Source organism: Strigops habroptila, chromosome Z, assembly GCF_004027225.2.
Source record: "Strigops habroptila isolate Jane chromosome Z, bStrHab1.2.pri, whole genome shotgun sequence".
In the NCBI taxonomy this organism is placed as follows: domain Eukaryota; kingdom Metazoa; phylum Chordata; class Aves; order Psittaciformes; family Psittacidae; genus Strigops; species Strigops habroptila.
Genome location: NC_044302.2, coordinates 92596824 through 92885181, shown reverse-complemented (window position 1 = coordinate 92885181; position 288358 = coordinate 92596824). Strand labels below are relative to the sequence as shown.

General features: G+C 46.1%; 8 protein-coding genes, 3 long non-coding RNA genes and 1 other non-coding gene across 18 annotated transcripts; 7 read left to right on the top strand and 5 right to left on the bottom strand.

Annotated features, from left to right (window-relative positions):
• Positions 1–11504: 11504 nt before the first annotated feature.
• Positions 11505–25173, bottom strand: AQP3 (aquaporin 3 (Gill blood group)). Its single transcript, XM_030469817.1, has 6 exons — positions 24937–25173; positions 16120–16246; positions 15813–15950; positions 14532–14650; positions 13681–13898; positions 11505–12983 (listed from the first exon to the last, which is right to left on the bottom strand). The coding sequence occupies exons 1-6, from the start codon at positions 25042–25044 to the stop codon at positions 12815–12817; spliced, it is 879 nt and encodes a 292-aa protein (XP_030325677.1). The 5' UTR covers positions 25045–25173; the 3' UTR covers positions 11505–12814.
• Positions 25174–26882: 1709 nt separating this feature from the next.
• On the top strand, positions 26883–38938 carry LOC115600631. Its single transcript, XR_003989089.1, has 3 exons — positions 26883–26893; positions 30369–30380; positions 38686–38938. It is a non-coding gene; the product is annotated as an uncharacterized LOC115600631 (long non-coding RNA).
• A 31248-nt stretch (positions 38939–70186) lies between these two features.
• NOL6 (nucleolar protein 6) lies at positions 70187–99088 on the bottom strand. The gene is made up of 26 exons (XM_030470076.1): positions 99061–99088; positions 98739–98954; positions 97694–97810; positions 97252–97431; positions 96502–96670; positions 95638–95772; positions 95328–95491; positions 94738–94858; positions 94356–94414; positions 94102–94203; positions 93461–93576; positions 92878–93055; positions 92354–92476; positions 92067–92215; positions 91257–91332; positions 88079–88219; positions 87666–87783; positions 87293–87447; positions 86905–87068; positions 86327–86479; positions 85087–85184; positions 83706–83830; positions 83456–83545; positions 81261–81458; positions 72832–72933; positions 70187–71656 (listed from the first exon to the last, which is right to left on the bottom strand). The coding sequence occupies exons 1-26, from the start codon at positions 99064–99066 to the stop codon at positions 71507–71509; spliced, it is 3405 nt and encodes a 1134-aa protein (XP_030325936.1). The 5' UTR covers positions 99067–99088; the 3' UTR covers positions 70187–71506.
• A 21869-nt stretch (positions 99089–120957) lies between these two features.
• On the top strand, positions 120958–170832 carry UBE2R2 (ubiquitin conjugating enzyme E2 R2). Its single transcript, XM_030512327.2, has 5 exons — positions 120958–121307; positions 160920–161006; positions 164138–164235; positions 168239–168373; positions 169717–170832. Exons 1-5 carry the CDS (start codon positions 121131–121133, stop codon positions 169934–169936), a joined length of 717 nt encoding a protein of 238 aa, XP_030368187.1. The 5' UTR covers positions 120958–121130; the 3' UTR covers positions 169937–170832.
• Positions 127083–146005, top strand: LOC115619666. The gene is made up of 3 exons (XR_003995081.1): positions 127083–130561; positions 144136–144138; positions 145995–146005. It is a non-coding gene; the product is annotated as an uncharacterized LOC115619666 (long non-coding RNA).
• On the bottom strand, positions 135955–136211 carry LOC115619667. Its single transcript, XR_003995082.1, has 2 exons — positions 136112–136211; positions 135955–135990 (listed from the first exon to the last, which is right to left on the bottom strand). It is a non-coding gene; the product is annotated as an uncharacterized LOC115619667 (long non-coding RNA).
• A 4065-nt stretch (positions 170833–174897) lies between the features above and the next one.
• UBAP2 (ubiquitin associated protein 2) lies at positions 174898–284852 on the bottom strand. 7 transcript variants are annotated; one of them, XM_030511756.1, is made up of 28 exons: positions 284759–284852; positions 261120–261259; positions 257483–257560; positions 255753–255863; positions 249377–249530; positions 247600–247677; positions 240076–240130; positions 238773–238876; positions 232408–232460; positions 226146–226213; positions 224237–224429; positions 223426–223639; positions 221684–221961; positions 220384–220562; positions 219108–219315; positions 217769–217808; positions 215285–215468; positions 213033–213099; positions 211525–211720; positions 210159–210250; positions 209231–209281; positions 183387–183465; positions 181710–181924; positions 180202–180301; positions 180011–180118; positions 178483–178550; positions 177392–177583; positions 174898–176128 (listed from the first exon to the last, which is right to left on the bottom strand). In XM_030511756.1, exons 2-28 carry the CDS (start codon positions 261216–261218, stop codon positions 176033–176035), a joined length of 3360 nt encoding a protein of 1119 aa, XP_030367616.1. In that variant the 5' UTR covers positions 261219–261259; positions 284759–284852; the 3' UTR covers positions 174898–176032. The 7 variants fall into 7 exon arrangements, with proteins under 7 accessions (XP_030367616.1, XP_030367617.1, XP_030367612.1 ...); XM_030511757.1 differs by having other exon boundaries at positions 209231–209278; positions 220390–220562; positions 284759–284811; XM_030511752.1 differs by lacking the exon at positions 284759–284852 and adding an exon at positions 233645–233704.
• On the top strand, positions 190674–191699 carry LOC115619469 (interferon-like). Its single transcript, XM_030511761.1, has one exon. It carries the CDS (start codon positions 191107–191109, stop codon positions 191680–191682), a length of 576 nt encoding a protein of 191 aa, XP_030367621.1. The 5' UTR covers positions 190674–191106; the 3' UTR covers positions 191683–191699.
• LOC115619468 (interferon-like) lies at positions 195785–197670 on the top strand. Its single transcript, XM_030511760.2, has one exon. It carries the CDS (start codon positions 197078–197080, stop codon positions 197651–197653), a length of 576 nt encoding a protein of 191 aa, XP_030367620.1. The 5' UTR covers positions 195785–197077; the 3' UTR covers positions 197654–197670.
• LOC115619470 (interferon-like) lies at positions 202971–203623 on the top strand. The gene has a single exon (XM_030511762.1). The coding sequence runs from the start codon at positions 203048–203050 to the stop codon at positions 203621–203623; it is 576 nt and encodes a 191-aa protein (XP_030367622.1). The 5' UTR covers positions 202971–203047.
• LOC115619471 (interferon-like) lies at positions 206306–206958 on the top strand. Its single transcript, XM_030511763.1, has one exon. The coding sequence runs from the start codon at positions 206383–206385 to the stop codon at positions 206956–206958; it is 576 nt and encodes a 191-aa protein (XP_030367623.1). The 5' UTR covers positions 206306–206382.
• Positions 220870–220952, bottom strand: LOC115601438. Its single transcript, XR_003989356.1, has one exon. It is a non-coding gene; the product is annotated as a small nucleolar RNA SNORD121A (small nucleolar RNA).
• Positions 284853–288358: the final 3506 nt, after the last annotated feature.

Sequence of the window (288358 nt, the reverse complement as noted above, 5' to 3'; positions counted from 1 at the left end):
TGCTTCCCGATATCATCCTAGGAGACTTACACAAGTGTGATATGATTACCTGGTCTTGCCAGTTCTCCATTACATTGGGAGATCCAATGTCCCTGATGATTGAAAATGAGCTTTCCTGTGCATGGCAGTTACCTGTTTTCTCATGGCTTGCATGCATGTGGAGTCTTTGTCATCCAATAAATGTAATGCTTATTAATATCCCCCTCGGTGGAGTCAGTAACACCATCTCAGTACTCTATTCAGGACTTCTTCACTCCTGCATCTGCCACTGCTTCATGTTTGCCTGCAATGGATTGAGTGGTTCAGAGGTGGCAGGGGAGCCGAGAAATGCACACACTCATCCCCTCGCACACCCAGACTGCATGATCACATAGGCCTGGTCTCCAGGGGAAGCCAGACAGAGGCGGATAATCATCTCCTCATTGTATGTCTCCAAGAGCAAATTATCCCCTGCAGAAGAGATCCCTGCTTGTGTGGGTAGGTTTCCCTGCCTGCAGAGAACTCATATGCTAAAAGCATGAGATGCAGAGCACCGTGTGAGCTCCGGACCCAAGGCAGACATGAAGCTTGTTTTGAAGCCACTAGCTTGTTTGCACACAGATCACACTAGAAGATTTTCCTGGGTTTCCTTTGAAGAAGCTGCATAAAACCTCATAGGAAGAACTACTGAGAACTGTCTGCCTATCTACCTGGTCTACAGCTGATACTGCAAGGTATAGCCAAGAACTCATTTGCAACCCAAATACCTTCCCTCAGAGACACCTCTCTGCTCCCTTTGACATGGGGCGTCTGTGGTGCCAGGAAGGAAGAAAATAGGAGAACAAAGCTACTAGCAAGGGCATACATCATGGAGAAAGTTCCTCTCTGGCCCCTCTTCTCATTCATTTGTTTGTTCAGGCTTTCTCCGGTTTTTGAAGTGGAGTTTCTCGGTGTCATGTTTCATGAAGTTCCCAAATGTGTACAAAGGAAAGAGAGTAAGGAAAGAAAAAGAGGTGACACAGGAGAAAATAATAGAGGCTGTCTAACCTGCAAGTCCTCTCGTAGGACCCTGAGAGCCTCCTGATGCTGTGCTTATACATATTTAATACTTGCCGACATGGTGATGGGGAGGCAGATCTTCAGCAGGAAAAACTGAGATAGATAGAAAACGGCCTGGAGGCTGAGGGAATGTGGGAAACATGTTAGGAAGTGAAGATAATAGCACAAGTGTAGCAGCTACTTCGAAAACACTGGGAGGGTGCAAAGTGACAGCACTGCACACCAAGGGTGGAGAAAAAACAGCCTGAAGGCGTGGGGTGAGGGAGCCCTGATCTCAGGCTCACACGATGCCGCAGGCAACGCCGTGGCATCATGCATGGGACAAAGGCAGGGACAGGCAGGAACTCACCTGCCTCCACCCCTTCATCTGCCTCCACCATGGAGAAGTTCCTCACGCACCTTGCCTGGTGAAATCCCCACTGACCCAGGCTTCAATAGGAGAGGAAGGGGAAGGATTTAAACAGATTTGCTCAAAGCTCAGCTGAACCAGCTGAGTGGTGCACCGGCTGGGAGGTAAGCAGACAGAGAGGACCCCTGCAGGGAGTGAGGTTTGGGCATGGTAGGAGGAGAAGCTTGGTCAAGGCCAGAGACCTTGGAGGACAAGGAACATGTGGAGGAAGAGAGCCCAGAGGGGCAGCACACAGCCTTTGTCCCTGATCTGCTGTCATTGCTCTTTCCTCCAGTGACCAGCTCCCAGTTCAGTGTCCTTGAGGGCTGAGCTCGGTTCCCACATGTTTAGGGCATAGGTGACCATAAAGCTGCGCTACCTCTGCTCAGGAGAGGTCTCTCATTACCCCTTCTCCCTGTAGCTTACTTTCCTCCCAGGGACTGACTGAACTGCAAGCATTTCCTCCTCAAAAATGAAAGGAAGAAGCCGTGAAGAGACCAAGCCCTGAAGGGAAATAATAAACAAACCCATGACAAGACTCTTTGATAAAATGCTGGGAATATTTTATGAGAGCTCGTCAGAGAAACGTGTCTGGACACTAGCCAGGAGCAAGAGTTCCCACATCCCCTGTACCCCCAGATTCCCAGCCTGTTTTAAAGGGGCTGGTCCTCCCCTCCCACCTCCATGACCCACAAGTACAAATGAAGCTCATGGGGTCTCCTAGGATGAGGGGGGAGGAGATTAGAGGGAAAAACACTGAGGAGGAGGAAGAGGAAGAGTGCCTTAATGAAAGAGAAGAACAGGACAAAACCTGGAAGACAAATTAATCTCAGAGACGCCGAAACGCGGAAGAGGTGCATAAAGGGGCTGAGTGGAGAAGAGGTCATGGGAAGGGAAAATACTGAGCCACTTAACCAAGATGATTGAAGAGCAAATGCTGTGTACAGGCCGTCTCCATCAGTGCACAACACTGTCTTCAGTGTACACCTTCTCCCTGCCAGCCCAGGGGCAGGGTGTTGCTGCTCCCTTGACTTTAAAGGCACAAAAAGGCTCGTGTCCAGACCACCAAAGGGTCTCAGGCGTGGGAAAGCTCTGTGTCGCCACTCCTCACTTCCAGGCACCTGGCATGCACACCGCAGGAGAGACACTAGTGCCTGTGGCACTAGCAGGGAGATCCACCCCTCCCGAAACCAGCTCCCATCTCCTGAGACCAAGGGCGGTCCCAGAGGCTTTCCATCCTGTGCTATCCTTCCCTTGGTTATAGACACTAAACAGCTTTTTCCCCTAGTTCTGCAGTTCAGGAGAGCCCCGAGAGCCCAGTTTTTTATCTGTTTTATTTGTGGAACTCAAGGCTTTAAAGTCACTGAACTAAAATCAAGCAGAATGATTGCTGCCCTCACACTTTCAGGGCCAGGGTCTTCCTTGCTTTTCTGCTTTCTGTCCTCCCAGTAAGCCCAGCCTCAAAATGAGGGAAGGTGGGAGACCACATCACCCAGACAAGAGTCCTGCACATGAAGCAAGTAGGAAGTGCACAGCCATTCGTAAGACCACTTAGCTTATGAGTATCAGCAAGACTGGTAGGAGAGCCCAGTTGCTTCCAGCCAGACATACTCCCGATGTGCTGGAGCAGCATCCCTGATCCCAGAAGTTGAGTAGCAAGGATTTATTGCACTGTGGCTGTCCTATGGATGTGGTGCCAGTACTTCTGTTGCACTGGCTCAGGGGAGTTTTATCAGCATGGCTTCTCCTCTATGATCAGCTTTTTCCCTCCTGAAGGGCCAATACAGCTGTAAACATTTCCTGAGTGCGCACAAGGTAAATGAGAGGAAAGGACTCAGACACGCAACAATTTGGCTGGAGATTGGCTAGAGCAATGCAGCAAGAAAGGGAAAGCAAAGTTAAAGGGCAACAGCAGCTTTGCTGTTCTGTGCTGGGTGGAGTTCAGAGGCTGCGAGCGAGCCCAGGAGGTTTAAGTGAAAATGTAATTGTTTCGGGGACTTGAGCTGATGCCAGCCATGGCACAAAATTCAGCTATTACAAGCTGTCTCGGTGACTCATACCTGAGAGGTGAATGTTGCCTAGATATTAGCCATTTGAGTTACTTTTGAGTTTGAGGCTCCTGGCCAGGGACAGGGCACAATCATAATAAAAGCCTGATATGTGAAATGACATGTTTGCGAGACCAACACTTGAGTGTGCTCGGTTCAGGCAGGACAGGGAAACCAGCCTACTTGACTCAAACTACATGTCTTTTGACTCTGATAGCCCAGGCTGAGCCTTAGCTGCTGCCTCTGGCAGGGAATGTCCAGCTGGGGCCATTTCCCAGAGATGGGAGGCAGAAACTCCGGCATCTGGGGTGTTCTATGATTCTATGTTCCTTTGCAAGGTTGTCCAGAAAGGTGTAGCTATACGCTCAAGCACAACTTAGAACAGTTGAAGATCTCCTTGGACAAGCCAAGCCTGCCTGGCAGGGAAGTTGTCTCCCTGTGAGAAAATTAAAGAAATAGAAATGTTAATTATGAGACAACATCAGTATTCCTCCCTGGGACAGTGAATGTGGTTGCCCCTCCCAGTATAAACCAATGAATTCCTTTCAGTTGGCATGTAAATGCAGTGTTACTCCAGCTCCTCAAGAGAGCTGGTTTCAACCAACTCCGTCACAACTCAAGCCAAACCAAGAAAAGCATCTGGGAGCTCAAAAGCCACCTCATCCATGTGTTTTTCTATTGCCCTCTGTTGCAGCATTCCTAAAGAGGGTAGGGAGGTGTAAGCAGCTGTTGTTGGAGGCAGGGCACAGGGGCAGGCAGACAATTCATCTGTTCCCTGTGCCATTCTTAAGCCTTTGTGGAAATGGGCATCCTACCACAAAGGAAGTAGAAATGTGGAGGTTTGTTGAGTTTTTGCCTCTGCTCAGGCCATAGTTTCTTGGGGAGGAATTCAGCTCCAGTTCAGTGATCTTCAGGGCATGACCCAGTTGCACACACACGGGACAGTCGGAGGTATCTACATGGGGTTTGAAGCTATCGCCTGCAGGAGACCTCAGCCATTCTGGAGTAGCAGCTAGAGCCAGGCAGGGTTCCACAGGGCATCTCACATGACTCCGGACCCCACTTAGGCGTCTGAATTGAGCCCATAGTCAGCACAGTGAATGAAGCAATTTAGTTCTCCTTTAAAGATGGACTCAGTGAAAGCTCATGCTATCACTTCCTAGTCTGAGCAGAACCATGGGCTCCCAGACTTTCCTCAGCTGCTATTTGTCCCTTTTGCATTACACTTGTCTCAAGGGCTGCTGGGCTCAGATATGACCAGCTTCTACCCCTTTGCTGGGTCTTCACTCTTGCACATTCATCCCTCCACCCTCTAGTCCCTGAAGCCAGAGGTCTTTTCGGTATTTTGGCTTTTGAGTCTGGAGGCTTAAGACACCATTGTCTTCATCTTGTGGAACTCAAGGAGAGACAAACATCATCCCCGTATCAGGAGCATACATCACTCTGGTGTGTTTTTGAAGCTCAGCTGTCCATCTGGGTCAGCACAGGGCTGGGCTGCGCTGCCTGACGTCTGCTCAGCACTGGAAGACACAGTGAGAGGTTTGGCAACACGTCACTTTGGGTCCCTGTTACTCAGAGATAGAGGAGACTCTGTTATTTTGCTCCACTCGGAGCAAAGGGACAGAGTGATGAGTTTAAACAGTTAGTGGTGTTCCAGGCACTGAGAAGCAGGTGAATGCTGAATGTCCCATATTAGAAGAGGGTAAATCCTATCCACGAATATATACCTACTCTACATTCAGTACTTTTCCTGGAGCAAAAGTGATTTTAGGATTACAAGACCTCACCAGTCCCCCAGCTGCCTCTTTACCCCATCCCATTCATCTTCATTACAACCACACTATATATGGTGAGGATCACAGGACTCAGAGACACATTTTCCTTCCTAGTGGTGGTTAGGTGGGAGCACACTGGCAGCTCTTATAACTCATGACTTGTACTTGGGTCTCACATATTCTGGATTCCAGCTTTTCAACTGCCACCGGAGTAACAAAAGAGGGGCACCAAATCACCCCACAATACCCAAGTAACTGCTTGTGGGCACCCATGGGCAAGCAGGGGCAACAGGTAAGGAGTCCTTATCTGTTCTGGAGACAGGAGGAAGTTCCCATCCCAGAATCCAGGCAAGAACTGCCATCCTCTACCCTTGGGTCATGATGGTTGGCTGCATTCAAAGGGTGCCTGTTCCCCCTCTGCCACCACCTACGAAGCCTGGCATCATTTAGCCACACAGGACTTGAGGTAGACTCATGGACAAGTACAGATAAATTGTGTCTTGGTGCTTTAATTAAAAGATTTTATGCAAGCAAGCGAAAGAAGTTAAAGACACTTTCATTTGAGACAATCAAAGTGCAGGGGAGGGAGGGATGTTTTATAGAACACCTCTCCAGATCCCAAGGGAGATGTTTCAGCCAGTTCCAGGCCAGCAGCAGAAATTAGTAGAAAGCAAGTGGATGACCTTGTGAGGCAGGGGGGAGTAGAAGACAGGGTAGATGGAAACTGTGCTAATTTCCTGCAGGGAGCTAAGGTAATTTGTGATCCTGCAATCAATAAAACCACCATGTCAGGCAGCACATTTCTTGTTATATTTTCAGAGGTGTGTTCTAGTTGGCAATCTTTAGCCTGAGAACTTGTTCTCCTTGTTATCCTCCTCCCAGGGCATTAAGCAATGTCCCAGCTTGAGAAGGGACTGGGTCCCCAGGGGGAGCATGGAGGAGAACACTGGTAGGGCAGAATGAGGGCTGGACCTTCTCACCAAAGTGAGCAATTCAGGTAGTGGACCCCAATAAAATGCTAATGTTTATTGTCACAAGGTGTGCCCAGGGCAAAAAGTAAGAATGGATCAAAAAAGGACCCCAGGGCAAAGGTATTCAAGGGTGGTCACTAATTTCCATGTTCTTGACGCAACCTCCAGCTAAGAAAGCCCCTGTCATGCAGTCACCAGTCATGGAAGAAAAGTACAGCTAAAGGAGAGATCACACCACGTTAGTCCTGCCTCCTAGGCTTTTCCACCTCAGCACCAGGACCTGGGAGTGGTGGCCCACTGCGACTGCACCAGGCTGCAGGAGCTGGGGATCCAACTTTATGTCCTGGCCACATCCTCCAAACCCACAGACAGTGATGGGTTAGCAAGATGAAGCTGCAGCTAGCAAGTGCAGGCAGCTCAGACACCAAGGGGGAAAGTTGTCCATGAGACGGCAGAAACTCAGCAGATGGAGGGCAACTATTTCCTCCCGTGTAAGAATGGGAATGAGGAGGTGGTGGTCTCCAAGACAGGACTGCAAGAAGGACTGTTTCAAGAAGACACCTGAAATTCCCAGTGTGACCAATGAATGATGGGGGCGGCTAGAGGAAACCCCACAACAATTCAGACTTCCACATTGCTTGCATCCAGGTTTACCTGGTTATTTTGTGTGATCGCAGACACCCACCCTGTGGGATTTGCAAGCACATCTAAATGGATACAGCCACACTCCCGTGGGGAGTGGGGCTCCACAGGTGCAGAAATCTGGTGATGTTCTCCACTTCCCCACAGGTATTGCCAACATACCACTGGGCACCTTTCCTGGCAAGGGAAATGATCCAAAATTGACTCTGTCTTCCCATTTATGTTGATGGAACACTTTTTAGTAAGTACTGTTTATGTTGGATTTCATAACTTGCATAATTCCACATCATAAATTTCCTCGGGTATCTGTATATCTCGTTCAATGCCTGCTCTATGCAGCTGGTTTTACTTACAAAATTCCAGACACCTCTGTACACCTACCATTTGTAAAAATAACCCAAACAAACAAACAAACAAATCCCCAGACTCAAGGGATACAGGTACTGCAGGGCTGCCTGAAGCTATGGTAAATAGGTGATCAACGGTTTCATTCAGCAGAACAGCAGCTCTTGCCTCACATGTCTTTCAGCAGCATAGCTGCACAGACCTATCCAAATGTGAACACAGACTTGAGCTATCCATGCTGTTTCACCTGAACTGGGAGGGCTTTGTTGCTAGCGGAGATGTGCTGCTTTCAGCAACCAAGACAATTTGATGATAAGATGGGTTAATAGAGATTGGGCTCTGGATCTTTTTAATTCTTTAGACACTTTAGGAGCAACAGATCAAAACGAACCTTTTGGCCCTAAGCTGGTCACACAGTTTAACAAAGAAACTCTAATATGCACTCTTTCTTCAGACTGCCATTAGAAGGTCAAGGGGAAACCTTAAATAGTCAACCCAGTTTTGCAAATAAAAGAATATCTTGAAATCTTTAATGACTGAAGTTTCAACCCACCTTTACACCTATAATGCTAAATACAAGCCACAACACAATACTTCGATGGCAGAATATTTCAAGCTGCTTCACGAAAAAAAATGTTGCCCCTTAAATTGACTGAGTCTTCCTCTCTGTGGCTTTCACATCTTTACAGTATTGAACTTCCCTTTTCCAGTGTGGCTTTTTTGTTACTATTATATGGTTAGATATGAAAATACTTTCAATCTGATAAGCTCATTTGGCTGTATAATCATTTCCAGCCTCCTGGAGCAGTTGGTTGTGCTCAGTTCTCCAGCCAAATCAATCTTTTGCAGCAGTGACAAGCCCCATGACAGCAGCTGGGTTGCAGCCACATTTGCCTGGAGTTCCTCATGTGCACCCTCTGCACCAAAGAAATCTCGTGAGGGACGTTGTTCTCTTGAATGGGGAACAGTGAAGAGGAACCTCCTGCTTAACAAGGAGCTTGTGGTGCCAGGATGGCTTTTTGTTTCTTTACACAGTAAATAACAACCAAGGTGGTTTAATAAGACGTGTCCAAGGCTCTTACAAGGCTGTAGAGGCTCCTCAAAAGTCAAATGCCCACAAACTCAGAGGTCCTGGGCACACCAGGACTGCAGGCATGCTGGAATTGGGTGGTGGGTTAGGACTTCTTTCTGCCTTGACATACTAGATAAGGACAAAATCCTTGCCTGCACGGGAAAGCTGGGATTACAGCATAACCTGAGCATGCAGAACTACCAAAGACTTACAGGAGGCAGCAAGGAATGCAACAGACTTCACTGCCCAGTCTTTGCCAGGTTTGCTCCTCTATAGATCACATCTCTCACCTTCTTTTTAGGAAGGCAGGCAAAGACCTGTCCTTCTCTTCTTTGGCCTGTTCTGGGATAAATCTCTTGCAACACCTTCAGAGTTTCTCATAATGACCTTGGCCATGTTCTGTTCTCCCAGAGAGCTGCCTGGTGGCTCTTTTTGGTGGAAAAGTATGTAATGAACCAAGGTGAAAGTGACAGGGAGAACAGAAGAGAGCAAGCAGCTGATGGGTCAGTGCTGATCTCCTTTGGACACACGTGGAAACTAGCTCTGGTGCAACCAAGCATGTGTGAAGGTTGTCAGCCATGTGCCAACTATTTCCTGCATCCCCAGCGCTGTCAGATGGAAAGCTGAAACTCCCTTTGAGATAGAAATGCTGCGCAGAGGGAGGCTGTGTTATCCTCCCATCCATGCCTCAGTGCCCATCACCATTGGCCATTTGTTTCATAATGCCACCTCGCTCCCACAAGGTGAAAAAGAGCAGGGTCTGGAAGAGATGGGACTATTGCTGCCATGTCATGGATGGGCAAAGGAAACAGACCTGGAAGACCCTCCTGAGGCATGTGTCTCAGCAGGAGAATGGGGAACCAAAAGTAGGTTTCCCCAGGGCATAGCTGATATGCCACTGCATTAGAGCACCTGCAGCAAAGAGCTTAGGCCAGCTGGGAACCAAGAGGATCTGAATACTTGGCCACTTGGCCTTGTAAATATCATAGGTTTTAAAGTCAGAAAGGACAATCCCTGTCAGCTTGACCTTCTGTAATACAGAGGTCTGAGAATTTCCTCCAGTGGGACTTGCTCTGAAGAGTAGGCTTTGCAGTTTAACTGAAAGACCTTGTTGCAAGACAGCCAGACTTAATCTGAAAACCTCACACAACAGAGAATCCACAACAACTTTCAGCATTTTGTTCCAGTCATAAATTACTCTCCTTGCCAAGCATGAATAGTTTAAATTGTGGACTTATTTCTTCCTACAAAGTAAGAATATTTCAATAGCTTGACAGCCAGAGTTAATCTGACCTAACACTCAGATGATTATATTTGGCCAGATGAGTCTTACCTTTCCAGTGACTTAAAAGCAAGGCATTAACTACAAGATGATTCATTGCCTTTGAAATTCATGTATGATGGAAAAATAGCTTCAAGTTTGCATGGGCCTGCCAGGTGAATAACACCCAGAAGCTCTCTCAAGGCAGCTAAATTGAAAACAAACAGAACCCTGACTTGCAGCAATTTAAGGGTGCCTGCTGCCAGGGAAAATACCATCTGCAGTGAACTCCATCTTTCCCTCCCCCCACTTTAATAACACTTCTAGGTCTCTTGAAACGTGGCATATTAAACTATTCTCTGCATTGCCTTCCTTACAGGGTTAGCAAAGTGCTGTCCGTCTCATGCCCCATATGGGACGGACCCTTCTGGAACGTGAGGCTAACTTCTCCAGTTGTCTATCTGCTGATGGCAGGCTGTGCCTGCCCTTTTCTAAATGGTAATGGATTTATTCAGCAGTGCTTGACACTTCTCCAGAAAAGCCAAAGCTTTACACAGTGGGGATATGATTAGGACAAAAAAAAATTAAGCTGAACTGGGTATGGTATTTCATTGCAGTTTTAGTAAGGGTAATAGCATACACCATTGAGGCACAAGTAAGGCAAACGTATAGAGAAAGGCAATTATCTACATGCCAGGTAGAAACAGAAGGAATGTGGTAGGTAATGTGCCAAAGTTAAAAAAAAAAAAACAAAAAAAAAAAACACAAACCAAAACCCAAAAAACAACCCACACACCAAGATAAAAAAACAAACAAACAAACAAACAAATCACCTTGAATAAAAAGTCTTAAGATCTGTAGTAAAAATCTCAATCAAGTCAGTTGAAGATACAACGTGGTAGAAGACTAGAAAAAAAATGGACTAACAGTCCTGAAGGGAAATGGGAATTTTTAGTTGATCTGCAGCTATGTTAGTTGATCACAGTAATATACAATACTTATATACACAGATATTGAGGGATAAACTTTCAAGATAGTAATGTAATAAAGCAGCATGCTGACTGCAGGTAGAGTGTATCAAACTTCGCAACTTTCGTGTGAAAAGCCCTTTGACTTCTAGTTGGTGAATTGCAGGAAGCCACATTCATCCACACATCACCAAGTTGTTCAGTATGGCACCATATAGGAAGTTATGAGTTATTTTAAGGCAGTACAATTAATACAGGAAAAACACAGCAATACACACATCAGCCAAAGAGCAACAATAACTATTTACAGAGGACACAGGCTAGAAGAAAGCTGTTTGTGTAACTCTGTGAGCACTGGTTCATGCCTGTAATACCTTTCCTTGCACGGCACAGCTAACAAAAGTGACAAATGAAATATGCTGGGTGATGCTGGACAGTATGCTGAATGTGGAGTAAGATTGCATACTCAGAACCGTGTTAAGTGAGAGGATAGTAAGAGAATTAAACAGCACAAAGGGCAAGAGACAACTGCTGATCTCTTGGTTCTTCTGTCCTCAGAATAAGATGCCTGGCAGCAGGACACCTTCATACTGAGAACAGCAACTACATCTCCTCCCACCTGCCTCTAAAGCCAAGCCCAAAAGGGAAAGGAATAAAACGCAAATGGAACATAGAATCACAGATTGATTTGGATCGGAAGGGAGCTTAAAGATCATTCAGTTCAAACCCCCTTCTACTAGTCCAGGTTGCTCCAAGCCTCCCCCAACCTGGCCTTGGACACTGCCAGGGATGGGGCAGCCACATGCATATGTATTGCCTGAAAGGGTTAATTCCCTTTTGCTCCTATGGGCTGAAGAGGAAAGGGTGAAGTTTATTGGCAGCTGCTTAGTAATACAACCAACACTAAAGTTTTGCAGTGAGTATTGATATTTTATTTTTTAAAAAGAAAAAAAAAAGAATACATCATTTTAGCATCTGGAAATGTGCACAAAGTTACATATTTCAAGGAATTCACACATTAAAGAAACAGGCTTTGAAAGAGTTTCTTTAGTGCATGGGACTTATCAATTCTTTCACAACAGATACTGCTTGTTTCAAATACTCTATAGTAAAATGGTATTGGGAGAGCCAGAAATCCCCTAAGATGCCAGCACTGCTAGTACAGGAGGTGCCTGACCTCAGTCTCTCAGTCATGAGCACCAGGGATACCCCAGTAACTCCAATAGGTAAAAAAAGAGACACTCCAGCAACATAATGCCACAACCTAAGGCCACCCCGGGAAAATCAACAGTATCTCAAATCTGTCAGAGACTAGGCAGTTCCCATGCATCTTTAAATGAACTCGTCCCAACCCTGGTATTTAGTAACAGCTTTAAGGAGTATATTTATATAAAATCTATTTAAAAAAATCAAAACACTATTGTAAAATTCACATGAACACACACAACTGTAGCAACACCATGTTTCCAGTGGAACTTGGTTATTAGCTGCTTGCAGTTTATATACAAAGCTGATTAATTAGAAAGGCTGCTACAGGGAGCCAAGCTTTCTTTACAGGTTAGCCCCTGGCTAGAACAATGATTTCCAATGTTCAATGTTATCTTCTAGGAGTTGGCAATGTTAACAATTCTGATTAGAACACCAGGGTGCAGTGGTTTGTAAACACTTTATCTTAATATTAAATTAAGATCCAGAGCATTCTAACTCTCTGCTCTGACACTATAGATCAGCTGATTGATATGATGCTCTAGGAATTAATGGGAGATATAGACAGTTTGGCCAACAGAAATCCTTTAGACCAGTTCATTCCTGGTGCCAAGTTATTGACTTTAGAGCAAAAGCATGAGTTTGACCCACAGTAGAGTCACAGGCAAATTTTTCAGAGGATGTAGGAGTTTCCGTTCGATGCTAGCAAAACAATTTAAGTTTTCCACGATCCCCACTCTACAGAGGGAAGCAGTTTGCCAAGTTCACAGGCAAGACCAGCAACACAGTCCAAAAGAACTCCAGATTCCTAAGTACCTGGCCCATGTTGCAGGTGCTGGACAGTAATGCCCACTTCTCTTCTGACTCCTACAGTCCTCCACCCCCTTCTAATAAGTAAAGATTACATGATACTGCATTTGGGGAAACACAGGAAAATGCCTAAAGAAAATGCATTAGGGATATACATTAAAAAGGCTAAAATATCTCAAGACAGGAAAAAAATATCTTCCTGTTGTTCTTGAAGCTCTTCTTAACTCCTTCCTCTTTGCCACCTGCAGTCCTGAGTAACGAATGTCTGCCAGACCTGGCTGGCAGCTTCCTCAGACCCTTTCCTTGTGCTTTATATTAGCCAGCTTGACTGTTTCCTGCTCAGAGGCAGGTGGAGAAGGCTCATCGTGACATCCAATCATCAGCTGGTAGACAATCACTCCTGCAATAGCCCCAAGGAAAGGAGCCACGATTGGAACCCACCACCAATGTTCACAAGCCCTGGAAAACAAAAAGAAAGGGCACAAGGTAAGAGCCTAAGCCTTAGGATATTCGTGTTTGAGTCTGGAACAATGCAAGAGCTGATAATCTCCAAACATCACCATTGACTTGCAAAAGACAATACTAGCCACATGTCCATGGCAACTTCCAAGGCAGATATTGCCTTTCTCTGCATTTCCAGGTGACAGGCTATTCAGAACAGCTGCTTCCAGGACTTCCAATACTGCCTCTCCACCAAGAAAGAAGAGAAGCACTTGCGGTGCCTGCACTAGGCACCTTCACTTCCCTTCCACTGCTTGCAGGAAAGTAGCCCTCAGTAGCACGTACCCTGTTTTGCTCTCAACTGTCTCCAGCAGCAACAAAATCCAAGCATAAGCACCCTCCATTTTCTACCACCAGAAGAATGATGATAGGCTTATGTTCCAGGTGCACCTGAACTTCTCATGGATGCTCCTAGATTTCCACCTTGATAGCAAAGTTGGGTCATTACTCCCACCACTGGAAACTGCCCAGTTTCTGCAATTTCTTAAGCAGTTGGAGTTTGGTTTGGTTTTTTGGGGTTTTTTTTTTTCTTTTTTCCCCCAGAAGATTTATACAAACCAAAGATACCTCGTGAGTGCTGAGACCCTTTATGGTGTCAGAGCTACCACATATTTGGACCCCTTGCTGCACAAGGTTTTTATTGACAAGCACTTACCAAAACACTTCAGAGCCCCAGCCAGCAATGGCTGTGAAGAGACGAGGCCCGAAGTCCCTGGCAGGGTTGACAGCGTAGCCAGAGTTGAAGCCCATGGAGGTTCCAATAACGAGGACAACAAAGCCAACTGTGAAAGCCTCCAGCCCAGTGGGGACAGGGTTGTTGTAGGGATCGACAATAGCCAAGACACAAACAATCAGGGCAGCAGTGCCAATGAACTGAGGAGGTCAGGGAAGAAAAAAAGGAGGATTTAATCACATTAATCTTTTAACCAAGTTATTTAACTCCTCTGAAGTCCCATGCAGTCAGGACTTCTAAACTGGAGTATCTTCACAAAGTCATCCCATGGCATCATCAGACCATGGTAGACTGAGCACGTGTGGGAATGGGAGAGTGAAACATGCTCCTTGCAGCTCAATCAGCCCACAGACTCAATCAAGCCCACACCTTTTTTCCTACCCATGGAACAGCTATGAATAACTGTTTGAGCAGCCTCTTCCTGAACCTGCTTCCAACCTGCCATGGCTGGGAGGCTGCTGTCCCTTTGTGGTGGATAGCAATTTTAAGGAGGAGACAGTCACCTCCAACACCAACCACCACCCCACACTCAGTTGACCTCTCAGTTGTGCAACATCCACAGTAGTACAGCAGGAGAAAAAAGAACCATTTTTTCCTCATACTAGGGTTCTTCAGAGGCTGGGAGCAAGTGAAATCCTCTTCCCTGGTATCCTGGGCAGTGTAATACCACTAGTTAATGTCCTTAACACAATCCATTCTCTAACTGAGAGGCCCATAGCCAACCCAAAAGATTTCTCTTCCAAGGTACCTGCATCCTCCCAGGACCTTCTTACCTGGTCAAAGAATCCATTCACAAGGTTCAGATGCCTAGATGGGTAGGTAGCAAAGATTCCAGCAGTGCCATTTAGTCCTACCACGCTCAGCTTACTATTGCTGAAATCCCAGATGGCATCTGGAAGGGATGGGAAGACAGACAGGTCAGTCATTTTCCAACACACATCACCCTGCTTGGAAGATTACTACAGTGTAGGCTCCACAGAGCCATGAATATTGAGATAGAATTTCCAGAGTGTTTTGTGTTGTGAAACCATTTTCTGTAGAGCAAACACTCATTTGGAAAATTTAGAGTGTGATCCACCACAGCATTTTACCAGTCAGGCTCAGGTACAGAAGGCCTGAGTCCCTGATCTTCATATTTCTTGTTTGTCACACACACAGAAAGAGTTAAAGCCAAAAAGTAAAACTAAAGTGATTCCAAATCTCTCCCACAGGTCACCCAAATGCCTGTGGTATCAGTCTCGGTATCTTGACATGAGGTATTGCTACAAATATGATCTGCAGCAAATAGGATTTGGGCTGATCGTGCACTTTCTTTTAAGCCAATACACAATTAGTTTCACCTTTTGAAGTCATCTTGTAGAGCAGTCAGCCCTTTTCCTACCACTACGTGAGAGATGGATAACCAACCTAGGTGGGCTGTCTAGTTTCCCTCCATGGTTAGTGGAGAGAAAAAGAGACACTTCTGAAGGTAGGTCTTCTATGGATTAGAAAGGAAATGGGATGAAGTCTCTTCTTCAGAAGAGACCATCAAGTAGGAAGGTAACCAATATTGGAGTCCTGACATTTACAGAGACAAAGGTATGTCCCCCTGCTTCTTTCTAAGGTGATAATGCTGGGGTGGCAGTTTTTCCAGGAACATCAGTCAGGAGGAACAGACGCATGATGAACTGGATTTCTACTATGCTTTCCAAGGTGCACAGATATAAAATTTTCATCACTACTAATGTTTCATTGGCTTTTCCGCCAATCCAAAACAGATCTGGTTTAGACCATACACTAGATACAAAAGGGGCCATCCAAAGGCCCAGTGATCATTACTCAAGGACAAAGAGTTCACATTGACAGTGCTTTTTGGCCTTCAGATTGATTGAAGGATGCTTGAAACCAGCATCATGAGAATAGGAAACCCCCCTCCAGAAACACGGTAAGGGGGTTTGTCAAATCTCTGCTCTGCAAGAAAATGGTTCTCTCTATTCTGGAAACAAGCCTCCCTGCAGTGTGCCACAAAGAGCAGTACTCTCACCCCAATAAACACACAAGGCTTCTTCACTTACCATGGTAGAGTCCAAAGACTATGCCAGCCCCAAGGAAAGCCCCCAAGGTTTGAGCTAGGGCATAAACTGGTAGCTTGATCCAGGGCTCCCGGGCCAAGAAGCACATGGCAAAGGTGACAGCTGGGTTCAGGTGTCCACCTGCAGAGAGGCTGGCGATTAGTGTACTTTTACAGGCAGAATTTAGGTCCCAGAGATGAGCCAGGGGACACTGGTTTCCGTACCAGTGCCAAATAGGAAAGGTACAGCTATCCAGGTCTACACAACAATCATCACAAGTTAAATCCGGCCCACACGGAACACAACGTACCTGATACCTGTCCTGCGATCAGAATGCCGAGCGTTACAGCAAAGCCAAAGGCCAGGTTGACGGTCAGGAAACCTCCATGAGACCCTTTGCTGAGCACAATCTGTGCCACAGAGCCACAGCCAAACAGCTAGGAGAGAAAAAGGGATTAAAATTACCCTCTCCGTTTCACATCAGGACAAGTTGCTGACCGATGCCTGCAACAGCTCCACTTAGAGCTACAAGCACCATAACAGCCCATCCATGACTCAAAGCCTTCAAAGCTTCAACCTTTCATCAGATTATCTAGGAGTTATCTCTAGGGACAGCAGGGAAGGAGAAATGACACAGGACAAGCCTACCTCTTGTCAGGGGGAACCAAAACCAGGGCCAAAACCAAAAGCAAGATTGGACAACAGGAGGCTGGAGGTCTTTGTCCAGCCATCTAATTTTGAGATGGTAGGTGAGAAGAAGGAGCCAGATAGCATCCTGGACCGAGGTACTTACAGTGCAACTGCTCAGGTGAGGGATCTGGGTACCTTATTGTTAAAAAAGGCTAACGATTTTTTGACACATAGGTTGGCAGGGGATAGTTTTGCTATTGCCTGGAAATACTGACATGATGGAAGGCCATATTCAGCCTGATATTCATGGAGTCTTCTTTCAGGTGGCACTGGCTGACAGTGAGGGGCTGGGGCACCTAGAGCTGAGGTGCCCACATTTGTCCAAGCCCCACTCTGCTGTGGCCACTCTGAGCACAGCCCACACCATTCCTCCGAGCACATTCCACACCACCCATATTCTTCCTACGGCAAAACCATGTCACAGAGGATTAGGGCAACACAGCTGGCCTGTCTCAGCAGCACCAAAACGGCACAGACACCATCAAGAAAAGTCCATTTTCCAGAGAGACCACCACCAGCACAATCAGAGATTTGGCCTTCTGTCCAAGATCAGGTGTGTGCCAAGCACTCGGGGGAACAAAAGCTGTTTCTGTTGGGTATAAAGGGTGTTGTAGTAGCTAATGGAGACACATGCTCTTGGCTGAAAGACATTTGCTCCAAACAGATGAGCCTTCTCTTCCCAACCACATCCAAACACCATCTTACTATGCTTCCATCCAAAGCAGAATCTTAAGAATCCAAACCAGTTTTCTGTGGCAGCTCAGTTCACCACTCATCCAGCTGGAGGCTTTCTGCCTTGCCAAATCTTACCACCACTCATCTTGTAATTTAAGGAGCACTAATCCTAAAAATCTATATGCTTGTGTCTTCCAGTGGCTCCACCTGAACTGATTCTTGGTGTTCATTAGGGATTACCATATAAGCAGGTACTGAGAGAATCCTTGAACTGGAACAGGGATTCCAGCTTTTTCCAGAGATCCTCAAATCTAGGGGTCAAGGCTTAACTTAAATCTTCCAACCACATAAATATATCTATACATCCTCAAGACTTTCTGCTTATGTGAACTCCATCATCCCAGAATTACTCAGTTGCCACAGAGGCATTATCTGCTCCTAGGGGATAAGCCACCAAATAAGCCCCAAGGCAGCAGGAGTAGCTGTCTTCACCCCTCCTGCCAATACTGAACATGACCATTGAGCAACACACAATGCAGATCAGGGGCAAAGCCAAAAAACACCTAACTATTCCCCTCCCACCCCCTTGACAACAGATGAATTACTAACAAAGCAAACACTTCACACAGCCTACAGGGAAAGGAGCAACCAGGTAGGCTGCAGTCTGACTCACAAGGTGGACACTGTACACAGGTGCTTCTTGACAAGAGGTCAGATCCTCAACACAGGACCTTATGTGGAAAGGGCAAAGGAACCTGTAGAACTCGTTAGTTAACAAGAAGAATGGCCAGCACTGCTCTATACAGGGTGCAGTCAAAACAGGCCCTTCAGTGTCCTAACACTGAGCTGCCCAGCTGGGAAACCATGGCAGAGAAGATGGCCCAAAGGCAGAAAAGATGAGTTCTTGTGCAGCAAACAGAGCCATCATTCCCAGCTATTCCCAAACCACCAAAAGAAGCATAATAGCTCCAGCTGAGAAAACAAATACTGGCCAACAACCAGGGTGACATCCATTCCTTCCCTTATCCCAGATGAGCCCCAGCATGCTTTATTCAGAAGTTTGAAGAGAGTACTTGGCCATGGTGTTTGCCTCTCTAAGGCCACACAGCACACCAGCCTAACCACGGAGGGGTGTGGACCCACAAAAAGCTGCAGTGGACATCCGAGTTCAGCAGGGTTGACCCCAGGTTCTTCCTAGTGATGAAAGCATTTCTGTTATTCACTCTGAAAGAACTGGCAGTTCTGCAAGTGGATGGTGGTTGGCTCATTAGCCACATACCTTTTGGTTGCAGAAACCACAGAGTAAAGCTTTTCCCCCCCGCTCCACTTCCCTGTTCAGCCACAAAGGTCTTCCCTTAACCTGGAGGAATGCCAGCTCTGCCATTTCTCAAGAAGTTATTCCCCATCCTCCTCTCCCCCATCCTGGCAATAGCTCTCCAGCTTTTCCGCAGAAGAGAGTCTATGGGCCGTGCAAAAACACCCTGGAGCCACTCCACAGGAGCATTACAATTATTTATCAGATGAGCCCTGAGCACTATTTGGCTTAATTCAGTGTAACAGTAGAAAACTTGACCCTCAGCAGATTAAAAAGTGTAAGGTGATATTTAGGGACAGGTTTGAACCTTGGCATGCAAGTCTGCAATTCCATCCTGCAACGGTGGCATCCACTCAGCATGAACATATATTCTTATACATGACATCCATCCATCGCATTTGACTTTTAGGAACCAGTTCAAAAATGGTCACCCCTGCTTTTGTGGCAAGTGGCTTGACGTTACAGTAGTTATTACAATAACTACTCTGGTAGTGGTTATTCCAATTTTTAACCACACTATTTTCACTTCTGCTATTTGCTAGTTTTCTTTCTGGTTCCTTTTCCCTCAGCAGGGAGGGACAGGAGACCCTCAGCATCCATTTCTTCCTTTACCAGTACTTGCAGAGAAGTGTTTAGGAGCTGCTTGAGTGTAAAAGCAACAAGGTCGTATAAAAGCACTTCAGTGTCCATACCAGTGGCTTTTAAGTGCATGCAATGGTTGTAAAAGTCATACACAATATTATACCACTATGGTCACGGACAGTGATGCACACCCAAGGGAAGATGACTCATTCTCTCATTCTCTTGATCTTAATAGTCTGCCTCCAACACTGCTACAAAGAAAATGAAATAAAAGACCCAACACATTACAGAAGAACATCACCGCCAACAGAAACCCAGGTTAGCACCTCACATGGCAGCCACCTGTTATACCCCTGTGATACACTAGCCAAGTTCAAAAGCACTTTTAAAGTGCTAATAAAATGATTGCAACAAAACATCACTCTGATGTATTAAAGCTACTCTCCTAGGAATTGAGGTCAATGCATCCATTTACCAGGTTAATGGAAGCCTGCTCCCTAATTTCATCTTACTGGCTCTAGCACATCTAATGCCTTCTGGGTCAACAGGGAAGCTTCTCACTCCTCATGAGCTGATCCAACTCCTTACACTGAGAAAAACAACAAAATCCGTATTCTGCAGGATCCATGAGCTGAACTGGTTCAAAGGTGAAGGGGCTGACAAACACCAGAGGGGAGCAGTACCCCTGGTACAAGGGAGGGGACAGCCAGAAGCAGCAAAACCAGGAAGAGGTAGCAGGTCGCTAGGTGAAACTTCTTACTCTGGGAACCTTTAAACTCCCTTTGTGCAGGGCATGTTTGGAGAATGGCCATTTGGTGTTGTCATCCAAGGTGAAAACATCCTGAATCAAAGACTGGACATGAGAAAGACACAGAGCCAGTCAGGACTGGTAGGAAAAGACCTTGGAAGGAAAAGAAATAGAAAAGCAGGAAGGCCATCTGAGTTTATAGGCAGACCTTGCAGAAAGCAGCTCAAGAGGAATGTAGTGCTCAGCCAGGTTTCTTCCCTTTCTTTCATTCTCCTTTCTTTGCCAGTGTTTTTTCACACCTTCAGGTGCAACACAAAAGGCCTGGGTACATTTGCTCCTGGACTTCAGACAAACTGATCTCTGAATCAAGATGGGAAAGTTCTGTTGGCATAGCCCAGAAGGAGTGTTATTACCTGAATTACAACTTTCCTCTTCAGCCAGCAAATAAAGCAGAGATTAGGCAAGAAGCCTGCTGTAAATCTACCCTAATCACCTTGGTGGATGGGAAAGGCACTTGTTGCCCTCTAGTTGGTGGGGAAGATGCTAGAAGGTGCCCTGGGTCTGCTGTGAAGGGAGAGACCCTGAGATATTGATGGAAGACTTCAAGCATTAGACACACAAGGGAAGACCTCTCTCCATATCAGAGTGAAACTTACAACTATCCTACACCCCTTCAAGGGGAAGGCTGGGAGGGAGGGAGGGAACAGTGAGCTATCACTTCATAACCAGTTCAAAACAACCTGCAAACTCCTTGTCTGCAGCCCAAAGCAAGGGGGAGTTAAAGGCACAGTAAGTCTTCCCCACAGCCTCTTGCTGCTCTGCCCAAGGAGCAGGACCCAAATGTGGGTAGATCTGAAGACACATCCATTGCCATTACTGTTTCTGCTCGAGCAGCATGCAGAGATCTTTCTCAGCTCTATGGCCCATGTGGCCAGGACAACCTCCATCATCCACAAAGACAGTGCAAGTAACACCACCATTTCTGCCTTTCCTCAAAGGGTCTCTCAACCGACCAGAGTGGTCATCATTTACAATTTGCAAAGCAAGGAAAAACATTAGACCTCACAGTCCATGTTTCTGCCCAGCATGCATGGAGCCTGCTTGGACAGAAGCAGTCTTATGGGGAAGGGCAGCAGCAGATGGTCTGTCACATTATGGCTTTTTCTGCACCACATGCTGTCCCAGAGCCAGGCAGGGCTGCAGGACTCGAGATAAGAACGTCTAAGGAAAAGTTGTACCACACATAGTATCACACACTACAACAACTCTGCACCACAGATCCTTTGCAGGGAAGAATCATCAACACTCAACACACTGACAGCAAAGATTTCCAGCCCTTTTTAAAGCCTCGTAAAGCATTAACAGAGAAAATAGATTTTAAAAATTGAAAATACAATAAAGATCACATTCTCCAAATGCCACAAGCAGGAAAATCAGCACAAACTGAACAGCGACTGTGGGAACTGCTGTGCCGCCCTGGATGGCTGCGGGATGAGCGGCGACGTCAAGCTCTGCATTGCCAACAGTTAAATGAGGCTCCCTTCGCCTTGATCATCCCAACCACTTTGCTATTCTGGTTTCTGTGGTCTGCAGCACACTCATACCCCAAACAGCTACCACCTGGCTACAAAGTCAAGGCAGCCCTGATTGAAAAGCAATTAGGAATTGTTTTGTTCTTTCTTTGTGCCTCAACAGCGGTGAATCACAGTTAGCCCAACTTGGAAATCAATTACAAACAGCAGACGTAAAAAACCTTGTCCTGCAGATGTAAAAAACAAACAGAATGCTTTGGTATTTATAGCCAGCAGAGCAAGGCTAGGAGATCGAGCCTTTAAGGGAGTCACAGAGTCCTGCCACTGGAAATCTGGCTTTAGTGAGTTGCTACAGTAAGAACACAAACAGCAAGAGACTTGGAAAATGCCTTCAGCATTTACGCTGCTTAACTACAGCCAGCAAGTGGTGCTTCCAGCCACTTGGGAAGTGAACTCTGAAGGGTGAAAATAGTCACCCTAATTATCAAAGGAAAGGTAGAATCAGCATTACTATTTTAGTAACAGTAAGGACGCTGCCCATAGACCAAAACCACATTGTGCAAGGCGTAGTACAGAGCCAAAGCAACTTGCAAGTAGAGAGCACCTCGCCTTCGTGCTACTCAGGGCTTGGCTGCCTCAGTTGGATTATTTTTCTTATCTTATCTCAGAAAAAGAGGCACTGTTCTGTGTTCATGGTCTCTAGATTTACAACCTCCTTAGAAAATAAAATAGAGTACTAGGTTAATTCTTGCTGGGAAAGAGACTTTGCAGGGGTCTGAAATAGCTTTGCTGTAGAAAGGTTTGAGTGCTGCAGTCATTACGCAAGTGAGAGGAAAGAGGGAAGAAGCTGAAGCCGTGCCAATATCCACGGTGGGACAAGTTTTACATTACATAGTGAAATTTAAAGTAAGCTGCAAACTTTCAACAGCTTCCCTCCCTCAGGGCTCAGGAAGTTGATTTCAGTGTGAACGATATTGAACATTAAATCCATTCCTAATACCGTTCTAGATGTATTTTTGATCTGTTAACTCCATCTCCCATGAAGACAACTTCATGGATCCCAAGTTTTTCCTCTGGTATTTTATTGCTGAAGCCCATACCGGGTATTTATAGGGCTCAAAAGCAGCTAAATGTGTGCACACCCAGCTCAGTCTGCTGGCAGGGTGGGCAGCAGGGACTTATGCAAGGTACAACAATCTCTCTCCTGGAACTATGCAATTCAAACTGCTACCCAGACAAGCCATTTGAAAGGAGAAGAAAGTTGCCTTCTGTTTCAGGCAACGGATACAGTAAAAAGATGCAAAGGATACAGGTAGTAGGGAACAAAAAAGGAAAAAAAAAAAAGTAAAATAAGTAAAAACTGTGAATGTCACTTCATTAAGACAACTACACTGGGACAGCTCCAAGATAGAAAGGGATTAACTCCCAGCAGACTGATATTGCAGGCTTCCTGCCCTGGAACCCACTTCCCTCTCCGAGTACTCTGTTCTTGACTGACAACCCAGGAGCATTCACCATGTTTGGGACTTTCCTATTCCTCCCACCAGCCCACCCCATCTTGTCCCAGAGGGACAGAGTGCCCACAGCCCTCCATCCACTGCATCACAGCTGTAGGAGGTCCTAGGTGACTTCTACAAGACCGATGAGATGGAGTTCAGTGGGTCACTAAACTCAACACACATATCCCTTGCCCCCTGACACCAGCTCAGAAATTCCTGAACAAGGGCTCTGCTTGTACACACGCAAACTTTAAAACACATCACGTGTGTTGCTTCTGAGGACAAGGCATGTGCTGCTCACTTCTGTCAGTGCGGCATCCAGCCTCCTTCATGGGTGCCCATTACCACCCCCATTTTGGAGTCTCCTTACGATTTTGGACCAAACTCTTCCTCAGGTTCAGAGCACATTCCAGCTCCTCTCTGCCTTGGAGTGGCAAGGCTGTAGAGAAAAGTAGTCTCTGTTGTGCCAATTAATACTGTCAGAAGAAGAATTTTTGGATCATGAGCCTTCCAAAAGCTCAGATACACACGGTTAAAGACTTGCCTTGTTTCTCAGCAGTATTAACTTGGCTAGCAGGAGACATAATTTCACCTTACAAGTCCTACCCTGCTTCAATCCTGAGACGAACTGCAGCAACATCAATGATTCACAGATAGCAACTTTCTACCTCTTAACCACTTTCCTATCATCTTCTATCCACCTTAATTTCAAATAACCCTTCTCTGAAAAATCAACAGGACTTGTTTGCATATCACCAAAGCTGGGTCACTCTGACAGTAAAGCCATTGCACGATGTGAAGCAGCTTTCTTTTAAGAAAGGTGACATTTTACAGGGTCTTCACAGAGTCCCATGTCCTCCCCCCAACAAGACTCAGTAGCCCACTTCCTCACCAAAAAAATAATCTTATTTATGAAAGCATATAGTTGTCTGTCAGTCTTTTCCTGGTTTTCCCCAAGCGCACATGTGGCTTCATCAAGCCTTCCTCTGCTTTCAACTGCTCCAAACATTAGATTTCTCCCCAAACAGTCTTGCCATCTATTACAAAGTGGTGTAAACCCACACTCACTTCACTGAAACCTGTAGGATTGGTCTAGATTTACACCACTTCAGAGGAGCTTTTGCCTGCAGATATTCACTGTGCTTACACCAGCTCATTTCTGCTGCAACACCAGTGCATAAAACCTGTGGCCCATTGGGCAGTCCTGCCTTTTTGGATGCAAATGCCCAAAGCCATATATCCCTGTCCCAGTTTTGTTACACTGGTATTCCGCCGCCACTCCTCACGCACAAGTGTCCTAGCTGTTCACATCTGCTTTTGACTTCAAAGCAAGCCAGGGCCACTCAAAACATCTACAGGCTAAAGTACTCATACATTTATCTGTCCTGCTTTATCCCTTGTATCCCACTGCTTTGGAAACTGAGCACTAAAACAAGCAGGAAAGTTTTGTTGCCATTCACCACTTAAAAAACACATCGACTGGCAGCTTTGGCACTGTCACATACGTGGTGAGCACAAGGTCCCCATCAGCTACCAGCACAGGCTGCGGTGGTGTCGTGCAGCCCTGCTGATAAGACTCTGAGGAACTCACAGCAAAAAAACCACTGCAGCAGTTTAAATTCTGGCTACTTCTTCTCCATAGGATGCACGAGGAAAACAAAACAAGGTGAGGACAAAGCTTTCACTTCCCCGGGTGATAACTCTTTCAGTATTTCATTGCCAAGAAGCTATTCCAGGGCAGACAGAAAGGAAGTTTTGCATACTCTCTCGCAAACCACTTGCTCCTTACACAGAGGCTTTTTGCTCCCTCTTTTGCAGACGCACAAAAGCCCCCGAACACCCAAGAATCTCTGCAGAGCCCATCCTTTGTCAGCAAGTTCAACCTAAAGCCCCCGAAGTTCACCTAAAGCAACTTGCATGGATATCTTTCCTGCAGGAAGCAGGAAAGTAGCTGTGTCACAACAGGTCACACTGGAGCTGGGCTCATCCCCAGTGCAAACTCTGGAAGCAGCATAACCCTTTATCGGGACCATTTCCCCCCACACCCAGGGTCAGAGAGCATCCCCAGCGCAGAGCACAGACTCACCACCAGGATCAGTGTCCCCAGACACTCAGCCAGAGCTTGCCGCACTAGCTTGTTTCTGATCCTCAGGCGCTCCTCAATAATAGAAAGGATGTCCTTTTGCCTCCCCATCGCAGCAGAGGTGATGGTCAAGCAGTGTCAGAGAAGAAGCAGTAGCCGATGAAGTCTCAGCAAGATTTCTTGCCTAGTGCAGCTGCCTTTGCTTATAAGTAAGTTGAGTGGTGCCTGACACACCTCCTGGGTAACCACACCCCCTCCACCCTTTCTTCAAACCCAACTTTGTTTTTTCCCCCCCCTCCTTTTAAGCATGAGGCAGAGCGGGTGGTTTTCTGCTTTATTGCTTGCATAGATGAGCAAAAGGTTCAGGAGTTTCAAAGGAAGGACAAATTAAATGTGGCAGACATGTCCTGCTCAAACCCCTGTTGTTTTCACCACTGAGCACCTAACACATGGGGCCACATCTGTCCCTCTCCAGCTTCAGCTGGAGACATAAAAGATAAATGCATAGACTGAGCAGTGCCTTAGCCCACCTGCGTGAGCATGGTGCCCTGCTTTCAGCGTGCCTTCCCTCCCAAGCTCCTGCAGGATGTCAAAGTGATGAGTGCTCTAGCACTGGTTCAGAGACTGCAGGGGCTTTTGCAGCAAAATTGTGGGGCAGGAGGGTTTGATCCCCCATACCTGTACTGCTGGCTGGCACCAAGGCACCTCATGACCCCAGCAATTACCCATTTGAAGCTGGTATCAAGAAGTAAGACCAGACCTTCCTCCATGAAAATCTGCATCTGGATTCAAACTCTTGTGTATTGAGAGATTGTCTCCCTCTCGCAGGGCTTTGGGAGAGCATTTGCAGCACAGTCCCTATGAAAGCTGTGAAGAAAAGCCAGGAGAGATCCCCAGTGCAGAGCCAGTCCCCTTCACAGGACCTTGACAAGGAGCCTACAGGCTCACTGAGCCTTACAGCAACCAACCCTTGCTGCCTTTTCCTCCTCAGTAACGTCCTGTGTCACCCTGCGACAGTTCTATGGGAGGGCCTGAATGAAAGCTGTCCCAGTTCATACCATCTGGGGTAAGAGTTGTTAGCAGGATGCGTGCCACTGGTGGCATCTGGTTTCTGTTAAGTGAGCAGTAAAAATTCCCTGGGCTCCCTGACTCACCAGGGCTTAACACAGAGCAGCAGGGCAGAATTTGGAGCACTGAAGGAGACCCCTTTCCTGGATTTGTTCCCCCACCTCTTCTACAAAGCCACAGATGCCCGGCTCCTCCTCTTCACTTTATTTAACCATCAACTTTCCTGTTGAAAAGGCAGGGATTTTTAGTGCAGCAGTGAATGGACCTTTATTTCGTGCAGAAACTGCAGCCAGCCCAAGAAGCAGAGACAGGAATGTGGTTAAGAAAGCAATAATGTGTGAGGAATCAAATGTAGGGAAACACTCGGGTCCAAACATAATTACAGGGACAGGAAACTTTCCTCATCTCTTTATGCTCAAGCCCAGATTGCTATAGCCAGCATCAGGGGGGTCTTCTGAACTACAGCAAGCACTCCATCAGCCCCATGTGTGCTTGCTGCAGCTGTCATTTGCAAACCAGCACTCAGGACACTCATCTTTAACCTTCTTTCTATACCTCTCCCCTCAACCTCTTGCTGTGCATCACTCGAACTGTGGAGGATCCACAGCCTCCTCCTCCTCCTGCACTCAACTCTTCTTTATAGTCCGCTCTGTCCTTTTCATCCCACAGATAGAAAGGAAGCTGTGTGCTGGTTTTATCCCGTATGGCAGTTCCTAAGCTAAGGTCTGTGGACTGTTTTGCCACCTGCTGAACCACCAGTGTGCAGACTCTGTGTTATGTGGTGTAGCTTTATTCAGATCTATCTAGACTGGGTTGCTGGATCCCGTTCTTTCCCTTGTGGTGAGGAAATGGCCATGAGACCAGAGAGAGAGAGGTGAGGAGCAAGAGGCAGGTCTGATGTTCTCCATGTAGGTATATTTTTCGTGTCTGCAGCAGCCCCTCTGGCTACGAGTTGAGGATACAGACACTTCCTCTCAACTGGTGAAGGGAGGGGAGATGTCTAGGCTCCCAGGTTGATGGTAGAAGATGGTGGTAACACCAGCATCAAAGCTGGTGCTTGGAGAAGTCTAGACAGACACAAGCCCAAGGAGCCAGGGTGGGGTGGGTGCTCCAATACAGGCTTTGCAACTGACTCACTGCCTGACCCTGAGCAAATCCTTCACCTTTCCACACCTCAGCTTCTCCATCAGTAAATTGGAGAGAGTGACACCGGATTCCCCTCTTGGGGCGTTGTGAAGGTGAATCACTGCAGCCCAAGATCCAATGACTTAAAATGAGCAATAGAGACTTATGCAATTGCTTTCCCAACAGACAGCCGTATTATTATCTAGGAAAAAGCTTGGGGAAGGGACAGTGATGCAACACTAGAAGAAGCGGAAGATTTTCGGAAGCAATAAATAATCAAAGTGTGGGTAAAGGCTGAAAGTCCCCAGTGCTGGAGCTTCTCTGTGCCAAGGCAGGAGTTGCCCTGTCACACCATTCATCTGGTCTCCAGGGATACACAATCTAAGCATAAAACAATTAAAGATGTGTCAGCAGCAGTAGGTATCCAAACACGCCCATGTCCCGCAGTAACTGGTGCACAGGGTACTGGTACCCATCCTGGTGGTTAGAAGTCCATGGGTCAGTAGAAGCAAACAAGGAAGAATGTAGCAGTAAAATTAACAAGGTGAGCCCTTAGAGCTTCTGGGTTCTCCTAGTACTGTGCGGACATAGAGAGATATCCATGCCCTTTGCATTGCCTTGCATGGGCATTCAAAGATGCTCTTTCACAGCACAAAAGCTCAAAGAAAGGACATCGCAAAAACTCATGCTTGACCTCTTAGTGGCAGTGCCAAAGCTATTGAAGCTCAAGCAAGGGACTTCTGCTGTCAACCATGGCATGATTCAGACATGAGGTTTCAAGAGTGCCTATGGTGAACTACAGTTCTCAATCCATACAGTGCCAAAAAACCAAGGCATTGAGGGGGGCAATGTAACACTTTAATTTACGGAAACTCCTGATTGCACAGAGCAAACTCAAAGAGGAAAGAAAGGTCAGCTCAGCAGGCAAGTCAGAGACATCGGTCTGTTGTGCATCTTCCATAGATCTCTATCTTTTCTTCCAATATCTTCTGGGACCAACAAATATGTCAGTATCTAGAATAAACCAAGATTTGAACCCATACCCTCTGACCCTGATCCAACAGAGCACTTGTCTGTAATGTTTTTCACTTTCTTATTCCTTTCCTTTCTCTCCTGCAGAACCATGCAACTCTCCACAAAAACCTCACTGTGCTCAGGCTGTTATTTCTAGACAAGATCCAAAACTAACAAACACCCAGGTTCCAAGTTTGCTGTTTGCGTTTCAGCCTTGCCGCTTGGCTCCCTCCCTCATCACTCCGCTCCAGCAGAAAGACACAGGTGAAACCTTAAAGGAAGAACTGATCCTTGGCTGCTCCCCTTCAGCTGTTTTCCTACCAACTCTTGTGAAACAAAATAAACTCAGGCTCATAAACTCCTTGGCTTCTGCAGGAGCCTACGAGCCTCCAGCAATGTAACTTTCCGATTAAAAACCAAGTTTAACAAAGCAATCAGACTTCTTCTCGAGCAGCCGAATGGATAAACCTGGACAAATGGGTTCCATATCTTGTCCAAGATGAATTGATTCACCCATCCCAAGATGGATGGTGCAATCCAATAAGGAGAAAAGTGTGAATCACACCAGTCTGTAATGAGTCATTCATTGCACTTGGTGGCTGGGTCACCTGGTGCAAGAGCCGTTATGCCAAGAGAGGTCACTGGGTCAAAGCATGATGGGATTCATCCTTGAGCAATATCCCTTTGGAAGATACCTCTGACCATCTCCTTCCCATGATCTACTCAATAGAGCAATACAGTGACATGTTCAGGGGATTTAATTAAATATAAAAATTATAGCTTGCCTGTCAAGGCAGGGTAGGAAGTGAGTGGGTAGGAAGTTTAGACGCTTTCTAAACCATTCTAGCTGGAGGGTTGAGTAGAGTGATTTCAACATCCTGCCTTCACTCTCCAGATTTACATAACCAGATGTCGTTTCATGTCTGGGTCTGCTTAGCCCTGCACCTTGAGTTAGAGAAATGGAGAAATTCTTCCAGGGAACCATGGTAGTCTACACAGCAAAGGGCTGTTGATGGCATCTGTGTTTGGAGAAATTTAAGGTGAAACTGCAATCCTAATTTAGGTTCCTCAGACATCTAAGAGAGGTCTGGAAGTTGGCAAACTGGGTTTGGACTTGAATTACAATACACTAATGGGAATAATATGTAAAATCCCTGAAAGCAGCTCTTCATGAAGTCCACTGCTTAGGACCAAATGCAGCAAAGGGTGACCCTGAGCTGAGTCTATACCTCATACCATTCAGAAGTATCTCATAGAGACACATCCCAATGTTACACTGGAACATGGGCTCACAGCCCGTTCCCGCTGGCAGTTCCTTGTCATGTCTGATTTCCTCCTCATCCCAAAGCTGCTCCCAGTTTACAGGAATAAACATTGTTCATCTGTAGAGAAGCCATTTTCCAGTTTAAGCAGTTGCATACCAGAATAACTACTGTACACTGGAAAAGCACCAATTGCTCCAGAAGAAAGCTTTTTAATAACACATCTGAAAGGAAAGCTATTATAAACAGCTCTCCTGAAATAGATTTTGGGCAGGAGCTTGTCCCATAAACTGCTCTGTGTAGACAGTCGTTCCCCTGAGAGCTGCAGAGCCAGTCCTGACTTGGAGACTCTGCTGCTGCTGCGCACCACAGCAGAGAGTTCAAAGACCCTGAAGGCAAAAGACACAGAAATTGGGCGAAACTCCATCAGCCCAAAGTGTGAGTCAGGAGCAATGACAAGAACTTTCCCTACCAGGTGAGGATGTGTCAAGAAATGGAAAGTGCCCCTGTTCTCCACCTAAATGCAGGTAGTCTCAGCACAGAGGTCCCTGCACAGAGAAATGATCACTTTAAGAGCAAAAAACACCTAGATGTCATGTTAGATGTTTACTCCATGTGATGACTTTAGCAGTATCTCTTTGTTGGCTATAAACGAAGCCTAAAACAACTAGCCCGTGTGGAAACAGATACACATAGTCAGTGTAACCCACCCCCAGTCACAAAGGAGGTGCAGACTTGCAAAATGCAAAGGTGTTTGTTCCATAGATGGGGTAAGATATTTGCAATAGGAGTAGGGAAGTCTTAATACTGTTCTGCAATTCACGACAGGGGCTCTCACTGCAATACCACATGAATTTCAGATCACCCATGCTCAAGAAAGACAAACTAAAAGAGGAAGAGGTGCAAAGAAATATCAGAAGGACAAGCAGGTGAATGGAGTCCCTTCATTCCAGTATGGGCCAAAAGTGCTCAAATGAGGTAATACATCGAACGCAAGGCCTATTTTGGATATACCGCTGTCAATAAGTACATCAGGAAGCAGAAGAACTGCTTGTGTTGGCACGAGTGCAACTAGGGATAAACCAACCATGGATAAGTTTAGAATGGAGAGTAGAAACCATAACATAGATGTTTTGTAGATATTTTCCAGTTCCAGGAAGATGTTTTCCTTTCCCAGGAGGGGCAAAGTATAGGAGGTTAAATCTGAAAGGAGGCATGGCGTTCACTGAAGCATTTAACTCTTCTCCCCCAATTTCTGTATCCTGACTCAATTCTGTACCCCCAAGTCTTGCATTCCCTCATATACTCTCCGCAAGGGAATTCCTACTAACCTGCACCCTCAGAGAAGAGAATCAGGCTCCTGAAGTGTAAAAGCATCTTGGATCCAAGCTAGACTCTTTGCCTCTTATGGCTTCAGGGCTGCCAAAGGACTTTAACTACCAGTTCATCTGGACGCTCCCTAGATCCACCTCTGCAAATGCAAAATGAGCTTGCCTATACTTGCCGTAAGTGACAACAGAGTCTGCTGTCCTCTTTGGGACATTCATTCCTTCAGTCGATTTTAAACCATCCTGAATCCTGAGGGAATTTCCTTGCTGGCCTATTTTTTTCTCCTGGGTAGTGTAAGTATTAAACATCATCCCTAAGCAAATAGGCATTAAGGAACTGCATTGTAATGGGCATTTCTGAGATTCCATAATGCGACAGGGATTTGGCATGGACAAGCCACCTGAGACAAGTGCCCGCGGCTGTGGAGATAACAGAGCTGTAAACAGGAGGGCTGGGCTGTGCAGTGGATGCAACACCCAACACCTAAAGAGGCACAAGCACCCACCTCCCAGTTCTCCATGAGTGTCCCTCTCCCAGAGAAAAGGACAGTGTGTGACAGCTCCTGCACAGACAGACATTAGCAAGCATGGGACATGAACTGGTTTGAGGCAATAGCCTTTAAACTGCTCTGGAGGCTTCAATGAAGGCTTGATATCATTGGGGAAAAGCAAAGAACTCAAATGCTGTTGTGATGAGAGCCACTGTCTTCTCCGCCCTCCTCTTCAATAGAGCTATATTGGTTGACTGACCCTGTAGCTGACCTGGAATATTCCATGGATAAAAAGCCAACATTCCTTTTGAAAAATGTCCTGGCCTCTTTTCCTTGGCCTGCCCAGAAGGAACAAAAGAAGGGATTTACACACTGGAAGCACTAAGAAGAGTCATCAAACGTAAATGTCAGATAGGATGTAGGAGATACTCAGAATTTCAGTCCTAAACTAGGACCACTGAAATGGGGCTAATTCTGTGCCCAGCAATATATCTATTAGTTCCCATGCGTGGACACAGGAAATCCAAGCCTTAATTTGCTTCATGACCCAAGGCATGAATGGGTTTTATCTTGAGAAACCCACTGTCTAATCAAAGTGTTTTGTGGAAGGAGAGGGGAGGGCATGGCAGGGACAATGCCTCCCCAGACAGGCAGCCCAACTCAGACCTCTCTAGTCATCCTGTACCCTTTACATCTGAAGGCAGGGATGGATCCTGAAAACAGCCAGGCCAGAAGCCACAGGAGCTGCCTTCCCTGGCACAGAATGGGGTCGGGGAACCAGGCAGACAGGAACAGATGCTTTCCCATGAGTCACCAGTGCACTTGTAAATAGCACTGGCAGCAGCTCCCAGTTCCAATCGCCTCCTCCTGGGGTCAGACACCCCTTTTCCCTTAGGCAAGGAAACCCCCAGCCCTGCCAGTGAGGGTAGGATGGGACCTCAAGAGCAGCACAGGGTGGAGGGAAGAATCGAGTGTACTGAAGGGACGAACAAGGGGTCCTCTCCCCTCCCCTATGGAGAGCCCTTGCATCCCTCTCCTTCTGGGATGCAGAGGTAATGGATCCCATGTTTCTTGCAGCCCCACATCTGCCAGATCCAGCCCTCACAGCAAATCCCAGTAGAGGAGTTCCACCCCCACCACAGCTCCTGTTCACTTCCAGCCTGGAGAAGAAGGAGCAACAGGAAGGTGACAAGAGCAGCAGTAGTAGTCAAATATACACAGAACGGAGAGGTTACCCCTCACAAGTCTGGCAGAAGCCTTGAGTCTCCCCATCGCAGGCACTTTGCTGCACCATTTGTTCCGTGGGGTGGTAAGGGAAGGACAATGCTGCCAAGGTGCCAAAATGCCCACCCTGTAGCAAGGTATCTTGCCACACACCCTGCTTGGGAAACCATTTCCCAGCAAAATCTGTCAATGGAAGTCTGCTGTGTGTGGTTGGGTCTTCACAGGTGGGTGCTCTGGATCCTCTGGGAACAGGGAGCATTTCATAGAATCATAGAATATAGAATGGTTTGGATTGGAAAGGACCTTAGGATTACCTAGTTCCAACACCCTGCCATGGGCAGGGACACATCACCCTAGACCATGTCACCCAAAGCTCTGTCCAACCTGGCCTTGAACACTGCCAGGGATGGGGCATTTGCCACTTCTCTGGGCAACCTGTTCCAGTGCCTCACAGTAAAGAACTTTTTTTTCACTTCTCCTGCTCTGCCTGTTAACCCAGACACTGGTGTACTCGTTTTTCAGCTCCAGGCTTGGGTTGTGAAACCCCCCCAGCCCCTACTGGGAGGTGCAGGTGATGGGTCTTTGATGTCTACCCCTGCTTCCCAAGCCCGCCGCTCAGACGTTGCACCCACCCCTCCTGCCACCACATCCTGCAGGAAGCCCACAGAGACCTGAATCAGACTTGGGCTGGGCAACTGGAGTCAGCAAATTGGATACCTATTACTGAAAGGCGAGATAAGATCACTTACACTCATGCTGTTTGTGGCTTGGGGAGTATCTATTGCAGGCACCCATCTGGGGCATCCACTTAGCCTTACAAACCCTTGCAAAGAGGCACCAACCTTGGCTCCACACATGTTCTCCCCTCCCTCCCACAACAAATACACTTAGCTGGCAGAAATGACGGTGAGTGGATGGAGGGAGTGGGGCTTGGCATGGCCATTGTGCCATTCATTCATCCCTCCACCTGGCACGTTGGCAATGACAAGGGAAGAGTGCAGGGGCAGAGAAAACCTGGTGGGATAGATACACCAGTGCAGACCACTGGGGAGGAATAAGACATGCCAGACATTTGTGGGAGGTTTCTACAAGGAATGTGCCAGGAAGACTTGGCCCAAAGACAAAGGGAAGACTTTGGCTGCTGCCAAAGACATCACGGGAAATCACAACTCAAGCTTATTATTAACCTCTACAGCAAACTTCCTGCCTTGCTTCTCCAAATGTGTGTGAGGAGGAGGAGAAGCAGCAGGCTTCCTCAGGTGGGGTCTGCTAATCCAGCAATTTGAGACCCCCAAGAGGCAGAGCTATGTCATTCACATGTCCACTGCTGGAACAGGTGGCTTTGCAGCATAAAGCAGAGCACCCTGCGGCTCTACCAGTGGGCATCCCTAATGCCAAGTGGACAGGCACCAAGGTGTAAGGGTGGTGGCTGAGCTCAGCAGGCCTCCAGGCACTGGCTGTCTGGAGCCAGCTCATGTGGAAAGCCAGGAAACTGCTGGGGTTTCAGCCAAGGGCCATGGGCTCTGAGCAGCCCACAGGGATCCAGACACAGGAGGTGTGAGAGGGCAAAGCTGTAACAGAGGGAATCACCTTGGTGGTGGTGGGACCTGCTTCTGGGACTACAGCCCCTTGCTTGTGTGTCTTACATTGTTCCCAGGAGTGGCCGCAGCAGCCCATCTTGACTCCTTCAGAAATGGGCCAAGACTCTTTGTTCAGACTCTGAACTCTGTGTTCAGCCAAGAGACAAGAGGTCTGCAGTAGTGTGTACCCATGGATTGTAAGCCATGATAACCAGACTGGAGACACGAGTACCCCTCATATGGGACATATCTTCCACAAAGGCCCATGTTGCAGAGGTGGCATCAGGACTGCACACCAGCAGTGCCTCAGGAAGCTAAACTCAGGCTAAACAGCTTGATGGGTTACTTCAAGTTGGACGACAGAAAAGCCCTGTTGACAGCAGCCCAGGAATCAGGACAAATTGCTAGTAACTCTTCCAGAGGCCCCATATCTAGAAAGGAATTAATCTTTGCTTGCTGAAATGGAGTTTCGTCAGAGGCCAGGGAGGAATGCTGCACCCTTGACACCAGCCCTGATCGCTTTCTGCACATTACCATTTACCATACGGTGCTTCAGAGATGTTTCTGGAATGTGCAGTGCCCTGAGGATGACTCTGGGCTGTGAAATTCTAAACCAGCTCATGGACCTCCATGGTAAATGATCACATCTGTCATTATAACCTCCAGCTGCTGGAGCTGTTCAACTCAGGTCGCTGTTTTCTCTTTCCTCGCTATTGTTTTTGCTGCTTCGTAAAGAGGCAACTTTCCATCCTTGTGCCTGGGACAATGCATCACTCAACGGATGTGCTCCCAACCAACACCTTAAGGTTGTTGTTAACTTACATAACAAGGAATGCTGGGCTAAATCGTTTGTGTGTGTAAATTGGTGTGTCTTCAGCTTTCAGCAGTAGCGAACTGGGCTCCTAGAACTTGGTTGCCCTGGGTCCCAGGATGCTCCCCAGCTTGCGTTCTGCATCACGGGCTGTGAGCAACACTACAAGTGGTTTAAGACATGTCTGGGCTCCGCTCTAGCATGTCTAAGAGCTCTGGTCACTGCCTGGGATTATACTTCAGGTATTGCCTCCTTTCATGGGAAAGAAGGTGGAGAAAAGCAGACTTTTGTTGTACCAAAGCTGACTTTTGCTGGCTACAAATTTTAGCTGCAATAATGTTCAAAGATCCCTGCTCAGGACTCTGCATGGACATAAAACGCACTTCTTAGTGCTGAGATTTCCAACAATAATGATGTTCTGGTTCTGTGTCCCCGTATACCACCAGAACTGTGAATGCATGTAATTGCAAGAGCTAGACAGCCAGCACAGACCCCTGCTGTCCTGAGGCTTCTCCGGCCACCCGGACCAGCTTTTGAAAGGCTATAGCAGTGAAAAGGTTGTCACTGTAATGTCTAACCTCTCACTGAAATGTACTATCTGACATAGTAGATATCCATTAGTTGGAGGTTTGCTGGAGAGCGTGGAGAAGAGGGAAAGGGGACCTCGCATGATGGCAGGTGAACAAGACAGGAGTATCTGCAACTAGCCCTGATGAGTGCAGGGCTCTGGGCTTTCAGGTTTTTTGCTTTTTTTGAAGCATGTTAAAAAGTTAGACAGTGAAGACAGCACCAGGAACCTCACCTGAGGGCTAAAGCAAATAGCCTTTGCAGGGAGAAACTGAGAGTTCAGCATGTTCAGCCTTTCAGAGAGAAGATGGAAAGGCAATGTGATTACAGGGTATGAATACCACTGTGGGGAGAAAAATACAAGGTCTTTAATTTCCAGCAGAAAGGCATGTCAGGCCAAATGGCTTTTAGCCTTCAGCCGGGCAAATACAAATGAGAAGCCCAGGCTCAGGGATTCGCGCTTCCCCACTGCAGTGCTGGCTATCCTGGGGCAAGCAGGCTGGGGGGCTCAGGAGGGGGGTGTCTATTGGGATAAACAGAAGACACCAGTGCAAAGAGCTGGAAGATCCTTCTAGCTGCCCATTGACTGTGGGTGCTGCTGCTCCAGAGCATGCTCTGTCACGTCGCCCTTCAAAAAGAGCATACACAACAGTGGAAAGAGAGAGACGCGATCAGAAGTGATTTGCTAGCCTGAGGCTTAGCCAGGCTGAAGCTGTGCTGCACTACTCATGTTGTGTGGCATCCTTGAGCTCCAGGGATACAGAGCCAAGCCAGAATAATTAATTGTGCAACACCTTTATGACTGGGAAACCTGCCTCCCCTCCCTTATATAATGGCAGTGCCCGGGGGAGAGTCATCTCTTGCTGACTGCAGAGCTGCATGGCACCGAGCCACCCCCCGAGACAGGGGACACTCACTGCCCCAGCACAGGGCATGGGCACCCCAGGTCCCCTTGTGTGAATGACAGGATGCCTTTTTAGGGTCATGCACTGGGATGAGAGACACTTCTCTGATCCCACAAGGAGATGAGAAATATGCTTAAACACCCTGTCAAGCCCAAAACAAGAATTTCAACCAACCCAGCAGGTCTGGCTGATTTTTCTCCTTACCCCCTACACTGCAGGCTCCTACAGTCATCTCCCACTCACCCTCCCTTCGCGCCAGTCATTTTCCCTGGGACACGGCAAGGCTGCCCACATTAGGAGGCTGCAGCCACACAAACACACCCCATGCTCTCCCCGTGGCACAGCCGGTGCCCAGCGCCACACGCACGCACCAGCACACAAGTCGCACCAGAGCTGCCCTCCTCCTCCATGCCTGGGCACACACATGGCAGGGATACTGGTCCCCCTGCCTGCTTAGAGCAGGGGTAAAACAGGAGAAATACCCTGGACAAGGCAGGGAGAGGTGGGTCCCAAGCAATGCCAGCACTGCAAGGATGTGATTGGGATGTGCTAGGTGCTCAAATGCCCACTTGGCATGGGCAGCAGAGGGACCTGTCACAGAGCAAGCACTTTTGGGCAAAGGGTCTGGGGTTGTTTTTGCCTGTGTGGCCCAAACATCTGCCTGCACAAGTGATTCTGCAGTGCCTTATCAGCACAGCTGCCAGTACAGCCTGTTGCTCTGCTCCCAAGCTTGCCCATAGAATTGCCAAACAGCCACTGCTGGGGGTTGGACGTTTTCTGCCTTGTTTGTTCACCTCAAGCATATATATGCTCTCTCTGTTAATTTCCAGCTCACCCAGAAGTAGGCTAGTAACAAATCTATGCTTTTGCCCATCTTAAAACTATAATTGGAAAAATTCTGGTGTACCTGCCTTGAGTCTGGGACTTGAGATATGGTCGGGAGGCAAAGATGTATGTAAGTGCTTTTGCCCACTGGTGAAAATCCACTCCAGTGTGGTCAGGTGCTGCTCAGGTGACCTCAGCAGAGACTTGGCAGATTTTTGCTCAGGAGACTCCCTTGAAATCATGAAATTCATCCACCTCTTTACTGAAAATTCCTACAGCTGCTATAGAAGGCAAGAACACTCACCCCACCATTTGCACAGAGGCAATGGGTCTGTTCGCTCGGGCTCCTGATGGCCTCACGGCAGGAGGCGGGCTTCAGCAATGAAAACCAGGGACTGACAACCTTCGTGGCCATGCTCTTCTCCATGAGATGGTGTCTAGGAGGAAAGAGGATTATCTGAGAGGCAGCAAACCCAGATTGGGGTTGAGGAGCAAGTACACCACGAAATGAACACTAGTGACAACAGGACTGGGGAGGTCGAGGGCAGCTCTGGTATTTAGAGACGGATGCAAGGCAAGGAGATAGAAAGGAAAGGGATGGGGACTAGGATGGGATTTGGAGTGTAATGCCAGGGAAAGCCTTTCTTGGAGAGACAAACTCATGGTTCCCCAAAGAGAAACCAAGACACACAAGAAGGTGGAAGGACCCAGTGGTGGCTGGACCGTTGACAGGGGCTGCCAGCCTGTGGAGGACATGGGAAGGGACCCGAGGCAGATGGGAGGGCTGCAGAGAGACCTGGCTTTGGTGACACAGCATGTGCAAAAGGGGCCAGGGAGGAGGCGTGTGTGCAGCTGATAGGGGACTCAGCAGCAGAGGGTCTGGGACCAGCAAGTTGTGCACAGAGGTGTTTTAAACTGAGACCTTAAACTGGGAGGTGAGACACAGCAGATAAAGGGTCTGCCGTTAAGAAAGGGAGGTGGGGGGTGTCCCCGCAGAAAGGAAAGAGTCAGGGAACAGGCACTAATTTATAGCTTAATGGGCTGGGAGACTTGAACTGGACAGGGGCATGTGGAGGAGGGCAAAACGACTGGGGTGGGAAGGAGGAGATGCTCCAAAAAGGAATGAATTGAGCAAAATGAGCATGTATCAACCGCAAAGGCTCTGGTGCTGAGTCCCAAGAGAGCCATGAGCCTCATCCTGTTCTCTGCTGTCAGCAAATACTCATTAAGACCTTCAGGCAAAGCGTGTTTCAACCCCACACACCTTGAAAGATCAGGACCTTCTTCTGATCAGTTATCCTGGGCTGCTTCTGCTCCGGTAGAAGGGGAGAGGGTGTAATGAATCATAAGGACTGAGAAAGACCTGGGTTTTTAACCATAGAGCACTACTCCAGATGCATGAATTAAAAGAAGTTTGTCAAAGCTTTCAAGTCCAGCCCTCCATCAGAAAGAGCCAGCCTGAAATTCACCCATACGGCCTTGGTTTAAAAAACCCCTCTGAGTTTACACATGAAGATACACTCCACACTATATTTCCCTCCTTTGGGGTGAGCATTCTCTTGCATCTTCTGTTTTCCTCTTGTCGTTCCTCACTTGCCTTCAAACAGTCCAACTCCACTCTAAAGGACTATTATGATCTTGGCTTTCCCAGGTCAGTCACTACCCTCCAGTTGAAGCAGTTCATCCAGGTCCCTTCACTCCTTGGGATGGGAGCATGGGAAGGAGGCATTACCCCTTCTTCAGCTCAGACAGAATAAAATAGGTCCCCCATTTCATGCTCCCCAGGTCCGTTGTATCAGAGGACTCAGTACTGTACATTTGAGCCCAGCTGGCATTAATAACCAGCATTGTACACTGACAGTAAGACTATTAACATAAATTGCTGTCAGTTGAACCCTCTTGGAAGAGGTCAGTCGCATAAGTCATTAGTGAGCAAGGTTAATTCTTGGGGAAGATGACAGAGCCTGCCCACAGCATGCAGGTTCCCTGGCATATGCCTCTCTCTGGCTGAGATTGCCAAGATGCCCAGGAGTTAATGGAGGAGAAAGCAGATCTACTCAGTTATTGTGTGCACTCAGCTACGAAATATGGGGAAATTCAGCTGTCCTTGATCTTCTCACATCATTGTTATGCGGACCTTCTCTAACAGGGCAAGACACACACACAAGCAACTAATGAAGTCCAATCAGTTGGCGTTGAACAAAACCAGGACCACAACTGACAACCTTGGGGGACCAGTGTCTGATTTGCTGGTTTTAAATCCTTCCGGTTTCAACAGAGCCAACACCAGTGTGAGAAGGATTCTGGAGGGGACACCCAGTATGCAATGGGCCCTAGGGATGATAATAGGGGGACTAAGAGCTTGGGGGTGGAACAGTGGGTCCTGCAGTGACCTTGTTCCTAGTGCACAGTTGTAGCGTCAGCAGGCAGAGATCTTTTCCAAAGCTCCTAAGTGACTCTGGTCCAGAAGCAGGAGGTAAGTACAGGAAATGGGCCCAACAAAGTGTTTAGACTTCTCACCCAGAGAACTTCAAAGACTTTCCAGAGGGTGCTCACATCACCTTATTCAGTGTTTGAGATAGGGCTATGTCTGTACAAACAGACTTGAATGTTGTGAAACACACGCTGGACATGCACTGTCAACATGGACCATTATGGTGAACATCGTAGACAAAATGTAGTTATACAAAACCAGGCGTCTCTGAGGTGATCTGAGGTACCTAAACCAACTGGCATATCTGACATGGGGCCTTCAGAAGAGCCTTATACTTCCAAAGAGCAGCCAGAGGTCAGGAAGGACATCCAGGTCATCTCAAAGAACGCTGAACATCTACTTTTAGGCAACAGAATCAAGTCCTAGATGTCAGACATTGGTGTGAGTTTGTAAATCCCACACAATGTCTAGACACATCTTCCTTTACCCAAACACTTTGATCTATATCAGGCTGTTCAGCTAGCCATTACACACTTTTGCAAGGACTTTGATTCCTAAGTCATTTGGATGGTTTGGCAAATGTTGTATCTATATAAAAAGAACATCTCCAAGATATCAGACCAGATCCAGCCAAGGTCTAGAACCACCCCACCGTTTTGGATCTGTTAGATGCCCATCTCACCTGTTGCACTAGAGTCTTAGTGATTTGCAAAGTATGAAACATCATCAAAAGTAGGAAGAACCATGGCAGTGGAGAGAAAAACCTGGCAGAAAGTGAGGTCGCAGTTAACCCTGTGGGGGTCTGTCCTGAACACTGGGGAGGCAGGATTTTGCCCTCTGGATTTTAGCCCCCATTTTGTTGTTGATGTCTTCAAAATAGGGCTGCAGCAAGCTTTGAGAAGTACCAAGGCACTGGAAACCCTTCCAACAAAAGTTCAACCTGCCCAATCCTGGTATTCCTTTCTGCCTCGGTTTCCCCTTCTGCACAATGGAACCTTATCTACCTCATGTGGGCTAAGCAATGATGACTAATTAATGTTAATTAAGTACTTTCAGATCATCCAATTCTAGGAGCTATATGATTGCAAAATATTAATTACTGTTTACTTATTATCACAAAGCCAATAGCACAACCAGCTGCTTATCTTCCTCAGCCATGACTCAGAAGAAGGATGATGGCTGATAAAGATAGAGGTGTAGAGTCCAGTTAATCCTGTACAGTCATACACGTGTATGTGTATGTGTGTGTATGTGCATGTGCAAAGGCATGTGACACAGCAGGGCCAATGCCAAATTAGGCCATACTCATGTCAAAGCCATTGCAAACAGAAGTCCATGGAGATGAGCAAAAACTCATCTTGCCAAAGATCCAGTGGGGAAAATAGATGTTTAGTAATGCTTCCCATGTTGGAAAATCCCGTAGTGAGAGAGACCATGCGCCACAGAGAATCAGAATAGTCAAAAAGTCCTCACAGTGTGTGTGAAAACCTCATCATCAAAGATAACAAACCACACATGAAGGGCAGGAGAAAAAGAGGCAGGGAGAACATCCAGGATTGGAGAACTTGGCAGACAGATTGAAAGGAAACTGAGCTTAGTATGTTGTCCTATTCTGTCAAATTCTTGCGAGATGATAGGAATGAGTTTTAGGTTGGACTTTGAACCAGCTGGTGATCAGAGGACTGGAGAAGGGTGGGTATTCCAGAAACAAGGACCACTTAGGTGATATCATCTGATTAATAGGTGTTTAGGGCTGACCATGCTGATGAAGCAAAACAGATTGACTCTAGTGGAAAAGAGACAATTTCAGGCAAACTGTAGTGGACATATTTAGGAGGCACCATGAAGAGAGATGAGGGGCACTGAGGGGCACTGAACACCCCTCTCAGAGGAGGGGTGAAGGGCTCACACTGGTGGATCAAGAGGAGTTGTGCTTTGCAAAGAGTACTGGCAAAGGGAGGAGGAGAAAATATGGAGGAACATAGTTTTGGGAAAAAGATAGGCTGGGTCCTAGAGATTCATGGAGGAAAGAAGAGTCTGGCTTTGGGAAATGCATGCCGTGGATGATGAAGAGCTTTACATTACAAAGGTTTTCAGGCATTTACAGGTGTCTCCAAATTACCATTTGACCTTAGAGGACCTACCAAATCCCTTAGGCATTCTAGCGTCCTTAAACACCTCAAACTGCAGCCTAACATTTATACTGACATGGAAAATTACCTTCCCTATGAGGGCTTGAAAGAGCAACCTGGAAGCCTGTGGTTGTGGGTCCTGCTTGGCCACTTGCAGAGCGTCAGGGGCCTCTGAACCATGGTGACTTTCTCTGCAGGTCAGTTCAGAATCACGAGCAGATACCGTCGGCAGCCTGAGCAGCTCTCCTACTCACACCCCCAGGGAAGCTGGATAAACTTCCCTAAATATGTCTTCAGGAGAACAAGAATGGTTCTGACCTATGAAAGCAGGATCCACAAATCCAAACCCATTTGCTTTCAGGGGTCTTTAGTCAATGTGACTAGAACATAATAGTCCAGGGAGTTGTACAAGTTGATGATACTCAGTAAAGCGAAAGATGGGGCAGCTGATATGCCATGAAACCAGATGCGGAGCAGGAATGTGCACAAGTCAATGGCAACAGCCAACAGATTGCAGGAGCTAAGTTGGCTTATGGCATGGGGCTCATGGGGCCCTCAATCTGTTTCTTCTCTTCCATCCAGAGCCCAAACCCAATCAGGCCTAATCTAAACAGTGCAGTGACACAATATCCTCCACAAACCACAGAACAAAGCCAGAGGACTCCCTAGAGCCCACGTGCTGCTGCGCGGAAATGGTGATGCAGCTCTCAGTGCAGCACTCTTTCTGAGCAGTCCTGCAATTCATCCACCATTCACCATGATAGAGAATCAATGTCAAAGCAACCATCGAACACTTTGTTCTTTTCTATCTCCTTTTTTATCTCCTGCTTTGTGACTTCTGCCTAACTCCCCAGGAGAGATGCACAGCAAACAAGCCACTTCCATCAGATAATCACTGCTCTGCTCTGAGACACAGTGACATAATGATGTCTCTTCTCCAATCCTGGTGTCAGGATCTAGTCCCTGATTCTATCCCCACCTCAGACAAAGAGGTCTAGCCTAAGGAAATACTCTGAAGCTGCAGGGTGTCTCTGCGATATGATCAGTCTGGAAGGCCCCAGTCTGATGGGGAAGTCTCCTTCTTATACCGCAGATGAAAGTTCAGAGGAGTTTGAGTATTTGCTCCAAGCTCTTCAGTCAGGCACTCAAATGCCTTTTATCCGACACCTGAGCCACCACACTGATACCTTTTCAACCTATTGTGCTCATTCTCCTCTTCATAAATTGCTTCCCAGTGACTCTGGGCAGTAGTGGTGTCAGTTTGTGCAGCCTGAACACCACAGAAGCTCAGCAACATGTTCTTCTGGTGGCTGTGGTGCTTTCAGGAACATTGTTTGCCCTTGGTTGCAACATTGCTTTTAGGAATAATACTCTTCCTTATTACTTTCCGACATCGCCTTGGGATTCTCCTGAGTCTCTCATACTGTCAAGATCTCATTGTTCATTTGGGATGAGTTCAACCATTCATAAAGAACAAACAGTTTAAATATGGACTGATTTTTCAGAGGTATTATTTTACTCAGCTACCACCCTTTTTGTTCCCATTCCTCAAGCATCCAAAACATCTCATACAACCAACTTTCAAAGCGTTGCCAACTGTGTCTGGGCCCTGTTTTCCAAAAGTGACCCATATTTATTGCATTGCCTTCTTACAAAAAACAGCTGCTTACCTTCATGTATAGTGCTTTTACTAGCTTTGACTGAAAATCTCAGACTTAACAAGCAGAATTTATTCTTACAGCCTCTTACCAGACCTGTTTTGTAGCTATGAATAAATTTGGGTCATGTCCATAATAGAACACTACCTCAGTCATAAAACCCAAACCAACATATTTAATGGCTTCAGTATAAATAGGACTAAACTGTGATAAACAGAAATAAATGGATTAAAAGTTAGGTGTTGTGCCCCACTCTAGGCCTGGAGTCTGACTCTCTTCTGTCTCTTCTGCCTGGAGGTCCTGAGAGGAGACATACCAGTGGCCATAGACACAACTAACTCATGGGTGTGGAACTTGAGATTATAGCAGGGATCATGAAAGAGAGAATTTGCCTGGCCCCCAATGAATGTAGAGTCAAAAAGCAAATTGCAGACATCCAATCTGTCTCTTATTGTCCAACAAGAAGCAAACATAAGTAAATAATGAGTTAAGGCATCTTCCTGTTTATGCTTTTTTAGCTAAGAGGAGGTAGATTTCCATCTGAGCAACTCCACCCCATCTGCATCTATTGTCTATTTGTCCTGGCTCCCACACTCGCTACTTTTACACCCTCTCACACCCCTGCAGCATCCTATCTCCTTCCCTGTCTCTGTGTTTGCTGAATGGCTGACCTCTCTTCATTGCAGAGAAGCTAAGTCCCCTAACTGCCCGTGCAAGGTGACCCCACCAGAAACAAGGTCTCACCAGTGCTATAGGTTCAGTCCAATAGTGGACCTACTTTTAGTGTTTCCGTGTTCCTCAACACAGATCTGCCTATGAGGGTAGACCAGACGTAGCCACATTTTTCAAATGGCATCTGCAAATTGTCCTAGACCCTTGGGTAGGTTGAGATCATGCAAATATCTGAATTGCTCATGACACGGATCTCTGTTCTAGCTGGGTTTTCTGCCACAGTGAAAGTTGTAAGGTAAAGGCACACCAAGATCAGGAAAGGAGAAGAAAGGGTATACAACTGTCCTTGTGAAGGTGAGGCCTTTTGAGGTGAATCTTCATCTTCCACCATTTATCAGATCCCACAACTTCCTCCTCCATGAGATTCCTACTGCCTTTGACTTCACACTGGAAGATGCCCTTATGCCAAAGGGACAGGACTGACAGCTGTCCTCAGGGTGTCAGGTAGAAACTGTCCCCTGTGTTCTGCAGGTTGGAGGAGGCCACAACAGAAAAGACACGGTGGACTTTGTTTTTCTCCATACATACCTCAGCTCAAACTGAACTGTCTTCCACCAGCCTTCCCGTGGCACTTGAATTATTGGATCTTGTGTGGTTGTAGTGGAATAAGGACTATGGCCTCCAAAAAGGGGATTCCAAACATGTATAATGGGTTTCAAAAAAGGAGTACTCAGCAAACTTGAGGGAAAAAGCATCTAAATCAATAACACAAGTGCAAGAGAGCCCGTGTGCTACTAAAAGACATTATGGATGTGTTTACTCATCACGAGAGGTAAAGTAATACATCGGAAGGCATTACTGCCAATAAACTAATGTGATAATTGTCTATGTGATAATTGTCTATTTGCTAATGACTAGCCATTGCAAATGCGATAAAAAGGGTTTGCTTAATCCAGCCATGATGGTGTTTAAACTAATTTAAACCCATTTAATTTCATAATGAGGACAGGCTCAAACAGAAGGAGAGAGTCAGTTAGTATGTTTCATCTGACAGGTAATAATTTCTTATTATGTGTTGACTTAATTCTCTTGCAACCACATGAACATGACCTTAATTAAACACACAAAGGAAACCTGTTCTGATGAGCAGGGGAGAGAGGAGTACAGTAAGAGATGACAGTGACGACATCAGACGCTGGTTGGTGGCCTGGCAATCAGAAAGGAATTGTACAACAGTGGAAGTGCTGTCATGTGAGTAACGATGAGCACGATGGAAAGGCAGGCAAGGATAAACTCAGCCAGGCTAAAGAACATGCAAGGGTTAGACGCTAGTGAGATACACAAGGGGCTCTACAGAAGAGGCTCTTGAATTATATTGGAAGTAAGTGGAAGATGGAGAAATGCAGACCTGTTTTTAACAGGAAAAGAGAACACATAGCAGGTGACTGAGTGAAAACTGGTACATCCCATGCTTCAGATGCAGGAAAAAGTTAACTGAGACAAGCTAACAAAACCAGAAAGTGCTAATAAGGGATTCGAGAAGAGTCCAGAATAGGAAGAACACAGGTTGAAGCCCAGTGGGCAGAGTTTAATAAACCAGGGGTACTTAAGGAAGCAGCTGGAGACACTTCAGACCCATTAGTAATTATCTGTGAGATCCCTTGGGAATCCCATAGAACTGGTGCAGCATAAACACAATAACTATATTAAAAAAGCAGGCCCAGAAAGACACCGGGAATCCCAGCTTGGTCAAGCCACCTTCTGTACCCGGAAAGATCCCCTCTGCCCTGTTAACTTATCCATTTGTAAATGCTGGTACCGTAATGAGGTGATAAGGGCAGCCGAGATGGGTTTGTTGAGAAGCCACATCAAGCCTGTTTCCTGGCAGACTACCTCATGGTCTGGGAGGAATCAGGAGATGAGATACTGTTCATGAGCTCCTCATATAAAATCAAGAGAGTGAGGCTGCAGTTCTGGTTAAAGAAACCCAAACTGCTCTTGGAAACTTTGTTGTGCAAAGCATGCTCTCAAATACGGGAACATCTCAGAAGGATGCTCAGAGGGGCCGGCCTTGGGCATCCTTTTGGTCTGTACTTTTACTGATTCCCAGGCTGAAAAAGAGGAGGCTTACAAGTGAGTCTGGGAGAGCTTTGTATAACAGGCTCAGGTAGAATATAAATGACTTTAATAAACCCAACTTAAAGGCTGTAGTGCCCAGGGGAAAAATAAAAAAGGTGGCTATTGCATGAGTGGTAAGAATAGGAGAGCCAGAACTGGGGCATGGGAAGTAACTATTTTGCTTTTTCCAGTGGTGATGGAGCTGGAGTCCAGCGTCCGATTGCTAGCACTGCACCTCTGAAACAGCACAGACAAGCCAAAGGGAGTTAGGACAGATCAGCACTGGAGGTTTCAAATGTAGAGGTTTGGTGTGGGTTGCAGCCTGCCTGGAGCCCAGCATGAAGACCACAAGGACTGCAGGTGGCATGGACGTGCAGACAGGTAGAATGAGGGTCCTGCAGACATCACTAGCATGCTGGTGGCAGTATTTGTGGTCTCCGAGCTCCAGCATGTGCTGGTATCACTGACCCCCCTCCACAAGCCCTCCCCAGGGTTTCATGCCAGAGTCACTGTGTTCACCAGGAGCTGCCAAGTTTTGGGGAAAACAGCACTGTGTGAGCAAGGGCTTTGCATGGGAGAGACATCACCTCTGCCCACACGGGTCTGGACTTGATGGTTTCCACCAGTCAGTACCCATTTATAGCACAGACCTTTCTCCCAGTCCTTGGCCAAAATAAACCCAAGGGTGCGAGGCCCTGGCTGGGAACCAGTGATGCACACATTCAGCAGCAGGCACCTAGTGGGGGCTGAGGGAAAGCCCACTAGAGCAAGGCAAGCAGAGTAAACGGAAGCAGCAAGGAGTTGCTGTCACCCTGTCAATCCAGTTCCATGACTAATGCCCTGAGGCGACATGACGCAGGTGATTCAGTGAAGAGGGATGGAAGCAGTATCGCTCTGCTCAAGCTCCCCACAGGATCCCTATTCCACCTGCTACCCCCAGTTCTTCTGCCAGACCCAGCTGGGCTGAGACATCAGGCACTAGGGCCATCCCCCACCAACACAGCATTGCCTCAACTTGTCCTCAGTCATTCCATGCCTAAGGGACCCCATCAACTTATGACACAAAAGCATTATTCATCAGCAGATGGGAGAAAGGGAAGTGAGGTTTTACTTTCGCAGTGGTATTTTATGCTGTTCCCTCCCCCAGGTGATTCTTCCACAGTTGGCTTTGAGTAGGATAAGCCAGAACCATCAAGCAAGATTCACATCTTCATGGGGCTGAGGGACATTTTCCCAGGCCAGGGATGTTCACTGGTCACATCAGGCTGCTGCTGCAATAGCCTGAAGGAGCTCAGCAAGGAGACCTACCCAAAACGTAGACAGGCACCCAAGGAATAGGCTCATACTGACATATATGGCAAAGCTTAGCGTAATTTGTCTCCATCTTGAGCCACCCCACCTTCTCCATTTGTATCACATAGCCTGCATACAAGCTGCTCCCCAGTGCCCCTCACTGCTGGAGTAGGGTCCTTTGGGGATGGGTCCATCTTTCAGAAAAGCCCTCTCAGCCACAACAGGCCATTCAACTCAGAGCTACATGCTTAACGTATGCTATCTCGTTAATCTCAGTTACTTTACAGTCTTCTCCCAGTTGGCAGAGAGAGCATGTGGAACATGTTTCACCATCAGCTCCACAGGTCCCTGCTCCTGAGTTTGAACCCTTCTTCCTCATATTGTCTAAAAGAGGAGAGGTTTGGTCATAACCTGGACGAGAAACTTCAACCCTACCCACCCAGCTAGCATGGCTGCTGGAATTTCTCTCAAATAATGAGCTAAACAGGCCCACCTTCAACTTGTTTCCTGTTCTCATGTTCAGTCCAACATCTCTCTCCCCATCCTGCACAGGGGCAGGACTTAGTGCTGCCAACCCAATATCCCTAGCAAACCGCTTAATAAAAAGCGCCCCCCCCCCCCCCCCCCCCCCCCCCCCCCCCCCCCCCCCCCCCCCCCCCCCCCCCCCCAAGTTTAATTCCTCCTTCTCGACTAATACTTCCCAGGGCAGCCACAGCACCTTGTCTCCAGCTCAGTCCAACAATAAGTAGCTCAGTGATGCTCCCTGAGACTTCAGCGCTGAGTCCACTGGGACCTGGTACTCCCTGTGTCTCTAAGACCTCTCCTGCTAAGCCTCAAGACCCATCTTTACCCAGCTCAGAGGTGTGTGCAAACTGGGGCACTGCTGGGAGAGGGTTAAAAACCTAGTCCTGGCATACTGGTGCGGTATTTTGGAAACCATGAGAAATGCAAGCTGCTTTGTACCAGGGTGGACAAGGAAACCCAGACAACCACAGGCGGCTTGCTATGTGGTTTAGGAAGCTCTCAGTTAACTGCCACCTCCCAGCTGAGTCCAGTAGTGCTGGACTGTGTAGTAATTTAAATGCAAAACAGCAGATCTAGACATTCACCTGAACTTGATCACAACCCAGAAAAGAACTTTTACATGCAACTTATAAACCTGCTTTACATAGCAGTTCATAAAACCAGGGACCCTTTGGTCCAAAAGGCAAAGAAACAATTAATGTCTTCTTATGGGAAAGCAACTCCTACACATACAAGACATCAGATTTAGTGTAGACATGACATCTACATGAGGAAAGCACGCTTTATAAGAAATTTATTTTTTCAATAAGATATTATTGTGCAAGAAACATTACACAGTTTGTTGGCTGGGAGCAAAGATGTAGGAGGGTGTTATTAGAGCCATTAGAGCCATTAACTATGTCAGAAAAACATAAGCCTACGTTCTGCTTGAGAAAGATGGTAGTTTGAGAAAGATGCTCATTTGAGAAAGGCACTAGTTTCAGTATGACCAAAAGGCACTGCAGATTTTGTATGAAAAGTATGTTCTTCTAGAGGAGCTTTCTATCTCCCAAGTATCTCAAGCCAATAGATGGCTAGAAAAGTTCCTACAGATGCTGGTTATCTTTCTGATTGAAGACTCTAACTAGCCTTGGTTATTCATTAACTAATTGTGATACAAAATTGTTTGACAAAGTTTAGTGTGGATTTCTTTCACCTTATACAAACCTGTGTGTAATTACTTCTTTGTTGTTTTTTTATATAATTCTGTGAGGGTTTATGTTGCATATGGCAAAGTCCCTAAAAAAAAAACAGTTGTTAGCATGATCACCACCAGAAAAACGACTATTTATAAAGGTCAGGAAATGTTTGTCTGGCAACTTCCTTACAAAATTCAGAAAGATCTGAAGAATGTTAGGAAGAAAAGATGGTGGGTTTTTTAAAAAGAAATTAAGTGTCAAGACTTTCTTCAAGGACTACTATAATTAAAAAGACAACTTGCTGGAGGACTTTTATACAAATAGTGAAGTTTGACCAGTTTATCTGGAACAAAGTCTCCACTCGGGTAAGACCCTGAAAAATCTAGAATGGTATCTTACCAAATTGAAACCTATTCAGATAATTCCTCTACTCAAGAAAGAGAAGAAAAAAATATTTCTCTAAGAGCACAAGAGTCCACAAAGCCATGAACTGAAAATCTCAGCAAGTTAACTGCAAAAGGAGCTGAGTCATTGCAGGGACATGAAGGCAACACAACAGTTTAATTCAAATCCAGACAAGTATAAAAGAATTACATGTTCTTTCTTCTTTGGGTCTTTGGAAAGAAGCTATCATAAAAAAACCCTCCAAACTGAACATGTAAATGGTCCTCTATCCTCATCCCTCAGCACTCATCACACCCTCTCTGCAAACAACCTTGGCAAGAACAGAAATAAAAGAGTTTATCACATGCACAACTGTCAGGCTCAGCAAAATAACATATCAGAGACTTCTGCACTCTGGGTGGGGCGAAGCATTTAAACCACTGCCCACGAATCAGACTGACACCTTTACAGATGTTAATGGGGTTTTAAAACATTCTGGTTAATACATTATATCCCTGTTAATCTTGTGGTTGGGACATTTTCCTGGAGGTGAAACACAAATGAAATTTCAATAGGAAAGAAAACCAGTAGGATTTGATTGTGCATTGGCTAGTTACTGAGATTTGCTATCTGAAGACAAGTCTTTAGATGACTTTTTCTGAATAACAGGCTTAGAGGATTTCTTTGATTTCATAGGACTTATTAATAGTACCTGTGTTTGTCCATTCAACCTAAGACTTTATTCTTGACGTGCCCATAAGGATTCTCCAACAAGAAGGTGGTACTGCTGACTGTGCTGCCTGTGAAGCCTCTAAGCTACTGACGATAAATGCAGTAGCTCTTCTAATAATCTGGACAAAAGGCTGAGCCCACTTAGAGCTGTAATAATCCATGTAATGCCTTCCTGCAAAGGGGTCGCAGATAGCATGAAACTCTGTTCACTTTCTGCTCACTGTAACACACTACAGAATAACTTTGTCTTTGCTTACGTTGCCTTTAAGTCCTTTAATATCTCCACAAACCCTATGGAGTGGAAACCCCCTGGAGTGGAAACCTCCATCTGTGCACCAGGATTAAAAAAGAGTCTGTTTAGAAAACTCAGGCAGCACATGCAAGTGCCCCAAGTGGTGTCCACATTGGAGTGAGATGCGTTTTCATCAGTGCTGTGAAGCTAATGTGGGGCAATGAGTTATTTCATGACAGAGAGAATGACTGCCCCACTTCTAAACTGTGCCTTGACTTACCAACGCCTTTTAAACACATCAGTGAAGGATTTGAGGGAAGAGAAGCTTTTAAAACTGCAAAGGCACTGCAGTGAATGTAACTGAAATAGGACCAGAATAGCAAAAAAATAAAAAATATAAAAAAAGAAAGCGTCTGCCCTTGCACTGCAATTACAGAGATCCTGAATCTGCCGTGTGAAGTGCAAGTGCCTCACCTCACCTGGCTCATCCCCATTAAATACCCCATCCTCAAACCACATTCCAAGTCCATCAGCTCTTCCACTCTTTCTCCTACCTCTTAGGGAGGCCCTCTGCAAGAAGTGCTGCCTCTTTTTAAAAGCTACATATACAAAAAGGCTTTGACCTGCTTTCAAACATGTTTTCTCACAGCAAATAGAAGTGATGCAGTGAAGAAATGCAGCTTTTGCTTTCTTCAAGCTACAGCAAGCATTTTAGAGCAATCGGATCCTTATCAAACAATAGCAGTAGCATCACAGCCCAGGTTTCTGCCTGCTCTTCCTGAAATTACCTTTTGTCTCTACTTCCAGGTAAAATGGGGGACAGTGATGATTAGGGGAGAGGTGGATGACGTTCAGGAAGGATTGTTTGTCAGCACTGTGCAATGTTAGGATCAAATCAGATGCTGTGTAAAAAGACTATCTGAGGCACTGTATTTACACTCCCAGAATCAACATACCAGCCTTGTGATGCAGAATCATAGAAAAATAGACTTGGGGAGGTCTGCCTAGCAATTTGTCAATACCTGGGACTGGATTAGTGGATTAGTATTGCTCAATATACTTCTACTAATCCAGAAAAGGAAGTGAGCAGTTAGATGACAACTGGTTCATTGCTCAGTGCCTTGTCAACCATGTTTATGAATATATTAAATAACAATAAATTAGCACTAGTTAGTTACACAATTGTAGAGAATTGGGATGCAAAGTTACCTTGAGGGAGCCAAAAAGGGGTCAGCCCTATTCTTGTGATTACAGATAGATGTTTATCTAGCCTGTTCTTTGAGATTCCCATGCTGGGAATTTCAAGCCTGCACAGATGACACATTCCAGCACCTAGTAATCCTACTGTTTGTAAGATTTCACCCCCTCTATCTCCATTGCTTCAATGCACTCTCCTAACTTTCTACCACTCCAAATGAGACAACAGCTTCTTCCTTGTATTTTATGGATTTAAAAATTGGCACTGGGCCCCTTTCAGTCTTCTCTATGCAACAGCAGTGCTTCACTGTCTCTCACTTCACTGTGGGACCCTAAATAAGTTCTCCTGCAAGTACAGATCTTTTTAGAGATATTTTATCTGTAGACAGCTCTAAAGCACATAGAAACTTGCTTTTGTTAGTCACCTCTTCCAGACCCTTTTCAAATAGACCAGAAGATAGACCACAGTCCAAGAAATCACTGTTCTAGACAAAACAACCCTAGTCTCGTCAGTCCTTCTCCATGCGTCACGTTTCCTCACCCTCCAATCACTGCTGTTGCATTCTTCTCGATTCTCTCCCACTAGTACATACCTTTCCTGAGGGCTAGTGCCCAGAGCTGGTCATATTACCAGCATGTAGGCATGGTCTACACTAACGCATTGTTGGAAATACTTCATGTGTCCTACAAACAATGATGCTGTTTACACATCCCAGGGATATTTAACTTTTCCTTTCTTTTTTGCAACACCATGACGCTGTTGACTTACAGTCAGGTGATAATTACTGCAGCCACCTCCAACGCCTTTTCTATACAGCTGCAGTCTATCTATCTGACTGTTTGTCCACCTCTCGCCTATTTGTACAGAGAACTACTCCTGCATCCATACCAAAACCTGCTCCAAATTGCATTCCTTCTCTCCAGTCAGAGCTAACAAACACAGTGAGAAAAGACATGATGGGGCTGGTCATGGTGATGGTACAGTGGTCTATGACACTGGTAAATGGAAATCCATAATGCCAACTGCAAGGAGAAAAACATTTTAATTATTCATAACATTGCTTAGTTCACCCTCTCTGCAGAGATCTGACCACCACAGTGCACAACTGACTGTCCATATGCAATGAGTCACATTGTTTATTTTTTAGTTAAATCTCTGCTTCTGAGTGGAAAATTCTCCCATCACATCCTGATTGCTTGCTGACCATCTGCAAGAGCCCAAAGAGCGCATGTCTCGTAACAACCTCTTGTTGTCTCATAACAGCTCCAGTTATCCACGGGGAACAAGGAAGTTCGGGCACAGATTCCCAAAAGCAAAAGTGAAAAGTGCAGCTTTCCTGGTGCCCGAGCCATTATCCAGAACAACCTGCCTCACTGCAAAGATCTCATCTTGATGCAACACCCATTTTCACTTCACATTTCACCTGTGAGGGTAGTGACCCTGAGAGATTCCAGCAAGGTGGAGCTTCAGCGTCTACCTGGGGCTCTACACCTTGGATACTTGGCAGGTGAGGCAGATAAAACAAGTGATGGCATCTCTTGAGAACAGTCACCATGAAAACCATCAGAGTCATCCTGGCCTTTCGTACATGCTTCCATGAAAGCTGAAATTCAATGCAAAATAGCAGCAAGAAGCAAGTCCTGGGCTCAGCTGTGCTTAAACCATGACAAAACAGGAGGCTGGATGAAGGGGAAGTATCAGGAATTCTTCTACCTTTATCAAAAGAATTAAGTCTGGAGGCTTTTGACTGAATACCTTTACTGTGAAATGCCCCATGGACCAGAGTTGTGGGGGATGCCTCATGTAGGGTGACCTGTACAGACCACAGTCCCCAGCGAGACCAGAACAGTCCACACCCTGCAGCGGTGCTGAGGACAAGCCAAGCAGATCCATGAAGGATCTGGTAATGCCCATCACATGAAATGTCCCTTTTCTATTTCTCTTCATGAAGAATATTTTAACTGGCATGAAGCTTCTCAGCTAGTTCAGGTCACAGACTAAGACAGAGCAAATGCCCATCAAATTGTCTGTATATCTTCTTTGCTTTGTATTAACATACCCTCATCACTAGAATCTTCCTTACTAATTAGACCTCCACTGACTGAGGAGTAACTATTTTTGTGAGGCACCAAAAAGCACTACGGCCTTCCCACAGCAGCTTTTCATGCTGGACATTGTTCACACGCCTGACAGTCCCGTCAGGCTCCCAACTCACACACAGCCAGATACCAAGTTCTGCTGCTATTGTGAAATACTCTTAATTTAAGGGAATACAAAGGAATATAAAATCCCAAGTTATTGCACACTCACAGCTGCTGCAGCATGAAATTGCATTGCAAGGGACCTGGTGCTCAGTGAGATGGGCAGGTAGTCCCACCTCACCAGGGTAGGCAAGCCATGGCACGCCACAGCCACGCTTGCAGCACATCCCTGGAAATCTCAGCAAGAAGGACCTGACTTCTCCGTTAACAGGAGGGCAGGAAGGCTGGAGAGGACTCATGGGAATACAGGGAGACTCTGGGGTGCTGAAGAACCCCATTTGACCACCCCTTGGGACAACTCATGAGCTGGCCACAGTGAGCCAGCAGTGCTGCTGAGCCAGAGCCTGTTTCATAGAGCCCCATAGCTACTTTTCTTCCATTTGGCATCATAGTTGCCTGTTTCCAGCCCATTAGCTGTTCTATCATAGCTTGGGTGTGGATGCTTCCACTCCCGGTGCATGGATGAGGCCCCTTTGATGGATTAACCACCTCAGTGGGCAGCATGAATGGCAGGCATGATTTATATGCTCAGGATGCAGCTGCCAGGAGGAACTGGGTTTTAGTTTCATGCTGCAGGGGTCATATCCTCAGCTCACAGCCTGAATAACATCCTCACCTCACATTCCTGACCCACCTTCTAGCACGTTCCAGGCCCCTTGGCAAGGAAATGGTGAGGACTAACTCCAAGCACATCACTAAGGCATCAAAGGGGAAAGCCGTGACTGAGACTCTCACTATACCCAGTGGAAAGTGGGGGGCAACTGAACCCACTTTATACCTGGACCTCGGGCGCACAAACCCAAGCCCTGCCTTCTTTTTTTTTAAGGGGAGTAGTAAGACATTTTTGGAGATAGGCATGGATCAAGAGCCATCAAACCCACAGCTGCATGAATTTGCTTTCCTGGCCTTCCAGGAAGCAATCCTTCCAAGAAGCAATCAGTCCAGAAACAGCAAACCCGTATGTGCCCCTCCACTTAGCCTTCTCCCATGTAATCAGGTCTGGTCCTTGATTCGGCGAGTGCCCTGCAAATAAATTACACAAGAAACCTCTGATTACATAAAGTGCATTGCACAACACATTATATAAAACTCAGGTCATGGCCCAATCAGCCAGCACTCAGCTTTCTTACATCAGGAAAAAAATTAATCTGAGGAGTAGCAAGGAAAGGAAAGAAAGAGGAGGATGCTCTCCTTCTCTTAAGGAGACGTGTGGCACGCACATGGCAAAGCTGCCCACTAAGTGCACCTCCATCCCTGAGATGACCTGAGAGGTGCAGATCCCAGCCAAACCCTTCCTTTCGGCTCCAAGCCCACCTGCAGGGTATCCAAACTGGAGGGAGGGTTATGCATCCTGCAGGAAACAGACCTGTAATCACTACCACCTAACATCAACCTAGTCTGGCTCTAATCAGCTGCCCAGAGGCAGGGGGTGTCCATCCACCACTGCAATACACCTTGGAGGGAAGAAATGGGAAACTTCTCTTGAATGTCATGTTCAAAAAGCCCTGGTTTTCTTTTCTGACACTTTCTGATTTCAAATCAGCAGGAAACAGCAATGGGTAATGTTTGAATGCTGACAGTAACAGAATAAGTTTCACACCACAAGGTAGAAACCAGAACAAATGGGGAATGCTGTGCCTAGTCTGGTGCCAGAGATGCTCCCAAGTCATACAACAGAAGCCAAAGCTCCCATTTTTGTGCCCCAATATTCAGATTTTTTCAGGAAAAGGATTTGGGATTCATAGATTTTAACACCCAAGAATCCCATTAAATTAGACCCAGCATTTCCAATCAATTCACCATAGGGACGGCAGGTGGGACCTGCTCCTTCTCTTGGAAAACCTTACTCTTGGAAATCCCTGAAGCTACCTGTGGTTTTTTACAACTCTTTCAATCAGTCTCAACAGGTCTTGGGGAGGATTTTTGGCTTGCAAGCACTTCAGGACAGGAAATGTCTGTAAAACTTTCCACCGTGCCCAGCAGGATCAGATCAAGTCGGCAGGGATTGCAATGAAATTAATTTGTTATTGCTGCAGGTTTTAGTGATAATAACTTACATTACAAAGGAAAAACACTAAGTCTATAGGGAACATACACAGAAAATAAACAGTGAGGTTTCAGCTGTGCTTTGAAGTGCCATGGAAAGGCTCAGAGGCAAAGAAAGTTTGAGAACTCCTTGGTCCACTGTGCCAGATCTGCAGAGGAGAAGTTCCTTGTACCAGTGGGGAGACTGAAAGGTGTAAGGAGTGGAAATGCCTCTCTGAGGGTTGGTTTTGCTGCTGGGCTGGGCTGGAAGGTGATATACTGAAATGAGTGAGATGGGGAAGAGGGAAAAAGCAAGGGCAGTGTTGAGAAATCCTCTTGGGATATTTCTGAGCCTTGGAGGGAGATTGTTTCTAACAGCTCTTCCCAGGAGAATGACCATAAGAGAATCCACAGGGAGCTGGGATTTTGTGCACTGGCACATTTCCCTTGGGTCACAGAAGCACCAGCTGCACTGATTCAGAACCACAACATAGGAACAGAAAGGTGGACTAATGACACCCAGATAGCGGGGGATTATACCTCTCTGGCACATCCTAACACAGCTGGCAGCAGATTTAGGGTAAAATAAAAACCAGGAACCTTGCCATGAGTAATAAAATCAAAAGGGAAACTGTAAGAGGTGGAAAGAGAGCCAGAGCACCATTCCCTGCAACCGGCCCTGCCCAGGGAAGGAGTTCCCACCGTGTCTCCCACAGAAATGAGTGAGTCAAAGAGAAGTTACCACAGGCACGACGGGGCATGCGGCTGTGCACAGGCAAGGCAGGGAGGCAGTTTTCCTCCCCGGGTGATGGGAATGGGGAGGATAACTCAGGAGACCTTTTCCAAAGCCAAGGTCTCCATCGGCTGGGTCAAAGAGGTGCTCAGGAGTGGAGGTACCACAGACAGACAGACATGCCAAAGCCTCCTGTGGCACCAGGAGAAATTCATACACTTGAGCTCAGTGGCTGCTGTGATTGCAATGGGTTTGGTTTTGGGGGCAGAGGCGAGGGGGCTGCTCCTAGCTATTCCTTCCACCCATCCTCCTTTTTTCCCCCAAATCATGTTATCTAGGGGTTATTGAGTACACAAAGGGTTTCTGTGCCAAGGTTAGTTCACTGAGTCACCAGATGGAAAGCAAATCAGTGCCACTGGGGAGATAGTGAACGTAATGCAAGGGTGAGAGGGCTCTTGCACAAGGCGCTGGGTTCCCGACAATGACTGTCAGAAAGCTGCAGTCTTTTACACTCCAAGTAAAACTCCCTGGGCAGACATGAGATGCCAGCCCACGGGATGCTCAGGCTGGCCTCACGTCCTGCTCGTCTGGTTGGGAAACTGGTTCTGCAGCGTGACCAGGGAAACCTGGCCCCTGCAATGCCCACACTAAATCCTCCCTTTGTGTGAAACAGTATTGAACAGGCGCTTCCATTCACACTTTCCCCAAAAGAACTGATGTGCACCCACACAACCTGTGCTCAGGAGTTCCCTGCTTATTACAAACACAAACAGGCTTCGCACTGTGACCTGTGCAAGAGGAGACAATCACAGGGTCACGTTATTCTTTGTTGAGATGAGGCTTGAAGCTCACGCTAACACAAAGCTCCCATCAAAGTGAAACAAAAGACAGACTTTGACAATATTTTCTCATAGCTGGTCCTGCCAAGCCTCAGTGACAGTCAGGTAATCCAGAATCCCGTTTGAAACACAAGCTGATGCCTTGCGGGGCTTTTTTGTCACTGTGGGTAGCAGCACACAACTGATCAGATGCAGAAGAGAGCTGAGACCCTCTGGCTGCTGGTCCACATTACCCCTCTCCAAGGCCCATGGCAGGGGCAATGCAGACCAGAACCAGTCTTCCTGCACCAGGGATTTCCTGGGTCAGGGAACCAATGCTGATGAATACACTTTGCACCAAAGAACAAGGCTTGGAGGACACCTTTCTTAGATATAAGGAGGAAATTCTTCGCTATGAGGGTGCTGAGGCGCTGGCACAGGGTGCCCAGAGAAGCTGTGGCTGCCCCATCCCTGGCAGTGTTCAAGGCCAGGTTGGACACAGGGGCTTGGAGCAACCTGCTCTAGTGGAAGGTGTCCCTGCCCGTGGCAGGGGGTTGGAACTGGATGAACTTTAAGGTCCCTTCCAACACAAACCAGTCTGGGATTCTATGACTCTATGATTCTGTAACGCTTCAAATTCTCAAGGTCAAACCATTCACCAGAGCCAAACAATGTAAATTGCTAACGGTGTGTTCTTGGACACCTATGTTACAACACAGGCACTGCACAAGAAGGATTCCCGGCGAAACACTGGATGGTATCAGTCCATTTCCCAAGGCTTTTTCAAGCCTCGGATATAATGCAAAGGAGTCAGTGCTGACCTCCTTCACCCAGTGTCCTTCACCTGATGATCAGGAGAACCTATACTCAAATCCCTTCTCTCCCTAAAGAAATCAGACTTAAGACTGAAGAGATCAGGCCCCGTGCTAACAGTCACCCTGACTGTCAGACTGCCATGGGTGTGATTTCCACATCTCTCCTTTGGAAAGCTTTCCCACTTTGCATGAAATAATCCAAAAGAGAAAGCTCACGTCACCTCCACCAGAAAGGGCAGGGCAGAGGGCATTCAGCAGGAGAGATGGTGAGAGCCCTTCACATCAATGTCTTCTCAAGTCCACTTGAGTTTTCATGAGACTCTTGAGTTCGGGTCTCTGCAGATGTGGAGGGAGCTGGACCTGGTCCTCCTGCAAACACAGGATGGAATAGAGAGGTAAAAAAGGTGAAAATAAGACAGTAGCTGGGGAAGGAAAGGAAACCAGGTGTAAGAGAGGACAGACCAAGACTACCCTCCCCTGTCTGGAATTAAAGGGAGTGGAAATGGTGTGTATTTGACTTAAACACAACCGTTCTCAGACCGGAGCATCTGGGCAATTTTGGGAATTCCCCTGCTATCCACTGTATTGAGGCCAGGGCAGTTAATATCACGTTTCCTAGATGAGAAAGGTCACTGGAGTTAAAGGTGTCCTTGTCCCATAGCAGCCCCCTTCCCCAGGCAGCATGGAAGGCTGTCCATGCCTTGGTTGAGACAGGCAGCGCTAACGTTCAGAGTGATAGTTACCACTTGACTTAAGTATACAGACATTGTTGTATACTTCTTGCCTCAGTAAAACATTTGCAGCATTTTTCTGTCACATCCACTAGTTACCACAAACATTAAGGCGTTTTCAGGTCTCTGATCTACATGCACAAGCTTAGGCACAGTGTAAAGCCACGATAGAAATAATCCACATCGTGCGAAGGAAGTGAGACCAAGGGATTTGTACTGGGCAATTGCTTGGCTGCTTGGTCCAACTCAGCCAACAGACTTCTGGTTTTAGTGCCACTCCTCCTGCTCAGAAACTGTGTCTTATAGGGGATCTATTGCTTGGTGCAGGCTCTACAAAAATGGTTGCATTCGTGGGTTTGACCAGAGCAGAAGCAGCGGTGCTCACCCAGAGCTCGGGTGAGGAGTGCTGCTGAGCCAGCCTGGTGATGCCCTACACATGGCTTGAGGTTTTCTCTGCACAATGGGTCTTGCTGCTTTCCTTCTATAGCATGGGAGATACCTCAACATGGCACCAAAGGCAGGGGAGGGAGATTCTTGGGCAGCTAGGCAAGCAGATCTCTTCCATGTCATCTTCTTCAACCTTTTACCTTTCTTAATCTATTGCTCATCTGCTGCTAGAGCTTTTGTGCACCACTTGCTGCTCAGCCACCTCCTTATCTTCCTCTATACAGGTCCTTTGGTCAAGGCTAATAAAGTGCTCCAAGACAAGGGAAGCTGACACCTTCTCGGAGGCGTCTGGTATAGGCAGCCATGGGCAGAATAAACAGATTGTGGATGTAACATGGGAGCACACACCTTCCCTTCCTTGGGTCAGCAAGGTCCTCCTTGCACCTTCAGTTGTTGCTGTGCACTCTCCTATCTCTGTGTGTGGGGGTTGGCTCTTTCTCATGTTGAGATCCATGATAAAAGCAAGGAATAAATAAATAAAGTAAATTGAGAAAGATCAGCTCATCAAGCCAAGTGCAAACACTACCTAGTCATGCAGAGAACATCTTGAAACGTGCAAATGGGAACTGATAGAGATCCTCTTCCATAACTGGCAGATTCCCTTGGCCAAAACCACCTCCTTGCTTACCTGGGTGTGAGCACTGCTATCTACTGCTGCATCGTGCACAGCCCAGATCTCTCATGGGCCATGGGCAATTCTCAAATTAGAGAGAATGGAAGCATCAACATTGGCAGATCTGTTGTCCTCAGTAGCCCAGCATGTCAGGGAGCATTTCAGGATAAAAGTGGGGAGAGGAACCTGCATTTTTATCTTGTCACATTCTTGCATATGGAAGGGAAGAGCTGAATCCCTGTGATGAGCTCTGCCTAGCAGAGCAAGCCCAGCTGCAGGACCAGCCTGTGGATCTCATGCTGCAGCCCACCAAAACATCACCTTGGGAACATCTCCTGGTGTTCACACCACAAAAGGGCTCAGTACCTGGCAATGACAACTACAACAGTGGAAAAACAGCTTCACTAAGGAGTCAGGGGTCTCAAGGCACTGCATGTCTCTTCACAGGTAGTCTCACCACTGAAAGAAGCTGAACCATGGGAAGCCACCTGAAACCCCTCATAGGAAGTGCTGAGATGAGGAGGATGCCCAGCAAAGGTGGTCTCACACCTCACCTCCACTGGACAGGGCACAGCTGAAGGAAGGGGCAGCTTGGGATCAGTCAAGGGGAGGGTAATGAGGCAAGACAGCAACAGGATGAAGCAACGACATGGGCAGCGTAAGGCATAAGCAGGAAAACCTGCTCCTGGGTCAGATTCCTTAGTCCAGGCCAGGACACACAGATGTGCCTTATTCCTGGCATTATTGCTGTTGACACCTGCAGAGCAAACTCCAGCATCCAGAGATCTGCAAGGCAGGTGGACAGTAACCATCAAGGCTGACCGCTGGCATCACCCATCCAGCTCCACCTCCAGCAGTTCCCACCCAGAGCCTGTCCTTCTTGCTTGGTGGAGGGGACTTTGCTTTCACAACCACACCAGATGCTGGTTGAAAGGCTGTGCCACCCGGTGCAGTGCTGGGCAGGGACACCTCACACAAGCACTGCTTGATGGAGGATGGTGGTAGGAAGGAGTTATGAGGTGGCACAGGCAGAGCAGGCACCTAACTGCAGCTAACTAGTTAGGCAGTTAACAGAGGGGTATAGCACCCAGTGGCCAGTACTGCTTGTCCAACCTCCTCTCAGCCCCACACATCCTCCCCAGCATGCATGAGATGCTCAGGGCAGGGGAAGAGTGAAGGAGCAGCAGGATGCCGTGACTGTGCTCAGCTTGCTTGTGAGGGGCCTGGATGAATCAAACCTGCTAAGGGTGGATAATGTTTTTGCCTTGAAAGTGTAAAGCAATTACTTATTGGCCAATACACACACACACAAAGGATAGCCAGGACCTCATGAGCTCCTTGCTTAGGTGCTACTGGGCTCACCACCTTGAAAAGGTGCCCAAAGAGCCTTTGCTGGCCAGGGACTGTCTGTTGGTCTTCACACCTGTTAGGGATGGCCCCACCACTTTGCCCAACAAGCTCTCTTACTCCCTGCATTTTTCCTTTAGGATTTTACACCTTTCCTTGCTGCTGACATCTTGACCATCCCACCTCCATCTGCAGATGTACCTTTCCCAGCATGGCCATTTCCAGAACATGGCCAGGGTATGGCAGGGTCACAGATAGGGCTCCGGATGCAGGGAGCTGCACACCAGGAATAGGGGATTGTCCATAGATGGAGTTACAGAGACATTACAGAGATGTAACCCTGGGGTTATAGGGACTGGGGTGGAGAGGAGGGGCAGCCTCTCCATGCCTTTTCCTTGAGCTGTTCCACCTCACATGGTAAAAAAGAATTAAGAGTCCCTTGAGCCAAAGAGCACATAAGAGCAAGCACAGCTTCATTGTGAGTCATCTCTGCCTTAAGATAGGAAGGTGAAGTTGATGTTTGCCACCCCCTGAATGCAGAGGACAGTCTGCCATTGCCACTTCATGCCAGGGGATCATCTTTTGTAGGGTAAGAGACACAGAGCCTTCAGGGACTGCACAAGCCAAAATGCAGCCCAAGAGGAGCAAACACCATAGCAAAGCTGATATGTGGTCCCCAGCTGCGTCCTGTGTGACATTCAGCAACATCCCTTTGACGTATAGTGGAAGGTCCCTGCCCGCAGCAGGGGTTTGGAACTGGATGATCTTAAGGTCCTTTCCAACACAAACCATTCTATGATTCTACGAAGTTCCTGTTTAATGGGGTCAGGGCAAACCTCCCTGCAAAGCCAGGACTCAACCTGCACATAGAGAGCACAGGCAGCATCCAACCACCTGCTGGAGACCACTCCTTGGTCATGTCACCACTGCAATCCCAGGTGGATTAAAGATGAATACATGCACTTCACACTACTGTCATATTCCCACTAAACTCAAACCTTCCTTTGGAATAGCCCACATCTTTGGTGCAGCTTCAGAGAGAAGTGTCCACCAGCTCTTCCCTCCCCAGCCTTTCCCCTGGTGCCGCAGCAGATGTGACAGGGCGCGGAAGCAGCATTAGAATTGATAGTGCTTGTGGGACCTACAGGACACAAGGGCCCAGCCTAGGGCCTCTCTGCTCCCACCCCACAATCAGATGGTGGTCACCCAGCTCCCCTATAAAGTGGGTGGGAAGGTAGATGCTGCCCTCCATCCTGCCCAGCTGCTTCCCAGCCAAGCGGACACACTCAAGGCATGAGCTGGATGCAGGGGGGTCCTCCTCTGAGGGCTTTGCAGATCTGTCTGGGTTCAGGCTGTCTTAGTGGGCAATGCAAAGGCAACCCAAAGCCCAAGAGTTTAACTGGAGATGGGTTTTCTATAGAAGGCAGCACGGAGGCAGCTTGGGCAAAGCAGAGGGCAGTGCAAACTCTTGGTGCTACATCTCTGCCCACCACCCCACTACCAGGTTAAGTATTTTTGTCAGCAGTACACATGGCCTGGATCCACATCGTCTTTATAACTCAGTGTGGGTGATCTCCAAACAGACCTCACCTCCCCTGGCACCAGCATGTTGCAACACCCCTGCCTGGCATGCTGAGCTCCCCCTCAGAACTGCTCAAAACCAGCAATTCAGGGACAAGCAAAAGTTTTCTCCTCTTGGGAGCCCCAGATATCTGCTCTAGCAGTGAACTCACCTCTGCATCTCCCAGTGGAGGCTGTTGAGTTTCTTTTCCAGGAGGACAACACCTTCCCAAGGGCTGCAGCCCAGACCCATGTGCCCCAGGCATACCAGTTCAAACCAAATCCCAGCCCAAGAGAGGCCTTGCCAAAATTCCTGAGGAAACACTAATGCTGACAACTAAGGGATTGCTGGAAGTGCTGGCACGAGCGCTGACATTGGACATTGCCAAGCTTTTCACGGAAACCTACCAACAGTGTTGTGGTTTCACACGAAACTCAAGACACGTGAGTCCGAGTTTCACCACAGGGTTTCAGTGTCACCCTCAACAACAGGAGCCGGACGCTGCTGCGGGATGTGGCTGAGGCAGCACCAGGACATCAGGATGGTGGCAGGGAGCAGAGGCAGCCCGCGGCCCCTGCAGGGGTGGAGCAGTTGGGCTGGTTCAGGAGGCAGAGGGGATCTGGTCTGCCCCGTACCTGTAGTCCCAGGTTTCAGCTCGCTCCCTATGGCAGGAAGGCAGTGCAGCCCTCTCCAGCTTGCACCGGGGATGCAGCAGAGGCATGGAACCACCATCCCTGGAAGTGTTCACAGACCGTGTAGATGAAACACTTAGTGACATGGTTTTAGTGGTGGCCTTCGCAGTGCTGGGGAACGGTTGGACTTAATGATCTTCAAGGTCTTTTCCAACCTCGTTGATTCAATATGAGGATGGGACTTGGCTTGCAAGCCACAGAATGCAGCTGGGACCTGGGCCGGCAGCCCATGCATCTCTCCACCACCAGCCTGACCTGCTGCAATGCCCATCGGACCCCAGGGCACCTGCATGCTGACCACCTCCTCCATCCCTGCCAGCAGCACTGCCACCGGGAGCTGCAAGTCCAAAGCATCCCCCAACCTCTCCCTCTCTCACCCTGCATGTCCAAAACACTGCAGCTTGTGGATTCAGGGCTGCTGAGCAGGCGATCTTCTCCATCTCCCACCACCAAATACAAAACAGCAGCCCCTATTTCCAGGGCTCATTGCCTTGCAGGGGCAGTTCCTCTGCTCAGGCAGGGCTGTTCTGCCCTCATTGCAGGAGGTACAGCAGCTTTGCAGCGTCCTATGTCCATGGAGCTGCATGCCAGCACCTGGAGGTGCAGGAGGGGCCTTGCAGAAGCGTGTTAGAGGCTGATAGTTTATCTTGGATCGCTCCTGAGCACTGGCAATCCCACACCCCTTGGAAGAAAATCCTTTTGGCAGCTTTGAACGTTGCTCTTCAGGCGGAGCAACAGGCACATGGAAATATCCTCCTGCTTGGGAACAAGCTCTCTGTGAGGTGCTGTGCTGCTCTTTCCAGGCTGCAAAGACCCGAGGCAGCGTCAACTCATTAGAAGAGGGGCAAAGAGTGGCTGGAGCCATGTCCCTGCTCAGCCCTGAAGGCGACTCTCCCTGTGGCTTTGTCCTTGTAACCTCCTCGCAGCAGCCAGCTGAGGTGGGAAGATAAAGGCAGCTGTGTCCCAACACCACCAGACAGTGGCTGTAAGGCATTTTCATAGCGCTTTTCACATACAGGTAGCAAAGAGCACAGCCATGCAGGCGGACGACTGGGTTTGCCCCCCACCCTGGCCCTGGGGAAATAGTGTAGGCATGGCAGGGAGTACAGGTTTGGAAAACATCAACACTTCTCCACAGCACAGTGGCAGCATCAATGCCACAGTCCCACCTTGGGGTGGACAGCATGCTGCTGAGGCAAGCAGGGCTGCCAGACACACTGTTGAATGCTTTTGTTGAGGTATGAGATGAGGTCCATGTCCACAGCAGGTTAAAGAGCAGGGGAAGGGGCCCTGCAAGTCCATCTCACTGTGAGCCAGCATAAGAAAGGGACCATAGAATCATAGCATGGTTTGGGTTGGAAAGGACCTTAAGATCATCCAGTTTCAACCCACTGCCATGGGCAGGGACACCACACACTAGATCATGACACCCAAGTCTGTGTTCAGCCTGGCCTTGAACACTGCCAGGGATGGGGCATTTACCACTTCTTTGGACAACCTGCTCCGGTGCCTCACCACCCTCACAGTAAAGAACTTCTTCCTTATATCTAACCTGAACTTCTCCTGTTTAAGTCTGAACCCATCACCCCTTGGGTGACAAGGGGACAAAGGGAATGGCTTTAACCTGCCAGAAGGGAGATTGAGATGAGCTGTTAGGCAGAAGCTCTTCCCTGTGAGGTTGCTGAGGTGCTGGCACAGGGTGCCCAGAGAAGCTGTGGCTGCCCCATCCCTGGCAGTGTTCAAGGCCAGGTTGGACACAGGGGCTTGGAGCAACCTGCTCTAGTGGAAGGTGTCCCTGCCTGTGGCAAAGGGTTGGAACTGGGTGAGCTTTAAGGTCCATTCACACTCAAACCAGCCTGGGATTCTATGATATTTCCCTGTGTCCATGCAATGGAGGGATATGGAGATCTATTTTAGAGTGCACAGGGGAAAAGAATGGTCCCTGAAATGGGACTGCTGGGGGAGAAGGGAAGAGGTCCTGGCGCCATGGCTGCAGGAGGAGGGTTACCTTTCTGGAGCCCCAGGTTGTCACAGGAGGAGCCTAGTGTTCGGTTGCCCATTATTCCACCTGGCTAAGCCTTTAGCAAAGCTAATCGCCAATGACAAGAGCTGGCAGAGAAACCTGGCTCAGCCCTGTGCTGTAGGACAGCCCCCCCTACCAGTCAGTCCTGCCCTGGCAGCCCTCATCCCACTGGATGGAGGAAAGACCCCACTACCGGCCCCTTCCACTCTTCCTTTTGCTTGTGGGGGGATCTTCACTCCAGGACAGGGTTTGCTGCTCCCTGATATCACTAGGGAGCTGTCAGCAAACCAACAACACAACACCCCTCATCCCTTTGCCCTGTGACGCCACCAGGATCTCCAAGGACACGGTGACCTGATGGCAGCACCGCCAGCCCATGACCATGGTCTTGCTCTGCATTGACACAAAGCAGGTCAGCATTCAGCAAAACCAACATGCTTTGGCAAGGAAGAGCCAGCAAGTTACAAACTTGCAGCCCAACAGAGCCACTGCTGTAGTTTTCCTTCCAAACACTGCAGACCTCAGCACCTTAACACACATGGAAACAACGGGTGATTAAGCCAAAAGGGGGAAACTCCAGCTAATAAATCAACCCTGTTTCCTGGCTCCTGTCATTGCCCCTTTTTGGCACCTCCCTCAGCCCTTCCAGGCACCTTAAGGAGCAACACGAACATGAACAGTTTGCCTGGTACCTTCAGCAGCGCGGGAGCCACCAGCACAAGGTGTGAGTGTTTCTGCGCTGGCTCATGGCTCAGCACCCCATTAGTGACTGCAAACAAAGCCCCAAGGAGCAGATCTCCTGCCTCCCACTCTCTAGTGGGAAGAGGCAGTGAGTTTGCTGAACCTGATCATGATGCTTGGCAGGGAAGAGGATTAATTGAGACATCCTTCATGCATCCCTGGTTTGTTCCTCTGCAAGAGACCACCACGGCATCACCAGTCATGCAGGACATCCCTGCCATGCTCATGGCCAATGCTCACTTTTCTCCTAGTGGCTGCTGAGCATTTAGCACTTAGGTGCTAAAGCACGGCACCGGAGGCCACGTCTTTGCACCAACTCTTATGGTTTGAACAACTTACAGTTTTTTCCTGCTCCCTGGACTGCCAGCAACCAGCATTGCTTCCCCCATTGCCAAACTGACCTTTCTTTCCCTTTCCAGACCACATTTCTCCCATTATTTCAAATCCCCCACCAGATCTTTTGATCTCCCCTTCCCTATGGTTTACCCTGCACTTGCCAAGTACTACCCTTATCCCTTGAGCAGCATCATTCTGCCTTCCCTTGGAGCTATGCATGTCAAAAGCTGTTGCCTGCCAGAGCCACTTTGCTATTGTTGCTTCCTGAAAGCTGCTGCCTTGGCTGGGAAAAAAATCTCTTCAGGTCCAGAGTGTTTTCCTCATAACAGGAAACAACCCACCTCACAGCCAAGCAGCATGGCCACTGTGGGAACAGCAAACTAGGGGAGGATAGTCCCTTTCTGTGCCAAAAAGCAGGCGATCGCTCCTTCCCCAGCCAGCCATGGGAATTTAGCTTAAAGGCTTTCAAAACCAACCAGTGAATGTGAGTGCCTGAGTGAAATGGAGACACGTGCTTGCCTTCAGGGTGTGAGCCCCCAAACCACATCTGAAAAGATCTTCATGGGTGACCCCAACGAGCAAGGGCTGAACAGGCTTGGTCGACATGGTCTATACAGTGAGGCGTCCCTGCCCATGGCAGGGGGTTGGAGCTACATGCTCTTACGGTCCTTTCTAACCCAAACCATTCTGTGATTCTATGATTCAGCAGGCAGGAAAACCCCACAGGACGTAACCTGCTCTGATCATCCCATCACCCCAGCTGTGTTTCATCCAGCTTACTTTCAAAAATCTTGTGATTGCCACCCAAAGCTATTAAGGGCACTTGGCAAACAGGGGTCTGGTGGCAGAAGAAAGGTTCCATCCATCACCGGTACTCCTGAGCCAGCACCTGCTGCCTCCCAACAACTGCTTTTTTGGAGAGCATCCTTGCAAAGCATGAGCTGATTCTATTAGGAGAAAGCTGCCCAAAGGGTGGCTCAGGTAAAGGCTCAGGAGGACACAAAGCTTTTGGAAAGGTCTGCTAGAAAGCATATATTGCTGATCACTGTCTTGGCTAACACCCATCCATCCACTAAGCACATCAACATTGCTCCAGCCTTGCATTTGGAAACACATCCCCAATTGTGCTTGCCCCCCATGCATGGGAGACTCACCATAAAGAGCTTCAAACATAGCTCTGCCAAATCAACATGGTAGCAGTGGAAACATGTTGAAGCCCATTGCTATTGCCTCAGCTCCAGCGCTTCCCTCCCTTCTTCCCCTCCCTTCCAGCGCTTCCCTTCCCTCCAGCCTCATCCCACCTCTTGCAACATGCAGCTCTGTTTGTACAGCTCTTGTTTATGGACTGGACCACAGCTAGGCAAACACCTGCAAGCAAGCAAGTGCCCACTCAATGCTCTGGAAGTGGAAACCCAGCACGGGTTGTCAAACAGGCGTGCTCTGAATAACCCAGGCCCTACCCCACATTTCACAACAGAAATTAGTCACAGTGCAGCAACTAAAGTAGTTAATCAGGCAGCAGGGGATTAAGTTCCAGTGGGGACCTCACTTGTCCTCTCCTGTGTGCCCAAGACATGCCTTTCATTTGGATCCTGCCTCTCCAGACCCTAGAGGCACAGGGACCCTCTGCTCCTGAGGCAGAGGTGCTTTGCATTTTGCTTCAGATAGATAAACAACCATTGCTTAAGAAGTCAGAAAGCACCAACACCCAGTTCCTAAGAGCAACCCCAGGCTTTCCAGCTAAATCGCAAGGTGGTTTTGTTCACCCACATTGGCCACAGGAATCTGACTTCAGTGGATGATAAAACATGACCCAGAACATGTGCAATGTTTGACTGTACAAGCAAGGGCTCCAGAATGGCTGAAAGGTGCCTTTTAAATATTTGGATACTGGGGAATTTGGGGCATTGAGGAGCTATTCTTCCTCTGAAAGAGGAGGCAGGAGCCTGTGGATCAACCCTGGGTTAGCAGTGGTCAGTTTTGCCAGTCTTGAGTGCATTTCTTTCAAGGACTTTGCTGAGATACCAGTATCTGTCATCAAAACGGACCTTAACACCAGCAAACATCTGCAGCACAGGCCTAACCTGGGCTCACATCTGGCTGCTGAGCACAGTGGCGTTACGTTATGAAACACTAGCAGGTTGGTACTTGCACAAGGGTTTGGTTACCAGTGAGTTCATTTTAGAGGTCCCTTCCAACCTGGGCTGTTCTGTGATTTTATGATTTATCATCGGTTAACTTGGCATTGTTATTCCTGCAGAAGCCTAGCCTGTAGACAGCAGGCTGCTAACGGCAGTGTTTTACCCAAGGATGGAGGAGGAGAGAGGGAATCCAATACAGGGTACCTTGAAGTTAAACAGTTTTACATCTTTTTAAAGGCAAAAAGGAAAAGGAGTAACAATACAATATCTGACAGCGTAACAGAAGCAGATGAAAGCCGAAGTGCTGCAGGGCTACCCCTTCAAGGTATATCCTTCACATAGCCCACGAGCTACCCCACCACAGGAGCTGGGCTGGAGAGGACAGAGCAGAGGGAATTACGGCACTGCTCAGCTGCAAAAGCAGAGACCATCTCTCTGTAAATATTCCCATGAAGGGAATGACCCAGTGAGTGGCTGCATCCCATGACAGCCCTGGGGAAGGGGGAGCAGGACCTTCCAGTCCACCTGGTGTGGCAAGGGGCTGGAGCTCTGCTGCCCTGCGAGCTAACACAGGCTTCAGCATACACCTCTGCCCCAGGGAAAAGCACAGATGCACACAGGGAGGAGAGCGCTCTGGCCCCAAACCATTTACATCCACAACATACAGCAAGGGGAAAAGCAAGGGCAGGATGGGGGCACAGGAGGAACAGGCAGAGCTCTGGCACAAGCAACCAGTGCAGCAACTCGAGTGTTGTCCAACAGTTGCACTTGCAAATTTACAGGCAGGGTCCCAGTGTCAAACTGCGCATTCAGAGCGAAGACAGTCACAAAAAGCAGAAACAGGTAGTCTGACTACCAAGGAAAATTACAGCCACTGCTGAAGGCAGATTGGGCCATTCAGACATCGTGAGGATGACAAAACAGAACAAAGAGGAGCTTAAAAATAATCCCTACTTAACTGCTTCTGAAAGATGTTTAAATCACTGCCTGCGTCTTGTTTGCTAATGGACCTGTCACCAGCTTCTCAAGCTGCAGGGGTCATGGTAACAACAGAAAGTACTGCTTCATTCTCAGGTCTGACGTCTGTTTTGCCCACTAAGTGCTTTTGACGTTTTCATTTTAGGTGTACTCAAAAAGCTCTTGCAAGTAATGCATGGGCAAAAGATTTCACCCACAGCCTCCCTCAGCCACCACCACAGGGAAGAGAGAAAAGTATTTCTTCTGATTTTAATATAGAAAATGTATCCCAAAACCAGAGAAGCTGCATACATGTATCTATTATGTAGGACACACTGTGCCTGCAAACACTGGATCAATGGGCAGTAGGCAGACAGCAGCAGCCCAGTGCCCCATCTCTGCCCCAATCTCCTTTCGGATCCTTCAGAGAAAACATTTGAAAAGCAAGTTGGTGACGTCCTGCACAAAGCCTCGGACCCACTTTCAACAGCTGGGAAGGCCAGTAGGTCTTGAAGAAACAGATTTAACATCCCATCTGAAATGCTGCTTACCAAGCAACAACTGTCTACAGTTAAACTGCATGAACATCCACTCTCCTTTCCAAGATCCATCTGTTTTTTGGTTTCTGCAATATCTGCTGTCATGAAGTCTGTTTTCTTTACTCTGGATGTGATTCCCTAGTGCTTTGCTGCTGGAACACGTGTGCTGCCACCATCAGAAGAGGGAATGGGGCTAGCACATTTGCTCCCTCTTCTCTCTTCTTCCCCATCAGGAGTCCCCACACTCATTCCACACATCAGAAATAACCTTACACCCTGCCCAGAAAAGAGTCACCTTGAGCAGACCACCTAGGACCATATACAGCTGGATTTTGAGTATCTCCAAAGGATGGAGACTTCACCACCTTCATAGGCAGCCTGTGCCTGTGTTCAACCATCCTCACTGTGAAAAAAGTATTTTAAGTATAATTTCCTGCATTTCAACTTAGGCCTCATCCTATCATTGGGCACCACCAAGAAGAGCCTGACTCAATCTTCTCCCCTCCACCATCAGGTATTAAACACATTGCCAAGGTCCCCCTGAGCCTTCTTTTCTCCAGGCTGAGCAAGCCCAGCTCTTGTCCTCATAGGACAGAGGCGTCTCACCAAGGCTGACCAATAACTGATCATTTTTGGCTCAGTGTTTCATCGGTTTTGTTAACCACTGAAATAAGCAGTTGCTATAAACTCTCTACTGAACTAGGAAACTGTGCCTAATGCACACTTCAGCCACAATTTTCAGGCCTTGACATTCTCATGTGAACACAGCTTTGTTTCCTACAGTGAACAAGAACACCTTCAAAAGCTTTATCCTCTCTTTATATTTTCTTCAAAATAAAAAGGCATTTGTATTCTTGAAAACAGGAACAGGTCTCATCACTTTTCTGAACAAGGCATATAAAGATAAATAGAGTAAAACACACAGTTCTGGGATTTAAAAAGACAAAAGACTTTCCTAAGACTGATTTATAAAAAGGAACAGTCCCAGAGTGAACAAACTGCTTCAGGATGGGTCCCTCTGACACCTCGCAGTGGCCTCAGATAGTCCATTTCTCTGTACGAGCTTCCACACTCTTCACCAGGCCTTCTCCCAAAACCTCAAAGTCCTCCAGAATTGCCTCCACGTTGGGAACACAGACAAGCTTGTCATTCAGAGTTGTCACCATCCTTCCTTTCATGCTGGACACCTGCAGGACACACACATATATGGCACAAATGGGAGGACCAGCTCAGAGCTGCTTTGCAACCTCTGCTAGCCCTAAATAAGAGAACTGCTCTCCTGCCTCATCATATCCAACCCCTGCCACACCACTACACCCCATTTTCACTTCTCAACACCACCATTATTAAAGCTAACAAAGTCCAAGAGTGGCTCTTTCAGCCCCTTTTAGGGTTTACTTCTGGAGCCACAGTCCAAAGACCACAAGGGAGGGACAGAAGTAATGGCCAGGAGCATGGTGGAGGTGGGAACAGTCTGCAGATGCATGGCAGAGCCTTTGTAAGCAGAGCAGATGGGCTATGCAAAAGGGACCACACTGTAACACTAAGAGCTGCTGTGGCTCTGCTCTTTAGTGGGTGCAAAGACCTTGAGTAGGAAGAGACCCTTGGCTCCAGCAGAGGACAAACTCTCCATGTTTAATCAAGCCACACTCAGCTCAGATGCAAGCATCTCCTCCTCTCATTTCACTCCTGTGAATAACTAGGTTTCACAACTGCAGCTAGGCTGAATGGCCCATGCCCTCTAGCCATGAAGAGAGGGGAGGTAAATCACCCAGAGTCTGGCAGCAAAAGAGCCTGGGCTGCCAACTGAGCCATGAGTCACTGGTTTCTTTGCGTCTTTCCTTCATAGAAAGCAGCATGAATCACTCCAGCATGCCTCACACCTAGCCACCCTCTGGAGCTTGCCAACCCACACAGTGTAGCTGGAAAATATCTCCATACATCAATAAGACTCGGGCTTGACACCCCAGCTTCTTGTGGGCCGAGTATTTCTGGGTAAGATGCTCAAAGCTACTTGGATGGGACAGCCTGCTGCACACACCAAATGTCTTTGGCAAACAAGGCAGCACCCACCTCCTAGGAGGGGACCAAAGAAGAGCATTTGGGACAGAGGTCTCTGTTCTGAGCCATGATTATGGTGCTGGGGCTTGCCCAGGGACACACATTCCCTTCTCAGCTCTGCCGGTGAGCCCTGTCTTGACTTCACCCTCTCTAAGAAGGGACAGAAGTATGAGCTCCATTTCTCAAACAGCCTTTTGGCTGATGAGCATTAGACAACGCAATTGCAATGCAGAAAAAAACACTCTCCAAGCTTTCAGGGCATAAAAGGAACATGAAGCTTAAAGCAGAGTCAAAAACTCACCTTAAAAGGCTGAGGCTGAAAGCTCAAAGGCTTCCACAAAACTGCAATCACTTCCCCACCATGTTTGTCGTAGAAGAACAAGGCAAGATCACTGAAGGCATCCTAGGTATAAAACAAACAGAGGTTGTGCCAGACATCTCATAGCCAGAGCCCATCCCTGATTCAGTCTCCTTACACAGGGACACACTGGGGCTCCACAGCAGCCAAGACCAAAGCTGCAGCTCTTTCAGTGGCTTCCCAACAAGGAAAAGCAACTGGCAGTCCACAGACAAGACTTAGGCACTTCTTGCTGCCTCTTTTCTCCCAGCCTTGATGGATACAGTGCACTGACTCCAAGTTTTGCATGCAGGCCTCACCACTGACTACTTCTTCCTGTCCTAGAGAGCACAAACATGATCCACCACCTACCACAGGCTTGCAAGAACACCCAGAAATCAGTATCTAACTTTAGGACACTGGACCCTTCAGGTGACAACCCACTGTGTTCCTCACCATGGTTCCCCATCAGCTGGATCTGGCACTACCTAACTGCCCTATCCCAGCATCCAACAGACATGTCCAACACTTCACAGTGCATTAGATGGCAAGAGGTGGGTTCCTGCCCAGCCTGCAATCCTGCCACAACACATTTCCCTACATGGCAGCAAAGAAACTTGACAAGGACCTTCCACTGGAGACCTGCATCTGAAGCTCTGCAATATGTACAACCAAGGTATCAAAGCTACTTCCTTCCTGCAGGATAAATCTCACATGTGCTGCCAGCACACAGCATCCCAAAAGGAAACAACAGCAGAAATGTTAAGTAACACAAAGTCCTGTGACATGCAAAGAGATGTAATGCTTAATGGAGGCACTGCAGGAATCTGCCCTCATTGCCCACGTTTCAGTAGCTGTGTCAGTGAGTAGCTCCCTTGGTGGTGCTGGGCAGCAGAGGTCAGAAAGATATCTTGCACGAAGAGATCACTGAAGTCCACAGTCTGGTTCCCCCCAAACCGATGCAAGCTGGATTCCAGCACGGCAAAAACACAGGGACAAGCACTGCAGCAGGAGCAATGCTGTGTGCAAGCAACTTCCGTAACCTCAATGTCCAGCTCAGCACCAACACACTGGAACCTGGAGAGATCACATCCTGAGCACAGCTGACCAAGCAGCTGCTCCCTGACACTTGTTCATCCCAGAGGCTAACATCAGGCAATGGTACATGATTACTGGGCCAAGCAAACAGCCCCCAGTATCAGCACAGGACAAGTTTCTCCACATAGCCTCACCAGGTTTGGAGCAACCTATTGCAAGAAATACAGACCCTCTGCTCCCTCTTCAGCCTTCTTCCTCATCCCCTTAGTTTCCTCGGCTGCAACTTTGCCATGCTCTTACAAAGAGAAGTCTCTGCTGGAATCACTGTATCGTAAGGATGTGTATGAAAAAAAGATCAACAGCAAAGGCAAGCGTGGAAGGGTCTTGTATGGGCATACCAGGATTGCACTAGGAGGAGAAAAAAGTGGATTTGGCTGGTATTACCAGTCATCCCAAAGGGTGGGGTAGCATTTAAAGAGTAAAGACCTGATAAGCAGGGAGGGGTGGTGTTGTCTGCAACCTTCAGAGAGAGATTTATGAGTTTGGACTTGAAGCATCACAAACAGAGGGCAACAAGATTAGGCCATCAAGTTGGGAAGAACCTAAGACCTGCCAGCTCATCCAACTTCATTGGATCTTCTCAGGGGCAAGGCTGGTCAAGGCATTATCTCACCAAACTGACTAGGAAAACCACTGTCTAAAAATACATTAAGAGGCAATCTGCCCCAGTATTTCTCTGCCGAGAGCAACAGATTATGCTCAGAGCCCAGGCAACAAGGAAGACTCCTCCTTTTGCCAAAAGGCAAACAGTGACTGGGAGGGAAAGCTCAAAGAAGGGCAAGAAAGCTCAGGGCACAGTGACCGCTAACAGGCAGCTTCCTGAAGCAAAGGGGAGCAGCGCATGTGAGAACCTGAGAAAGCCCCTCTATGGGGTGAGGTCTTGAGTCTTTTACAGGCGTGTCTTGCTGGGCAGGAGCCAGAAGGTGCCAGGAAAGGAGCGCTCCCAGCTCATTTCCCAATAAAACCACTGTGCAGCCTGATACCCAAGCACCTTTTATCCAGACAGCAGAGAGCAGAGGGCAGATGCTGAAAGGATGCCTTTGCAGCTGCGCTGCTCCCAGCATTGTCCCCTTGGTAGTGCTTTGGGCTGGCTGCACTGAGCTGTGGAAATGCACATTCAACTCTTGGGAAACTGCAGCATTAAAAGGGTCTGGCGTATTAGTCACTGTGCTTCAGTTTGCACAGAGGCTTGGGGAGTAAAAACAAACAATTCACCTCCCTTTCCACATCCCATGCTCCATGCTCCGTGCCACTGGGCTTGCCTGAGCCTGCTAACACCTTCCTCAAGGGAAAGTTTAAGAGAAAAGGGATGGAGTGCATTTAACCCCTATTCCCTTCTCAAGCTGTTGTATCTTTGGTTGTAATTCAGTTTTAAAGGCTCAGGGAAAGCTCTCCCTGCTCAGGAGGATCCCTGCCATCAGCAAAACCTGCAGCAGGTCCCCATCTTGCAGAGACATAAGGGACCTGCATACTCAGGCTGTGCTTCGGAAGAACCTCATTGTCTGGGGAAGGGGTACATGGTGCCTGGAAGAAGATTAGCTCAAGGTCTGTAAGGAGCCATCTGCATTGCAAGAATGAAAGGACGGAGAAAGGTGGTGAGTAAAACAATACCCTGATCTAAAATGGGATTACTGGATTAAGCAGCTCCAGCTGAAGCGTGGATTTTGCAATGAGGTAAGCGCTCACTGCTAGTTAAGCAACTCCACTGTTGTTGTTTAGGGGTGGCTTTTTTTAACCTAACCATTTACCCACCCATTTTTTCACTGTTCTTACCCAGAGATCAGGCTCATTGCATAACAGCTGCTGAAAAAAGAAAAGATTTTCAGAGAGGTCTCCACACCCAAAATGTTCAGGTGTCAAACGCATCAATCAACATCTGCTCAGGGCTTACAGCATTTTAAGTGCTCTCAGCGAGGGAGCTACCAGTATAAAACCCTATTAAAGCTACTTTATTCAAACAAACTACATTTGTGGTTAACACTTTGAGGTCCTTCTCATCCTACTGCAACCTGCCCTGATGCTCGTAGGTTATGCGACACAAAGCCTTCTCCCACACCCAGAGCAAGGAGCACTGTCAAGAAAACCAGGCTGGGGTTACTTCTGCATCAGATGGGTCTTAGAAAAGAAACCCAGGTGTTTGGTTTGGGATTCAGCTAGTAAAAGGTATTTCAAACTATCCAAACTTTTCCACCTCAAGTACCTCGTCATAGCCACATAAGCACCCTTGACCCAGGGGTTTGAGGCAGCAGCAAAGAAGTATGGCAAGAAAAAAAGCCACCCATGTTCTCCTGGTTGTCTTAGCAAACATGCCTTGTCCACCAATCCACAAATCATCTGAAACTAATATCTTCAGTCGCTTGCTACAGGACAAATCCTACATGGCCTCTGGGAAAGCATTACCAACACAGAACAAACGCAACCACATGCACCCTCAGAGCTCACCAAGGAGCTAAGCCAGTGTGTGCCCATATATGTTCCACACACGTGCATCTACCTCCAACCCTGGGCACTATGTTAATGGTTGTTAGAGCAGGTGATTTCCTGCCACCTCTGCTCTTCCAAGCGAGTAGATCCAGACAGGAAGGTCTCCTCCATGCTACCAAGAGTCCACAGAGACTTTCAGTTCATCTCTGCGTGCCTGGAGTTGCCATGGGAGTCAGCCCTGTCAGTCAAAACAGGAAGGGAACAGTCTGACCTGAAAGAATTTCACCAGTTCCAGGTACATCCCGTAACCATAGCTTACATATTGTAAGCGATTGAGAATTTTTAGTATCGTTAATTCCTTCCTAACATGCAGTAGCAAGATACACATTCCTACACCGTGGGAGGACGAAAGAAAAGGGCTGCAAAGTCTTCCAGATAGGTCTTGTCTGAAGGTGCAAGAAATGCAAACATTGCTTTAGAGGGAAGGATATTCACAATAAAGCAGGAAACATCCCCCAAGTACAAGATGGGCAGCTCCATTGCCACGAGCTCTTCCACAGGCACATGGAGCCAGAGAAAGCTAAATCTCAGTGAAAGAAAGCACCTCACATTCAGTGACCTAGTGAGACCAAAGACCCAGTAAGAAATGTTAGGTCTTTCAACAGCCATTACAGAAATGCAGACGGACGAGGCACAGGCAGCTTCTTCTGAGTTTCCACATCATGAGAGAAGAGCTGTGGACCTCAGGGAGGTAACCAAGGCCTTTCGGCTTTCTGAGCTCCCGAATGCATGCAGATGGGCATGGCAAGTATATCTACAAGTCCTGTGTCTTCTTGAATAAGGAGGACAGGCAAGCCACCCTGGTGCAAAAGCTGCACTGACTTCAGCCGGTGGGTGAGGGTTCTGCAGCTCAAAAGCCATCACAACACAGACCAGCAGACATGGTGGAGATCCAACGGGAGCCTCACTTGAGACACTTAAACTTTATTTAGCCTTGCAGGAGAATCCCCGCCAGGACCAGACACAGGGTTTGCTCAAGGACTCAGGACCATAAGCGGTTGGGAAGCTGGTAATGGGCCGAAGCTCCAGCGAAGCCCTCTCTGCAGGATGTCTGGCACCTGCTTTCCTTCAAAAGCATCTGTCTGCAAAGCCTTCTCATCTGGACAGACTCCCAGAACAGGCCTTTTCTATCAGATCTGTCCTGGAATGGAAGAATTTGCTGTATGAATCCCATGACCAGCCTTTCATCTCTACCTAGAGGCTCCCAGGCACCAGAGCAACTCAATCAGACCTGCTCCTGCAGCACATCTTCTTGGAGCACGAAAAATTAAATCAGTCAAGACTCGACACCTCCCCTGCTTTCATTTTCTCTTCTGATTAGGCTCCCTGGGGAAGGCACACAGCAATCCTTTCGTTCCAGAGCACTCCTGCCTTGCTAACTCCTTTGATTTGAGAAAAACATGGACCTCTCTCAGGAGCAAACAGGTTGGACAGGAGAAATGTGGATCTCCTGGTTACTGGGCCAAGGACGCTACGGAAAATGCTACTCACTGCCCTCTCAACTAAGTCCATATGCCCAGGCATTTAAATCCCTTTTTCACATCGGAAGCTCAGAAAAAGGCAGATGTTTCTTTTCTGCCCACAGAAGAGAACAAAATCCCACAGCATCAATGTGTGGCAGATGTCTCTGTTGGTATAAACCCACCACAGCTCCACTGTCAGCCTCAGCTACAACCCTGTTGCTCAATGCTGTGGTTTGTGCGATTAAGGGATAGCACATTACTCTGAGTCAAAGCCAGAGTTCTGCATCCAAGTGCCTTCTCATCCAAAATCTCTCGTAAGGACCCACTGCTGTCACCACACTCCTTTCTGGCACCAGCTTCTTCCTCTTTAGATCACTCTTGGGTTGACCTCCCAGCCTGCAGCATGAGGAGGAGCTGAATCCCCCTAACAGCAGAGAAATACAAGGGTGCTAGAGAGGAAACCAACCAAAGACAGACCAAAGCACAAAGCCAATGCAAAGGTCGTGCCTTTAAACAACCACATCAGTACACCAAGACATGAAGCCAGATGATTTCTGATGGAGAAGTTTCTACAGACAGCTCAGCACAACTGCTCGCTGGTGAACCTGCAGCGCGCAGTCAGCTTTTGAGGCTTTCCAACACAGGTGGACATGGCTGAGTTATCTGGGAGCACGCTGCAGTGTCACCTCTCTGATCTTTCCAGGAGCAGAAACACCCGTTCGCCCAGAGAGATACTCATCAGCCCCTTCAGGTCTGCCTGCTGCTGACCAGCAGGCTACGAGAAACACGTGAACTGGTACTGCAAGATACCTCCAATACAACAGCTGCAAGGGAACACAGACATACCTATCTCGGAGCCTTTAAGAGGAAGAAAAGCCCCCAGACATGGCTGCTGAGGCAGATTTCAGGCTCTTTACCCCATAGCTGACTCTTCAGAGAAACCTGTGACCAGTTCCTGCTCTGTTCCCTCCTGAACACGCTCAGGTCAAAGAACATGACACCAAGTGAACACAACACTGCTTTCCAACGAGGCAATATGACCTTTGCTCATATCCATGTTTCTTCATTGGGATGTCAGCATACTGGATTTAGAACCAGCTATCATTTGTAACCCAACCAAACCCTAGTCCGAGTCTGTTATTACCTGTATTAGACAAAACAGGCGGTACAAATTCAGACAGCTTAGATGTCACTATTGACTGGACCAATTAAGTCATAATTGCTCAAAGGATAATGAAAGCTGCTTTCCAGGGAAGTCTCTTCTGCACTTCTTACTTCTACATGCTTACACAGAGTTGACTAGAAGCACAAAAAGGTCCTATAAACTGCAACGCACCCCAATGAATTTCCTAATCGGGTGCCTCAATACACAGCCAGATTTGAGGCAAGCAGTTCACAGCCTCCCCAAGGAGCCTGCTCTCCTGATCACCTCATCCAGCAATCTCCAGTTCCTCTCCAAGCAAGAAGCCAGCCTCCTGCCAGGTCTCCATGGGAGCTGCTTAGCCCTGACCCCTTCAGAGACATGGAGACTCCAGCCTCATGCATACAGGTACCTGCAGCACCTTGGCAACTGCTGAAAGATTCTGCTTCCAGCACAGGGTGGAGAAGGATTTCAGGCTTAAGAAACTTCATTTCCTAACCACATCTATGCCTCCTGCTTGAGGTTTCATGGCAGCAGGTCAAATCTTCATCATTTAGAGAACAAATGAGAGGGGTTGGTCTTGATATTCCTCTTCAGATCAAGACACCAGGAAGGAGTGAAACGGAACAGTTACTACTTTTAAGACTTTTAAAAGCCTTCTGCAAGGTGCTTCTTGCACTCCTTGCACATCCCGGACCCCAAGAAATCCCCCAATGCTCTCTACAACTCGCCTGCAGGACCTCCAGCTTCTGAACCACCTTCCTTTTCAAAGACAGGAAAGCACTGGGCACCTCCTCTCCCCCATGTCCTTCCAGCTAAAGCAGCAGTGCTACTTGCAGGGAAATTGTGGGACAATTTCGAGGTCTTCCTCGATTTAAAGAGGCCTTCCATGCATCCCTGTCTTTCACTTCCTCACCCCTCAAGACTGTCCAAACCTAGGACGACAGGAGGACTGAGCCTGCACCTTGCTAGACCTGGCAGCTCTACTGAAGCAGCTGGCAGGCAGCTTGGGAGGCAACAGGGCTGTGCCCAGGGTGAGGAAACCTTCAAAGAAACCCTTGCACGTTTCTTTGCCCACTTCCTAAGCTACCTGGGTTAAGGCGAAAGGGGAGCTCAAACTGAAAGGGCCCAGCATCTTCCAGACTGAACATGAACTTTAGTTCAGGCACCTCTTTTCTCAATAGTGGCCAAACACTGAGACATGGAGGGGGGAAATCCCCATCCTTGGAGATGGTCAGCAAACAACAGAACTGGGCTCTGTGCAGCCTGCTCTAATGTCAAAGCTGGCTCTGCCCCGAGAGGGGAATGGGCTGGAGACCTCTGTAGCATACGTCCTGACAAAGCCAGCCTGCAATTCCTACAGCAGTTCTGATGCTGCTTACAGCACTTCTGTGGGTAAGGGATGACGGCACTTGAAAGTCAAGCCAAGTTTTGAAAAAAGGTCATGGCAGCCCCAGCTCTCTGCACGCTAACACATAACTCAGCTACCACATGTAAAGCTGGGAAGGGCCAAAGAGGCAGAGGCTGCACATCTGCAAAGTACTAGTTGTCCAGATCCAGCGTGGAACACCGCTGCCACCCAGCATCTTGCCTATCTCCCCAGCTTGCTATGGCTTTAGCATGGCCACAGAGTGGAATATAAAGGAGTCGATGACTTTGGATACTGATGTTCTCCATATACCCACATTAACAACTTCCTCTGTCATCACACATGTAACCAGACACAGAGTAACAATCCTATGACCAATATTCAGCTTCTATGGCTCACACAACCATTGGCCTAACAGCAGGAGCCCTACTGGTAGCATGCCATGGACTCCTATACACTTCCCAGGAAATATGGGTAGCTGATGTCCATCATGCACAGCGGCTGGTGCAAGAACCCATGAAAAGTCCATTAAGTGACTAGATAAAAATGAGATAAAGATGTTTTTGCATTGAAATATAACATTCTTCAGCAAAAGCTCCAGGTGCTTTGCATCTGACATCATTCTCACATCAGCAGCATTCCCATTTCCATGGAATGGGTGGTGCATTCACCAGGTCTTCTGCTGAAGAAGTGATTTTAGATGCAACAATGACTAACCATCACACGCAAAATACATAAAGATGTCACCCACCAGGTGCTACAAGCAAGCTGAATGCCAGAAGGCAGCTCCCCCTTAAGCAGGTAGCCCCCAGTGGTTCCCCCAACAGGCTGTGCTTACTCTCAGCTCCTGGAGATAGCACTGTACAGGGTCATAATCCACCACAGGAAAGAGGATCTTCTCGGCAGTGCTGTTCTTCACCACACCCCGGGAAAATGACTTCAGTGGCCGGTCGACGCTCTCCAGATGCCGAGGAATCTGTTTTGGATTCAGGTGGATTAGGACATCATAGAAGTCCAAAGGAGGGCGGAAGACCAACTGCAGGGAGAAAAGACCGGTGTTACTCAATACAGGACACAGGTGAGCAGGAAAGGTGAGAGATGTTTCCCAAGTCCTTACTTGCATTTATTACTTCCTCCTTAGAAAGCAGTAAACCAAAGCAAAAAATTTTTGTGAGGTTAGTATCAGAAGTTTGCCAAAACGTCCACAGGAAAAACATGGCTGTGGCAGAGCCACAGGGAGCTCCAGCCCATTCTGACCACCCCATTTCCTCTGGCCTGAGACACATTCCGTTCCAGCATGGGTTTTCATTACCCTACACCCCTGCAAGTGCTTTAATAAGGACTTTGTCCAGAGCAAGTGGTTCACAGAATCATAGAATCAGCTAGGTTGGAAAACACCTTTAAGATCATCAAGTCCAACCATCATCAAGTTCCCTCACGGCTATCTCCTGGTGGATAGGCTAAATGTTCTCTGGGCCACCAAAGTGCACCAGGAAGGACACACTTGATTGCCATAGCCCACTGTTCAGCAAGCTCAACACTCAGAGAAGGGAGCTGCTCCCTTCCCACATCAGACGTCTAGTCAGAAGGAATATGGTCTCTACCCTACTGGTTTCCCAGATCAGCAGAAAAATCTAATTGCTGTCCCCAGGACTCAGAGATGGTACACGGAGAAGAGCTTCCCACAGGGCCAGCTCTGTTCCCTCTCCAGCCCTGACCACAGACCCCAGGAAGCCAACCTGATGCACAACAGTGGGGTGGGTGGGCAGAAGAGACAAGGACAGACAGTGAGCCGAGACAGGTAACTGTGCCGCATGTGGCAGAGTCCCAGAGTGAAGAGGGGAGTCGAGAAGGTAACAGGAGCTGAATAACACCCAGGGGACACAAGGAGCTGTACAATTACAGGACACTCCTGTCTGTCCAACAGGAGTTGCGTCATGAGCAGCAGCATCTTCCATCAAGCAAACAGAAAGTGACAGCAGAGGGATACCCTGGTGATGGGAAAGGATCACACTGCAATGGCCAGGTGGAGAGGAGAGGGAAGGAAGACCAAGGAGACTGAGACAAAGGGTTGGGAGGATGCTATGGACAGGCAACAGCTCATTTTAGAAGCTAACCACCCCCAGCTCACACTGCACCTTTTGCATTTCGGTCTTGGGTCCACACTGAGGCACATAAAGCATATCTCTCACATGTACAGTACTTCACCCCTTCACAGCCCCACAATACACACTGCTACTGCCTCAAGTAGAACTCATCCCCGTAATACTTTCAAGAATTGAAAGCCATGTTAGTAAATCCTTTTTATATTGCCTAGGCAGAACAAAAAATCCACTATATGAGGTTGGTTGGGTTTTTTTTGCTGATGTGAATCTGTCATATCTAACCACTGTTTGGCTTTTCGAGTCCTCTCAGCTTCAATTGCCTTGGTGACCACTCGGTACACATACAATCTCCCCTCCAAAACACACATCTCTCTTCAATGGGCAAATAAATGTGTCTACACCTCCCAGATCCATTTCAGCAAGGGATATTTTAACTTAAAAATTAAATCACTGAGCAAACAAAGGGATATATAGCCTTGCTCCTCCACTCAAACCACAATAACATCTTCCTGAAGTCCCTGTCAGCATCCTGCCAAAACCATCCTGGGCCTGGTTAGACTCTAGCACACAGTCCAGAGTTGCACAGCTACAAGACTGAGTCTCCCAGAGGAGCCTTTTGCTCCAGCCACAGATGTGCAACTGATTTGTCACAGGAACACTGCACATTTGCTCATGTCCCAAGAAAACCAGAGAATACAAAACAAATCTGTGCTAGTCAATGATATTTCACCCCAAGTTGCTATGCAGAGCTGAGTCCCACAGAAGCAGGACAGCAGCCTCCACAATCTCATCTTTGATGTTTTTCATATCCCAGGACAACCATGCATGGTCACAGCCTGAATCCTACAACACATCCTAGCGATCATCACCAAAGACCAGTATACTTTGCCAGAGCAAAAACCTTTGCGCTAGCACCCCAGGGGGATACCTTCACATCCTGGGTCTTGAGTGGGTCCATGAGCTGCTCCTCCAAGGCACGGAGAGACTCTGAGGCCAGCACAATAAGTCGCTGCAGGATCTGGGGAGGGAAGAAAGCCAGAAGGTGAAACCTGGCAGTCCTGGGTGCAGCAGAGACCCCACTCACCCACAGGGTTGTTGGAGCTTGCTCCAGCGCTAGGAGCAGGAAACAGCCCCAAGCCAGCAGCTCCCACACGACAAGGACAGAGGGTACAGCTCACCTGAGCAGAGGGTTGCTCCTGGGTCCACATGGAGCTCCACTGGTCTTTGGGGGTGGCAATGAACATGACAGGGAGGCGGGAGCGAGAAGCCACAAACTTGTTCTTGATCTCTGTGCAGTCAGCATCTGGAGAGGACGGGCAGGTGGGTGAGATGCTCTGCCCATCCTCCAGCAGCCCTCCAGCCTCCTCACTCATGTATTGCAGCCCAGACAAGGGCAGTACAACAGGCTTTATCCTCTCTCACCCTCTGACCCCACATCCACGTGCAACCAGAGCTCCACTGCCCTGGGCTTGCTCTGCTCTCATGCTTGCCTCAGCATCCACCTGCAGGAAGCTTTGGAGGCAGGATGCAGGGATAGGTGGACCTTTGCTCCATACCCACCCAGGCAGGCCCAGACACAACAGGCACTGGGACTAACACAGGCTGGGAATTCATGTTATAAGCTAATGACAGAGTTTGTACCCAAAGAGATTTCTACTTCCCTCTCATAAAGTAAGGAAAAAAAGAATAGCTCTTTGGGCAAAATCAATTCCCATTTAGTTCATTCAAAAGAGCTGGAGGGTAGAAAAATATCAGTTTCCAAAACACAATTCTCTCCCAGATACCTTAACCTTTTTTTATAGATCAACTTTACAAGCTGTATGTTGCTATCTCCCCCACCCCACAACCACACAAAGCCAAGACAACCCCATGGTCTCTCCTGGCTCCTGCAGAAAGGGGGCATGTATCCAAAAGACAATTAACAGACCGAACACAAGAAGAGGCCAGGACCACAGGTCTGCCTGGGTGCAACCAACGTGCTCCTTTGGAAACCAGAGACCTTTACCAGGAAATTCTCAAGGCCCAGGATATAAGAAAACGTAGAGAACTGCAGCCCTTTTCCCTCGCAGATTTTGAAATTGAAGACTAGCAGATCACCTCCATAATCTGAGCGGCTCAATGGGGCTCTCAAAGCAGACACAGCACAGGAGACATTGAAGCTTCAAGAGCCCAGCTGCTATCCCAGCACAACCGAAGTTTTGGCCCCCAAAAGCTAGGGCAAAGCCTCCAGCAAAAATGCTGGCTATGAAGGAGCAGAGGGCTTCAAAGAGACCACCACATCCAACATCACCCAGGCTCATCACAGATTTCATCGCGACCAGAAGCGTTAGAGCATCATCACCTCTTCAAAGGCAGGCAGGAGGGAAAAAAAGCCATGCCACAACAAAACCCACCCTGAGGCAAAGTGAAGCACGGCAAGAGAAGAAGGGAGAGGAAAATCTCCTTGCCCCTGCAGAAGCTGTAATGCCTCCATATATCCAAGACCCCCAGAGCCAGGCACTGACAAAGGATGGCTCAAGAACCTCAATGCCACAGCTCTCTTGTGTGCTGCCTACTCACCTGTGAGGCCAGCATTAAGGTTGACAATCAGAGGGTTGTTTTTCCAGTCAAAGGTTGCCAGCAAGTCAAGGAAGCGCAGGAACCCCACCTGGGGAGAGCTGCAGGCAAGGCAAAACAATTTAACAATGACATTTGCTCCCCTGGCCACCAGAGGGGCTACACTTTGGGGTGACTTAGTGATGCCCCACAAGCAGCCCAGGAAGGGACGTCCGTGGTGAGAAAGAGAAGTCCAGGACAAGTATGAGGCACTTCCCCTTCTCCAAATCCCCCTGGAAAGTCGTTCTTCCCTCCCCAAGTAAAAGAAACCTGCAGAAAGTGAAACACTGCCCCCTGTTTCCTGATGCTCTCCCCAACCTGACTCCTGGGATTGGAGCAAGGGAGAGGTGGAAAGAGGGCTGCTCCCATCTCTGGTACAGATCTGAACAGCAGCCAAGTTCCCACTGTGCTCTTCCCCTGCAATACAACATGGCTGTGAAGCCAGACAGCCAGGAAGAACTGAAAATACCCTCCTCCTGGCAGGGTATTTTAGGAGACAGGAAAGCATTGTAGGCATCAGGCTGCTACTCCTACTACTTTGGAGGGGGGAAAAACCAGATCCCGAGTGCACAGCACAGTAACCTTTTGGCTCTACATGGAGCAAAATCATTTCCTTTAACTTCATTTCACTCCCTCTGGGCTGCATCTTATCCACTTGCCAGGTGCCAGCAAGGAATTGGCTCCATGGGGTTATTTACTGACATGCTACTCCACTCAGCTTTCAGCAGCCAACCTCTAGCCCTTCCCTTGGGAATCCTCTCAAATGTCTCCAGGTGACACCACTGCAACATCCCTCCTGGGGAACCCTGGAGCCCCAGTCTGCTGGTAGCCTCACCCTTGCTTCTCCTGGCCATCACCCCCAGGACAAGGGGCTCGCCAGTCCTTAATAAAGGACAAGACACCCCATCATTGTTTCACCAACACCCAAAGGCCACAAGGACACTTGCTCCCATCCTACCTCCCCCTGCCTTTCTCTGCAGCGCACAGGGTAGGGGAAGCCACAGTCCTGCAACAGCAAGCATCTCCATCTCTTCTGGCCAGCCACTCCCAACAGGGACTGGGACAGCATTTTAGCAGCACAGCTCCCTGCTGTGCACCCTCCCAGCAACTCCTGCCTTAGCAGTATCCCATCCCTCATTCATTCCAGGTAAGGGAAAAAAAGCACTAAATCCCCACTGGGGCATCCTGGGATCTTCATCCTCACCTGGGTGGTGTGAAGGGGGCTGGATGGAGGAAGAGAAATGCCACAAGGAGGTCCACACACTCCTCAGACATGTTGTCACTCAGGAGCTGGGCACTGACCCAGCGCTTGGCCAGTCGGCAAGTGCTGCCGAAGACAGGGTGCTGCTGCTGGAGCCTGCAAGGAGGGAGACAAGCCACTGCTCAACCCACACATCCCAGGTCCCAAACCAGCCTTTTGGCATTTGGCAAGAGAGAACTGAGGGCAAAAATCTGCCAGGAACATGTGTGAAGCATCTTTGTAGCTGTTGAGATTCTGGGGGCACAAAGGGGAAACACTGACAGATGCTGCTCTCTAACCATGCTGCTCTTTGGTACTTGTCTCTCCATACCAGTGACCTCAGACATGACAACAGTTGCCACCCGGACCCACATTCGTCCCTCCATCCTCCCACAGAACCTCTCACAAGGTGAAATGAAGGGCCACTTCCCACAGTGAGCTCCTCTCCTCATCACCACTCTCCAACATCCAAGGGCACCTCCACACTGGCTTCCAGCCACATCCCATGTCCTGGCCCTCCAGGCACCCCCCACCTCACCTACCCATGCAGGGAGCTGGTTAAATAGGGCAGATGTTGTATTTCTAGCTCCAGCTGCTGAGATTCCTCTGTGTCCTGGTACTTCAGCATTCCTTCCGGGGTGACCACTTCCTTCAGGATCAGGGGCTCCCGGTGGTAGGCTACTTGGAGACGGAAAACATACCCATCCTGAGATGGGAGCAGAAAGTGAAGTCAGACTTGGTAGTAACATAAGTTATGCTCCCCCCCCAGGGATGCAACAACAGCATCCTGGTGCCAACAGTCTCGCCACACTCTTCCCTAGGCCGACCATCCAAATCCTGTTTTTTCCCAGTGGGATCACTGCCACAGCCCCCTGCCTGCCTCCCAGGTCACAAAGTCAGGTCTGGAGAAGGTCTCTGCCACCCCCTTACCTTGTACACATCAGTGTGGGTTACCGCTGGTCTGCAAACCAGCTGGTGGTGCTGCTGGAGGAGCTCAGCCAGCTGGAGGTGGAAAGCTGCCTTGATGCGCTTGATGGCGTCTTTGTCCTGGGGCCATTGGCCACTGCCTTCCATGTGGCAGATCACTGGGGACAAAGGGATAGCAGGAGGCCGGTGAGCCCCACACAGAAATGAGGTCTTGGATGGGAAAGACTGGGAATAGAGGTTACAGCAGGGGAGGAGGAGAAGCCAGGGCTTTGCTTCCACCTGCAGCACACCAACGCAGCAGTAATGGAGCCAGCATCATTGCCTGTCTCTGCTTCCCCCCGCCAAATCATCTCCCACTCACAACTCTCCAACTTACTCTTCAAAGGGGTTATGTAGGCTGGGCAGGGCTTCTCCTCTGCGGGAAGCAGCAAGTGTTTTGTCCTGATTTGGGTATGGAAGGAATAAATCGGCTTCATGGGAATGGGAGGGAAAACCTGGGCAAGAACAGATGTCCAGGGATTGAGAACAGAGAGCAGAAAACTCAGGGCACCATGCACCCCCTCATCCCAAACCTCCCACCCCAGCAAAGCCCTCTGGCGCAGAGGGCTTAGCCAACTTGTGCACAGCCATCCTGAGGGGCAGAACAGCAAGAAGAGGCACCGCATCACCCTGACAGCTCTGACGAGCCACAAAAGCAGAGTGACTGATTCTCTCTGTCCCCCTTTACCCCAGGGTATTCCCCAGCAACTTGCAGACCCCAGTGTATGGGCTGTGCCCAGGAACACTCACATCCGTGTACCGGAGGGCTGGATGGACACCCTGCACAGACGTCACCATCAGCGGCAGCTCCTTCAGGTGCCAAAGCTTGCGGCTCAGGTCGTCGTAGGAGCGGACAACACTGACCATGGCCTCCTCACCCGTCCCTGATGCCTGCAGACACACACAGGAAGCCTCTCTGCTCATCTCTCCAACTCCTGTATGGGTGCCCACCTTGCCTCCCTCTGGGGCTGGCATTGCAGCCAAGCTCCAAGGAGCCAGCAGGTTCTGGCAGAAGCACTAGGCAAAACTGGGAGGTAAGAAAAAAAGGGAGGACAAGGGCAAGACTGTCTGTGACTCCCCAGCAGCCACAGGCGTCCCAGAGGCTGTTTCAAGTGGCAAGTCAAATTATTTCTTGTGCAAGACACTAAGGCGGCACCAAGAGCTGTACTGGCACCAAGCTCCCTAGGAAGGGAAAAGCTAAGAGTGATCTGGGAATAAAGACATCACGGACTGGCAAGGTGAGAGCTCTGCTACTGCCTCCCTGCCAGTTACCAGAATGCCAACAGAGGCAGCAGTTAACAGCAGACTGCTCTGACTTCATCCTCAGCCAAGGCAGAGCTTGAAGCATGGCAAAAGCAAAGACAGAAAATAGCCAGAACTCTGCAGTAGCCCTGGGGAGGGCACATGAGAAGCACCACAAGGAGAACTGATGTTGCCCTTGCTGCTTTCATCTCCTCAGAGCACAGCACAGAAGCCTGAATGAGGAGAAGGAGACATCACTGACACCAAACCACTCAGCTCAGATGTATCCAAATTGAGATGCACACATCCGGCCAGCCTGGGCTTTCCCACAGAGCAGCAGCACCCTCTGTGGGGTGCACCACAAACGACAAACCCTGTCCTGCCTGTCTCTAGATCTGGCTGCACTGTCCATCCCCCTCGTCCCCCATGTCTCTTGACCACTGCAGACTCCCCAGGACCCCACAAACAACAGTGAGTTCCTCCAGAGTTTCTCCTTTGTTCCTCCAGAGTCTCTCCTTTGTACTCCTAAGAGCCTCTCAGGCTCCAGTAAACTGCATTCCCTCTCAGCATGGGGTTTATCAGCCCTGCTCACTCCAGGCTGGCTTGCAGGGACATGGCACACACAGATTTTGCTGCCTCAGCACACAACAGGCCATACAGACTATCATCTCATACCTGACATGTAGCTCTGCCCAGACAGCAAATGATCCTGGCACAGATGATTCTTTGGATCAGATTTCATAGAATCATGGAATGGTTTGGGATGGAAGGGACCTTAAAGCTCATGTAGTTCCAACCCCCTGCCACGGGCAGGGACACCTTCCACTAGAGCAGGTTGCTCCAAGCCCCTGTGTCCAACCTGGCCTTGAACACTGCCAGGGATGGGGCAGCCACAGCTTCTCTGGGCACCCTGTGCCAGCGCCTCAGCACCCTCACAGGAAAGAACTTCTGCCTAAGAACTCATCTCAATCTCCCCTCTGTCAGCTCAAAGCCATTCCCCCTTGTCCTGTCCCTACAGGCCCTTGGCCAAAGCCCCTCTCCAGGTTTCTTGTAGCCCCTTTAGGCACTGGAGCTGCTCTAAGGTCTCCCCTTCAGGAGCCTTCTCTTCTCCAGGCTGAACCAGCCCAGCTCTCTCAGCCTGTCTCCAGAGCAGAGCTGCTCCAGCCCTCACAGCATCTCCATGGCCTCCTCTGGACTCACTCCAACAGCTCCACATCCTTCTTACGCTGGGGTCCCCAGAGCTGGACACAGTACTTCAGATGGGGTCTCATGAGAGTGGAGCAAAGGGGGAGAAACACCTCCTTTGACCTGCTGGTCATGCTCCTTTTGACACAGCCCAGGATTTGCTCCCTTTTGCTCTTAAAAATGGGAAAGAGAACAACGTCCTCCTCCACCCAACAATCAGATAAAAAGCTGGTTTTTCAAAAGACCAGCAAAGTGGTGCCAAAGTGCTCATGCCTACAGGCTTTAAAATCACAACTCAGAGAGCAGAAGTAGGGAAGGGAGCATTTCCCTTCCTCCAAGATGCATCTTTTCTGCCTCAAAATGATGTTTCTTCGTTTCAGCTGCACATTCAGCTGGATCACTAAGTAGGAATTGGTGGCCATGATCTAGCACTGTGCACCATAACCGTAAAAATCCTTCTGGTTTCCCCAGCTGGACCTATGGGATGAAGGCACAGAAGTGTCCAGCCCATGTCCTGAAGGATACAGGACCTGAAAGGTGTAGCCATAGGAGCACAGTGGGACAGCAGTATGTTTGGATGACGTGAACATAGTGGACTGTTGTGGTTTAAGCCCAGCTGGTAGCTCAGAACCACGCAGCCACTCGCTCACTCCGTCCCCCTTCTTCCCCCTGCTCCCGGAGGGATGGGGAAGAGGATTGAAAGAATGTGAATCCCATGGGTTGAGATTAAGAACAGTCCAGTAACTAAGGTATAACACAAAACTACTACTGCTACCACCAATAATAATAAGGGGAATAACAAGGGGAGAGAATATAAAACTAGAAGGGGAAAAGGAAAAGAAAACAATAAACACACAAGTGATGCACAATGCAACTGCTCACCACCCACCGACCGATACCCAGCCCAACCCGACCAGTTATCTGGGCTTCCAGGTGACTCCCCCCAGTTTATATACTGGGCATGACGTGCCGTGGTATGGAATACCCCTTTGGCTAGCTTGGGTCAGGTGTCTTGTCTCTGCTTCCTCCTGGCTTCCTGTGCCCCTCCTCACTGGCAGAGCGTGAGACTGAAAAGTCCTTGATCGGGGTAAGCGTTACTTAGCAACAGTTAAAAACATCGGTGTGTTATCGGCGCTGTTCTCAGACTAAAGTCAAAAATACAGCACTGCACCAGCTACTAAGAAGGAGAAAAAACTGTTACTGTCAAACCCAGGACATGGACACAAGCAGAAAGAGGAGGCCAGTGGGATTCTTGCAGGAGAAATGGGGTGCAGGGACTGCCACAGAGCAAGACGACTGCAGCAGTGGCCTTGGTTGACAAAAGGCTTGAAGATCCAAGGAAAGCACCATGCTGCTCATCAAAGTACCCACAGGAAGGAATTTTCCTCTTGGGAACCACCCAGCTGCCTCAGCACCACAAAGCTGAAATGACCTCCCTACAGTCGTCCCCATACCACCCTTCCTCAAGAAACCTATAGCCCCACTGGGGAAGCAATCATACCTCTTTCCCAGTACTGATCACAGACTCCAGCAGGGCTCCCACGTAGCAGATGGAGGACTCGGGAACATCCGCGTGGCTATGGGGAAGAGCATTAGAGCTACAATACGCCAACCCACCCATCCCAGCACTGTATGCTGTGCCCACAGGCAAGGGTCAGTCCATACAGGAAGGTCACAGTGGGAAGACCAACCTGTGTGCATTCCTCCCATGCCCAAGTTATCTACCCAAAGGAGCCAGACAACTCATGCAGCTCCACAGGATTCAAAGCCATAGCTGCCAATGTGCAAGCACCTCCTCACAAAACCCCTTCCTCAATGCAGGATAAAGAGGCCCAGGCAACCTGTGTTGTGCAAGAGGATCTCATTTTTGGCAGAAGGTATATACTTCCACACGGAGGCCTTTCAGTGTTGTAGGGAGACCCAACCTGTGAACCACCACAGGGTCTCAGAGGATTTCATTAAATATCCTCCAAGCTCCAGAGAGCTTCTCTGACAGCTCTGCCAACGAATGTCCCAATATCCCGTCTGCCTGTAAGGGCAGGACCACGCTGCCTCCTTGCCCTTATTATTACCAGAAGTAATACTTTAGTATTATCAGCAGAAGCTACAGCACCTGCCCTCCCCACCTTCTCTTGGGAAACAGCTCACAGCATCAGGACCACAACTGAAATGACTTCCAGATTCCACAAAGCCAAAACAACCCACAACATCCCCCAAAGCATGAAGCCAGCTTGTGGGGTTACCAGGGATGTGGCACAAGCCAGGAGAGCAGCAGTGACCCACACAGAGCTGCAGGGTCAATGCAACTTACAGCTTCAGCAGGTGCCTGACAATCTGCTCAGGAATGAGGCGTTTCTGGTAGGCAGTGTTGGCCTCCCACACGACTGCCTCGCGGATGCTGCCATCCTGGAACCGCCGCAGCTCTGACTTCTCCCCCCAGAAGGTCCGAAAGTCCAGGGCCTGTGGGAAGACATTAGCCAAGCCAGGCCAGCGACACAGGTCAGCAGTGGGGCTGGCCAAATCACTCCCATGACCATCAGACAGCCCCACAACCATCTGCAACCACAGCACGCTTGGCAAGCACAGGGCTCCCCTCACCTCAGGGTGATCAGCCTGTGGTCCCTTCTCCAGCATGCTGGCAGCAAAGTCAGGATAAAACAGGAGCCCAAATGTCAGGGGCCCAACATCCTTGTGTTTTGGGGGCTCAGCATCAATTGGCCACTGTAGAAAAATAAGGAACATGGAGCACAAGAAGAGAGAAGGTTGCAGGAGCAGCAGCTGCTTGGATATTGGGCTGCTAGATGAACCTCCTGCTACATGCTCTCGGGTGCCTGGATGAGCATAGATGGAGAAAGCCCAATGTAATAAGTCTCCCTAGCAAAAAACACAGTTGTTTTCACCCTGCCCCATTAATAGGCCAGGACTTCTACCCAGACCAAGCCTCCCAGTGGGACCCCACACCCCAGTGTAGAGCTTCAGATCCTCTAACCCCCACAAAGAGGACAGGCTTGTCTCCTCCCACAGTGAGAAAAGATCCCCTTCCCATGCCGCGCAGTGCCACAAGGGACACACAAGACCCCACGTTCTGCAAAGGATGCAGTATCATTGCCAATCTGCATTACCTCAGGGATCTGTGGCAAGGAGTGAGCCACAAGCAGCGCTCTCCCGGACAGCCCACGGGCCAGCAGTGAAACAATGAAGGGAAGGGCTGCAGCCACATAGTTCCCACCCCGATCCATCAGCTCATTCAGCAGCTGCATCTTCTTGCAGGCACCCTGCAGCTTGGAGACATGCTTCAGGCTACAGGACAAGGAGAGAAGCTAGTCGTCCACTTCTGACACCAAATCCTTTCTCAGAGAGGGATATGCTAGAGGATGGACAAAGTGGGGAACTGGAGATCCTGCCCGAGGATGGGGGCTACCAGAAGAAACACTGCATTTTGGCATCTCACCACAGGAGATGCTGATCCTTGGGACAGTCATCATTCCCAAAGGCCAAAGCACTGACCTCCTCCTCCTGGGAGGCTATCTAGGCAGTAAAAGTGGAATGGCCAAATGCAAGAGGCACCAGCTATCTCAGAGCTACCAGGACCATCTCCCACCAGGCAGGTCCAAATCCAACCCAATCCAAAGCCAGAAAGAGCCAAATCCTCTCCAACTAGGCTCCTCAGCCTGACCCTACCATCACAGGAAGACCAAGACTCACTGGAAGACATGGTCAAAGGCTCTGAGTATGGGCTTCGCAGTCATGAGCAGCGCCTGAAAGCCATCCACCATCCGATCATCCAGAATTTCCATGGAGCACTTGGCTTCAAACTGGACCTGAGCAAGGAAACGAGACAGAATAAGAGCAAGGGAGAAGAGGGAAGGGAATGGGAGGGGAGAAGGAAAGAAATCCCTCCAGCAGTGGTCACTATTCTTCCCCATCAACCATGGCCACCCAGCTCCACGGTCACCAGCAGACCCTGAATGCAGACAGCCTCTTTCCTCAGTCTGAAGCCAACAGCTGCTGCTGTCATCCACAGTCCCTCCTTGATATCACTACCATTAAGGTGGATTTTTTCCTACTCCTAAACAGTTAGTTCTGCTAAACAGCTGTTTGGCTTCACCCAAATGCGAAGGGAAACAACTCCATCATTCAAGCAAGACAGGCAAAGCAGCAGTACATCCAAGTCTTAAAATTCACTTCAAAGTTTCAGTGCTGTATGGATGTTAAAACCTTAAAAAGGAACACTGAACACTCTCCCCACGTTCAATGTTCTCCTCCAAGACACCTAACCACCCTCTGCCTGGCTCAGCTCACTCCTAAGACAGCATCTCGGGATGCCACCACAACCTGCTCAGTACCTGGTGATATTTGCTGGCAGTCATATCAGCGCAGAGGTTCACCAGCCCAGAGGGATCCACGAAGACCACTTCAAATGCCTGATGGAAGTCATCCAGGACAGGCTGCAAGAGCAAACAGGGTCCTTAGTGCCATGGCGCAGCAGACACCACCACCTCGTTGCCACCGACATCCCTCTAACAGGCATGTCTCTGCCCAGCCAGTGTTGGCAGGACAGCCAGACACAGACAGGAGCCAACCCCAGTCAGTTGCTTACCAGGGAGGGATCCACATCCTTCACTAGGCTGATCCCTGTCACGCTCAGGTCAGTGGTGGCTGTAGGCAGACAGGAAGGGACAAGTCACACCACCATCCACATCTCCCCTATTGGTAGAGCTACGTGCCAATACCTCACAACATTAACAGTGCTACAATGCAACACTGGCCTCCTCCCTGTGATGGGACCTATCCACTCCACTGCAAGCTGCTCTATCCAGCCCAGTTCTGCTGCCTCATCCTTTCCCGTCCATCCCACCCACAGGGTCTCATCATCAGAAAGAGAAAAGCCACAATTCCCCCTTCCCCCACCGTGTTCAGGCTTTCTGCAGAGACTCTGCTGACACCAGCCTTTCCCTGCCCAGAGGACCCTGAAAACTCACCCAGGAACTGCAGGGTGCTCCTCAGCACCTGGTACCCACTCATCATCTTGACGATCTTACGCTTCATCAGCAGGTAGGCAACCAGCATGGAGACCAAGAAGCCGCTGAAGCACCCCAAGCCCTGTGAAAACAGAGGGTTGAGTCAACAAGAGCTCGATGAGGCACCATGAGCACCAGAGCCCACCTCACCTGACTGCTTCTGGCTTCTGCCAGACCCCAAGCCCCAGCCCCATCAGGAAGACATGGAAGATGCAAACCCCTGCACAATAAGCAGAGATACGGATCTCTTTGCAGGAAGGCAACGCTGCAAAATTCTTTGGAAAATGGGATGAATAAAACCAAAAAGCACCCCAAAAACCGCTACATCATTCCAGGGATTGTAAAGAAGCATGATTGTCCAGCACACGCATACGCACTGCAAACCAAAGGGTAGGATGGAGCTCTTTAACACCTAACACAGCTAAAATCACAGTCACAAGCCCACTCCACCACTCAAAGCACCACCTTTCCACCCCCAGGAAGGAAGAGCAAGCCAAAGGCAGGTTGGCCAGGTGAGCAGAGCCTGCCCTGACCTCTGGCACACAACATACCTTGCTGAGCTGCCGCTGGTTAAGCCAAACTTTGAGAAGGGCCACACCATCCTTCATGCCTGGGAAGTCAGTGGCTGCACTAGACAAGAACTGCAGGTGGGAGAGCAGCACTGTGTCACAGAGGATGGAGTTGTTGTAGTGCGGGGTCGGGGGCTCAGTGGCTCCTGTGTGGGGAGACGACAGCACATTGGACCCAATCACAAACCTCCTGTTCACAGAAAAGGGCTGCAGCGAGCCCACCTCTGGGCACTGGGTGCAGTCTCTGGCTGAACCAACCAGCCTCATGATCCCCCAGCCCCAGAGGCTCTACCTTCTTTGGGGGTGCTCTGCTCCATGAACCAGGCTGTCCGGACATTGTTCTTGCTGGGATAGAAGCGACTGGGTTTGAAGAGACCCGGGGCAGGACACGCGTGGAGTCGGACAGTGACCATCTTCTCATCCTTGCCTGTAAGCACCAGAGGGTAGATGTGCATGAGGAAGAGATGTCAGAGACTAACTTGAGAAAACAGGAAGCACCCCCACTTTGGGGAGAGGAAAAACCTCCTTCTCAGGAAAGCTCAGCAGCAGTGGAAATCATCTCAGAGCAGAGAGTGACCATATCCCAGAGACAACAATAACCCTGGAGTCACACTGCTCATAGTCAAGTCCCATCTTCATCCCCCCGTCCAGTGTGGTACTCCAGCACACTCCTGCCTGCCCTGGCCTTGCCACATCACTGCCTGTCCCCCACTACCACCTGAGGTCTGCAGAAACCAGCAGCACCCAGCAGCCCATGCATCCTGTGTCATCTCAGAGAAGAGCAGCCTCACACAGCTTCCTGAGGAAAGCAAGAGTATGACAGGGAGCAGGGGTGGGGAAGGCAGGGAGGGAGGACAGCGCTAGACACAAACATTTTTATGTAGGATCTCCTTTACTCTCTGAAGCACCTACAGTGTGGGCCAGCCAGCAAGGCCATGCCTGGATAGCCCAGCCAAGCTGGAGAAGGAGATTGGAAGGGATCTTGAGGGCTAGGCTCTGTGCAGAGAGAAAGGACAACTGGGACCATCAAAGCTTCAAAATTTATCGATAATTGTGATGACAGCCCCAGACTGACCCCTCTCCAAAAGGGATATGAGACCACCACTACCCCCTGCACTTAACACCAGTACCCACCAGAGCACAGCTCAAGTGTTACCTTGAGGCCTCAGGAGCAGGATGGGCTTGAGATGGTTGCTGTTCATGTAGGCAAACTTCACACTGCCAAAGAGCTTCTGCTTAGATAAATGTTGGGCAATGTGGGCCAGGTACAGAGCTCTCTTCCGGTGGTAGCGCTGATTTAGGTTATCTTTGTCCTGGAAGATTTCCTGGGAAGAGAGGGACAGGGCGATCCCACCTCACTGGCCTGCAGAGCCCAGTTCAGCCCAAGGGACACCACCACCCACCGCTCTCCTCAGTCCCACAGGCATGTGGCTACAGCCCCAAGGAGCTGCATGTCCATCAAGAGCACTACCTTGCTGCTGGCTTACTTGGGATCACAGGAGGCAGAGTAAAGCCATGCACCCAAACAGGGTGTCACTTTGTCTCAAACCCCGTAAGACCAAAGGGAGGGAGCACTAAGGAGTAGCAGCCTGCAAACATCACTCTCCCTATAAGTCTTAAGAGCTGGGACAGAAGTGCAATGGGGTACAAAACCAGGCAGCATCTATCTCCCCAGCAATGTAAAATTGGTTCAGCCCAGGCAGAGAGAAGGAAGATCCTCATGAGGAACTAAAACCAAAGCAGCTGCAAGCTCTCTTAGAGCAAGTGGTGAGACCACACTCCCCAGCTCCTTGTGACAGTCACCACATTACACATCCAGGTACTGTAACCCCACTCAGGAATGGAGAGGACAGGGCAGGGGTGGTGGGGGACAGGGCCACTCCGGAGCAGGCATGGACAGACTCACCCGCGGCATGGTCACTGCCATGTCCACATTGATCTCTGGTTTAATGCAAGTGCCCAGTAGGTAGCTACCCACCACCTTCAGCTCGGTTGGGGGCATGAAGTGGAACCTCCCCTTCACGCTGAATGGCACCTGCAGGAACGGGACCTTCACATCTTTGGGGAGCCAGGCCTGGTCAGTGAGCTGGGAACAGACAGGACATGCAAAACACTCTAATTATCACCAACAGCAGATGTGCAGGGACCAGGACCCCTCTCACCACACAGCTGCAGGCATCTGCATGCACAACATAAATACAGAGTGCCCTCCTCTCCCTTCCAAGATAAAGGAAACTAGTATTTTTTTGATCTCAAAGGGATACTGTCCTCTGCCTGTACAGTAACAGCAGAGCCTGCTCCATACACAGGTTTTGCCACCTCCTCCATCCCTTTCCTTTGAAACATACTTCAGTTTCTGGTGTCTCTGGGATGGCGCTCAGCAGGCTGTTTATTTCATGTAGGAAGGCATCAATCTTCTTCTTCTTCGTCTCCTTCAATGTCACCTCCTTCAGAAGCTCCTCAATCTGTAGGAGGAAAGGGGACCATCAAAAGCAGCTGCAACACTATAACTGCTCTTGCCCTTTACCTTGTCCTCCAGCATCAACCACAAGCCTGGTAAAGAGGGCAGCAGACGAGCTGGGGAGCACACATGCACCCCTCTGCAAACCCTGCCTGGAGCTGGGAGTCCAGGCAGCCCACAGGCAGAAGGATAACACATCTCCTATGAAATGCTGAATGGCAACCAGCTCCATCCCACTGGCTCCTGTGTGAGGTCCAGCCACAAAGAAACCTGGTGTGATTCACACACATAGCTCTCAGAAAGGCTTTTTGTACGGCAGAGTATCAGCTATAAGGTGCAGCCATTCAGGTTTATGCCATGAACCAGGCCTTAAAGGTCCTGCCACCAATACCAGCAGGTAGCCAAAAGATCAAAGCCACTCCTCACAAAAATCACAATCGTTACAACCACCAGAAGCCATCTATCCACCGGGCTGCTCTCCCCCTAACACAGACAGCTTGCTTCCCATAAAAAACATCCTCCTGTCCCATCCAGAAGTTGGTCAAAGACAGCAGCCAGGCACAGACGGCGATGCTACCCCCCCACCGTGCTATGCAATGAGTCACTGCAGGGAGGGATGCAATGGTCACGCTTCAACCATACTGCAGTTATGTGCTGGAAGGGTTCAATTTTAATGGTGTAAAAGAGGCACAGGGCCTGGCGCGGGTCGGTCACAGGAATCACGATGGGAAACACCACAATGTGCTGGGTGCCTTATGAAGCCTGTGCCTCCTGTCCCTGCCCCGCGCCCGGCTCCCGCACGGGAGCGGCCTATACCCGGATTTACTGGGCCAGGAGGGCTCAGGGGCTGCCCGGGGCCTCATCCCGGGCCAGCTCCCATAGAGCTCCGAGCCCGGGGTCCCGCTGCTCCCCGAGTTCAGCCTCCCACTGACCTGCAGGCGGAGCAGGCTGGAATGGAACAGATCCTCGGTCTCCTTCAGCCGGTTCAGCTCCTCGTTGGTCGGTGGCTTGTAGAGCTCGGCGCGGCTCAGCTTCGCCGGCTGCACGGCCCCGGCGGGAGCGGCCCTCTTCCTTCTCCTCGCCGCGCCGCCGCTGGCGGGAAGCGAAGGGGGCTCCGGGCCCTGCTCCGCCGCCGCCTCCGGAGAGCCCTGCGAGGGGAAGACAGCACGGATGGACCACGGCGCCCCAGTCCCGCCTCACGGGCCCTGGGGGCGCCGACCCCAACATCCCCGCTCCCTGCCGCCGCCGCCTCACCGCCATGGCCGCCACCCGCGCCTTAGCCCCGCCGCCACGTGCGCCACCACGCAACCCGCCGGCCGCTAAAGCGCGGCTCCCCATTGGCCTCGCGTCCCAGCGCTGGGCTCCTATTGGCCGCGCCGCCTCCCGCCCCGCCCACGGAGCTTGAGGAGAAGAAGACGAGAAGCAGAGAGGGTGTTTTCTCGCTGTGCGGCATGTCGTGCGTAGAGCGGCGCGTTTTGCAGCAGTTGGCGGTGCTTGACGGCAGTGCCGTTGCCTCCCGTCAGGGCTGTGGGGAGCGGGGTCTCCCCGCGGCGCGTCCAGCCCCATCGCGGGGCTCAGACCCGGGCACAGGCCCCGCTGAGGGGATCCACACACCCGCATGGGCCTCCCCGGCCGTCCCCGTCCCTTAGCTGGGACGGAGCCAGGAGCCCCCTCCGCCAGTTGTCCAGCACCAGACGGGTAACCCCAAATTCGCAGCGTTTAACCCCAGAAATGCGGTTCTGCGGGCCGCGGTTTCGCATGCAGGAGCCAGCTCGCCTGTGGGATGAAGCTAGGCTGGAACCAGCACTGCCCTGCTGACCCCTTGGGGACCCTGGTACGAGCAGGGTGACATTTTCACGTCGCAGATACCAGGGGAGGGGCAGGTGGGATATGTTGGGGTTTAATAAACACACCAGGCCCCATTGTTCACTCTGGTGTGACTTCGGGCACAGATTGAGGGCTGCTTGGGGTTAGGTGAGTAACCAGGGCACCAGCTGGGCTCAGAGCAGCTGATGCTAAAGCCACAAGCTGTCAGCTGTAGATAAACACGCGGTAAAACAAGCTGCGGTTTGCACAATACACAGATCCTGGCAGCAATCTGAACCGGCGCTGGAAAATCATCCCTCTACTGCTTCAAGCCTCGGGTGGCTCAGGGACAGAGCGGCGTGTGCCTTGTGAAGTGAGGATTTCCTATCAACACCGAGTTCCTCAACCTTTTTGAGGCACGGTGAAGACAGAACCATTTCTGCACCCAGAAAAGAGCTGTATTCTCCAGAGCAGCCGGGTTGATCCCGGGTAGAGCTGCCTGCACGCCGGGCCCTGGTGCTTCATGATTAATCAGGGTGGACATCCCGTACGTGACCTGCAGAGAGCACAAGGCAAAGCTGCAGCAGCATGACCCGGCTTGGCCAGCTTGCAGAGGGGCTGAGAAAGGCACTGGCAACACTGGGCCAGCAGCAGCCAACGTGCATGTTACTGGAGCAGGAAAAATATCCCCTTTATGTATGCTTTTATATATATATGCCTTTAAACAAACAACTCCGAGGCCAGGTCTGACCTGATTTGGGTTGTCAGGCTATTTAAAAGCCCACCCCATGTGTGTCACTGAAGCCACAGATTTGGGACTCGGATAATTTTAGTTCTGTTTCCAGCTCTTTGACTGGTTTTTGCATCACTGTAGACAGTTCAGTTCACTTCTTCGCACCCTGCTGTGAAGCAGGGATGTTGTGACTCCAGAGGGACTGACCTTCAGGAGGACTCTGCTCTGCGGTGACAGCCCAGCCTGGAACGTGTCATCTCCACAGCAGGTCCAAATCCTCCTTCCTGAGCCCTGGTCACGCTCAGTTCAGTTTTTTTCCTGCCCTGGGGGAGTGCTGTATCAGGATCTCTTCAAGAGCAAATGTGTAGGCACGTTAAGACAGAGGGTGGAAGATTGCATATCCATCCTGAAGGTAAATGTGGATAACTCCCCCATAAGTTGTGCTGAGCTCTGTCCCCCACTGTTCATGGGCTGTGCTTGCAGGAAATATGGACAGGTTAAAGGAAAACCAGGCAGGTTTGGGTTAAAAATAAGCAGGCTGGGTGTTGGAGGGGAAAAAAAACCCCAACCTGTGTGTTCAGAGGATGTTTGCAGTTGATTTTATGTCTGCCCTGCAGGTCTTTGCTGCGTCTGGCTTGCGATGGAACAGAGCAGGCTCTCATCTCTGGTAGGGAAAGCAGGGCAACGCTGCATCCACCAGCACCCACAGCTGCCCAGCTTTCACCCTGCAGAGCTCATTTCCACATGCTGCTGCTGTGCAGCATCTCTCCCTGGGAAATCCTGGTGCTGAGCTCCTGCTCGAGGCCAGGCACCATTTCTGATCTGAAGAAAGGCTGCCATCAGCCCGTGTGTCTGCTGCCTAGCTGCGCATGGTTGTCAGCATCGTTTCCGAGAGCTCCTCAAGCCTCAAATCCCTGGTATTTAACAAATTCCACATTAGAAAACCTGCCCCAAGTGGGGTCTCACCCTTGTATCAACAAGGGGACTGGGACTCCTGGCAGTGGGCATTTAGCTCCTGCTTTCCAAGGAAAGTCTTCTGAGATCTGAGGTGAGCCACTGTTTTGTTTGCACACAAACTCTTGCAGGAGGGATGCAGGTGGCAGCTGTAGGTATGAGATGAGGCTTCTGGTTCCCGTTACTGCTCATGGCAGCTCCTGCCTGGCTGCTGTATCACAGCCTCTTTCAGTCCCACCACCAGCAGCAACTTCCACAACCCTCTCCAGAGCATCCTGGGAGAGGATTTTTACCCATTGTAAGCTTTGAATGGTTTCTTCCTCTATCTCAGCAGCCTTGGTCAGGTCCCATAGGCTTACCTCTGCCCCTTGAGTGGGATACGAACCCCATCCATTTGTTCCCATGCACTCCTCGCATCCTGAGGTCACCTCCAAAACTGACTTCCAGTTAGTGTAGATGTTTAACTCCTGTCCAGTTTGGCCAGTAACTTGTGCACAGCCCGGGTGACTCTGCTGAGTATGAATTACAGCATCAGAGGAGTTCATCCTCCATGTTCCCAACAGAAACAGCTCGTTGGCTGAAGGTGCTCCCGTTCCTCCCCCTTCCTTCTTGCCCTGCGCTCCAGCTCCACTCCTCTCCCCATTCCCGGATCGTCATGCTCCATCACCGCTGTTCCACACTGCTACCCAAGATGTGATTCATTGCCCAACACCTGCAGGTGCTGTGAGCATACCTGTGGTTTCAGGCTCCCCTCTGATTTAAGGTGAGGGTAATTATGGCCCTGTTCAGGATTTTAGGCTGGGAAAACCAGTTTGGTCATTCCTGGCCCCAAGGTCATGTCCCTGCACTGCTGGAGAGCAGCGGGAGAGAAGGGAGACAGGGTACGTGCGCATGCACACACAGAGGTACATGTGAACATACACACACACACGTGCACACACACAGACACATATGTACACACACAGACACATATGTACACAGACCCCTGCTTGCACAGATACTTCCAGACACACATGCATAGACATGCATGCACACATACGTGGACACATAAACACATGTATGTAGATATACACATATACATACAAACATACACATATATACAAACATGCATACGTATGTATATATAGAATCATAGAATCGCAGGCTGGTTTGGGTTGGAAGGCACTGTAGAGATCACCTAGTTCCAACTCCTGCCACAGGCAGGGGCACCTTCCACTAGAGCAGGTTGCTCCAAACCCCGTCCAACCTGGCCTTGAACACTGCCAGGGATGGGGACTTGGGGGTGCTGGGGGGAGTTTAGGAGGTGGGGGACCAGGGCAGGTCACCCCAGGCAGCCTGACCAGCCCAGCAACGGGGAGCAGAACCAGCGATGTCTTTCCCAGAACAGGTTATTAAATAAAGTATTTCAGCACAGGGTGAGTCATTAATTAGGCCCCATCCTGCAATGCTAATACTAGTAATAGTAATAAAAGATATTTTACAGCATTCCACACCCTGTGCTTGCAGACATCACGCACCTCCCACCATCCCACCTTGCCCAGACTCGTGCTGTGGCCCCAGCCACCCTTCCACTGCCGGGCTCCTGCTTCCAGCTCATCCCATGCCCAGAAACCCCTGTGGAATTGGAGGAATCCTTCTGCTGACTCGATGCCAGAAACCCCTGTGGAATTGGAGGAATCCTTCCCCTGACTTGATCCCAGAAACCCCTGTGGAATTGGAGGAATCCTTCTCCTGACTTGATCCCAGAAACCCCTGTGGAATTGGAGGAATCTTTCCCCTGACTCAATCCCAGAAACCCCTGTGGAATTGGAGGAATCCTTCTCCTGACTTGGTCCCAGAAACTCCTGTGGAATTGGAGGAATCCTTCCCCTTACTTGATCCCCAGGAATCTGGGTTTTCCCAGCTAAGGTGAAGCCATTTCTAGGTGGGTTCTCATCAAGGGTGAGCATCCCCAAACTCTGTGTACCAGCATCTTTTCAGCATGACATCCTGGAGCTCCGGCTTTCGTAAGAAGCACAGAGGGATTCCAAGCCCCTGAGGAAATCCCACGTCAACACCAGCTACCCAGCACCACCATGAAAATTCAACAGTGGCATCTTAGAAATGGCAAAACTCCCCAAAATAACATGCATACTTCCTTTAATACATCTACTTCACACTGCAGGAGCCACGACAGCCCCTGGCTGCTGTCATGGCAATGGCCAAGCCACTAAATACCTGATGGTGGGTCCTGCGCAGTTAACCCTGAACTCCAGAAGGTCCATGACCACCAACCCCAGGGCACACCTGTGTGCACACACATCCTTGCTCCCTCTGCTTCCACCCTGGAATGCTGCTGGCATGGCACACAGCTGGTGGGAAGGTGCTGCCAAGCAGGTTTAGCTGTCACGCTGACCACAGCTCATGCTGCATCCACCCTCCTTCCACACCACCTCATCCCACCCTGAGGCCTTTCTGCAAAACCACTGCTGTGGAAATGCTCTGGTCCCGTGGTGGCTGTGGGGAGCTAAACCTGGAGCTAAAACCTCAGCTCATCCCCAGGGCTTGGCATCACCTGCACATGTCTCATGCTTCCCCGCTGGCAAAGCCAGCTCCTGCCCGGGTCTCTACCCACCAGACCTTTGCATCTATCCCCTAACCCCCTTTTGGCCACTCCATAGCAATAGCTGTTTTTTAATCAAGCTCTGGGATAATGCCTGGACCAAGGCAGAAAGCCTTTCAGGGATGCAGCACTTCTCACTGCACAGCGACTTTACCAGATTTGAAGGGGTTTCTTGCTGCTTCTGGGGAGAGGGAGTTCTGTCCCACCCCATCAGAATCTGCATTTCATTGTAGGAGTAAACAGTTCTTCCCTTTGGTTTCTGAAGTACTTTCATGTGCTTCAAATTCTCAAGTAGTAAATCGATGGATTTAGTAGCAAATTTAGTGGTAAATGCTCCATCCCTGGCAGTGTTCAAGGCCAGGTTGGACAGAACCTCGGGAAACACGTTTTAGTGTAATGCATCCCTGCCCGTGGCAGGGGGGTTGGAACTAGGTGACCTTAAAGTCCTTTCCAACCCAAACCATTCTATGATTCTATGAAGTATTAATACCCGATGGAGTCACTTGTAACTCCCAGACAAAAATAACCTGGTACACAGGGTAATGGCACAAGTAAGCACTCCTGTAAGGTTTGACTGTCCATCCCAAGTGTGGTCATATCACAGAAACATGTAGCTAATGATCAGTCTTCACAATGGCCAAGAAGTGCGGGACCTCATCATGGCAAAGAAATAGAGTAAAGTAGGTATTTGTAGCCATGGAAGCTTTGAACAAAACTCCAAGGGCTTCACCCTGGGATTCAGGCAGGAACCCAGCACATTCCTGGAAGCCATCAGAAGTAGAAAAGGTGCCAGGAGAGCTGCAGTGCAGCTCCTGGCTCAGACAACACCAGCTCCTCACCGCTGGGATGGGGTCAGAGAGATGCCAAAGGGGACCACCAAGGAATGCAGTGCCACATTGAAATGAGCCTCAGTCATCACTCATTGCTTGGATGGATGGTGGTTCATTAAGTCTCACCTGTCTGCATGGGGGTGCTCTGTATCGCCCCATGACCAGCAGCAGCAGCTCCAGGACTCTGCGAGGGAAAAGCTGAGGTTCAGCTGGGATGGTACAAAAAAGCTGGGATGGTACAACAGCCAGAGCCCTCCTCAGTGGGCCGTACGCTGGTAGGGTGTGTTGTACATTCCTCCTTAGGAAGAGTGAAAAGCCTTAAAGGTCAAAAATTCAAAGAGGACTAAGCCAATTCATACATACAGGTCAGGGTGGAGAGGGAGAGGCTGATTTTGACTGTCCAAAGTCAGTGTCTCTGGCAGCTTTATTTCAAAACCGTGGTGACCTGAATTACATGGAGAGAACTAACACAAAGTTGATATTCTTTGTCATGCACAACGAGGGTTTTATTTTCTTTTAAATCACCAGTCTGCTCTTTGCATAGGTTGCTTTGTGCCCTTGTTTTTATTTTCCAGTCGCTTTTGTTTGCTTTCTGCGGCAGGCAAGAGCAAATTTATCCAATTTCCTGGCTGTTGCTGTGGGCTTTACACATAGCAACAAGGAGAAAAAACCTGTTTCTTTTTTTTCTGATAGTAAGAAGCAACCTGCAGCCTCCAAAAATCACACTGGAGACACTGAGGGACGGGAAAGCTCTGCCCCCTTTCCTCCCACAGTCGTGCCACGTTTTGTCAGTGATGGTTTGCCTTCTCTGTCCCACCACAGCAGCCCTCGGCAATCTCCCTGCAGCAGAATAGTGCTCTTTTTAACCCCTCAAAAATAAAAATTCAGTCTCCTGTGACTAGATGGAGTGGAGAGAGCCATGAACATGCAAATGCAGCTTTTATTTATTCATGGCTTAAACCTCCTAGTGCCAAACCACATGGCAGTGTGAGTGCCCTCCCTCCCTCCTTCTTAGCCAAACCAAACCCACGTGATGCTGGGCACACGTCAGCAGAGGTGGTGATTATGATGATGATGATGACTTGATTAATTGAAATCTTCACGCACACCTGGGTCAGATTTAACAACTCTGGCCCTTTTGTTCTTTGGCCCAACCCCATCATCCCAATGACCCTTTAAGATAGGTATGGTCCATCCTCATTCCTCTAATGGGGAAACTGAGGCAGGGCAGTGATGGGGTTTGCAGAGGTGCAGGAAAGCTGAGTCAGAGCTGACATGGGCATCTGGGAAACCCCCTTACAGTTCTCCATTTTGCTCTTGCTTCGCATGAAAACAGAGATTATGCAACTGTGTTGTCTGTCTCTCTGCCAGGTGTGTTCTTGTTTGTGGTTTTTAACCCGCAGGACAGCCTCATCCCCAGATGTGGGTGTTTCAGGCATGTTCTGTGGCATTTTAGCCAGCTCAGCTGTGAGGAGAAGAAACACCAAAGTTTTCCTCCGCTGGGAGGAAGATAGAAGGGCATGCTCGATCGCATTACTATCCACCCGAGACTCCACACAAGAGGGTGCTACCAGAAACCAGCTTCAAAGCTCTGCTGCTCCAGGAACATCTGGTAAAAGTCTTACCCCGTGTGTTGAGACTCTTCTCCTGGGCCTCTTTCTCTGCAGGAATGAGTCCCAAATGTGTGGCCTCACCCCAAAGGGTTCTTTGGGGCTGGCACAACAGAGGGAAGCACCCGGGCTTTGGGCTGGGATGAACCCCTCTTCCCTGGCCCCTACAGTCCCTGCAAGGCAGCTCTGTGAGCCAGAGCCGTCATCTGCTGACGGAGGGAGATGTCTTCCCCATCAGGGAAGACCCTGTTGAAGTCTACATGAGGGTCCTTCCACCAGAACAAAAACTGGGCACCAGCTTTGGGGAATCTGGGCAAATTGGCTTTGCTGCCCTTTAGCCAGGTTTGACCTCAAAGGGTAGGAGTTGCTTAGACACACGTGCCCCAAGATGAGTCAGGGGAACACGGGATGAGACAAGCTGCCCCCGGAAGGCTGCGTAGGGATCTGAGGGATTTGTGCTGTCTAACATTCAGATGGATCCAGAAATCCCAAATGGACAGGCCCAGAGATGACAGGGATGCTTAAAATTCCCAGCTGGATGCTCTTGCTTGGATACCCCATCCTGCCCTGCTGTGGGTTTCCAAGTCATGAGCAGAATGCTTCCTTGCCCCCTGGGTCCCGAAACAGGCTGGTCACTTTGCCCAGCTTTTATGGAGATTTAATCACTTTGCTGTCATTTGGGATTTCCTTTGCCTCACCTGTGCCTAGTGTAGGACGAAATAGCTTCCCCAGGCAGCAGGTCTTGTGTTCTAGGTGAGGACAGCAGCAGCACCCAGTGAAGAAAACACAGGTACGGCACAATTTGAAGTCATCTGGGAGACGGTGCACATCTCACTTTGGGGCATTTTCTCTTGATTCATCATTTAAACAATCTGGGGTGTGTACCCAAGACTCCTGCTGCTTATTATGAAAGGGATGAAGACAAAAGGGAAACCATCTTCAGGTGACATCTATGGGAAAGGTTATGGCAGAGCCTTCAAAATTACAAGGGGCAGAATAAGAACAGGACCATTCGTCTTCTCCACTGTGAGGATGAGGGCATCATAAAACAAGCAGGTGGCAGGTTCAAAGTAAACCAAAGGAAATGATTCTGCACCCAAACAGGTCATAAGATTGAGCAGCTGTTTCCCACAGGATGTTGCGAATGCTTAAAATTTACCTGGCTTCCAATATAACTTGAATTAATGGGAGAAAAATCTACTGAAGACTATTAAATAAAAGGACACTTCTGAGTCAGGAAGGCTGAGTCACAAAAAAATTTGGTAGTCAAGGAAATATTCTGGGGAATTATCACTTGTCTTTAGAAGGGTCAACTTTTATGAAGAGAGGGTCATTGCACAGCTAGATGGGCCACTGGGGGCCACTACTAGGATCAGGAATATAGAAGCAGCCAGCGCTGAAGCACAGTGTCAGTCATGATAAGTCTGTTATTCACCTGGGTGAATCTGCCCCAAGGTCTCACTGCTCTGCTGTGCAAAGTATCTCTTGGAGGCATGAGGTCTGGGGAAGAGATGTGGCACCCGGCAGGTGGGGAGAGGAGATAGCACCCAGGGGGACCAATGCAGGCAGGTCCCCAGAGATAGGACAACAAGGGGGGGAATCCCTCCCTGTGGTGCTTTGATAGAGCACCAGCTGCTGGATCTCAAGCTGAGAAACCGAGCCTGAACGCCGTGAGATAAGGCAAGGGCAGAGGGAAAACAGCCCATGGCCTGGCAGCAAGAACTTCCAAATCTCCTTTTTTGTCCCTGTCACACGGGAAAAGAAGATTGAAAAGGAAAATGTTCAAAGCAGTTAATAAACACCCTGAGCAGGCACAGCCCAGCCCGACTGCTGCAGACTCAGCTGCAGGGACAGGCTCTGAAATGGGGAGCAGGACACAGCATGTGCAGTGTTTCATGGTCTTTCATGACCAACATTCCCTGAGAGCTGGATGGTGAAAGCACTGGTAGGAACAAGATTCACAGTCATCCCAGCCGATGCTAACACCTTTCCATATTTTGGGCTGCCTCCATGCCTGTGTCTATAAGAGACAAGTCCATTGCACGCAAAACAGCCTCTAAGTCTTCAAGTCACCCATTTCCCCATATTAGGATACAACCACTGAATGGAAAGAATGCCATCTCCACACCAAGGGCTTTGCAAAGCATTGCCATCCCTCTCATGTGTTCAAAGTATCTCTTGTGAAGCCAGTGTCAGCACCAGCACAGAGCCTCGAAGTCTTGGGTCTCACTCTGCAGCTACCTCCAATATCAGTAAACTGCTGGTGGCCACATTGTCAACCTGATGCCCAAGAAACAGCCAGGGACAGGATGTCAGAGGGACCTGGACAAGCTTGAGAAGTGGGCTCAATGAGCCCACTCATGAGGTTCAACCAGGCCACGTGCAAGGTTCTGCACCTGGGTCAGGGCGACCCCTGCTATCAGTACAGGCTGGGGATGAAGGGATTGAACGTACCCGTGAGGAGATGGACTTGGAGGTACTGGTGGGTGAAAAGCTGGATATGACCTGGCAGTATGTGCTTGAAGCCCAGAAAGCCAGCCCTATGCTGGGCTGCATCAAAAGGAGCATGACCAGCAGGTCGAGGGAGGGGATTCTCCCCCTCTACTTCACTCTGGTGAGAACCCCTCTGCAGACCTGCATCCAGCTCTGGGGGCAACAACACAAGAGGGACACGGAGCTGTTGGAGCGAGTCCAGAAGATGCTCAGAGGGCTGGAGCAGCTCTCCTATGGAGACAGGCTGAAAGAGTCTCGGTTGTTCAGCCTGGAGAAGAAAAGGCTCCCATGGTAACTTAATGCCACCTTTCAGTCCATACAGGGAGCTCCTAATCTCCCTGTACACACTTTTGAACAGGGCTTGTCAAAATAGGACAAGGGGCAAGGGTTTTAAACTAAAAGACACTAGACTCGGGTGAGCTACAAGGACACTGTTTACCATGACAGTGCTGAAACACTCCAATAGCTTGCCCAGAGAGTTGGGACATGCCCCGTCCATGGAAACATTCCAGGTCAGGCTGCTCAGGGCTCGGAGCAGCCTGATCTAGTTGAAGATCTACCTGGTCATTGTTGGGCAGATGGACTAGATGACCTTTGAAAGTCCCTTCCAACATAAACTATGATTCCATGATTCATTGAAAAAACTTTTGTTCTTTTTTTCTTTGCCAAGCCTTTGTAAATATCTCCAAGGATGAGAACGGCCAGGAGCACCACATGTTAGATATGTACACGTGTCCTGTCTTTCAAGAGCTCCAGATAAAATATTACTCAAATGTTTTTTATTATTTATTAATCATCAGAATAGTAAAAACAACAGCAGGGTGTTTTCATTGTGCTCTTTTATCTGATCCTTCGACAGCTTTTGCTAAGTTTTTAGACAGCAAGTAGATGTAAAAGATGCATGCATATATGTATACATATATTTTACATATATGTGAAAGACATGATGTTGATGAGTGCAAGCAAAAAGGAGGGTAGGGCAGCAAAATCAATGGACAGTATTTTCACATAGCTTGGAAATGGCTCTGGAAGGAAAACAGCTTTACACAGTTAGAAGGCAAGCTAGGCACAATGTTACTAAAGCCTCCCTTCTAATTTCTTTTGCTGATAAGTAATCAGGTAAATGAAAATATGCCTCACTAGGGAAAATCTCTATTTCTGAAGCTGAGCATGTTTTCTGCTGCTGAGGGAAGGATCTCAGTGCCCTGGCAATGCTCACCAGCACTGCACTTAAAGAAAAAAAAAAAAGAGATAAATATATTAAAAATGGATGCTGAAAGAACAACATGCTTGAGGTGGAGAAAAGCTTTTATTCAGGTTGTGTGGCCTTTGCAGTATTTTGGCTGCTTCTTTGCAAAGAGAAGGATTCGCTCCCTGTAAGGTGCTGACTGCTTCCCCTGTTTCCCATTCTGCAGTCCCTGCCCCATACATATTCCCTCTGGAGGGAGATGCTCTCAGGCCTCCACCGCAAGGGGCTTCTCTGCTTTGTCCCACTCACCCCCTCTCACACCAAAAGTAAAAGAGGAATAGCTAAAACTTGTTAATTTTTGACAAGTGCATTCAGGTTTTTTCCCTTCCCCAGGGCAAGAGTGAGGAAAAGTCCTTCGATTAGCTGGAGATGAGGAGTGGGCAGAGCAGACAGGACTGGGCTGCAGCCAGCTCCTCCCCTGCAGTGCCAGTCAATGTGTCACCCTCTCCCACCTGATTCTCACCTTGTACCAGGGACAAGAACATGAACATTTTAATTTAAAGCACCGTGCAAATGAGGGTCCAGGAAAGGCTTGAGTCAGCTCTTAAACTCCCTCTCTCCTCCTCTTTTTGACCTGTGCATAGAGACATTGTTTATTTAGCTTATATGAGTAAGTTCTAAATAGAACTATTAACGTAGACTCAACTTAGAATGAGTTATAATATTGTGCGGTTTAGTATGTTTTTTGCTTTGCTTTACTTGCTTAGCTTGAGTAGCTAGGCCTGCTGAAACCTTGGGCTGTAAGCTGTGGACTTTCACATAGATAAGCTTTCGGCTGGAATAGTGTTAGTTTTCCCAGTGATTTTCCTAGTAGCTGGTACAGTGCTGTGTTCTGTCTCTAGTATGGGAAGAATGTTCATAACACACTGCTGGTTTAGTTGCTGCTAGGCAATGTCTAGGAGATCTTCAGTGTTCCATGCTCTGCCCCCAAGATCTGGTACACAAGAAACACAAACCATAAAATAAGGAAGCAGAAGCTGCAGCTCAACGAGATAAGAACAGTTCACAGCCTGCCTGTGTGGAGATGGAGAAAGAATCCAATAAAGTGTTAGAGGACCCCGAGTAAAAAATCACTATTGGACTAAAAAGGCACATGAGGGGTAGGTGTATAAATCAGTAGGGTATAGCTGTCATGGGGTTTCTTATTTTCTTTTTCTCCCCTAACACCCTCGGGATGTCCATGTGCACACAAAACAAACCCATCTGAGATAAAATACAAAGCTGATAGTTGGGGGCAGCATCAGAGCCTTACCCACCTTCATAAGTAAAAGTGAGGATGCTCCTGCAGAGGCGACCAGCCCTGATGCGCACCCAGGTGCAAACATGCAGCCAGGTGTTGCCTCCCTCCACGTTCTGCCAGCCTTGGAATTGACAGCCAAAGTTTGGAGAAGGGGAGCAACCCATCCTACAGGCTAGGCAGAGGATGCTGAGTGTGTGCTAGGTGGGACAAGGATATGGGGTGTGCCAAACCAACCATGCATTGAGACCTTCAAGTTGGTGTGGCCAAGGGGTTTCCTGCAGGATGGAGAAGCATGAGGGTAATTGATGGCAATCTCCCAGCAGGTAAACAAGTCTGGAGGACCTGGGCCTGCAGGCACCTGTAGATGAGGGCTGAGATGTTGGCACAGCAAAGCATTGAGGCACATCACCTACAGGGCACAGCCACTCTCTGCCCTGTCCACAGCTTCCCCAGGGACCCTCTTGCAGGGCTGAACCCTCCAGCGACAGCCAAAAAGCCAGGGCAGGAACATAACTGGGGTTGCCCCAAGGTCTGCAACTGGGCGCTGATCAAGCAAGGAGTGGCTGAAGGGGACATGGTGGGACCAAGGAGCAGACATTCAACCTCCAGCTGTTGCCTTCTGAGCCATTGTCCCTGCAGGCTAGCGTTGAGGCGCTGCTGTCCCACACAGACAGCGCAGGAGAGGTTTGGACCAACCAGACCAGTGGTGGTGTGGCTGTTTTTTCCCAGACCCCTTAGAATCCCATCCCCGATTTCCACAGGACTGCAAGCCCCGGGGTGGGGATGACTGCACCGCTCAGTGCACTGAGGCCAAGCAGCGAGGCTTCTCCAGACTTGTTCGCCTGTCTGGGAAATTTGCATGAATTACCCTCCCGGTGATTCAGGCTCCTGCAGGAAGGTTCAGCCTCCTCCTTGCCGCACACGGGTGTAAAGAACAGTTTGCAGGGACGGTGCAACTGTCTTCCCCTTCCCAATGCTGCTTCACACCCACCACAGCGTGTCTTCCAGAGCTCAAACCCTCCTGTGCGTACAGAGGAGTGAGACATTGCATCTGCCAAACGATCCCTGCGAACGGTTTTTTAGAGGAACATCTCATTTTTAGGAGCTGGAGGTGGAGATGGTAAAGCAACATCTTGTATCCCAGTCCCTCTCCGGACCTTCTCACCCAAGGAATTCTCTCTGTCCTTCAACCACCCAAGCCTGTTGCCTGTGTGTCACATAAAAGGCGGGGGGATTTTCTCAACCCCTAGTGTTTGATCTGTCTGTTGGCACCCCAGGAAAGCCAAGACCCTTGTGCTCAACCACTCTGTCAGTGTCGTGTTATAGGGACCCTTCACTGAACAGTCCTGCTGGATTGGAGGGTGGTTTGCCCAACTTGTTCAGGAAAATGTGCCAACAGCACAAGCAGGACCCCTTGGTAGGTCTTCTCACTTTGTTTGAATGTGCTACCCGCTGCCGATACCTGCTAGTGCTCACGAAGGACTAACACTAACAGCTTACAGAATAACACTCTTTAGTAGTATAAAATCGTGACAAATTAAGGTTCGTGATTGCTGGTGATAGGGACTGCCTGCAAAAACAAGCTTGAAGTGATACACAACCAGCCTATAATCACTAATAACAGGTGGCATGAGTTGGGCATTTAGCGCACATAAGATAAAGTTCTTACCTAATAGGCGTCCCTGTGGGGGAGAAGGGTTCAGCCTGTCCACTGATCCCAGAAGTTATGATGGAGTCTTCCCCATCTCCCCATCTCTCATTCACTTTCATACTTTTCTTTACTCTCAAGTGGAGCTTGAGTGACTCCAGTCATACATTCTTTTATTACTGATCAGTGTAGAATTCTTTTGTTTCTCATTTAAAGATATAAGGAGATACATATTTATAAAATATAGAGCGCATGCTCGGTGAGGAGTGGTTGTACCTTGGAGTCGGGTAACTTTGGGATGGAGGTGTGCGTTAGTGTTATAATGAGATTATCATGAGCAAGGTTCACCTGAGAAAAGTGATTTCGCCACAGTTGTTGGCTCAGCAATGGGCATCTTCTTTTATATTTCCCATTTGACAGCTGCTATGTGGTTTATCAGCTGCATGGCACCACCAAGTTCCCAATCCTGCAGGGAGTACAACAGAGCCTGGCTGCGGTGTCTCCACTCCCCTCCACCCTCCATTGCTCCTATAGGATAACAGGTTGTGTTGCCTAGGGAACGACGGTGGAGTAGATTCCGTGCATACCAACCGTTCAGAAAGTGCCAGCTCTATTTTACCTTAAAAAGGTTTCTATAACGCTACAACTTCTGCTAGACCCCAGTTTTCTCTAATTTCTGCCCCCTCAGCAGTGATTTTCCCACACTGTGCCTGGGGCTTGGTGCTTACACTTCAGTTTTTTTTCCTTCCTCTGAATCTGTTCATATTTATTGTGGGAAGGGTCATGAAAAGGCCAAATTCAGCCTCAGCATAACAAGGTGCAGCTCAACTCACCTGGCCCTCCCTCTGCTTCCTAATGGAAACTCTTCTTTGTGGTCAGTTTTTGAGGCCCCGGGCAGGACTAGAGCTATGCACCTCCAGCTAAGCCTAGCTGGCTGTGTATTTCAGTGGAGCTACTGGCACAATCTGGCTGCATCGCTGCTGGGGTCCTCACAGAGCCTACAGAGACCACCAGAGGTACAGCAGTGAGTGAGAGCGCCCATCAGCTCAGCTCACAGTAGCCGATAATGTACTGGGACTGAAAGAACTCAGCCCAGCACAGATTATGGTGTTGATGTGCACCCAGCCCCTGAACCAGGAGTGATGTGAGACCCAGAAGAGCTCCATCCTTCCCCCTTCTGCAAACTGCTGTCCCTTTGCACCTTGGCTTCTGCATAAATACAAGGAACTGGTTGCTCTGAAGAAAAAACTGGAGTCTGACAGGCCCACTCAAAAGTCCACCAAGCTGGAGCTGGGCTCCAACTCCTTCACCCCACTGCCAGTGCCTGCCTAACCCAGATGGCTCATCCTTAGGAATGGGGATAGCTAGGAATCCCTGCTTGGTAGTCACCCATTCTCAAGAGAAGGACAGTCCTGCAAAGCTGGCACTGCAGCAGAGGTGAAGGTGAAGCATTGGGGATGTTGATTTAGGTTGGTGCTCTCCCAGAGTGCACCCAGGGTCCCACACCATCTCGTGTGGGACGAGCCATTTCAGCCACACCATAATGCTTGAGACAGAAATGTCTTGTGCAGCAAGAATAACCTAAAATGCCAGTCCCTAACACAGAAAGTGTTGCTGGAACTGAACAATACAGATATCTCAGTTACATCCCCATCAATAAAGCAATATGTCCTCCAGAGAGCTGCTTTGGAAGGTGGCAATGTTCACTTCAGGCTTTAACAGAAATCAGATCAGGAGCCTCTGAAGACCACAGCATGTACCACCACTGCTGTGTGCAGATGGAGGACTGCCCCCATAGCCGGTAGGTTGATCAGGCTCAGATGTTTCTGCACACTGAGCCCAGAACAGGAGGTGTAAGATGACCTGAACAGTTGGTTACATGAACTCTTTGGAAATGCAAACCACTGTCTGACAGGCATAAGGTCACAGCCATCACCCTCCCCAGGCCCTGGAATCACAGCTGAAATAGCATTGTAATGCACTTATAATTTATTCATCAGCTGAATGGGAGCAGCAGCAGGCATTTCGATGGCACTCTTTCATCAAACCCTTGTGGGGGACTTCATCCATTTTAAAAGAGCAAACTAGAGTGGAAAGGCAAAAAAAAAAACAAAAACCAAAAAAACCCAAAAAAGACAACTTTATTGCATTCAAATTTAAACAAGCAGAAAAAAGGGCAAATCAAAATAAAGTTAAAAAAAAAAAACCAAAACAGCTCCACTAAAGATCTTTTTTCTTTTTTCTCTTCATTTTCCTTCTGCTTTGTTCTGAATCTCCCAAACTTTGCATTCCTCCGCTGGTGGCTCCTTTGATACAGGAGGCTCCCTAGATGCTGACAACTGATGCTCTAAAGCATCTTTTCATCCATGTGATGAGTTCTGCCTGAAAATCAGGTAGCCCCATTTGGAGGTGAAAGAGAGCTAAAGAGTGAATTGTGGACAGACTTTTATTCTCAAAGATTCGCAGTTGCTTCCCTTGAGTCACTCGGATGTTCTGCTCACCACGTATAGGAACCTATATAGGTGCCAGTGTGAAGGCAAGGATTTTTGTATGCCAGTTGTGTTTTATAGGAGGTGGGAATCAGCCCTGTGCAATAACGCTGCGCTGCTCACTTGCGCAACAGAGCAGATAACTGCACTTTGATTTCCCGTGTTAAATGCTCGGGGAGGTTATTTTTGGGCAATCTTCCCTTGGCAACAGGGCATTAGTGCCTGGGCTGAGATCCATCACTGTGGTGCTTGTCTGCCCTCTGGTCTGGGACTGAGGTATCTTGTGTAAATAAAAGAAGTAATCCTAGATTACTCTGTCACTGGTTTCCTGTGGGGCTGGGAAACTGAAATCTGTGCTGGTGCGGTGGGAATGATGGGCTACCAACACCACTGTGGCCTTTGCTGGAGATTTGCATCTAGGCTGGGCAACAGCACTCCAGGAAGGATGTGAAGGATGTTATCCTGGTTCTTCTCTTTATCTTCCACAGTGGTCTGGACAAAAAGAAATAGGATGAGATTTGGGTAGAGGTGAGCTAAGCACAGAGACATGTTGACCTAAGAGCAAGTGAATCTCCACTTTGGGCACTTCTAAGGACACATATTAAAGAACTGTTTTGGGCACACGTGTCCTGCTTAGGATAAGCTGATACTGCCTTGGAGCTGGAGGGTGATGAGGTGGACCTCAAGATGTCCTGCTCTGCTTCAGTACAGCCCAAGAAATAGCTGTCAGTGGTCTGAGCTACAAAAGGCTCCTTGGGGGACTGTAAGCTGAGCAGACCTCCTACCCGCTGCCTGATCTTCATCACAGGAGCATCCATCTGACATGCTGGGGGTGAGACAGTCTTAAAGTCTAGCCTAGAGCCCCTAGGATCCCTACCGATGCCTCGCCAGAGCACAAGAGCAGGGAGGAGGCAGCAGGAGAGGAGATGGTGTCGTTGTTTAGCCCAGGCAGGTCTGGTTCCCTAAGGGAAGGAGCAGATGTCTCATCCTTTGAGCCACTCAGGAAAGAAATTGGATAAAGCGCCAAAGAATATCATGCGAGAGGATCCTGCCCCGAGAATGGAGTCACGCAGGGAGGACCTGCCCCATCTCCCCACCTCGCTCTGCCAGCTGACAGAGCAAGAACCCTCTAACGTGACACCAGGATGACCTTTGCATTTTCAAAGCTTCTGCTGTTGCTAAGCAGAGGAGTTAAGTCCCAGTTTGTCATTCTTCATGAATGCAGCTCGCAGGAAGGAGGAGAGAGAAAAGGAAGGGAGATATTAAAAATAGATGATGAGAACAAAGCAGAAGAGACTTGAAGTTATCGTCTCAGATTTACATAAGGTGCCGGTGGCATCGTGAGGTCCAGTTTACAGCTACAAGTTCTGCTGCCGGGGGTTGGATTAATGGCACGTGTAGCCTCCTCCTCTCCTGTTGAGATTTCCCCTTCCTGGAACCACGTGTTCCTACACCAGGCCCTGTTGTTTGTTCTCTGAGCCCAAAGAGCAAACCGATTCCTTCAGGTGGGGAAAAAACAGACGGAGATAAAGAGGAAACAAAATACGGTCTGTGGCAAAGCACACCTCATGGAGAGCCCTGCTTGCAGGCAGGCAGCTACCATCCACGGGAGAGCAGCTAAAGGAAGAGGAGAGCAAGGCTTCATCCTTTCATTGAGATGTATCAGAGCTGATTAGGGGAGAGAAATGGCATATGATAAATCAGGAAGATATGTCAGCCTCAGGGAAGGCTGGGCTAGGGAAAGGGGACACCAGGCAGAGCAGATGAGCCTCGGAAGGGGCTACCCAGGTTGCAGAGTCCTCTGTTGCCTCAGTAGTTTCTGTTTCCTGCAAGCAGTGGATGTTTTTGTGGCAGGGGGAAAAAGAAGTTGGGGAGAAAAAGACCAATATTCTCTGTAAAAGCAGGCGTGATGGAAAATTTTCAGCCTGCCCTATTGAATACACCAGGGTTTGCTTTACTTTCTGCTTTGCTTTCTGCTTTGCTTGATTTCGTCTTTCATTAACATTCGAGACAGGCAGCAGGTGGAGATAAGTCCTGAATAGCTCCGAACTTTGCTTCTCCCATCTCTCTCGGCACTAGTCTGGTTCAGACAAAGCCTGTGCTGGCTGCAAGGAAAGGTGTTTCAATTACCATAGAAATAGGGGCAGTGTGATCCCGAAAGGAGTCAGCTCTGGCACGTTGAATCAACCCAGCATTTTCCTCTGAACATGAGCAAATCCATGTTTCACTGGTGAGCCAAGACACCAGCTGAGCAAGTCATTGCTGGCTGATGTCAACGTGGAAGGTCACAGTGTTCCTGTTTGCAAGCATTATTAGACTTGTCAGCAATGAAAACGGAACACATAGAGGGGCAGCTGGAAGTGAATGCTGGTGCTGAGGCATTTGGTGATAATGATGATTTGTGACATTAAATCTGTTTGGAAGGTGGGGGTGGAGGTGCAACTGGGGCTGATAGTGTTTGTGCAGCAAGGAGCAGTAATGCAGCATAGGACTGGGCTGTTGGGATTGGGAAGAGCAGGGATAAAGCCAAAGACTTACTGCTGGCCCACACCATGGGGTTGGGTGGGACGTGTTGGGCAGAGGTGAAGTGATTTCTCTCCCCCAGAGGAAGCACTGCTGAAAGCATTGTGTCTGGAGCCCTCTCAGATGTGGCCCAGATGTGGCCAAACCCAACAATGATGGAAGTACCTAACACCCAGGAAGCCTGGAAGCAAAGTGAGATGTGGCTCCCAGCCCACATGTCCTGCCAGCCAACCTGATCCCATATTGACAAGATTATGTCCATCAACCCAAGACCATTTAAGATGGATGTGAAAATCCTTGAATGCCCAGAGAAGGGCACAAAGCTGGTGAAGGGGCTGGATGAAATGTCCTATTAGGAGCAGCTAAGGACTTTGGGCTTGTCTAGCTTGGAGAAGAGGAGGCTGAAGAGCAATTTCATTGCTCTCTGCAGCTTCCTAAGGAGGGGATGTAGAGAGGAAGGTGCTGAGCTCTTCTCCTTGGCATCCAGGGAATGGTTTAAAGCTGCACCAGGAGAGGTTTAAACTGGATTAGGAAGCATTTCTATGCAGAGAGGGTGGTCAAAACACTGGAAGAGGCTTCCTAGAGAGGTGGTTGATGCCCCAAGCCTGTCAGTGCTTGAGAGGCACTTGGACAATGCAAGAGCAGAATGAAGCATCTTTTTGTAAATCTGAGCTCACTCCAGGGTGGTAAAGAGTGATGGAGGCTGACCTGTGCCTGCAGGGGGGCACGTCTATGGGAACACGCACTTTTGCACAGTGTAACCAAGCGAGCTGGGTTTGGACAAAGGATGTTCCTCCAGATTACCCCTATGGCAGTGAGCGAGAGCTCAGCCTGACTCCTGAGAAAACCTGTGCCAGTCCTTACAGGGCCATTTTCAAGGGTGAGGTGGGATTTTGCAAGAGCCTGTACCCCTGACACATCCAGCTGGAGTATCTTACAGCCTGGAGGCAGTCACAAGCCCTGGAATGGGTACCCTGCCGGTGCTGGAGCATCTTTGGAGGAGGAGATGGGGGCCTCCCTGTGGAGAGCCCAAGAAGCAGGAAGAGGGCAAGTGGAGCAGTTGTAGGGACAAGGAGGAGGATGCCGTGCTCACCACAGGGCCAACAGTGAACTTGTCCTGTAACAGCTGGTGCTTGGGGAGGACCATCTGCCTCCGGCTCTCCTCCCTGGGCGAAGGTCTGGAGAAGGAGCTGTGGCTGCCAAGTGCCAGGTAGAGACTTCTCTACAACTACCTGAAATGAGGAATGAGCGAGGTGGGGTCAGTCTCTTCTCCCAAGTAACAAGTGGCAGGACAAGAGGAAATGGCCTCAAGCTGTGCCAGGGGAGGTTCAGGTTGGGTATTAGGAACAATTTCTTCACAGAGAGGGTGCTCAGGCATTGCAACAGGCTGCCCAGGGCAGTGATGAACACTCCTCAGTCCCTCTCTATGCAGCAGCATCTCAGCATCATTTACCATTTAATCCCTCCACTCCATGTCATCCAACACCACATGGATTACATTCAGGCATTACTCGATTTTCACTTTTATTCATCCCCAATTTTTATGTAACCACAAGTCAACAGACAACACAGATTTCCTTCAAATCTGACATTTTGGGGGAGACATTACAATTAATTTAGAACTCATCACAGCCTAGTGGTTATTTAAATTAGTCCTGTTAGGACCACATTAAGTCTTTGATTCAAGGAATACACATCAGCTTTTCTCTGTCAGGGCTGTTATATCCCATGCAACACTCCAGGCCTGGGGAAGAGTGTCTGGAAAGCTGCTTGGCAGAAAAGGACCTCGGGGTGCTGGAGAAGAGAAGGCTCAGGGGGGACCTAATCCCTCTCTACAACTGCCTGACAGGAGGTTGTAGTGAGGTGGGGTCGGTCCCTTCTCCCAAGGAACAAGTGATAGGACAAGAGGAAACAGCCTCAAAGCTGTGCCAGGGGAGGTTTAGATTGGATATTAGGAACAATTTCTTCACTGGAAAGGTTGTCAAGCATTGGAACAGGCTGCCCAAGGAAGTGGTGGAATCACCATCCCTGGAGGTGTTTAAAAGACGTCTAGATGTGGCCCTCAGTGACATTGTTTAGTGGTGGATTTGGCAGTGTTGGGTTAATGGTTGGACTCAAACATCTTAAAGGTCTTTTCCAACCTAGTTGATTCTATCCATATCATTTCTCCTGTCCTGTCAGAGATAAGATGCCTGGTTTGCAAGCGTAGTGGTCCTGTGTGCATTAATGTTTCCAGAAGCAGAACCCAGATTTGCACCATCTGGGGCCGTGCCATGCTGCATGTGCTCCTCCTGAGTAACCCCTTTGCCATGTTTCTTTATTTTTATAACGAGTAATATTTGCATTATTCATTAAAGACTCCCTAAGGGGCCCCTTGCTCACATGCATAGCTCGATGTACCTCAACACCTTTGCAAACGTGTTTCACCATTACCCAGTGTGGGGAAGGGAATGAAGGACCGAAACTGTGGAGCACCTTGCACACATGTGGAGCCACGTGAAAATAACACGCGGGTTGCGGGAATGGTGCAATGCCCGTTCCTCTCCTACTGCCGCTTGCGGGATCCGTAGGGAACCCACTGCTCAAATCCCACCCTTTGTACAAAACCGGATGGTTTGTGACCACGCAGCACCGCGCCCCGGACGAGCCCACCCGTGGCCGCCACCATCCCCATCCCCATTCCCATCCCCATCCCCATCCCCATCCCCATCCCCATCCCCATCCCCATCCCCATCCCCATCCCCATCCCCTCCGCCCCACTCTTAGCCCAGCACCCGGCTCCAGTGCGGGTGTCTCCCCCAGCACTGGGCCCCCTCGCCCAGCCGCCAGCGCTGCGGCGGGGAGCGCTGTCCCTTTAAGCGCGCCGGTGGGGGCGTGGCTTTGCCGCGCTGGGGGGCGTGGCTTGCCATGCGAAGGGGGCGTGGCTTATCGTATATGGGGGGCGTGCCGCGGCGCGGCGCGCTGAGGTCAGCGGTGAGCGGGCGCCGTCACAAAAGGAAGTGGCGGCGGCGGCGGCGGCGGCGGCGTCCGTCAGCGCGGGGAGGGGCGGGGGCCCGCGGGGCAGCGCGGCGGCGGCGGGGCAGCGGCGGCAGCGGCGGCAGCGGGAGCGGGGGGAAGCGGCGGCGGCGGCGGGGGCCGCGCCGCGCCATGGCGCAGCAGCAGATGAGCAGCTCGCAGAAGGCGCTGATGCTGGAGCTGAAGTCGCTGCAGGAGGAGCCGGTGGAGGGCTTCCGCATCACCCTGGTCGATGAGTCCGACCTCTACAACTGGGAGGTGGCGATCTTCGGGCCCCCCAACACCCTCTACGAGGGCGGGTACTTCAAGGTACGGTCTTACCCCAACCCCGCTGGCGGAACGGGCCTCCCGCCGCCGCGGTGGTCCCCGGCAGCCGCCGCCGGGGCCTGCGCCACCCCCCTTCGCCGCCCTGACGGGCCTCTTTGTCGGGCTCGGAGGGGCCCCGGGGGGGCGGCGGGTCCGCGGCCGCTGCCAGCCCCTCGGTCCCCCCGCCCCCGCGGAGGGAGCCCGGGCCTGCGGGAGGAGGCAGCGCAGGGGCCCGTTGTGGTGCTGCCGGCGGCGGGGGACGGTCCGCAGGGGCGGGCGGGGGCCTGCGGGACCTCCCCTCCTCTGTCCCTCGGGATGCGCGCTGGGGAGAGGGGGCCGCGCCGCAGCCCGCTCCGCTCTGTTATTGTAACCCCGAAGACGGGCAGGTACCTCATGGCAGGGTGCGGGTTCGTTCTCCCCCACCCCCGGGTTGTCCATCTGGCTCTGGTCTGTGTTTGTTTATTTCCAAGTAAGGGGCTTCCCATCCATCCCTGGATAGCTCCGCTCTTCGCGCAGCAGCATCCTGTGTAGGATGACTAATTCGGGGTAAAGGCTGTGTTTTCCTCAAAACTTCAGGATTTCGGGTTTTCATTATTATGTTTTTTCCCTTTGTTTTCCCTTTCTTCCTCTCCAAACTTTCAGAGGGCAGCCTTCAAAGGGCTACGCTAACATGTAATTGGTGCAGGTAGAGAAATGCTTTCAATTTCTCTCTCAACCTTCCTGCTAATAAAAAAACCTCCTTGTGTGGTTGTTGTTTCCCCTCTTGTAAATACAGTAAGCAAGGAATCTGGCATTGCTGTCCCAGAAAGGAACTGAAGGGAGCAGGCTTAAATTCTCAAATCAGCTGGAGGAGGAATTGCATGTCTGTCTTAAACGATTAAAACCCCTTGGTATCTGCAGAACCATAGAATAGTTAGGGTTGGAAAGGACCTTAAGATCGTCTAGTTCCAACCCCCCTGCCATGGGCAGGGACACCTCACCCTACAGAAGATACACTGCATTGGGCATACCCTTTTGGACTTGATGTCCACTTGGTCTCTGGCAAAATACTGTCCCTTTCAGCTCACCTTTCCCAGGAGTTAATCATTTTAGTAGTGGCTCCTGCATCTCCCGTTTCATGCCCTTTGGCTCCTGTCAAACGGAAAAGAAATTTTGGATGATCTCTTTGCTTGGCTAACGTGCATCCTCAGTGCCTCTTGGCTTCTCTGGGTCAAGGTTTAAGAGCTTTGTTCCACAAAACCAAAATAACCTGTAGCTTGGGGAATAATAGATTTGAGTCACGTTCAGTTTGGCCTCATTGTTTTGAAGGAAGGGAAGGCTTTGGCACAAGGCTTGCCTTTTGTAATGAGTTGGCTGGCTTACTCATGTAGGTGTGATAGGTATATTCTTAGACTCACCTCCATTATTATTTATTCAGGAAGTCACTCTAGTCTTTGGTTGGTAACTGGGTCATTTTTACATCCAAATGTCTTGGTGACCTCTTCCTGCACTTACATTACTCACCCATTCTTATTCAAAGAAATCACAATGGGTCAGAATTTTTGTTTGCTCGTCTCTGGACTGTACATTTCTGATTGTTCCTGGAAAGAAGCTGAAGGAGCCTTTGAGATAATCTGGGGATGTGTGCTAACAAGTGTAGATTGGGGCAGGGTTGCCACTTGCCTTACCTCAGTGTTGTGAATGTGCTATCCTTTTTGGTATTTGAAGTCCTTGAAATGTTGTGCCTTTCTTCCAAAGTCTTGTGACCCATCCTGTGACACTTAGAAACTGGGAGACTAAGGTCTCGTGGTGCTTTCACCCTTCCACACCAGATTCTCTGCAAGCTGAAATCTGTCATATTTTGTTTCTGTCTCATCTTTCATCCATAAGGAGCTGTGCATGGTGTTATTTTTGTTTTGGTAGCATTTAATCTTCGGTGATGCATCCTAACATCTGAGCTACTGAAAAAGGGGTCTTAGACCCTCATTCTGTCCCTAGGGAGAAGCAGTCTTGTTATCCTGATGTTCTTGGCTTTCTTTGTACTGGGCCTTCAGGCAAACCTTTAGATGTGTTAGGCTTACTGAATCATTTAAAGAGAAGATTAATACCCTAAACTTTATTTGGTGGGGTGACTTCTGTGCTATATTCACAATATGTGCAAGGTGAGCCCTAATTCAGATCAACATCTGATATATTTTTCAGGTATCTCGGATTGATGAGATATCTAGCTTCATCTCGTTTTGTATTTTTAGCTTGATAAAATGAGGTAAGGAGTATTAGAAATATGCAGTTGCAGGATATAACTTAAATGTTGTGGCAGTGAGAGTTTGGGAATTTTCTTCCACTTGAGGTGTGGTTTGGGGGTAGGAACTGAAGGGAAAGTACAAAGGCAAGTATAAATATTTTGAGGAAAACCTGTGTTTAATGTGATCTTAATAAAGAAAGTGTTAGTGAGGGTTGATTGAGAATACAAATGCTTGATTTGTGCTCTTGGCAGCTTTTGGCGCCTTGTTGATTCTTGGAGAAATACGAGCTTTCTCTCCGGGTTGTTGAACTAGCTGAATAAACTGAAATGAGGGGAGTGCTCTCTCTCTGCATCTCCTTGACAGGAGCTACTGCTCTTAAAAGCTGGTTCAACATTGCAGAAGATTCTGGTTTCAGTGGCTAATCCTGTAACTCTAGCATTTGATAAATTGAAACATAAAACAAGTCCCCTGAATGTTTGTTTGAATGGTAAGCTAACAATGCTTTAGTGTTGGCTATAATAAAGTCAGGGACTTCTTAAAAATTCAAGCACAGCATCTAAGCTTATTTTATCAGCTAATACAGCATGCTCGTATCTGCTGCAGTACTTCACAGTTAGGACCTCCAAGCTAGGTGGAAAAGGGCAGCAGCCTTCAGAAGCAACCACTGTGTGAGCAGCAGCTTCTATCAGCAGAGATGGGAGCAGCCCTGAATTGTAAGCCCCAGTAGGCGATCAGCTGGAGGTGCACATCTGCAGCAGAGGTTTTGTCAACCTTCACCTTGTCTTTCTTCCCACTCATACTACATAGCTACATAATGTTCTGTGCAACCCTTTGCTTAAGTTCCAGATTACCAGCCTTGAAGGAGTTGAGCTACTTCATAGCTGGTTACCTTTCATTCCTTGCTGGCAAGGCAAAAATAGCACAGGGCCAGTTAAGTCCTCCAAAGAGGTTCAGTGGTGAGAGCAAATACCTGTCCTTCAGCTGCAGTCAACAGGAAATTGCCAGTTTGACTGAAGTTCCTGGCATAATCAGTTGCGTTGGGCTGCAGGTGTTTGACTGCAATAGGTGAACTTGATTTTTGGTCCCTGACTCATTCAGAGTTTGTCTAAGGGTGAAAGGTGCATAGACTTTGTGTATGTGAGACGTTCTGAACAGCTGATTCAGCTGCTGAGCTTTTTTTTGAGTGACAAAGGGAAGGTTTTGCTCAAAATGAAATGATTCATGTCCAGGTTGTCAACAGTACCAGTTGCTTCTTTCTTAGGTCAGCTGGGAAGGACATGGTGTGGTAAGACAGGTCTTTAGATCAGACCCCACTGGGCTATGTGGTAGTTCTGAATTGCTCTGAAAATAATGGGAATGTGTTTTTTTTCTGGTCCTTCAGGCAGTGCCTGAGCAGTAGAGAACTGGATTGTGCTGTACTCTGCAGTACTGTGTACGAGCAGTTCATTGATGCCACCTTCATGCCATAAGCATCTTCTGTTCAGCTGAAAGGGTTCTTTGCTACATGCAGGGGACTTCTTCACCTTTAATTGTGGCAGCTGATTCTTAAATGGGGGCCATAACAATAAAGGTTAGCAAGATGCAATCTGGTGATGATAGGTGATAGTTGTGATAATCTCAATGGCTGAGGACTGTGTGTGCTTAAACTTTCACCAGCTCAGTTGACTGTTGATCAGTCTCTGCCTTGAAATCCAGTGTCTGTCTTGGACCTTCACAGCCTGGCCATTGATAAACGTCTGCCGAAGGCTTTGATCAAGTGATATTTTAAGGATAGTTGCAGAACTATTACGAAGTGTTTCCTGGTGGCTTACTCAGAGCTCTCTGTGTTTGGTGCAATTGTGCCTTAGCGTCACAGTTTTTAATTGTGTTTAGATAAAGGAAATTCTTCTAATTCTCTTATAGCTGAACAGTATTCTTCTGCTGGGAGCCAACCTTTCAGGGAAGGTGAAAGTGAGAAATTACACAAATAGAAACTTCATTATTAAACACATAGCGCTGCTTAGAAGCATGGTTTGACCAAGTGTCCTGTGTCAAGAAGCATGTTTAATGTAGATCAAGAGTCAATATTAAAAGCTCCTTCAGAGGTGATTTAGAATCATGGGCTGGTTTGAGTGTGAGGTGACCTTAAAGCTCATGTAGTTCCAACCCCCTGCCATGGGCAGGGACACCTTCCACTAGAGCAGGTTGCTCCAAGCCCCTGTGTCCAACCTGGCCTTGAACACTGCCAGGGATGGGGCAGCCACAGCTTCTCTGGGCACCCTGTGCCAGCGCCTCAGCACCCTCACAGGGAAGAGCTTCTGCCTAATGTATAATCTAAATCTCCCCTCTGTCAGGTTAAAGCCATTCCCCCTTGTCCTGTCACTACAGGCCCTTGTAAAATGCTCCTGTCCAGATTTCTTGTAGCCCCTTTAGGCACTGAGAGCTGCTCTAAGGTCTCTCCTGAGCCTTCTCTTCTCCAGGCTGAACAAGCCCAGCTCTCTCAGCCTGTCTTAATAGAATTTAGGCTGGGTAGAGGAAAATGAATGCAGCTAACATGAAAGGAAGAAAGAAAAATAAACTGCATTGTTAGAGTTGCTATTTGATTTCTTAAGGCAATTTATTTCATAAGGTATTTTTGCTACTTGAAGGAGCAAGTCTTGACACACAAGTTAGAAGGGGGGAAGAAAACTCAAGCATTATGATTAGGTTTCTCAAATAATTTGGGGGCTAAGTACTTGTCAAGGCATTGCTTTCCTTGCCTTTGTGTTTTTTTTTGTTTTGTTTTTGTTTTTTTAACTCATTAACTGTATGCTGTTTAGTTCTGTATTGTTTGATCTCAGCTCCTTCCAAATCTTCTTGATTTGTTTTGATGTCAAAGTAATTTGCAATATGTGGGAATAACTTTTTTTTTTCAGAGCAGGAAATTGATGTGAAACTTACGGATGGCAAGAATGAGCTCCATGTTTAAAAGTCTGGTATTGTAGGCTACTTCCCAGAAAGCTTAAAATTAAGTAAATAGCAGTTTCCGAAGCACTTAGAATTATGTAACTGGCAGAACATTTAACTCCACAAAAATATTCCTTAGTGCCAAGGAAAAAATGTGTGGTACTCTCAGCACAAAAGCTGGCTTCCACAGGCCTCTACGTTGCAAGGTGGAACAGAGCTTCGCTCTCAGTGTACTTACTGTTCTGTTTTTTTGTTGCCTTTAGGTATCAGTGATGCTAATCGTCAGAGGTTTGATGCAGCAAAGGGATATGGAACTGTGAGAACAGAGCCTGGAGTTCCTTGCTCTGGGTGTGAAGAGCTCCCATTCAGAGCAGGCTATCTCTCCAAAGAGCCACTAAGCTGCCTGCAGGCAGGGAGGCCAGAAACTTCTTCAGATGTTGGCTCACTGGTCATAAGCACAGTTATGGTCTCCAACTCTCAGGCCTGGGGAATACCAGATTGACCCTCATTCTGCTGTTGGTTTTTGGATGTGTACCTCTGTGACCCATCCAAAATGTTGTGTAAAATGTCCAGTTTCATTTAGAAGTTCTTTTTCTTTTTTTTTTTTTTTTTTTTTTTTTTGAAAAGTGACAACAGGTCCTCTATAGAGAATTGTTTAAATATGGCTGTGGTTGTCTCAGTAAAGTCACTTGACAATTACAGAATTATACAAGAGAAGAAACGTTACATCATCCACTGAATTTGAACGCTAAGTTTTCAACAAAAGTTGAGCCTCAATGCCTTTTTCGCTTAGCGTTTTGAGTAACATGGGCACAACAACAACAAAAAAATGAGGTTAGGAAGAGGTTCCCCTGAAGTGGCAATTTCATTAAGGACAGAAAAGGCCTTTTCTTTCCACCTTAACTGGGAAGTGCTATGCACATTAATCTGAAACATTAGGGTATGGGCATTTTGTTACCATGTGAATGACAAATTAGAAGGATTTAGATAATAGCTCCAAGGTACTTAAAAGGTACAGAAGGGATGTTAGCCTCTCAAGTTATACTCTTAATGCACCACTGAAAGGCATTCAGCTACTAAATGTGGGTACAGTTACTATTCTGCAAGAGAAATAATTGGGAGCACCGAGATGAAATTCAGTTTTTCTCAATACATTGTAAGCAGCCTATTCTTTTCATAAAGGTGAATGCTTTTACAGGTAATTATTCTAGACAAGGTAAGCAAGCACTTGCAGAACAGTGTAGTTTACATCTATGAATTAGAGGCTTATACAAGTAGACTTTTTATACAAGCGCAAATGCGTCTTCATAGAATGTATTGTAGGTCAAAGCGACTCCATTGCACGGCTTTTGTTTTGATAAGGCCAAAAAGGGTACTGCAAAAGAGAAGATTATTTCAGCCTTTGCCTGGGTCTGACAGCAAAAGGTTTCTACCTGCAGAGATGTCTGAACACTAATATAAGACCAAGATTTTATTTCCACAGTGGACAAGTATCTGTTGGTCAAGAATTGACCCAAGTGGCACAACTGGCTAAATGCTGGTCCTTACACTGTTCCGGTACTCTGGCAAGGGGGTTTGCATCTCAACCCTCCAAATATCTTGCTACAATGAACATTAAAACATGTTTTAAATACTTCAACTAGGATACATAGCCATGTGACTCTTCCCCAGGTTACTACAAACATCTCCCTACTGCTGTCAACTTAAGTTGCATCTCCCAAGCAACAGCCCTTTGCCTGAATTTCTAAATTACTTGTATACTTTTAAGACAACAAAACAGACCAATGGGAACACATCATGTCATGCTTTTAGTACTAAAACCTTAAGGAGTAAGACACAGCCTGCCTGCCAGGCAGCCTTCTGTTTGTCAATCACAAATACTATGATACCTGTAAGTGTCACCTACTTAAGACAGCCCCTTTACATTCCCTTTGTTCTCCAGGTGATAGCTTCAATTAAAAAAACCCCAAACATCCAGGAAGTCTTAAGGTCACATTTCTTCAAGTCGTGCAAGATTCCAAAATATCCTACATGTTCCCCAACTCAGCAGCTTTATAATTTTTCTCCTATTTGTAGGCCATTTTGGGGCAAATATTTATGCATTTTAAATATTTCAGAAGTCAATCAATTTGGCTCATCTTAGCTACTAGTGCTTCAGGGAGGGTACACAATGCCAAACTTATTACTATTAAACTGGCCTGGTGAGATGAGACATTCTCAGTAAGTCACAACCGCAAAAGCTTAGTAAGATTAACTGCAATTCCTCTAACTCATAATGCTGGATAAACCACTAATGTTTTAAAAATGAAGCAGCACTCTGGAAATAGCAAGCTGATTTTGTGCACGTGCATATGTGTATGCACACATCGGATCACGCGCAGCCCAGATTATAAGACCTGCTATGATATGAGTCACATAACCTCTAGTCCATCCACACTGCAGTCTATCTGTAACCCTCCTACATTTCCAACTTTAACTCAGTTACCCTTAAATTCAACATAAAATCTCCACTGTTTAGTCCATACTGTTCATTACTATGAAACCTAATGATAGCCATATCATTAGCCCAACACAGCCCAACTGCATGTCAAAGATCAGAGTTAAGGTTCTGCAAGTGTTTTTTTGGGAGCATTCTTTACCCTATAGATGCAGAATGAGCAGACCTAGAGTGCTGTTAAAGAGAAGGTAGCCAGTGAGAGTATATCACTGTATAAAATAGCAGGCAGCATAAGCAAGACTTCAGAAACACTGAGGTAAAAACATGTTTGAGCTTTTGAGAAGTTACAGATGTGGTTCCACACTCAGACACTGATAACATCACTGCAATACTGGAGATCTTAAGGATTTACACAAAAAGAAAAAAAGAACACCATTCTAACGCTATAGAGTCAAAAACTCCCACTAATTCCTATAATATGAACCAGAACTAAAGCTATCTACATGCTTTTAGTTACTATCTCTTGAACAGACAGGCAAGAAATTTCAGGAGGCACAGTTCTTTGCATTTTTATCCAAGAAAAAAGCTTCATGTTAAATTTTACCTTATCCAAGGATCATTCTGTGCAATCTCAGGGAGATAGAGTCAAACAATGGAAAAATTATTCAAACCAACAGTGCTCAATCTTTCCAAACGGAAAGCTTTCCATTTTTATTCCAATGGCAGAGGTGGGCTGTGCTGCAGCTCTCCTCTTGCCGTACAAGACCTAATTGCACACAATCCTGTCTTGTCAGGCAGTATCAGAACTGGAAATCGCTATCTGTGCTTCTTAGCATACATAATAACATTACCTGGATCAGAGGAGGCCTAGAGAAAGGGCTGGGAGCTGGCTACTACCATCTTTATCTCGACCCTTTCCTCCTGAGGGCAGGCTAGGTGAGCTGTTGGGAGGTCCACTGGATGATCTCCATTGGAGCATATAAAAATGAAAACTTTGAGACCAACATGTGGAATTATTTCCATTTCTTGGTGTCTGCCAGAAACCTGAAAGCTTTTGTGCTTTCAAAACTTGACTAATACACTTCCTGTGAAATCTAACTTATCCCCCCCGAGTTGGTAGCAGTTTTTCATTTATGTGGAAGAAGTTCGTCTGCTTGAAATACAGCAATAGTGCTACTGGGGGAAGCTGGATAGGTGAGGTAGACTTCACTGAGGCTTTGAACGTTTGGGCTTTTACGTTTTAGAAGTGACTGAATTATTTTTGAGAACTTGTTAATACTGAAGTTTGTTTTGACCCTTGAAGCCTTATGGGCAGACTCATCAGGAACTAAAGACCAGCCTTGGCAGTCAGTCTGGAAATCTATTTTAAATGGCAATAATAGCCAAGATCTTGAACCTGTATCATTCATGGCTATTCTCCAGTTGGAAAGAGGTAATAGTAGTATTGGCTACTACCAAGGAATTCGTAGCAGCCAGTCGGGTAAGAAGGCTGCTGGTCTTGGCAACTTTCTTCTGGATGGTATAGACTAAATCTGGCTTCTAGAAGTGATACTCTGATTTCACTTATTTCAAGCAAGTCGCTTAATGTTCAGCTTGGGCAAATCATTGTTAATTTTCACCCAGTTTGCAGGCTTATCCCATACCTGCTATGTATTTAGTCGTTCACTTTGGTTTGTGTCTCTGATATGGGCAATAAACTTATGCTTAGGCTCTTTTGACCAGGGACTGTGTTGTGCCTACAAGGGACAATTAAGTAACATGCTGGCAATCAACAAAAGCTGTGAAAAACAAAGCTAGCCGCAGCTAGGCTGGCTGCTGTAGGTATGTGCTGCCTACCTTAGCCAAGGAGCTTCCTGCTGGGAGTTGTAGGCATATTGACAAGTGGTGAGTAACCGTCCCAAAGCATGGCATTGCCTGTTCCCAGGCCTCATGGGGATGTAATGAAGTGTCACTTATGGGCACATCTTCAACAACTGTCGGTGCATGCACCATACTTGAGATCCTGCCTGCTCTCTACAATGGCAGAAGCATGGAAGAAGGTTCTGGTGTGCTTGGCCACAAAAGACCTATCATGGTAATGCTACCAGTCCTCTTAATTTGTCTTGGAGTCTCTGGGAGTCCAAGCCCTTCTCAAGCATCTCCCTCTTCTTTCATCTCTCTTCCTATACTGAACTGACTGTACTTTGGGGCATAACTGAGGCTGACATTAGGTCACTCTGTGTGACCTGATGAGATCTCCTGGTGTCTCGGCCTTGTTCTATTTCATCTTCCCCTCTGCAGCTGTCGGCTCTGAGCATGTGGATTACCTACTTCCAAGAGAACAGTGAAGTATTTTTGACCTGCCAATTCCTAACCAATGCGTCTAAGATGGATAGTATCTGCTATTGAAACAAAAGTAAGCTTGCTGTTGATAGTAGAGGAAGCCTGCTAGCAAATCTAGCAAAGCTCTGGTTGGAGCTTAGTGGACAGAGAGAAACTTCAGGTGTTGGCATCTGCATCAGTTCTATTGTATCTTTAACTCTTGCGAGCACCGATTTACTTGGGATCTCCTAGCTATTTTGATCAGCATGCATTAGTTCATAGCAGGGGGTGTAAGTTTTGAGGTGTTCTTCCCTTCTCTTGTTAATTATAGAGCAGTGACTTCTGTACTCTAGAAAGAATAGATACAGTATTTTTCCTGGAACAAACGTTGTATTAATAGTGGGGTTTGCATTGTTGTCATCTAAATTCTATTTTAAATATAGTGGAAGGAGGTGTTTTGTGGCAGACGAACATAATGGCACTAGGAAGGAGATTCCCTATTCCTGGAAGGGACTTCAGTTTTGTTAGACTACTTTCAGGTGCAACTGTAGTAATGCAGAAAAACCGAGGAGGACAAAATTTAGGCTGACCTAAAGCCTACTATTAATGCTTGTTTGGTGTGTTGAATTTGGATCTTAATTTGCAGATTAATAACTAGAAGATGCCAACTTGAAATAAGAGGGTTATGGGAAATTAACTTCTTGCAAAAGAGTTTTGTGTCTGTTTCTAGATGCTTTTATGGTCAACCAACCATTGTTATCTGCTAGGTGGCAGCCAACAAGCTTTCTTCAGTATGTGTTTAGTTGAGCTTTGTTTGGTAAAGCTATTAAATATTGCTGTGTCACGTTTACTCTCTGAACACAAATTGCTAGGATCTGACGTTAGACTGGGTGAAAAGGATGCACAATCCAGAATTCATCATCTGTTAGGCCCTTTGTGTGGGTGAAGCGTGGCACTTGTCGAGAACAGTCTGCGGATGCTACACAAGCAAGATGAGAGCCAATGCCATGCATTGTTCCAGATCTGCTGGTGACTGTAAGAGGTGCTCATCTGAAGGACACAGGGCTAGGAACAGTCACGTAGAAGTATGGGGGCTTTGTACACCTTTGAATGTAAGGTAGGGCCAATATGTTCTTTGGCAGCAGGAACAGTGAATAGGATAGGGACTAAAAGTCTTCTCTCTGCAGTGGTTCGTATTCATGATCCTGGAAAAATTAACATTTTTATGTAAAAATGGTATCTCTTATAATAGCATAGTTGACTAAATCTGTAGGTAGAAAGCGTTTTGCTTTTTATAAATAGCACATGGGAAAGCTTTCTTCCAAAACAAATTCAACTTGTATGTTTACAAGTACAGTATTTAAATTTGGAGTAGCTGAAGAAATTGTCAAGTGAGTAGCTTTCAGGCTGCTTAAACACAAAAGCAGAGATTTTTGGAATAGGAACTTCTGCTTATTCCTGGCTTTTAAAAATAAAAACCTGAGCAGTTTCCTGAAGCACCCCAGCGCAGATCCTGATGTACTGACAAGTCACACTCCTCTGCACAGACTTTGTCCACGAGGCAGCTGCAGCAGTTCTCTAAGAGCAAAAAATAAAGCTGGGGTTGTGTAACTTAACCTGGGGGAGGAGGGGGACATTCCTGGTGCTGAAGAGAAAGCCATCAAGTCAAGGCTTGGGTATGTAGGCTTGCTGGGGGAGATGTGTGCTATGCAGGCTTCACAAATAATTCTCAGAAAGAGCATACTGGGGAGAGTCTGGGTAGACCTCTTGTTGGAGGAGGCAAAGCTATGCCTTGGCTGCCTTGTTGTTTGAAATGTCAGAGGGATCTGCACTGATTTCAGAGCTACCCAGCTTTTTTACCTCCCACCTCTGGGATTTCTTTCTTGTGCTGTCTTAATTGCTCCAGCACTTCTACTACAGCTACCCCAGGTCTTTTTCTTTTCTCCTGTGCTTTGAAGATCAGGTACAAAATAAAGCCTCTCAGCACACTAAAACAGGCATACAGGATTTGATGTCAAGTGTGGAAGTGTGAAATGGCTCACAGCTGCATAGCATGGCCAGGGAAACAGCCTGGAGCTGGCACATTCACAGGGCAAGATTTGGTTCTAGTAAATTAAGACGAGGTTCAAACTATATTACTGACATGCCTCCAAGTTCTGTTGTGCTTGTCACCCATAGTGCAATTACCCAGGCTATGCCACAACACTGAGCTTAAAACACATAGGCAGAAAGCCAAATTCTACACTTAGCAAGCACTTTAAATAGAAAACTACAGCACAACTGACCTGCAGGTACCGTTCCTTCTAAAAGGAAACTTGGTGTTTCAAACTGCCAGAGGCTTTTTAGATTTAATTATAAATGCATTGATAAATACTGTTGTGTAATACTTAAATGCTAAAACTTCTGGTCACAGCTTAATGTGATTGACATGTACAGTTTGAGTTTCAGGCAGAATATGAAGTCTTTTCCTGCTCTAGTTTTGTTAACCTTGTATTAATAGGTACGGTGAAACGAATACTGGGGGCTTTCTCCAATGACACTCTGTTAACCATGGCAAACCACCAAGGTTCGCAGTACTAAACTGTTGAGGTCATTTTATAGTATTTAAGTATGCCTGCAATGCAGCAGTGGCACATTCGACCTGTCTCAAGCGCAGTAGTGGTCCGGTAGCAACAGCATGATATTTAATACCAGTTGTGAATTGACCCAGCTTATGAGTTGGTTTTTCAGCCTGTGCTTAATCCCACGTTGCCATGGTTAGACCACAACCAATATGTGTGCTAATGGATGCAAAGCTGGTGGAGTTGCAGCTGTAAATCTAAGCAGCAAGAGCCATGAGGATGTGGACTTGGGAACCTGCTCTCATGGCTTCAACTGCTGATGGTACAAAGATGCTGTTCTACCACTTTGGTGGTGGTAGAACTTAAACCTGGCTTAACTGTTTCTATTGGCTTGTCCCATGTTTTAGAAGATGTAAATTCTGATCAAGACTCTTGTTGTGGTTGACATTGTGATGCCTTCTTTTTGGGATCTAACATAGATGGACTGGGGGAAGAGGAGTGCTATGAGTGGTCTTATTTCCCACTTCTACTGTGTGAAACTCCTAGAAACTGTTACTAGATCTTCTGAGGACTTAGATGCTTGCAAAACTCAGCTCAATCGTCCACCAGTTTTTGTGGCCGCCACGGCACGAGAATCTTGCAGCTTAAGCCTCACTTAGTTAAAACGTGCATATAGCTATGGGGATTATCCATTTACTGATTTCTTTGTGGGAGTTCTGTGTTTGTTTTTTTAAGACATGTATATGGTCATTGCATTTCAAGGCCTAGCTGAGTTTGATAAGTATAAGAAATACTGAGTCACATTCTGCTTCTCTTGGTAACAGAAAACAAAATAGAAGGACACTTAAGTGAGTTATTGAAGGTGACAGCATAGGCGTGCATAAACCTGGTTTGGATGTATACCTCTGTGGTTGCATCTTCCCCCTTCATTGGCTCAGTGTGTTGGAATTTAAGCTATCGGACTTCTTCCAGCTCTAGAGAAAACATCACTTCTGAAGGTAGAATTAATACAGATCTGTTCCTGTGAAAGGAACTTGAGATTCTCAGGACAGAAGATCTCAAAGGCTACTGAAAGTCTTCTTTAAAAAAAGCCAGATTTCAAAATGACTGTTTCTGGCAGCTGATTTCCTAGAAGTCATGGTGAACAGAAGGGAAGCCCAAGATAGATGAGCTGAGGTGCTGGTGTTGATGAAGCGGTTGTCTCGGCAACTGCAGTCACTTAAATATCTCTAGGAAAAGAGCTAGCAAATGTTAAGATTGAGAAATGGCGACGGGTTGACAGAACCAGGAGCAATGAGCAGCTTGAGGTTTATACCGGGAATTGATATGAGTACAATAGGAAGTTGCTGTTTTCGGGGGTGGGATTCTTGAGTCCTGCAGCCCTGATGGTTCTTCTCTTGTAATGACAGTGTGGCTGGCAGCCCTCTTGCTGCGTGAAGCAAGATCCTTGGGGAGAAAACGCTGACCTCCCAGGATATATTCATTCCCAAAAAAGTGGCTGATGAATGCAGTGTGAATTCAGGTACTACTGGAGTGTTTCATTTTGCAGCCCCACTGCTTGATGTAGTCATACACATATTGCAGCAAACCCAGTGCAAAATAAACCCTGCGTGCAAGCAGCTGTATGTGTGAGAATTGTTTTCCATGTCAGAGCTAAATCGCAGAAGCTACAGCTGTGTCAGGAATTGGTTTAGGTCCTTGTAGTGCTTATCATGGTGGGAAATTCAGACATTTTACCATGTGTGTTTTGCATGTGATTGCACATGCTGTTTTGTGGTTCTGTGGGTAAAACTGGCAAGTTTTAATCTTTTACTTTCCTTATGGAGCACTGAATTCTCTTTCATATTGGCATAAAAAGCAACCCCCAGAGAGAGCCCAACTTAATAAAACGAGCAGAGTTTGAGCCAATTGTTTCCTGCTGCCACAAGCATATTTGTAACTGCCAACTATGACAGGTATTTCTACAGGCACTCAATCTCAAGCAGAACACCAGGTGCTCGAAGAAGTTAAGTGTACGCTTTCCACCTCATCTAATAGTTGCTTTCTGAGCTTTTTTTATGTAGTAACTTGTGAAAAGTCACAGTCAAAAGCTTTGTTCAAATGGAAGCTGAAAACTCATGAGCTACTTCTTGCTGCAAAGGGCAGTAAGTGGTGAAAACAGGCTCAACTTCCTGTCACACGTTTTCCTTTGCATCTCTTTCTAGGAAAAATCCTACCTATAGATATAGGAACAGTCACTCTGTTTTTTTACTTCCCTGTTTAAAGCCACTTAGCTCGGCAGGTGGTAGCCAGGATACTAGGCAGATTTGATGTTTCTGTGAAGCAGCTTCAGTTTGGCTATTTCACTCGACGCTTCACTTATTTAACCAGCTATTTCTGCTTAGACACATTTTTCAGCATAGGTAAAATACCTTCTAACTTTCTCTACTAGCAGTGTAAAGCTAGTGTTACAATTAATAGCTGATTGGACTTGAAGCCTTGCAAAAAGAAGGAAGTTTTCCTTGGTGAGTGACATCAGCTTCTGCAGTACTGAAATGTTAAAGGAAAAAATTGCTGTCCCTGTTTTTTTGTTGGTGAGTAGTTTTTGCTGAAGGAACAATGGTAAAGATACCTATTTAGGTTTCCCCCGTCCTGGCTTACAAGCTTTTAACCTGTCTCACATCTCCCTCTGACTCTTCAGGTGTTCTTACACTGGAAGTGCTAATCTCAGATACAGGACTTCAGATTTCTTAAGGCTTCTGAAACTTCATCTGACATTATGATCAACAGATATTAAGGTTCACAGGTCACCTCCGGAAGTAGAGTGGTAGATTTTCCAAGTATTTCTCATCATGGGCAAAGAATATTTAATTTAAAAAGAGAATATGGGATGAAACCTGGATCACCTTATGTAAACTTCTTGAGTTCTGTGCTTACAGTGGGCTGCTCTGCTGTTGGGATCTGCTATTCTTTTTTACCTGTCTACTTCGACTATTTTAACAGCTGAAACTTCCAAAATGGCCGGGTATGATCAAAACCTCCCACTTGTCAAAATGAAGCTTGATATAGGGAGCTTTATAAACTAGGCACATGAGTAGTCTGAGTTTTCTGAACAGAGCATATGGTAGCTGACACTTCAGCTGGAGATGACTTGGTAATTATAGCTCCTTTGTCTGAATCCCTCTGCCATTTCATGGGGCTAATGGCAAATTAAGCTGCTCTTTGTAGATGCGAGGAAGGCAGGCTGCTAAAAATATTTGGTTTCTGCGTATCTTTGATTATTCTGTCAGACTTGCACTAGGCCAAAAGCTTGGAGTCCAAGGTACGAGATCAGTGTGGTTGAACTCTTCTAAAATGAGTGAGTAGTCCTGCCACCTTCTGAATAGAGGAGGATCTTGATTCTCTGGCTGATCTGTTTTAGGACAGGATAAGGCAAGTCTGTTGATAGAGACCTTTGGGGTTTTTTTCTCTCTAGCTCCAGGTAGCAGCTGGTTACTGAAATCAGCAGAAAATCGCTTACTTAGGTGTTTCATTGTGATGGTTTGGGTGTTTCATTGTGATGATCTGCCTTTGAGGGTGAGTCACATCAACTTATGTGACTTAATGTCTCAATTCTGTTTTAATGTGTTGCAAGCATTTGTGAATATAAATCAGCTAAAGTTTGTCCTGAGTTGTTTTTATTCAAAGATAAATGTAATACACAATTGAATAAGCTCACTAGAGAAACTTGAACCGGAGCAAGTGAAGTCTAGTTTGATTTGGGGTTTTGTAGGCTGATCCGTGGTGCAGTTGAGCTAACAGTTGCTAGAACAATGGGCATGGTTTCTACTGCTCTATGCTAAGCAAAACAATCAGAAAGAACAATTCATCTATGATATAGTGGCTGACTCATGCCACAAGGATTGGTATTCCTTTAATCCTTTTATAAACTGTTTTATCCTAGCTAATGTAATTGTGGATGTTCTTATTACCCATATAATGCCTGATCCCTTTTGAATTCTGCTAAACTGTTGGCCTTAATGTTGCTTAGCAATAATTAGCAAAATACAGGTGGTTTGAGTATTGTTTACTCTTGGTCAAACCTCTGAAACTTTGTTTGTGCTGACCTGTTAACACTTTTATGGTAATAATTCCACTGCTGAACAGTGAATGGAAACTTGCCCAGACGGATGCTCGCATCAGCCCAATTGCCAGTCCTGAGCTCAGATCTTTTCTTTAGTTTAACTTCAAAGCTCTTGATTTGAGAGCTTGACATGGCAGGCTTTTAAGAGTCTTGATAACCTCCTTCCCAAAGTATGGAGTATTTTGTAGGAAGCTTCACATTCACAAAGAAATCAAAGCATCTGCATCCCTTTTTATGGAAATCTATGAGTCGCATTGCTGGATCCCATTCTGCTACTTTCAGTCAACCGTGCTGCTCTTACACATGCGTATGACAAAGGAGAAATGGTAGTTGGTCTTCAGACATTTCTGGATGTCTGATATGGAGGTTGTTTAGCTTTGCTAGGATACTGGTGAGGCCTTCATTTCACGATTTTGATTCCTTGTTCTTCCTTTCTCAGCTGCATTTGTTCTATAGGCAAGTTTGGTTGTAAGAATTCTGCTTAAAGGGTAATACAGGCTTCTTAAATAATCCCTGCTATGCTTTTGTTGCAATATTTTTATCCCATATGATCTTACCTTGTAACTATCACAATTTTTGATCAATCTGTGGTAAGTAGGGTAAAGAACTGAAATTGTGCAGAGGTGCTTGAAGTGTCAACAACTTTAGCACAGAAGAGTGACGTTAGGGGCCACCCCATTTATTTTAAGTGCTCAGCTTTTGTAGTGGGACTTGGAGGGTTTCTGCCATCTCTTGACAGGGGACAACATGTGGCTCTCAGCCAAATGTACTGGTCAGCCTTGGCTTATCGCTGGGAGATGTGTTCAGTTCCCTCTTCATCTTAACGGGACTAAGCCCATATCTTCTGGGTTTTGGGGGATGATGTAATCATCAGGCTGTGAGTTTATGCTGAGGAATCCTTCCTTTCCCTTGTTGAAACTTTTGTCTCCTGGCTGCATAGTGGGGTAAGGCCAAAACCCAGCCAGCAGTGAGGGAATGTGCCTCTGCAGCCTAAGGTGCTCAGCTGGAAGGAGGGGTTGCTCGCTTTTCAGTGTGAAATATTTATAATCATGACAGTTCTTTCCAAGTTGTATGCTTTGAGCAGTCAGGCTCCTTTTGTTTTCTGGCTTGGGCTTTTGCATTCCTGTCTGGGCAGTGGCCTGGCGCCAGGGGGAATGCTGGAGAGACTTGTGCTTAATGCCCTTTAGGACAAGGCATCCACCCAGAAGGTGGAGGATCCAAGTTGAAGTGCCTTTGGGCCAAATATCCCAGTGCCAGCTGACCGAGTAAGGTGTCCCAATTTAGCTTTTTTCTTATTTTTTTGATAAAAATAGGACAATCATCTGAACAAAATGCGTGGTAAAAGTGGTCATGTGCAGGATTTCAGCATCTGAGTCAGCTTTGTACAGATTCCTGCGTGTAACCTTGACTTCAGTATTAAATTCCCAGAGTTCAGTGTTCAGGACATGTCAAGGCATTTCCTTTCTTGTCATTTCTGTTGGGCAGGTCACCAAGCACTACTGAGAAGGAACTTATAGAGAATCCTGGGTTTAGAGGGTTAGACCGGGAGTTTGCTATGGCTCCCCTAGTCAGCACTGGCTCCTGAGATGCACTTTGCAAGCACCAGACTTGTCATGCTCTCCCATGCAATGCTTGTCATGTCACTCATGTTCTAGCAGTGTCTAGAAAATCAAAGGATAAGCTACTTGTAAGCAGCTTTTAATTGATCTTTTCTGGAGCATTCAGGGTCCCTTTTTTTTCCTGTTTAAACTTTGTTTTTACCATTTGGAGGACACTTACGTTACATAGGGGGTAAGGAGATGGCCTCAGCCAGTTCCTGTTCTGTGCTCAGTGCCTAGTCACGTATTTATGGGAGAAAATCTTCCAGTGTAACGGGAAGATGACTTTAAAATCCATCCTCATAAACACTTTGTCATTGGCTGACTCTTTTTTTTTTTTTTTTTTTTTTTTGCATATTTTCAGGTTTTTTACAGTGAAATGTGCTCGTTAGTTTGCTGTAGTCACTGGTCTCTTGGATGAAGCTGTGATTTTATAGACAACATTTCACATTGGGAGCAACTTTAATGTCCTATGATAACATGTACAAGAATGTCAGATCACTCAGTGTTTAATTTGCAAATTAATAATCTTGTTGTTGTGGCTTTTTGTGTTAAACTACTGAGCTGTAAGGATAATGAACTAGTGATGCAGACTTCATGATCATTAATCTGATATTGCACTAGCTGTGTTTAAAGCTAACTGTTCACTGTAAAAAAAGCAAATGAGCTATGTGTTACCTTAGATATAATTAGACATACTGCCTTGTATTTTTATTTTGGAGATCAGAGCTGGAGCATAAAACCCCCCTACGATTCAGGCTGCAATACCCAGTGCAGAAGCAATTGTACAGTGAATGCAATCTCTGCAGCACATACAGCTTAGCACAAGGTACTGGGTTACTCTGCTTTGGATTTGCTGAGAATTTGCTTTTTTTCCCTGCTGATAGAGTGGCAGCATTTTAATCCCGATGGCTGCAGCCGGTGGAACGGCCCCAAGTGAAATATGAAATCTGGTGTCCACGGACATACTACCCTGAAAGGCTGGGCAGCATTACAGCAAACAAAAGAGCTTGTGCTGTGTATGTCATTGCTTGGATACTCCTGAGGTCACTTCCCCAGCATCCAACTCCTCAATTTTTTCCCCTCTAAGGAAGATCAGGACTGTTGAGCCTGAAATGCTGTCCCACTCGCTGTTAATAAGGCTGTAAACAGCCTTTGTATCTCTGCAGGCTTTCTGCCTTGAAAAGATGACATGACTTTGCTGAGCAACACTAAACAATAGTTAATTATGTATATGTCTTCCAGATATTTGTTTTGGAACATTTTGAAGCTGTAAAATATAGTGGACCTGCAGCAAAGCTGCCAGTATATTTGCCTCTAGTGTGAGAGCCATCTTGCCATCAGCAGAAAGTACTTTTTCCTACAAAGCCCAGATTAACTCGGGTTTTTGGGTGCTGGTTTGGTGTGGTGGTTTGTTGGTGTTGGGTTTTGGGGTTTCTTTTAAATATGTGGAACTGACGTTGTAGCTAGTGGTCCAGTGTTAGTTTCGGCATCAGATTCTTTTTGTGTTTTCATACATTGATGCTTTGAACGATGCCCGGTTGGGAAGAGGCTAAGTGAAAATATACCAGAGTAACTTGAGCAGCTAGCAATCTGGTACTTGAATTATGGTACACATAGGCTAATCTCTGTATAACGAGTAAATAAGCATATTTTGAAACTTTACCCCTGTTGCAGGAGGCAGTTAATGCTGTTGTTGCATTCTAAGGGCAAGATATGTGTTACTGCTTGTGTAACATCCAGTACAATGGGGCCATGAGTTGCTAGGTGCTCTCAAACCTGCAGAGTTAACCTAGGCCATAAGTGCAGTAAAGGGTTTGTGGCTACTGAGCTGCAGAAATGATGGGTACTGTACAGCTTGTGGTATGCAAATATAAGTAAATTAGAGGTCTCTTGAAGGCTCAGCATATTCTGAAGGGTGATGAGGGCTGATTTTTCTGCTGTAACCAGGCTGTGTAAGAGCTGGCTTCTGGTGAGTGCTTGCTCACTCCACTCTCCCAAAAAGTTAAACACGGGATCTAATGGTGTGCTCCATAGAGGTACATGTGCTGTTGAATTAGTAATGTTAAATCTACATTGTAAATCAGGTGATCACTAAGTTTAGTTTAAAATTGCTGGCTTGGCCATCTTTATCACTAAACAAGCAAGTAGGTCACTAATTTAAGTTGCTTAGATTATTATTCCCTGCTGCCATCCCCCTGCAGTACAGCTGCCAAGATATTGCGCAGGTATTAGGATGGAAAAGGAAGGAAAAACCTGCCTATACATTTTCTACCCAGAGTAGAAAAGTACTGATGGAGTATATGTGTGCCTATACTGTGTATGCAATCCCACACTTGGTGAAAGAACCAAGTGGCTGCTTGGTCTAAGTGTGTCCTGACTAAACTGCTGACAGTCAGTTCCAGAAATAGAAGTCTAAGTGGTCACTTCTTCCAAAATAAACCATTTTAGTTAAAAAGGAGGGACTTTGTAGTTAGTTTGTTACCCTGCTGCACAAATGGTGGTGCCGGCTGTGGGAGGAGGAACCTCTGCTGTGGTTTGTGCAGGTTTGTTCTTTACTTCTTGCTTATGGCTGGTAGTGTTTGGTGCTAAGGTATTTATTATGCTTTAATACTGAGGATTTATCAGACTCATAGTTGACTCTAAGAAGTAGGAAACAACAGTTTATGCACTCTTAGTTTTGGGGTGTTCAGGTGCCAGTGACAATGCTGCCCACACTGTCATTATTAATCTGGTTCTTAATAATCTATTTGGCATAGTAATTCTGGTTACTGCTTGCGTCTGAACGTGACAGCACATTCTCTGTGGTGCTCAACTGGGTCTCTGAGCTGTCCTGCTTGGTGCCTAACTTAGGAGTTTATCAGACAGTGGTGCGGAGACTTTCTACCACCCTCCTTTCTACTGGGCAACTGTAACTGTGAAGTTTACACGGATGCTGCTTCCTCTTTGCAATACCTTCTTGGACTTGAAATCTCATTAACTGAGAAGTCCAAGTCACATCTTGAATCTCCTTTTAAAACTAGTTTCCACTTGTGATCACCATATAGTACACCTTGAGCTTCATCGCTGCTTTAATGAGTTCACTGTAACATTCTGTTATGTTAAAATGCCTCCTCACTGTTGACAGGCACTTCGAGCTACAGCACAGTGAAGCTGACTGCATGGAAAATCAGCTTGAAAGAATCTCCAAATCTGGTTTTGGCACTAATAATGCAGTTACTTCCAAACACTTGATATTTGAATCAAAGTGTCATATTTTAATTTGTTGTCCTTCCCAATACTGATTCATGCACTAAATCACAATTGCTTATGTCTGCTCAGTCCATTGTTTTTGCCCCTGATACTGCCTGGTAGATTTTAATAAGAAACTTAAGGCTTCAGCTTGCATTGTGTATGTTGATGGGGAGGAACAGAGCAACACAAGAAAGGCTTTAAATATGGTTTGGCCACCCCTTGTAAATGAATATAGGCATTTGTATGAACAATTAGCACATGCAGGTGAGATGCTGAAAGTGATGTGTGGAGTGGCAGCCTGTCCCCAGAGATGGACACTGGAGACTCACCAGTGTCCTGGGTCTCTGCAGAGCATTTTGCTTGAGAATATCACAGTCCGTCTTACTAATCTTGGTATTTCCTTTTAGCAGGAAGATAATTAACTGAATTGCTGTCAGCCTTGTGAATCTGAATCCCCCCCCCCAGCGTTTTGTGTTTGGTATTGTAATAGTTTGGTGAGTATGACTTAAACTGTGTAGAATGTTGAAAAATAATATTGGACTAAATAAAGCATACTCTGAGAAGAGTTCAGGAGTTTAGATGCTGACTTCTGGAGTGTGGGTAGTTGGCTTGGTGTCTTCTCTGCATGTTTCCTGTATAGATGGATAAACACTTCAAGACTACGAAGTGGCAGACTAAAATGGCACACACAGTACCTGAAATAAATTTGGGTTTTAGACTATTCTAGGCAATTTAGACTATTCGAGAAGCTGATGGTAACAGTTGAGTTGGAGGAGACCAGAGCTGTTAGGTCATTGAAGTTACAAACTAAATATTACCAGGTTGAAAACCTTCCAGCTCATGCTTTTTGCTTCACGTTGGGGAAGGGCTGAATGTGTTGATGAAGTCAAAGAAGTTTTCTTCATTTAGATGACCAAGAGGTTGCAGGAGGTGGTTCCAAGGAAGGTAACTGAGTGACCTAGCTTGGGATTCCCTGGCATCACACAGTCCCTCACCTCTCTGTGCCAAATGAGCTAGGATTTAGACTGATGTCTCTGCAAATGTCATGTAATTGTCTGATGACCTAGCTAAAACATTTCTGAGATGGGAGTGCCCTGGCTCCCCAGACATACCGTGCTTCTGCATGTGCAGTTCATGCTCCAGATTCTATAGAGGAGCTGCTGCTCCGCTTTATAAACACCACTTAGCAGTTGTAGAAATGCTGGTTACCAGAGCTGGATTGCAGACATTTTTGCCATAGTACACAACTTGAACCAAGCAGCTGCAGCTGGTTTCCTGGGATACCAGAGCACAACCCACAAATGGATGAGATGTTGTTTCCCTTTTGCTCTTGAACTCATTGACTAGGATGTCAGTGTTGTCAAATCAACTTACATTGCAGGTTTGCTTGAAGTGCATGGTATTTGGAAAGGATTAGCAAAATCAATATGATGCAATTTATTTTTTAGCTCGTGAAAAAACATGCAGTGAAAAGCAGGCATCTTCATCACTTGCTCTGCTTTCTGTGGTAGATGCAGGTCATCCTGTTAGGAAAGTTAAGGGTTCCTGACAATGCTGTATTTTAATGTAAATGTCTGTCTTAAAATGAGACACACAGGATAACTTGTCGAGCATTCTGACATGGTTTTTTTCATACCCAGATAGAGTTGTATGTTGTCTTACTGTAATACTGATGCTGAAGTTAGCAAGCTTTGAGCTGAGTACTTCAATGTTGGGAATATCAGAAAGGTCCCTTGAAGAAAGTGATCATTTTTTAGAGCTTCTCTTCACATAGTGAATGCTGAAGAGTAACCGTCAGAACTAAACTTGCATACTTTCTGTAATAGGAATTTATAGAAAATCCCTGTTTGAGGCAGATGAATACCCTACTGCTAAAACCTAGCTGGGTTTGAATGCATATATTTAATGTCGATGATACTGATAATGGACTGAAGTTAATTAAAGTCCTTCAAGCAGCAGTGTGGCTCAGATGAGGAGACTGAGCAGCAAGAAATCTGTACCTGAAGGTACCCTGTTTCAGAGAGGGAAATCCTTGTTGAGAAACGTTTTTTTCACTTCCTCGATTCTAAATCTGACTTGAAACAAAAACATATAATTGATGTTGTAGTTTTTATATGTGGATTATCCTACTTCCTGGGATAGTAATGGCTTTGATTTTTCCCCTCCTACATTAATGTGACACTGGTAAGCGTGGTAAACTCTCCAGCAGGTTTCAGAAAGCACCAGCTTCTGTTGACCTAATTGATGCCAAAGGTGATAATTAAGCTTTCTAAAAAGCTCTGAAGGCAGTCCTATTAGAGTAGGTATTCATGACTGTACTAATAGGTGGGTGCAAAGTAGGAGTTAAAAGGGATTCTCTTATCTTTGATTGCTTTGCTATTGCTATGCAGAGGAGGAGAGCTTCTCTGTTACTGCAAAGCATCTTTGTAGTAAGGAGATGTTCATATTTAAACATAAGCATTGTGTCTGGGTGTGTCCAGGTGCACTAAAGTGTTGTGTTTTTTTAAAAAAACGGGGGATTGCAGTTTTATTTTTCTACTTTCAAGAAATTCTTCTGTTTATAAGAGCAGCATAAAGATTTTTCTTTAAATTTACCAGATGGTAGTGCTTGTATAAATATTAAAATGAATGCTAGCAATGGTCCTTGTCCATGGTCAGGTGAATATGGAAAGATGCTGCCATTTCATTGAAACACTTTATCCTTGTATGATAGAGTTTTGGGTTTGAGGTGTTTGGCATTAAAAAAAAAAAAGCAAGCTTGTTGGTCTTAAGCTTCGGCTAGCATTGTGTAAACTTTTGCTTCTAATGGGACAGTTAAAGGTTGAGTAGTTCTGGACATCTGCAGGATATTCTGTATTGCACCAGAACCAACAGTATTGGATATAAATCTATATAATGCTGAGGAGGCAGGAGTAATTTTAGGGATCAGATCTGCAGAGGTCTTCAGAGACAGTTGTGCTGCTTGGTTGAGCTGTTCATATGCCTGATGCAGAAAGTGCGTGGTGGCATGGCCAAGGTCACTGCTGTTGATCCTTCTTCACGATGCCCATGGAAGTGTATCTTAACAGTTACCACCCAAGATCCTGCCTTGCTGTTCTTTATAGGCATTGATGGGGCTGTTCCTAAGAGGTGCATTATCTTTGTTTCACAGGGTCAGGTCAGGGTTGGAGAGGTGTGAAGGCATACTGTACAGATCTGAGACGCATAACCCTTTTGGTACAGCGAGGGAGGTTCTTGGATCTGGTACTCAGTTTCACAGACTGTCTTCAGTGCCAGTGAAGGTTACTGCTGTTGCAGTCTCTGATAGAGACCAGAGACTATCTCGCTCAGCTGAAAATACTTTTCCTTAGAGACTCTGAAAACTGGGACGAGGTGGGGTAGGAGGGACGGAGCAGTGGTTCTAATGAATAACTCTGAATGGTCCAAGAATGGGAACAAAGGGAACTTTGTGGGTTTTTTATGGGAAGGTGCTTGGTATTGGTTTCTGCAGTTCCCCTTCATGCAACCACCATTGTAGTGCAGGTACTTCCTCCATTTATTACTTGAAACTCCTTGCAATGACAATGTGTCTAACTTGAGATGGTTTTTTGTGAGCCGTTGTGTTCTATTATTGCCCCTTTTATGTCTAGATACTTTGAAAACGTATGTATAGCATAAAGCTTTTATTAGACTGAAATTTCTAGCATGTGGCTGCTCCTGTATGGAAACAACTGAGCAAAGCGCAGAATGAAGCAGCTAGAAGAAAACAGTTGACTCCTGCGGTGTTCTCCTACCCCAATTAATACTGTAATCTCCCCCAAAATCTGCAAAGACATACAGAGCTCTTAAATGCACATTGTTGCACGCTTGCTCCACAGTAGCAACTGGAAAACTCTGAGGTTTTTTTTATTGGTTTCCTCCCCTTTCCCCAGAAATTAATTCCAAGCAGGAATATAGGTAAAAGTATAGCTTTGTAGGTTAAAGGGGAGAAGAAACGATATTTGACTTCCAGTCAATTTGCAGCATAATTTTCATTCAGGGATCTAACACAGCAGCATGGTTGATTATATTTATAATTTATATATAAAAAGCTAAACATCATCATATATTATTTATTCGAGAATGCCTTGAGGGCCATACTTCTTATTTCATTATATCCAGTTCTTCTAAGGCAAATCTTGGCAATTACTCTAAGCGGACTGATCATGTGTAGATGGCTTTTAAGTTAGTTTGCAAACAGCTATATAACTTTGGGTGGTCCTTTGAGGGGAGGGGGAATCAACATAAATTCTGCCAATAATTTGATGCTGGGGAAATTTTATTCTGCATATCAGATGGAGTCATAAGGAAGATAGAGACCTGTCAGACAGATCTTTCAGCTGCTGAAAAACAAGCCTCGAAGTACTTTGACAGTGTCTAGTCTGCAGTTGTTGTTGCAAAGTGCTGAAACAGCATTAACTTTTTCAATGTCTGAACCTTTTAACTACCAACAGAGGTTGGCTGTTTTGTTCAGTATCTGATGCCAGATGAGCCTTTAAGTCCTTCAGTTCTTTAAGGAGTCTTATTGGAATATAAATGGTACATGAGTGAGTGCAGGCCAATCACCAGATGTGGGGTTTTTGCTTTTCTTTTGTGCTAGGCTAATGTATTGATGTATTACATCAGTGCACCACACTTTTACCAAAAAGTGTAATGTTTCAGGGCTTGCTGAAAGAGTGAAGCTAGCTTTCCATTTCTCATGAGTCACATCAGTATGGCTGCAACAGGTTGCGAGATTGGAGAAACTGCGTAGTTAATGATACCTGCTCTCAGGCTTGCCACATGGAGTGCAAACAGAACTGCTTCCAGATGGTACTTTCAAACAAAGTTCACGCTCTGGAAAAGTCCTTTTCCAGCAGCAAAACCTTCTCCAGTCGTGGTACCTGTGGAAGACACCGTTCTAATGACTGTGTAAAATTACTCAAAGGATGTGGTTTTGCAGTGCAGATCTTACACATCCTAACCTTCTGTGTGCATAAACACGATGTATTTTGAAAGTGGTCTACCTGTGTCAGTATAACTTGGTGGAAAGATCAGGTATGGACACTGCTCCCTGTTGTAGGAAACTTTCAGAATTCTTTGTTTAGTTTGTGATACATGTTATCTACAAGCTGAGGAGGCTAAGAAGCAAGCTGGTTTGTTTTCTTATTGAATCAGGGCAAGATAAAACTTGTAGGTAGAGCACTATTTAAATCATCCTGCTTGGTACCAAGTGCGTGTGTGGCTTTCAGATGCTGATCACTGGTAACCTGACTAGGAGTAACTCATCTACAGGCCAGTGTGAATACCAGCTCTTAGCTTAACCTTGAGCATCTGTTAACTCATAATCACATCTACTTTATCACCACTAGAGGCTCCTCCAAGTCATAGTTTGGATACGCTTCTGTCCGGAAGCAGCTCATGCTGCTTGGAGTATGTAGCATGGAGATGGCTGAATCTCTGCGTAACACCTTATTGCTTGTAAAGAATTATTTTTTTAATCAATACAATCTGTTATTTTCTTGATGGTATGGTTGAACCTGAATCATCAATTTGAAATAGTTACCTACTGATGAACTTACTAACTAGTTACTAACTGCTGATGAGTTACGCTATCTTGACTGGAAGCTTGTAGTGTTGCTTGCTAATAACTGGAAAAAACAAGCATGAGAATATTTGTAATGATAAGTGTGGGTAAGTAATTTTCTTTTAACACCAATATCTTTTATCCCATCATAGATAAGGCTATAATTACCAACACAGATTATTTTTGAGGTTCAGACCCTTCCACGTATATCTAGGGTAGGTATCCCATGACAGGGCTATGCTTATGCTTGTATTCTCAGAACACCGTAAACTTCTGCTGCAAACTGGTTATTACTGCATTGTAATTGGGTAGGGTGTAGGCATCTTGCATCACGTGGAGTGTGCCTGAGATACAGGAAAAGATCAAACAGCCTAACAGCATCAAGACTTAAGTTTTCAAGAATTTATCTTGTAAGACAGGAAGGAATATTGTCATGGGGTTGTGGCTAGCATACAAATATGGATGAATTCTCTTTTCTCTGCCATGCCTGGGTTTTGGTAGCCTCAGCTTATTCCATGTACAAGCAAGTCCTGTGCTCAGGTCTTAGGTTTTTGCAAATGTGTGGGTATAATTTTTCTCTGGATGGAGTAAGAGATAATTCAGTTCCCATGTGGATGCTACAATTTTCAGCATGGCAGTATGCTGGAGCTCTGCACTGGAGCTATTGGAGTCACAGCATGCATTTTTATAGATTAAGAACCAGTGGTCTTTCGTCAAAGATACAAAGATACATGTGATGATCCTACTATTTAGAAAGTGGATGGGCTTTTGGATGAGTCTTTGCAGGAAAGCAACATGACTTGTTTCTGTGGAGGATTCACAATGAGAAGGTGCTGTGTGGCTACTGGCATACACGAATACCTATTTTTTATTATCTGTTTCTCTAGCATTCAGCAACTGTTCTTAAACTTCAAGACCTTAAAAAGGAAGGGTGAAGCTGGAAAATAAGTTAAGCAAATATCACCAGAAGGTAGATACCAAAAGGGTCTAAGTAGAAAGTGATGTCTTACAGTAGAAAATTTGCTCTGTCTTGAAGTTCTCTACTTTTTCTTGAGGTATTGCCTGTTCCTACAAATCTCCATAGCAATACATGCAGCAGCACTCTTGCAAGAGCTCTTACTATCCATCTGCTACTGCTGTTGATCGTGTTGCTCAGCTTAGACCTCAGTGTTTGGAGGGTTTGGAGGGTTTTCTTCATCCACACTCCAGTTGTCACTAAAAGCAGACTGTCCATCTACTATAGATCTTGTCTCTTCTCTGGTATGCCACTATGGGCAATTGCTTATCTGGCACACAAATTTGTTCTGAATTAAATTAATCTTAATTTCCCCCCAGTTCCTTCCTTGGTCCTGGTAGGCAATACTGCATGATGTTAGAGCTCTTTAAGGGTTGCTTTTAGTGTTATAATCATACAAGTGTCCTCTGACTTTCTTACAAGATCCAGCTTTCTCTGTCCCAGTGATCAGATCCCTTGCTTGTATTCTCATCTCACATCTGTCTCCTTAATGTCTTGACCTTGAAACTCTTTTGACCTGTGGTAGTCTGAAGTGGTTCTTCCTGACTGCTACTCTTACCCTGTATGCCTTCAAACTTAATATAAATGGTTACAATTAATTAGATACAAGCTTGAATTTCAAGGATGTTCATTCATGTACTAAGCTTAGCTGAATTCCACTCATTCTGCTTTTAGCAGATGTATAAAGGGTACCTTAAATATCTGTGCAGCACTGCAGATGAATCAAACTGCTTTGCCACCCTTTGATGGCTCTTTCAGGAGATAATTAAGGCAAACTGAAGATTCTGGCTTTATCTGGATGTCATATTAGTCATTGACATGGCAACTAGCTGGAACTAGTTGGTAGAAAAATCAATGCTAGCTTTCCCTTCGGTGCTGTACTTTCTGTCATATATCCATGTGGCCTGAAATATGTTTTTTAAGCATCTGTGTATTAATGATTATCAAGAACAATGATTCTGTTCTTGTCTAGCCATGTCTAATTAGCTTTCTAAAGTTGTTATAGTGGGGAGGTGACTTCCTGATGATCTGCAGGAGATGGAGACTGTATGCGAAGTGACGTGTTCTTCCGTAGCTGTTCCATTAGAGGTATGTTGGGAGCATAAGTGTTACCTAACACAAGGCAATTCGAGATGTGGTACAAACAACAGTAGTACTTCAGAATCACTGAAGGCCACAGCAGTTGAATATCTTGTCCTTGTGACTACAGCAGCAGTGCATCTGATCTGCTTTTTTTAAAGCAGAGGTTTAGCGGAAGAGCTGTTTTTCTGCCTGGTGTTATGCAGCTGTTACACGTAATGTTTGCAGGAGCTGGTACTGTGGCACATTTGGGATGGCAGCTGCTGCTTTCACCCCACCCCAGCCCGAGGAAGAGTACTTTATAGTGTGAGAAGTAGCAGCTTAACACTCTGCAGGCCTCAGTAATCTGCCTCTGTGTTTTGATTTATGATTTAAGGTGGGTGTCTGTGTTTTGAAGTCATTTAATGAATTAAACATATCATTTGAACTGGGCTCCCTTTCCTTGGTAAGACAAAGCTCAAACTGAGACTTTAGCACTTCAGTAATATTGTGGAATTTTTTTATTTTTTTTTTTTTTGGGGGGGTGGCGTTGTCTTGTTTTGAAAAACTAAATGTGAGATCTGAGCTAGGATTCATCTGTCTTAAATTTTCATCCCTCGCAGTGCAGTTTACTGGCAATCAAGTCATTGCTGCTTGTGAGTAAAGCTACGCTGATTGTAATGCTCTGAGCTCCAAATCAGCCAAAACACAAGGCAGGAAGGAAAAGAGGTAGACAATGACAGTATGCTGAACACCTCTTGAATTTGGCTCCTCACTAGCAAAAACCACCCAAAACCTGTTACTGTAGAAACAATAGCCTTGGGAGCAAGGATTTGGTATGTGTCAGCTAATGCACTTATTTTAGCTTTAACTTTAAACTTGATGTTGAAGCAGCCTATGGTAATGGAGCTGACAGGCACATCGTTATGCAGAAGTGTGGAAATACATGCTTTTGTGTGTCAAACGTAGGCTTCTCATTAGCGAATAGCTTCTGACATAGTGCTGGACCCTGCAGTGAACTGGAGGATGCTGGGCAGGCGGGCAGTTTGCATACTGGCTTGTACAGGATTATAGGCACTTTGCAGATGGGTTATACACTGCGACTATGCATAATAATGCCATATTACTATAGGTTTATAATCTAGACCAATACAATGCTGATTGTACTTCCACTCTAGGAGATGGTGCTGCTGTAATTAGCTCTTTGGTGGCAAGTGGCATAGCTCCGCAGACTTGCTTACTACTGCTGGGCAAGTGTTACCTATATCTGCCTAGATTTACTGCTTGTGACCAGCTCCAAACAGGAAGGTTTATGGTCAGTGATGCAGAAGATGAAAAATAAGTAGTGTGGCTGCGTAAGTGCTTAGTTGGCTCCTGTGTGGCAGCCAGCGTAGAGAAGATTCCTAGGTGCTGCCATTCAGTTTCTAGAAACCTATATCCCTTGTTTAAATAAATGCTGGTATGCCACCTTGAGAGGTCTTGTCAGAACTGCTGCCTGCCGTGCTGAGAAAGACAAAGTTGTGTAACACTGCAGCACAGTGCTATGGTTTACACTTACAATGCTATAAATATTCCTTTCTCCTTGCTGCTTATGAAAGAGGTGACTGCATGAAGACCTGCCCTGTGTTTTTAACAGAACATGTGACTAGCTGTCCCTTGAGGAGAGCTTTCCTCTTGCATCCAGCCCTGCTTGCATATGAAGAGAGTCAAGGCGATTCACTGACTCATGAATGGTGCTTGTTTAAAGAACTGTCTAAAAATAGTTAAAACAGGCTGAAGAAAAGTGTGTTCACATTGATCTAGCTTGGGCATCTCTTCAGTCAGCAGATGCAAATGGTATGGCTTGCTTCACTGAACAATAAAGCAATCTGCTGTGTTTTGGTAAGTATGCAAATGGGGGAATGAATAGGTGAGTTCATAGAAACTCCATCAAGCCTGATGCAAAATGAAGCAAAACTGGGATATGCTTTGGTCATGAGCACTTGAATTTGAACTGACTAAACTGTAGATCTACTAAATGGTCTTTAAGGTCCCTTACAACCCTAACCATTCTAGAGAAATGACCAGGATAAGTCTGAAGTAAATCATACTGTTTCATGCTCAACCATTCCACAGACGTGTGTGTGTAAATCTGCTTCAATAAAATTAATTACTTAAGTTGTGAAAGCTCAAAATATGAGATTGAACAGGATGCTGAAGATGCTGTAGGCTAATTCTTAACAAAAGAGACCATCTTCTGGACTCTGAAGCCTGGCAAATGGAGGCAGATGCGCAGAGTATCAGATCTGTACATGCTTGACTGGAGGACTTCCACACATGCTGCCAGAGATGCCAGTGATGTAGCAGGATACTTTGAATAAGCAGCCTCAAATATTCCTGCCACTGCTCCAGCATGTTATTTTTACCAGCAGAAAGAGTTGGAAAATCGCTTTGTCTGGAGTGGACACAAGCTGTTTCTAGAACAACTACAAGTGTGTTAGAGCTTGCCTGGTGCAGGTGTAGCATCCTCAGCTATACCTGCAGTAGGGATATTTTGAGTGCCAGCTTCTCCTCTGGCACAGAGACCTAACAAGAGATGTGTGATTTGGAGTAAACTTTGGGTGCAGTATCTCCAAGTATCTTTGACTCCTTCAGTAAGTATTACACATTATAGGGAGACTTAAGTTTCACACATTTGGAGTCATTCTTCCTATTTTGTCCAAATGGGGAAGTGAGTGTGTTTGAACAGATATAAATAAGATCTGAGTCATCTGTTTCTGCCCGGAAGATAGTCACACAGACTAGCCTCTCTGCATAACACAAACCCAGCGAGCCTCATTTCAAGCCATACAACTCATGTACAATTTTCAGGCAATCAACGTCAGACCCAAGAGCACAGTCCCAACACGAGACCTTCACTGATGGCAGAAATCTCATCACATCTGGCCTGTCACAATCTCTAATATATTCAATCTTACTTTTTTTCATCTTAAAATCAGACCTATCCTGGAGTCAAGACTGAACTGGGGGCAGAATCTACGAATATTTCAGCATGGGAATTCCTGGGAAAATACAGAAACTTAAGTATGATGTCAGCTTTCTCACATGGGAATCTGAATTTACTTTAGTGCTTGTATCCTGTGGTCAATGCTCACTAAGGCCGTTGGGCTGGCAGCTTGCCTTGCAGAAGAGGACCAACTAGTTCTGTTTGCTGTTAGGTCTTACATAGCTGCTGGTAGTTGCCTCTCCTGTGATGAGGTGGCAGACAAATGCAAATACTGAGTGAAAACAGACAGGTTATAGAAGAAATACTTGGATAGCTGTTTCCAAATCCATAATCTCACTGGATGCTACATCTGCAGTTGTTGCAATGATGGTGTTTTCTGTATCATTGTTCAAAGTCAAACTGGCAATAAAAGTCACAGAAGTGGGCCTGGCAGTTGTTGGCTAATGTAGGTCAGTGCTCCTGTAATCTGTTCCTTCACCTAAGCTCCATGGACAATGATCAAGGGGAAAAATCATCAAAGTTACACAGCTGTGTCCTAGGGGTTTCAAGAGTTTTAGGAGTTCAGAAATCTACCCTAGTCTGGAAATGCTCTTGCTTTGCCATTATCAGCCTAGGACATAGAGCTGAGGCAGAAGAAACCTCTCTATCAAACCATGGGCGCTGCAGTGCTGACCTGTGCACAGTTGGAGATGGGCACCTAGTCTGTGCTCAGTTGTGCAACCAGGGAGGGGAACAGCTTTAGGAGTCTGCAGGCCAAGGGAAACCTCATATTTAGCTTCCAGCCTTTCCCCAGCAGGCTCTCAGCACAAGAGCTGACCTGTCTGAAGCTGGATCAAGATCACGGACAGTGTTGCTAGCCAAAGCCAAAGTGGTTGTTGCATGGTTCAGATTGAACAACAGAATTAGCTGGGCCATAATGTGGACTGTCCCTGCAGTAAAACCCACTGCAAGGAATAAATGATTTCTCCTGTTGCTGAACTGCTTGAGATCCTAAACACAGCTGACTTGTGCGGGATAACTCGGTCTCTAGATGAGTAGCAGCTGCCATGAGCAGTTGTTGTCATGAAGGCTAGAACCTGCAGACTGAACCTGTTATCAAGGTATCCCTGTTATCAAGGAGAGACACTATTAAAAAGAAAAAAATCCTTTTGTTTCTTTTGAGTAATTTTAGAAGAAAATGGTTTGGTTTCCAGGCACTGCTTGTTCTAACGTCATTGTTCAGAGCAGTTTTATTTATTTGGATCCCTTGAGAGATGGTCCAGGCAGCAGGCGTGTGAATGTACAAGATCACAGGAGCTTGGATATAAACCAGCTTAACGGGGCTCTAGTGAATTCCCCATGTATCATTCAGCTCAATTATGGCTTCATGTCTGAAGCCATATTGTTAGTCCTGATTGCAGATCTGAGGAGCAAATGACTAATACGTGGGTGAAAGCCCTTTCGTTAAAGGTATAATTGTAACTTTGACCATCATATTGCAGGCTCTCCGCTTTGGTCTGGGTTGGGTGATTCAACAACAGTCCCAGCTTTATGAACATAGCATGGATGGATAAATATTTAATAACAATTTACTGTTAAAAGAAGTATGAACTAGGTTTCCTTTTACCAAAGCTAGAGGAGTCTTCTGTTGGAAATGACAGCTTTTAGTAATGACCCATATAACTAAATTAGGAATTGTATACAAGATACATTTTACTGTGAAACAAAAATGGGCTCCTGCCTGTCAAACCAGTCTCTGATTGTGTAAGTTAACCTCACTTTGCCCTACAGACTTGAAGCTTCTAAACAAGAAAGAAAATAGAGCCACATCTCTTTTATGTGAGATCTAGTTCTCTCCTCAAATTCAGGTCTTTGTGATTTAAACTGTTTATGAAACAGTGCAGGTAATACAGAATGTAGGGGGCTTGCTGCTGTTAGTGTTCATATAGCTGTTGCAGCTGGAAGGGGATTTTCAGGACTCACAAGACTTAATTGACCTGGTCACTCAGTTTCTGGCTTGGATCAGTGATGTGGTCCTAGTTCTCTAAAAGCACACCAGATGTTAATAAACATTGATATGTTGCTGCTGGGAAATCAAGCCAGAACTGGACCTAAAATACCAGGCTAGTGCCCAGCTCTGCCACAAGAAATTACTGATGTCCTAAGTCATCATATCTGGAGCTGAAATAGCAGTGTTGGTCCTACATTTATTTCTACCTTGTCAAATAGTTGCCAGCGTGATGCAGCTAGCTTTAATGCTGCTTTTCAGGTTCTGAACCTGGATGATATTGAGGTACTTTAAACCTTACTGATGTGAGAAACAGGCTGCTAGTACTTACAGCTGACCTCTACAGAACATGTTTTCCGGGACATAGTATTAATACTTGTGCACTAATCCAGGCTTAAAGTAGAGGAGGAGAATCCATTAGATGAATTGTATAAATGCTTGATGCACTAGAAGCCGTAAAGGGCATTTTGTGGGATTAGATTTAACACTTAACCCAGTAGTGGTCTGTAGTTCCTGTTGTTGGCTTTCTCACATGTTAAATGTATGGTGGTGTTAGCAGCATGCTGGCAGGAGGCATTCATTAGGCATGCAGTTACGGGAAGGATGATGTGCACAGCAAGGAGCCTGGTTATGCCTGTTACAAAGAAAAACGAGGAGGCCTTGTGTCTGCAAGTGCTGCAGCTCTCACTGCGGCAGGGTGGGTGATCTGTAGAAGATCTTGGTGGTACCTGCACGTGGAATCAGTAGGAGCTTGTCTGTGGGCTGGCTGTAGCAGATAATTACCAAAAAACCCACAAAATAGTTTAAAAATGCAAACGTTTCCTTTGCATCTGATCTTAAATATGCTTGCAAAGGGTGTTTAATTTCACTGATACTGCCTTTTCACAGGGCTTACATTAAGCTGGTGATGTTTTAAAATAAAAATTACCTTTAACTGGCACTTCCAGAAACACCAAGCAGCTGCATTTTCTGTTTGCTACTGTAAAAGCAGATGGTGCTCTCCAAATCAGGTCAGTTGTGATGCTGGTGGCTTTCCAGGAAATGTGTGGTCTAACCCCATGGCCTTTCTGCAGTGGGCAGATAGGACAGATTCACCATTCTCACCCTTGCTGCCTAAAAATACAGGATTTGTCAGCTTGAGAGAAATAGAGGAAATCAGTGTCAGACTACAGAGGTGTCGTATAGAGCTAGGCTGCAATAAATACCAAGTTTCTAGACAGCTGAAGCTAGGTGGGAGTCCTGCTTGCATTAGTGCTCCCCACTGAGAGAGAGATGACATTAATATAATATTAGTCATAGAATCAACTAGGTTTGAAAAGATCTTTAAGATCACAAAGTCCGGCTGTTACCCCAGCACTGCCAAGTCTGTTATTAAATCATGTCCCCAAGTGCTACATCTGCATGCCTTTTAAATATCTCCAGGGATGCCCTGGGCAGCCTGTTCCAGTGCTTGACAACCCTTTCAGTGAAGAAACATTTCCTAATATCCAATGTAAACCTCCCCTGGTGCAGCTTGAGGTCGTTTCCTCTTGTCCTATCGCTTGTTACTTGGGAGGAGAAACAAACCCCCACCTCACTGCAGCCTCCTTTCAGGCAGTTGCAGAGAGCGATAAGGTCTCCCCTGAGCCTTCTCTTCTCCAGACTAAACCCCCCCAGGTCCCTCAGCCATTCCTCATCACACTTGTGCTCCAGACCCTGCACCAGCTCCATTGCCCTTCTCTGGCCCCGCTCCAGCACCTCAATGTCTCTCTTGTAGTGAGGGGCCCAGAACTGACCCAGGATTCGAGGTGCAGCCTCACCAGTGCCCAGTGCAGGGGGATGATCACTGATACAGGCCAGGATGCTGTTGGCTTCTTGGCTGCCTGGGCACAAGCTGGATCATGTTCAACTCCATCAGTCAGCACCCGCAGGTCGTTTTCCATGAGCAACTTTCCAGCCACTCTTCCCCAAGCCTGGAGCATTGTATGGGGTTGTTGTGGCCCAAGTGCAGGACCCAACTATAAGTGTAGGATGAAATGCATAGGCAAGATCTCTATAAATAACGTCACTATAGTAATTATTCACAGCAACTGAATCGAGAATTAATTCAGTGGTTGGTAGAAACATTAGGTTTGTATTTTCAGTCAGATAACAGTATTTAGTGAAACTTTATTTTTCTACGATACATAGATTTCACAATGGCATTACCTTACCCAAATAAAAGAAAAAGAACAAACCTGAAGTGCAGTCACTAATGAGGATGCATGGAGCAAGGCAATAAAATAGGAAACAAAGTGATCATGCTGGTTGCAATATTCTTAAAATATGTGTCCTGGTGTAATTTAGAGGTAGAAGTTCTTGTGGAGTTTGTAAATGCCTGTAAAGGGCTGAATCTTCTGCCAAGCTAGTCTATTCAATGTAACATCAGAGGAGTTTATTCTTTTTCTATGGACTATAAGTCTGCCTAGTTATAATTTGACAAAGGGGGGGAATGAATTGATGGCTGTGGTCACCACCTTCTTGGCTATTGACTATGTTCAGTGGTGTCAAAGAGCCATGATGAGCAGGCAGCTAAAATCAGCGCACTGAAATAGGATTATTTCTCTTCAATTTAAGCTCAGCTAGAGCTGTCAATCACATGATGAATGCTGTAATGGTTGGGTACTTGTAGGTGGGGAACTGAGCTGCATCATTAGCCCTACTAAATTATTTTGGTTGTAACTGGGCTAACAACAAGCTGCCCTAAAACTCTGCCACTCTTTGGAACCTAGCAGCCTGGCTGAATTTGCCAGAAATAAGCTCAGATGGCTGATACGCCTTACATCAGTGAAATTTTAGGGAGGAAACCTTCCTGTGAGCTCTATTTAAAAATAAGTTTATTGCCTAATTTGGTCTTTTTGTCTCTTAACATGTTTAGAATTGGGCTTTTAGGGGAAAAAATGACCTGGAGTCATGGCTGTTGATGCATCTTTGCAAGTAGTCTTGCAGCTTGTCTTGGAAATTCTTGGCTTGCTTAACCCACTCAGAAACTCAAATAGCATTCAGTGAGAGCAGAGTGGGTTTACATAATTTCCCATGATTTCTCTTGCAGAAGAGATGCAAAGTAATTCTATAGGACCTGTTTGTAATGCCCTGGAAAAGTGTTTGGTTTCACTTTTCACATTCTGGATGGTCTCAGTATAGGGACTTGAAAGTGATGTATGTTTGGGTTTCTGTTTGGAGAAAATCCCTGCCTGTAATGTGGGGTTTCCTAGTTTGGTGGCTTTTGGCTCTGAAATCAGGTTTGTGGAAAAGCTGCTCTTGCTTTGTACTCCAGTACAGCATCTCACTGTGCTAAATACAGGCTAGTTAGAAATGGCTTATCAACAAGTAAAGTGACTGATTTCTCTAAATATGCAAGAGGTTACAGGCAGACTTGGCTCTTGGCTGCCCCCACATGAGAAGAAAAGATTTAATTTCTCTCCAGTTGCACTTTCTGGCCCCAAAGATCGAGAGGCGTCCTTCACATCAGCTTTATTTAATTCTGTAATGATTGTTATTGCAGGCAGATAGCCCTTTTCCATTGAAGACTTGTGGCTGAAAAACAGGATTTGGAAGTTTGGAACAGTCTTCTGGAATGTACAGCTTCTGCATGAGTCTGCATCACACAGAGACCATAACTGGTGCTCCAGGCTCAGCTTTTGCAGTGGTCTTGCTGAAGTGAAACTCTCAGGGTTAGACAGTTTGAGAGCAGGGTTTTTTTGCTGAGACGAATGAGACCTGCACCCTCAGCTCCTTGACCACATGTGTGAGATACAAACATGGTAATGCTGGTACACTACTGTCAGTATGCTTTTTTGGTCACCTAGAAACTATACCTGCGTAGAAGACACAAAGGTTCTGCCAAGAAGTCTTGTAGGTAGCTCAGCCTGCGTTTTGTTGTCTCTTGCATTTTTAATCTCAGTCCTTGGGCTGTTTTATGTCTTGGATCTCATGAAACTGCACGTAAGCACAGGAATGGGTTTTCTTGGGAAAATCCCAGTGATCAGTAGGAGTCTGCAGCTACATGATGCAAGTGCTTGAGCTGAAGTGAATCTGCTCTGCCCTCAGTAAATCTCTGCTCTGTTCCCAGTGCAGGGTAGCATGTTATAGAGCCAGGCATGTCCTTGCTGCAGCAACTGCTCTCTTCTGAGACTGTGTGGTAACAAGAGACATTCACTTGCTCTTCTGGGAGCAATGCCATTCGTGTAACTGACCTTAGACTGTGGGCTAGGATTATTTAAGCAGAGCATAAATATTGTGGTTTTGAGTATGCTGTGGCAAATGACTGCAGAGTGAAGACTCAGTGCTGCTGTAACATACCCACATACAGTCAGTATCATGAGCAGGCATGTACAGAACATAAAGACACATGAGCTGCTGAATTTATTTCATAAAGATGAACAGAAAACCTTTCTTTTCTTGTCTGCCTGGCTTTCTGGCTCCATTAAACTTGGGTTGCATGCAAAGGCATATGCTGATCTGTAAGTGAAACTGTAGCCAGGTATTTAGTGGCTCAGTAATCCTGTTTGTTTGGTTGCCTGCTTCTCTTTCTGGGAATAAAACTTCCCATAGCTGTTGGACAGGGGCAGTGCACCCCTGGTCCAGGTGTCATGGTTAGATACTTAAGTGGAAGGGGTTGGCCTGGGATTCTCCTCTCATCGCATGCACCTTGCTTTTGGGATCTCTTCTTGCATTCTCAGTCGCATGAGAGCCTGGCTGTGGTGCATGGGCCAGGAGATGCTTTTCTGGAGATCCTACACTAGACTGGTAGTGGGATTTTTTTGGAAGGCTGACCAGTGCCAAGGGAAGGGTTTGTGCTCTGCAGCGCAATAAGCAGCATGCAAGTCCCCCTTAGTCCAGATTCAGCCCTTTTTCTCTGTTGTCTGGCTTTTCTGACTGCTGTGAATGGCAGGATGGCACAGAGAAGTTAATACCCAGTGCTGGGGTCTCTGCAGTCTTCGCACAACTTAGTCTTGCTCTACAGCTGGCTGCTGACCACCGGAAGGTGCTGTTTGCTGTCATTGCCTGTCAATATTTGGTTCATCAATTTGGTTGCAGTGATTTATTAAACAGAGATGGTATTCAGACTGTGGAAATGCTTGTGGTGGCATGAAATGTAGTATTAGGACCATGAGTAGATGGACCAGCTTAACTTTCACACAAGAAAGGCAAAAAAACCCCTTTGCACTGGCAAATGTAAAACAGGTCTGTTCACCTTGGCAAACATTTTTAGCCTGCTTCTGAACCCATAAAGGCAGTAGCAGTATCTTTAGTAGCAGCTTTTAAAATCCATTTAACCCTGTTTAACAGCAATTGTTGAATAGATGCTCTTGAATTAGGATGTGGTAGATGCCCTTTGGCTTGTTTTTTGAGCATTAACCAGCTCAGGTCAGTCCGTTTAGATTTTTCTTGTCCAGTTAGTGTTTTGATAATAAGAAATAAGTGTAGGTATACTGTGGGGTCATATGGGCACTTCATAAAATGAACAATTTAATGGCCTTAACAGAAATTGTTTTTTTACAACTTTTCACTGTAATTGTTGCTTCTCTTTTTTTTTTTTTCTTGTTCTGTTTCTTAACTAAAATATTTTGTTTTTTCCAGGCTCACATTAAATTTCCCATTGACTATCCATACTCACCACCTACCTTCAGATTCCTGACCAAAATGTGGCACCCCAACATTTATGAGGTAAGGTGCTTTTTATGGAACTTTTTTCTCAGGCATGTGAGAAGGCTTTCTACTTCCTTAAACCTTTGGAAGTATTGAAGATATTAATGGCTCAAACCATAAGTGAAGTGGTTATCATCAGCTAAAGTTGATGTTACATGTTGGCCTCATCGCTGGGCAGTTAAATCTAAATGTTGTAGGGAATGCTGTTCTTGTAGGTAGGGGTGGAGCCATTCCCATACCTGCAGCAGGCAGCCCCAGCTGAAGTCCCATGTCATCAGCATTGGCAATTTTAGGGGATTCTTAGATCAATTTTAGGGGATTCTTAGATCAGTCATCTGACAGTCTTCTGACTTGAGTTTTGGACTCGGCATGTAGCCAGGGATGGTGTTTCTGTTTAAGGCTCTATTTCAGTTACATGCGAGTTGATCTTTAAATAAAGATAACTTTGAGACCTGCAGATCCGTACTGTGGATGTTGATTCTGAATCCAGAAATTCTCATGCAGGAGGTGAGTGGGAAATGGTTACCAAACTGGTATGTACAAAATGAGTCTTGGAAAGGACCTTTCCCAGTCCTGGTGGGAAAGATGAAAAATTGGCTCTAGAAACAACTAAAAGTAGGAGGAGAAACTCAGCCGGAACTTGCTGGGTGTATTTTCGGGTTACTCTTCAAATACTCCAGCTCTCGGCTTTGTACTTTGTATTCATAGCAGTGTTTCTTGGAGCTGAGGGAATCTGAAGCAGCTTGCAGGCTGTTTTGGAAACAACATTTAAGCAACAAAGATGGGGCACTGGGATAACTCCAAATGAAACTGAGACTAAATCAGCAAAGGGCTTGAGGTTTGAGGGTTTGTCAGGAGGGGGAAAAAATCCTTTCAGTGTAAGGAAGATGAAAGCAAGCAGCAGTTTACAGAACCTGCTGGTGGGACTAGATGGGAGAGGTTGGGGCTGACATTCCAGTTCTCAGCAATGAGACTTGGAAACTCATGGGTCTTCCCTGTCTCCGGTTTAATTAGGTCATCTAGCTGAATTTTGGAAAAACTGCATTGACTTGTTCTTTATTTTTATGACATAACAGTTCTAAGTAGAGGTATAGGCTATTTCCCATTGGCAGATGAATACCTTGTCCTCCTTGCTTTCTGGCCCCCCTCCTGGGTTCTAAGCAAAGGCTCTTCCCTTGACCACACTGATCCCTAAAACCTTGTACTGATCTCATCAGGCCCCATGACACTTTTACTCTTCCAGACTCTAATGCAGTGCTGTCCTGCTTCAACTCCCAAACACGTAACAATGGTTGATGCAAGAGAGAAACTTCTCGCATCCTTGCTTCCCTCTCTACTTTCGTATTGCCAGATAGTTGCTCATCCACATGTTGCCGATCTGATTGCTTGAGAAACTTCCCCAATTGCTGTGATGTTTTCTGCTGGCCACCAGCATTGTATTATCCCAGGAGATGGATAAAGGAAAAAAACTCGGTAAATTCATGGAAATCAATAAAACCAGCATAGGCGGTGAACATAATCTTGACATTAGTAAGGTTACCTTCACCTTAACGTTATATTAAAGAACATCTTTAGATTGCACAAGCCTGCTGGAGTCATAAAAAGCAAACTGCCTTGTTAGGGCAAACTGTTCCAGCAACAGAAGTGCAAGGCTGGGTATTCAGCAGCTCCAGGTAATGTGTTGCTGTGCGTAATTGTGTTCCTGACAAAAGCCTGCTTCAGAATGACAGGGGCTTGGTAGGTTAGCATACCCGGCAGGGTTAGTGAGCCACTGAAATCTGGATACTGATCACAAGCCTCCAACATTGAAGTAGGATATCGTTTGGCTATAAAACAAATGTCATTGTTTATACAAGGCGAGTTGAAATGTTTGGGAGGCCCTTCATGTGAGCTGCTGCTATCCAAAGGTGTGATCACTGGCTCAGGCTCAAAGGCACGGATGCTGTCACTGTGAGCAGTACTAATTTGTGCTCTGGCTCCTGTGTGTTGAGCAGCGTTGGAGGCTTGTCGGGATGTAGCTGAGACCAGATGCATGGGGAACTGCTGCCTGCAATCTCGAACAGAACTGATCCTCTGTTATCAACCTGTGCCTTGGATCGGGGTGACAGGGACAGCATGAGTGTTGCCTCTGCTGAGGCTGTGCCACCTGACGGTGTGGGGCTGCCTCTAGGAACTTGTAAGTCATCCCACCAGCCAGGAAGCCAGAGAGGCCAACATCTGCTGGCTGCCCTTGGGCCCTTTCTACACATTCATCCTGTCCTGACATAAGACATTGGGATCTCATGAGTCCCTGGAGTCAACTTGAGTGGAGAATATCAGCTGTGGTGAATACTGCAATAGTACTCCTACAAAGTAATTGTGTCAGGGTGCTGTTGCTGATGGAGAATTGGTTTTACAGGCTTCCTAAAGTGTTTATAAATGGTAGCTTATAAAGCTTTAAATCTATATTTGGGCTATGACACTGGTGAGTAAAACACAGATTGAGGATTATGTGGCTGTGTGACTTCCATATGCTGCCAGAATATTCTTCCTCTTGCATGCTGCAAGGCATTTTCAGCAAAACCTTCAGAGAGCATCCCCTGCTTTTTTTTCCTGCTATTTCAAGCAGCTGTGTCCTAGGGGAGCAGTGTAAGCCTGCCCTGCACTGTCTGTTCAACCTCTTTGTGTCCTGGCAGGACCATTGTTTTGATACCCGAGCTGGTACGGAGTGCTAAATCCTTCAATTCAGAAATTCCTGTAGCTAACTCGACACCACTGGGAACAAGAAAACTTTTTAACCCTACTTTGGGTCTCCTGTGACTAAAGCTCATGTCTGTCACTGTGACAGTACATGCTGTCTCGAAACCAATTTAGTTTTGTGTGTTTTATTACTGTTTTTGCTTGCTCTGCTACCTTCTTTAAACCTTTTGGCTTGAGATTGCTTTGTACCAGTTTGCAGTCTAACCCTGTTTAAAAATGGAAACTTTTCAGTGTATTAATGGAATAGACCCAGGAAGAATTGAGAACCGTTTCCAGTTCTTGCACATTTTTACTGGCACGTGGGGTGTTCAGGTCAAACAGGTTAAACTGCTCAGAACATAGAGGGTGGAGTTGTCATCAGACCTCTGCCGCAAACCAGGTAGTTCTCAATTTCTGTTTCTGTCTTGCAGAATGGAGATGTATGTATCTCAATTCTTCACCCACCTGTAGATGACCCACAAAGTGGAGAGCTGCCATCCGAGAGGTGGAACCCTACCCAAAATGTCAGGTAACTGTGAATCTCATGTGCAACAGTGACCTCAAAGGCCTGTTGTCTCCAAGTTAAGGCTTGGGAGGGCTTTGGAAAGGAATTTGGGTGTTTTAGGGCTTGATTCAAGTGGGAACCAGACTTATTAAGTTGTCTGAAGATACTGGAGCGCAGTGTGTCTTGATACTGGGCTAACAGTGTGGAGCCTTCTGTCCTGTTCACAGGATTTCATGCTCTTTAAGTAAATTCTCCAATGTCCTAGCCTTTCCCAGTCCATGTTACCCTACACTTACGCTTTTCAAACTCCTCCAAGGTAACACCAGTGGAAAAGAGTATTCAGACCCAGTAGGAGTAACTTATTGCCTAAATCTGCCCACTAGGCGTAAATTCGCCTTGCAGTATTTGTCTGACTCCTGCCCTGCAGTGTGGTATCTTGAACAGTTAGCCAGGTAGTTTTCTTCCTGCCAAAAAGAAATGAAGGATCACTAAGTACCAGAGGCGTTCAAGGCTAACCTCTCCGTGCTTTGAAAACCAGCTGAATTTCATTCTTATTGCAAGATGCTACCATAAAGAACTGACTAGGTGACAAGTCTCAACTCAGGGGACAGCTCTGGGCATTAATTACTTATACCGCACACTCACAGTTTGAACATTTCCTTATATACAACCTTAAAGATTGACATGAAACTTCTTATGGTGCTAGTTCTGATTTCTGCTCTCCCTTACCACGTTGCAGTCTTTGGCGCTTACTCTATCGGAACATGTAGAGCTTAAGGGTGACATTTGGGGAGCAAACATTCCTCAGATCTATCAACCAGCAGAAGTAAACCTTGTTCTTAACTGCTAGCCTGCTACCAGCATCACCTGTTGGGCTGAGTGCTGATAGCAACACATCCTGCTGGGTTCCCATCTGGCTTTGCACAGCTCCAGAGTGTTAGACAGGAGGCAGCAAGGCTGAAGGTGTGGAAGGGGAACATGCTTGTAATGAGCTGCTTGTGTAACTGAGGGCTTCTCTTCAGCTGCTGGGTGTTGTAAATCCTGCTGAGTATTGACCGTTTGCTGCAGATGACTGTGGTTGAAGTGTCTGGCAGGGCAAATTGTCATTCTTCAGCTTTGAGAGCACTTTTGCTTCCACCTCTACGATGTCAAGCATGTTCATTAATTTCTTTAAACAAGTCAGTATAGACTTTCCCATCACTGAGAGCTAGATGAGGCAGGCAAATATCCAGCAAGATGTGAAGGAATGCAGCCATGATCTGTGACAGAGAATACTGCTTTTCTTACGTTCTGAATCCAGTAAAGCTGAGGAAGTGGTGGCAGGGTTTAGAGTTGAGGATCTCTGATCCTTTTAGTTGCCCTTCTTCATATGTCCCCTGTCTCCCCTCTGTCCTTTGAGGTGCACAGGCCAGAACTGAGCGTAGTCTTCAAGATGTTGGTACATCTGTATCTTGTGAGGATAGGTGATGTCCTGTCTCACTATTGCTTTGTTTCCTGGGGATGCCCATTTTGGCTTTTTTTGGCTGCCTAAGATCTGGGTGGTTCCTGCAACCAGCTCAATGCACTAACACGACTGTCAGTACAGTCTAAGCAAAAAACTGCTTTATACTGGAGAGCAAAACCATGCTCGGACAAATACATACCTACCTCTAGAGGTGGCTTTGAAAGGCTACAATGTGGATAGCAGCTGGAACAAAAGAAAATCCTTTTCCAACAAGGTATATTACAGGATGTACTTGGGAGCACCAGTCTGTGCTGGTTTTGATGAAATTCAATATCTGTTTTCAGTGCAATTCATCTGTGTCTAAGCCTTTTGTTGATACATGGAGAGGAAAAAACACGTTAACAGGTCTGTTTCCTTGAGCCTCTACCATCTGGAGAGAGCAGCCAGCAAAGGGATGTAGAGGGACTCACTCAGAAGACAGCAGCTCTGTAAACACTTAAAACAGCTCACTGTTCCCCAGAATGGGGTGGGAGATGCAAGAAAGCAGGAGGCAGGCTTGAAATCCCCACTCATCATGCAATCAACTTACACGAAATAACATGCTAGAATAACCTCACCTGAGAGATTCCTGGCAGTATTGCAGAGGGTCAGCCTGTATCCAGTCCGTCTGGTGCTGAGGATGTTTTCAGCTGAACTTTTTTGTGGTTTTGGTCCTGTAAGATCCTAACGGGATCCCTTCCCATTACTGTACCTTGTTTACCCACAATAGCAGGGTTTGAGTTAGATCTCAAACCCTGTTCAGCTCTTAAGGTGTCACAGTGATGAAGCTGATCTAATGTGCTGGTCAGGGATGAGGAGCACAGTGTGTAATAGACGCTTGCCTTGGTGTATTTAGGTAGCTTTGCAGTGACTTTGGAGTCTGGGGTGCTGCAGTGGAAATTGGCTTCTCCTCGCTTTGTTGGTGGAAATGTGGTAGAGCAGAAGCTTAATCCAGATAGGAATTCCTGTCCTTGGTCTTCCCTAGGCTTCGCTTGCCCTACAGTAAATCCGCTACAAAGATGCTTGAGTTTACATGGTGCCTTTACAGCCTGTTTGCTGAGAATTGAAGGATTTTAAATGAACTCTTGAGACAAAGTAGAAGATGGTTTCAGTTCTGCCCATCATTCCAGTCTGATCAGACTACTTTTTTTTCCAGAGCTGCTGTTCTCTTTTTCTACTGAATTATATCATTTGGAAAATAAATTGTATAAGACTCTCCTGATAGCTGTGCTGAACAGCCTGGCCAGACACAAGTGTTTAGTTTCAAAACCTTTCAAGAAACTCAGCATCCAAATGACCAAGCATTTCCTGGATATATGATCTGGTAGATCTGCTCAGCACATGGTGCTCTGAATGTGCCCCTAAATCAGTGCCAGTACAGCAGGGCCTCTAGTCTTCTTTAATCAAGTTCTGTAAAGCAGACCTGTATTTCAAGACGTATTCCTTGTCTCTTGTTATTCCCTTCCATTTGAATCAAGAGCTGTTGACATCAGAACCACTTTGGACATGTGAAACTGTTGTGATGATAGCTACAGCCGGATAGCCGGGTGTGCAGAGCCACCTGATGGGACTTCCTGAGTTTTGTGCTTGTTGTGGCAATGTGTGAGCAGCAAAAGGCTGAATCTCTGAAGTGCAAAAGGTTGTAGGAAATGCATGAGAAGGGTCTGGGTGAGGGAGGTGGTGTTTGCCCCAGTAAATACCAGCAGGGCAGTTAGCAGTTCTGTGCTGCTCTAGACATGAAGGAAGGCAGTCTGCCCGCAAGGGTCTGTGTGAATGGCTTCTGCTGGCTTTGCTGAGTACCTGCAGCCGAATCCTGCTGGGCCCTTGGCGGCTTGCCTGGATATTGTGAAACAACTGCACAGTCTTCCCTTTGCTGTGCTCGAGTGCTGCTACAGCAGCCTTAGGGGCTGATCATCCATGGTAGTGTGGACAAGATCCTGACTTTGCCTGCTGCCCTATCACAGGCACAGATATGGTGGCCTGTAGTCAGATGAGATCACAGAATCATGGACTGGTTTGTGTTGGAAGGGACCTTAAAGCTCATCCAGTTCCAACCCCCTGCCACGGGCAGGGACACCTTCCACTAGAGCAGGTTGCTCCAAGCCCCTGTGTCCAACCTGGCCTTGAACACTGCCAGGGATGGGGCAGCCACAGCTTCTCTGGGCACCTTGTGCCAGCGCCTCAGCACCCTCACAGGGAAGAACTTCTTCCTAATGTCTAATCTTAATCTCCCCTCTGTCAGGTTAAAGCCATTCCCCCTTGTCCTGTTCCCCTTGTCAGAAGTCCCTCTCCAGATTTCTTATAGGCCCCATTTAAGTACTGAAAGGCTGCTGTAAGATCCTTGAGGTTTGTGTTGTGTCACTCTTCCTATGCCAATGGCCAGGGTCTGAAGTTCCTAAATATCTTCTTTCACCTCAAGTAATATCCTCAGTTATCCTTAGCTTAGGATACGACTTAAAACAAGTTCCTGACCTAAAGAAGTTGTCGGCATCCAGAACCTGAGAATGTGTTATCTCTGACTGCTGTTGTGGTTACCGTTTTCAGGACTATCTTACTGAGTGTAATCTCTTTGCTTAATGAGCCCAACACATTCTCTCCTGCCAACGTGGATGCATCAGTCATGTTCAGGAAATGGAGGGACAGTAAAGGAAAAGACAAGGAGTACGCTGAAATCATAAGGTAAGCTTTGTCATGTGTGATGCCACCAGCCTCTGGCTTTGAATCCTGTAAAACAGGCTGCTTGCAGAATTTGCTGAAACCAGCTTCTCACTGTGGTTGTTTATTTGGAAATGAATTCTGTCATCGTATTCCAAGTCCACACTTCTGGTCCCTCTAGGATTCCCAGCACACAGAAGCAGTGCAAACTTCTGGAGCAGAAGGACTGGGCTGATCAGTCTCTAAATTCTTTTTTCATACTAATCTGGCACGATGCTCTGCAAAACCTATTGGCTGCTAGTAAATCCCAGTTGAAGTCCCTGCTTGCCTTTGAGCACTGCCTGCATTGCTTGGGATGTGATTCAAACTGACTGCATCCTACTAATTGTGTGCTTAATGCACTCATGAATCATAATCTTGTCCCTCCAATTCGAAGGCGTATCAGTGGGATTTGGCAAGCGCTTGCGAAGCTGGGTTTTTGATTAGCTGGAAGCACTGCTCAGTCTTGGCTGTCCTTTGCTGAGAAGTTCATGGTTCATCAGGTGCTGTAGGGAGGTGATGTACACTTGAGCCAGGTTGCTGCGGAGCAGCGGATGGGCAGCCCATACTGCAGTGGGACTGGGGCAAGAACACATCTGCACTGACTCCACTAGCTGGGAGTGGAGGATGTACCCCTGGCTGGAGCTATGCAGGGCAGTCAGTGTGCCGAGAGCCTCGTTGGGAGGTTATCTTAGTGCCCTTGGCTTCAGCAGAGCTGGATGTAGTCGATCAGCAGGGTATGGCAGACGATAGGGGTGAAGGGACAGGCTGCCATCTGCTCCTCACCCTGCTGGTCCCTCAAAGCCAGAGCCTGTCCTGGGGCAAGAGGAAACACTTGTCTTCTGCCAGCCCCAGCAGCACCAGGGTCACGGCAGCATGTCGGGGTGCAGCCATGTGCTCCAAATGCTGTTACCGTCCAGTGGGAGCTCAGAGCTGGGAGATAGCTGTGGGAATCTCAGTTTGGAGCATGCTGGGGTAGAGTCATCAGACGTGGAATCAATTAATCATCGTGGGAAATCCCTGACCGTCCCTTCCCTAGCAGATGTGATGGAATTTGCTCTGAGCTCTGGCAGGTCTCTCATGTGGAGTCCTGTAGGATAACTGATTTCGTATGTTGCTGGGCACATGTGTGCTGCAGACACCCTTGGAGCACTCCCAAGCCCAGGCCTGACAGGAGCTAAATCTGCTTCTAGTGCTGCTCGTGGTGCTTCAGCCAAACATCAGCTCTGCTGGCGCTGAGGTGCCGGGAGGGCTGGGGCTGGCCAGGACCGAGCCGCGCTGCCGCTGGCACACAGCCTTGCTCACTCTGTGTGTCCCCCTCCCCGCAGGAAACAGGTTTTGGCTACCAAAGCTGAGGCAGAGAAGGATGGCGTGAAGGTCCCCACTACGCTGGCAGAGTACTGCATCAAAACTAAAGTGCCTTCCAATGACAACAGTTCGGATTTGCTTTACGACGACTTGTACGACGACGACATTGATGATGAAGACGAGGAGGAGGAGGATGCCGACTGTTACGATGATGATGATTCTGGCAACGAGGAGTCGTGACCTGCTCCCCCTGTGCCCCTGTACTGCCCTGCCGACTCAGGCCAGAAGGGAGCAGCGGTAACATAGCAGCAGTCCAGCAAAAAAGTGGGGGGGGAGGGCCCAAAAAAAAAAAAAAACAAACTCTTGTCTCCTGCTGTCTCCCGTTGTATGGATCTGTTTGCTCCTTTTTTATGGACCTCTTAGAGACCCTCCACAGAATGTCTGAATTCTTGCATTCTTAACCCTTTCATCACTGTATTACGATTTCTTTTTGAAAAAAAGAAAAAAAAACCCCCTTTTCACTTCTCTACGAAACAGCTCACAGCGAAAACAGGTTTGCTCGCGTTTAGGTTCTTGAATTGCAGTCTTGCATTGCGATGTTTAATGTATTTAAAGCTGGAATAAACCCAGTGGAAGCTGGGTTGGGTTTTTTTTTTTTTTTTTTTTTTTTGGGGAGCTCAAGTGCTGCATTTACTGGGGAATTAAAAACAAAACAAAGTCCACATAAAGCAAATTGCCAAGGTTTAGCTGCTCGATTTACAATAATAGCGTGTGTACATTCGTTTAGCCTTGTGGTGGTGGCTTTTCCTTTATAAGGTGTGGGGCGGAGAGTGTAAAGCTACTGTGTGTCGAGCTTGATGGGATATCACTGAAAGGTACAGTATTCCTTTTCCAGCCTGCTCAAGATATAGGAAATAGCTGGTCCCTGGAGCCCGAGAGGGCACAATCAGCTTTGTCTCTGAAAAAGGCTTGTGATATGAACCCTAAAATAAACACTTAACACTTCATGTCTGTACAACTGAGCCCTGGGTTGCTATTTATTTTATGTTTTATTCTTTTTCAGACTAGGTGGGGTTGGGAAAGCTCAGTTTAGCCATGCTGCTGTCGCCTGCTGGAGCTGCCCCTCCGTGGAGGGAAGAGAAAAGATACGCATCCCGCTGCCCAGCAGGTCAGCCTTCATCCTCAGCTACTTTTTGGCAGGGGGGGGATACCAATAGACTCCTGCCGCAGTGCTTGCTAGTAGCCCTTGCTTCCTGCAGCCTATGTCCAGTGTTTGTGGTGTTTATGTAGGTCACACATTGGTGATCGCAGCTGCGGGGTTGGCAGAGATAACGAGCTGCCTTCGGTGCCTGACTGGGGTGGCCAGGCTGCCCCTGTGCCTGCAACAGCTGCCGGGCACGGGGCACAGGAGATGGATGTGTGCCAGGCTCTCCCCTGCCTTGTGTGCAGCCCACCGGAGAGGGGTACATGGTGCTTTCAGGCTGTAAGAGAAGGCCAGCGGCAGGGTTAGACAGGCTATTTCGCAGCATGCTTCAGCCGGTGCACTAAGCTCAGGCTCCTGCATGGTTTTGGGAGCTCTTGGCAGAGCTTAGGGGGGGATCCGGCTTGCTCGTGTCTGCAGAACCCTCTTCCCCAGTCGCTCAGCACCCTCACCCCGTTGCAGCGTGCTGCTCGTGTTCGGCTGTGGTGCAGTGGCCCCAGTTCACCCTTTGCATGCTCCTCCTGTGCCGAGCCTGCACCTCCAGCAGCAGGGCCGAGGTGCGAGACCCTCCATCCACACAGGTACAGAGGTGGTTTTACCCTGACAGAGCTGCAGGCTCAGGCTCTTGCTTATGTCTCCCCTTGGTGTATCTCAGGGCTTTCAATGGTACGTCACCGGGGTGCTTTGCCTGGGAGTAACCTTTGTTCCGTGATCAGCTCCGTGGCTGTGTCCCGGGGGGCGAGGAGGAGCGGGATGGGAGCGAGCGCCCGGATGGAGAGCAGGGGAGGGCAGCCCTCGGGGCGGTGAAGGCTGGTGGGCTCTCCTGTAAGTGAGCAGGGCAGACGTGTTTCCAAGACACTGCCTGGCTGGGATGTGCTGCAGCAGGGACAGCCCCTGCGGTGACACCTTGTCCCCCAGTGCTCCCCAGTGCTCCCGTGACCCCTCTGCCTCCTGCCTGCATGTTACCTGGGGAGGCAGCCAGACCCCTCCTGCAGCATCCTGCAAGAGCTGCCGCAGCTCATCCTTCTTCCAGCAAGGATAGGCTCAGCCCCTGTGTTTCTGATGCTGGAAGGGGGGGCTCCCCTGCACCAGCGATGGTGTGGGGCACCCCCAGTCCTGGGGCTGCATGGGGATAGGGAAACCAGCCTCCATGGTTCAGGTGCTGTTTGGAGGGTGAAGGAGCAGAGTGTGGCTGTGCTCATGGCTTGAAATGAGGATACTGCATCTTTCAGGATTCCCCTTGTACTTTTGACCGTCTTCACTGTATACTCTCCAGTGACTTGTATTTTCAAGCTTGGTGTTGTAAAATGCATTATCATGACTCTTCCGTTACCTTTTCTTTTTTTAAACACAACAAAAGCAACCTATTTTGAGAGCTCCTACATTGAACAGACTGATTTCTCTTTCCCGCTGTCCTGTGCGGTGTCATTGCTTGTTGACTTGCTGGTTTCCTTTTTTCTTGAGATATACAAACTGAAGTATGAGGGGTTTTTTTTTTTTTAAACTATTTAAGAGATTGCAGAAAAAATGTTTACCTGATCTGTGTATTCTGGGGGTTTTATCTTAACCCTTTTCTCCTGTCACGGCTGATATTAGCGTTTACATTTGCAACTACAGGCCCCTTCAAATGCAGTTTTCAACCATTCTGAAACCAGCAGGGTACACTAGATTTCTAAGTAGTTTTCTTAGGTGAAAGCCCAGATGTTTTTCCTTTTTGTTTTTCTTTTTCTCTTCAGTATAATTTACCAGAAATAATTAACTGATGCATTTTTGTGTTGTCTTCCCCTTCAGTAGTTATATTTTGTCTTTTCTGCACATCTGTCTACTAATAAAAATGTGAAATGAAAACTTCCCTGGCCTGTTCCTTCACTGTTGATCGGGCTGGTTCGGTTACATGGGTTGCATAAAGGCTTAGGTAACATCTGTTCGCAGGTTCAGTATCAATGCCATACACATAATTAGCTGGAAGGTGATGGGAAGATAAAGCTGCTGTTTGACAGATGCTTGCCTAAGCCCCAGGCTAAAAGGATGAACTGATTTAGAGAAGGGCTTTGACAGCAGGCCCTGGGCTTTGCTGTTGAGAAACCTAAAACCAGCGGGACCGTGGTTCAGTGCCTCATGTGCCCCCAGCAGGGGTGCAGGACATGGGGCAGAGCTGCTGCTGCCATGGGGCTGGGGTGTTGTGGGGGCAGGAGCAGAGCTGGGACAGGGGCTGGGACCTCATCCAGAAGCTTGGCAGAGGAATCGAGGTCATCACCCAGTGCCACAGGGAGCTCAGTGGCTTCCTGTGACCTCCAGAGTGAAGAGGTTTGTTTTGCAATGCCGGGCTGCTGCAGCCAGGCTAAAATTAGGAGAGCACATGTGCGAGAGCTGCACTTGGCATCGCGTGCAGCACAGCAACTGCTGAGTCAAATGTGGCCGTGGCCCGAGCGCTTTGGGTTCACAGCCGTGCTGGGGGAATGGTGGTGGCATTGCAGGAGTTTCGATGTTGGACAACAGGTCTGAGAGGGATGGTGGCTGGCTCGTACCTCCTGCCTGGTGGCTCCATCCAGCAGATGGAGGGGGAGGCACGAGAGGCAGGACACACTCTCCAGCCCAGCCTGCACCCCCCCCCCAACTGCCCCTTTCCTTGGTGGCCAAGTGCCCATGAGCAGCCTTGGCTCTATCATCAGCCTGGGGAAGGAACAGGGGCCTAGGGAAGCGCTGCAGAAGAACCCAGCAGGTCCAATAGCGTAAGGAAATGGGAAAACATCCTGTTTGTTTAGTCTGGCCCACAGCCTGTGGCTGACTGCAGGGTGCAGAGCACCCCAGGGCAGGTGGGAAGGGGCCTTTGCTGCCTTGTGCTGGGGATGAGGAGGGAGCTGGAGGCCATCACAGCCCATGGCCGCCAGGAGCGGAAGTTCTCCCTTTTTGGTGCCCACAGCCATGGCCAAGGATGGACACTGCAGCTGGGAGAGCAGCAGAGCACCGGCTGCAGTCAGCCCTTGGCAGCTGCTCTCCAACAAGCCCGAGGCTCAGGGGGCTGCTGTGCACCGGCACCGACACTGAACGTTGCCTTTTGCCACTGTGTGGAACCCGGCACATAAGCAAGGACTGACCTACACCTACCAACACCACAAGCGTGTGCTGCACGCTTTGGGGAGTGCGTTTTCCAGAGCACCTCCTGTGAGGCTGCAGCCCTGATGCAGGTGAAGGAGGTGCCATTGCTGTCAGCCCTTGTACGACCTGGCAGCAGGGCCCCAGCCTACAGGAACATTTGTGTCCTCCTTGACATTCAGATCCTGAAGCTGGTGGCACTGGGACAGCAGCTGCCAAGGGCTCACAGCAGCTGCTGAAGTTCAACCAGTATCAAAACATGAGCTGGGGCAGAGGAATGCCAGTGCTGCTCATGGCGTGCTGCTCAGAGGTAAGGGGAGGGCTGAGCAACACACTGACTGTGGATCCTACAGGACCTGAGCACTGGTGAAAGTGTAACTCTTAAGAACGAAAAGTGGTTTTCGTGGTAGACACAGATTCATCATTGTTTCTTCTTCTGGGTCTTGAAACACCATTGGGAAGTGCAAAGAAGCCCTTCCCTGCTGTGTGGACACGTACAGCTTCACCTCTACACACTGTCTCTGCTGCCTGGGGCCACGATGCTCAGGTTGAGCTGGGGCAGGGGCTGTCCCTCTCTGACCGTGCTGGTGGAGGCCACGGACCTCACAGCAGTCCTGCCTTACCCATCCCATCTGCTCCACAAGGATTTGCACAGAGCACAGGGCCAGAGGACACCACAGGCACAGGTTGACGGGCATGGCACGAGTCAGGGCGCTGCCCAGGGCCCCATCTGACTGAGCACCGAGGTACACTCACCTTGGCTGTGGTGTTCAGCTTCCCCTGCAGCCCTATGTGCTGCTCTCACCCTCCCAGCTCAGCGGTTGTTGGGAGGAGCAGGGGGAAAAGGACAGGCTGTGAAACCAAAACTGGTCCTGGAACCCTTGAAAATGCAGACAAACACCAGTGATATGCTCAGATCTTTATTAGGTGGAGGAAGGGGTAGAAAGAAATGAAACTTCTAAAACATTCACCGCACTGGTGTAGGACCACTGTTTTAAAAAAGTGGGAGGGATAGGTGAAGTTTCCATCCAGTAGCTCTGGCTTTCCTGGGCAGGGTGGCTCAGGGCAAAAAGAGGTACAAGACACAGCTTATACTTTTATTTAAGAAACCGCTACACAGTTTTTGCCTCTAATGGTGCAAAGGAGGTTCCAGGACACACTGAGCCATCCACAGTCTCTTGCTAGAGAAACAGAAAAAAAAACCCAGAAAAAAAAAAAAAACCCCAAAACCCAAAAACAACCAAAAAAGGGAAAACCCCTTTTAATTTTTATTATTCAAAAAAATTAATAATGTGAGGCTGCAGCTCAGGGCCACAGTGACGAAACTGCCCACAAGACATCATCTTCCACAGCAGGAGGGAGGCAGGAGACAAAAGAAAGGGGAAGGCCCACAAAACACGTTTTTTTCACTCATTCTTTCCCCCCCCACAACCTGTTTAAAGGACAGCTATATTGGGGGCTGAGGGGAGAAATCAAACCAACAGGACACATCTTGATTCGTTTGGGTGGAAAGGGGCAGGCCTCCTTATTTGCCTGAATTTAGAACTGCATTAAATAAACGGGCTCCAGCTCCAAAAAAAAAAAAAAAACCAAAAAAAAAAAAGGTACAGTTTATCTTTGACAGAGGTATAAAGCCCACAGAGCTTAAAGAAAGAACAAGGAAGGATGCCCTGGTACAGATGGGAAATGAATAATTAGTTTTCCTACAAAAAAAAAAAAAAAAAAACAGGCTGCAAGATGCAGAAAAACCACATTTAGGCTCTATTACATTTACAAATACATACATAAATATATTACATACAACAGCAACTCAAAGAGGAAGCAGGCGAGTCACACAGAGGATGGATGGCTGGCTGCAGTTCTCCCCGCACAGATGTTTGGCTGAGCAGTTACTTCTCCTAATAATTCCAGGAATGGGCTTCAGCTTCTTTTTTTTTTTTTTCTTTTTTCTCTTTTCTTTTTTCTCTTTTCTTTCATTTTTTCTTGTTTCTTTTTCTCCTCCTCTCCTTCCACTCTCTCCCTCCTCCCCGGTGTTGGATTTAGTTTGTCCAGTATGGAGAAGTGCCATAGGCGGTTTTGGTAGCCTGAGACTTTTGCTGCATGGTGCTGGGTTGGTTGCGTTGGCCAGATCCACCCTAGAAGCAGGAAACAGAAGAGATAGAGGCATCAGCTGCCATAGGAAGAAGAGCCCATCTGAACATCACCAGAGGAGCTGCCACCCCAGGGAACAGCCCTTAGTGCCCACCAATGCAGTGGTGCTCCCCCGGAACTGACCCGTTGCTACCCTGCATCTCCATGTCTCGCAACCCAGGATGAGCAGCCACAGAGACACCGAAGCAGGAACATGGGGATGCACCACACCACTGCCTCCCACCCAAGACAGGTTCAAGCACAAGGAAGGAGAGGAGCAGGAGTGGGGACAGCAAAGGAGCTCCCTCTCTCAAGGTGAACAGACGTGGTGCACCAGCCAAGGACGTCACACACGCAGAGCAAGAAGTAATTTCCTATTTCTGGACTGCAAGGCACACACTCTGTTTTTTCAGGGAACATTAATAGTGAGGAAAGGAAACGCATGAGCTGGTGAAACCAAATCAGAGCCGATACGCAACGTGTAAGGGGATGCTGGACTTTATCTCCCAGGGCTATCGTACAAGTGCTCACATCCTGCTCTCCTGACGCAGCACTTGCCTCAGCCTCGCACCTCACAGCCCATCTCTCCACACCCCACATCAGGACGGCCTCTTCACATACTCTCAGGCTAGCTGAGGCTGGCAGGGACCTCTTGAGGTATCTTGTCCAACCCCTGAGCCTATTGTTCTCCAGGCTCAGCAGTTCCAGCCCTCTCAGCCTTTCCTCACGGGAGGGGTGCTGCAGTCCTTTCACCATCCTTGTGCACCTATGTTGAACTCTCCTCAGTATGTCCATGTCTCTCTCATTCTGGGGACCCCAGAACCGGACACAGCACTCCAGCTGTAACCTCACCAGTGGGGAAGGATCAGCTCCCTTAACCTGCTGGCAGTGCTTTGCCTAATGCAGCCCAGGATTCCACTGTCCTTCTCTGGGGCAAGGGCACACTGTTGGCTCATGGTCAATGTGGTGTTCACAAGGACCCCCAGGACCCTTCCTGCAAAGCTGCATTGGCCCCCAGCATATACTGGTGCATGGGGTTGTTCCTTCCCAGAGGCAGGACTCAGCACTTCCCCTTGCTGAACTTCATGACGTTCCCTCCCCAACTTGGTCAACAGCAAATCTGTCAATCTGCAATCACTGTCAATCCCTTTTCCCAATGAGCAAAGCAAAGACCTAGAAGGAAGCAAAACCCTGCTAAACCCTCCTGGGATGCAGGAGGAGCAATCTGTCCTCAGGCACACTGTAGAGGCAAGAAGGGGCCAACTCACCTGCCCATCTTGCTGAAGATGATGATGCAGCAACTGGGAATGAGGCTGCTGATGCGCAGGGAGGATATGGAGAAACGGGGCTGGAGCATAACCGGGGGCAGCACCAGGGTTCAGGGGCCCAGTCGATCCAAGAGCAGAGGGCAGGCTGAAAGGAGGTGGTGTACCAGCATGGAATCCCTGCTTGTCAAACGTCTGCATGGGAGGTAAGGGGGACAGTGTCAGAGACTGATGTGAGCAGCCCCACAGTGACCAGGTAAGAACAAGAGTGGCCCAAACACATCACCTGAACCTTTCCCCAACCCCATGAGCAAGCCAAGTCACATCAAATACTTGCAATCACTTCAGCAAAGGAGTTCAGGAGTTTCAGCTCCTGTCCTCACCCATGTTTCTGCACTAATGTCTCCAACATTTTATTTCTATTTCCACAGCTACTGTGCTCTTTTTCTCACTGACCTCTTTTTACTCAGTGGGACACGGGATGACAGCAGCTGCCTGAAATTAGTCCTTCACACATTGCAGGGGCTCAGCCTCGACCTACCAGGGCAGCCCAACAAAAATGCAAGAACACTTGCAGTAAGATTTTCCGTCCCGTGGCCCCTGGTTGACCCCTAACACTAGCATGTAGCTGAGAGATGGCTTCCTATTTGTAAGCATGGATCACAGCCAGACACTAATTACCCTGGCTGAGGGTGCAGGGAGGAGAAAATGGGAGCTGGACATAAGCCCACCACACCTTGTCAAAGCCCTTCCTGCCTTCCCTGGGAAGCTGTATGCTCTGCATGGCCACAGGATGGCATGGCACAGAGGCCCTCGGGTATTTGGGGTAGTGCTGTGCCGGTGCAGGGTGGTTGGAACTAGGTTATCTTAAGGTCCCTTCCAACCAAAACCATTCTGTGATTCTATGACTCTGTGTGCCAGCAGCCGCTGTCAGGAGCTGACAGGGCAGAAACGGTGGGACAGAGGGTAAGACTCACTCCAACAGCAAACAGAACCAGAAATGCCATGGCCTGCTGACCCCGAGATCCTGCGAACAGATGGGGACCATCAGCCTGGCCTCAGGCCATGCAGGAGGAGAGCCCAGTGTTGCTCACCTGAGTCTTGTTATAGACTGAGCCACTGATATCAGGCACACCTGTGTTACTTGAGGTCACTGAAACACCTGGAAAACAAGAAACAAGCCACCAACAATGAGAAAGTCAAACACCACCCAGCACGAGCCAATGCTTTGCTGCTGGCACCTCCAGTGGCCACAGTGGGTGCTCCTTTACCCACAGCCACTGCTCCTCATGCCACACTGCTGCTGCTGGCCAGCCCTGGGGGACCCCTCTGCTCTCAGACCCCATATGGGAACAGAAGAAAGGGCTTGGTTCCTCACTCCTGCTGGAGCGGGAACACAGCCCACCGGGATAAATCACCCATGTCCACAACTGCTTGGGTTCAAAGCACTTCACCAGGCAGCACTGGCTGCACCGAACACTCATAAACTCACAAAAACACAGCTTTCCCCTAGAATCAGGGATGCATTTGGCTCTACTGCAGCATTCAAGAGCTTTCCAGTAGTATGCTGAGCAATGAGACTCAGCACCTGCTACACATTTGAGCCTGTTGTCCTTTCACATCCTGCAGAAGGGTGAGGTCTGCAATGCTCTTCTGATTCAGGCTGGCTTCCACCTGGACCAGCTGCTGCCACAACAGGCTCAGAAACACTCACTTACCAGCAAGGTGGCTCTCAAACCAGGCACTTATTCACAGTCTTGTAAAGACTGTCTCCAATCATTCCACTTGGATCAGGATAAAACCAGTGATTCCTTTGGCCAGTGAATCAGAGGACTGCACTTGGAGGGTGTGCACTGTGCTAAGGTTGCCCCTTTCTCAGGAAAAGGGGGCTCCTTTTTGGATTGCTCCTCCACAGAGGAGAGTGTGATAATTGGCTGAAGACAGTTCAGTTGGTGTTTCAAATGCACAGCAAATGCTTGGTATTTGCTTAAGCCCAGGGATGAACTAGTTAGTGCTAAGCAGTTCAGTAAACATTTCTCAGGCCTAACCAGCGTGTGCAGAATAAAGCTTTCATGTAAGCTGTATAAATTCTTCAGCCTTTGCAGTCAGAAAGGAAACACTTCCAGGCATGAAACAATGCAATGAGTTAACAGGGAATACGCACAGCAGCTGAAACAACAGCCCAGATGTGTGAACTGCCCTGCTTGCCCCTAACACACAGCTGTCTTAGGTGCCTACGAAGAAACTCAAAATCTAGTCTTCATTTGGCAGAGGACCATTTCAGCAGCAGCATCCAGCTGCTTAGGCTTCCAAAGCACAGCACTGCTGCAGGACCACTATTCTTCAGCAAAGTAAACTTTGGCAGTGGAAACAGTTCACCATGTCTCCCGTGTATAATTGTGGACAAAGCTGTGCATCAGCCACACAGATCCTTACACAAAGTTCAGCCGCGAGGTTTAGAAGGAACAACCGGGCCACTAAAAAAGCATTTTGTATACGGGAGATGGAGAAACAGCTTGGATCATGACCCTGTTTAGAGCTGGCTGCTGTGTTGACTGCACAGCACTGGGAATCGGCCCTACTAACTCCCACTGAAGATCAACCTCAAGTCTCATGTGTTACCTTTCCCAGGTCCAGTGCCAGCAGATTTGTTTTGTGCTTGAGATGACCCACTGTAGCCTCCTTTGCTGTAATCTCCAGCTGCTGTTCCCTGCGTTAAGTCATCATAGCCTGCCGGTGTGTACAAGACAAGGTGTTAGAGTGTGCAAGCAGCTGGGCAGGCACTCACGTGAGAGGCGCAGTGGTGAGCATACCTGCCCCGTAGCCGTGCTGCCCATAGCCACTCGCTTGCTGGAAAGGAGTCGACGCAGTGTTCAGGTTGACTCCATGCTGTTTTGCAGATGCTGGAGGTACCTGGACAAAGGAAGGGAACAAAGGCCCCGTTAACTGGAGAACAGCATGTAAAACACAAGCTGCCTCTGCCATCTAGTGGGGAAGGTGCCTCCACCTTATGTGGGAAATTTACTAGGGAGCTGGGAGAGCTGGGATGGCACTGGACATGGCACTTATGCTTTCAGCAATAGCTATCTATAGTTTAGTGCAACTACAGTTATAGTTTATAGTTATAGGATTAGTGCAAGCTAGAGCCATCCCTCTGTCTGCAGAGTAACCATGTCTCAGAACAGGCTGCTTATTTCTTTCATACACTTAATGTAAACAGCAAATTCTTACCCACAAACCCAAGAAGGAGCAACCACAGTGCCCTCCCTCCAGAATCAAATAAAACATCAATTCCTGCCTGTGGCTGTTTCATAAAGCACTGTCCTACGGGGCCCGAAAACAGAATCATCTACCCTTCCTGCCTGGAGCATCACCTTTTCCCAAATAACCTTCTTCCTACTGAGACTACCAGTACTGCCCTCTGACTTAGTGGGGTCTCCTCTAACCTTGAAAGGATTTCCTAGGCTCTCTGAGCTAACTGACTCAGCTTTGGGTCTCCCCTGGACTCTCCAGAGACTGGTAAGGGCTTTCAGGATCACTGAGTCAATGAGCTGTAGCTTCTCCTATTTGCAGTAACCTCTGCAGGAGTCCATCAGCTCTGCATTTTAAATTTCCTGTTTTCTTGGGGAAGGGACAGCAGCTATTTTTTCAAGCTTGCATGTTTTTGGAGGTCTCTTGCAGGCTGGGGAAGATAATGCTACACACCATTCTCATGAGACCCCACCTGAGTACTGGATCCACTTCTGGGGTCCCCAGTGCAAGAGAGAGAGATAGAACTATTAGGGCAGGTCCAGAGAAGGGCCACAATGATGCTCAGAGGGCTGGAGCACCTCTTGTAGGGAGACAGGATGAGAGAGCTGGGGTTGTTCAGCCTGAAGAAGAGAAGGCTCCGGGGATAACTTATTGAGACCTTTCAATACTTAAAGGGGGCTTATAGGAAAGATGGAGAAAAAACTTTTTACCAGGCCTTTACTGACAGGACAAAGGGCAACGGTTTTAAACTGAAAAAGAGTAGGTTTAAATTGGACATAAGGAAGGTATTTCTTATGACAAGGGTGGTGACACACTGGCACAGGTTGCCCAGAGAAGCTGTGGCTGCCCCATCCCTGGCAGTGTTCAAGGCCAGGTGAGACAGGGCTTGAGTAACCTGGTCTAGTGGAAGACATCCCTGCTCATTGCTGGGCAGTTGGACCAAATGACCTTTAAAGGTCCCTTCCCACACAAACCATCCCATGACTCCAAGATGTAGAAAGTTTGGGCTGGAGAGAGCAAAACCAGAGAGGCACGAAGGGAGGGTTATAGCTTAGGCTGTCACACTTACAAACATGGTTGGCCCATACTGGAATGCACTGGGTACACCGGGCACACCAGCATAGTAAGGTAACCCAGTGTAGCTGTACCCTGGGGGCAGGGTTGGGTTGAGGAAGGGCTGCTGAGTCGTGTGGTGAGTCTGTGTCTGGTTCTGCTGCGGCTGGGCAAGCGTGGTCGCCGGAGCAGGGGAGGCAGAATCCCCACGGCCAAACTTCGTTACATCACCTGCAAAAGGAGGAACTGATCAGAAAAGCTATCCAAGCTACTCTGAAAGTGGAGGACTCACAAGGCTGAAATCCTCTGAATACAAGTAGACCACTACAGAATAGAGCACATCCTACGCTTGAAAGCCTGCAGTTGTTCATGGGAAGCACTCTCCTGGTCTCTGTTCCTGACAGCCACAAAGACATTGCATGCTTGTGGCACTGAGCTCTGTGCTGTGGCTAATCCACTGATACAGTGGAGATAATCAATACTTACCTATCTCACACGGTCTAAGCAGATTCATTACTATCAGATCATTGGAATAAAACATGCTAAAAGCAGAAGTATGGTAAATAGCCAAAAAGCAAATGGTTGTTGGGTTAAAGTGTGACTCTCCTGGAGGTTAAACTGATTAGCTAAGCTTCATGGGCTGAAAGCAAGTTAGAATTTACAGGCAGTGATAGGTATATTTTTGTCAATGTCTGTTTATTTGTCAAGCATGACTAGTTAAGATGTCTGGTTCCTCACACCACCAAAGTTCTGGAGACAGTAGCTGAAGGCCAGGAAAGCAAGGCTTGCATCGTGGGCCACCTTATTGAAGAAGTAGGAAGGGAAATTTGGTTAAAACCCCAAAAGCAGCCTCCTGAGAGAAGTGATTACGAAGCAGAAAACTCTTGAACACTTGCATTTTCTGGCAGCCTACAGAACAGCATGCTCACATCTTTTTTAGGGAGGTTACATACATCAATCACATTATCTTATTCTCAGCCAGTACCCCTTTTTGTTGGTTACCAAAAAGTATGACAACACTTAACACCATCAATATAGGAATTGTACTGTGTATGACTACAGTTTTACGTTGTAATCAGGTCGCAGTGGATAAAAACCACTGGCTGAAAATCCTGGATAGCATTAATGTCATCTCTGCACACCAAAAACTGAAGAGCAAGATCAGGAATGAGGAAGGGCTTCCTAAACCACGTGCTTTTGTGAATGAAATCCTTTAGATTTGGGGAGGGTGAGGGACAGCCTGCTAAATGGGAACATAACAGTGCTAAAATAGCAGTAACGAGGTATAGGGTGCTGCTGAGGGGAGTCTATTCCAGTGCCACAAAAAAGGAAAGCAAGCCAGTTGAATTTTGAGAAGAATGATAAAGCTATGGAATATCTTTCAAGCACCTGTATCTGCTCAGGAAGGCCACCATATGACATAGCGTTTCCATTCATAACAATTCTGCGCTTGTTCTCAAAGGCTATCCAGCTAATTCCCAGAAGTCACAGATGAATTAATGACCAAACCCATGAAGAAATATCATTGTCAGGGTTGAGAGGGAGATGCTCACTTCTGTCTGTCTAGTTTGGACTGATGGGTTTAACTGATTACAATAAGGAAAAACAATTGCTCTTTCAGCAATGGCAGGATGACCTGCATTTAGAAACCAGCACATCTCACTCACCATCCTCACCTTTAAACAGCACTCACCTGAGTACGGGTTGTTAGCAATGCTCCCATCTCTGCCTGTCAAGGTTGCTGGAGCAGGGAATGTAATTCCGTAGTAATCCTTGGAAAGAGACAACATCATTTATTAATAGTTGAAACCATAACAAAGATGGACAGCTCTTATGAACCCTGCATTATAAGCATAAGAAAATTTGTCAGGAAAGAACTAAAGGAAGTTTGGGCAGAAGCTGACTTTATTGCTTACAGCAGAGCTTTAGATTTACCTGGATCCTCAACTTCAAAATAAACCTACTTTATGATGTTTTTAGTGTTATATAACAAATAACTTCATCTCTTAATGGTAAGTTACAGACAATGACTACACACTTTCCCCTCCCAACCCTCAGCTCTGAGCTGTCATATTCCAGTGAGAAGACTCTTCCAGCACCCGGAAGAGCAACAGACCATTGTGAGCCAAAGACCTGGGGTCAGCCAGGACTGTAATCATAATGTGGATGTAGTCTAAAGCTTTTACCCTTGTGCCATGCCCTATTTTCTAAAAGTGGAAATACCAGCTAGGAAACCAGCACAAACATTTAAAAACAAACCAAAAAAAAAAAAAAAAGGGGGGGGGTGGAGGTGGGGGGGGAGAAAATAGTTAAAAAGAGTTACTACCAGATGACTGGGAAATTTATTTAAACTAGGATTCAGGAGAACTCAGATCAGTAGTCTCCAAAGTGGGATGTGAAAGACAATCCATTGGGGTGCATGAAGAAAATGGTTTTAGTACCATTAGTAAATAAAATTAAAAAAAAAAGTGCTTGTTTAACCTTTAATCCTTTTTTAATTTTTATTTTTGTGTATGCTTTATAACAGCCACATTAGCATAGTATTATACGTATATAATTTAGAAATACAAATATATTGGGGATGAGTGCTCACAAATTTTTAACTGATGGGGTGTGCAATCAAAAAAGGTGCAGACCACTGCCTTAGGTTATTCTTCTAAGTCTTCTACAGGAAAGTAAGACAGTCCTCATCCTAGATAGTCTGCACTCCGAGATCATAGGACATGTCAGCAAAAACAAAGCAGCATTTTGACCTCAGTTTGGGAGAAAAAGAGAAAAGTTTGCCCTTCGCCCCTTGGGTGAACTCCACATATGGGGCTAGTACTCTACTATACATTTTTCCTTGTAATTCTCACGGTTTACTCCTCATCACCTCTGATGCATCGAGATGTAACCATTTCCACCCATCTCCAACACTGAAAATCCCAGACTGGTTTGAGTTGGAAGAGACCTTAAAGCTCATCCAGTTCCAACCCCCTGCCATGGGCAGGGACACCTTCCACTAGAGCAGGTTGCTCCAAGCCCCTGTGTCCAACCCGGCCTTGAACACTGCCAGGGATGGGGCAGCCACAGCTTCTCTGGGCACCCTGTGCCAGCGCCTCAGCACCCTCACAGGGAAAAGCTTCTACCTTATGTCTAATCTAAATCTCCCCTCTGTCAGGTTAAAGCCATTCCCCCTTGTCCTGTCATTACCTGCCTTTGTAAATATCTCCTCTTCAGGTTTCTTGTAGCCCCTTTAGGCACTGGGAGCTTCTCTAAGGTCTCCCCTTCAGGAGCCTTCTCTTCTCCAGGCTGAACCAGCCCAGCTCTCTCAGCCTGTCTCCAGAGCAGAGCTGCTCCAGCCCTCACAGCATCTCCATGGCCTCCTCTGGACTCACTCAAGCAGGTCCATGTCCCTCTTGTGTTGGGGGCCTCAGAGCTGAATGCAGTATTCCAAGTGGGGTCTCACCAGAGCACAGTAGAGGGGGAGAATCACCTCCCTTGACCTGCTGGTCACGCTCCTTTTGATGCAGCCCAGCATACTGTTGGTTTCTGGGCTGCGAGCACACACTGCCAGGTCATGTTGAGCTTCTTGTCAACCAACACCCCCAAGTCCTTCTCCTCAGGGCCGCTCTCAATCCATTCTCTGCCCAGCTTGTATTTGTGCTTGGGATTGCCCCAACCCAAGGAAAAACATCCTCTTCCTTCATACCTGCCTTTGCAAATTCCCTGGCACCTCAAGTGCTCTCTCACAGTTGACAGCACCTTCTACCTTTCTGTATTTCTGTGCATCACCTCCATTTCCTACACCCAATCCTCCATCACTGAGCATGAAACAATCCAACAAAGATTTAGTATTGCAGGTGCTTCTGTAAGTTGAAACAGTGCCATATTTCATCATCCTTTCATTCCCAGGTAATTCCACCTTATCAACTCTGGCATGAACCATTTATAAAATACAACCAAATTAACATTAAAAGTCTTAGAGCACCACTCCCATTTCATTCCAAGGAAAAAGTCAACAAAAACAGACTGGGAGAAGACATCTGAGCAGGATTCAGTGGAGAGGGACTCTTCATCGGGGACTGTAGCTAGAGGACAAGGGGTGATGGGTTTAAACATAAACAGGGGAAGTTTAGGTTAGATATAAGGAAGTTCTTTACTGTGACGGTGGTGAGGCGCTGGAACAGGTTGCCCAAAGAAGTGGTAAATGCTCCATCCCTGGCAGCGTTCAAGGCCAGGTTAGACAGAGCCTTGGGCAACATGGTCTAGTGTGAGGCATCCCTGGCCATGGCAGGAGGGTAGCACCAGATGATATTAAGGTCCTTTCCAACCCAAACCATTCTATGATATGAACTGGAAATGACACACTAGCATTTTTCCCCTATATAAACTGGATAAAATATAACCAAATCCACATGAGAACAGGGTCTAAGGATTGCAATTATTCCCACCGCCCCTGAGGTGGGGGAAAAACACACCAGCACTGCACATCCCTATGCGACATACCTGTGCATACAACATCCAAAACAAAAAATCTTTACAAAATAAGGGTGCAAGCCAGTTATCTTTGCACTTCATGCCTACCCATAGGAAAATGCCAGCAGAGATACTCTGCTCTTCAGACAACATGGGTATTTTTTGACCCACAGAAAGCATGCAGAAGGTGCCTAAAACTGAAATATCAGGAATACATTCAGAAGATGAGACAGAAAATGAATGAAAAATGATAAGTGATCTGACGTAATAGGGTTAAGCTCCACCAAGTAGCTCGCTAGGTACCACACACACCAGTCAACGCACATGTAAGACCTCTGCTACCCAGGCAGCCTGCAACAGACCAACAGAAAAGATGGCATATCCCAATGTAATACCAAAAAAAACTCCAAACCACAACCCAAAAAAACACAGCATTGACAGCATTTGAGAATTTACAGCATTGACATGCTGATTAATTAATTGAGTTTAATTAAAAAAAGAATCCCCTCCCAAACCTCAGGAGAAATCCCCATCCTCCTGTATCAGCAGCCACCGATACTGCTCGCTGCTGAAAGATTCCCTGGAAGCAGTGACAACTTTCAATTGGAACTCTGCCCACTTTCACTTTCGAGATGTAAGCAGACCGGCACATCAAAGACAAATATTCCCACATGCTCCTACAACACTTAATGTTGTTTAATTTCTACAGTAAATACGAAACATAATAATCCCCCCAAAATCTAGAAATCACAACCACTGCATGAATAGTTGAAAAATGGCATTTATGCATTTGTTTGTAAATATCAACACACTGAGGAGAAATAGCTTGGGAAATTTGAAAACTGACAGCTGACTCCAAAAGTATTCTGTGAGGTATTTGCAGAGAGAGGAGAAACTCTTCCACAGCAAGGCTGTAGATGTTACAGAGAAAGGAAAAGGAAAAGGAAAAAAGAAATAGAAAAAGTAGACTGGCACACTAAAAATATTTCCAGTATGAAATAAAGGAAAACATGCATTAACTCATACATACAAACAGAAAAAGACCATGAAATAAGAAAAATAGATGCGGGTAGGCAGAGAGGCTTGAAAATAAAACCAAAGAAAGGTAATGCACAAAATAGGCAAAAAGGAAATCCTGAAATGCATCCCAAAAGCCACATTTTCATATCCCCCACTGAACCGTAACAGCACGGCAGCTTGGGACCTCCCTGCACCCCAACAACATCCATGGGAAAGAACAAGCTCCTCCTTCCCTTCCTTAGAGCATGGGCAACCCCCTGCTCAGACTTTGACATGCACAAAAAAAGAGGCCTAAGGAAAAAGTAATCGGAAAGCAAAACTGAAAGTGGAAATAGGGAAATCCTCTCTAGAAGATGGTGATGATGAATGGAAAGCTGTCCCATACATAAAGCTGCCACCCAGCAGCACCCCCAGCACAGCGTCCATCCGAATCACCAACAAGCCTCAGCAGACTCCTGACCAGCGCCCCCCACGCAGCACCCACGGCCCACCATGCCTGCGCCCGCAACCCCACAGCCCCGCCTGCGGCGCGGTGCCCCGCCGCTCCTGCTCCTCCTGACGGCTCTCGCCACCGGCCTCGCCTGCCACCTCCGGCCTCCCCGCGACGACACCTTCCCCTGGCGCAGCCTCCAGCTCCTGCGCGACATGGCTCCCAGCCCCACACCGCCCTGCCACCACCACCAGGCGCCCGTCTTCCCCGACACCCTCCTGCACAACAGCCACCCGCAGCAAGCCGCCGCCACCGCCCTACGCATCCTACAGCACCTCTTCCACACCCTCAGCAGCCCCAGCACCCCCCACAACTGGCACAACGACGCACGGCACCAGCTCCTCAACAGCGTCGATCATTACATCCACCACCTGGAGCACTGCGTTAGACGCTTCCGAAGCCGAGGGCCCCGCAACCTGCTGCTCAAGATCAACACATACACCCATGCCATCAAGGTCTACCTTCATGCCCACAACCACAGCGCCTGCGCCTGGGACCACATTCGCCTCGAAGCTCACGACTGGCTCCAACGCTTGGACACACTCTTCCGGCAAATGAAGAGCTGATTCGCTCCCGCCCTCTGCCAACCCCACCAGCACCAAATGCCTGTCCTCAGCCAGCGCCGGTGGCCACAGATGGAGTGGAGGCAGCTGCAGCCTGGGCTGGGATCAGTCTGCATTGCCAGAGCTCTTCCAGGCAGGATCCTGCGCTGACAGGGAACGGGCATGACCACACTGAGGCTTAGAGTTGGGCTATGGCACAGCTGCACTGCGGATACTGCTGGGAAGGCAGGAGGGGACTGCTGTGCTGTATGCCTACGGACAGCCTATGGACGAGGGGATGGGAGAGGGGTGGTATTTATTACCTGTGGCAATATCCAGCCTATCCAGGCTGTGATCTCCCATGATGGAGGGGTAGGTCCCCATAGACAATGTGGGACTCTTGCACCAATGAAAGAACTCTTATTTATGTATTTATTTAGTTGGCCGTGGGCTTGCTTATTTATTTGTTTATTTATTTATTTATTTATTTATGTGCTTCCAGGAAATAAAGACTTTTTGTAAAAACAAAAAAGAAGGAAAAAGAGGTGGTCATCATGCATAGGCAATCTCCAGGAAGTCAGGGATGAGTCTCACTCCTGCAGCCCAGCCCACCAATGCCTTCTGCCCTGGCCAAAGGCCTCAAACAGCAACCTACTCTCAATGACCCACCATGGTCCTTCAAGCCTATAGGCATCTCCTGCTGACGCCAGACTCTGGGAGCACATGCTTGCCCAGAGGACATGATGCCTGCCCTGCATCCTCCTCCTCTCCCACCACCCACCCTCTTCCGTCTCAACCCTTTCCCACTACTAAGACATGATAGTCACTTCCTAACCATGACCCTATCACTAACCACCCTTCAGCAATGCCTCAGCACTGCTAGAGACCAAGCAGGGTAGCATGGGCAAGATGCACCTGAAAAAGGCATGGAGGAGACCCACCACGGACTATGCCATTTGGACAAGGAACAGCACACCAGTTCTACAAACCCCACACAAAAGCACAACTCCAGGCTGGACAGAGAATAGATTGAGAGGAGCCCTGAGGAGAAAGACTTGGGGGTGTTGGTTGACAAGAAGCTTAACATGACCTGGCAGTGTGCGCTCACAGCCCAGGAGCCAACTCTGTGCTGGGCTGTATCAAAAGGAACTTGACCAGCAGGTTGAAGGAGAGGATCCTGCCCCTCTACTCTGCTCTCATGACACCCCCTGCAGTCCTGCGTCCAGCTCTGCGGCAACAACACAAGAGGGACATGGACCTACTTGAGTGAGTCCAGAGGCCACGGAGATGCTCTCAGCCTGTCTCCAGAGCAACTCTGCTCTGGAGACAGGCTGAGAGAGCTGGGCTGGTTCAGTCTGGAGAACAGAAGGCTCTTTAAGGGGAGACCTTAGAGCAGCACCAGTGCCTAAAGGGGCTACAAGAAACCTGGAGAGGAGATATTTACAAAGGCAGGTAGTGACAGGACAAGAGGAATGTGTTTAACCTGACAGAGGGGAGATTTAGATTAGACATTAGGAAGAAATTCTTCACTATGAGAGTGGTGGGGCCCTGGCACAGGGTGCCCAGAGAAGCTGTGGCTGCTCCGTCCCTGGCAGTGTTCAAGGCCAAGTTAGATGAGGCTTGGAGCAACCTGCTCTAGCAGAAGGTGTCCCTGCCCATGGCAGGGGGTTGAAACTGAATGAGCTTTAAGGTCCCTTTCAACCCAAAACACACTGTGATTCTATGAACACCAAAAAAGAGACGAGGGAGATTGTGAGATGCCCATTCCTGAGGATATACCCAAAAGCACCATGAGAAAAGGTCATCAGCAACCTCCAGTGATATGACCTATCCTCAGCACAAGAATGCACTAAGGACCCTCCAGAGGAAAATACACCGCTGACATAAAATTTAAACAACAGGAAGAAATGATGCACGGACAGTGATAAAAATAAAATCAGAAACTAAGAAGTTTCTGTAGTATCAGGGGTAACATAATAATAAACACGCAAATGACCAGGAAAACCCTGAAATTTTGGGGAAAAAACTTGTCTGTAGAGAGTCTTTTGCTCCACACCACACAAAGAAACAGTGCTCAAAAAAATTCCTCAACAGGCAAAAATGGAAAATAAATTAATATATTCGCGGCTGAATATCCACCAGTGTTCAAAAAAAAAACTCTTTAGAAAAGATTCCTACTTCCCCAAAACCATGAGCTTCAAACTAGGAAAACGAAGCAAAGAGATTATAGAAGCTTCACCAATACAGATTCAGCACTAAAGTGCATAGACTGAGAACCATCTCTACGGAGCACATCTGAACAGAAGAAGCTCCTACAATCGCACAGAAATACATCTTTTAACAAATAACCAAAAAAATGAAAAATCAATGACGTAATCACAAGAAAACAACATGACAAATGTACCGAAACTAAAAAGCCACAACCAGTAATAAAGCCCAACACAAGGAAAAGGGAGCTGGGCAGGAAGGGAAATCCAGCACAACGCAACTGGAAAGAGACACAGCCGCACAGGAAAAGGAGAAACCACAGAAAAACCACACCAGCACCACTAGCGCCCCACGTGTGGCTGCCCCTCAGCGTTCACACCTCCATCAACCACTACAACCAAACTCCTGCCGGAACCGGCACCACACAAAACGCAACCACAAAGCACAGCCACGGACTTCCCCACCCAGAGCCACCCCAGAAAACGCTCTGCCCCACGAGCAGCACAGCCCCCAGACCAAACTGGAAACCACAGCCGGCAACTGGCCGCAAGTGGAAAGCGAGGAAGGGGAAGCCGCGCTGGCAACACATAAAGCTGCCGCCCGGCAGCACCCCCAGCACAGCGCCCACCCGCACCACCAACAAGCCTCAGCAGACTCCTGACCAGCGCCCCCCACGCAGCACCCACGGCCCCACCATGCCTGCGCCCGCAACCCCACAGCCCCGCCTGCGGCGCGGCGCCCCGCCGCTCCTGCTCCTCCTGACGGCTCTCGCCACCGGCCTCGCCTGCCACCTCCGGCCTCCCCGCGACGACACCTTCCCCTGGCGCAGCCTCCAGCTCCTGCGCGACATGGCTCCCAGCCCCACACCGCCCTGCCACCACCACCAGGCGCCCGTCTTCCCCGACACCCTCCTGCACAACAGCCACCCGCAGCAAGCCGCCGCCACCGCCCTACGCATCCTACAGCACCTCTTCCACACCCTCAGCAGCCCCAGCACCCCCCACAACTGGCACAACGACGCACGGCACCAGCTCCTCAACGGCCTCCAGCACCGCATCCAGCGCCTCCAGCACTGCCTGCCGGACAACGCCACGCTCTTCCCGGGACAAGGGCCCCGCAACGCGCTGCTCACCATCAACAAATACTTCCGACACATCCAGGACTTCCTGCGCGCACACAACCACAGCGCCTGCGCCTGGGACCACGTCCGCCTCGAAGCTCGCCTCTGCTTCCAGCACCTGCACAACCTCACCCGCACCACGCGCAATTAGCCCAGCGACACCCCGACACCAGCACCGCTGGGGCAGCGCCCGCACACACCCACCTCTGGCCTCACGCACCCACGGCAAGAGCCGCCGCGACACACGCACCGACCCCGCGCCTCCTGCGGACGCTGCTCCCCGACGCAACGGCTCTATTTATTGGCACATGCTGACACCTATTTATTCACCTATTTATTCACCTATTTATTCACCTATTTATTCACACCAAATAAAGACCTCTTGAGAAAACACCGCCATTGTCTCGCGTCTCACAAGTGCACCAGCCTCTGCTTGGGCTGGGAGGAAGCCACCTCTGCCCAACACCTACTTCCAGCCTTCCTCTTGGGCCTCGGGGGAAGCCACCTCTGCCCAACACCTACTTCTAGCCCTGCTCCAAACAGGGCTCTGCACAGCCCGTGACCCCCCTTTCCTTTGCCACCTCCACAAGGAGCCACTTCCTGACACCTCTTTGGAAAAACTCCAAAGGGCTTTAGCCACCCTTAGCACAAGTTTATCTCTTCACCTCTGGACTCTTCACTACGAGCAGGGCTCGGATCTCTTGTGCTGCACCAAGGGCAGGGACATAAACGTCACCACAGGCTTGGGACACCCCTTTAAGCAGGAAAGGCTGAGAGACGTGGGCTCTCTATGGACAAGAGAAGACTCCGGGGAGATGTTCCAGGGGCCTTTCAGGCCTGACAGGGAGCGTCTAAAAGGATGGGAATATGCCATCGGACAAGGGGCAAAGGTTTTACGCTAACAAGAGCCGACACTCAGGCGACTTACAAGGAGGACACTATTTACCATGACAGTGCTGAAAAATCTCCAACTCCCTGCCCAGAGAAATGGGAGATGCCCCATCCCCAGAAACATTCCAAGTCAGGCTGCTCGGGGCTCAGAGACACCTCATCTCCTGGAAGGTGGCACTGATCAGTGCTGGGCGACGGGACCACAGGAAACTTTCAAGGACCCTCCCAACCCAATCCAAGCCACGCCGTGGTTCTAGGAAGCACTGCTACGCCACAGAGCCCTTGGATTACGCCAGGTTCAGCTACTCCAGCCTCTTCACGCATTTGCCACAACAACGCTAGCCTTGTGCTGGTTCGCATCCCCCTGCACCATCAATTCTTGTAGGCCAACACGCACCAGGGCCCAGCCATGCACCTCCGCCATGGCCCTGCCTCCTGCAGTCATGCCACCTGGGCACGCCAAATCATCCTGCACGTGCCAGCACCACAAGCACAGCACACAACAACACAACACTGCTCGACATCACTGTGGATCCCAGACCGACTATGCCCTGACACCACCACCAGCTCCACAAGCTTGGAGAACACACAATCACAGAATCACTGAATCATTAGCATTGGAAGGTACCTCTGCAGACCATCCAGTCCAACCCCCTGTCGAGGCAGGGACACCTAAAGCACGTTACAGAGGCATGCATCCAGGCGGGTCTGGAATGTCACCAGACAAGGAGACTCCACAGCTATCCACCACTGAAAAGACTCTCCACCATCCTCCTGGCACCCACCTTTGAAGTATTTAAACGCATTAATGAGATCCACTCTCAGTCTTCTCTTCTCCAGACTAAACAGGCCCAGCTCCCGCAGTGTCTCCTCATAAGGTAGATGCTCCAGAACCCCCAGCATCCTTCAGGCCCTTCGATGGACCCTCTCCACGGGCTCCTTGTCCTTCTTCTCTGAGGAGACCAGAACTGGACACAGCTCTCCAGCTGTGGCCTCACCACGGTTCAGTAGAGGTGGACGATCACCTCCCTCGACCTCCTGGACACACTCCTCCCCATGCTCCCCAGGATACTATTGGCCCTCCTGGCTCAAGGGCACACTGCAGCTCATACTCAACTGATCATTAACCAACATTCCCACGTCCTTCTCAGCAAAAACGCTCTCTAGTAGGTCACCTCCAAGCTGTACTCGTAGACAATCAGACAATCATAGAATAGTTAGGGCTGGAAAGGACCTTAAGATCATCTCCTTCAAACCTCCCTGCCATGGGCAGGGACACCTTGCACTAAACCCTGTCGCCCAAGGCTCTGTCCAACTTGGCCTTGAACACCGCCAGGGGTGGAGCATTTGCAAGTTCTTTGGGCAACCCATTCCAGTGCCTCATCACCCTCACTGTAAAGAACTTCGGCCTTATATCCAACCTAAACTTCTCCTGTTTAAGCTTGAACCCGTTACCCCTTGTCCCACCACTACAGTCCCTAAGGAAGACTCCTTATAGGCCCCAGCATCCTTATAGGCCCCCTTCAGATACTGGAAGGCTGCTCTGAGGTCTCCACGCAGCTTCTCTTCTCCAGGCTGAACAGCCCCAACTTTCTCAGCCTGTCTTCATACGGGAGGTGCTCCAGCCCCCTTATCATCCTCGTGGTCCTCCTCTGGACTTGCTCCAACAGCTCCATGTCCTTTTCATGTTGAGGACACCAGAACTGTACACAATACTCCAAGTAAGGTCTCACGAGAGCAGAGTAGAGGGGCAGGATCACCTCCTTCGACCTGCTGGTCACGCTTCCTTTGATGCAGCCCAGCACACGGTTGGCTTTCTGGCCTGCAAGCACACACTGAAGCCGGCTCATGTTAAGCTCCTCATCAACAAACACTCCCAAGTCCTTCTTCCGCACAGCTGCTCTGAATCTCTTCTCCGCACAACCTGTAGCTGTGCCTGGCATTGCCCCGACCCAGGTGTAGGACCTTGCACTTGCCTTGGGTAAACTTCATAAGGCTGGCATGGGCCCACCTCGCAAGCGTGTCAAGGTCCCTCTGCATGGCATCCCTTCCCTCCAGCGTATCGACCACACCACACAGCTCAGCGTCATTGGCAAACATGCTGAGGGCGCGCTCAATCCCACTGTCCATGTCGCCGACAAAGATTGTTGAACGAGACAGGTCCCAACACCCATCCCTGAGCAACACTACTCGTTACTGGTCTCCAACTGGACATTGAGCCGTGTACCACAACTCTTTGCGTGTGGCTATCCAGCCAGTTCTTTATCCACTGAGTGCTCCATCTATCAAATTGATGCCTCTTCAATTTAGAGACAAGGATGTCATGCGGGACAGTGTTGAACGCTCTGCACAAGTCCAGGTAGATGACGCCAACTGCTCTGCCCCTGTCCATCAGTTCCATAGCTCCATCACAGAAGGCCACCAAATTGGTCAGGCAGGATTTCCCCTTAGTAAAACCATGTTGGCTCTCACCAACCACCTCATTGTTTTTCATGTGCCTTAGCATGCTTTCCAGGAGAATCTGCTCCAAGATTTTGCCAGGCACAGAGGTGCGACTGACTGGTCTGTAGTTCCCCGGGTCTTCCATTTTCCCCTTTTTAAAAATGGGGGTTACATTACCCTTCTTCCAGTCATCAGGAACTTCACCTCACTGCCATGATTTTTCAAATATGATGGACAGTGGCTTAGCAACTTCATTCGCCAGCTCCTTCAGGACCCGCGGATGGATTTCATCAGGTCCCATGGACTTGGGCATGTTGAGGTTCTTAAGATGGTCTCAAACCTGATCCTCTCCTACAGTGGGCCTAAGGGCTTCATTCTCACACTCCCTGCATCTGCCTTTCAAGACTTGCGTGGTCAGAGGTGTGGTCAGAGCATTTGCTGCTACTTGGGGTTCTTCCTCCCCAGCTGCAGGGCTCTACTCTTGCCCGCTGGAACCTCTCTCTGCCCAATTCTCCAGCCTCTCAAGGTCCTGCTGAATGGCAGCACAACTTCACATGTATCAGCCACTGCCCCCACCTTCCTATCACCACCAAACTTGCTGAGGGGACACTCCAGCCCTTCAGCCCTTCACGTTGGTGTTGCCACCGGCGCTGTTCAACACCTTTGTCACTGACATAGACAGGAGGATTGAGTGTGCCTTAAGCAACTTTGGCAACAACACCAAGCTGTGTGCTGCAGCTGACGTGCTGCAGGGAGGGGATGTCATCCCGAGGGGCCTGGACAGGCTTGAAAACTGACCAGTGCAAACTTCATGAGCTTCAACAAGGCCAAGTGCAACGTCCTGCACGTGGGTCAGGGCAATCCCAAACACAACTCCAGGCTGTGCAGAGAATGGATTGAGAGCAGCCCTGACGAGAAGACCTTGGCGTGTTGGTTGAGGAGAAGCTGCATGACCTCGCAGTGTGTGCTTGCAGACCACGAACCCACCACAGCCTGGGCGCATCAAAAGCAGCATGACCAGCAGAGCGAGGGAGGGGATTCTCCCCGTCTACTCTGCCTTCCTTAAACCCCAGCTGCAGTCCTGCATGCAGCTCTGGGAACACCACCACAAGAGAGACGCGGAGATGCTACAGGGAGTCCAGAGCAGGCCACAGAGATCCTGCGAGGGCTGGAGCACTTCTGCTCTGGAGACAGGCTCACGGAGCTGGGCTTGTTCAGCCTGGAGAAGAGAAAACTCCCGGGAGACCCTAGAGCAGCTCACAGTGACCAAAAGGCGCTACACGAAATACGGAGAGTGGCGTTTGACAAGGGCCTTTAGGGACAGGACCAAGAGGAATGGCTTTCAACCGGCACAGACTCTATTCATATTAGATACTAGGAAGAAATTCTTCATCGGCAGGGTGGTGAGACACTGCCACAGGTCACCCAGAGCAGTTAGAGCTGCCCCATCCCTCTGCAATGGCCTTTGAGTTCACAAGGCCATCAGCAATAGCCTCTGATACGTCATATCCACAGCGCAAGAATGCACTTAGGACCTCCAGAGAAAAAGAGACCACTGAAAAAAGATTTAAACAATACAAAGAAATGATGCACAAAAAGTGATAGAAACAAAAACAGAGAGAGAAACAGAAAAGTTTCACAAATAACGCAAAAACTGAACAACCAATGACATCATCACTTTAACACAGTGATGTAATCGCACAAAAACATATACCAAAAGTGAAAACCCACAACCAGTACTCCAGCCCAACACAAGGAAAAGGGAGCTGGGCAGGAAGGGAAATCCAGCACAACGCAACTGGAAAGAGACACAGCCGCACAGGAAAAAGAGAAACCACAGAAAAACCACACCAGCACCACTAGCGCCCCACGTGTGGCTGCCCCTCAGCGTTCACACCTCCATCAACCACTACAACCAAACTCCTGCCGGAACCGGCACCACACAAAACGCAACCACAAAGCACAGCCACGGACTTCCCCACCCAGAGCCACCCCAGAAAACGCTCTGCCCCACGAGCAGCACAGCCCCCAGACCAAACTGGAAACCACAGCCGGCAACTGGCCGCAAGTGGAAAGCGAGGAAGGGGAAGCCGCGCTGGCAACACATAAAGCTGCCGCCCGGCAGCACCCCCAGCACAGCGCCCACCCGCACCACCAACAAGCCTCAGCAGACTCCTGACCAGCGCCCCCCACGCAGCACCCACGGCCCCACCATGCCTGCGCCCGCAACCCCACAGCCCCGCCTGCGGCGCGGCGCCCCGCCGCTCCTGCTCCTCCTGACGGCTCTCGCCACCGGCCTCGCCTGCCACCTCCGGCCTCCCCGCGACGACACCTTCCCCTGGCGCAGCCTCCAGCTCCTGCGCGACATGGCTCCCAGCCCCACACCGCCCTGCCACCACCACCAGGCGCCCGTCTTCCCCGACACCCTCCTGCACAACAGCCACCCGCAGCAAGCCGCCGCCACCGCCCTACGCATCCTACAGCACCTCTTCCACACCCTCAGCAGCCCCAGCACCCCCCACAACTGGCACAACGACGCACGGCACCAGCTCCTCAACGGCCTCCAGCACCGCATCCAGCGCCTCCAGCACTGCCTGCCGGACAACGCCACGCTCTTCCCGGGACAAGGGCCCCGCAACGCGCTGCTCACCATCAACAAATACTTCCGACACATCCAGGACTTCCTGCGCGCACACAACCACAGCGCCTGCGCCTGGGACCACGTCCGCCTCGAAGCTCGCCTCTGCTTCCAGCACCTGCACAACCTCACCCGCACCACGCGCAATTAGCCCAGCGACACCCCGACACCAGCACCGCTGGGGCAGCGCCCGCACACACCCACCTCTGGCCTCACGCACCCACGGCAAGAGCCGCCGCGACACACGCACCGACCCCGCGCCTCCTGCGGACGCTGCTCCCCGACGCAACGGCTCTATTTATTGGCACATGCTGACACCTATTTATTCACCTATTTATTCACCTATTTATTCACCTATTTATTCACACCAAATAAAGACCTCTTGAGAAAACACCGCCATTGTCTCGCGTCTCACAAGTGCACCAGCCTCTGCTTGGGCTGGGAGGAAGCCACCTCTGCCCAACACCTACTTCCAGCCTTCCTCTTGGGCCTCGGGGGAAGCCACCTCTGCCCAACACCTACTTCTAGCCCTGCTCCAAACAGGGCTCTGCACAGCCCGTGACCCCCCTTTCCTTTGCCACCTCCACAAGGAGCCACTTCCTGACACCTCTTTGGAAAAACTCCAAAGGGCTTTAGCCACCCTTAGCACAAGTTTATCTCTTCACCTCTGGACTCTTCACTACGAGCAGGGCTCGGATCTCTTGTGCTGCACCAAGGGCAGGGACATAAACGTCACCACAGGCTTGGGACACCCCTTTAAGCAGGAAAGGCTGAGAGACGTGGGCTCTCTATGGACAAGAGAAGACTCCGGGGAGATGTTCCAGGGGCCTTTCAGGCCTGACAGGGAGCGTCTAAAAGGATGGGAATATGCCATCGGACAAGGGGCAAAGGTTTTACGCTAACAAGAGCCGACACTCAGGCGACTTACAAGGAGGACACTATTTACCATGACAGTGCTGAAAAATCTCCAACTCCCTGCCCAGAGAAATGGGAGATGCCCCATCCCCAGAAACATTCCAAGTCAGGCTGCTCGGGGCTCAGAGACACCTCATCTCCTGGAAGGTGGCACTGATCAGTGCTGGGCGACGGGACCACAGGAAACTTTCAAGGACCCTCCCAACCCAATCCAAGCCACGCCGTGGTTCTAGGAAGCACTGCTACGCCACAGAGCCCTTGGATTACGCCAGGTTCAGCTACTCCAGCCTCTTCACGCATTTGCCACAACAACGCTAGCCTTGTGCTGGTTCGCATCCCCCTGCACCATCAATTCTTGTAGGCCAACACGCACCAGGGCCCAGCCATGCACCTCCGCCATGGCCCTGCCTCCTGCAGTCATGCCACCTGGGCACGCCAAATCATCCTGCACGTGCCAGCACCACAAGCACAGCACACAACAACACAACACTGCTCGACATCACTGTGGATCCCAGACCGACTATGCCCTGACACCACCACCAGCTCCACAAGCTTGGAGAACACACAATCACAGAATCACTGAATCATTAGCATTGGAAGGTACCTCTGCAGACCATCCAGTCCAACCCCCTGTCAAGGCAGGGACACCTAAAGCACGTTACAGAGGCATGCATCCAGGCGGGTCTGGAATGTCACCAGACAAGGAGACTCCACAGCTATCCACCACTGAAAAGACTCTCCACCATCCTCCTGGCACCCACCTTTGAAGTATTTAAACGCATTAATGAGATCCACTCTCAGTCTTCTCTTCTCCAGACTAAACAGGCCCAGCTCCCGCAGTGTCTCCTCATAAGGTAGATGCTCCAGAACCCCCAGCATCCTTCAGGCCCTTCGATGGACCCTCTCCACGGGCTCCTTGTCCTTCTTCTCTGAGGAGACCAGAACTGGACACAGCTCTCCAGCTGTGGCCTCACCACGGTTCAGTAGAGGTGGACGATCACCTCCCTCGACCTCCTGGACACACTCCTCCCCATGCTCCCCAGGATACTATTGGCCCTCCTGGCTCAAGGGCACACTGCAGCTCATACTCAACTGATCATTAACCAACATTCCCACGTCCTTCTCAGCAAAAACGCTCTCTAGTAGGTCACCTCCAAGCTGTACTCGTAGACAATCAGACAATCATAGAATAGTTAGGGCTGGAAAGGACCTTAAGATCATCTCCTTCAAACCTCCCTGCCATGGGCAGGGACACCTTGCACTAAACCCTGTCGCCCAAGGCTCTGTCCAACTTGGCCTTGAACACCGCCAGGGGTGGAGCATTTGCAAGTTCTTTGGGCAACCCATTCCAGTGCCTCATCACCCTCACTGTAAAGAACTTCGGCCTTATATCCAACCTAAACTTCTCCTGTTTAAGCTTGAACCCGTTACCCATGTCCCACCACTACAGTCCCTAAGGAAGACTCCTTATAGGCCCCAGCATCCTTATAGGCCCCCTTCAGATACTGGAAGGCTGCTCTGAGGTCTCCACGCAGCTTCTCTTCTCCAGGCTGAACAGCCCCAACTTTCTCAGCCTGTCTTCATACGGGAGGTGCTCCAGCCCCCTTATCATCCTCGTGGTCCTCCTCTGGACTTGCTCCAACAGCTCCATGTCCTTTTCATGTTGAGGACACCAGAACTGTACACAATACTCCAAGTAAGGTCTCACGAGAGCAGAGTAGAGGGGCAGGATCACCTCCTTCGACCTGCTGGTCACGCTTCCTTTGATGCAGCCCAGCACACGGTTGGCTTTCTGGCCTGCAAGCACACACTGAAGCCGGCTCATGTTAAGCTCCTCATCAACAAACACTCCCAAGTCCTTCTTCCGCACAGCTGCTCTGAATCTCTTCTCCGCACAACCTGTAGCTGTGCCTGGCATTGCCCCGACCCAGGTGTAGGACCTTGCACTTGCCTTGGGTAAACTTCATAAGGCTGGCATGGGCCCACCTCGCAAGCGTGTCAAGGTCCCTCTGCATGGCATCCCTTCCCTCCAGCGTATCGACCACACCACACAGCTTAGCGTCATTGGCAAACATGCTGAGGGCGCGCTCAATCCCACTGTCCATGTCGCCGACAAAGATTGTTGAACGAGACAGGTCCCAACACCCATCCCTGAGCAACACTACTCGTTACTGGTCTCCAACTGGACATTGAGCCGTGTACCACAACTCTTTGCGTGTGGCTATCCAGCCAGTTCTTTATCCACTGAGTGCTCCATCTATCAAATTGATGCCTCTTCAATTTAGAGACAAGGATGTCATGCGGGACAGTGTCGAACGCTCTGCACAAGTCCAGGTAGATGACGCCAACTGCTCTGCCCCTGTCCATCAGTTCCATAGCTCCATCACAGAAGGCCACCAAATTGGTCAGGCAGGATTTCCCCTTAGTAAAACCATGTTGGCTCTCACCAACCACCTCATTGTTTTTCATGTGCCTTAGCATGCTTTCCAGGAGAATCTGCTCCAAGATTTTGCCAGGCACAGAGGTGCGACTGACTGGTCTGTAGTTCCCCGGGTCTTCCATTTTCCCCTTTTTAAAAATGGGGGTTACATTACCCTTCTTCCAGTCATCAGGAACTTCACCTCACTGCCATGATTTTTCAAATATGATGGACAGTGGCTTAGCAACTTCATTCGCCAGCTCCTTCAGGACCCGCGGATGGATTTCATCAGGTCCCATGGACTTGGGCATGTTGAGGTTCTTAAGATGGTCTCAAACCTGATCCTCTCCTACAGTGGGCCTAAGGGCTTCATTCTCACACTCCCTGCATCTGCCTTTCAAGACTTGCGTGGTCAGAGGTGTGGTCAGAGCATTTGCTGCTACTTGGGGTTCTTCCTCCCCAGCTGCAGGGCTCTACTCTTGCCCGCTGGAACCTCTCTCTGCCCAATTCTCCAGCCTCTCAAGGTCCTGCTGAATGGCAGCACAACTTCACATGTATCAGCCACTGCCCCCACCTTCCTATCACCACCAAACTTGCTGAGGGGACACTCCAGCCCTTCAGCCCTTCACGTTGGTGTTGCCACCGGCGCTGTTCAACACCTTTGTCACTGACATAGACAGGAGGATTGAGTGTGCCTTAAGCAACTTTGGCAACAACACCAAGCTGTGTGCTGCAGCTGACGTGCTGCAGGGAGGGGATGTCATCCCGAGGGGCCTGGACAGGCTTGAAAACTGACCAGTGCAAACTTCATGAGCTTCAACAAGGCCAAGTGCAACGTCCTGCACGTGGGTCAGGGCAATCCCAAACACAACTCCAGGCTGTGCAGAGAATGGATTGAGAGCAGCCCTGACGAGAAGACCTTGGCGTGTTGGTTGAGGAGAAGCTGCATGACCTCGCAGTGTGTGCTTGCAGACCACGAACCCACCACAGCCTGGGCGCATCAAAAGCAGCATGACCAGCAGAGCGAGGGAGGGGATTCTCCCCGTCTACTCTGCCTTCCTTAAACCCCAGCTGCAGTCCTGCATGCAGCTCTGGGAACACCACCACAAGAGAGACGCGGAGATGCTACAGGGAGTCCAGAGCAGGCCACAGAGATCCTGCGAGGGCTGGAGCACTTCTGCTCTGGAGACAGGCTCACGGAGCTGGGCTTGTTCAGCCTGGAGAAGAGAAAACTCCCGGGAGACCCTAGAGCAGCTCACAGTGACCAAAAGGCGCTACACGAAATACGGAGAGTGGCGTTTGACAAGGGCCTTTAGGGACAGGACCAAGAGGAATGGCTTTCAACCGGCACAGACTCTATTCATATTAGATACTAGGAAGAAATTCTTCATCGGCAGGGTGGTGAGACACTGCCACAGGTCACCCAGAGCAGTTAGAGCTGCCCCATCCCTCTGCAATGGCCTTTGAGTTCACAAGGCCATCAGCAATAGCCTCTGATACGTCATATCCACAGCGCAAGAATGCACTTAGGACCTCCAGAGAAAAAGAGACCACTGAAAAAAGATTTAAACAATACAAAGAAATGATGCACAAAAAGTGATAGAAACAAAAACAGAGAGAGAAACAGAAAAGTTTCACAAATAACGCAAAACCTGAACAACCAATGACATCATCACTTTAACACAGTGATGTAATCGCACAAAAACATATACCAAAAGTGAAAACCCACAACCAGTACTCCAGCCCAACACAAGGAAAAGGGAGCTGGGCAGGAAGGGAAATCCAGCACAACGCAACTGGAAAGAGACACAGCCGCACAGGAAAAGGAGAAACCACAGAAAAACCACACCAGCACCACTAGCGCCCCACGTGTGGCTGCCCCTCAGCGTTCACACCTCCATCAACCACTACAACCAAACTCCTGCCGGAACCGGCACCACACAAAACGCAACCACAAAGCACAGCCACGGACTTCCCCACCCAGAGCCACCCCAGAAAACGCTCTGCCCCACGAGCAGCACAGCCCCCAGACCAAACTGGAAACCACAGCCGGCAACTGGCCGCAAGTGGAAAGCGAGGAAGGGGAAGCTGCGCTGGCAACACATAAAGCTGCCGCCCGGCAGCACCCCCAGCACAGCGCCCACCCGCACCACCAACAAGCCTCAGCAGACTCCTGACCAGCGCCCCCCACGCAGCACCCACGGCCCCACCATGCCTGCGCCCGCAACCCCACGGCCCCGCCTGCGGCGCGGCGCCCCGCCGCTCCTGCTCCTCCTGACAGCTCTCGCCACCGGCCTCGCCTGCCACCTCCGGCCTCCCCGCGACGCCACCTTCCCCTGGCGCAGCCTTCAGCTCCTGCGCGACATGGCTCCCAGCCCCACACCGCCCTGCCACCACCACCAGGCGCCCGTCTTCCCCGACACCCTCCTGCACAACAGCCACCCGCAGCAAGCCGCCGCCACCGCCCTACGCATCCTACAGCACCTCTTCCACACCCTCAGCAGCCCCAGCACCCCCCACAACTGGCACAACGACGCACGGCACCAGCTCCTCAACGGCCTCCAGCACCGCATCCAGCGCCTCCAGCACTGCCTGCCGGACAACGCCACGCTCTTCCCGGGACAAGGGCCCCGCAACGCGCTGCTCACCATCAACAAATACTTCCGACACATCCAGGACTTCCTGCGCGCACACAACCACAGCGCCTGCGCCTGGGACCACGTCCGCCTCGAAGCTCGCCTCTGCTTCCAGCACCTGCACAACCTCACCCGCACCACGCGCAATTAGCCCAGCGACACCCCGACACCAGCACCGCTGGGGCAGCGCCCGCACACACCCACCTCTGGCCTCACGCACCCACGGCAAGAGCCGTCGCGACACACGCACCGACCCCGCGCCTCCTGCGGACGCTGCTCCCCGACGCAACGGCTCTATTTATTGGCACACGCTGACACCTATTTATTCACCTATTTATTCACCTATTTATTCACACCAAATAAAGACCTCTTGAGAAAACACCGCCATTGTCTCGCGTCTCACAAGTGCACCAGTCTCTGCTTGGGCTCCAGGGAGGCCCAAGATGCAGTACCCTTCACTTGCACTGTGGAACATCAGTAGCTTTCTCTTTGCCCAATTCTCCAGCCTATCATGTTCCTAACAGAATGGCAGCACAGCCTTCAGGTGTATCAGCCACTCCCACAGCTTCCCGTCACCACCAAACTTGCTGAAGGGTCAATCCAGCCCTTCATCTACAACACTGACAAACAAGTTGAATTAGACTGGACCCAGTTTTGCTCCCTGGGGAACACCACTGGCTACAGGCCTGCAACAGGGTTCTACTTCGTTGATCACAACCCTCTCAGCTCTGCCATTCAGCCAGCCCTCAGTCCATCTCACTGTCCATTCATTTAACCCACACTTCATAAGCTCACCTATGAGGGTTTTAGTGGAGACAGCGCCAAAAGCCTTGCTGAAAACAGGGTAGATAACGTGCACTGCTCTCCCCTTGTCGATCCATCTTGCCATGTCATCAGAAAAGGCTCAAGCAAAATTCATCAAGCAAAATTTACCCTTGTAAATCCATGTTGACCACTCCTTAGGATCTTTTATTCCACATGCTTGGTGATGGCCTCCAGAATGGCCTGTTCCATCACCTTTCCAGGGATGGAGGTGACAATGACTCACCAGTGGTATCCCAGGTCCTCCTCATACCCCTTTCTCAAGGTGGATGACATTCGCCTTCCTCCACTCATCGCACACATCTCCCGTTCTCCACGATTATCCAAGGATGACGGAGGCAGCAGAGCAACAACATCTGCCAGCTCCCTCAGCACCCTTGGCTCCATCCCATCAGAGCCCAATGGTTTATGGGTGTTGAGTTTGTCCAGCCTATCCCTGACCCAACTCTCTACAACCAGGGGGAAGTCTTCCTTCCTACTGCCTTCATCTCTAACCTCTGAGGTCTGAGATTCCTGAGGACTGTCCTTAGTGGTAAAGACTGAGGCAGAAAAGGTGTCCACTAATTGCACTTTTTCTGGGTCTTCTGGAACCAGGACACTCATTGATTCACCTTCGGCCCCACAATTTACTTGTCTTCCTTTTGCTGCTGATATACGTGAAGAAGCCATTCTTCTTGTCCTTAATGTCTTTTGCCAGGCTCAATTCTAAGTGTCCCTTTGCCTCCCTTGTCGCATCCCTGCATACAATGAGACAAAGTTCCTATAATTCTCCCACGTGGCCTGGTCCTTCTTCCACCTCTCATAAATTTTTTCATTGAGTTTAAGGTTTTCTAGGGTCTCCCTGCTCATCTATACATGTCTCATGCCCGCTCTGCCCGATTTCTTTGTGATGGGGATACATGGGTCTTGGGCATGGAGAATGGGTGCTTAACACATGTGGCAGATACTTGCACGCCAGCACAGCACGGTCCTTGCTGCTGGAAGGAACCTGAAAACGTCAGCCACTACAACCTTCTTATCCACTCCTCCTCTTCACACTAGACCTCTACAAGGGCATCATCTGGCTTAGCTCCATTTCCAGAGGACTCTTGCACACCCCTCCCCGAGGGCCGCAGGGGCTCCAGCCATCCCAAACACAAGACCCTTTGACTAACAGACCACATATTCTTCCATGCTCTCCAGCCAATTCCGCCAAGGAGCCAGAGCAAACGCAACAAGACCCCTGCTACCGGGCCACACGCACGGCACCACAGCCTGGGACCCAACGCGGCAGCAATAGCCAGATCAGCAAAATTCTTCCCTGTTGCCTCTTCCTTCTTCCTCCTGCCTTTCCTCTTCCCTTGCCTCCCCATCCGCAGCAGTGATGAGGGCAAACACAGGAGGAGCTGGGGCAGCTCCATCCAGGAACACATCCTGTGCCCAAGGGCCTACAGCCAGAGCCACCTCCTCGCAGGCTGATGCCACCCCAAGTCCTTGCTCCATGAGGGGACTCCCCAGGCTCTGCCCAGTGACATCACTTCCCAACCCTTCAAACAGCAACAGAAAAGACAAGCGAAGATGAAAGCGAAGGCGAGAAACCAGCGAAAGGAAAACAGACCAGAGCCAAAACCAGGCCATTGCAGGCGGAAAAGCCGCTGGGGCACAAAGAGAAAGTGCAGCTGCAGATGTGAGGCACCACAGCTCACCCTGCAGGCACCAGGCAAACCCCAACACACCTCCAGGCACAGCTGCCCAAAAGGGCTCTGCCCCAGGGCTTTCGCATCCACCACGCAAACACTGCAGCCAACCCGCCCTTGACACAGCACCAGCAAAGCCCCACCGCAGCCTTCACCACAAAGGCACTTCCCCATGAGAACCGCAGCCCCCAACCCAAACTGAAAACCACAATTCCAAAATGGAAACCACAGCCCGAACTAGAAACCACAGCCGGCAACTGGCCGCAAGTGGAAAGCGAGGAAGGGGAAGCTGCGCTGGCAACACATAAAGCTGCTGCCCTGCAGCACCCCCAGCACAGCGCCCACCCGCACCACCAACAAGCCTCAGCAGACTCCTGACCAGCGCCCCCCACGCAGCACCCACGGCCCCACCATGCCTGCGCCCGCAACCCCACAGCCCCGCCTGCGGCGCGGCGCCCCGCCGCTCCTGCTCCTCCTGACGGCTCTCGCCACCGGCCTCGCCTGCCACCTCCGGCCTCCCCGCGACGACACCTTCCCCTGGCGCAGCCTCCAGCTCCTGCGCGACATGGCTCCCAGCCCCACACCGCCCTGCCAACACCACCAGGCGCCCGTCTTCCCCGACACCCTCCTGCACAACAGCCACCCGCAGCAAGCCGCCGCCACCGCCCTACGCATCCTACAGCACCTCTTCCACACCCTCAGCAGCCCCAGCACCCCCCACAACTGGCACAACGACGCACGGCACCAGCTCCTCAACGGCCTCCAGCACCGCATCCAGCGCCTCCAGCACTGCCTGCCGGACAACGCCACGCTCTTCCCGGGACAAGGGCCCTGCAACGCGCTGCTCACCATCAATAAATACTTCCGACACATCCAGGACTTCCTGCGCGCACACAACCACAGCGCCTGCGCCTGGGACCACGTCCGCCTCGAAGCTCGCCTCTGCTTCCAGCACCTGCACAACCTCACCCGCACCACGCGCAATTAGCCCAGCGACACCACGCACACGCACGGCCCCGACACCCCGACACCAGCACCACTGGGGCAGCGCCCGCACACACCCACCTCTGGCCTCACGCACCCACGGCAAGAGCCGCCGCGACACACGCACCGACCCCGCGCCTCCTGCAGATGCTGCTCCCCGACACAACGGCTCTATTTATTGGCACACGCTGACACCTATTTATTCACCTATTTATTCACCTATTTATTCACACCAAATAAAGACCTCTTGAGAAAACACCGCCACTGCCTCTCGTCTCAAAAGCGCACCAGCTTCTGCTTGGGCTGGGAGAAAGCCACCTCTGTGCAACACCTACTCCAAATCCTGCTCCAAGCAGCCATCTGCACTGCCTGTGCCCACCCTTCCCTTTGCCAACTCTCCAAGGAGGCACTTCCCGACATATCTTTTGGCAACCTCTGATGGGCTTTAGCCATCCTGAGAACAAGCATGTCTTCGGCCCTTGGCTCCTCAAGGTTTTCCACCGCCCAGCTCTCTTTACACAGACTGGTGCATCTTTGGCTCCTCACTACAAGGAACGCATGCACCAGGGCAGGGATACAAACATCACTGAATAACAAAATCACTGCATCATTAGGGTTGGAAGGGACCTCTAGAGATCATCCAGTCCAATCCCCTACCAGGGCAGGGCCACCCAGAGCAGGTTACACAGGGACACGTCCAGGCGGGTTTGGAATATCTCTAGAGAGGGAGACTCCACAACCCCCCTGGGCAGCCTGTTCCAGTGCTCTGCCACCCGCAACATAAAACAGTTCTTCCTCCTCTTGAGGTGAAATTTCTTGTGTATTAGTTTATGGTCACTGCTCCTTGTCCTGTCGCTGGGCACCACTGAAAAGAGTCCAGTACCATCCTCCTAGCACGCACCTTCCAGATATTGTAGTACTTAGGATTATACAGCCACACTGACAACATATGCATCCTACCATTTTCTCTAGTTCATCCTTACTCTTTCTCTTAATGGAGAGGTTAAGAATCTTTTTTCTCCATCTGCTTTGCTGTCTTTAAGTTAAATTATGCATTACTCATTAATTTATTCCTTTCCATTTGGTCTCCCTACAGGTATAGAACATCAATAATTTTCAGTTTCTTAATGGAAGTTAAACTTCCATTAAGAGTCACGCTCAGCTCCAACCCCTGCATGACTCTGGTCTAGCTACGTGGAGAAAAGCACTCCTGCCCAGAGAGCAACAAAAAAAAGTGAGCAAACATCTGGGAAGTGCAGGTTGATAAAAGTGAACAGCAACCCTAGAAAACATCCTACCAATGTAACCATGTGTGTCGTGGTTGCGTGGCAAGGTTTTTGTAGTGTTGTCATTCATTTCAGCTTACAGATCTTCCAAGGATCATGCCTCATGGGGTATCTTCAGTAATGCGCATGGCTTTATTTTTTTAATTTAGGATGTGCAGGTGGACAGGGTTTTTCTGAAACATCACTGTACTCATCTTTGACTATCTAATTCTGGCTGTCCCCAGACTCCACATGAAAGATCTGGTACTGACTCGGACCTTTAATTATGCCATTCACCCAGTGATACTTCTTTTCCAGATCATGGCTTATTGCTCCATTTCTGCCCCTATGGATAAACTTCATCATCTAACCTTGTGACTTCTCAGTTACATACCACCTTTCTCTCCCAAGATCCTTGTCCTACCTTCCTGAAAACAAAATTCTTTACCTTTCTGCAACCTAGGCTGAGGATCTTTGTGAATCTGTCTGGAGCTCAGTGTCTCTAACATGTCATTTATATTCTGGATCCGGGTAAGGAAGAAAACTGCATATACTCTCCCTCCTGCAGCTCACCTGCATTTATTGCCATAATGCATACACAAAGGTCTCCATCTATGAGCACCTCCAAAATCAGGAGCGTCTACTGGCTGTCAATTTGTGTACTTGTTGTTCAACCTTACCTCTTGGCAAAACTAAATATTCACACTCAGATTTCAACTAGATCTGAGAAGATGTCATACTGTTGCTACAACAATAGGCAATTTCTCCACTCAAAAGCACAGAGCATCCTTGCTGTTTACAGAACTTGCAGATGACAAATGCATGATGCAACAGTTGCTCTGTATCAATTTGTACCACCCAAAGAAACTGTTTGTGGATATTTAAGAAAACAGAACATAAAACATAAGGATAAGGTCTTAACCACCATTAAATGAACCAGTTTGTGTTTCACAATTGATCAACACTGAAGATAACTTGCTTAAATGTAAATAAATTATGTCATTTACTTACCATTGGCAGCCTGGATTGAAGCATCTGGAGATCATCATAACCATAAATCTGCTTAAAGACAGATAAAAATACAACATCATTATAATACTTTTCTCTGACCAGCTTGGGACTTTAAACAGAGTTTGACCTAGGGCCAGTCTATTTTAAAGGTGTACAGCTACACCTTGCATTGTGCCACCACAGGGTGCTGTAGCATTTTAAGGCTAGTACAGCTATGTTTAAAATGGCTTGTCACTCTGATGTTGTTTCTTGTTGACAGCAGTCCTCTTGAGGAGAGTTTGACTGTCCCACCTTCAACACTGTCTCCACAGATGCATCTTTCATCAACATGTGAAAAATCTACAGGGCATTCATATTTGGGAGTAAGAGCAACAGCCTTCTTAGAAGTAATGATTGCAGCAGAGAATAGCAGGAATTATAATTTTATGACTAGACCACAAAGCGACCTATGGTATCCCTTTGTATTCAGCGTGATACAGAAAGATTAAGTTTCTAATTCAAAAAAAAAAGATAACCAAAAATGCGTTGATCAGACACCAAGCAGCTACGTGCAATCTTTCAAAGTACGGCAGACGAGACACATGGAACATTTCAACCATTACTATAGTAAATCTATGCCAGTATCACAAACCTGAATGAGTGCTTCCTACTCAAAAGGCCCAAAAACTAACCACTGAAAAGCACAGCAACATGCATGTTTAGCTTCAACAGCAGCTAAATCAGGTCTGTATGAACAGTTCTGCAGTTTACTATCAACAGCAACTGCCCCCGCCCCGAATATAATTCTTACATCCTTCAGCATTTGGAACAGGAATTACAGATGTAACATATGCCAACAGAAATGCCTTGGCGTAGACAGCAGCAGGTCTGGAGGGCCCACTTGCACCAAGGGTTAAGCGGTCAAGGACAGAACAATTAAATTGCTTACTGGGTAGGCAGGCAGAAGTCCTCCAGGTCCCACAATATACTGGTTATGCAACAAGGGTGGTACACCTTGGGGCAGGTTTGGGGGAGCTTTGCCTGCAGAATCAAAATACAGATACTTTAACAAGCCTCTAGAGAAGAAAAGGCTTCAGCATTGAGACAAGATAGCTCACAAGCCCTGGCAGCTGCACTGTCACAGCTTAGCAGAACTAAGCAGAACAATTTCGTGCTAGTTGATGAAAACACTCAAAATAGCCTGAAGAGTTTAACCATGCCTCAAAGATAGGAAAGTACAGGCTACTTAAAACTGAAAACAGTCCCAGCACAGAACAGTCTCATTCTGTCATTTACTTTGTTCAAGGGGATTACAAGAATTACAGATACTTCTTCCCTCCTCACTCCTTTCCTGAAAGCAAAACTCAGGCATTATTCTCAATCTAAGACAGCAAATTCTCTCATTTTCTGCTCTGTCAACACATTTCCCCTTACCACCAGCAAAACACAGGAAAGCACTAAATGTTGCCAGCATACTTTTTGTGGGTGACTTACTGCAACTGAGAATAGCAAACAGAAGAAGATTGAAACAGTTTCTGTTGCCTCCATGAAGCAGTGCTAGGAAGCAGGTAATGAAAGAAAAAAAAAGAACGCACTTTGGAAAGTCATCACACTTCATTTACAAAGTATGGGAATAAGAAATGAGAAATCCTTCTGTAAGTAAGTTTGATCTTAATATCTAAATCATTCACTTCCCTCCATAGGATTTCCTTTTAGCAGTTCAGGTTGATTATAGAGAAGCAAAAGAGAATTTATCATTGCTTCCACTTCAGTGCAAGAGGCCTCCCCACCTCTCTCTCTCTCTCTATGGGCCCTTTTTCTGAAGTACTATTTGCTGTGGAATGACCCACACACCAGACGCTTTTTTCCTTTCTGTACATGTGGCAGTGGGGATACGGCATATGATAATGAGGACACTGCAGTATATATTGACACTGCCAAATGAATTCAAGTCACAGAGAAGACTGAAATTAAAGCTAAGATGAACTCACAGCCAAAAGAAGATCACACCCTGTAATACAAAATGGGTGAATCTCTTAGCCCAAAATTTCCAAAGTTAGAAGTGCATTGGTGTCTACTTATCAAACTCTTTGGGGATGGAATGTGCTATATAAATGCCACATAACACCCTAAGAAATATTTCAAATACACAGAACCAGACAACTTTATTTTATAAGCCAGCAAATTAAGCATGCTGAAAATGCTAGTCGAAAGTGTGGACTTCTCAGCGTAGTTATGGCTGGTGAGATGCTCAATGGACAGCCCTGCCGGCTGAAGTCCTCTGTCTATCCACGTGATCGGTTAATATTGCGAACCTGAAGACACTAAGGGAGCTGCCCGTGTGGTAGCAGCTGGTATGGACACACTGGAAACGCTCAGGCCAAGGCTGTTTGTAGTGTTCATACTGCTTGCCATGCTGACAACTGAAGAGGTGGTGCTAGTGGCTGAGGTTGAAACAGTTGAAAAGGTTGTTGAAGGCTGGAGCGAAGTTGTGTTCTCAACACTAGTGTGCTAGAAAGGAGACAAGAAGAATGAGAATCACAGAGCAAATAAACCACAGCGGAAGACGTTGGGGTGATGACCAACCATCAAAAAAACCCCAACAGTCTTTAAAGTAGCAGCAGCACATGCAAAAGATATGCATTATCTATATACCAAGCAAGCAACTAAGTTGCATGCTTGTGATTTTAAGTATTCAAAGAAAATTATTAGTGTTAAATTCAAATCACTACATCATCGCAGAATTATTCCACAGTAACTCAAATGTCACTCCATCACATTATTTCTTTCCCTTTGCTTGTACACTCCTTTAAGCTAGTACTTGTTACGACGAATAAACTCCTATATTCTTCCAAAAGACAGTATTTGTTTCCAAAACAGAAGACACTGCTATTATGACACACTCAATGCACTTGTGGAATTTAAAAGATTAAAACTGCAGTGCCCCACACAGAGTCAGTGTGGTAAACAAGCTCCGACTAGATGTATTGCTGGGACCAAATGAGGATAAAGGAGTTTCTCGTTTAAATCTACCACCACAGAGTGCCTCAGCTGTAAGCTGATCACACTTGCAAAAGAGTGTTATCAACACACAGAAGCCAAAATAACTCTGATAACAGAAAAGAAGGACGTTTGGTGAAGTGTGAACTTTCAAGTTACATACTCTGTAGGGATGGAGCATTGCAAACCAAAATACGGGCATAAAGTAATAACCTATCTGCAGACCCCAAGTGGAATTGTACAGAAGTACCCCATCACAGAACAAGGCAGTGTCTCTGACTTTTGTTTGTGGAACCTCACCTACAGCACTGCTTTCACTACCGTTTGACTCAAAAGCATTAAATACAGAGGTGGTAACAATGCCACATGGTAAACTCAAAAGCACCTGTCATGAGACATTTGTCATGACATGTATGATTCCACCACCTGCATTTTGCCAGCTAACCTCTAGAGTGGAGATTGCTACACAAAAACAGTCCATATTTTTGGAGCAGTTTCAGACAAACACTCCTCAAGATTTATTCGCCCCCCCCAATGTATTTGTTGCAAGAAATTCTTTCTTTGTTCCATCCCCCCTTGCTGGCACAAAGATTTCATCTGCAGTTGTGTAACTGGCAAGTCTCTAACAGCCATTCCTAACACAAATTGCAAGTGGTAAAGACTTTTTTACCACTAGAGGGCTGGCAGTCCTTCTTCCCTGAGATAAGGCTCTTGTTTTAGTTCTGAGTGTACTGGGACACAATGAACTTTAAGAGAGAAGGTCTTAATAATCAGATAAACTGACCATATGCCAAACATCTGTTGAAATCCAAACAGGACTTACCACGTGTGATGCGCCTGAAGACAACACTGATGCAGGGGAGAGGCTGCTCTGATGATTGGAAAGGGAGCTATAAAGAAATTGCAAAGGATTACTAAAATTATTTTTTCCTAGAACTGTTTTTAATATATATATATGTATATATGAACATATCTTTATATATAAACACAGAGTAGGTAGTAGGATATTAGTTAAAGAACAAAAATTGGAGATGTGTGTATACATATATACGCATTAGGATACTAGTTAGAGAAAATTGCGTATGTATACACACCCCTACAGACATTTTTTCCTTTAACTAATATCCTACTACCTTGTAATGAAAAAAAAAAAAATTGAAAAATAGAGACAAATAATATAAACAAGAAACATCTAAAATACCAATAAATTGTATTTATCAATTCACTATATTTTTAGAAAAACAATAGTTGCTTCAGGAATTATATAGCAACAACGGCAAGACACTTAATGTCCAAAACCAGAAGAAGGTTCACAGAACACAAAGTTTGTTCCTCATTCTTTTCCTAAGCAACTGCTACTGCCTGCCACAGGGCACAGGTTAATTAGGTGAGGCAGTTCTTGGTTTTGACTAATTTTCTCACATTTTAACCTGCTTAATGTTAGTTCAACCATTCCAAACTTTACTACCATCTTTTTTTCCCCTATCTGATCATGCCTGTGAACTTCTGGCACCACCAACATTCATCTGTAATCCAAAGGCCTTTAAGTGTCTCCCTGAAAGGTGACTGAAACTGGTTCTTAAACATTTACACTGACAAAACTTACACTTTACATTCAAGGTCAAGAACATAACTTACAGTACAGTACAGAATAAACAGAATGAACACTGAACAAAGGCAAACTGAAGCCATAAAAAATACATATGATTTGGTGCTCAAAAAACTCCTCCTCATGTGAAATTGGAAGCATGAAGATCCCATAACAAATACCTCAGTATTCTCTATGGAAATAACCACAAGAAAATACATCAGTTTTTGTAACAAAGCTACAGGCTAAAGTATATGCCCTAATTTAAGGGCAAACACTTCTGGCTGCTTTGAGATGTGGGACCAGAATAAATCTCAGCTGTTTCATAGATTAATGTTACTGCTATTCTCTAAAACTGTTCCCCATCTGCAAGAATTACAGTAACACCACTTCAGGCAGCAAGGAAAGAAATAGTTCGGTTCGACATGCAGTTTTAAACCACTCTTTCCCCACTCTCCCCAGCACTTCTAATAAGCCTTAACTCTATTCTGACCTACGGTAGAGATACGTACAGTAGCCGCCAGCACAACCAAATCAGACATGCTTAGAATTCAGGCATTATCCTTTCATGGCACTTGGTATACGCCCAGAAGCATCACACCTCCAATTAAAATTTCTACCAGTGTTCACAGCTTTTCAACAAACAAATGTGGGACATGATGTTTTAATGTGAATGGAATAATTCTTGTTATATGACATATTTAGCATTTGATTAAATAGAAAATGCTAGTGTATTAAAAGAGAATCAACAATGTCCTAGCTGTGAAACAGGAAAAAAACCCCTTGTAACCCCACCAAATAAGTTTCTTACATTAACAAATACAGTACGAAGGTGAGTATTAAAAATACAGCTCAACCAGTACATCCTCAGGATGTCACCTGCCTGAGGATGAAGCTCAAGTAGCAAGTACTGAGGTAAATCAGATGGATAGTACAAATGAGATAGGCTGTGCTGGATGCACCTCCAGGAACACCAACCTGGTATTTCAAAGTGTCTTAAGGAAATGTCTTAGAAAAACAAACAATGAAACAAATCCATACACTTTCCCTGTGGAATTATTTCTGGGTTTTAAGAAACACAAATATAAATGAAACTACAATATTTCAAAATTAACCAGGACGTAAACTATTAAGGAATGATTTCAAACATACAACACTAAACAAACAGCAGGCGCTGTGGAAAAAGTAAGAAAAGCAAATTGGGGGAATCAATTTAGCTGGCATGACTGAAGCAAGAGCCCCCCGAAACACTAAATTGTTTATATACCACAAAAACTTGAGGGCAGCAGGTGCTGCTCTACCATTAAAAAGCAGCCCAAAGCTGATGTTTTGAAACCAGAAACATCCTGGTCTCTCCTAGATCTCACTCCTAGTTAATGTCAGAAAAGGGGACCCTGGTGTCTGACAGTCCCCATACACAATCACTCTTCTGTTTGCTCCTTCCCCAAAATGGAAACCCTTTCAGTTTATCACAACTCCTCCTGTACCTGCTCAACTGGGAAAGTGAGCTGCTGGCCAAATCACCGGACTGGGACAAGCTGGGCAATGTTGCCACGTGCTGCGATGCTGAAGGCAAGAGCGAGGCAGTGGTGGATACCACGCTAGGCAGAGAACCAGCAGAAGGTAGTGAGGAAGGAGGCTCTGTCTTAGGCGCTGGAACTGATGAAGTAGCTGTAACAAATTAAAAAAAGGCATTAAAAGACAAATTCCAGCATACCTGACATCCTAGCCTGGATTCAGGAACACAACAGTATTCTCCCCTTGGTTTACAAAAATCTGACCCTTAAGTACCAGTAATAGCATCAAGCAATCTGGCTATCAAAGAAATTCAAACAGCAACAGAGCTATTGTTTTTTCCCTTTAAGCTCTTTGCCTACAATAGATTTATAATTTTCACTGTTACACCTGTAGTAAACTACTGTCTTCTGCACTTCATCTCCTACTGTTGGGATTACTAGCTTTTGCTCACAAGTCAATCCTCTTTTTAAAATACCTTGGATTTGGTCCTGTAAACAAAACTCATTCGAGCTTTTCAAAAATCTGATTTTACCTACAACTCTGCTTCTTCATTGCAACCTACACTGCACCTTTGATGATCGAGACTCATACCCCTGTAGTACAAAGGCACTTATCCATTTGGAGTACTCAGTCAAATGTGTAATGCAGTAGAATAAAAGAAGCTACAATAAAAGGCCAAAATTGAGCACAGCGTTAAGGACTTTTAATGGCTAAAGAGTTGCCAAATACTGACTTACTTTATTTCACCTAGATAGCAAAAAGTGTTTAGCTTCAATATTACATTTTTGGCTACACAGAGTAAAATTTGTTTACCACAGATGTGCCTTTCCAAAGGATCACGCTACTGTAACAAGACACTGAACAATTCTATAGCACAATATAACTCTCAGTTTCTACATTTGCATCTTGTCCTGCAAAAATAACACAAAGTTCAAAGATTCAGAGGCACTCACCCATCAATAAAACCCAGAAAGAATGCTGAGCCCTGCCTTCTGCTGCGCCATGCTTCCACAGCACACCAGAGACCACTACCCAGTGGATCACCAACCGGCAATGCACATGAAGACAGTTTTAGAACGGTCACCAAAGAGAAGTCAAATATATGCTTGGAAGCTCCACTACACAGATTGTTCACGTTATTGTTCTGGCTAAATGATCCAGGTCAGGTTGCTGGATTTGGTCATTTAGCCAGAACAAATAGAAATCAAAAGATCCTTGCCACGGCAATAAGCGTGAGGGTAACTGACAACAGAGAAGGAAATTGATTGATTTGGATGCATGAAATAAAATACATGGAAGAAGACTGATTCCCGTTTAGGTGCTTGAGATACAGAAAAAAAACCCCCATTTTCTCAAAAGAAAACTGGCACAGAAAAAGGGACTAGTAAAGCCATCACAGAATAACTACAAAAACACTAGGAATTCTCACATTTTTGTTCTCCATAGCAAAAAGACAAGTCCTGTAGTGAATTTTATATATTGTTTATTAATTCTGTACATGAGAGTAGGAAAGTTTTCCACTTGAAAAGTTATCCTTATATATAACAATCTTTTAAGTGGTAACTCTTCCGGCATATACACTCTTTCTGCTCATTTAAACTGAACTTGGCACTAACACTGTTTACATGTCTGAATACTCAACTTCTTTCCACTCAGAAGTATAAAAAAAAGACTGACCCACTAATGACCTACCTGAAGAGATGTTTGAGAGGAGGACAAACCTAAAATTGAAGTGTTGGTATACTAAAAGATGTTCATTCAGACTGCTGCCCTTCAAAACTTCCACAGAGCACCACATAAAGGTCAGAAAAGTAAATACTACACTTTTATTATTCTAACTCCAGGAAGAGAGCTGTAGGAGTGCTACGAGTAAAATACCACATGAGAAACAGACCAAAATGAAGGTAACAGTAATGCCTGATGAGAGCCAGTACTGTGGTGGTGTTACTCCAGTGCAAGGAGCAAGCTACCTGGCAGAGGGAGAATGTTAGTCACCCTTACTCCCCATGGACTTGTAACAGGGCATAAGTAGCACTATACCCAGTGAGAGATGCACTCAAAGATTGTGACTGTTTCATTACAGCTAAACGCTACTTGTAACTTCCCAACTGACAACTGGAGGAATTGTTAAGAAATTTAATATTAATTTTTCATTTTATATTAAATAATTTTGACAGATAAATTTAAAAGGAAAAGCAACAGCAAAGCAGCTTCTTTTAAGACTACTTAGGTTTGTAGCTTTATTAGGGCTGCTAATAATTCTTGACTGAAAGTCAAGAAGCAAGCACTGTACCCTGTACAATTACAAAATAAACTCAAATGGGTCAGCCAAGAATTAGTCAGGGAGAACAATAGAAAACCTTAAACCAGATGTCACTGCTACAGTTGTGTGCACAGCAAGTAATAAGGAAAGATCAGAAAGTCCTTTGCGCAACCAAGCTTCATAAACTTACTGTCAAGAGTTGCCTGTGTTCTAACACCGCTGTGCCCGTTCTGTAAACAAAGGAGAAATCAATAAATCATCTTAGAAGTATATTAAATTTTCAGACTGAATCACACATCGCACATGCTTCATGCAAAATTCTATTTCATTCTAAATTGAAAGACAAAAAAGGCAGAAAATTGTATTTTATACTGCCTTCAACAAAACCACGTAATAGATGTCTCAAGTGCAAGGTGCCCTGAACACACAGAATCCCATACACTGCCCATATTACACCCATCAGCAGGAGACCTTCCCATGTACTGTATAAAACATAAACTTCAGGTTCACACTGATATGAAAGAAAGAATTGCATTAACATATAGGAAATGGTTGTGCTTTTGATCTAATGCAACTCACAATTTTAACTATCCAAGTTACACAGAGACGCCAATTTTTTTCCATTGAAAGATAAGACTTGAGAAGCACCAGTTGATTTTTGGGTAACGCTGGAGTACAGAAGTGGATAGTCTATGCTTGATCCTCACCAGTACATACGAGCTAGTGCAGAAGACAAGTGTGACTGAGCCATTACATAACAAAGGCCAGAAGTAAATAAACTTACAAACTCTGACAAGTTCCTTAAACATTTAATAAATTCTCTTAAAACAAACCTATATTCCATATACAAAGAGAGTAGGCACTTTTGAATCTCCCACAAGAGATCCTCTCTGTCCTAGATTAGACCTCTCTCTCCCTATGCTTTTTGAAATAAACCATGAAACTAATTCCCACTGGTGTTTAAATCCTACAGAAGAGTAATGCTGGAGGGGCCACAAAAAGTTTGGGATAGATTTGCTAGATGCCATATAAATGTAATAAATAATATACCTTTGGATAAAAACTGTCAATTTATGGCAAAATACCATGGCAAATATTTACATACAGAGATACTTCCTTTTTAAAAAAAAACCCACAAAAACAAACAAACAAAAACCCACACACACACACAAAAAAAAAAAAAACCAACCAAAGAAACAAAAAAAAACCCAACCAAAAAAAAAAACACAAAAAAACCAAAACAGCTAAGTTTCAGGGAAGCAAATTCAAGTAGAATGTGAAGTGTTACTAAGAGAAAAAGGTCAAACAGTAATTTAAGATGTCAAAACCCATAAAATCAGGGGTTCTTATATCCCAAATACAGTATGGCCAAAAAAGGCTATACAACACGAAAAGCAAAAACAAAGCCAAGACGGCTTGGGAATCAAAAATACCACTTGGCTTGGCTAGAAGTATTAACACAGCAGGGTAATACAAGTCCAACAGATAAGAATATCCTTTTCAGGGTCTTATTTCTGAAAGTCACTCACCGTAACTGCAACAGGGGTTGATTCAGACGGAGCCATGGAGCTTTGGTACGCTATCCTGCTATGCAGAGAAGTCTGGTCATAGGAGGAAGTTGTTACTGGGGTAGTGCTCTGGGATGAGCAGGTCAGACTGGAAGAGGTGATGGCAGAGGTTGTGTAGGTGGACTCCTGTACTGTATTGGATATTGGCAAAGAGGTATTCAAAGGATCACTGGAAAAAGTAAAAATTATTTATCATCTTGGTAAATGACACCTCAAACACCTTCATGAAAATATCAGCTCCTATACAGTTATCTACAACTACCTTAGACATGCAGTCAAATCTATGCAATTTACACTAGAAAAATCTAATAACGAAAAAAAAATTTGGTTTCATCCCCAGCAGTCACTGTTTCAAAACCATCAGCAGCGCTGAGCACCATCTACCTTCCTTCTGCCAGCCTAACCAAAATAAGAGTTTACACACAAGCACTTTTCAGTAATGTTACTTCCACCTTCTCAAAAGGTAAATCAATGACCATAATCTTTTTTAAACAAGTATATCCATAAAGTCTGGTAGTCCCAGTCTCTTTTATAATAGAATTTTAACATCGGAAAGAATGAACTATGCAAAGAGGAAAAAATACTCTAAAACATGCAGGAGTATTTTACTTTCTAAATAGATTAAATAATTCATAAAACTAGATATTAATGTGAAAGTTCATTTTTACTAGTATTACTGAATTAACTTCATGAAGCTTTTTACTGAAGCCAATTTTTGAATAAGGAAGAAACAAATGGGTTACTAGTACGTTGGCCTTTATCACTTGCTATTTTAGCATTTCAGTAAGAGCTTCCACATACTGAAAGACTGGCTTCTTTTCTCATCCCATAAGAGCATCAGATCTGCAACCTGATACCAGTCTATTAACACACATATATGGTAAAAGAGTCATGTCTCCCAGATCAAAAGCAGAAAAATTGGGGTTCTGAGGAACAAGCCCTCAAGCAAATTTGAAAATCAAGACAATTAAAATTGAAAAAGCAATTCTATGAAGGGTAGCTTATTATAAGGTTATTTACATTCATGTCCTCTCCAGCTTCACACTGACCCATCCAGGGAGATTTTGATTTGTCATTCTAAACAGAATTTCTCCTTTTAAGATACCATCTGTAGAAAACACTTAGCCTTTCAAACCACCAGTGCCCCCTCCCATTACATGGCAACTGTGCCTTGATGTTTCTGGCACAATCCTGACTCTCTAAAGACGACGTGTAAGAATGCAGGAGGGGAACTCACACATACTTTACAGATTTTGAGTACAAGCTATTGTTGGTTGCCTGGCTGTTATTCTCACTGCTTGAAGTTGATCCAAACTCTGGGAGCGCAGGCTCTGATCCAAACTCCAAAGCTCCAAACTGGACATTTAACCCTGTCACATCTGCTGATCCAGGCATCTCAACTGCAGAGGCAGGAATCTTAAAGGAGGGGAAAAAAAAAGCCAACATAATTCCTTTGCATGCATTATCTATATTAGAGAAAATGGTAACCAACACCCTCTCCTCCTTTAACTACAGGCTTCTTCAGTACTGCCTCCGCCTTTGCTGCTAACTAGATCTGCAATGACCTCCCAGTTTATATCCCCTAAATTAACTAAATTCTTATAACCTGAAATTAATTCATTGATTCTGTGCCCTGATCTGGAGCCACACTATTCTACAGTATCAAAGAGTCATAGGTGTCTACCCCACTTCAGCCAACATTCACCTTGTGGCTACCAAGTTAATCCAGAATCACTCAGCAACAGTCACTTTCCACATAGAGCAATCAGATATGTACTTGGAAAAGATAACATTTTGGACCTAGAAACTACACAGCATGGAATTCCCTACTTTACGAACAAGAAATATACCATGGGCTTTGCTCTCCTTCTCCCTTGCAACTTCTATATAGAATAGAATCGAATCATGGAATAGTGATTGGAAAAGACCTTTAAAATCGAGTCCAACCATTAACTAAACACTGCCAAGGCCACCACTAAACCATGCCACTAAGCACCAAATCTACACATCTAATTATCTCCAGGGATGGTGACCACCACTTCCCTGGGAAGCCTGCTCCTGTGATTGACAACTTTTTCAGTGGAGAAATTTTTCCTAATATCCAATCTAAACCTCTCCTGGTGCAGCTTGAGGCCATTTCCTCTTGTCCTGTCACTCATTATTCAGGAGAAGAGACCGATCCCCACCTCACTACAGCCTCCTTTCAGGCAGCTGTAGAGAGCAATAAGGTCCCCCGTGAGCCTCCTCTTCTCCAAATTAAACCCCGCCAGTTCCCTCAGCTGTTCCTCATTAGATTTGTCCTCCAGACCCTTCACCAGCTCCATTCCTTTCTCTGGACCCACTCCAGCACCTCAATGTCTCTCTTGTAGCGAGAGATGCGGAACTAAACACAGGATTCACGGTGCAGCCTCACCAGTGCCCAGTGCAGGGGGATGATCACTGCCCTGGCCGTGCTGGCCACACTACTCCCAACATAAGCTTTCAGTTTTTCTACGTTTCTACATTTACTAAGGGCAAGCCACAAATCAATTACCTACCTTGGATGCTGGAGTCATCCTCCGTTTTGGTGGTTTTATCTGTTTCTGGTGGGTTTGATGGGGAGTTACTGCCTGGTTATCCATAGAGAGAGTAGGAAGCTGTAAGATTTTGCTAACAGCTGTAGAGGTGTTTACTGGCGATGGCTCTCGGAGTTTTATCTGGGAGGAGGAGGAGGACTCCAGCCCAGGAGGAGGAACAGGAACTGCCTGTGTTTGTTGTTGCTGTCGCTGAGTGAGCTGGCTCAGAACTGGAGATGGTTCAGGCTGGGATTTAAAGTCTGATCAGTTTTGGGAAAAAGAAATATCAAAATTAAAGCATTAAACTTTACTCTTTGTGCTTTGGCTCCTCATGAAATAATATGGGTGACTTGAAATACTCAACAGCTATTATTTTATAGCATGTGCAAGTCTCTCTCAAACTCATGAGTTTCACATTGTACATTACCACTACAATAATAAGACCAACATTTATATTCTCTACTTTAAGCAAACAGCTGTAGGTAAGCATTTAGCTTTCTTAAAAAATAAGAAAATAAAGGTATCTATACAGTCACATAATATTATCACACATGTGCCCTCAAAAACTCTTACGGATTATTTTAATCAAATGCTGCAAGTTTCAATGCAATTAGCTGTGCCAATAATAGGTGATTACTTCCAACAAGTCTGGAGTTGCAACTCAGAAGTATTATGAGTTAGGATTTCCTGCCCCTACAAAGAACAAGGTTTTCAACACAAATAGGAAGTCATCTACCATCTCAATCTGGCTGAAAGTCAAGAGTCACTGGACACTGACAGTTTTGCTCCAAGTCTTCCCCTTTCATATTTTACAGACGCTGAAAGCCATGCAAGGGATCAGAGTACTGTTTAACAACCATAAGAGATCCACAGCATTTGCAATGTGAAGGGTTTTTTTTATTCAGTTGGTAAAGTGCATTAGAAAGCAACTTTAAATGTACATAAACATTCTTTTTTTTCTGAATTGCTGCATGCCAAAGATTAAAACTGCTACCAAATTTGCAGCTTATCTATCTGGAAACATATACACATACGCATGAGATAGGTACAAGAGCTATCATTCTTCACAGTGAGGATACTGCTAGGAACAACACTGCAAAAACCAAGTTTGTGTCATTTACACAGTTTCTACTAATTTTACTCAAATGAAAAATCCATACAATTATAAATAGACAAAATGGGTAACCTGCATCATTCTCAGCACACTAAGGAAAGAACACAGATGTGATGCACATTATGAAGAAATTATATAGTACTCATTCAAAATTCATGTAATGGCTAGAAGAAAAAAATGTGGGGAAGAAAAAGAATATGGTACAACCTTATACTCATCTAGAAGCAGCACAGGCACAATGAAAAAAAGTATTTTCCACAATTTGCTGAGAAACAAAGTCACACCAAAGTTCCAATTAAATATTCAAGCACATAAAATCAAAGATGTCCTTACACAAAGGCTCAACAACTTCTAAAGATGCAATGACATTTATGGATAGACATAAGCCTACCAAAACTTGTTTCTGATACACTCACAATGTCTATCACCAGCAAGTAATTGTAACTCTTACAACGTAACCAATTGCATTATTAGGATTACATTTTTTTTCAGAAAGTCTTTCATTAAGCCCGTTTTAAACTGGCATTGGCATTAAGAAATCTTAAGGGGTGGAAGAAGGGAGAGAGAAAGACAGACAGAGAGAGCAGGAGCGCTGTATCCAAGCACTTACCAAACTGATTAAGGACTGAGGACTGACTAATGGGCGGTTTTAAATCCCAGGATGATGTGGCAGTTGTGGCAGTGGCAGTAGAGCTACTATTGTTTTGTTGAGAGGTAAACTGACCCAATCCCGGAGATTTCAACTGGTCTAAGATTTGCGATCCAGTAGAGTTTGCCAATTTAGAGGATCCAAGTTCTCCAAAGCCAGAACAAAGAACTGCAGACTGCCAAAAGACAAAAAAGAAGGGAAGGAGTGGTGTTGTAAGTATTTGATAAATAATTTGAACATAACCATAGGGTTAATGCCTACAGCTGCTATTTGGCAGCAACTAAAACCTAGAACTAAAGCCCTAGAGCACTAACAAATGACAAATAAAAAATTCAGCAGTTTGTAGCATGTGGACAGATCTTCTCTGATTACCATCAATACAACTTCCACCACTGTGATCACAACAATACTGATTTACTTGAATCCATACATCTAATAGGTGAACTGATTTTCAGAGAATAAATGTAAGTGCCCAATTTCAAGCCCTCACAATTGACTCAAGAGAGAGGCATGTTTACACAAAAAGCAGTCAGATATGTGCTTGGAAATAGTACATAGTTTTCTGGCTTAGAACTCTTTATTATAAACAAATTACTTCATTCTAAATCAGCATCTAAACACATCTGCTGTCTACTCAAAAATTAATACAAGTGATTGATGTAAACCGAGAAAGAACCACTTAGCAAAACCAGAAAAAGAGTAATCTTTTGTGTGTGTGTGAATGGAAGGAATGAAATTCCTAATTCCACAAGAAAGCATAAGATAATTTTACCAGACTTTGAGGAGAATAAGAGTTTACAGCACTGGAGCTGCCAGTTCCTGACGTCATCTGGGTGCTGTGCTGAGAATTTGTGAAGACCAGGGCTTGGCCAAAGGTCTGCTGCTGTGGAGCCTCAAATGAGTTCCCTTCCATATCTTGGGTAGAAGAGGTCACAGGCTTTTGAAGCAGTGTTACCAAATCAATGCTGTAAGAAAAAGCAAGGTTTGGCTGGAATAAACTTGATGGCTATGCTGTGCTGAAACTGAAGAAAGCACTAACAATACTAAAGCTACCATACCAGCAACAGAATTATTACTGATTAACAGCCTTCTCAAATATTGCTTGTCTGCCATACAAAGAGGTATAAGGTAGAATATTTTACCAGAAAGTGATATTCTGCTAGCTGAAATCCTCCACTACAGTTAGAATATAAATTATCTTTGCACTCTTTTGAAGCATTATTGAATTTATAACCCCATGTATGACACAAATAATCTATATGATCAACATAAACAAGTAACTGGAGACAAGTCATGAAAGACACATTCTGATTAAGTGGATCCTGCCTGCAAGCCCAGCTTTAAGAAGAGCAAGGGATCAAAGTCCTACCTATGTACAGGGTGGGTATGAAGACAGTAAAGAATAAAGTCACCCATGCAGTGACTGAGTGAATATGTGATGACATGCAAGTCACAAAAGCAGCAGAAATAAAAGCTAAGTTTCTCAGATAGTGGGCACATTTCCAAAATTACCCTACCACACACATACCTGAGCAGGATAGAAACATGAATTTTTTTATATTTAGTTTTGCTTACTAACCCCTACCACATGTTTATCACAGGCTTATCCCAGGAAAAACAAAGCATTCAGGCAGTAATAAAACCTTTATTTAACCTAATAATAAACCTTTCTTATGGCAAGTAAAAAAAAAAAAAAAAAAAAAAAAAATCAAAAAAACAAAAAACAGAAAAACCCTAAAAAAGCAAAAAACACACAAACAAACAAAAAAAACACCAGAATTTGAGTTGATGAACTAAAATATTTTCTAACATACTTTGAGGGATATCCACCAGAAGAGTATTGCGTCAGAACAATGAACACGTGAGCACATCACTTTTTAAAAGGAAGGAATATAAACTGTAGACCAACTGACACCCTGCTGCCTCCAGATCACATCCACAAATATAAGGAAAATTTTGCTGCAGTCTGGAGTACAGCATTACAGCTGCATCAGGATGTTTGGGACCATCAGGCCATCTAGTTTTTTAAATCTTATGCTATCCAACTACTGAAGTCTTCATCACACAGCTTTAATCCTCTCTCCTGGGACCTGAGGCTAATGCAGGCAACTGATTCCACAACATCATCAGCCAGGCATTTGGCAAAGACAAAGGCAAGCAAAGACAGCAATTGCCATATTTTTGGTTCCCTATCTGAACTTTGTATCATCAGTTAAGACAAGTAATTGCGATGCTTATCAAGAAATTAATCTTCTTGCCAACAAAAGCTTTCCTATTAACACGTTTGTTAAAGGACTAATGTTCTAAACACTTTCTCCATCTACAGGGGCAGGTTTTCTACTTTCTGGACAGCAAAGCCAGTGCTTCCTTTTCAACAGAAGGCAGAAAACTTTACTTCACATCCACTTCTGTTCCTGCCTGTACGCAGCCTTTGTGCAGAAGACAGGGCCTTCTCAGTATTATGGTTGTGCATTTGCTAAGTTTGGCTCCAATTCCATACTCAGTAACAGGTAACACAGGAAATCACAAATCCAATAATTTCACAATTTCAATATTAGTTTGACCAATCTCTGGCCAGGGCTGCCCTGTGTTTTATTCAACATTTTATACATGCAAGCTAACATTGGTTCACCAAGCAAGTGGTTTTTAAGGTATAGGGAAAACTTTGAACAGAAGCTTACCTCTGCCCAGGAGTCACATGATTTTCAACTGGAACAGAAGAAGCAGTGAAGACTTTCGTTTCAGAAAGCTGAAAAAGATAGAGGGGAGGAGGAAGGTATTTTAATCACATACATTCTCATGCCTCACTTCTGTGACATCTGCAGAAGTCCCATCTTGGTCATGCACTTTCAAGATAAAAGTAAAGTCAAACTACCATTACAACCAGTTATGCTGCAGCTCTGCTTAAAAAAGCAAAAACACATAGCCAAACTTCAGCAAAGTCTTCTCCACAGAATTAAGTACCAATTTAATTGAAGTGCTAGGAAATTTGATCTACTGAACACATACAAGGGCATACCAATGTACCGACATCAGTTTGAGCAACAGTTTAACTGAAAAATACACCAGTAGAAAGTAATTAACATGACAGCTGGTATATCACCAATGTAAAGATACTTTGTGCAGGTACTTGTGCAGGTATAATTTAGGACTCCATAGAGCAGCTGTGACAAATGTCTTTGCAGAAGCCTAACATACTGCATAGCTTTCATTTTTTCCATGTATCTCCACATTTTACATTTCAGCTGCCATCACCAGCGGAGGCAGGTTTGCCCTCAGGTACGTACAGTGAACCAGCATTCATGGTTCCTTCTTGGCATTTCTGCTAGGGGTGGCAATAACATTATAAACTCATGTCTGCTCTGCGAACATGAGTTCAAAACCAGCCATTGCTTATATTGGTATAATCAGTCAGCCCATCCACAGCAGAAAACTGTACTGCTTTCGCCATCCTGTACTAGGTACTTGCACAGGTTGCTGGGGAGGACAAGCTGATTGGTCGGAGTTTTGGAGGGAAAAGAGGCAATTTTAGTTTGTAGGTGAGTTTTTCATTTGCTGCTGTTTCGTTTGTTTAACACCTTTATCTACTATTTTTAAAAAAGAAGAAAACAGCTACAACTTCATAGGACTAATTAATTTCTATTGACAGGAATACTTGCAAACCAGAATAGGTCTTAAACGAGCACAGGTTAGGTTTAACCAGACAGAGATATGCACATACAATGCTTATATTTTTAATTAAATTTGCACAAAATCACCCTTAACTACTTCTGTGTAGCTTTGCATTTAGACTAAAGGCTGACCTAGTCAAACATTCACAAAGAATCCCTTTAGTATGTGGCATTTGAATACAGATCTTCCAGGAAATTATTCATTTTTAATCACATACGTTGCTAGCATCCCAGTTTAAAGGACATTACGGACATGAGCTAATTTCATCTGCCATCCCATGGGCAGCTCTACTGAAAGCACCTATATCCCTGAACACGGTCATCTGATTGGGATTCTCCTGTGAAACACTGTTGATTTAAGCAGCATGCAGAAGGGCAGACCAGGAGCAAAGTTCAAATGTTTCATGTACTCTACTAGCACCCACTTATGTGCAACACATTGTGTCACGAAAAAATGAGCACCATCACAGTTCCTTCCTCTATTTCCTTCCCTTCTCTTGCTGTCAGTACAACGTACTTTAATCCCATCTTTCTGGAACACAACTCTGTCCTGTGCATAATGCTGCCAGCCCACAATTCTATGTACTGACTAAAACAAAGAAAGAATATTCAGCTCAAGCATATTTCCAATTAAAAAGGTTTTCTCTATTGTTCAGCCCTTTCCCCACCATTCGTGTTGTTTTAAAACAACCTGTACTGTACTTCTTGTAGTGCTATGAGACTCCTGCATTGTATGGCACAAGAAGGTCAGCTAATGGCATGAGCAGCAGCCCATGGTCTGCAATCCCTTGGTTAAATATTAAATTCATTGTAATGTCAACAGTTTCTTACTCTCACGTAACGCAGGATAAGATTAACTGTGGCCAAAACGCTGATGAATCCTGAAAACTAAGCAAATCGAGGAGCCCGAGGGTGTTTGTGACAACACAAAACCATGCTTGATGTGTCAGAGAGGAAATGCTCTCTTCAAGTGAACCAGCATGCAAAACACGTATCTCTGGCTATGTTGAAGTTTACACTATACCCTGTGGCAAGCTTACTGCCACAAGTTCTAATCAAGCACCTACTGCAGAATTCTGCTGGGATCATGGCATTTGTCAAAACACATACTTCATGCAGCAGCAACTGGAAAGTTTCATTATGCAGACAAATTTAGCATTTCTTAAGAGTATTATCAGCTCCTAACAAAGCTATTTACTCTCACTGTACACTACATTCGCAAGGCTTTTACTTAGGCTCTGGCATTTATCAGAATTGAATGAACAGTCCTGAACCATTTGCAAACATCAGCCGCACAAGGGTATTCCCTTCATCAGCACTGAAACGTTGCTGCTTTTCAGCTCTTTACCCCACAATAACGATCCAGTCACCAAACAGACAATATATTTAACAACTAGCCACCAGCTCCCATGGCCAGTTAATAGGTGAGAAGAACAGGAAACTATACTCTAGCAACCTCATAAAAACATCAGCAAATCAGAAATAACAAATCCTTATTACTGTTTTGACAAGATGTACTGAACTTAAAGAAAAATAAAACAAGTTCTCATGTTGCTTCCTGCTAAAGGAAACACACCCACTAAAATACAGGGGTTTTTTTGGTTTTGTGCAGGTTTTTTTTTTCAAAGTGTTGCTGTTGTTTCAAATAAAAACTAAGACTACCAACACTGTACAGAAAAATGTTTGTCTTCATCCACTTTCCAGCAATGTGTATGTATTCTATTTCTCCCCTTCTGGTAGTTTCTGCAGTTAAACTTAATTTTCTTTAGCCAGGAGAACATGATCACAGTGTTAGCAGGAAAACCCAGAGCCACCTACACTACCTCAACATTTCTCTGATCCTTCAATGTCCATGCCCTGAATATTCCTTTAGCAAAATACAACCTCCTATTTTCACTGCAGCTAGCCTCCACTCTATTTAAGAGCCTGCTGACAACCTACAATACTTGCTCAATACTCACTAGTAAATACAGGACTATTAGATCACAAAAATCTAATCTTTCCCAGGTCATTAAATTTCACTCATCTGCTCCTAACTTGCATCTGACTAGAGAACAACACATTTAATCAAAATTATTCTTCAGAAAAACAGCTGGTCTTTATCAGCAAATACATCAACAAATACATCAGCCTCCTTGGTTGTTTTAACCATTAGTCATGCTGCTAGAATTGTTTGTTTATTACACATTTAAATGCACAGCTCCATGTTCCAGCCAGAGGTTCATATTATGCCTTTGTCTGCTAGACTAAAACCAGAGCCCATTATATGCCAATAAAATAACCTTTTCAGATTCAGCAAACTGAAAATCTCATTCTCAAAGACCTATCAGCAAATAATATTCAGCTGTTTCCACAATTTTTGTTTTGTAAAAGCAATGAGTAATTGGATGCAGTACTTTAGAATCACATCCAGGAGAGTCCACATATAGAAACATAAATCAAGAATGATTATGAGACAGCAAGAGTGCCTACAGGCAAAAAGACTGCAATAGCACTTTTCTGCCACAGTATCAGCCCTTGAGGAGATCATGCTGAGCTGTTCCTTTTCCATCATCCACTACAATCCTGAAAATTTTTCAGTTGCTGCTTTTCAGAGAACAGCCCCTGGTTCTGGAGGTGTGCCTTTATTTCTATGAAGCAAATGGGTGCTTGGATATATTAAAGCATTTTTCATTTGAACAGGTCAAGTCTAGCAAAGTTCCAGATCTCTCTGCATGACTTGCTTACTTATGATTGCCATTCCAATAATTTTTGGATTTGCCACACATTTAATTCAGCAGTGATTTTACTTTTATTTCCAAATCATCGATAAAAACACTAGGAAGGCATCTGGCCTGGGACTGGATTCCTTTACACATCTCCTAGAAACACCCACGTTCAATACAGGTCCTCCAGTAAAAGATCTGCCAAAATTTGCAGGGCAAATTTTAATCCACTTATTGTGTTTTGTGATAGCACATAATTATTTTTAGAAGAAAAGGTGTAGATCAAATCTCTTACAAGGACATACTCTGTCTTCACAATTAACTCTTAATTTACTTAAAGACCATCATCAGGTTTATTTGAAGGGGAGCTATTTTCCATAAAGCTACACTGAATGGCAGAAGCTGTACTGTTACAGCTTTTAGGGTTTTTGGCTTATTTCTTTGTGTATTTTGTTTTGGGTATATTTTTAATTTTTCCCCTTTTCTTTTTAAATCATATGAATAAAATTTTCTTTTATTTTTTCCCCAGGCATGTTCTGGGCTAATGTGTCTGCAGGTACCCATTTCAGCCACTCTTTCTGAACATGAGTACATGAACAACTTTCTCCTAGGCTACAGGGATTTTTCCAGGACTCTCAAAGTAATAAAAATTAACAACAATCTAGAGATTTCATCTGCTGCTCTTTCAAGATTCATGTGCAAATTTCTTGGGTTTAATAATTAATCTAAAAAGAAAATCTATTGCTAGTCAGCATTGCTCAACACCCCGCCTGTACTACAAATACTGCATTGTACCAGCATTAAACAGTAAGAAACAAGGTCAGAAATTTTCACTATCCCTACCCCTCAGTCCACCTCTACCATATACTGCAGAAATAGCGGACAAGTTTAAAAAAAGACATCAGCTTTTGACAGCAGTAACCAGTACAGAAAACCTAGGAATTTTGGAGTTTCTTTCGACTTTCTCAAAAAACACAGACCTTTCATTAGGTAAGGACAGAATTTTCGTATCTGTTACATGACACATTCACACATTTCTAGCTTTAACACCGACATGCCTCATCACCCTCTACAGCTATCTGTAGAGAAGGAGGTGAGAGAAGCGAATTGGGGGTCCATCACTTTTCCGAAGCAAAAAGCGATAGGTCAAGAGGAAACGGTCTCAAGCTGTGCCAGGGGAGGTTTAGATTGGGTGTTAGGAAAAATTTCTTCACAGGGAGAGTTGTCAAGCATTGAAAAGGCTGCTGAGGGAAGTGACAGAGTCATCATCCCTGGAGGTAAAGATGTGCAGATGTGGCACTTGGGCACATGGTTTAATGGATTTTGGCAGTGCTGCATTAATGGTTGGACTCGATTTTATAGGTCTTTTCCAACTAAACAATTCTATGATTCCATGTTTCTATGCCACCCTACAAGAAGAGGCAAAAGGGATGATTTTTGAGATAAACTCTTATTTTTCTGAAAATAAACTTGAAATACTGAATATTCCTATAAAAGATGAAAAACTTCTTAAAACCTAAGTCTTCCTTTCCATATTTCTTGTTACCTCATTTGTTTTCTGAACTGCTTAAGCTTTAATACAATAACTGAAATTTTAAAAATCACAAATGCAATTTTCACATGTGATGATCACAAATGGTAAATGCTTTTAAGAAATTAGGACATCTCTTACCTGATAAAGAATGCGAACCAAAATTGTTGTAATACTTTAAACAACACATCATAATGAAACAACAGGAATGAAGCAATTAAGTGCTAACTTCAGCATACTGCTAGATCCCTTTTTTAATATTATGAATATGAAGTTGGACTAAGAGAAGCAATTATGCAGATTTCAAACAACAAGCATCAAATGAGGACTCTAAAGCTGATAGTAAGCCTCACCACTTAATTACTTAAAAGTCCTGCGACAATATGGCTTTAAATCCCTACACGATAGAAGGGGGAAACATGTGGTTTACTCCCATCAGCATTGAGCAGTGGAGAACTTTTAATTCACAAATACCTAATTTGGGATAAAACTTAAAATTTTATTACCTATGTATTGCCCACCCATAAAAAAAAATTACTATTTCTTGATTCAATTTTATTTCAAAAATAATCTTGTCTAACTATATGTATGGCTAAGTTATTAATTCTACTTGAATTAATAATAAACATCCTTACATGCTTGCAGAAATCGAACTTGGATAAGTCTGTGTCAGGTAATACTTACAATTAATGCCGAACAGAAGCAAATATAAAATTTAGTCAGCAGAATAAGATAACCAAAGCTTACTGTGGAGTGCATGGTCATACATACTCATTTGTGAAATACACAGGTTGCATTTAGGAAAGAAAGAACTGTGGCAGGGGGGCTGGAGCTAGATGATCTTAAGGTCTTTTCCAACCCAAACCACTCTGTGATTCTATGATTCTACATATTTTAAACAGGAATTACAGCAAGAAACACAGCAAGAAATATCTTGCATACAGCTAAGTATTACTTTGAACACTTAGTTTCTGAAGACAACACAGAAACTCTAAGGGTAAATGATCAACTGGTCTATCCAACATGGTAAACTTACATCTTCATTCCAATCTTCTGCTGTCCATTCTTCTATTGAGTTTTTCCATGCTCCTATTGTAATATGGGGAAGGAAAGAAAAGAGTTACAAGCTAAAGGCACTACATTGTATTTCAACCATTCTGATTTATAAGTTGCCCTGTTTTCATTATTAGTGGAACACGAGGAGAGGAGATGGTGGTTGGAAACACGGGAAGCTCCAGAAAATTGGTCTGCAGATATAAAATTTTGGGCAGGTTTTTTTCTTTCCCCCTTTAATTTCTGATTTCAGGAATTTCTTAGCCACTATGGTATCAGACATAATTTGCATAAATATATGTCTGCAAGCAGTGATTAATCCTAAATATTGTAAGAACTTCCTCCTATGTCCCCAATGACCTAGAAAGGTTACTCAACTCTCCCATGGGATCTCACAGTTTCATGCACAAATTCATACAGAGCCTGAATAAAACAGAACCACAACACCTGCTCCAACATCCATAATCCTACTTTCAAGATATTCAAATTCCAGACCCATGCTATGCCTCTGGAGGCTCCTTTCCAACCTGTTAACTCTCTCCTTAGACCAGAACAACCTCAATCCCTTCCTGTGATACAGCAAATTTATTTTAAAACATATATAATTCATATAATGGCAGCAGAAGAGTCAATCAGCTTCCACTGTAGCTGCAAAACACCTCTCCCCATAACTTGTTGCAGTGTTTATCTAGTGAACACTGGAGCACAGTGTGCAATCCACAACATGCGGCAATGGGAAAACTATGGGAAATGATCCTACAGATGCAAGAAACCTGATTCCTTCCATAGGAAACAGCAGGCACAGACATGCAAAAGCAATAAATAGACTGAAGTCCTTCACCACCACCATAAGCATAGGGAAGGTTATCCCAGCCAACAATCAGAGCCTTCCTTTAAATTACATAACCACAAGTGAAGAAAACACCAGCAGTACAGATCCTGCTCCCACCACCTTTGATCAAGTACAAAAGCAAAAGAACTACTGCTTTAATCATCTCTTTTTACTTAACCAGAAACCCTCTGAGACAGGTTCAGCCAGAAACAAGCCCCCAGAAGACAGCATCAACTGTCCAGTTTATATTAATGCCATCACTGGATTAGTGTATTCTTTTGTACAGTGTTACAAAACAGTGTTTTGGGCAGAGAAGGGCACTAACCCAGTGAGGCAAACAGGCCTACCACGAAGATACACACACAGTGGGGAGAAGAGAGGTTTATACCTTGGAATCCAAAATTATTTGGCAGGTCCTGAGCAAGGTAACATCCACTCTGTGTTGGCTCTGTGGAGCAATATAGAGTTGCCTGAAACATCTTGTGCTCATGTTTTACCAAGCAGCCCCTAACCAAGAGGTTTCTACATACTGCAAAATAACTAATAATCAAATCCCAGCAGAAAATTAACTACAATGCCTCAAATTTTCAGACTAACACACACATTTCCACAGAAATTTTGGAGGGGAGAAAAAGCCCGATGAGCAGCAGCTTTTGGACAAACAGTTGATTTTTCTTCCCTTCCCCCTGACCAGCATAGGATACCCTCTGATATTTCTTCTTTAAAGAAATACATCCTTGTATTTGCACTGCTTGCATTTATCTCCCATCAGTCAGAACAAGGCCTGCCTCTGCAGAAGACAAACCTCATGGTGGTGCCAGAGCCACAACAATAGAGCTCAGAGTCTGCTAAAACAAACACAAAAAGAGCTCAGATAAATCAAGCCCGACTCTTGAACATCCCCCACCACTTCTGGGAGACCAAACCTGTCTGGAATAATACGTGGGACATTTTCCTGACATTCAATTTAAACATTTATCTCTTGCTCCTACTTCTGAACATGCTTCTGTGCATTTACTCTCTAATTACTGAACACAACCCTTCACCCTTTTATTAGTTTACCCTGCTAAGTTTATTACTGTCATTTATTAACGCTCTACCTGCCCAACTCACTCCTTCCAGCCTCAATTATTTCACTGATTTTCTCTGCATTAAATCCAGTTAGCTAATGTCTTCATCTTGTTGGTGGGATTCTAAGTCTGATCTTGCCACAAGCACATCACTTTCCTTTTAGTCCAATATCCACCTTGGCATTATTGCAACTCCATACATCTTTTTCCCAACCTTCCCCCTGTGCCTTGCAAAGCATCACAATTTAAGAGCTCTGTGTTTTCCACTGAAACTATGCTTTGTATTTTTAAGGATCCTTGTCACAGCAACTTCAACCTAGATGGCTATGTGTGACTCTTTCCTGTTTCCCTTTGCAACACATTCAGTTTTAGAAAGCTATAAAGCAAATAAAAAGTATACAATATGTTTTTGGTAAGTCCTCAGCTACCTTTTTTTTTTTTTTTTTTTAATAATCAGCCATAGATTTAGCCCAAAATATCTTTTTTTTGTCTATCCCAAACTTGGGTACTAATCTTTTCCTTCTGGATTACATTCATGCTCTAGAATGACCTGAAGTTTTCCTTAAAACGTTCCTTTTCACTTTTACAGCAGCCCTAAAACCAAACACCTTCCATGTAATTCCCAAGCTACACAATTCCCTTCCTCCCTCTTGGTAGTTACACCATAATTATTTTTTTTATTTCTTGTCATTCTTCAATTTGAGTCATTTAAGGCTGCTCATAACTAAGATAACAAAGGATTATTTTTCTGTGAAATTTATGAAACTCTATCAAAGTAGAGGTATCAGTAAATTAGCAGAATGCAACACCATTTTTATAACCTACTTTGAGAAGTGACCACCTGCAACGTAACTGATTTATAAGAACTGCTGTGATCTGTCACTCAGAGTCTCCCACTGCCTTGTATATTACAAAAAAGGTAAGAGATTGAACACCAGTCATGCCTCTAAGAAAGTATTAATCACGCTGTTCAAGCTTAATCCCCTTTGGAGGAGGATTGGTCATTCTGTTTCCTCCCACCCGCACCTTTTCTTTGCCTTTCAGTTGTACAATACTTCTATAAAACCAGGATTCAGGAAAACCAATTCTGAATTATTTGGAATACAATTACACTTAAATATTATGAACCACTAAAAATTCACCCTTTACTCTCTTTTTATTTCAACCAACAATGCTAAATTTTACCTCCATAGAACCAGCTAGCTTTTCTATAGGATTGCATGAAGAATGTTTCTAGGTGCAACTAGAAACACCTTTCATTCAGGCTACTATGATTCCTCTAGTACCTGCAACAATTCAGGACAAGAGGTTCTAGAGCACTTTCAGAGCACATATTGGGGCAACTACATTTTGGAAACAAATAGTGTATTTCATTTTAATTTAAAACATTAATGTTGGTAATTTCCCAGCACTGGCTTGAAGAGGAAATACTTAGTGAAAACTCAGAACTCCACAGAGAATTTATATTTGCATGTTGTCTTCAGAAAACATTTTGATAAGCAAACCAGTTTTATTTCTCCAGGTAGTTGCCCAGTTATCTCTTTTTTATGTAACTGCAGATAAAAGACACTAAGTTTTCATGTAGCTAGTATGAGCTAATTTAGTTTTCTTTGAGATGAAAGAAGAAATGGGACTGAGTGATGAGGAATAGAGAGAGGGATTTCCATGCTACCCTTCTTCTCTGTACACTCTTATCTGTCATCCTTCATTATGTCACCAAAGGCTTTATGGATTTCCATAAATATACATCACCCTCATTCACATCTTTAGTAACTCCACAGAGGGAACTTATTTATTACCATGACTGTTGATTTGTAAATAAAAGTACTGTAAATTAAGGGGGAAAATTCTGAAATCTAGTATTTGCGATTAACAAGCAAAATCACCAGCTCAACTTTGTATAATCTGCTTCCAGCCCCACACCTTGCCTGCCACTCCTTCACCCTACCCGCGCTTTCATCTTCCTTCCCAGCACTCTCCTTTGCTTTAAAACTACTACTCCAGCTGCAGTCTCCTCTAATGTGCCTCCTTGAGATACTTTCCATTGCAAGGTTGAAAGTGCTTCCATCTTAGACAACACTAAGTGATTCAATTTTAAAGCTTACTCTTTTTAAAGAGATCTCTTCTTTTTGGCTTGGGGACTTACTTCAGACATTCCTATGGCTTGTCTAAAGAGGAAACACTGTAAAATAAAACACTCTTCCTATGGTCATATATAGAGACAGACATTTTTGCTTTGTCAGCTATGGTGCCTTTTCCATTTGCACTGAAAGAAAATTAAAATTAGCAGCAAAAAGGCACTTTGCACCAAAACAGAACATTCACACTTAACTAGTTTACTTCAAATTTCCACCAATCAAATGATTGTGTATGAACTCCCCACACTGGCGCTCACTCATTCATACTCCTATGAACCATTGGCCAGGGAAGATTCCAAAATGCCTTCTCACACCTTCTTCTCCGTACCATGCTCCCCAACTTTCCATACAGGCCTTAAGTTGCATTTCTGAAGTGCAGCTCTTGGTGACATGTGCACAGCCTAACAGCAAAACCACACTAGCCATCCAAAAAGAAGTTCAACATGTCAACTAGCGCACTTCGAATTTCCACAGCTGTTTGCTCAGCAGCAAACTCCTCAGATCGACACATTCACACTCTTACAGGAATCTGTTTACCCTCACCAAGCTACTCTTATTCCAGGGCAGAATTCTTCCATTACTGAAGACTCAGGGGATGCCTACAAGAAGGAACAGTGGTTGCCACAGGGGAGGCAATGAAGGCTACCCAGGGTTAGCCAGGAGGGTCACAAACATTTGAGCTCACTTGGGAAATGGAGCACAAGTTAACGTTGTTCATAAGCCACAGCCTCACAGCTGCATTCAGTAATAACCAACCAGTGAATTTTCTACCTCTGGTCCAGTCTCCTCATGCCTTTCCTGTATGTCTTCCTTCTTTAATTAGTTAACGTTACTGCTTCTGCAATACTTGTGACAACATACCCTGCCCTCCGCTTCCGCACAGCGAACAACAGTATCAGTATTCAGGGGAATTTTCAAGCCATTAGGTGTTCTTCTAACTCATTATCTGATGAACTTATTTGAAAAACTAGCATGAATGAAAGTAAAAGGTGCATTTCTGTTTGCACTATAGCCCAAGTAATTTCAAAAGTCATTCCTTGGAAAGATGCCGTATTTGCCAAGAACTCCCTTTCGATAACCACAAATATGCTCAGTGCCACTCTCCCACACTGGACCAGAAGGCATTCGGAGTGCCAAGACAGATGCCTAATAACCCCTCCTAAACTCTGATCCTGTTATTGTCACTGCTGGGTAGGTGGAAAATGGCTTGTATCAAGTTTAGAAAGCTACATCACAAGCAGCTCACAGCAGAGCTCAATGAAGGACACCCTGGCCTCCAGTATCAGTCTTTTCCTTCCACACTTGACACAGGGATTAATGAAACATCATCTGCATAGGCTTCAGCAATGAAGTGATCAGAAGAGTTCCCCTTTGCTGGGGTTAAAAAAAAAAATAAATTAAAATATATCTTAGCATTCAGTGGTTCCCAAGTGTGGACAATAACGTACATGAACTCCTCCGTCCTGACACTGGATTTCCTTTGTCTTCATCTCCTGTCACAGAGTATAGGAAGCAGCAAGGTATCCTGTTTTCCCAATCACAGACAAGCAGTTCACATTCTTCGTTTCTGAATCACCATGAGATGACTGCTAAGTGCTCCTTTCCAAACTACATCTGTCTCTTTAGCTGGGAGCACATACTTCACACTTGAAACTTCACACAGAAACACACAGCTACCTCTATCTTCAGACAGGCAGACTGCTCTTTTGGCTTCCATTCAAGTGCCTACTTGTGCTTTAGTTAATCATTCTTCTCTTCAAAGGTGTCAGATCTTGGAACTCTCTTCCATCACAGAGTCTCACATCTTTACACTGCTGCGTTGCACAGGTGGGGCTGCCAAAGCCATCCCAGTGCCACTGAGTGGATTCATATTTGTAAATGGTTTTTCTTTTCTTTTTCTTCTTCTACTTAGATATTCACACCTTACTGCATAATCTCGCTTTTAGTAGGATTTATATTCCTTAACTACATTAGGTGAGTTCTTAAGTAGTACTTAAGATATCTAAACAGTTCTTCACATACCAGGTTCTTCCAATAATTCTTCAAATCCCTTTGTCTCTCAAGGGATCATTAGTACTAAAACAACAAGAACTGCAAATTGCCTTCCCTTCAACCAGAGAGTCACTCAGGCTACAGCATGTGTTCTGCACATTAGTAGCAGTTAAGCTATAAAAGTGAACTAATATCTGTGTCACGTAAGATGTATTCACATTTTCAGAAGTTAACTGAACACTAACAGAATGGTTATTTTAACTGCAATTTGCTACAGGTCTTCATTCCAATCCTTCCACTTCTTGAAGCATCTTACCAGTTCCATCATCTGCATCATTCTGACCAGTCTGCCAAATCTCTGATTTTGTCCCAAAGCCATCAGTGGCAGAAGACTCCGTATAGTCTGCAGGGTTAAATGTCCTAGAGTTTTAAAAGTTAAGAAATGGAAGAGAACACATGGGTCATTCAATGAACACAAGTCATCATTTTTAGCTGAAGTTGTATTAGATTTAACATCTTGACTTCCACATAATTTATCTTGATAGTTTTGTTTTCAAAATAATTTTTTCCTCTATGAGCAGACACAGATAAAAAAGGGAGAAAAAAGAATAGGAGAAAAAAAGTGAGGAGACTGGGAAAAAAAATATTACTGTAGAGAAATTGAACCAAAACAACAATTCCTGAAAAAGCAGTTAACAGCATACCTACTCCTCCCAGTCTTATAAAGCTTTAGCTCATATGCACAATGATAAGACCCTCTCAGCTGATGGTTTCTCAGCAGGTGGCTGACTGATGAGAAACCAGTATATGTCCTTTCAGAGCACCAGACCTGCACAGGACAGGAGTCGGAACATCAGTAAGATTATTTCAGGATGCACTCCTGACAGCAATGCCAAAACACACAGATGCAGCTAAAAGGTGAAAAAGGATTACTGAAGAAAAACCCCTTTTCAGCTTATTATCTACAAACATGAACAAGAAGGATTATTAGAGAAATAGTACTAGCCTTCTGTTCATCATGACATCACTAAAATTACATGAAATGTCATTCAAGGCAAACACCGAGTGAAACTAGTGGAGGCTGTATTTCTATAAGGCAAATTATCCCAACAAAACTGAGAACAAACTTCAGAGTTGCTGAGTAACTTCTTTTGATTCTGTTTTAGGGACCATGTATGTCCAAACAGCAGAAGCATGAAACCTCAAAATGGGAGAGAGTTTATAATCGCTAGACTTTCTGGTTTTATATAGAACTTGCATGTTCTACATTACACTGAAACAGATATTTTTTTGAGTTGACCTAGGACTATATGCACCACACAGAACTTTCAGCCTCCAAGGCACTATGTGGCTGCTTCTGATAGGTACAAACTGGTTCTCCAAGTTTGAGGTATTAACACTGCATGAACATACATTAGGTTTGTGTAGGTGTGTCTAGTTATAAATACCGGTATAAGACAAAAATAATTCATTAATCATCAATCAGACTTGAGAATTTTTACATCCATACTTTTTTATCAAACATACCGCAACATTAATACATACAGTGGCAATATTGTCAATTAATATTGTCACTGAATTTGATCCTTGCCAATATCTGCGCTCTGCATGTTTCTTACCCCATGCCTTGGGCTGAAAACCTCCCCGCTCCTCTCCCTCTGCCACGTCCAAACCCTAGGAGAGAAAACACCATTTAACAGCAACAGCAGAGGAGCCACCAATCACTGGTCTAGCACATTAGAAAATACTATGGTTGAAGAAGAAATCTACCATAATTAAATACTATTTACTTCTCAAATTTCCCCACAGGAAGGAAGCAACAGTTCAACTAAGATAATGCATTTCAGCAGGACTTGGAAATCATTTGCTAGCTTTTGGGTATCTAGTGAAGTAGCTCCAAAATCCAAAAAAAAGGACTCATCTAAAGACTCATTCCACATGAGACTGCTATTGCCATATCATCAGACATTGCTTAGAATTTTGTCTCTACTTTCTCACTCTTGCCTAAGATGCTCTAGAATCCCAGCCTCCCTGTATACCCTGATCTCTCAAGAAATTCTCTGTCACCCCTTGTCTGAAAGGAGAAAGTCAAACACTCCATTTGTTTCCTTGTCTGACTCAGCCCACCTGCTCACCCCTACCCTCTGTGCTTTCACCAACCTGTGTATCACACATACCTTCTGCTTCCCCCTTAATCACAGTTACTGACTCAAAAATTACCCAATTCAAATTACTCAAACAACTTCCTTGTTATCACCCACAAGAACATTCATTTCTATTTTAACAAAAACAAGTATTTGTTGCCTCCAATTTTGGTTACCAGCCTCAGTTTATAAGTTCCTTGATACAGTGAATGGCTTCATTTCCGTCTGCTGTGTAGGGCCAACAAGGCATGAATTGTATTACTTAACCATTTATAAAGCACATGTCTAAATAAACCATTAAAAATTATTTCTTAGATATTTCTACATAATTTTTCTCTTCCTTTTTTAAGGCCTCAATATCTGAGGCTTTTCCAGCTTGTTGGTTTGGGGGTTTTTTGAGGAAAACTGTGAATGTCATTTTGTACTACAAAATGAGGAGGAAGTCAAGAGCTGCAGACTAAGAACAAAGTGGTTTGTTTTCACAACTAAGTTATGTGGTAATAAAAAGTCACTGAGCAACTACGAGTTTACCAGAGCACAAAAGTTATAATTCTAACTCATCAACACACTGTCCAAACACCAGACCTGCCCAAGAGAGGTTGTTTGAATTTGTATCAGAATCACCCCTTATTTTCAGGGACCACATAACCTGAATAAGACCAGTAGCTCCAGTACATGGTAAAACCAGTTTAGGAAGTTCCTATTTTCATGACTTTCCTTTCCCTCCCCTCACCACTCATTCTTTCCCTTGCCCTTGTTCACTGTCCAAGTGTTCAAAGACATTTCTGGACCTCTAAAATGTTTACTACCTACATTTCCAAGGACTTAGAAGCATCAAAGCAGCAGGACAGCTTAACCCATGTTTTGATAGAAGAGTTTACTCATATCCTATACAAAGATGACAACTGCTAGCTACAGAGGAACCATGGAAACCTTGCAAGGAAGTATTCCCATCCAGCAACACACACTATTTTGGTGGGACAAGAACTTGGCCAGACCTGCTATCTCTATCTTTTGCTCTCTTTACACAATCAGTTGGAAAGAAGACAGACAGAGGTTAGGAAAATGTTAACAACAGCTGCAACCCCACAATCACCATCCCTCTTTACTAAGCCCATGCACGGAGCTGTGCTCTTTGCTCTGCCATAAACAACAGTGCCCCAGATCCTGCTGTACCCAAATAATTGTAACTCGGCCTCTGAACCTCCTTGCTCAGCCTACCTATTCAACTGCTCTTTTCTCCTTTGCCCACCTAAAATCCCTAATCTGGGAAGATGATACATGGCATATCAGGGTCACAGCTCTCAGATGCACAGAAGTCACTGCACTCCAGACTATCCTTCTGCCCAGTAAATAATTTTTATAAGAGTAGAACCAGCTAAACAATTTTACTAGGGGATAGCATAGAGGCCATCTGTGTAATAGATTTACTTCCTACAGCTATTAATACAGCATTAAACACCATTTACTAGCGATGCACAGAAGACAGAAAAATAGCTTTTGACAAGCTCAGCTACAAGTCTGGGAGCTGCAATTTCCAGAAACAGTTAAGTAGAACTGATGTTTAAGTGAGGAGGACATTAGGTACAGAGAGATTAGCTCTCTGTACCTAATCTAGTAATGTCAGTTTATGCCTGTAATGTAAAAGGTGCACCTTTAACACTGCTCTAAAAAAATGTGTATAAATGGTTTAGATCACAACAGCCAACGTCTAAAAAAAAATAAAAATCCTGTGCTAATTCACAGCAGCAATTCTTCTATCAATACTTTTATCTGCCCACAAGAAGAGAGCAAGTGACTTGGCAGTATCTTATTAAATCTAGTGTCTAAAGGAATAGATTTTCTTACTATCAATCAGCAAATGGAGCTCAAAAGCAAATGACGGATATCTGGCAAACAATAAAAGCACTGCCCTGCCTCACATAAACCCTTCATGTTTCTTTACACTTGGATCTACAAACAGCCTAAAGTATCAAGGCAGTATTGCTTACTCATTTCTGTACCAGGAAATCAGGACTGGGGAACTATGTTTAAAGCTGATTGTGATCCACATTCTTGCTACTACTCCTATCCAATATAATTTAAAACTATGAACTATTTAAAACATGTTTTTGTTTCTTTTAACATTGTAACAGTTCAGTTGTGTACTGTTAGGGGTATTTTTCCTGCTCTCCACCATATCTCCTTCAGCTGACTTAGTCATCACTTACTGAATTTACATTTTTGTTTTCTGGGATGAACTCTGAAGAAGTCAATACTTCCTTGCCACTCAAGCAGGTGGCAAGATTATCTGTTTCCACTAAAGCCCACAGGGAATTCAAAACACTCAAATGTACAATCAAGTCTTCACTCTGCTACCATCCATGCATAGAAAGAATAGTTTCTCATTCACAACATTGCCCCAAAACAAACACACACTACACAGGAGCATGAGAAAAGTGTGCAGTACCACAATTCAGGTGGCCCTACCCCATGAACTTAACAGCTTACTCTGTAGAAAATCTAGTTTTCTGAGCTTGCAGACCTAAATCCTTCCACTGCAACACAGCTGCTTTATTTCAAAGCTCAGATTTTCACATTGACAGGTTTAAATTAGATGAAAGCACTTTAAGGTTAAAAAAGAGGCCTAAGAACAGCTGAAAGGAAAAGTAAATGCAGACTGGAAGGGCAGACGACACCCCAGATTTGTGCTTATCTCTGACTACACAGTCATTGAGCAGCCCTGGTCTCTGCTTCGGAAATGCAAAGCCAGCCATCCTCAGCAGACATCAACCAGGGGCTTAAGGCTTATGAAGAGATAAAGGGGCTAAGTACAGAAAGTTTGTATTCTAGGCATTCCATACTACAGAAACAAAAAGACATATTTAATAAATTCAAATCACTTTTGTCTTACTTGTCAGCATAAATCTAGAAGCATTGGATCAGTTTTATATACTGCATGTACTCTAGTAACCATTTTTTGAAGCACATGCAGGTAACTTTCAACTCTAAAGTTATGTTTAAAAGAAAATAAATAACTTACATTAAAGCTAAGTTCTGGTTTCTCTCAAAAAAAAAAAAAAAGTAAAATAAAAAAAATTATAGCTTCCTAACCAATGCAGAATCAACTACAGCAAAACTAAACAACCTTCAGATTGTGATCTCCAGAAGGTCTGCTCTACATTGATGTCTTGAGAAAAAACAACATCCTCACTAGTTCTGGCAAAGGAAACCCAAAATATATCCTGTGCCAACTGGGCTAAGCTTTTAAAACAAGGGAATGTTTAAACATGCAGTTCTGATTACAGAATCTCATTTTTTTTTCCAAGGATAGCATACTTATGTAAAAATGTTTAAAAAAAAAATCAGGAGTACAAGCTGGGTTATAAACAAATATTTACAAAAAGCTTAAGCTGCTTTGCTTTCTTATATAGCCAGCAGGAAACACAAGAGTTTAAAGGCTCTTTATCATGCTGTTTAAGTCCAAAATTAAAACATAATGGTTCTCCCATTGCTTTTTATTTCTGTTCTGCTAGAAAAAAATTCCCTGTCAGCATTCACATTTATGACATGTTCATCTTGCTCTTGGAAGAATGATGAAAAGGTGAATAGATGAACAGAAGTAAAAGCAACAAACCCATTTTTACTTCACAAATCAGAAAAATTGCTACACTTGAGTTTGTTAACAATTTCTATACTGAATTTAGACCAAAAGTTCATCTACCTGATATCCCATTATCGGCTCTATGATCAATGAGATATCTAGGGAAGAATATGCGAACTGAAACCACAGTGCAGTTTCTCTGGACATTTTCCTGGTCTACAACTATTTGTAGCTCTGACTTCCTCAGCCAAAGATAACTTACATACATCAAAAACCCTCAATGGTTTTTCCTTTTCCTGCTGTGGTTCTTTTTTAGGATGAAATTGCCAAGTCTCTCTGCGTGTAAGTTTTTTGCACCCACATAATCTTATTGAAAGGAGTTCCTTAGTTAACTACATGCCTGAAGAACCACCTTGGTTTGTTGTGAACCTGTAATCTATTGATTTCATTTAATATTCTCTCATTTGCATACTTGGTTGGAGTGATCATTTGATTCCCCCACAGAACCTTCTCCACACAAATTTTACAGATCTCTACCATACATCCACTCGGCCCACTCTTTTGCAGGTGAAGTCCCACTCTGCTTGTTTCTCACTTCCCGCATCAGCCTTTCCAGTACCTTCAAAAGCCTTTTCTAGCTCTACCACGTCCTTTTCAACATGGGGTGAAGAACAGTGGGAGAACCAGACCTGCACTTAAAATTGAAGATATGAGTACAGTAAAAAAAATGCAGCATAATCCCCCCACAAAAAAAAACAAAACAAAAAAAAAAATTGTGCCTATAAAGTTTGACAGTTTGTATAAAACACTGCAGCTCATTAAAACACAAGTGAATAAACATTTCTAGAGCTGACAATCTTAAAGACATAACCATCTTCCTCTAATTCCTTCAAGAGATTCCATTCCAGATGGTTACAAATCCTTGCAATACTGACACACGAACAGTAATTGCATCAAAGTGATTATGTTTATCACCATTATAGTATTTTTACATGTAAATTAATCTCAATCAAGAAATCCAGTTCTGAAGAGACAGACAGATGGGAAGGCCATCCTAAAAAAAAAGAAATCCCTTGACTGCTTTTCAAGCCAAGGTTTACAACCTCAGCTGGGCAAGCAAAAATTAAGGGCAGAGCAATTCCAGCTGGGATGTGTCCTGAAACACATCCCGTGACGCATTTTTGCTTTCTGTTAATCAGTCAGTAACGTGTATCTATTTCAAATCCCTGACCTCCTGCAAATCAGCAACCGATGATGTTTGTACACTATATACCTACTACCCCATAAAGTTTCGAGGAATGCCACACAGCCATTAACAGATGATTTTCTCAAAAACTAAACTAGTGCCTACAGCACCAAGGCTGAAATACTCAGTATTGGGGATATTCCCCCCCAGTAAGCAGCACATTATCATCCCAGTGTCCATCCCATTTCTGCTATTTGCAGTGCATATAATTGCTTAGAATTAGGTTGCTCTACAGTGAAGCATTAATACAATGGCCCAGTACCTTCCCCTACAAAGCAGGCAGTAACATGGCTCCAACTAGAGAAGGTAGCTTAAAATAGAGAGACTGTGCACTGCTTAGATAATTAGCTGACCCCTAATTTCATATCCAATGCCTAGATTACTACACACACACTTTGCATGAAATATTTCTAAAAAAGGGGTCTGTGGCGATTACCAGCAATCTATTTACTTTTAGCTATTTATCCCATATTTGACTATTCTGTGTAACAGAAAAGAAAGACTGCTGAATGAAACAGCAGGAAAATTATTATTATTCCTAATAATATGCAAAGAAAGAAGGCCATGCATCCCTGAAATACTGAGAAGGGAATTATAAAGCCTTATACAACTCCCTGCAGATTTCAAGGGCTTGCGTTATAAAATTAAATTAGGTATTTCCTGCCACAGAATACACACACTTGTAATGTAATGATCCTGAAGTCATTCAACAGGTTTATCACAGACACTTCATTAAGATATTTTGCTCACATGAATGTCTGAAATATTTGGTAGAGATATACAGTAATGCTATGTACACTAACCACTGAACAGAAATTGGTTAAGTTGTTCCTCTTTCTTCAGACAGATATGTCCGTTTGATCTGATGATTGCTTTGTCTTGAGACATATGATATCAATCCAGAGAGCTACAGTGTTGACAACAAAAGCAGCATATTGTTCATAAGGTTACAAAGCAAAAAAGAGACTGCATTTGAAATTAACCTCCACGTTTCACCCAACATTTTAAAAAATCCTACCTTTCTATTTTTAATCTGAGTATAAAGGATATTTTACAAGACAAATACTGGAATACTTAGCATTCTATCAGTTAATAGCGCTAACACACTGAAAACTGCAGCTGTGAACTATACTACACTCTCCCCTGCAAAGCTATCTCTCTGCACACACCATCTGATATTTGCCGATTCAGAGGCATAAACAGAGTCAATCCCGCAGCCCTTGGAAGCTACATGTCTTTTCCATTCCTTCAAGATGCAGATTTAGATACAATGAAGTTGGAAGTTGGATGTGCTTGTCTTCAAATGCCTCATTACTGGATATTCCAAATAAAGGGGAGTCTTTTGAAGGCAGAAATTTCTTTCAAGTCAGACATTACTTACTAAGTATATTAGCTCTTCTGTGCACTTTATCAACTTAACTCAGCTAATACCCACTTCCCCACACAATCTGCATTGTACATAGGTTACTCAAATTAATTCTTCCTGCTCTATGAAGAAACAAGCCTCTTTCCACTCAAACCCGTGAAAATCCAAACCAACTACACATTCCTTGATTCCACATCAAATCCATCATCAACATCTTTCCTGTATCTTCTACAGGATAGGGTCACAGTTGTATCCAATATTCCACAGTATTCTTTTTCCACACTTCTCCTTATCAACTTTTCCATGCCAAATTACTTTTCTTACCAAAAAGTCTCTAAGGTGGCTTGTACTTTCCCTGACTGGCTACCAAAAGCAGAAGGCAAGCCTGACAACCATATCCACCCCAAAGAAACAGCACAAATACATATCAAATCCCTTCCAAAATGCCCTACAGATGGAATCTTGTACTCTCCTGCTGCCAGAGAACATCCTGAGGAGCCCAGTGCACTCCCACTCACAGGAGGCTGTCATGAGTCAATCTGGGAAAACAGCTCTCCATAGTCAGAGCATACCAGCCTGCTACACAGGAAAATACCATAAAGGTGATTTGGGTCAATTCTTTTAAGTTGCTCTGAGATCAAGACATGACAAAGGGTAAGGGAAGAGGATGTATCTAAATTAAAGGTGGCTGAAGTGCTTATGGAAGTAAAGGATAACCATCAAATGCTTAAAAAAAAGTGTTTAAAGAAATAAATCGGAGAGTTCCAATCAGTGCCAGTCCCACACCAATGCCACCAATCTCACCTCTCCCACGGCCACGCTTCCCACGGTCTGAAGGCCTGTCTCCTTGATTGTTGTCCACTCCATTTTCTTCAGCTCTAACTGTGGAAAGACGACATCTTAAGAGAAGCTTTAGAGACTCACTCATGAGACAATATAGCCATCTGCATAATCTGCACCCCAAAAAGAAAAGCAAGATTTTAAAGTGGGCTGTGCAACAGATCTCAGTCAGCCCTCTTCTTTGGGGGCCTAGCTACAAGCAAGTTATGTTTACTTTGGACTGGACAATTAGAAAGCAAAATATTTAATAAGAGGGAAATGTCCCTCAGCAGACACACATCTGGGGATGGGGGGGGAGGGGACAGTGTTTTGCAGACTATTGCAGATTACACTATTTAATTATGGCCTCACCTCTTTAATGAGGTAGGAAATAAAGCTGCCTAACACTGTGCTTTCTTGATAATATGCTGGTGACAACAGTGAAAGAATAAGGGATAACCAGGAACAACAGCTCTTCTCCTGTCTGCCCATAACACATCTCTGTACAATGAGGGAAACTTAAAGGAACTCTCCTCTGTATTTATATCAGAGGGATGAGTGAAGGTGAGGCATTAGAAAAGCACTGCAACTTAACTATTTTGTGGAAAACTCCTGAGGAAATACTCTGAAAGATGGCTGGCTCCTTGAAGAAAAAAAATTAAATAAAAAAATGACTGGCCATTTAAAACACTGCTGAGATTTTGTACTGCACAACTTCTTCTAATGACAGAAAAAAAAATCACTAATGCTTGGATATAAAGCTGGGAAGGCTTGGTGACCATCTGGAAAATCTTTAATTTAAATTTTGCCCCTCACTTTCATTCTGATGGATCCAATTTCAATTTGTTCTAAGCGTAGCTCCAAGTTTTATTAATACTTTTTGCCATCCTGACATTACTCTTTTCTACAAAGATTCACCATGTCTTCACTGGCACAGTATTTGAAAACATCCCAATAATGAATTAGAAGAGTTGGATAATACTGTAAATATTGTTTCCGCTTTTAAGCAGAAAACTAAACATACTGTTTTCATTCCAGTTCCTCTGCTCATCTATCAGTGTTTTGTACAGCCTTTAAAGGCAGTGTGTACAACTTTGATACCGCTGATAAAAAAAAAGGAGAAAAAGCAGTGTGTATCCGATGGTGATCTAATGTGATTCTACCTAACTTGGAAACATCAGTTTGCTTTTGTATGGTGTATTATTGCAACTGTATAAACTGTACCAAACTTTAAATATTTCAACTCACAAAGAATTTTCTCTGTTGTAGAAACTCACCTTTGGTTGGCTTATATGAGTAATATATGCTAGATATTAATAATGATCCCAGTCTTTTCATTCCCCTTATGAGAAGATGAGAACATCTTCAAGTTCTCCCACTCATAAAAGGAGACGAAGTCAAAGCTGGATAATTTTTTCATTAAAAGAAACAAAAAATTGTATCAGCTGTGCAGGAACATACTTGCTTTCAAGCAGTCTTAGAAAGACTCAATTTTAAATCTTCAAGAATAGGAATTTGTACAAGATCAATTACTCTAAAAAGGAGAGAAATTTCAACTAAACGGAGCATCTGTGCGCAAGCACAGACCATCTCCAAACCAAGCCACATACATCAAGCATACCTGTCGCACAAGTTATGATCCCTTCAGTGCCAAGCTGTAAGCTTGGACAGACTTCATTCCATTAAGCATTCGCTATTAACTCAGCTACTTTCAGCCACCAGAAAAGTGTCTGAATCTTTAGGAATGAACACCTATACGTACACTCTCGGCCACGGCTGCCTCCTCTTCCCCGTCTGTTGGAACTTCCCCGTCCACGACTCACTTCTCTGTCCCCTCGTTTTTCTCTGTTCTCTTTGTTTTCTGAACTTTCCTTTCCAAGGCTTTTCTTCCTTCCCCCTACGGTCTCCCAAGAAGTCTATTTGGGTAGAAAAGAATTAGATACAAAAGTCAAAATGGAAGAGACAGCTCTCAATTCATACTTCCACCTCATACCCCTTCAGTTCATGGCAAAAAACCCAGGAATTTCATTACATCATGTATATAATACCTTGCAAACTTCACTAATAGAAATAGAAAAAACGGGCTGTGCTTTTGGGAAGAGATGAGAAAGAAACAAGTTGGACTGTCTTACAGAATGTGAGGATCTCAAACATTTCTGGCTATAATGGACTTCTACTAGTTCCAGGAAGCCTAGATACACCCACAGCCTAGAAAACCTGCAAAGCAAGCCACAGTTTCCCTCTCAACTACCTTCACAAATCTAGCAAGGGAGCATGCACAGAGCTATCTTCTTCTCTCAAGGAAACAAAACATGCTTATAAGCATCACTGAACAAGAGACTGATAAGTACGTGGCCTAAGGGTGGGAGAAGACAAAACATTATTATCCAGACATATGAGAATTCAAGCACCAGGAGACAGAATGGCAGAGCAACAACGTGGGAAAACTGGGGCAATGACAAGCTATCTGCCCCCAACAGCTACAGCTTATCACGCACTACAAAATAGAGGAAAAGCTATGTCTAAAGGAGACAAGGGACCAAGGTCCAGACACTAGGTTTCAGCTCTAACATTAAACATCCTCTTTAAAATAAATTCAGGGATCATTTAGACTCCATAATATAAGATAAGAGTATCTGTAGGAGTTGAAAATAAAATTACTAGAATACTTCCTAAGAGTAGCACAGCACCTCATATATGATGCAATTGCATGGCTTGTCCATTGAGCCACAGTTGCAAAGTGAAAAACAGCATTATTTGCAAACCATTAAGATGGCAGAGAGCTTTATATGTCTATCCCCATCTCTAGGAGCTTATAGTCTAGATAAGGTATTTAAGCAGGAAATTTGCATATGAAAGTAAGCGGACATCAACTTCGAAGCGCTAAAAACATGAACTCTGAAAGGCACCTGCATCATACAAAAAAGGCTGGCTATCAGTACTTTTAGGTCCTGTCCTACCTCCTCTCAATTCAGACAACAGCAACTCAGAAGTCCTCACGAGGCTGGCAATGACCAGTTAGTCCAAACTGCCAGGAATGAAGAAAAGTAATGCTACCGGGAAAGCATGTAACAAAGCAGTTTATAAGTATAAACTCAATGTTTCATTGTATCCTTTGAAAGAGTACGTTCTAAGAGAACAGTCACACTCTCTATTTTTTTTGACATGGTACAAGTGAGAATGAAGGCTGAAGCCCTTTTCCATTTCATCTCCACCACAGAAGGCAACAGCACCAACTTAGGAGAACTGCAGAGAGCATGGACTAAAATACAAAATTGCACATTTGAGCAACACCATGTTATTTGTGACAGAAAATAGTTTTCTCCAGTAACTATCACGTGGCTTCACCTGCCATAACCTGTGTGACTGCTATAACAAAACTGTGTAACACTAAAACAACCCTAGAGCTTTAGAGACACTTCATAGGAGGACAAATAACTGCACTGACAACTGAAGAAGCAAGTCTGTATAGCTCAGAATGCACTAGTATTTCACTGATGGGCATGGTGCCCAGAGATCTCTGACCGTTTTAAAAAATACTCCAAACTGGATGATCCTGAAAAGCTTTAGAAGCAGCGGCCTCTCCTTGGTAAGCTTTTACATGACACAGGAAGAATCAGTAAAAGGATGACTATGAAAAACATCAAATCCATACTTTCCCACAATATAATTTGAGGAAAGCCTTGAGAAGTTGGGCATATGCTTTGAGATAGAGGATGGTACTACCTCTGGGCATGGGAGTCCATCACAGACTACTGAAGCTGCCTGGTTTTGTAAGGGAGCTAACTGACTACAATTTCAGTTGAGGATGCCTGAGGCAACACGACTGACAGTTCTGAGCCTGACCTCTGAAAACATGTAATATGAGTCGCCTTGCAGGCCTGATCTTAGACGGAAAGAAGAATAATTTGAAAGGTTCCCTTTGTTCTATCTTCAAAGTTTTAGGAAGGAAAACATTGTTGGGCATAAAATGGATCTTATGCTTGTAGGAAGTTAAATGAATAGAAATTCTGGGCAAAGAAACATGCCCTTCTTTACTCTCATCCACAAGCCTCTGTCTTTTCAAAGCCAGACTGTCACAACTGCAAGTGAAAAGTCTTCCTAAAGACTAAGTCATACAACATAAAGCCAAGAAATTATAGACATCCTATCTATCCCTCCTTGCTCTTCTAATTCCTCAAATTAGACAGGCACAACTTCTTCCAACTGAGGTTAAAAAAAAAAAACAAAACAAAACACAACACCAAAAGAAACACCGAAAAGACCTACCCAAACCGAAACAGATCCCCCCCCCCCCCCAAACTTCTAGGTCATCAAAGCAGAGTGAAACTAGAAAAAGATTTGTGCGTCTGCATTCAGAACTAGTAGTACCTCTACTTTCAACTTCATGTCAAATCCACAGTTGAACTGATGAATTGTTCTGAAATACAATGGTCTTAAAACAAATCCTTCCAGTTGGAGGCCCATAAATCTCCATGAAGAATAAATTTCTTCATGCCCTTCAATTAAAACTCCTTCCTCCTTTTTAATTAATACTCCTTCTTCCTTGAGCCCTGTAAGTTCTGTGTATTTGTTCCTAAGTTGCATTCTGTCTACAGAGAGCAGTGGGTTCAGAGGGACTTGTCATTTTGACAAGCAGAACATATGCACATTTTGCTTCTAATGGACAAAAGAGTTCAGAAACTTTCTTCCATGTCATGATCACTTATCACAACTGGCTAAAGTAAGAAAGTATTTAACATTTTCTATCAACCAGAAAACTATTTTAAACTAGAAAACGTCAAATACAAGGAGTACAAGAGAGCACAAAACCAGCATATTACCAAGACAGATTTAATCACGGAGAGATGCTCTCCTACTCCCAACTCACCAGTTCACTCGGTATTACAGACTTGGGTGTTTTAGATGACCTCAACTCTGATAAATGAAAAAGGGATAGAAAAAAAAGTCCCCTTGGTCAGAATGGTATGTGTCCTAGATTTAGAATATGTGTGGGGCGAGTTTCCTCATTAAAAATAAGCCAGAATACATATCCTGACAAATCACAGGAAATACCGCATGTTCAGCATTAAAGAAAGGAAGCCCAGGTTTTCCCAATTTAGATGAGATGGAGTCTAGTTTACTGCCTCAGATAAATGTAAGAAGTCCCTCCAGCAAAAACTTCAACCGCAGCAAGACATATTTTCCTGATATCTCTTGGCATAAAAAATTGCTCTGTGTAACATCCCAAGCGACATTGTTGTTACATACTCTTTGTTTAGTCTCATCTTCCTGTTTTTCAATGAAGTCATGCAAATGAGCAACACAGTGAAGGGACCAACTACTTGCTGTATCCTATTCTGCCATTAGTAGCGTTGCCAGTGCAACCTTCAGATGTGGAAACTTCTTCCAACTTCAATATTGACAATGCACACCTACAGAAGTTGCACGACTTAAATATCTGCCTGCCCTTTAGGCTTATAAAGTCTGCCCTTTGTGGCAAACACTTAGTCTCAGGGTTGTAGAGGTGCTATAGAGGTGCTACAGAGTAAATACAAATATTGCAGCAAAAAACAGGCCTGTGCCTGACAGAGCACTGAGTTACACTGCAGAGTTAGAACTGCTGCATGTAAATGAAAGCCAGAGGAATCTGCAAGAGACCAGCTGAACACCCACAACATTTTCAAGGTTCAGCCTACCCTGGGGTATGCATAGAGACGAGAAACTGCCCTGTCTCCACTTCCTTCAAAAGAATTTGAATGGAGACATAGAAATCAAAAGCTTCTGAAATTACTTGTTATTGAGAGGCTACCAAGCCTCATACACTATTATCCACTGCTGTTCATGTGGGCATCATAGATACAGCCAGGAGCAGTGTGAGGACTATCAAGGATTACAGAGCTCTGGGGGTGGCTTAAAGGACTCTCGAGCCCAGGCAGTTTTTTCATCAATTCCCCCAAAGTGAAAGGGTTTGAAGAGCTAGACAAATCTGGAGAATCAACAGATGGTTACAGGACTGGTGACAGAACCAGGGCTTCAGTTACTTAGACCATGCAACTTGCTTTGAGAAACCTGGTCTGCTGGGGACTGATGGAGACCTGTCCGAGAAAGGGAGGATCATCTTAGGTCACAGGCTTGCCAAGCTGGTGGAGAAGGCTTTAACCTAAAGTACTAAGAGGAGGGAAACCTCAATGCACCCCACTCCTATCAGTCAGACGCAAGTGCCAGCAAGAGATGCCCAGAGCTTCAAGAGAGATCACAGGTCAGCAGGAGAGCACCTGAAAAGCAGCACAAAGCAATTCCTGCCACTCCAGCCAGCAAGTCAGCTTCATCGGAGGCCCAACCTAAATGCCTCTATGCAAACACATGTAGCATAGCAAATAAACAAGAGGAGCTAGAGACATACGCACACCTGCATGGCTGTGATCTTACTGGCATCACAGAGATGTGGTGGGACACCTGGTATGACTGGAGTGTTGGAATGGAAGGATACAGGCTCTTCAGGAAGAACAAGCCGGGGAAATGAGGAGGGAGTGTCACCCTCTATGTCAATAACCCACTGGAGTGCATGGAGTTCTGACCAGGGATGGATGGTGAGCCGACTGAGAGCTTATGGGTCAGGATTAAAGGAAGGGCAGGGACAGGGGACATTACAGTGGGGGTCTGTTAGAGGCCACCCAAACAGGAAGACCATGCAGATAAAGCCTTTATAGACAGATAGCATCAGCCTGACATTCACAAGCCCTGGTCTTCATGGGGAACTCCAACCACCGTGAACCTGAAGGTGCACAAGTCCATGGGACCTGACAAGATGCAGGTCCTGGGGGAATTGGTGTATGAAATTGCTAAACCATTATCCATCGTATCTGAGAAGTTGTGGCAGTCTGGTGAAGTTTCTCCTGACTGGAAATGGGGAATTATAACCCTCATTTGTAAAAAGGGAAACATGGAAAACCCAGGAATTACAGGCCAGTCTCACCTCAGCGCCTAGCACAATCATGGAGCAGATCCTCCTGGAAACTGTGCTAAGGCACAGAGACAATTAGGGGGTGGTTGGTGACAGCCAACATGGCTTCACTAAGCGCAAATCATGCCTGACAAATTTGGTGGCCTTCTATGATGGGGCCACAGCATTGGTGGATAAGGGAAGAGTGACATCTACTTGGATTTGTGCAAGGCATTTGACACTGTCCCACATAACATCTTTGTCTCTAAATTGGAGATGTGTGGATTTGACGGGTAGACCACTTGCCGGATAGGGAATTGGCTGGATGGCTGCACTCAGAGTTGTGGTAAATGGCTCAATGTCCAACTGGAGACCACTGTTGAGTGCTGTCCCTCAGGGGTCGGTGCTGGGACTGATCCTGTTCAACATCTTTGTCGGCGACATGGACAGAGGACTGACGCACCCTCAGCAAGTTTGCTGACAACACCAAGCTGTGTGGTGCAGTCAACGTGCTGGAGGGAAGGGATGCCATCCAGAGAGACCTGGACAAGCTCAAGAGGTGGGCCTGTGCAAACCTCATGAAGTTCAACAAGGTCAAGTGCTAGGTCCTGCACCAGGTTTGGGGCAATCACAAACACAACTACAGACTGGACAGAGAATGGACTGCGAGTAGCCCTGAAGAGAAGGAGATAGGGGTGCTGGCTGATGAGAAGCTCAACATGACCCAGCAGTGTGTGCCATGAAGACGATCAGAGGGTTGGAGCAGCTCTGCTATGAAGACAGGCTGAGAGAGTTGGTCTTGTTCAGCCTGGAGAAGGGAGGGCTCCAGGGAGATGTTAGAGCAGCTTCCAGGGCCTAAAGGGGGCTACAACAAACCTGGAGAGGGACTTTTGACAAGGGCATATAGTGACAGACAAGGGGGAATGGCTTTAACCTGGCAGAGGGGAGACTGAGATTAGACATCAGGAAGAAATTCTACCCTGTGAGGGTGCTGAGGCGCTGGCACAGGGTGCCCAGAGAAGCTGTGGCTGCCCCATCCCTGGCAGTGTTCAAGGCCAGGTTGGACACAGGGGCTTGGAGCAACCTGCTCTAGTGGAAGGTGTCCCTGCCCGTGGCAGGGGGTTGGAACTGTATGGGTCTCAAACCATTCTTTGGTTTTATGATTCTTAGAATTAGAAAGATACAGCAAACAACTATGAAAGTAAAAACTTACCGTGTCTGAACTTCCTTCCAGCAGTATGTTGATTGCTCTGTTCACATCCCCATTACAATCATGTAGTGCCACTATGCACTCATCCTGGTTTTTCCCCGTCACTTCCATAAGCTGGCAGTAAAAGTCAGACACGTTAAAATATCTCAACTATCATCATAAGAAAATAAGCATTAGTACCACCATAGATTCCAAGAAAAAACATAGCTACTGTATCAGAGCAAACGAAAATTCTGAATAAAGTCATCTGCACTTTACAGATCTGCTTGTGATTCAGACAAGAGACAGGATGAAACACAACTTAAATGGTAATCAAGCACATCCATTTTTTTATCTTCATGTTCGCAGCAAATGCTGTCACTCCAGATACAGCAGTATAAGAGAGTAAAGACGTAGCCCCAGAATTATCCTCTCTCCTTTCCTATTGAGCATCCCCCTCTTTATCCCACTGTGTGAGAACAGATACAAGGTAAGCCATGGCAGAGAACAGATCCATCTGGAAAAATTTCAAGAAGTTAGATAAGAAAAAGGTTATTTTTCAGCCAGATCAGCTCTCTCAATCTATTTCAGCATAAGGACACACAAAAGGCATAAGCAGCATAAGGCTGCTTAAGGAGACCTAGCACTGAATTACGCTCCATGGACCTGCAGTGCACATCCTGAGGAGTGTGGGATGGAAATAATCAGTCTTTTCACAGAACATCCAGCAATTTCACCCAATAAAAAGAATTTACATGCGCTAGAAATACATATGCACAATATAAAATACTGGATATTTCCTGTGCAAAACTCAACTCTTACGCTTCCCACCAGCAGAGCTACAGGCACTATTGATGACTGTCCTTTGGATTCAGGAAGTACAAGTCTTCACTTTTGGCACAGTAACAGAACAAATTTATAACAAGAACAATGAAAAGCACTTAATAATGCTTCACAGGGGGGTTTACAAAGGGAAAGAAATCAAGAAACCTGCTCCTCTGGTGCATTAAAGCATTCACACTAATTCTTTTCTCCTTCCTGGTGGTGTACTTCTAGGTACTTTATGAGCTGTCATGGGTTCACTAGGACAAAATCACCAGTACCCACAAAAGAACACAGACCCGGATTCTCACTACCGCTTGAGTTAATGTTCTCATCTATAACTGGGTAATGGAAACTTGAGCATTTCACCTAAAACTCAACATGATAGAGGAAACGGTGTAAGATATAATTTTCACAGTGTAATTCTATATTTAATGCATACAGATCTGGGAGGTAATTTTATTTTTTTTTTTTTTTTTTAATAGCACTTCACCTTTAAGCTGTGATTAGATTTTTACTTTTCCTGAAAAACACTCAAAATACTGGCAAACTCAGTTTACACAGGTGACATATTTTTCCCACATGCAAGTACATGTGGACGAGCTGAATGCACTCTTTATTCTGACAGCCATTAGGCATGAAGCCCGTACTGCAGAGATACAGTCTGGAAGAGACACCAGCACAGATGAGTTTTGGCTTAAAGGCTTGTCTACAAAGGAAAATACACCAACATAACTATACAGCCAGAGCCGTATAACCACAATTTCTTGTAAACAGACTTCACAGTGCAATAAAAAGCACCTTTTTGCAGTTAAACTTACATCCTTCTCAAAAAGGTTTCATCTAAATCAGAAACAGACGCTCTAAAATGTAAGCCACCTTTGGAGCACCTTATTGCAGGCTATAAAAACTCTGTACCGTAAGAAACATACTTGTTTCACTTTATCTTCAAAATCTGCATCGTTCTTATCGTAGATCATCTGAGCAAGGCGAATCTGTTCTGCTGTTGCCTGAAAAACACAAACATCCAATAAAGTACACAAAGGTAACAATATATTTTTAAAAGTATCTCCCAGTGTCACTATTTTTTTTCCTTCAGATTCTCAAAAAGAACATATGCAACAAGCACAGAGGTGCTATGGGGAAGGGATTAACATTTCCTCTGTGCCCACTTTATTGTTAAAAAGTTAGCTAGGACAGACGTAATTTCAACATGTCCCAGCATGTCTAAACCACAGTTAAAGGTCACTACATAGACAAGACAAACATACAATAAAACAGGACTTACCACAGAAGCCTATGCTTTGATATTATTACTTTCCTCTAGTATCTACCACTCCAGAAATGGAGTTTTATCATAGCAAACTGGCAACAGTATTTCTAAATTAACCACATCTCTGACGGTTCCTGCTCACATCACCTTCCATGACTCTCCCAACAAAATGCCTGTAGTTTTATGAGCACTTAAAAAGACTCAGTCATGCCTTAAGATTTTGCCCATGAACATCTTGCACTTATTTTCTTTGTAAGTAATAGTGGGTTCTGAAAACTGCTCCACGATCTTGCTACTAATTAAATATTTGGTGTTTCTGGACCACAAATCCATACTGGCACTTCCAAAAGCTGAAATAAGTAAAATGGATGGATGCAGTGAAGTACCATAAATCCAAACCAGCCATGGCTGCCCCAGAAAGCAAGCAATTCAGGAACACTCATGTCTCATCATACACGTCACTCTTCACAGTGTGGTGTTTGCAATCTACTTGAACTGCACTCCCATGAAAATACGAAAGATAACTGTATGCTACAGGATCCTGGGCCTAAGCTGATTTCTGCTCTAACAGAAGAGGCTTCCGTCTCATGCCAGAGACGAGTGATCTTGAAACAAGCCAGGAAATGCAAGTCAATGTGCTGCAAAAGACTTCTTCGCTGCGAAGAGGCCCAACTCATTCACTGAAATTCTTGAGGGAAAAGATTCATCCTGGGCAGCTGGCTGAAGCTCACCTTTTGTAGTCTCACTTTAGCAGAGACTATGTGAAAATTTCACCTATGTGAAATTTTGTGCCTCAGGTTCAGACTTTATCAGCCTCAAAGTGCTTTGCTTTTGGAGTTTACCACAAACACAAGCTCTAAAGGAGGTCTCCAACTGTAAATGCTGAGAAGAGTCTAAAAATTACTCCGCCGTATACCACCAGCTGCTTATTTTCTGAGAAGTTACTGCAGCTGTCCCAGTTCCTTGAGGGAAGCGACATTTGCTGTGCTCAGAAGGCGACTGTTCCAAGACAATTAGCATTTGTAACATTTGTAACCGAGTTAAGTACTCTGCACTGCTTCACATTTTCAAAGCATCATGCTGCCAGTATCGTACATCACTCCACTCGGTAACACAGAGGAGAGCCTGCTCTGGAACTCCCTACAACAGCCCTGGTCCACTCTTCGCAATAGCTTCCCAGTCAGTGCAGTGCTCTGTGCAAAGGAGATCTTCCTTTGTGTCTGCTGAGAACCCAACAGACAGTAAAAAACAAAGGTCTGCTGGTTTCAGAAACTAAGCCTGTTCATCCATATTCTTATTCTGACTTCAGCTTCCTCAGGCCCACTGCAACTTTTAAGCTAGTGAAGAGATTTCCTTTAAAGCTATCCAGAGTAAAAACACTCTGACAATGTAACTTCTGTGAAGACATCACAGCATACTTGACCAGAAACATGCAGCCATTGATTAATTTTTTCTGTAAACCAATGTGTTTTTTTCAAGTCAAAGATAACAGTATCAAATGTGTGACACTATCTTCAGTTTTCCCATGTAAGCAGTGAGCTTAGAAACAAGCAGGTACAACATCACTAATATTTATGCCAGTGGATTACTACCAGATGGAACTGGCAATTCAGAAATAAAAAAAACCAAAACAACAAAACCCCAAAAGTCGTGTTTTGACTACACAAACACAAAATCAGTGTCACAAAAAGTTTTGAGGTTTTTTTCCCAGTGAGTCGTTCTTCTTTAAGTCACCATTGTTACAAGTAACACTGCAGTATCCTATAAAAGAGTATAGTTAAGTTTTAATTGCAACTAAGAAGACAAGAGCATCTTAAGACAACCGGAACTTTAGTCAAACTTACAAGAAATCTTTGTGGCATAACAGCAAAGGAGACTTTTAACCAACAGCTTTGAACTACCAGAAAACAGAAGTATGCAAAAACACAAAATTAAGTGACAGTAATACGCCCAGAACTTATTAAAAAAATGGTACGTTAATTATCGAGAAGCAATGCAAAAGAACTCCAATGTAATTTCTCAAATAACTTAAATGATGATCAATATTATATTATAGCAATGAAATCTCCATTTGGGAAAGCAACATTATTCTACATTCAGAAAAATTAATCATTGTTGATTGAACAGTAAAACCCCACACATTTCTGTTGATCTGTAAAGCCTGACTAAGCAGGAAAGTCCATCTGATATCTAAACAATAAAAAAATGTGGTCCCTCAGTGACACTCTGTGCAACCTCGCACTGAGAGCATGTCCCATCTTCACAGCTATTCCCTGGACTTCCTCCCATCTGCCAATGTGGCACAAGATGTGCCAGAGAACCCTAAACTAGGCAGAATACTCCACTGCTGTCAACCTTCTCGCTATAATCCTGCAGCCTCACTTATTAGAAAACAAAACCAAATTCAACCTCATTTGTTGAAAGTCACTTTCTAAATTCACACATTAGCATGAATCACCACTGTGCAAAGTGCTGCAACACAAGGAGATGATAAGGGCTTGAGGTCACATAATTAATACTGTACAAAACGGAACAAGAGCCCATCCATGATAAAGATCAGTCTAGAAAACAATAAGACAATTTCCCAGAGGAGCACCTCTAGACTGATGCACTCTCTGCAAGCAGAGAACTGAGGCAATTCTTGAACTGAGTCCAATTTTGAGGAGTACCTGACAAGAGAATAATTAGTTGCCAGAGGCAGAGACATTTTGCACTCTCTGACACCCAGGCAAACACACAACTTTACTACTCTTTCTCTGAGAATCAAGACAATGGGGTAATTTCAATCTCACAGATACTCAAAATAATTTTAATCTGCTAGTGGAAGACCATCTTCTTTTCACTTTGTGAGGACACTGCACACAAATTTTAAGATTGTGCAACTTGCAGATACACCGAATCACACCTTAAAACCTAGCATGCATCTAAATACACTTTTCCCACCCACCCAAATTGCTCTATTGACCAGAAATCCCCGAAAATCAGGAGGCTGGTATATGAAGATCTGAGGACACTGAAGTCACAGGACAGAAATCCTGACACAGACATAAGCACAGAATTCCTCACTGGTAGGAAATATTGCTGAAAAACACAAAGCTCCTTTAGAGACAAGAACACAGGAACAACTTACTGCTATCCGGGATTACTGAGTAATTAAAGAGAGATACAAACACACTCTTCCAAAATAGACTATGATTTTTAGCTTCCCTTTTCTCAGTTTTTAATAAACCAGGATAAAAAATACATATCACTACATGCTCACTTTGAACTCAAATTAATTACATAGTATTACATACCTGTACTACTTGTTTCTGTGGTTGTGTTGGCTGTGTGGTTGAAATTTGCGCTTTGTCCCGAGTGCCCCGGGTACGTTCACTGCCCACCGAAGTCATCATATACAGTATATACAAAACAATGTATGTACAAAATAGAAAATCTGAAAAGAAAAATAAAAAAAAAGAAGAGCATGAGCTAAGACAGGGTACTGATTTGATAATACACAAACACAGTAGCTTGAACTCTTCCTGCTTTCACCACAAACTCTAGAAAGAGACTCCTGAGAAAGCAGCTTTAATACATTATTGGATTTCTCGCAGCCTTTACTGTAAAGGGGGAAAGCAGTGGATAAAACGCATTTTTGTCAGCTGATTGGGATCTGTCTAAATCTCTGCTTCCAGACGACATCAAAATCTCACAGTTTTTCCCAGTTACTTAACATTCAGACTTTTCTGTCTGCTACTCTGCTGAAGTTTCAGCTCCAGCTGTATCACCCCTCAAATTTCTGTAATTTCTGCTGTCTTGTTTTGATACCTGGAATTTAACCACACTCACACTCTCTCAGAACACTAATGCAAAAATTGCATTCACAAACAAGGCAGTTCCTCTCTTCCCCATCATCAAACTGCCTTCCTGCATACATACAAAGGTCATAGCCAACACGTACTCTACTTTTCACCTTTCATTTATAAGAGAAATTATGATACTTACCTTTAAATCCAGCTAGTACTTCTGTTTTGTTCTCCCTCATAGTTACAGAAATGATTTACAAAACTACCTGTTACCCTGCTCTAAACATACCTTTGTTGTATGGCAACAAAGAAACCCTAAAGAAAACCCAAATCCCATGCACAAATCACTGCTACCCAGTTTGAGGCAGTTCATTCTCATTCATCCTCAGGCACTAAAATTACTTTGAAACACAGAATTTATTCTTCCCCCTGTACTCATACAGCATATGACACAAGGCTAATTGATGAGCATGGTTTATAGCAGCTATGATAACTGCAAACGGATCTCTCAGTTGATCAGAACGGTCACAGTCAACTGCCTGGCTTCTGTCCCCATAACACGTGGAAGCAAAACCGCACATGTAGGGAATTAAGGACAACCTGCAAGTGGTGCACCTGGGCAGAAGAAGACGTGCAAACAAGCAGCAAAGTGCTTTTACTGCAGCCCCAATGTATAAACGTGCCTCAGCATGCAACTGGTCAGGGTAGCAGCTTTGGTGCAAGCCAGATATCACTGAGCTCAACGCACAGTAACGCTGAACGATGAAAACGGAGCAAACTGCTGCGATCACATGGACATGGATGTGTTCAGTACCCAGCTGCGCACTACCATTCACATGTAATGGGTACTCAGCAATTAAAGTTGCAATGAGATGGTTCAGTTTAAACATCGATTCACAACACTCAGGAGCTTCATCTAGAATCAAAAAGACAATTAACCCTGTTATCATCTAAATCTCTTCTTCACTTTAGAAATACATTTTCTTTGGCCAAAACTGACACTGAATTTCTTCATGTGCTAGGAGAAAGTGTATTTCCATGAACTCTTACATATTTAACAAGAAAAGTCCAGCCTTTACCAGGAACTGATTGTAGTATGAGCTGGAACTCTGGAACACTGTGTTTCTCTGGCTTTATGAATATATTTACCAAAGCCAATCTGTCTCCCAGTCTCTTAAAGTAGTTAACATTGTTGTCTTCTATGTTCCAGAACACAGACCTTCAAAGCACTGTGCTTGACACTCTAAAACCCAGAGAGTCAGAATAGAGGTTATTCAAGCTGGTGACAACATGTCCTACAGAAAGCAAAATATTTAGTAGATGTGGAGATGCTCTGAACAGCAAGTTCTACACTTATCATGAACTATCTGGTCATGACCGTCCACTGATATTTTGGACAGTCTTCAGTTGGGCTTGCAGTAGGAATTACTTTTGCTCCTTGTGTTAAAATCTGCTTTATAAGCTTGCTGACTGGACTGCCAACATTTGAAAACTTAAATTTATATAGACTGAAAATGACCTTTGGGTTGTTGGGTTTTTTGGGGGGTTTTAAAGTATCAGTCAGCTCTTCACAATTTGAACCTAGCACAGTGAGTAGTGAAAAAAAAACTCCAAACAGACAATATGCCAGAGAACACTAACCTCTCTGAAAGATAAGCTATTAGTTTCAAACATGATTGTCTGGAATTAGCCCACTGTTATTTAAGACATGTTGAGAAATTATAATTCCATTGTGTTGCAATTTATTCATAATTTCTGAATTAAGATCATGCTTGTGCAGATTCCTAGAAATTTTGACATAGATTTCAATCTTATTTTCCTTAATTTCACCTAAGCTACTCAAAACATTGCAATCCATGTTTTGGACACAACAGTAATACACACACATTAAAACAAAGAGTTTCCTGTTTGTAAAGTAGATGCTGAACTACAGCCTCCATTTCTGATAGTCAGACAATGTATTGTACCTGAAGAGGATTGTGTCTTTATCCCTCTCCTAACATGTATTGTACAGTGTCTCTGTGCCACAGTTGTTTAAGCTATGTTTGGTTTTCAGGATCAAAGGATGCTTTAAGGAAAAAGGCAGGCACACAAATGTTTGAAACACTCCTTGGGGATGAAGCAGCACAGAAAGATCAGCCTGCTGGTGGGAACAGAGCCAAACAACCTCAACGGTGTAACAGGGTCTGTAAAGATCCTCATCTTGCTGACTGTGCAGTCCATGAGCAGCACAGTTTAGCAACAGGTCCGAAGCAGAAAACCAGTGAAGGCAAGAGCCTCTTCCTGGCAGCAGTATGGACTTGTACTTGCTTCAGGCAAGTATAGAAACACACCCTCGGTTTGACATTCCCCGTTAAGCCAACATGGACATGTTACAATCTATTTCAGACACAATCCAGCCTTCTTAAAAGCACAGTTGGCAGCTTGATACAAAGAGAGCTTTCAAAATAAAGCTATTTTATTTCCCCTTAGCTTGCTCCCACTATCTACTTGCAATGTCCAGACAGCACAACCAGTCCAGCCCCACCAGCGTGCACAAGGCGCAGGGGAAGGGCTCTGCCGCACCACCCATGGTGCACTCACCAGGGACACACTGCACCTCCCCGGCACAAGCATGCCCTCGCTAACGGGCTGAGGTTTCACTCCCACCACACCTACTCCTTAGAGCACCGAAGCAGCAGGCAGAAGGGAGGCAGATAGCCACTGTCTTCAAATTACCACAGTGACTAGAATTGTGAGCATTAAGTGGGATATTGTTAACTGATAAGATGTGGCTGAACAAGAACACTTCCTTGCTTGCAAAGCACCTTCTTACTCTCCCCCAACTCCTCCCCCAACTCCTCATATTAAAGTCTGTTTGGCAGGCTGTTGTCATAGCAATGAGTAAGATATTACAAACTGATGAACTAAATTTTAACTGCAGACCAAATGAGGAAAGAAGATTTGAAATTGGAAGACAACTCTTAATTAAAATCTGTTTAATAAAGATCAAAAAAAAAAATAATATTCAGACAAGCAGATGTTTCAGCTTCCATGTCAGGGTCTGGCTCAGTGCAAAAGTCCCTCATCAGTAGTTAATACTTGACCTTGTAGACACATTGCAACTCTAGCAAGCAGACAAAACAGCTGTATGTTTTAGAAATAGATACACATTAAATAAAACAGATTCTTAGAACACTAGCAGAAAAGAAGGAGAAAGCATTAGAGACTGGACTTCCCAAAACTGTTGTGTAAAGAATATGGTTATACTTTGATTCATCGCAATAAAGAAGAGAAGCACAAGACTGCTCTAAACCACTTTCTGGAGGAAGGTTGTCTTTACTTCTACTTTAAAAACAAACAAACAAACAAAAAAAAAAAAGCCACAAAAAAAAGCCCCAAAACCTAAATGAAATAAGAACATAAAAAAAAAAAAACAACCAAAACCAAAAACCAAACCTTGATCAGTAGTTAATTGTTCACTCCCAGTATGTTTAGCTTCTCAAGCTCCAAGGAATTTGAATTTCAGCACTTCATCACAAAGCAAGTAACTACACTTAAAAATGGAAAACAAGAGAGGGGTTTAAGAGGAAAATAACCTCAAATCTCAATGTTTTGGTTGTTCTAGTGTTTCTGTCTGTACGGCAAGTTTAGCCCAAGCACCCACACTACAACAGAAGATAACGGATTGTATAAGAAGCCATCATCAGACTGAGGAATGATAACAATTATTCTAGTTTCCAAAAACAGTACTGAAGTATTGGTATCTCAATACCCAACTTGCCTAAAGAGACCAAATCCCACTCCTTCCGTACTGTAAGACTTACTCAATATACTTAGTTGGTTTTTTTCTTTGCATTTTAGAAAAAAGAGAGGAAGGCAAAGAATCAAAGAGTAACTGAATGCATATTAACACAAAAAGCAGGTTTTTAAAGCTATAATGCTTTCTTTGATCTTTTGTTCAACCTTCCTTCAGCAAGAAATCTAGTCCTTTTAGACTGAAAGAAATCAGCAAAGCTAGAAAGACAGAGAATACAAACTGACTTGACAAAGGGCAAGCCCTGCAACATAACAGCAAAACTACTGCTGAACTTTCAGGGACAGACCATGCACTGCAATACCACCAGACTTTCAAGGAAGTCAAATACTCACTTCCACCAGCTGAAGAAAATATTTGCAGTTTCAAATTTTTCCTGAGGCAGTCTCAAGAAAGTTATTTTCTTGACTCTCTGGACAAAGAGTTGTGATAAAGACGACTGTGAAGAAATCTCTATGAACACCTTAACAGTGTGATTGCCTTTTAATATTCTAAACACAAAGCTACTCAGTCAAGGATTTCTCACAATGACAGGCCTGGGAAAAGGCTGCAGGACACTGCCTCATGATGGCATGATTGCTGTACTCGTACAATGAGTCTACATTTTATTGCTAAGGCAGTAGTATGACATGAGAATGAGGAAAAAGAGCAGAGGAAAAAAATTATGTCTGCAAAGCATCGATGCAACTCATTTCCCTGAAGTGCTTTTGTCTGAAGTATCTCACCATCGTTATTACTGCTTGAAAAGGGAAAAGTTTGCAAGAGTCAGATGTTCCTCAGGAGCAGTGCTGATTACTCAGTGTCTTTACCGCCCCAAGCCAACAATACCGAACCTGAGCTTATGGATCCTGGGAGGATTCATGTCTCATCTTGCAGTCTTCTATGGTAAATAAGAAGAATACTGATGGTCAGGAGTAGACCTGCATCACTGGCAGAACACCACAGGAGAGAGGAATTGTACCATCCATATACTCTCATGTTTTACCAAGAAAAGAGGATTGCTGGGAGTGGCAAGAGTACCAGCACAAACATATAAACTAACATGCACATTTCCAGTTGTGTTAGCAAAGTGTACCTAATAAGTCAACACTCTTAACTTTCTCAAAACCCACTGAGTTGTTATAGTTGAAATCATTATTCTGCCAAGTAAATCTATAATTAGCTACAAACATACACTGATCTACAAAAGTCAGTCATTTCTCATTACCAGAAAAAAAAGAAAAGTTCATTTCAAGTATTAGTATTCCTAATCAAATATTATACAAAGGAAGAGAAATAAATACACATATAGGTCTTACAAATAAGAGACTGCATTGTTCTAGAAAATAAAGAAGTGCTCATCTTCAGAAGACTGGAGTGAGGCAAAGGCTGGCCACATATCCAAAATCATGATGCAGAAGAGGGACTGGAAAGCACATCAAGGCCAGGTTAGACAGGGCTTGGAGCAACCTGCTCTAGTGGAAGGTGTCCCTGCCTGTGGCAGGGGGTTGGAACCGGATGAGCTTTAAGGTCCCTTCCAACACAAACCATTCTATGATTCTATGATTCTGTTTTCCACTAGTAAAGCAGGTTCTAATCATGAGAATTAAGTAGTATCTTTAACACTATTTACAAAAATCTTCTAATCTCACAAAATCTATCTCTGCTATTATCCCAGTGTCTCTGCCTAGCAGACGTGTTTTACGTGTTTGTATATACTGCTGATTATCCTAATCGAAATCTGCCAACTACACCCAATAAAACAATCAGTGCACTTGCCCTCACAATTTCTTTACACATATTCAAACTTCAGAGGCAGTAAGTGCCCTTATAAGGAAATTTCTGAAGGAGGAATCTAAATTTCCCCAAATTCAACTTTCACTGGTATTAAATAAAAAAATAATAATAAAGACATTCACACTAAAATCAGAAAAGCCTAACTGACTTCCACCTAGGCCTTTGTCTTTCACACAACCAAGGCAATCTTCAGACTGATAAAAAACCTGGTTAGCAAAACACACACAGCTCTGCTGCTGTTGGAAGACAAAACAAGATTGTGAGCGATTCTGGACAATCAAAAGGCAGTGAATGTCCTAGAAGATTCAGAGGACTTGACCTTATGTTTCAGACATCATATCTACAAAGTCCCTATTATCATCTTTTCGTGCCATTCTGCAAGAACACTACCATTTTAGATAGCAACCAGCTGGATTTCTGCATACAAAAGGATAGTCCTGCTTCCTGTCCTGACTATAATCTCCATGTTTGCAAGGACCTGCAACGTACAATCATAGAATCAACTAGGTTGGAAAAGACATTTAAGATTATCAAGCCCAAATGTCACCCCAGAACTGCAAAGGCCATCACTAAGCCATGTCACTGATGGCCTCATCCACACAGCTTCTGAACACTTCCAGGGACGGTGATTCCACCATTTCCCTGGGAAGTGTTCAGTGTCTGCCCATCCTCTCTGTGGAGATATTTTTCCTAATATCCAGTCTAAACCTCCCCTGCTGCAGTTTGAGGCTGTTACCTCCTGTCCTATCACTTGTACTTGGCAGAAGAGACCGACCCCACCTCACTACAACCTCCTTTCAGGTGGTTGTAGAGAGCGATAAGGTCCCCCATGAACCTTCTCTTCTCCAGACTAAACCCCCTCAGGTCCCTCAGCCGTTCCTCATCACACTTGTGCTCCAGACCCTGCACCAGCTCCATTCACTTCTCTGGACCCACTCCTGGTTGCTAGCATGTACCACTGACTGTAATGAAACTTCGAGTAAGTGACCCCGTTAGACTAACTGCATGTTATTTTCTATCTAAGCACCATTCTCAGGACTATCAGAACTAGAGGATCTTACTAGACCATAACACAGACCAGACCACAGTTGCTGCCATGAAATAGAACCAAAAAAAAAAACCAACAAAACACACACTCTTTAAAGTATGCTTCTCTGTCCCGTCCTGATATTCTGATATTCTAAGACCTGAAGGAAAAATCAAGTAAATGTTCCTGCCATCTTCAATGGAAGGACCTAATTTCTTGCCCTTTGCAATAGAAAATGCTTTTCTTATGCGAACTATCTCTAAAAGCTGCTGCAGTAAAAGGGATAATGTATTCCCATCACTGACCACACCGTATGCTGTCCTGAACTGACTCAGTATCTCCGGTTAGGCAGCATATGGAGACTGCAGTGGCTGAGAGGTAGTTTCTGGTGCTTGCACAGCTATGCACATACCACTTCCTCTTGCTACAGTAGGAAAGGGACACTTTTATTTCTGAGTCCTCTGTTCGCTTATTTCTTAGCCTAACGAGATAAAAGAAAATACCATCCAAGTCAATACATGGTATACTTGCTGTTTATTCCATCACTGCTACATTCAGCAGTGAAGAACCATCAGTATTGCAAACGTCCTTTTCAAACCTGTTTCTCTGGGTTTGTCCCCCCCCACCAAGAATAGAAAAATCAGCAAAGAAAACCAGAAAAGAAAGCCCTCAGTGTTTTCCGTCCTGAGGTTTTCGGAGTAGCACCCAGTGAAAGGGCACTAGTGTCTAGAGCTTGCAACAAAACAGCAGCTAGCAGAACTACAGCCTAGTCACCCCCTGCAACAAATACTCAGACTGAATTATACACTGCATTAACTAGGCGGCTTGTAAAAAACATTAACTAGTACTTCATAAAAGAGAGCTTTACTGCAGCTGCAGAAAAAACTGAACTAGCAGGTTTTTCAAGGCTGAAAATCATTACCCTCTGCAGCCAGAACTACCACAGCCTTCCTGAAGTGGAGGACAGCTGAGCAGAGCTCGGGACAAAAAAACACAACTAGAGTTTTAGTTCCCATTTGGGACCTGGTTGCATATTCACTCAAAGTTTAATCCATAGTGCAGGTAGAACCCAAACAGTTTATTCCATTAAAAGCAAGTTTCAGCTCACTTCTAATACCATGCAACTGCCAGCCATCACCAGGAATGGCATTCCTGCTCCCCTACTCCTTAACCACATAATATTGCTACTTCCCTTCAATCAGACTAACGATTGTGCAGCTGCAGAGGGAGTGGGTTCAGCGAGCTGACCCATGAGCAAAGTAAACCCTCTAAAACAAAACAGTTGAATAAGCTTATCCAGTGGAAAACTATGTGGCTATACAACTGCTGAATCTGACACAAGGGATAGGGATCAAGTTCACAAGGAAAGGAGGAAATGCATTTCAGCAGCCACGCACCATTATACCATAGGTAAAATGAGAGGTTTCACATTTTGTTTTCCTGGGATCCAGTGTAGCAAGATTTGACCCTTGTCAGGATGCTGTGCATGCAACAAAGAAAAAACACTAAAAATGCCTTGTAGGCATTTTTAAAAATAAAAAACTCCCAGGAAGGGACTGTCAGCAGAGTGACCTTGAATAAATCACTTATGTTGTGGCATATATATTCTTTTGAACACAAGTGGGAAAACAGAGACTTGTATCTCCTTTGCTGAGGAACACTCCTTAATGCCCAGCCTCTTGGAGACCTGTTACCATTCAGTAACTTGGAGTGAAAAAGACACTTGTAAAAATGTAGAGGTGCTTCTATCCAAACAAGAGGAGGTTATAATCAACTAGGACAGCCTTATAGAGCTTATGATAATCTAGAACATAGTCCTTTCCCCTAGCCACAGAAGCATCTGTCTACATTCAGTTTCAGATATTAAACTAGACACTCAAGCTACTCTAAAGCAACTCAGCAACCGAAAGCAATTTTTAATAGATTTTTGTTCACACAACTAAATATTCAATGCTTTTGCTGGTCATCTTTGAATTTCACTTTCACAGGAATAATACACTTAAATATCCACCTTTTCCCTATCAAAAACCCTATGTTGAGAAGGCTTACTCCCTAAGCTAGCTCATTAAAACTCGTAGCAGTCCCTCCGAGGGGGAAAAGGAGGAAACCCAGACAGACTCGTCTGGGAAGACAGGCCTGAGTGACTGGGAAGTTCTTCAGATGGCTTACTTCTCCGAACAATCACAAGGCAAAGCCTCCACAGATGCAGTAATTTGCAGTCTGTAATTTCCAGTCTATCCAAGATGAACTTGGGGGTCAGCTGTAAGCCTAGGTGAGCTCAGGGCACACACACACACATATATATACATGTATCTATGTAGTTGAGGAAACAGCTGCAGAGTACAAACTAAAGTTATAGACCTTCTCTTCAAAGAATACATGGAAGGACATAGGATCTCAGGTCACACTCTGGTTAAGCTATCAGTACTACAAGGGAAAAGAGGAAAAAAATAGCCAAAGCATCTCGAGTAAGACTGAAGCACATCACTGAAGCTACACAGGTAATATGGGAATAACGCAGGAATACCTCGCTGTATTAATCATGATCAACTTGTCTCAAAATCACTATTACCCACATCTTTAGTGACAACGTCAGCTGGACAAGATGCTTTTGAAGCAGTTTAAACTTGGGCTGTGTCAGTACATACAACGTGAGCTACAAGCATACATCAAGAACACATACATCAAGGCCTGCAATTTATCAATAATACCAACTGTAAGACTCAACAGTTAAAAAAACCCACAACATCTTCCTGTGGACCATATCCCACCAGTCATTACCACTACAGTCAACAGCTAGCTGTAACAACAAGGTGAGTAATCCCCGCAACAGCACGAGAAAAAAAAAAGGCTGTTAAATAACAAACCCCCACCACCACCACTTTTTAAAAAACTTGCCAGGAAAACTAATCCAGATTAAGGCAATATCAGAACAAAAAAAAAAAAAAACAAAAACAAACCCCAAACAAAAAAAAAGATGCTGAACTGTAACAGGGGCAGAGAAAAAGAGAAGTACTAGTAACTCAACTTTGGCTAATAAACCGTAGAAATGTATATTCAGCTATATGTGACAGTCCACATCTAAATAGCCCCTAAAATTAATTACTGTTCACACAATTAAAAAAACCAACAGAAGAACATGCAAATTGAAACACAGGTACTGCAAATGACAGAAGGGAATAGTCAACACCAGCTGGGAGCCACGCAGCCAGCACAATACCCAGAAGGGGGAATCCGCTTTGATGGCATTCTTTTAAACAAGGTGGCACACAGGAAGTAGCATTCTACGCTGGACATCTCGCTGCCAGATCACAAACACCCTCTGGGACTGAGCTCTCCCTGCCTTCTCCTGCACTGCAGAACCACACTCTCCTGGAACGGCTTCCAAAGGAATTCTTTGAATAGAAACAGATACAAGCAATACGACTAAAAATAGCCAAGCAAAAACCGGAGACATTTGTTACGTTCTCACACTGGTGGAAACACGCTCAACTGCATCAAAAGAAGAAAAGGGGGCACCTTGTCAATTCTAGTGTGAATTAACTATGAGGAACAAAGTAGAAAGTGCCAGCATAAAAAAACCCTTTGGAAGGGAGGATTAATTCAGACTTGTGACTCTTGTCAGACCACATTACAACACACAGAACAAAAAAAGAAGAAATCAGTTAAATTACCAGCCACAAGTGATATAAAAACAAATGCACTAAGTAATCGGTATAGCTACATTTATGAAATACGCTGAACACCTCATGACATCAGAGCTTTGGTGGCAACACCAAAGAGCTCAGGTGCCATTCCTGCACCTGTACAGAGCCCTACTCCTTGAACCAGATACTGAGGGAAGACCACCACTACTGATCACTGCTTGTTATATGCTCACATATTCACAAAAATTAAAGAAAACCAGGAGTCTTGCTGAAAAAAACCCTCTCAAATAAAGCAAGATATTCTAGAATATCTTTCTATAATTTTCCCCCACATAGCGATATTTCTCAAAATTCATCCTAGGCAAGAGCAGAATCCACCAAAATAAAAATCTAATTTTTTCACAGTGACATACACAACTCTGAATATAAAGTTCCAGAAGAGGAAAAGAAACAATAGTTTCTCAGGCAGTATTAAAAGTTTCCTTCCTTCACAATCTTACGCTTTTACTGTGCATAAACTTTCGATGAAAACTTGTGGCCATTCAGTTCAGTTTAGTTTTCCAAAGCGAAACCTTGCAAGAAGCTGAGTCCTTTTTCAAACTTACTGCCAGATGCTCAGAGACAAGCAGCCACAGAAACAGCACTGAGAACTGAAAGCCCTAAGAGATAACTTTTATTTCCCTACCACCTCTGGATTGCTCCATCTATGGTCATGACCATTGTTAGTACAGTTTCCTTTGATATTAATCCTCATCTTGACATGCTTCAGCCAGAAAACTTTATTTTACCCCAAGCTTTCCCACATAAATTTGAGCATTATTTTCCTCACAATCACAACTTCCCAACTTGGTGTCATGTGTAAATTCACTTAGTCTTGTCCCATCATTCTAGAAGTGAGGTCAGGTCTATATAGCAACACTATACCAAACTGTCCAAAGGGATGAAGGATTAGCAATCTTTACAACTTCAAATGTACAAGCTAGAAGGGAGCAGTTAAATGAGAACTCCTCCAGGAGAAGTCACATATAAAAGCAGGAATAAAGTCATCCAGACTGCTCTTGTGTGTTTAATATTAAAAAAGCAAAAGGAAATTTATCACCTAGATCTTAGTTTCTTAACTTTTTAAAAGATACCAGAGACATAAGCTGCTCACACATGATGTCAAAATGCCCAAAGTTTTATTACACCAAATTCAGTATTTATTTTCTCTCCAACATAAGTGCGGGTGGAACCCCTCATAGGATTCTAAGATCCACAGGCACTATTCCAGCCCCCCGCCTCTTTACCTTTTTCTGCAGTTCTGGATTGACTTAAATCTTGTTTGGGTGCCACAGGTTTTCCTATCTCCAGGAGGATGTTCTCACTCTCCTCCACCATTTCTTTACAAGTCAGACTAGCTTACTATAAAACTGAAGAGAAGTGCAAAGAATCAGTCTTTTTAAAGTTTGCAAAATTTGAATGAGCCTGCAAAGTTTTTCTTCAAAGCTTTCTTCCTTTTGATAAACCATTAAGAAATTCCTTTCCACAGAAATATATTCACTTATTTTCTTTAAGCATACATTACCTTTCAAACATATTTTTGTATTCTACAGAGTCATTTTAGTACAGCATAGTAATGAATAACAGCCCCTGATTCCACAGAGGTATGCAGGGTTTATATACCATGCAAGGCAATACATCAATGCCTAAATAGAAAATCTGTTTTCTGAAACATTCCAGGAAGATATTAGCCACCTGCCTATTTTACCTCCAGCCCAAATGACCAAGCACTGCTGCAAGATAAAGCTGCTTACTTTTGAAAGAAAAGGGACTTGCACTCTTCACAAGTTTGTTTCTGAAACAGTTAGCTTATTTATATTTATTGCAGCACTTCACCCTCAATACAAATGTGAATTCTGAGGCTGCACCTGGAATACACATTTTGCTAACTGCAGTGTTCAACTGTAGCAACAATATTAAAGTATTACAGGTATCAGCTTTAGAGATCGTACTGCACCTATAAAAACTTCACCAAACAAATGGTTTGCTAACGACAATCTTTAAAACCATTTCAGCAGAAGATGTGTTGTAAACAACAATTTTCTCCAAGCAAACCAAAAAGCTGTATCTACACAGAAGTCAACTGAAGGATGACCGAGGCACAACCAAGATAAAATGCTACAAGTTTTAAAAACTGATTTACAAACTTAAGTAACAGCTTTTTACTCACAGTAATAATTCTCAGTCATTTGTAGAATGCTATTTAAAAATTCTAACACAACAGGGGACTGTTAAGCACACTTGCTGTAAAAGCCAAGACGACACTGTAGATAAATTGAGAAACCAATAGGCAAGTTTAAAATGTAGAACAGCATGATGAGTTTAATGTGTTCTCAGTTTAAAACAGAGACTGGTTTTCAAGTTCCATGAGTATACTACCTAAAAGGAACAAATGCAACTTGTCATTCTAAATGCCTCCTCTGATAAGAGCAAAAGTCCAAGACACATGCGCAGTTAAGAGAGCAGCATTTACTCAAAACTGCCATCAGCAGAAAGTAAACTACTAAAGGCTGCTCACTGTCTCATCTTCAGAACATGGAAACTTGCAGTTCTAAAGGAGCTAAGCGTGAATTTTTGAAAGCGTAGGAGCCTCATCTAAGTAGGAATTGTCCTTTTGGCCCCTCCATTTCCCCATGTCTAAAATTTGAAAAACAGTACTTACTTGTATCATTGCTGTGCTCTAAAATACTACAGCAGAAGGTGTTAGCATGACCTTAGTTTTGATATCCTAAAAGAACCTTGCCATGAAGTCTGAGTTTGTCATCATGGAAGTTACTGTGAGATCATTTGAAGAGTTATGAATAAATCCAAGAAAAACATTTTGTGCTCTTTTCAGGTTTTTTTTTGCCAGAGGAAGAAGAAAGGGAAGGAAAAAGGCATGTTTAAATAGATTATCTCATTCCCAAAGCCAGAGACACAACTTCCCTTAAAACCATTCTAAGTTCTCGAATGTTAAATACACAATAAACCCAGAAAATTCCCAAACACAAAGCACCAAGAGTAAAGCCTTCCATATCAGAGATGATCAGTTAGACTTTAACGTATATTCTAATATGCAAGCACATTTGAGAACAAAAACCTCTGTTCAACTGAATTATCACAGTTCCTATCAAATTAAAAAAAGGAACAATAAAAGAGCCCAAGGAACACAATGACATTAAGTAAGAAGAAAAACTAGGATTAAACCTGGTGAGCCTAAAAAAAAAAAAAAAAAAAAAGAAAAATAGAAAAAAAGGTAGTCAAATTCACACACTAATGCGAATCCATAAAAGGCTGTAATTTTACTTCAGAGGCAACTAAAACTAAATAAACTTTATCTGGAACTTGCTTGTCAGCAGAGATTTTTACACGACTGAAATGCAAGTTCTTGTTTAAGAGTTAGAAGTACACTGATGTCAATGTAAAATTCTTATGCCGTAAACAAGTACTTCTTTGGCTGAACTCTTCCAGCGCTTTAGTTAGATATCCAATTGCTGTAAAAGACTTGAAAGCCTAAGTTCCAGAAACACACGATAATGTTTTGGTTAGCCTTCAGACTCATGGAGCTGTGATGTTTTGAATTTAAATACACTTGGAAAATATGCACAGCATCTTCTTCAAGATGAGCTTTTGGGGAGTTGTTAGGTCTTGTTGTTTTGTTTGTTTGTTTGTTAACTGGTCTAGCTAAATAAAAATATTAACTTTATTCATTTTTGGGAAAAGTAAATTGAGATCATCTTTCCACTTTTTTTTTCTCTTTTAATCAGAAATTTGGGTCATTTTCATACATTCATATAACTTCTGGAAAAAAGGGGTAGAGGCTAAATACTGGAGGTCAGTATTTCAACAAGTTTTGATACATCCAAGAGCCTGAATCCTTGGAAGTTCAATTCCCAACAAGTCCTAAAAGAGCTAAGCATACCAGTTCTTCAAAGCTGGTATTTAGGATTTCAAGAAGGCAGAGCTCCACACCCCTCCAGACAATACACTATTACAAAAGATGATGCAGTCATAACACCCAACCATAAAGTAAGAAGAGTTCAGATGCACTTTTCAGCAAAGTTTAGCACAGTGTTTGAGCTATGCTTATGTGAGGTCACTTCACATTGCAGAGAAATTGAGAAGTCTGAAGTTGAGATTTTTCAGGAAATGTAATGGTTTCATTTTATTCAAAAAAAGGACTAAGTGAATCTCTACATAGAGCTAACTTTCCGCACTATTAGCGTGCCAGAAGAGCTTATGCCCTTCAACACTTCTCCCTTAAAAAAGAACAAAAATATTACCTTAAAAAAAAAAAAAACTTTCACAGCGCATGTGTTCATACATAAACTTCTGGGAGAAAAGGCAACTCATCAATGCTGCACACACATAGGTGTAAATGCAGACCGAAAACACACAGGAATACCAAAAGAAAAGAGATGCAACTTTCCCGTCTGCACTACTGAAGCCCCAGCCACTGCACCCTAACGGAGCAACAACGTTTCAAAAGACTGAAACAGAGATGCAGTGTCAGATAATACACCACACAGATTTAATACCAAAAGAGATGCGGAGAACAGAGACCCCTTTCTCCTCGCCCAGTATTCCACCAGGGCTCATCATTCCCAGCATTTTTTCATTACTCACTTTCGGAGCAGTTCATCAAAGCAGGAATTTTGTTTGTTTGTAAAGACACACCTAAGGTTCCCTAGAATTAATGATTTCTCCTGCTAGGAGCCAGACTTTGGATAATTTGAACAAGCAAATCAAAGTAGCGACTCATCATACCAGTCATTAAGGATACCAAATCTTCCTCCTTTTTCCCCCCACCCCAAATCTGTCTTGTAACTAACCCCAAGCCACATCCTCCTCCAGCTCCTCCATAGGCACCTCACTCTGTCCCTCTCCCCCTCCATACTGCAGTAGGACCGGCACTGACTGAATGGAAGAATGTACCACCAAAACTACATGCTAATAACATATCCTAACTTTTCTCTAATACCGTGAAGCAACTGGAAGGGGAGGAAGAGTTGCATGTCAGATTTTCAATCAGGGTCGGTCAATAAAGAGGACCTACAACCATAAAACCAGTTCCCGGCCACCCATCACTCCTTAATAAAGTCCTGGTGAGGAAAACAATGCCGACTCTAGTTGCTAAACTCCTTGGTTTGTTCTCTCCTACATTTAGCTCCAATCCCAAACAGCTATTTGGTTTTTGCTAGGTGGAAAACTTTTCAGTTACCTCAGTCTGACTCAAATGCTCAAAACCCGCTTGTTCTGGCCTGCCAGGTAAGACGCTTCACTCAATGTTTTTGTGCTCGATTTTTGCTTAGATACTAAAATCAATTGAAAAGGGATGGTTCTATGGTTTCTTGCCCTACATTTTATCCTATTTTATAACAGGTGGATCACTCCATAAATAGAGAAATGCTTAGGAGGCCCTCTGCTCATCAGTTATTTTAATGTATTTGTTTCTTGAGAATACAGAAATCACACATTTTCACTTCCCTCTCTCACGTGACTGAAGTACTCGAAAGCACTCCCTAGCAATCAACAGCATCAGCAAGGGAGATAAGTCATGTAAATATTTGAGGAAGGTTTCCTAGCAAAAACTGAATCCCACTGATGTTTCATTTCAGAGGGCTGTACTAAAAGAGCAGTCCCAACACTTCCCAGATTCAATATCCCTAACTATAATGTAATTTTAACCATTTAAATCTATGTTAACTTTTGTCTGCAGTTATGGGGGTCCTGGGGATTTGAGGGAAGGGGGTCGGACTTGCAAGAATAGGAAAAATAGGCTGATGGATTTCACGTCTAATTTAGCAGACTTGTGTAATTCTGCAAAGTTTTGGCTTCACTCTCACCGTACTTCATACTTCACTGTACAATTTACTATCCACACAATTCCTACACACAACATATACAGGACTTGAGCAATTTTATCACTATCAGACAAACAAATAATACAGGCAAATAATAGAATCCCAGACTGGTTTCGGTTGGAAGGGACCTTAAAGCTCATCCAGTTCCAACCCCCTGCCACAGGCAGGGACACCTTCCACCAGACCGGGTTGCTCCAAGCCCCTGTGTCCAACCTGGCCTTGAACACTGCCAGGGATGGGGCAGCCAGAGCTTCTCTGGGCATCCTGTGCCAGCGCCTCAGCACCCCCACGGTAAATAACTTCTTCTTTGTATCTTACCTAAATCTACCTTCTCCCCATGTAAACCCATTCCCCCTTGTCCTATTCCTACCTGCCCTTGTAAAAAGTCCCTCTCCAGATTTCTTGTAGTACCTTTAGGTACTGGAAGGCTGTTATAGGGTCTCCCCAGAGCCGCCTCCTCTCCCAGCTAACAACCCCAATTTTCTCAGCCTTTCTTCATAGAAAAGAGGTGCTCCAGCCCTGTGATCATGTTTGACTTGTTTCTTCCCTCACAAAACTGGTGAATTATAGTCTCCAGCTAGAGTAAAGACAGCCAATTACTTCCTATTTGCAAGCATAGAAACTATTTGGATTTGAAACACGCATCTTACTGCATTTTCATGGCACCTTCTCTAAACACATATCCCAAAACCACCCACCTCTCCACCTATCCAGAGCCATGAAGTACAGTTACCACCACCGCTGCTAAATTCAATCCTTAATCCACCTCCTTCTCAAAAGCATGTAAGAACATATGGCCTTGAGATTGCCTGAAAGACTACAGATTTGACTATGTCAAGCAGTTTAACCTAGAGAAGAAAGCTTTTTGGGGGGGTTCCTCATCAGTGCATCTACATACCTGAAGGGAAGGTACACAGAACCAGGCTTTTTTCAGTGGTGCCCAATGACAGGACCAGAGACAATGAGCACAGACTGAAACACAAGAGGCTCCATCTGAATATCACGAAATGCTTTTTCACTCTGAATGTGACCGAGTGGCACATTCTGCTGGCACAGGCTGCCCAGTGAGGTGGTGGAGACTCCATTTCTGGAGATGCTCAAAGGACATGCAGACATGGTCCTGGGCAACCTGCTGTAGGTGGCTCTGCTTGAGCAGGGGGAAACAAGATGACCTCCAGACGTCCCTAGGGACCTCAGATAGTCTATCATTAGATGAAGTAAAAGGCAAGGCGTCTAAAAGAAGAGCTGTTATTAAAAATGCCCCACAAGCCTCATTAGGGACAACTCTCAAAGCTCTAGCATTTCCGCTCAGACAGACACAAAAGAAAATCAAGCGAATGCCTATCTGTCTATCTTTAATTACACCAGGCAGGGTGAAAGTCAGTGGAACTCTACACCCAGCAACATACACTACTACATCAACAAAGTGGTAAACAATTAAAACTGGAGTACAGGCATAAAGCTGCAAGATGCTTCATATTTGCAGTGGTAACAGAGAACTACTCAAGAAAGATAATAAGCGTCTTTTCCCAAGATACAAAGAAAAGCTCCTGGGCATGGCTGCTACCTGGACGTCAAGAAGCAGCATGGAAAGCCAACAGACTGAGGACATGTATCAGAAGGTTTTCTCTAACTCTGAAGGAAAAAAACCAAAAACAAAAACAACAATGCTTTTGCATACTCATTAACTTGCCTCTGCCAAGCTGGTAACACTATCTCGAGATTTCTCTAAACTGCATTTTAGACAGCTACCCCTTAGCACTTACCCCATGTTCAAAACACTCAAACTCATTCAGTGGCTAATAAAAGAAAGTGAAGCACAAGACTGGGAGTGCAGTACTGCACGCCCTCATCGCATTTAGTCACCCAAAGTTAACATCAGCAACTTAGGTCCCCCTTATGTCGGTCTCAAAATGGATCACAAGTCACTGATCTGAAGAATGTGTGACTGAAAGATGAAATAAAAGCCTATAAGAAAAACATCTGTCCCTCGGGGTACAACCCATCAAAAGCATGGACCAGAATTTCTTGAATCCAACATATAACGTACAGCCTGCCACCAGGATTCCTTTCAGATTCATGTTGTTGAAACTGCATCTAAGACAACATGCAAGTTTGAAAATCAAGGCAGAATGTAAACACAGAAAGAAAAAAAAAAAAGGAAAATAAATCAGCAACAGCCTTCAAATACAGGGAAACAGGGACAAGGACGTGATAGTATGAGATATAGGTCAAGTGTTTACCACAGAAAAAACATTATTCAGTTAACATTTAAAACCGAATAGAAAGAGGAAACAAAGTTTTCAGAAGCCATATGCTTCATTCTATATTATTCTATCTACCATTCTCGAAACACTTAACAAAACAAAGACAGTGGAAAAAGAATTCACTTTCTTCGCTAAAAAACAATCTTGGTATGGGTCTCTAAAGCATCATCCTACTTCGAGGAACGACAGTTGTATTTCTTTTGACTAAATGTTCCAGATGAAACCTATGCCACACACAGTAAAACTGCAAAAAGACTTCCTCCTCTACATCTAACCATTAAAACTATTCAGGAATATGATCATAGCTCCTGAATTCAAATTTTACACCTTCAAATTTTACACCTTAGGCTGCCTAATATACTAAGACAGACTCTTTTATTCCCCCATTAAACCAGGTTAACAGAAGTGCAACCTGATGATTCAAATCTGAAGGTTAAGCAAGTATTTGCATTTTCTTCATTTAACTTTGGATTCAAATACTAAATGGTTCTGTAACATAAATTCTGTTGCATCTTCTGCAGATCTGGAATAAACTGTGTTGCCTGCTTGATAAGGAAAAAGAAAATCCAAACTATAAAGTTCAAAAATATGAGTACTACTTCGGGCAAACCTTAAGTTTCAAGACAGACCAAAGCTGTCTCAACATGGGAAACATTTCATTGTTTTCAATGTAAAATGCTAGGCTCAGCCAGCTTAAGGACTCCTCCAAGCTCATCTGCTGGAAGGGTGATTTAAGAAGCTGGGGAGGAGGGAGAAAGGAAAAAAGCTTGACAAGATTACCTTCAAAAGAAGCCTCAGTATCTTGCAGCTTTCACAGACAGCTGGCCCCCCCCCAAAAAGAAAAAGAAAAAAGAGAGGATTTCAAGAGAAGTGAGAGTAGAAACGACTCCATCCAAGGGAACCGTGCAAAGTTGTTCACAAAACCTATCTTACAAGTTTTACAATCTAGAGAGAACATAAATAAAACAGTATACTCAGCAAAATAGTTATGATGCAGTAAAAGCAAGATGAGCAAGCCATGAGATCTTAGGCATCAGACAGTATCACCTCTAATCTCTCTGCCTTTAGTCACTGTTTAGTCTCTGCAGCACTGAGAAGCAGAGGGTTTGGGGGAAGGGACTGAGAGTACCACAGCTGTGAAACAGACTGCAGGAGCTCCTGGTGGACCAGGAGTTCCGACAAACCGCCAGGTTAGACAGCCAAAATTAAAGAGTGTGGACTCCCACGTTAGAGCAAAATGGAGAAACCCTTTGTATGATTTTTGTAAAATACAAACCTTAAGTAAGTGCAAAGGAGTTACTTGACAACCTTTCATCCTGGCTCTCACTTTAATGAACATAACTTGTTTAGGGAAGTTGTATGAAAAACAGTGCAAGTCCAAACTACGTCTTCTCTGAAAAGTAAAGAGGACACAATGGGCTACAAGTGAGCACACTGTATCCGAAATAAAATCAATGAAAGGCTCCAACAGAACAACATCACATAAGTGGATATTACTTGTATTTCCTTTAGCACCTTCCATTCAGTAGTTATGAAATATACAAATACAACACTGAGTGTTGCCAATCTGTCATCTCATAAAGGGGACGAGTCACTTGGCCTCTCTTTTACCAAGGTCATACGAGGCTGTTACAAACCTGAGCTCAGAGCATACGTCTTTCAGAGTCCTGCTCATGTGCTTTAACCAAGTAAGAGACAAAGATGAAGAAAAAAGATTAATAACAGATATAAAGTTGTATTCTTTCATGAAGAACCTATTTCAAGTCCTGGTATACTATACATTATTGAAACTGCAAGTAAGCGTTACTATTAATAGTAATACTAGCAATACTAATTATTAACAGAGTATTAATAGTCTATGATACATAGATTTCTCAAGCACTACTAATCAGCATACTATATTACTATGATCAGTATTACTAGGGGGACACCAGCAACAAATATAAAACATACCAAAAAATGGCATTCTATGAGGAAAGCATCCCATGAAATAGAAGCCCATGGAAGAAATCTTAAAACATCAAAAATCTGCTTCTAAGTTATGAAACAGTAGCTTAAAAATTGGAGGAACTAAAAGGAAAACAACAAACAAGCAAACAAACAAATAAATAATAGCTTCTGGTAACAGACAAGATTTTTTTGGTTGGGTTTTCCCTTAGCTTCTGGAGATTTTAGTGGCAAGTCTTATAACTCCGAAGTCCCCCTCAAATGGTCAAATCCTTTTGCAAGCCATGGCACCAGGAGTTTTTTTGAGGACTGGCTAAAAGAACGCAAGTGAAATGGCCTGAATTTCTGAAGTCCTACGCCTTTGTTTTTATTATTATAAACATTTTTACATCAATACAATGGTAAAACTGCAACTAGAACAAAGCAGAATACAGCCTGCCCAATTCCCACTCTTCCCCACTTCCTTTAAGTTACCAAGACTTAAAGGTATACAAACACAAAAAAAAGGCTGAGGTTATAAACACAAAAAGCTGGCTCACTTTCCAGACTCTGCATCAAAATTGGTTTACACCAGTTAATCCAGTTTCTCCATGTAACCCCTCCAGGAGTCCCAAAACATCATTAATGCTGCATAGTGATTTAGCCTTGCTTGCTTTCAAGTTACCTAGGGTAAGGTTAAAAATAAATTCTTCAAACAAGTTAGGTCAAACCACCACAGAGAGATTGGGCCCAGGTATAAATACTGAGTCAGCCAGGTAGGAATCCGAACCCAGATGCCACTAAAGAACGTGATACAACTGAGGGAATTGCTAAAAGGGCCTTGTAAATATTAAAACAGCAAAGCCTAAGAAGGCTGAGTCGCTGCCGTTTGTCGGGAAGGGCTCCACTTCAACGGCAGGCAAGCGCTGCTGCTCCAGGCCTGCACATCCCCCCCCTCCCTTCCCTTCACACACATCCAGCTCCAATTTCTCTCCTTGAAAAAAACAGCTGCTCTCAGGCCAGGACAGCCCCTCCATTTCAGCAGCCACCACCGCCTCAGCGGCTACCGCCTGGATGGGCTGCTCTATTATAGGCATTCAGCATTTACTCTAATTGAGATGACTAGGGGCCAATTGCTGCTTGGTAGCTAGGGACAAGCAGGCTGGCACTCATGAGCTTCCCCTTACACACAGCTCCACACCGAATCCGAAGTTTCTGTTCCACAGGACTGCCTGTTCCTTTGACAACAGCCAGGAGGGCTCTGCACATCCATGCTCCTGATGTTAACACACCTACAAGAGAGAAGCTTCAAACCAGGTTCACCCTGAGCAACTCCCAGGTGGCATTCAACAGCACTGCAGGCATTTCAGCACAGATTTTTAACTCTATTTCACATCGCAGTGCTCAGATCCCTGCCATCAGGCTCAAAGGTGCACCAGGTGCCTTTCTACACCCAGCTTCTTGCAGAAAGGTTTCTACCAGTTCACTTTCCTGCTGTGATTTTCTTCAGCAACAAAAACAAACACAGAAGAGCTTTCTTTCTTGTTTTTAAACATCACCTAAGCCAGCCCAGTTGCAAAGCCTTACCCTGACTTCCATTTCTCAGCAAGCACACATAATCAGCGGTGAGGAAGGACTAGGTAGAGGAGGTTAACAGAGAGAATGGTTCATTCCTTGCCGTGCCCTCAAGTAACCTACTGTTGCTGCCCAGATGTTATTGTCAGTGAATTCTGTAACCATGACACGGCTCCTCTGCCCCAAAAGCAAGGGAAGGAGATGAGGGAAGACAACACAGAAACAAAGCCCCACACAAGGCACAAATCTATAGTTACTCACTCCCTTGCTCCGTCCCTGTGCTGCCAGCCCTCCTTCGCCCTGACTCGAGATTAGGAAGGGGCCCAAAGGTACACACCCCCCTCCACCAGCACCTCCAGCTGCATCCCCCTTTCATCACACACCCCCAGCCCGCACAGCCAGGATCAGCACTAACCCGTCAGGAGAGAAAGCACAGCCGTAAGGAAATAAGAAACAAGGAGGACTGGGTGCAGGACCCCCTCCCAAGAACGGCAGAGGGCGGAAAGCTAACCTCCCTCTCCCCGCACCTACCGGGGGTCGGGCGGGCTCCCGCTCCTCACGGGAGCTGCCACAACCGCGGCCTACTCGGCGGCCTTGAGGAGGGGAGAGGCGGGGGGGGCGGCAATGTAGGGCAGGGCGGCCGCCGGGAAAAGTAGGGCAGAGCCACCACCCACCCCCCCCCGAACTCAAACCCCTCGGCAGCCGGGCAGGGGCTGCCCTGGCAGGCACCCGCCACCCGGGACAAAAGCTCGCACCGGGGCGGGAAACCGGGCCCCGCCGCCCCCCGCCGCCTCAGGGACCAACGGCCGCCCGCGGGCCGTTGGGCGAGGGAAAGCGGGGAGGGGGGGGGGTTGCCTCCCGCGGGCGCGCGCGCGCGGGCCCCCCCCGCACACACACACACACCCCCCCCCCCACCCCCGCACGCCCCCTCCCCGCCGCCGCGCGCGGGTGCGGGATGGGGGGGGGGGGGGTCGCAGCGCGCGGTACCTGCCCAATGCGCTCACAAAGCAGCAGCGGCGGCGGCGGCGGCGCCCACCACGGTCACGTGACCCGCGCCTCGCTCCCCCCTTCTCCTTCTCCTTCTCCTCCTCCTCCTCCTCCTCCTCCTCCTCCTCCACGCGCGCGCGAGGCCGCTCCCTCCCCCCCTTCCACCTCCACGTGACGTGACGTGACGCGACGTGACGCGTTGTCCCCCCCTCCCCCGCGCGCTCGCTTCCCGCCGCTTTCCCGCGCGGCTCGCCCCGCACGCACCCGCTCAGCGCGCGCCCATCCACCGGCCCTTCCGCCTGCCCCCGGCACCACGTGAGCAGGGCGGGGGCGAAGCCGGACCCTGCCCCCGGCACGTGACCGGCGCTGCGCGCGGCGGAAGGAGGAGGGGCGGGGGGCGGGGGAGAGGGGAGGAGGGAAGCGTGCGGCAGATGGCCCCGCCCACCGCCGCCTCAAGCCCCGCCCACGGCCACCAGAGGTCCCGCCCACCGCCGCCTTCAGGCCCCGCCCACCGCCGCCGCCGCGGTGAGGGGAGTGGTGGCCCGAGGGGCCGCACCGGGGTGACCCCGCGCCGGGGCCGGGTTGCAGCCGCTGCCGGGGTCGGTCTCAGCGGAGGATTGAGGAGCCGGGAAGGAGCAGTGCGGGGACGGGAGGCCCCGCCTCAGCGCTCTGTGAGGTCGCGGGGCAGGCAGAGGCTCTTCCAAGCCCGCCCCGGCCGGGCAAGGCGGGGGATGTTCCCTGCCATGGCTCGGTTCCTCTCTCGCTGGCTGAAGGAACGTTTCGAACATGGAGGGTTCGGGGGTTTATTTTAGGTTTTATTTATTGTTATAAGGTGGCTTTTATCTAGTGCCCTGCAGGGTTTTGGCAGGAGTGACTGTGAGTGGTTTGTGTCACAGATAACAGCCTGCTCAGGTTGCCTGCTTGTGCTCATCACATTTGGCGCTTCTGCCTCAAACAGTGTTCAAGCTGAGCCAATGCGGGTTATGGGCTTTCCAGGGCTCCTTTCTTCCTTCTCGAGCTATTGTTATGGGGCTTCATCCCTGACAAGCAGGTCCAGAGAGGCCACGGAGATGCTGCGAGGGCTGGAGCAGCTCTGCTCTGGAGCCAGGCTGAGAGAGCTGGGCTGGTTCAGCCTGGAGAAGAGAAGGCTCCTGAAGGGGAGACCTTAGAGCAGCTTCAGTGCCTAAAGGGGCTACAAGAAGCCAGGAGAGGGGCTTTGGCCAAGGGCCTGTAGGGACAGGACAAGGGGGAATGGCTTTAATCTGCCAGAGGGGAGATTGAGATTAGATATAAGGAAGAAGCTTTTCCCTGTGAGGGTGCTGAGGCGCTGGCACAGGGTGCCCAGAGAAGCTGTGGCTGCCCCATCCCTGGCAGTGTTCAAGGCCAGGTTGGACACAGGGGCTTGGAGCAACCTGCTCTAGTGGAAGGTGTGCCTGCCCATGGCAGGGGGTTGGAACTGGATGAACCTTAAGGCCCCTTCCAACACAAACCAGTCTGGGATTCTGTGATATCCCAAAAAATCCACATGGCTAGAGAATCAAAAGGATCCTTCACATTCTCTCTCCACAGTTGCTGAGACCTACAGCTGAGTGGTCAGGAAATCGGAACCAATTCTGTGCTTACATTAATTCCTTTTAAGTGTTACACTGTATTGCCAGGCCAGACACAGGGGGCACCCCACTGACATGGAGGAATCCCAGGATAAAGGATAGCTGCACCACAGGAGGAAGAGGTCAAGAAGAGTGTGCTGGGGACTAAGGCAGAACAGCAAAGGGGTGGCACAGCAGTGTGTCAGAGCACTTGGTGCAGCTACTGGCAACCTAAACTGAATGGTGATAGGACAGATGGCAAGAGAGGTTGCTTGTCTCCCCAAGAAGATGAGTTTCAGATTATGAGCCAAGAAAAAAAAACCCAAAACTTTTTCCCTTTAGACTTTTTCCTGTTGTGCATTTCTCCCACAGTGCATTTGCCCAAAATGTATCAGTTATGCCCTTCTGGCACCTTTCTTCGCAGCGCCTGGCATTTTAAGTCAGGGCTCACTCAGTCCATGCGGAAATTGGTGCCTACTTGGTGCTCTGCGGAGCAGCCAGGGTTGGTGAAGGCAGCGGGGCCACCAGGTAGCAGACTCTGCTCTCTGGTGCCTCCAGCGATGCATCCTGTGGTTTTTGACCTTTTCTGTGGTCTTACCTTCCTTTACTGCTGTTTGCTCATCCTCTGTCCCTTGGCCCCATACTCCCCACATAAGTAGAGTGGTCATCAAATCTCATTTTACACTAAGCAATATCTGAAAGTTAATCAGTGTTCATGCTTCTGCCTTCCCTGCTTAGACAAATTCAAGCAGCCTGTGGTCTGGACTAACCTTGATTTTTTTACGTGCACAGGCAGGAGCTACAGCAGTTCCTACTGCTGGGAAGCAGCAAGACCTCTCTAGTCCCACCTTTCTCCAATAATATAGAGGGTCTGTAGAGCTAAATTGAAATTTAGACCAAACAGCACATAGGTAGTGTTGGTTTTCTTGAGGCATCTGTTGATATTTTGTTTTATTACTACTGGGGGGGAATTAATTGTAGCTCTAAATAAAGTTTCACAAGCTTTGTGACAAACATGTCTGCAGCTCCATAATCTGTGGATTTAATCAGTGTTATTAGCATTCTTTCATCATGACTTGGCAATCCTTTGCTAATCAAGATGGATATTTGATGTGCAGCATGCAACAACAAAGGCTGAGAGCTCTTGGGATGCTGTAGTCAGATGGTGTGGTGCCAGCTGGAGTGTGTCTCCGAATATCACACAGAATCCAGCGCAGGAGCATTTGGACTAGGAGAAAATTAAACAGGGATACCAGGACAAAAGCACTGGAGACTCCTCTCTGCTGTACATGGAGTAAATATAAATGAGAAAATGGTGCCTTTCACTGCCAAAGCTTCCAGTGGAAAGCAAAAGGAATAAACTGATGGAGGCTCAGGGATACAGACCCTTGCTCCAAATATTTGGTGCATTAGGCTTGGAGAGGAGACCCTGCACTGTACACAAGCGAAGGTCTGACCAGGCCTAGCAGGTGAATTCTACCTACTGCCTGTGTCAGGACTTGATCTGCTGGAAAGGATTTGTGACCTTTTCAGTTTCCAACTAGTAAAGAATAATCCGGTGCAAGTGCAAATCCCACTGTACGTTTAACTTACTTCAGGACTGCTTTCCCCAGTCGCATACTGCGGATTTCTTAAATAGCTTGCAGTCCATGTACCACAGCCTGGAACCCACCATTCTGGCGCTTTGGCATTCTACTTGCTAGTCCCATTTGGGAGTCAGGAGAAACCGCTAGTGTTAAGAATATCACCCTGTTCCTGGTTCAGAAATCTGCTCTACTTCTGTGCTACAGACAAGAAATGAAAACCCATCTCTTCTTCACAGGCTCGGGCTGCAGTATATCTTCCCTCCTCTTGCTAATGCTCTCTTCTGCTTTCCACACTTCCAATTCTTGCCCCTTGTTCTCATTGGACAACTAGTCGAACTGAGCTGGAGTTCAGTTTTTCCCAATTTAGTCTGAAGTTTTTAATTCTCTTGTGCTTCCCCCCCCCCCCCCCCAAGGTACATCACTTGGTCTGATAAAAGTTCTGCTCTTCTCTGCAAACTGTTCTTACAGCCTTAACCCATGACACCTGCATCAACAGCACTGCCCTTCTCCAAAACATACTCCAGTAGCCTCAGAGAGACAACGTAATGCAGTCATACTTGGACTCTGTAAGGAAGAGGCTCCACGTGAAGAAACCAAGCTTGACTTTCAGGTTTGAGTTGAGTTTGCACGGAATAAAGAATTCTCTTTAGTTATAGTGGAGCAACTGAAAATCTTGGATGCAAAGTGGG

Bases quoted from the DNA above. Each gene is read 5' to 3' on its own strand.
- AQP3 (XM_030469817.1), bottom strand. From the start codon at position 25,044: ATGGGGAGGCAAAAGGACATCCTTTCTATTATTGAGGAGCGCCTGAGG. The intron at 16,247-24,936 runs GTGAGTCTGTGC...TTTCTCTCCTAG, and splicing joins TGGGGACACTGATCCTGGTG to CTGTTTGGCTGTGGCTCTGT. The intron at 13,899-14,531 runs GTAAGAAGGTCC...TGACCTCCTCAG, and splicing joins TGAATGGATTCTTTGACCAG to TTCATTGGCACTGCTGCCCT.
- NOL6 (XM_030470076.1), bottom strand. The intron at 93,056-93,460 runs GTGAGTCTTGGT...CTTGTCCTGTAG, and splicing joins GCCTTTGACCATGTCTTCCA to CCTGAAGCATGTCTCCAAGC. The intron at 83,831-85,086 runs GTGAGTAGGCAG...CGTCCTCTCCAG, and splicing joins CCTTAATGCTGGCCTCACAG to ATGCTGACTGCACAGAGATC.
- LOC115619471 (XM_030511763.1), top strand. From the start codon at position 206,383: ATGCCTGCGCCCGCAACCCCACAGCCCCGCCTGCGGCGCGGCGCCCCG.
- LOC115619468 (XM_030511760.2), top strand. From the start codon at position 197,078: ATGCCTGCGCCCGCAACCCCACAGCCCCGCCTGCGGCGCGGCGCCCCG.
- LOC115619470 (XM_030511762.1), top strand. From the start codon at position 203,048: ATGCCTGCGCCCGCAACCCCACGGCCCCGCCTGCGGCGCGGCGCCCCG.
- LOC115619469 (XM_030511761.1), top strand. From the start codon at position 191,107: ATGCCTGCGCCCGCAACCCCACAGCCCCGCCTGCGGCGCGGCGCCCCG.
- UBE2R2 (XM_030512327.2), top strand. From the start codon at position 121,131: ATGGCGCAGCAGCAGATGAGCAGCTCGCAGAAGGCGCTGATGCTGGAG. The intron at 121,308-160,919 runs GTACGGTCTTAC...TGTTTTTTCCAG, and splicing joins ACGAGGGCGGGTACTTCAAG to GCTCACATTAAATTTCCCAT. The intron at 161,007-164,137 runs GTAAGGTGCTTT...TCTGTCTTGCAG, and splicing joins GGCACCCCAACATTTATGAG to AATGGAGATGTATGTATCTC.
- UBAP2 (XM_030511752.1), bottom strand. From the start codon at position 261,218: ATGATGACTTCGGTGGGCAGTGAACGTACCCGGGGCACTCGGGACAAA. The intron at 223,640-224,236 runs GTAAAATTATCT...GTCTTTTGGCAG, and splicing joins CTTATTCTCCTCAAAGTCTG to TCTGCAGTTCTTTGTTCTGG. The intron at 220,563-221,683 runs GTAGGTAATTGA...CCCTCCTTTAAG, and splicing joins GGATGACTCCAGCATCCAAG to ATTCCTGCCTCTGCAGTTGA.